The sequence below is a fragment of the Macaca nemestrina genome, chromosome 12, assembly GCF_043159975.1.
Source record: "Macaca nemestrina isolate mMacNem1 chromosome 12, mMacNem.hap1, whole genome shotgun sequence".
NCBI classification, from domain to species: domain Eukaryota; kingdom Metazoa; phylum Chordata; class Mammalia; order Primates; family Cercopithecidae; genus Macaca; species Macaca nemestrina.
This window is the reverse complement of record NC_092136.1, coordinates 56,706,265-56,947,086: the sequence shown is the minus strand read 5'-3', so window position 1 is coordinate 56,947,086 and position 240,822 is coordinate 56,706,265. Positions and strand designations below refer to the sequence as shown.

Here is a 240,822-nt window from a genome sequence, read left to right as displayed (position 1 = left end):
GGTCTTGAAATCCTGACCTCAGGTGGCCTCAGCCTCCCAAAGTGCTGGGATTACAGGTGTGAGCCACCACGCCCAGCCAGGAATGGATTTTTTAAATGTGGTGTATCTATACAGTGGGATATTATTCCACCATAAAAAGGAATAACATTCTGATACATGCAGTGTGAGTGAGCCTTGAAAACGTTATGCTAAGTGAAAGAAGCCAGACACAGAAAGTCACATATTGTATGATTTTCCATCAATCCATAGAGACAGCAGATAAGTGGTTGCCAGGGCTCGGGGGGAGAAAGAAATGGGAAGTAACTGCTTAGTGGGTATGGGATCTCCCTGAGAGTGGTGAAAATGTTTTGGAACTAGAAGTGATGATTGCACAATATTGTGACTATAATTAATGTCACTGAATTATACACTTTAAAATGGTTAGGTTTTATGTTGTATAAATTTCACCTCAAACATTTTTTTAAAAGGTAGACTTGGCTGGGCATGGTGGCTCACGCCTGTAATCCCAGCACTTTGGGAGGCCGAGGGGGGGCAGATCACGAGGTCAGGAGATCGAGACCATCCTGGCTAACATGGTGAAACCCCATCCCTACTAAAAATACAAAAAATTAGCCAGGCGTGGTGGCGGGCGCCTGTAGTCCCAGCTACTCAGGAGGCTGAGGCAGGAAAATGGCATGAACCCGGGAGGTGGAGCTTGCAGTGAGCCAAGATAGTGCCACTGTACTCCAGCCTGGGCGACAGAGCGAGACTCCGTCTCAAAAAAAAAAAAAAAAAAAGTAGACTCACTAGTGCTCACTGTTATACTTCCCAGTCCACAGAAGTCTACCGTCCCAGTCACTGTGCAGTTAGGCTGGGCCGTGTGACTGTCCAACCCTCGTCTAGCCAAGAGGCTGTGAGCAGAAGTAACACACGTCACTTCCAGGCCACAGCATTGAAGAAGGGGTGAGAGATGTCCATGCCTCTCTTCTCTGCCACATAAACCCAAAGCCATGTAAGACTGTAGCGGACTGGTTCCCTGAATAAACCAGTATCTCCCTACTGATCCGTGCTGGCCGTGCTGGATATGTACAAAATATCCTCATTGTCTTAAGCCACTGAAATGTGAGAAGCTGTTATTGCAGCATAAGCTTAGCTCCTCCTGACTGATACAGGATCAGATCTAGGAAGGCCATGAAGGCAATATGAAGGAATTTGAATTTGATTCTGAAGGATGTGGGGAGACAATATTTTTGAGAACAGTGATATGATGTGCATTTGAGGAAAATAACTCTAGAAACAAAAATAGCTCTTAACCTTTGCTGCATGTCAAAAATCACCCAAAGAGAACTGTAGTCATCTTCCAATTCCTTTATAAATTCTTTAAATAATAAAATATTTGTCCTCTGGAGGAAAAAAATCACCTGGGAAGCTTTTCAAAACACAATGCTCTGGTCCAAGACATCTCCAGGTATCCTGAATCAGAGTCTTTATGCTAGGCACATATGATTGAAAAAAAATTATGGGAAATTCTAGACTAGAGGTTAGAGGCAAGGAGGAGATGTCAAGTTCAGAGATGACCAAATTCACATACTTAGTGAATTCAAATAAACATTCTAATAAAATAATGGAACAATAAATGCTTAGGGAGTTTCGATTGAAATAGTTAAGTTATGAAAAGTTTAGTCACATTAACATTTGTACAACCAGAGTTATTACTTTGAACATTTAGGTACCAATAGAATGGTGGCGGTAGTTTTCAGGCATCTACTCTATTACTAACTAAGCAGCAGCCTACCCCAACATTTCCATTATGCTGGGGACCATGGTTGACATATCACAGACAAAGGACAGAGCCATCTTCAGTCTCCTGGAAGGCCAAACTGTTACATCTCCTTTCCTTCTTTGCTTCCTTTTTCCTTTTCTTTTAGGATAATTGGCATTCTGTGCTGTTCTTAATTCCTTCCTCCTAGGTACTCATCAGTCAACTTTCAACTAATCAAGACTTGAAGAGCCAAAATATTTAAGAGCTCAAAAAGCCTAGGTTACAGATGCATTGGAAACTGTCACTTTGAACTCTGTGTGTGTGTGTGTGTGTCTGTGTGTGTGTGTGTGTAGTTTTTACTACCAAATGTGATTTATTATATGATTGCTAAGAGTCTCAGCTTTCCAGAACAGAGTTTTCAATATTGTGAAGAAATAAATCGTTTTCTGACAATAATTCAGTTTGTGTTGCAAAATGCATCTTCAGAGCATCTCAAGAGAAAGTGATCTCCAATAAATAGCACTAAAGCTGACTGACAGAAAAACTATCTTCATTTCTAAAATGGACAAGCCTTGAAGCAGGAGGATAGCTTGAGGCTAGGAGTTCGAGGTCACAGTGGCTATGATCACGCGTGTTATCTCCTGGAGGTAGCAATAATAAAAAATAAAATAAATAAATAATAATAAATAAAATTAACAGGCTTCACTACAAACCTCCTCCCAATACTGAATACTGCTCAACAATCCTTTTATTCCTAGTGATTTCGATCCTCTTCTTGTTCCCCACAGCAACTGTCCCAAGTCTCTCTGTTCCCGAAACTTCCAACTACTCACTCTCAGGAGGTAACCTTGCCTTCACCACTGAGAAAGGAGAAGTGTAAATTCCCTCAACTTTCCCCTACCATGTCCAAATGTATCTTCATTCCCCCATCTCCTGTCTCAGAAGCATGCTCACTCTATTTCTTTTGAAGAATAACCCTTACCTATGTTGAATCTCCTGTTTCCTTCATCTCATGTCTTCCTCTTTCCTGTTCTTCCCTTTCATTTTTGTGAGTACCCCCTCCAGTGGTTTTCTGTGAAAGGCTGCAGAGGAGGTAATTTTTTTTTACCAGCTGGGAAATATAATGTATTTTTTTTTTTTTTTTGTCTTTGGAGGCTTGTAGGATCTTTTCCTGAAAATTCATAGTGATGTGCCTTAGTATGGGTACTTTTTCAAACATTGTTCTAAGGCACTTGGTAGTCCTTTTTAATCTGGAGGCTCATGTTCTATAGTTCCGGGAAATGTTCCTGTACTGTTCCTTTAATAATTTCATCCCATACAATTTCTCAAATTTCTCTTTCTACAACTCCTATGACTTCTATGTTGGACCTCTTTGATTGATCTCCTAATTGTCCATCTTACAGTCTTTTTGTTCTACTTTATGGGAAATTTTGTAAATTTTTTCTTCTAATTCTTCTATCAATTTTTAAAATTTCAACTATGATATTTTTACTTTCCAAAATGTCTTGTTATTTTTGTTTGTTTGTTTTTGAGATAGTCTCACTCTGTTACCCAGGCTGGAGTGCAGTGGCATGATCTCGGCCCACTGCAACCTCTGCCTCCCGGGTTCAAGCGATTCTTGTGCCTCAGCCTCCTGAGTAGCTGGGATTAACAGGTGCCCGCCACCAAACTTGGCTAATTTTTGTATTTCTAGTAGAGACAGGATTTCACCACATTGGCCAGGCTGGTCTCAAACTTCTGACCTCAAGTGATCCACCCACCTCGGCCTCCCAAAGTGCTGGGATTACAGAAATGAGCCAACATGCCCAGCCAGTCTTGTTCTTGTTGTTCCTTTTCTCTAGAGTATCTTAAGCTTCTTACTTAACTTCTCTATTCTCTTAATATCTCTATAAACTCCTGTCTCTATGACCACTCTTTTTCATTGTCTTTCATTTACTATCTCCTTCTCTGTATACTCTTTAATTGGAATTTTTTTTCTTGGCTCTCTTCTACACAGCCCATCCTGGGCATCTTATCTATTTGCATGGTTTCAATTAAATTTAGCTGATATTGCCAAACTATTATCTCTAGCTCTGACTTCTCTCTTTTAATTTCTAGACCTGAACTTCCAATTACCTTGTGGATATCTGCACCTGGATGTTCCACAGACACCTCAAACTTTACATTACATTGCTAGCTTCCGGCATCCTATGCTCCAATCTCATAAACAACTTGTCATTTCCCAGAAAATATTATAAAAGGTAACATCTCTGATGGGCCCAACTCAAATGTCACCTTTTTAACAAAGCCTTCTCCAACTTCCTCCTACTCCTTGGCAGAATAGATTACTCTCTCCCTTGGCACCCAAGGCTCAGTTCATAGCCCATAACAGTTGTTCATAAGTATTGCTCACCATGAGCCAATCTGCTGACTGCCAGATTGTGAGCCTCTTGAAAGCATCGGTTATTTATCTATCAGTATAAGCTCCATCTTTAACCTCTAGCAAATAGCTGTTAATAAATAGCTGTTGAATTACAATAATTTCAGGTGAACATACAGTATAAATATTTGACTATGTAATCATTAATCATAGAATGTAACCAGAAACCCACTAGAAAAATACTACGTAAGTTTCAAAATGCATCTATGGTTATTTTTAATTTTAAAATATTATCATTTTTTGGTTGGGCACTGTGGTTCATGCCTGTGGTCCCAGCACTTTGGGAGGCCAAGGTGAGTAGACTGCTTGAGCCCAGGAGTTGGAGATCAGCCTATGCAACACAGCAGGGTCCTGTCTCTAGAAAAAATACAAAAATTAGCCATGCATAGTGCTGCATGCCTGTGGTTCCAGCTACTTGGGAGGCTGAGGTGGGAGGATCTCTTGAGCCTAGAAGGTTGAGACTGTAGTGAGCTGTGATTGCACCACTGCACTCCAGCCTGGACGACAGAGTGAGAGTCTGTCTCAATCAATCAAACAATTTTTAAAGATTATTTTTTAAAATAAACATTCCCAATCTTATCTAAAGGCGCATTCTTTATAGTCACTTGCACAGAGTTACTTGCTCAGAGTTCAAAAAGCTAATTCCGTTTTAAATCATCTGCTCACCCAGGTGGGCACCTGAACAGCTCTTAGAATACAGAACACATTTTGTTGTTGTTTTCATTTGGGATAACTACAGATAAAACCAAAGAAAAGGCAAAAAGAGATCTCTTTGGAATATATGACCCATATAAACATTAATAGTGGTTAGCCAACAAGCATTTTGATCATTTTTTTTTTTTCCAGAAATGTCAAGTGATTAAAGAGTGAAGAAAACAAAGACACTCTAACTAGAACACTGCTACTAAGGGCATTATGAAACTGAATGAAGAATGTTCATTCCTATGCAGGGATTAAGTGTCATTAGGGGTTTTTTGTTTACTTTAGTTTGATTTGATTTTCTTTTTCAAACTAAGCCCTAATGCCAAGTCTTACTTTTTTTTTTCTTTTTCCTGTTGAACTGATGCTATGTTAAGATATAAGCACAAACATCTCATAAGTGTTTTAAATCCATCCAATTGTTTAAGAAGACATACGTGCTGGGCCTATGAAACCAAAACATTAGAGCTAGGAATTTTGATGAAGATAATAATTGCTTACAGACCAGCTTGTTTTAACTTGCTGAACAAAGAATACAATTTTATACCACATTTTCATCAGAGGCTTTTTCTCTACATAATCACTACTATAATGAGCACTTTAAAAAGGGAGATTATTTACAGGTTAAGGAGTAAGGAACTTATCAATTAGATTCCATCATCTTCAAAATTTCACTTACTCAAACTTTAGATTAATAGAAAAACTTTTTTGGCTGACTTAAGTGATGTTTTGAATCTTTACAAACCATTTGTTTAGTGTGCACAGCATAAAATCTAGGAATGAAGATACCCCATTCTTTCTAGTACTGCCCTCAATGGTTCTATAGCCTTGGCTAGGTCAGTAATTTCTTTGTATCTTAGTTGACTTCTTGGATTTTTCCTGTATAGAGATACAGTTCCATCTCTCTCACATCTTAAAAATGCATTCAGGCTCTATGCCTGTGTCAGAAGTTGCTCTCTCACTCCTTTCATTTGGTTACTTGGATCACTTGCAGACCCTCTAATTCATGATTCAACCAACATTTATTAAGGACTTTCTCCATGACAGGCAATTCAGTGAAGGTGAGGATGAGATCAGTCCCTAAAAGGATACTAATACTAGTTTACTAACAGAAAAAAAAATCCCAGCCATCCAGTAATTCTGTTGTTTCACCCTAACTCTTTGGACTTCCTTTTTTTTTTTTTTTTTTTTTTTTTTTTTGAGACAGGGTCTGTCCTCCAAGCTGGAGTTCAGTGGTGCAAGCATAGCTCACTGCAGCCTCAAACTCCTGGGCTCAAGCAATCTTCCCACCTCCGCCTCCCAAGTAGCTGAGATTGTAGGCACGAGTCACCACATCTGATTTAGATTTCCTATTCTTTATTTCCTCTAGAATATTCAGCTAGAAATTCTAAGAATTAAGTTGTGGTAGGTTTACAGGATTGGGTTAAGGCAGTCATTCAGTGATGGGTGGTTACAGGGCCAGGCAGTCTAGGAGTCAACATGGTTTCAAAACAGAGGTAAGTCATGGAATGGAGCAAAGTCACCAATTTCACAAGATGAAGATAACTCTTCATGCATGGTACCAATGATGACCCTTGGTTTGCTGAATCCTTTGGCCTTATAACTCTACCCTTTAAGGCAGAACTCTCTAGACCTCACTCTGCAAGCTATGTTGACTTCTGATTCTCTTAAACAGGGAGCCATTCATCTCAGCCCGTAAGTCTTCAGTATCAGTGTGTTAAAGCCAGAGTCATGTCTTCCAACTAAGTCTGAAATCTTGTAAACAGAGGAAAGGGAGGTGGGAAGTAAGAGATCTATGTTGTTCAGAAGGACTAAGGGGCCATTTTTTAACGGCAGAACTTAAATTTGAGACTCCCAACTTCGGATATTTGCTCATTCTTCCCCATCTACCAATTCCATTGGTACCTGTGTGACAACTTCCTCCTCTGCTTTGTCTCTGACCTGTCGCTTGCCCTGATCCTTGCCATTCAGAGGCCATTTGGCTCTGATCCATGACCTTGTTCTAATCTTGGGTCACGGATATGCTACCAATCTAAAATGTTTATCTGGTTCCTGACCCCTAGCCTAGGCCTGATCACAAACTAAATTATTCTCTTGCCACCTGTCCCATGACATGCATGTCAGTCTCATCACAGTTTCTTGTCCTGCTTCCCCACCCACGGCTGCCTATAGTTCTAGTGCTGGCCAAAGTTATAGAATGTTTTTAAATTCATTCTGGAAGGACAAAGTAATTAAGAGATAATTAGTTTATGTGACAGCAATATGCAGAAAGGACATAAATTTGCTCACAATTAACTGTAGTATGTGCATCAAGTTATTATATCTTTCCACACCTCAAGCTTTCAATCTCTAAATTAATACATTTGCTACCACATTCTCTCAAAGATATATTTATGCATACTTAATTAACATGTACTCTGGGAGTGCAATAAAGCTATAATACATTCCTGCTTCCTAACTATATAATGAGTATTTAAAACATTTAGAAACAAATTGGCTCCCAATAAGGAATAAAAATGTTGAGTAACTTATTTTTCAAATATAATATCTATGCCACTTAACTGAATATTTCTGAAATGTTATATAAAAAGAAAAATATTATAATTGAATCAAGAAAAGCATACTATTCTGAAAAAATTCAGTGGTGGATTCTTTTTCATGGTAAAGAAGGATTTTGGAAATGTTGACAACTATCCCATAATTAATAAGTTTTATATGTTCAGCTATAATTACATTGAGTTTTCAGAAAGAGAGACTAATATGAATAATATTATAGGAAAGGAATATTCTTTTTTTTTCCTAATTTTTTTTGGTGGGGAGAACAGAGTCTCAGCTCTATCACCCAGGCTGGAGTGCAGTGGTACAATCATGGTTCATCGCAGCCTTGACCTCCCAGGTTCAAGTGATCCTCCTGCCTCAGCCTCCCATGTAGCTGAGACTACAGATCCACACCAGGCTAATTTTTAAAATTTTTTTGTAGAGACAAGGTCTCACCATGTTGTCTGGGCTGGTCTCAAACTCCTAGGGTTAAGCAATCCTCCCACCTCAGCCTCCCAAAGTGCTGGGATTACAGGCATGAGTCACCATGCCCGGCCTAGGAATATTCTTTTGAGTACATTTTATTAGGTTAACTTGCTTTAAGGCTTTGCCTTTTCTACTAGTGAAGCACTAAAACATATCCATTTTCCTTTTAATTTAAAGACACAAAGATTTTCATTGCTCTTACATGAAAAGCATTCTAAAGTGTTAGAATAAAGTTTACTTCTAAAATGTGAAAAAGTTAAAGGAGATTCCTCACCTCAATTCTTAGGAGATACTGTATCTGGAAAGGGTAAACAGAAGCAAACAGTTTCCTGAAATTGTGCCAAGGCTACATGTCAACTGCCCGGCAGGAAATGCTTTGGAGGACCTAGATAAACAGACTATCATCTTTCTCTGGCTTTTTATAAAGCAAATGTACTGAGTTAAACTAGCATCATAGACACAATAAGCAGAAAAGGGAACCAAGAAATTTTGAATAATAGTCCTGTAGGATTTATGACAATTAAATAAGTGGTCTGTCTGTCACTTTTAATATACATGAACCTCACTGCTCAACAAACATGTACTGAATACATGTCTGTTGGATTTTTGCAGTAAATTAAATCTTATCATTCCATTAATTTTCATCATGATTTTGGTGAAGATTTATCTTTTTTTTTTGGTGGGGGTGGAGACAGAGTTTCACTCCTATTGCCCAGGCTGGAGTGCAATGGCGCGATCTTGGCTCACCACAACCTCCGCCTACTGGGTTCAAGCGATTCTCCTGCCTCAGCCTCCCAAGTAGCTGGGATTACAGGTATGTGCCACCGCACCCAGCTAATTTTGTATTTTTAGTAGAGATGGGGTTTCTCCATGTTGGTCAGGCTGGTTTTGAACTCCCAACCTCAGGTGATCTTCCTACCTTGGCCTCCCAAAGTGCTGGGATTACAGGTGTGAGCCACCGCTCCCGGCCTGTGAAGATTTATCTTACAAGAAATTTTCATTTAGCAGCAGCTGTTAATATTTTAGCATTATAGAATGATAAAGCTTTCTTACATTTATATAGCGAATAAGTTTTCAAAATATTTTGCATTATCTTCATTTTTTCTAACATCTCATTTCATAAGTGCTAGCAATAATGCTTAGGCAGGTTAAACAATTTGGTTGTAGTCAAAGATTAAGTTAGTCAGAGAACCAGGTTAAAATCAATTTGCCTGAAACATTTGCTAGTATTTTCCCTCTGTCCCCACTACATAACAGAAAATAGATTTGAAAATCCCACTACTATTTTACTAAAATAATCCTCCTACCTCACCTTATTTTACTTTACTTAACTGCAAAAAGGATGATAATCTATGTGTTAACTGAGAAGATCTACTGTCAACCAAATAAATCTGCCTTGCATAAAGTCTACTCAGCCCTTCTGTACCTTTTTTCTCTCCACCAGCCACATGATCTATTCAGCACCAATCCTAACCACCCATCTTCTCTTTCTGCTTTCTCATACTAGAAGCATCCTCTGCCCCACATACCTTATGCCCAGTCTTGCCTGGTCACAAAGGGGAGCAAAACTTCCCTAATTAAAGGAATAAAGTAATATAAAAGGTGACATACCTCTCTACTTGCTATATTCTTTACTCAAGGCACCTCAGGGCCGGGCGCGGTGGCTCAAGCCTGTAATCCTAGCACTTTGGGAGGCCGAGACGGGCGGATCACAAGGTCAGCAGATCGAGACCATCCTGGTTAACACGGCGAAACCCCATCTCTACTAAAAAATACAAAAAACTAGCCGGGCGAGGTGGCAGGCGCCTGTAGTCCCAGCTACTCGGGAGGCTGAGCCAGGAGAATGGCGTAAACCCGGGAGGCGGAGCTTGCAGTGAGCTGAGATCTGGCCACTGCACTCCAGCCTGGGCGACAGAGCTAGACTCCGACTCAAAAAAAAAAAAAAAAAAAAAAAAAAAACACTTTATTATAAAATACGCTTTGTGTTAGATGATTTTGCCCAACTTTAGGCTAATGTGAGTGTTCTGAACATGTTTAAAGTAGGCTGTGCTAAGATACAATGTTTGCAGATAGGTGTATTAAATGCATTTTTAACTTATAATATTTTCAACTTAAAATGAGTTTATCAGGATGTAACTCCTTCCTAAGTCAAGGAGCATCTGTACAAAACTGTTAAAACAGTCATTTCAGGATTTTGAAAACTGAGACTGGGCTCGGTGGCTCATGCCTGTAATCCCAGCACTTTGGGAGGCCGAGGCAGGTGGATCACCTAAGGTCAGCAGTTCAAGACCAGCCTGGCCAACATGGCAAAGCCCATCTCTACAAAAAAATTAAAAAAATATAAAAAACTAGCCAGGTGTGGTGGTGCATGCCTGTAGTCCCAGCTACTCCGGAGGCTGAGGCAGAAGAATCACTTGAACCTGGGAGGCAGAGGTTACAGTGAGCAGAGATTGCGCCACTTCACTCCAGCCTGGGCAACAGAGCACGACTCCATCTCAGAAAAATAAACTAACTAACTAACTAGAGGCACATGACAAATTAAAAAGCATTTATAAAGGAAAAAAAAAAACAAACTATTGAACCTTGGTAAGAAAAATATGAATCTATGGTATTTTGAGTTTTTCCAATCCCTACACTCCCTACCCCCAGCTCCAACATAGTAGTTCTATCAGGACAGTAAAATCCATGAAAATCAGCAGCTCTGCAATGTAATTTGGTACGTAGGGCATTGTCAGAAACAAGTGATCTTGGTGGTAAATGATGGGGAAAGTCAGTATCATTGCTGGTTGAAATTGTAGTTTTGGTTGGGACAAGTAACAGACCAGTCAGAAATTTGACAGGTAGATGTAGGGAAAAAGACAGCCATAGTGGAACCTGACACCCTGTCTGGAAGGCTGTGTACAAGTGCATGGTTATGCATATGCCCAGGACAGACCACAGTGGGCTACAGATGTTAATGGCTGAACGTGAAGCCTTGCATACATAGAAAGAAAATTGGGGCAGACTTGACTGAATTCTATTTCTTTGTTCTTGTTTTTTTAGAGATAGAGCCTCACTACAGGCATGCACCACCATGCCCAGCTAATTTTTTAAAAACTTATTGTGAAGACAGGGCCTTGCTGTGTTACCTGGGCTGGCCTCAAGCTGTTGGTCTCATGCAGTTTTCCTGTCACAGCCTCCTAAAGCACTGGGATTATAGGCATAAGCCATAGCCACATGGCCTTGACTGAACTTTAAGTGTGTTCCCTAAACCATACACAGATTAATTAGCAAACAGTAGAGCCTTACTAGGCTTAAGATTAAGGTTAAGTACAATCTCTTCCCAGTTATTAGCTGACCACTAGCTATGATGACCCAGGGGCAATTCCTAGGAATCAGACTTAAAAATAAAACCAAATTGGGCACAGTAGCACACATCTGTAGCCCCAGTTACTAAGAGGCTGAGGAGGGACAACTGCTTGAGCGCAGGAATTCGAGTTCAGCCTGCACAACATAGTGAGACCCCATCTCATAAAAAATAAAATAAAATAAAGTAAAATAAAATAAAGCAAGAATTAGAAACAAAAAAATTAAGGAGAGATGTCAGTAGCTACACACTACAGGGAAGAAAGACTACAGAATCAGTCCAGTCAACTCACTAAACAAATAAACCAACAAACAGCAGCAATCTCAACAATCCTTAGGTAGGGGTGGAAATCAGAATCTGGAGTTGCCATTATACATTACTTAAAATAGCGATCAGCAAACTACAGCCCATGGCCTAATTATGGCCTACTGCTTGTTTTTTAAATAAAGGTTTATTGGAAGACATCTACTTTCATTCACTTATATATTATCTATGGCTACTTTCACATTACAACAGAGACCACATGGACTACAAAGCTTAAAATATTTTCTATCCAGTCATTTATAGAAATACATTGTTGACCTCTGATCTAAAATGTTCAGTTTTCAACAAAAAATTGCAAGACATACAAACAAACAAAAAGTGGGGCCCATATACAGAAAAAGGTGCAGTTAATGGAAACTTTTTATGTAGGGGCCCAAATGTTAGACTTAGCAGACAGACTTCAAGGCAGCTGTTGTAAATATATTCAAAGAACTAGAGAAAACCAAATTTTAAAAATTAAAGGAAAGTATGGCAACAGTGACAATATAGAATACCAATAAAAAGAAATTAAAAAACAAAACAAACAGAAATTATGGAGTGAAAAAAATAATTGAAAATTCACTAGAGGAGCTCAAGAGCACATTTGAGATTACAAAAAAAGAATCAGTAAACTGGAAGATAGATAGGTCAATAGAGATTACACAATTTGAAGAAAAGAAAAGAAAAAGAATGAAGAAAAATGAACAAGCCTCAGAGATTTGAGAGATACCACCAAACATACTAACATATGTATAAGAAGAGTCCCAGAAAAAGAAGAAAAAGAGAAGGGGACAGAAAAACTATTAAAAAAAAAATGGCTGAAAACTATAAATTTGAGGAAAAACAAATCTACACATCCAAGAAGATCAAAAGAACTCCAAGTACCATAAACAGAAAGAGGTCCATACCCAGAAACACCAAGGTTAAACTGTTGAAAGATTTTCAAAGAGAAAATCTCATAAGCAGCAGAGAAAAATGGATCATAATTTACAAAGAAACCACAATCAAATTAACAGATGACTTTTTATCAGAAACAATACAGACTAAGAAAGCAGGGATCAAAGTATTTAAAGGAAAAAAATGTGCCAACTAAAAATTTTACATCCAGCAAAAATAGCCTTTAAAGGCTTTAAATGTGAAGGTGAATTCGACAGTTGATAAAGACTGAAAAAATTTGTTGTTGCCAGCTTGCCTTATAAGAAATATTGAAGGAAGTTGTTCAGGCTGATGGGAAGTGATTTCAGAGTTACTCAAATCTACAGAGAGGAATGTAGAACATCAGAAATAGTAAATATGTGGGTTAATATAAAGGACTCTATATTTTTTCCTCGTAACTTCTCATTTATTAATATAAAGGACTCTCATTTTTTTCTCATAACTTCTTTAAAAGCCATAAGAGCATATAAAGCAATAATTATAACACCATGTTGTTGAATCTGTAACATATATGAATGTAATATAACAGCACGAGAAGGGGCATATGGAGTTATATTGGAGAGAAGTAGCTATATTTTACCTAAATTAAGTTTATATCAATCAGTAGATTGTGGCCAGGCATAGTGGCTCACACCTGTAATCTCAGCACTTTAGGAGGCCGAGGTGGGTGGATCGTTTGAGCCCAGGAGTTAGAAGCCAGCCTGGGCAACATGTTGAGACACGATCTCTACAAAAAACACAAGAATTGGCTGGGCGTGGTGGCTCACGCCTGTAATCCCAACACTTTGGGAGGCCGAGGCGGGTGGATCACGAGGTCAGGAGTTCGAGACCATCCTGGTTAACATGGTGAAACCCTGTCTCTACTAAAAATACAAAAAAAAAATTAGCCGGGCCTAGTGGCTGGTGCCTGTAGTCTCAGCTACTCAGGAGGCTGAGGCAGGAGAATGACGTGAACCCAGGAGGCGGAGCTTGCAGTGAGCCAAGATCATGCCACCCCACTCCAGCCTGAGCGACAGAGTGAGACTCCGCCTCAAAAAAACAAACAAACAAACAAACAAAACCACCACAAAAATTAGCCAGACGTGTTGGTGTGTGCCCATAGTCCCAGCTACTCAGGAGGTAGAGTTAGGGGATCACTTGAGCCCAGGAGGTGGAGGCAACAGTGAGCCACACTTGCACCACTGCAGTCCAGCCTGGGTCGCAGAGCAAGACTCTATCTCAAAAAAAAAAAGAAAAGAAAAGAAAACAAGAAGAAGAGGAAGAGGAAGAAAGAAGTAGATTGTGACAAATAAAGATGCATATTCTAATTCCTAGAACAATCACTAAAAAAAATTTTTTAAAGGCTGGGCGTGGCGGCCCATGCCTGTAATCCCAGCACTTTGGGAGGCCAAGGCGGGTGGATCACCTGAGGTCAGGAGTTCAAGACCAGCCTGGCCAATATGGTGAAACCCTGTCTCTACTAAAAATACAAAAAAATTAGCCTGGCGTGGTGGTGGGCACCTGTAATCCCAGCTAATTGAGCAGCTGAGGCAGGAGAATCACTTGAATCTGGGAGGCAGAGGTTGCAGTGAGCCGAGATCATGCCATTGCACTCCAGCCTAGGCAACAAGAGTGAAACCTTGGTCTAGAACTCCTGACCTCAACTGATCCACCTACCTCAGCCTCCCAAAGTGCTGGGATTACAGGCGTGAGCCATCATGCCCGGCCCCTAGTTTCTTAAGGTAGAAACTTAGGTTATTGATTTGACCTATATTCTTTTCTAATATAGACATCTAAAGTTTGGCACTTCCCTCTAATCACAGTTTCAGCTGCCTCTCATACATTTTGATATATCATATCTTTGTTTCCATTCAGTTCAAAACATTTCCTAGTTTCCCTTGTGATTTAGTCTATAACCCATGGATTATTTACATATGTGTTGTTTAATTTGCAAATATTTGCAGATTCCCCAAATTTTCTATTGTTGATTTCTAATTTAATTCTATTGTGGTTAGAGAACATAACTGGTATGATTTCAGTCCTTTTAAATTCATTGAGACTTGTTTTATAATCTAGTAATGATCTGTTCTGGAGAATGTTCTGGGAGTATTTGACAAGAATGTGTATTGTGCTGTTGTTGGATGGAGTTTCCTATAGGTGTCAAGGTGGCTGACAGTATCGTTTAGCCTTCTATGTCTTTGCTGATTTTCTGTTTGTTCTATCAGTTATTAAGACTGAGGTATTGGGCCGGGCGTGGTGGCTCATTCCTGTAATCCCAGAACTTTGGGAGGTTGAGGCGGGCAAATCATGAGGTCAGGAGTTTAAGACCAACCTGACCAACACAGTGAAACCCTGTCTCTATTAAAAATACAAAAATTAGCCGGGCGTGGTGGCACGCACCTGTAATCCCAGCTACTCAGGAGGCTGAGGCAGGAGAATAGCTTGAACCCAGGAGGCAGAGGTTGCAGTGAGCTGAGATCACGCCATTGCACTCCAGCGTAGGTGACAGAGTGAGACTCCGTCTCCAATAAAAAAAAAAAAAAAAAAAAAAAAAAGTGAGGTATTGAAGTCTCCAACTACCACTGTTGAATTGTCTATTTCTTGCTTGAATTTTGTCAGTTTTTGCTTTGGTATTTTGAAGCTGTGTTGTTAGGGTCATATACATTTGCAAGTGCTATATCTTCCAGATGTAATAATTTGTCATTTTTATGATTCTGATATGTCCCACTTTGTCTAGTGATATTTCTTGTCTTTAAGTCTATTTTGTCTGATGTTAATACATTTACCTCAGTAATCTTTTTTTGGCAAGGGGAGACGCTTAAAGCAACACAGGTTTATAATTTTAAGGTTCTGGAGGTCAGATGTCTGAAATGGTTTTCACTGGACTACAATCAAGGTATTTGCAGGATTCTGTTTCTTTACTCCAGCAATAATATGTGTACAGTTTATATGGTATATATTTTTCCAATCTTTGACTTTCAACTTATTTATGTGTTTGACTATAAGTTGTGTTTCTTGTAGACAGACAGTTGGATCTTGCTTTCTAATCCAGTCTGACAATCTCTGCTTATAGAATGGGCTGTTGAGACCATTCACATTTAACACTATTATCGATATGGTTGAATTTACATTTGATTGCAGTGACGTGATCTCGGCTCACTGCAACCTCCACCTCCCAGGTTCAAGCAATTCTCCTGCCTCAGCCCCCCGAGTAGCTGGGACTACAGGCATGCGCCACCACACCCAGCTAATTTTTGTATTTTTAGTAGAGACGAGGTTTCACCATGTTGGCCAGGATGGTCTTGATCTCTTAACCTCATAATCCGCCCACCTCGGCTTCCCAAAGTGCTGGGATTACAGGCATAAGCCACCACGCCTGGCCATCTGTATTTTTAAAGGTTTTATTTATCTATTTATTTTTTGAGACAGAGTTTCACTCCAGCATAGGCCAATATGGTGAAACCCCGTCTCTACTAAATATAGAGAGGCTACTTATATTGTAGTCTTATATTGTAGGTGGTGGCATGCACCTGTAATCCCAGTTACTCGGGTGGATTAGGCAGGAGAATCAATCACTTGAACCTGGGAGGCGGAGATTGCAGTGAGCTGAGATCACACCACCGCACTCCAGCCTGGGTGAAAGAGTGAGACTCTGTCTCAAAAGAAAAAAAAAAGGATATTAAAAGTTGGCAAAACTTTCCCTAGACTGACCAAGATGTTTAAAAAAAAAAAAAAGCAAGATAGAGAAGGCACAGATTACCATAATCAGATCTTAAAGAAATAAAAAATATTGTGAGGGAATATTATCAATAGCTTTTGTCAACAAATTAGACAACTTAAGTGAATGGGCAAATTCTTAGACACCAAGTATTGAAACTGACTCAATATGGAATAGAAGATCACTTGAGTCCAGGAGTTCAAGACCAGCCTGGGCAACATGGCAAAACCCCATCTCTACTAAAAAAGTATCAAAAAAATTAGGTGGGCCTGGTGGTGATGCATGCCTGTAGTCCTAGCTACTCGAGAGGCTAAGGTGGGAGAATCACCTAAGGCCAGGGAATTGAAGCTGCAGTGAGCTGTGATTATGCCACGGCACTCCAGCCTAGGCAACAGGAGTGAGACCTTGTCTCAAAAAAAAAAAAAAAAAAAAAAAAAAAAAGAATAGAAAATATAAGTAGACCTAAAACAAGGAAAAAAGTTGAATTAGTAATTAATTAAAAATCTTCCCACAAAGTAAAGCCCAGGCCCAGATGGTTTCAATCAAATGCTTAAGAATAATACCAATTCTACACACTCTTCCAAGAAATAGAACATTCCTAAATCATTCTATGAGGCCAATATTATCCTAATACCAAAAGAGACAAAGACTACAAACAAGAAAACTAAAGATCAATATCCCTCATGAATATACACAGAAAAATCCTCAGTAAAATACTAGCAAACCAAATTCAACAATGAAAGATTGGCTTAATATCCAAAAATCAATTCATTCAACACGTATTAATAGAATAAAAAATGAAAACCACATGATCACATCAATGGATGTACAAAAAGCATCTGACAAACTTCAACAATCATTTATGATAACTTTCACTAAACTCGGAATAGAAGGAAACTTCTTCTCAACCTGAAGAAGCTAATTAAAATTAATTTTTTTAAGATAGATGAGAACTTCCTTAACCTAATAAAGAGTATCTACAAAAAAACAAATATCATACTTAATGATAAAAGGCTGAATGTTCTGACTCTAAAATTGGGAACAAGGCAAATATGTTCCCCTTGCCACTTCCATTCAACATTGTACTAGAGGTTCCAGCCAGTGCAATTAGGCAAGAAAAAGAAATCCTGACTGAAAAGAAAAAAGTTAGCCTTTCTTTATTCACAGAAGATCTGATCCAGTATGTAGAAAATCCTAAAGAATCCACAAAAAAATTATTAGAACAAGTAAATGAGTTTAACAAGATTACAGGATACAATATGAAAAAGTCAACTATATTTCTATACACTAGCAATAATTTCATCTGAAAATGAAATTGAGAAAACAATTTCATTCCCAACAGCATAAAAATACTTAATAAATTTGTTAAAAGAAATGCAGTATGGGCTGGGCGTGGTGGCTCATGCTTGTAATCCCAGCACTTTGGGAGGCTGAGGCGGGGAGATCACAAGGTCAGGAGATCGAGACCATCCTGGCTAACACAGTGAAACCCTGTCTCTACTAAAAATATAAACAATTAGCTGGGCGTGGTGGCGGGCACCTGTAGTCCCAGCTACTCAGGAGGCTGAGGCAGGAGAATGGCTTGAACCCGGGAGGGGGAGCTTGCAGTGAGCTGAGATGGCCCCACTGCACTCCAGCCTGGGCGACAGAGCAAGACTCCATCTCAAAAAAAAAAAAAAAAAAAAGTGCAATATGTACACTAATCACTACACAACATTAGTAAAAAAAAAAAAAAAAAAGAAAACTGAAATACATGGACAGACATTCCATGTTCATAAATTCAAAAACCCAATATTGTTAAGATTGCAATTCTTTCTCAATTGATCTATGAATTCAATATAATCTCTAGCAAAACATCAACAGTTGTTACACAGAAGTTGACAAACTGAATTTAAATTTTATGGAAATATGACTGTACTAGAATATAAAAACAATTTTGAAAATGAAGAACATAGTTGATATACTTCCCAATTTCCAAACTTACTACAAAACTACAATAATCAATACAGTATGATATGGCATAAGGACGAATATATAGATCAATAGAACATAATTTAAAGTCTAAAAGCTAACTCTTACATTTATGGTGAATTGGTTTTTGACAAAGGTGCCATGGGAATTTAATGAGAAAAGGATAGTCTTTTATACAAATCGTACTGAGAAAATTGAACATCTGCATGAAAAGAAATGAAGCTAGACCCACCTCATAACGCACACAAAAATTAATGCAAAATGGCATACAGTTAAATGTAAAAACTAAAATATACAACTATTAGGAGGAAACATAGAAAAAAATCTTCAAAAAAATATTTCATGACCTTAGGTTAGGCAAAGATTTCTTAGATGTAACACCAAAAGCACAATTTATAAAGGAAAAAAATGTTAGAGTTCATCAAAATTTTAAACGTTTGTGCTTCAAGTTACACCATTAAGAAAATGAAATACATGACACAGACTGGGAGAAAATACTTATGAATCATACATCTGGTCTGGGTGCGGTGGCTCACGTCTGTATTCCTAAGAGAAATGAAAACATGTGTCCACACAAAGTCTTACTACGCATTATCAGTGATAATAGCCCCAAACCAGAAATACTTCAAATGACCACCAACCGGTAAATGGATAAACAAAATGTAGTATGTTCATATAATGGAATAGTATTCAGTCATAAAAAAAGAATGAAATACTGATACATGCTACGACGTGTGAGCCTCAAAAACATTATGCTGATTAAAAGAAGCCAGGCAAAAAAAAAAAAAGAAGGTCACATATTATCAGATTCCATCGATATGAATTGTCCAGAAAAGGCAAATTCATAGAGACAGTAAGCAGAAGAGTGGTCACCTAGGTCCAGAGGCAGGAGCTGAGAACTGACTGCAAATGGTGTACACTAGAGATTTTTCTCAGGTAATGACAATGTTCCAAAACTGCATTTTGGTGATGTTGACAACTCTGTAAATTTACAAAAAATATTGAAGTATACACTTAAAACAGGTAAATTTTATCATATGTACATTATACCTCAATAAAGAAATCTTTTGAAAAAAAAAGCTACATGAATTTCAACTGTTTATTTTCCAAATACTATTCATTTAAGAAATATCTTCCAAATACTATTCCTTTAATCTCTGACTTTTAAAAATGACAACATTTTAATCATTCCTGTTCTGCAACCAATTTTTCAACTCCCAGTAAGTTTTAAACAGATTGTGAAAGTTAATTCTCAGAAGTTCGATTCATTTTCTTTAATCTACATCATCGACAATTTTGATAATGAATTCCTTCATTCCCCAATAACCCAATGAGTTCATGTAATCAGGCAAAATGAATGATCTAATGACTCAGACTGTAATACTATTTTACAAAGCTGCGATGATTCCAAAGCTCTTCAGTCTGCTGGAGAAATAACAATACCATTTGTCAAATAAAATGATTTATACAGTTTCTGGTATGTACAGTATAAATCACTGTCTAACTCTGGCACAGTACCCACTTTTGCATCCTGGGTTTTTAGCCCTTTTTGGCCCCCTTCACATAAAGAAAAGCGATTTACATTGCTCTTCACTGGACTTGTTTTTTTCTCCCCAAAAAGTCCCAAATACAGTACCAGTCTCTTTCCCCATTTCACAATTAAAGACCTCTTCCAACGCATCTACTCCAAAACATAGAACCCTGACAACTAACTTTCATCTGTTCTCCATAGTGAATTGACCCTTGTGAAGATAGAGGTCATTAAAAAACTCATACCAATAGTTTATTTTTATGTCAATACTGACAGTCTATTTCTCTGTTGACCAGGCACATTCCTAATTAGTTGCCCTCTCTCCATTTACAATTCCATTTTCAATTCTCACCAGTGGCTTTCATTTGGTGTGGGCTGTATTTGATCCACAAGGGGCCTGATAGTAGGTCATGTTCTATCATTATTCCCAGTCAATCTTAGAAAAGATAAAAAAGAGTCTCTCAAGTCTCTCAATCTGTGGTTTACAGAATGAATCTTTAAAATTATAAATATACACATATAAAAATATGTTTACAAGTAGAAAAATAAAAACAAATGCAAAGATTTAATTTAGAGTCTTCTGGCTTCAGTCTCATTCCAAGCGTCTTCTTTCCCATACATTTCTAAATGTTAAATTCTGAGAAAATGTAGTTATAAATGAATATTCATTACATTCATTAAAGTGCATGTACACAGGTGGTTTTTAAATAGAAAAGCCAACCCTTTTTTTTTTTTTCTTAAGATAGGGTCTTACTCTGTTGCCCTGGCTGGAGGGCAGTGGCATGATAATAGCTCACTTCAGCCTCAATACCCTGGGCTCAAGCAATCCTCCCATCTCAACCTCCTGAGTAGCTGGGACTACAGGTGTGAGCCACCATGCCAGACTAATTTTTTAATTTTTAAAAAATTAGAGACAGGGTTCTCACTATGTTGCCCAGGCTGGTATCAAACTCCTGGACTCAAGTAATCCTTCCACCTCAACCTCCTGAACTTCTGGGATTACAGGTGTGAGCCACCACAAAGCCACCTCTTTATCTGGGCTAACAGAAGTCTATTTAACTTAAAAATTAAATCAGAGTAATTTCAACAAATGTCTATTGAACACCCCCCTCCCTACTTAACAGGCCCTGGAATGTTTAGGGACAAATAAGGAACAGTTTCTGCCTTCAAGGAGTTGAAAGGCTGTTGGGAGAGAATATACCATAACTACACATAATATAAATTAGATTGGAAAAGTACATACACAAAAAATTTTTTAAGGCTATGGCAACAGAGGTGGCAACTGGGAACCACTGGGAAAGGTTTCAAAGAGTGACCTGACAAAAAGAAAGTAGTGCCTCAACTGGAATGCCTAAAATAGAATGGGGAAGAGAGACAAATGAGATGAGGTGTGGCTATGATACTGGGTAAGTGAGAGCATATTTTGGGAGACCAGGCTGAAGCTTAAGATAATAATACTAGCTAATATTTACTGAGCACCTACTATGTACCAGGTACTATTAATGCACTTTATATATATTAACTTGCTTGATACTCACAATAACCCTATGAGGAATGTGCTAAAACCTTGAAATCCATAAAAAATAAAGAGGACCAAATTCTGTCCCACTCTAGCCACACTTATTGTAAACGCAGTTAACAGGTGTCTCATCTACCTCTTCTCTCACTAATTCCTAGGTCATCCTTCAAGGCCTAGCTTGAAAACTACATTCTCTGCAAAACCTTTCTTGATCCTCCCAGCTGAACAGTCTCCTAAGCTTGATAGCATTTTATCTGTGTCAATCTTATGGCATGTCCGAATATTTTGTTCTTGGCATTATAGATTTTATGTGCATTCTTCCCTCTTTTTTATTCTCCGTTAGTCTGATCCACATTCTGTTCCCCACAACTCCTAGGGCAGTGCCTGGCACATACTAATGCTAGCTAAGTCTATGGAGCACTTTGTCTTTGCAGGGCACTGTGCTAAGCATTTTACAGGAATTATCTCACAAAATCCTTATGGCAACCCAATTCACACACTCAAGAGCTGTTTTCAGTCCTTACTGTGACAGACAAAATAGTAAATACTAGACCGGGCGCGGTGGCTCAAGCCTGTAATCCCAGCACTTTGGGAGGCCGAGGCGGGTGGATCATGAGGTCAGGAGATCAGACTATCCTGGCTAACACGGTGAAACCCCATCTCTACTAAAAAAATACAAAAAAAATTAGCCTGGCGTGGTGGCGGGTGCCTGTAGTCCCAGCTACTCGGGAGGCTGAGTCAGGAGAATGGCGTGACGCCAGGAGGCGGAGCTTGCAGTGAGCTGAGATCGCGCTACTGCACTCCAGCCTGGGCGACAAGGGAGACTCTGTCTCAAAAAAAAAAAAAAAAAAGAGAAGAAGGAAAAAGAAGGAGGAGGTGGAGGAGGTGGAGGAGGAAGGAGGAGGAAGGAGGAGGAGGAGGGAGGAGGGGGGAGGAGGGGGGAGGAGGAGGAAGGAAGGAGGCAGGAGGAGGGAGGAGGAAGGAGGAGGAGGGAGGAGGAGGGAGGAGGAAGGAGGAGGAGAGAGGAGGAGGGAGGAGGAGGAGGGAGGAGGAGTAGGGAGGGGAGAGGAGGGGGAGGAACGGGGAGGGGGAGGAGGAGGGAGGAGGGGGAGGAGGGGGAGGGGGAGGAGGAAGGAGGAGAGAGGAGGGGGAGGGAGGGGGAGGAGGAAGAAGAGGAGGAAGAGGAAGAGGAAGAAGAAGAAATGGAAAAAAAAAAAAAAAAAAGACGGCAGAGCCAGAATTCAAACTAGCTCTCCGGAGTGGATATACAGGACCCCATGCACGTATAACCACTACGTGCTAAAGGAGGCACTTGATGAACCTTTATTGAAGGAAATGTTTTGGAATACCACTAAAATGAAAAATCATGTCAAGGATAACGAAGGGTTTCACTCACTGTCATTCCTTTTTATGAGGGGAAAGCAGAAAATTTGCAAAAATTAAATAGTACAGACGGAGGTCGTATTGGTCTCCTACTACTCACCTGGTACCTCATAATTGCTCATCAAGCCATCTGTTGAGACTAGGTGACGATGGAGGGTTTCTTTCTTTGCTTTTTCATAAACCACAGAGGAGACTTAAAGGAGGATTTCTTTGTGTCCCTTAAAGTGACCCCCACTGAGCGTGTCCTTCAAAGGGGACCTTCCTAAGCATCAGCGCTTTGCTGTGCGCTGGGTGGTGCGGCTGAGTCACTAATTAGCAGTGAGAGCCTGTGTTGTATCTCCTATCAAATAACCAGCGGAGTGGAGTGACAGGTCCTCACTTAAACATGGTTTAAGTAAGCATTCACAGTTCCTTACTTAAACATGATGCAGCCTTCCTGAAAGATGGAGTCAGACCCCAAGAGAACAGGTCTTCAAAAATGTGTGAATCCGTACTTAACCCTGGAGGGGCGAGAAAGCTGCAGTAAGGGATTATAAGAGACCCTACAACTCCTCAGGCGCCCTCTGCCCTGGGGGCCAGGAACATCTGCAGACAACCCCGCCTCCGTCTCGCCTCCATCCCGAGCCGTTCCCTTCTCCAAAGGCCACCTTGGCAGCCACACAGTTTGGCCTAATCACCTACTCAAACAAAAGTAGCGACACCCCAAAATGTAGACCAAGCAGAAAGAGGCGCTGGAGGCACTTGCCTTGTTCCCCATGATGTTTTTGAGACGGAGTCTCGCTCTGTCGCCCAGGCTGGAGTGCAGTGGCGCGATCTCGTCTCACTGCAACCTCCGCTTCCCGGGTTCAAGCGATCCTCCCACCTCGATCCTCCCGAGTAGCTGGGACTACAGATGCGCGCCACCACTCCTCCTACTGTGTGTGTGTGTGGACACAGGTTCTCGCTATGTTGCCTACCTAGCTGGTACCCCATAACCACTCCTGGTTAAAGTGAGTGTGTGTGTGTGTGTGTGTGTGTGTGTGTGTGGACACGGGTTCTCGCGATGTTGCCTACCTAGCTGGTACCCCATAACCACTCCTGGTTTGTGTGTGTGTGTGTGTGTGTGTGTGTGGACACGGGTTCTCGCGATGTTGCCTACCTAGCTGGTGTGTGTGTGGGGGGGGGGGAACACGGGTTCTCGCGATGTTGCCTACCTAGCTGGTACCCCATAATTTTTTAGCCCAACAGGAGACCACCTGCCTTTATACCCCAGGTCCATCAAGTTAAGCAGCGCAGTAGCCCTCTAAGGGCCAGCTCCACACCCAGGGATTCCTCCGACAGCGCGGACAGATGTCCTGGGAGGCTGGCTCAACTCGGTCCCCAGCCCCCGGCCCCCGGCTCCCAGCTACCGGCGCCTCGCCTCCAGCGCTCAACAGTTAACAAGGCAACCCGCGCGCAGACGCCACGGCCGCGGCGCAGAAGGCGTGTTTGGCAGCCCCGCCGCCCCGCCGCCCCGCCGCCCCGCCGCCCCGCCGCCCCGCCGCCCCGCCGCCCCGCCGCCCCGCCGCCCCGCCGCCCCGCCGCCCCGCCGCCCCGCCGCCCCGCCGCCCCGCCGCCCCGCCGCCCCGCCGCCCCGCCGCCCCGCCTCTCGCGCCCTCCGCCCCGCCTCTCGCGCCCTCCGCCAATGGCCCTACTGCGCCGGCGCCGCCAGGAGCGCCAGGCCTCATCCCGCTTCCTAGGATAGCGCTGCGCGCATGCGCCTTGACGAGTGAGCCGGGTGAGGGGGTTCCCTAAGTAGCGGAAGGGGCAGATGGAAATGGAAGGGGTGGGCGCGCTTAGGCCTCGTCCTGGCTAGGCTCCCGCTGGAGTTTGCGTTGGGGGCGGACCAGGAGCGGTGGTCTCCAGGGAGGTCGAGGCTGGGGCTCCCACCCGAATTTGGAGCAGGGTTGCGGCGGCCCAGCTGAACCGCCGGCGTTTGTACGTTATGTGCCCACTTAGGGAGCCATGGACAACTGTTTGGCGGCCGCAGCGCTGAATGGGGTGGACCGACGTTCCCTGCAGCGTTCAGCAAGGCTGGCTCTAGAAGTGCTGGAGCGGGCCAAGAGGAGGGCGGTGGACTGGCATGCCCTGGAGCGTCCCAAAGGCTGCATGGGGGTCCTTGCCCGGGAGGCGCCCCACCTAGAGAGACAGCCGGCAGCCGGCCCGCAGCGCGTTTTCCCGGGAGAGGTGAGGGTCGCCGTGCTGGGGACCGCCCCAGTCATTCGCACCGCTGTAGCCCGCTGGGAGCCTGGGGCGCGCAGCGCAGAAGCACCTGAGGAAACCTCCCCTTAGCGGAAGCTGGAAAGGATCAGGACAATGAATGGAAAAGTCCTTTCAAAACTATTTATATTTGACAGGTTCTTGTTGGGTAGCTGTAGAATAACGGTAGTGTTCAGCCCTGGTTGGTTACTTTAAAAAAAAAAAAAAAAAAAAAAGGCCGGGCGCGGTGGCTCACGCCTGTAATCCCAGAACTTTGGGAGGCCGAGGCGGCGGATCACCTGAGGTCGGGAGTTCGAGACCGCCTGACCAACATGGAGAAACTTTCCGTCTCTACTAAAAATACAAAATTAGCCGGGCATGGTGGCGCATTCCTGTAATCCCAGGTACTAGAGAGGCTGAGGCAGGAGAATCGCTTGAATCCGAGAGGCGGAGGTTGCGGTGAGCCGAGATCGTGCCATTGCACTCCAGCCTGGGCAACAAGAGCGAAACCTCCGTCTCAAAAAAAAAAACAAAAAACTTACAGCTGTCATCTGATAATAGAGGAAAGCCTGGAAAGCCTGCAAACCTATCTCTTAGGTCCTGGATAAATTGCATGTCCATCTTTTAGGGTTGGAATTCTTTCTCAGTAACATCGTTCTTTCTGACATAAACTTGCAGAGCCTTTCGAAAAGTAAAAAGGAGGCTATTTCCAAAATGGCTTTATTGTCCAGTAGGGAATCCTAGATCTAACCTGTGACGTGCCATTTATTCAAATAGAGAGAAGAGAGGCCCCCAACCCTTAATGCTTCCTTCAGAACAATGGCTGAATTCATGGACTATACTTCAAGTCAGTGTGGGGTAAGTTGGTGTGAACCAAAGCTATGTCCCATCACCTGCTGATGGACCACAATGGGGATCCTTCTGGAATTTAGGGAGAATCTGGAGACTACCTGTTTCTCCTGCCCATCCTTCATGGTCAGATTGTAAACAGTCAAGGACTTAAACCAGGGGGTAAATCCAAGTTAGAATTCACTCAACCAATGTTTATTGAATGCCTAACTCTGTAGTTGACAATATAGCTATGAAAAGTCAGAAAAGGTCTTCTGCCCTCAGTGATCTTTCAGTCTGGTGGGGGGAAAAATAGCTTATTTGCTGAATTCCGTAGCAAGTAAGTTAAATATTAGGGTTTATTTATTTTTATTTTATTATTTATTTATTTTTTTTTTTTTTTGAGACAGAGTCTTGCTCTGTCACCCAGGCTGTAGTGCAGTGGCGCAGTCTCGGCTCGCTTCAAGCTCCACCTCCTGGGTTCATGCCATTCTCCTGCCTTACCCTTCCTAGTAGCTGGGACTAGAGGCGCCTGCCACCACGCCCAGCAAATTTTTTTTTTTTTTTTTTTTTTGTAATTTTCATTAGAGACAGGGTTTCACTGTGTTAGCCAGGATGGTCTCGATCTCCTGACTTCATGATCCGCCCACCTCTGCCTCCCAAAGTGCTGTGATTACAGACGTAAGCCACCGCACCTGGCCTTTTTTTTTTTTTTTTTTTTTATTGAGACAGTCTCACTCCATCACCCAGGCTGGAGTGCAGTGGCTCAATCTTGGCTTACTGCAACCCCTGCCTCCTGGCCTCCTGGTTCAAGCAAGTTTCCTGCCTCAGCTTCCCCAGTAGCTGGGACTACAGGCGTGTGCCACCATGCCTGGCTAATTTTTGTATTTTTGGTAGAGACAAGGCTTCACCATGTTGGCCAGGCTGCTCTCGAACCCCTGTCCTCAAGTGATCTGCACACCTTGGCCTCCCAAAGTGTTGGGATTACAGGCATGAGCCACCATAACCAGCCAAGTCATCTTTCCATACTCGGGGAAGGTTGAAGGCAGGCCAGAAAACATTCAAGGAAATTACCTGCATGGAAGGCGCTGTCTTCTAGGAATTACAGCAGACTCTGGCCTCATGCAGCATTAACACTTCGTGAGTCCTACATGGTTGTAAGGAGGCTGATCCCCAAGGGAGATGGAAGAGAATACCTTGTTTCTGCCCTGCTTTTCAGTTTCATATGTTAAGATCTCAAAACACTCTAATCTTTCTACATCTTTTGTAAAAATCCCTGACTCCAAGAATAGGACTCCAACCAGTGAGGAATAGTTCAGGGAATATTTTTATCTTATTTGTATTGTTCAGTGGTTTTAGAAAAATCAATAGCTTCAGCTCTACTGTAAAGTGATTAAACCCTTGGTTCATGGTTCAGTAAAAGCAATAATATTTGTCTTTCATTTAAGGTTTAGCAAATTGCTGTTCTTCATTTTGGTTTTCTGTTCATGCTTCAGTTCAAGTCTCTGTTATGAAATGGAGCCTCAGAACCCCTTGGCTTTCTAGAGATAGAATTAAGAATTATGTACTGGGGCCGGGCGCGGTGGCTCACGCCTGTAATCCCAGCACTTTGGGAGGCCGAGGCGGGCGGATCACAAGGTCAGGAGATCGAGACCACAGTGAAACCCCGTCTCTACTAAAAATACAAAAAATTAGCCGCGCGCGGTGGCGGGCGCCTGTAGTCCCAGCTACTCAGGAGGCTGAGGCAGGAGAATGGCGTAAACCCAGGAGGCGGAGCTTGCAGTGAGCCGAGATCGCGCCACTGCACTCCAGCCTGGGCGACAGAGCGAGACTCCGTCTCAAAAAAAAAAAAAAAGAATTATGTACTGGGTTTGCCTCTACAGTCTGAAGCAGCTACTAAAACACATCTTTAGGTCTGTGTCCTCAAGTGCTTTCCCCGGCTTCTCATTCTTCTCGTCACATGTGTTTTAGACAGTGTCCCTACCCTGTGTTCAAAACAAGCAGAGCTGTGATGTCCTCATCATTAGTCATTATCAAGGGCAAGTCTAATGCTAACTTTGAGGGGGAGGAAGGAAGCAGACAAGAGAAATGTAACTGTTTTCCGATCTTTTGGAAGATTCTTCTTAAATTAGAGACTTCTCCCTCCACTCCCCTGCGCACGGGAAGCACAGAGAAAAGGGCTGCAGAGCTCTTGGGTTTATGTTTCATTTCCTGCTGTGTTTCTAAATTTCAAGAAAATGTACCCGTCTCTTCCCATGTCCTTGTCTGACACTTAGACAATAAACATGGAACTGTTCATCCACATTTTTTAGGGGAGGAAATGAAAGGATATGTGCATTGGACATGGGGGCAAAGATGTGAAATTTGTTTAACCTGGCAGAGAGCATGGTCCTGCCCACCTTAGCCAGCGTTCTTGCCCTACAGAGGCAGCAGGTGGCAGCACGAGGATGCCAAATGCATTTCTTTCTCTGCAGCCACTTTGGGTGGGCTAACGTTTGTTGCATGACTTCAGAGGCCTGTCAAGAGGGCAGGTAATTCACCTTTGCTCTCTTGCCTCCCTCCTCAACTGTACTTTGCCCAAATATCAGGGTATTTTGAAAATTTGACAAGACAATTTGGTTAGCTAACATCTTTGACATTACTTCTCTAGAAGTATTATTCATCTGTGCCAGAGGAAGGAGGGGCAACCCATGTCTATCGTTATCACAGAGGCAAGTCGAAGCTGTACATGTGCTCGGACATAGGGAATGGTCAGGTAAGTGTACTCAACTATCCGGCACCATGCCTTCAGTCTACCAAGATATGACACCCTATATTCAAGAGCCCTTGCGAGACTTTGTGTTACTGGATGCCAGTGTGACTTGGCATTACAGGGCTTAACAGAAATGTATAAATTCATAACCTTAGAGAACTTACAGCAATGAACATGAAATAGGAGGTTGTCAAAAATATAAGATTGATGCCACTGTAGGATCTTTAGGTGAACCTGCAGTCCTGGGCCATGGGATTCTCGGCCAGGTTTAAAGAAAAGAGCTTCCAAGCCTGGAACATGTTGCATGCAATGATCGCCCCTGCGACTATCCCCTGCACTCTATTCTGGGCAACATAGACCCTTTCTGTATTTTTTTTTAAAAAGAGCTCCAAATATCCTCTTCTACATCTAGGGATAGGATTTTTTTTTTTTTTTTTTTTTTTTTTTTGAGACAGGGTCTTACTCTGTCACCCAGGCTAGAGTGCAGTGGAGCAATCGTGGCTTACTGCAGCGTTGACTTCCTGGGCTCAGGTGATCCTCCCACCTCAGCCTCCCAAGTAGCTGGGACTACAGGTGCATGCCACCACACCCAGCTAATTTTTAATGTTTTTAATAGAGATGGAGTTTTGCCATGTTGCCCAGGCTGGGGGAAAAGATTTTTAATAATTACATTTTTTACTGTAAGGTCATAACTGTCATGTCTTTGGTAATTTTTTATTTTATTTTATTTTATTTTTTTTGAGAGGGAGTCTCACTGTCACCCAACGTGGAGTGCAGTGGTACAATCGTGGCTCACTGCAACCTCTGCCTCCCAGGTTCAGACAATTCTCCTGCCTCAGCCTCCCAAGTAGCTGGGACTACGGGCACCTGCCACCACGCCCAGCTAATTTTTGTGTTTTTCTTTTTTTTGTTGTTGTTGAGACGGAGTCTCGCTCTGTTGCCCAGGCTGGAGTGCAGTGGCATAATCTCGGTTCACTGCAAGCTCCGCCTCCTGGGTTCATGCCATTCTCCTGCCTCAGCCTCCCGAGTAGCTGGGGCTACAGGCGCCAGCCACCACGCCTGGCTAATTTTTTGTATTTTTAGTGGAGACAGGCTTCCACCGTGTTAGCCAGGATGGTCTTGATCTCCTGACCTTGTGATCTGCCCACCTCGGCCTCCCAAAGGTGCTGGGATTACAGGCATGAGCCACCACGTCCGGCCCATTTTTGTATTTTTAATAGAGACAGAGTTTCACTGTGTTGGCCAGGCTGGTCTCGAACTCCTGATCTCAGGTGATCTGCCTGCCTCAGCCTCCCAAAGTGCTAGGATTACAGGCGTCAGCCACCGTGCCTGGCCCATGTCTTTCATAATTTTTAAAAAGAAAGTACAAGGGAAGTGTGGTGACGGGGGTCTCGTTTAACAAAGTACTTTTTTGTAAAGGTAGTAACAATTACAGGCCTCTCACTACAAACTTACCTTTTACCACATATCATTCTGGGGAAGCCAAAGATTCTGTTTATTGAACTGATTCAAAGGAGGAGGTGGTGGTGGTGGTAGTTTCTGAGGAGACTAGGTTTTTGCTTTTGTTTTAAACTACCTGCTTGTACTCAAAGATAGCAAACTGAAGTCCAGAGTCGATTCCGGAGTCTAAGTTGGATTCTTGACTTCTTTGGTCTGTCAGCCATTTTGGGGTGTTAGAGGGAGGAAGTTTAGGACAAGGATGGGAGAGTGGACACAGGGACATGAGCAAGGGCTGAGTGTACACTTGAAGCACCTCCCACACGCCTCCCCTGGCCTGGGAGGTGAGTAGTGGTGCCAGAGCTTGAGTCCTGAGCCCCCTTTTCTGGCCTAGCCTGAACTCTCACCTAAGTGCACCTGACCCTAAAGGGTGCACTTAGGTACATGTGGGGAAGAGTCATTCCCAACTCTCCTTTTAAAATGCAAGTTCCCTCTAAGGGAAATTGGCTTTATCAGTCAGCCTGTTGCCTTCTAGGACCACCCCTACTCCTAGAAGAAGCACAGAAGAGAATGTATTGAGAGCCTAAGTGTCACTTTTGCATTTTAAATTTTCCCTGCAATCCAAGAGTCCCATGTTACAGACTGGAAAACCAAGGCTCAAGAGAAGTTAATCTCTTAGTAAATAGCAGAGAGAGGACTTAAACTCAGGTGTGTCTGATTCCAAAGCCCATGTAAGGATGAAAATTATAATAAACATCTGACTAAAAATACCTTACAGAATTCACTTAAAAATGCCTTAATGACTTAGATGACAACTTAGAAAAAGCTGACAGAACAATTACTAACTCCTCATAAGGTAGAAGAAAACTTCTCTTTACAATCCAAAAGTGAAAGTTTGGGCACAAATCAGTGTTCTACTTGTCTCTTCAGAGAAAAGACAGAAAAAAGACATCCCTTGGTCCTGGAGGCATCTATCAAATATCCGAGTGTGCTCCAGAGGCATCCCAGCCTGTGAGTACGGAACTGCTTACGCACTGGGTTTCACCACCGTTACAACTCCATGAACCAGTTGACATGGTTCTTAGAGGGCTATTTGAATTGGGTCTATAGTATTTTTAAGTTGAGATGTTCTTACACTTAAGAAGGGAGTGCACAAAATTAGGTTCAGTGTAAAACTGGGTTTTCTTGGTATTCTTCCTTCACTCAAAGCTTCAGGGATACTCTTTGTGCCTGAACTCATAGTTGTGGTTGGAAAGAATGTGAAGTATTCACATCTCAGTTCCTACCTACAGCTCAGCTGAGCTGGCACTGGGTCCTGCTGGAATTCCACCATCTGTTCAAGCAGCAGGAGGGGCACGATCCTCCTGCTAACAAAGTGAAAACCATTGCTGAAATTCCGAAACATACACATTTGGTGAGATCAGGTTCCACAACATTTGAAGGCATTTGTTCTCATTTTCCAAAAATGTTTCTTTGTAAAAACATATAATGAGTTTTTCATTTTTAAGTAAAGTACTCATTAGTTCATGAAGCCAGGGGATCCTTTTTGGAACTTGGAAGGGCTAGAATTCTGAGGAAAGGAACTTCATCCAGCATGGTGCCGCAATACATTTCTTACTTTTTGTTTGTATACAGTTTGCTACTAGTCAGGATTTGGAGTATACTAGAGTTATTAACAATTCAGAATATTCTGCTTCTAGTACAAATATAAGTTGTTAAGGCTTAGACGCCTCTCAACACTTGCAGACTTTTGGTAATACTGATGTTCCACAGTGTTGGAGTTCTACAGCCACATGCCAACCTTACCTCTATGTCTCCTTGTGTGCAAATGAAGCATCCTTGGCTTTCTGCAATTCTGATACAACCATATTTTCTAAAAGTGACTTCTATTTACGTGGTTGACAACCAATAAATAGTTAATGACATTGTTATACACATTTACATCAGTTAAAGGATTATAGACTTCCAATTTTGCAGAAACTGGACAGGCATGCAAGAATACAACATTAAACAGCTTTGGAAAAACTTGGCTTCAAATCCATCTGCAAGGTAGGAGGAATAGAGGAAATTTCATAAAAATGTAAACATGATCATTTATTCCTCTGAGTGCAATTTGCTGGCCAGTAGTTTGGCTTTTCCTGTGTGTGGTAGTGGAATCTACAGCTTTTGCCTGTGGCCCCTTCTCAGCATTAAGCAAACATGTAATGGCATCCCAGCTGTCAATCTGGCCCTTAATTACAGGCTCTTTTCTGGTTTGTGACTTTGTCCTTTTGTCATTTGAACTGAGACCCATCCTCTGTCTGCACACCTGATGTAACCTGCCTCCCAGCCATGAGTGAAGTCTACCCTTGGAAGACTGATTGTACTCAGTTCGGCTCTAAATAAAAATCTTTCCATTAACTCTGGCTTCCAGTGTTTTGTACTCTGGGAGAACCAGTCCTCCGAGGGAAAGTTTTGTCAGCCAGCTGAATTGCTGCTTCAGTGACAAAATGGAATCCACTCAAATTGTTTTGAGCTTTAGGACAAAAGAAATGCCTATCATCTTCCTAATAGTGAACTTAGCAAAGCACAGTTTAAAAGAATGGCTCTCGCCGGGCGCGGTGGCTCACGCCTGTAATCCCAGCACTTTGGGAGGCCGAGGCGGGCGGATCACAAGGTCAGGAGATCGAGACCACGGTGAAACCCCGTCTCTACTAAAAATACAAAAAATTAGCTGGGCGCGGTGGCGGGCGCCTGTAGTCCCAGCTACTCAGGAGGCTGAGGCAGGAGAATGGCGTAAACCCAGGAGGCGGAGCTTGCAGTGAGCCGAGATCACACCACTGCACTCCAGCCTGGGCGACAGAGCGAGACTCCGTCTCAAAAAACAAAAACAAAAACAAAAAACAACAACAACAAAAAAATAAAAGAATGGCTCTCATCACTCCCGATTACCTTGCCATTACTGCTCATCTGTGCTAAGTGCCACTGTCTACTTCTGATCCCCAAAACAGTGGCCTCTAGCCTTTCCCTCTGCCTAACTCCAAGTAGAGTGTTCTTTTTATAATCCTTCATGTTCCTGTAACACTTTAGCATTTACAGAGCATTTTCACATGCTTATTTGTGAGGTATTATCACAGTTCTAGAAATAAGGAAAGGCTGAGACCAACCAAAATGACAGTGTTGTACGTGAGCAGGCTGAGCCTTGAAAGCAGGACCTGTCTCCCACATTAGCACTTCATTCCATCACACCTCTGCATGCACAGGTAGCCTGCTGGGGGGCCATGGTGGCAGTGGGGTATAAAATCTCTAAACTGCTAATATCCTTTTTTTCCTTCTAGGCTGAGAACATTTCTAAGGACCTCTACATAGAAGTATATCCAGGGACCTATTCTGTCACTGTGGGCTCAAATGACTTAACCAAGAAGACTCATGTGGTAGCAGTTGATTCTGGACAAAGTGTGGACCTGATCTTCCCTATGTGATGTTGACCATCACTGCCTTCACATCACCTTTTTTTAAGTAGTAAGAATAAAGCCACTGTATGATTCTCTTGATAGCTATACATTAATCCTGTTTTTAATGCTGACTGGGTCAGCCTTCCCAGGAACTGGAGTCTGTCTTTTTCAGTGCCTTTTTTAACTGGAGGTGTAGGAGTCCTTCATGCTTGTTTGCCTGAAAGTTATATGATTCGCTCTCTGAACGGGTTTTACTGCTTGCTTTCCAAGTAGAGGTTAATTATGATAATAAAGAGACTGGAAATGAAGAGAATTCATTTTTATTGAGAGGTAAAACAAAAATGTCACTCATGTACAACGGTAGGCTCTATGGAAAGGTGGCAGAGTGGCTGTGGACACATTTGCCCAAAGCAGGCTGACCCTCTCTTCCGTGGAAGAGGCACCTTAAAGCAGTCTCACCAGGGCCCTGGCAGGGACCCCCAGGGCAGGACCCCACACTCCTATACCCCTCACAACAGGTGCCTTCCTGCTGCTTATCTGCAGGGAGGTCTTCGTGGGGTGGAGATACTGCTGGTTATTTGACTGTTACCTGTGGCCTGTCCTGTGCCTCCTTCCGTTGAAGGCCTTGTCAGCCACTCTGTATAACTCTCCTCAAGTTATACATGTTTATTCTTTACCTATAAAAGGGGAAAAAATCCATAGATTGTTATGCTGACTGTAATTTTATTCAAAAGTCACTGATTTTAAAAAGTCATTGATGTGCTGAGTGTGGTGGCTCATACCTGTAATCCCAACGTTTTGGGAAGTTAAGGCAGGAGAATCACTTGAGCCCAGTAATCAAGACCAGCCTGGGCAACACAGTGAGACCCTCTCTCTACAAAAAGTAAAAAGTTTAGTCAGGTGTGGTGGCATGTGCCTAGTTACTCAGGTCCTAGCTACTCAGGAGACTCAGATGGGAGGCTCACTTCAGCCCAGGAGTTCAAGGCTGTAGTGAGCCATGATTATGCCACTGCGTTCCAGCCTGAGTGACAGAGTGAGATCTTGTCTAAAAAAAAAAAAAAAAAAAAAATCATTGCTGTGTCCCAAACGTCTTGAAGCTGCCACAGCAGTACTGTGACATCTCCCAGTTTCATTGCCTGGTTCTCTCGTTTTGAACACAAACCTTTCCACCTTTCCTTGGGAAAGGTGTCAGTATTTTATATGATGGAAATGAAGTTTTAAGTAGAGCTATATTACCATTGTTAGTGAGGAACAGACTCCATATTCAGAGGGCCTAATAAAGCAGACCCCAACCCAATACCATAGAACAGAGGGTCATTTAAATGGGGATCCTTGCACCCCCAAGAAGCCTGTGATTAAATTCATAGGTTCCATAAGCATTCTGAAATTACATGCAAAATTGAGGGTATGTACATTTTTCTGGGACAAGGGGTCATAGGTTTTACTGTTCTCAAAGCGGATGTGACCCAAAAAGTCTAAGACCCATGTGAGAAGTCCTTAGGAAGCCCCTTTCCAGCCATTCTGCTTTACCTAGATCCTCAGGGCTCTCAGTCTAAGGGGAATTCTTGTTCCATGGACCTATTGCAAGGCTCTGACTCTGCTTTCTGTGTTCAACTTCCCCTGGCGGGGTCTGCGGTGGCTTCGTGTTGGTTGCCTTCAAGACCAGCTCCGTGGTAGTCCCCACTACTACAGTTTGTGCTCTCTGCTGTTTGTGATCCTTTTCTTCTTTCCAGATGTTGGAATATCTTGTTCCTAAACCCAAAAGTCAATTACTTAGGTTGAATATGCCATCATTTTGATGGGATAAGTAGAACTAAAACAAGGATCACTGAAGTATCTGTAAGCTCACAGCATTGTTTTCTTTTCATTTATTATGTATTTGAGACAGGGTCTTGCTATATCACCCAGGCTGGAATGCAGTGGCATGATCATAGCTCACAGCAGCCTCGACCACCCGGGCTCAAGCCATCCTCCCACCTGCCACCCCCTCTTCACTACAGCCCCAAGTAGCTCGGACCACAAGCGCACACCACCATGCTCAGCTAATTTTTTAGTTTTTTTTATAGGAACAGGGTCTCGCTATGTTGCCCAGCTGGTCTTGAACTCCTGGGCTCAAGCGATCCTCCAGCCTCAGCCTCCCAAAGTGTTGCGATTACAGGTGTAAGCCACTACACTTGGCCTATTTTACCATCATGCAATGTGTCCATGTAATGTTTTCTATTTTTAGAGAAAAAAATTTTTATCATTTCTGGCCCTTATGCTTTTGGGAAACATTACCTGATACCCAAGATTTGGAGTAGTGAAGAAGTTATTGGATGTGTTTTCTAAACTGCCATTAGGGCAAGTGAAGGTAACTGACTGCCACCAGTTAAAGGAGCTTCGACACCTTCACTGATCACTGATAACATGGACCATAAAGAAGAGACTACAAGCTGATGGAAAAACAAGTTTTAAGAAATTGAACTGGGTGCATTAGTGCACACCTGTAGTCTCAACTATTTGGGAGGCTGAGGCAGGAGGATTGCTTGAGCCCAGGAGTTTGAGGCTGTAGTGAGCTATGATCATGCCACTGCACTCCAGCCTGGGTGACATAGTGAGACCTTGTCTCTAAAAATAAAAAAATATATATATTAGGGCAAAACAAAAATAATGGGAGATGTGACTTCCTGAGGAACAGACCAATCTAAAAGGGAAGGAACGCTTTTTATGTTTCTTTTACAACTACAGATTGAATCCTGTTTCAGTTATAAGCAAAGGAGGCAGAAAGCACCTCCCTGCCAGCAGCTGACAATCTGGCCTCCCTAGGACTGTTAGAATCTAACTGTAACCTCTCACTGCCTGTAACTGAAAGTAAGGGAAAGTGTGGAGGACAGAGAAACCTATGCAAGAGCTTTTGTGAGAGGCAAAGCTCAAAATTGAGTGTCGAGCATCAGCACTCGACAGAACGGATATCGAGTCCTGAGAGCAGGAACTGATTAAACATCAAGCATGTTTAGGAGAAGCAAAACAGCATATTTCCTTTAAAAGATACAAAACCTGGAGGGGAGAAAAGCAAAGCGCTGGTGTTTGCCTTGTTTCAGGCCTGACCCACATGTGGTTTTCTGTGCTTCTCTTAACTAGTGAGCTGTGACAGGCAGTCCCACGTGTGTGGTGAAGGCTGGAGATGGCCATGTCTCCGCACCCCCTCTCGGGCATGCTCTCTGTATATTTGGGAACATGCTGACAATGCTCACGGGTCAGCCCCAGGAACTCTCCCTAGAGTATAACACAAGATCCAGTATTTAACGGGAAAGCTGGGCCAACTACCTGAAGATACTATAGTTCTCTTCTTTATAGTCGATTATTAGAATTTATTTCAGGGGAGAAAATAACTTTGGAGTGGATCTGTTTAAATGTGGTGATGGAGAGAGCCTGTAGGTGTAGGCTTCGGGCAGTAGCAGTAAGAGCTGTGTAAACTTAGGGCCAGGGGAAATTTGTTTGGACTTAATCAGGTTTGGAACCCTTCTAGAGATTGCTATGGAGCAAGCCACAGCAATAGGAACACAGATGTAGTACCTAGGGCATCTCTGGCCCCCATGGCCCCTCTGGTTGTCCCTCTCCCCTATGCTGGGCTTGGTATTGTCTCATTTGCTCCCCACAGACCCTTTTCTGTTGGGTAGGTACAGCTTTTCTTTCTCCAGGCTCTGCTGGAGCAAGAGGCATTGGGAGCTATGGAAAATTTAGCATGAAAACGCTAGAGTTTGGTACCATTTTCTTTATGCCCTCTCTACAAGTGATAATATAAAGAAAATGGTACCAAACTCTAGTGTTTGCATGCTAAATTCTCCATAGCTGCATTTCTTTCAAATGGAGAAAGAAACTGGCATATCTTTCTTTCTTTTTTTTTTTTTTTTGGAGACAGAGTCTCACTGTGTCACCCAGGCTGGAATGTAGTGGCTCACTGGAACCTCTGCCTCCAGGGTTCAACTGATTCTGGTACCTCAGCCTCCCAACTAGCTGGGATTACAGATGTGCATCACAGCGCCTGGCTAATTTTTGTATTTTTAGTAGAGACGGGGTTTCACTTTGTTGGTCAGGCTAGTCTCAAACCCCTGACTGCAAGTGATCCGCCCCCGCTTTGGCCTCCCAAAGTGCTGGGTGAGCCACTGCACCCGGCGAAATCACCATTTCTGAGTGGCTGCTGCCAAGGCTTGCCATTGCAAGATTGGAGTAACCCATTTCACAGAAGCCTGGGACCCACCTCCCCATTTTATATTTTCAATATAAAGTTTCCTCCTGGAGAGTGGAGGACGAGCACAGCTGGGTCTGAGATATAGGGGAAAAATCCTCATATAAAATCCAAGTGCAGTAGACATACCCCTCCCCTCCCAAAGCCCAAGGGTTCAGAGGAGTCACCAGGAAAGCTTCTCTTTACAATTTCTCAACTTTCTGGAACCGAACACTAATAAAGTCGTTACCCCTGGGGCAAGATTGAAATCTTCATTGGTGCCAGCTTGATGGTTCATGCCTGTAATCCCAGCACTTTGGGAGGGCGAGGCAGGCAGATCACTTGGGCCAGGGGTTCGAGACCTGCCTGGCCAACATGGCAAAACCCCATCTCCACTAAAAATACAAAAGTTAGCCAGGCATGGTGGCATGCACCTATAATCCCAGCTACTGGGGAGGCTGAGGCATGAGAATCACTCAAACCTGGGAGGCAGAGGTTGCAGTGAGCCAAAATCATGCCACTGCACTCCTGCCTGGGCAACAAAGTGAGACTGTCTCAAAAAAACAAACAAACAAAAAACAAACAACAACAACAAAAAACTCTCATGGGCTAAGCAGTCCTTCTGGCTCAGTGACTGTGCTAGAAATAGGGCTATGGTTTCAACCAGGGAACCCTAGTGGGTCCCAGTGTGGGCAGTGCCTAGAGATCTAAGCCCTTAGCAATGGTGTTCCTTCACCTCACAGCCTCCCTGCCCCAGATATGTTCAGTGACCCCAGGACCCCCAGAATCTTGTCAAGGGCCACCTCCTTCACACAGTTCTGACAGGCTTCTGCTCCTTCCGGGCTCCATTGGGAATTTAGATAGAATGGGCTCCCGGAACCTAGCAGGGCCCGCCACACAGTTCTCAGCTGGAGGTGATGCAGTGTGGGGCTGGCTGCAGACTGCCAGCAGCAACAGGACATGGCTTTCCTGTTGGCCATGAGGGATAAGAAGCACATCACAGTGCCCAGGTCCTCCCCGCTGACTTACTGAGGGGCCCAGCAGGAGAGTGGGGCCTCATGACCAATGCTTAAGACCAGTTTCTATGCTTCAGTGCATCAACTCTCATCAACACCAGGAGGCATTTGTACTATTCATCTAGAGAAAAACCAAGGCCTCCAAGAAAAAAGGAGGGGGCTAAAAACAGACAATGGCAGTGCCCTGTCAGTAGAGACTAGTGAAGAAAGAAAAAGGCAGGTATTAAATAGGGATGCAACCTTAGCACAAAGATCAGTTCATCCTTCTGCTCCTGTGGGCCTCATAGCTGAAATGGAAACCTGCTATTTCCCTTTTCCCACAGCCTCCTCTTCAGCATGACCAGACTCCCCTTCAGCATGACCAGACTCCCAAGGATTACTGTAGTCCCAACAGAGTGGACACATGCATCAGCTTCATAAGGGACATGTGGGAGGGAAGGGAGCCGGTGCCCCAGCCCCTGCCTTAGAAGGCAAGCCCACTCCCCTGGCATACCTGGCTTCCCAGGGCGTGGCTCAGGCCCGTTTCTCCTCCAGTACCTCCACTCAGGCTGGCAGAGGCCACTCTGCCTCAAAGGAGTCTCAAGAAGGATGGGATCTGTGTTGACTGCACTGTTTACCATCAGTCTCTGGGGAGGGCCCATCTCCAGATCATTCTCCACATCGTCTTGTTCACGGGAGGAGGAGGAGGAGGAGGAAACAGCCAGGGGAGCGTGCGTTGCTACTTTTTCCCCTTTAGGACCTTCCAGGGGCAAAAGCTGTGCTGGGGGCTCCAACTCTGGAAGTTCTCTGGCTGTGACTTCTGAGGTCCTGGTTAGAGGCCACCAAGTGGTGCCACATGGGGGGCAGCCACAGAGGCAGCCCTGGCACAGCAGCTGGCAGCAGGCATGAGGGTGGCAGAGAGGGCACAGGAATGGAGTGCCCGGAGGAAGCTCGTTAGTGATGCGCCCAGTGATTGGCCCCAGCAGAGAGCAGCATGGGGCCAGTGAAGGGGCCTGGGGTGCTCCCTGGTGAAAGACTTGTGCAGCCTCTCCACAGCCTTCTTCCAGATGGCCAGGGACACCGACTGGACCCCACCTAGGGGCACTTTAGCGGCTCTGCCATTCCAGAAATGAACAGTGATTTCTTCTTCCTTTGATGCTACATAACAAAAAATGGCAAAATTTTGTTATAATTATCAATTACCTTTTTTTTTTTTGAGACAGGGTCTGGCTCAGGCTGGAGTGCAGTGGCACAGTGAGAGCTCACTGCAGCCTCAACCTCCCAGGCTCAAGCCCTCCTCCTGCCTCAGCCTCCCAAGTAGCTTCCACTTCCTAATCGTGGGATAAGGCCTCTCCTATCCACACAGGCAAAGGCAGAGCTTCAGCCCGGCCCCTGTGCTCTGGCTGCCTGGCTCCTCACATGCACCTCTCCGTGGAGAGCCTGCCAGGAACATCCTTCACCTGCATCATACCTACCTCCACTTCCCGAGGACTTGCCTGAGCCTCCCTGCCTCCTGGACTACAGTGGCCTGCAGGGGCTCACTTTTCTTGTCAAAACCAAAATGCATTCTCAGTAGAAGCCTCATTCTGTCATTCTCTGAATTACAGTGGTGCTGACTGACCCGGCAGAAGATGACTGTCCGGTCCCTGGAGGACCTGGTGAGAGCTGGGTCGTGAGTAGCTAAACCATGGTTTAGCTAACCAACATAGACATAGAGTTTTAGGCCACTTACCCTGATTACAATTTTTTTTTTTTAATAATCTGAAAGATACAGTGTGCATCTTGAGGCATCTGTTGCTGCCTCAAGATTAAGCAGCAGGCAAGGGGGTAAAAATTATCTTCTTAATGCCTTAGAAACCCCTAAGCTGTAGACGCACCCTTGGCTCTCTCATCTGGCCTGATTATAGCCTGGCTCCTTCTGGGGACTGATGAGTCAGAGCAGCTTCTCTTACCTCTCCGGGGATCTCTCATCTCCAAGCCCAAAAGAACAGTGCCAGGACCATACTGCTGTTGTCCTGGCTGCCAAAGTGCCAGCACCTTGTCCCCTGGTCTCAGTGAGTATCCTACCGATGGTGAGAGAGGAATGACATCCTCTTCTAAGACCACTCTCTGCTGCCGGGCTGGCAGCTTCGGGCCTGCGACAAGAGGAGCCTCAAATTCCACAAGCAGGACCCCCTGTCTCTCCAGCTGTGGGAAAGAAAACACTCAGAATAAGAACTGGCATTATAAAGTACAAGAGGGAGCACCCAGGTTCCCTACGATGCCCCCAAACCAGGCCCAGGGACTGCCTTCCAAACAGTGACAGGCACCTAAAGAAGGGACGAGGCAGATGCTCTTTCAAGCCAGTCATAGCTGAGATAGGCAGGCTGTGTGGCACGGTTGGGCTTCCCTGAATCTCTTTCTTCCTCGGGCAACACTTCTTGCCTCTCCCTTTCCATTCCCTTCCTTTGCCTGGTTTTCTTTCCTCCTACCAAATTTTTGACCTGCAATTGCCAGGAATAACCTGGGTCCTCCCTGGACCTTTTCTCAATGCGATCCCCTCCTTCCAGCACCCCCAAGAAGCGTCGCTCCTGTGTCCAAGACCAACCAGGGATGGATGGTTGTTCACCTGTGAGGCTCATGTAGGCGAGGAGAGATTGTGGCCACAGAGCTGCCCTCAGCACCGCCCTTACAGTCGACGAGGAAAGGGTTAGCTAAGCAAGTGAATAGCAAAAGTGAGAGAACAGTGATGCAGCTACTTAAAAGTACAGGCTGTTTCAAGTACTCTGTGATTTAGAAGAGAAATAAACTGGTTATAAATTATTTTTACCAAATCACTGGACAGAAACTATATTCGAGCAAAGTTTTGCTAGAATTTCATTTTAATTCACATATTACTTGAAAATTGACCTTTTTTTTCCCCCCCAGATGGAGTTTCGCTCATCACCCAGGCTAGAGTGCAATGGCATGATCTTGGCTTACTGCAACCTCCGCCTCCTAGGTTCAAGCAATTCTCTTGCCTCAGGTTCCCAAGCAGCTGGGACTACAGGAGCCCACCACCTTGCTCGGCTAATTTTTGTATATTTAGTAGAGACGAGTTTCACCACATTGGCTAGGCTGGTCTCGAACTTCTGACCTCAGGTAATCCACCCTTCTTGGCTTCCCAAAGTGCTGGGATTATAGGCATGAGCCACCACACCAGGCCAAAAACTGACTTTTGATTGGAAATTCTGAAATTCATATTTTTAAAGAATTTACATTAGTCTTCCCTTCATGAATCTACATTCACAAAGTAAGTCTGACTCTGAAAAAAAGAAAATTAAAAAAAAAAAAAAAAAGAAGTGAGTAGCCACTGAAGTACAGGCCAGGCCAGCATGGCAGGAGTATGCTTCTCTGTGTACCAGCACACACCCATGCATGTGAGCAAACACATCTCGTGCCTCTTTCCCTTAGGCTGGTGTTCATTCAACACACGGAATTTTCCTCAACAAAGTACTTTTAAAGTACATTTTCTTCTCTGTTATGCATTGAATTGTGTCCCATGCCCCACCTCCACCCTCCTCCCACAGGCTGGAGTGCAGTGGTGCCATCAGTTTGGAGCTCAAGTGATCCTCCTGCCTCAGCCTCCCAAGTGGCTGGGACTACAGCCATGTGCCACCATGCCTTGTTAATTTTTAAATTTTTTGTAGAGACAGGGTCTCGCTATATTGCCCAGGCTGGTCTTGAACTCCTGGCCTCAAGCAGTTGTCCCACCACCACCTCTCAAAGCGCTGGGATTACAGGCGTGAGCCACCATGTCTTGCCCCCTGCCAAATTCATATGTTGAAGTCCTAGACCCCAGAATGTGACCTTATTTGGGAATAGGGTCATTGCAAATGTAATTAAGATGAGGACTGAATATGGCAGGTCCCTAATCCCGTGTAATTGATGTCCTTATAAAGGGGGAAATGTGGGCAGACACACACTCAGGGAGAAAGCCCCGTAAAGGTAAAGGCAGAGATCAAGGTGATGCCTCTATAAGCTGAGGAACACCAAAGCCTGCCAGCAAGCCATGAGAAGCCAGAAGCGGGGCATGGGAATCATTCTTCCTCACAGCTCTCAGTAGGAACCAACCTTGCCAAGCCCTGGACTTCCAGCCTCCAGAAATGGGAGATGACACATTTCTGTGGTTTAAGCCACTCTGTTTGTGGCACTTTGTTAGGTAGCCCTAGCAAACTAACGCACTCAGTGGTATTACATGTTCACTTCTACAACATGGCCATGAGAGAGCTGTGCTTATCCAAAAAACCAGCCTGCTAGAGGCACACATCCAAGGCATGTCAGGTACGACAGGGCCACCCAGAGGAGCATGCCAGGGAGATACTGAGGGTCAGGGACTTGCCTCAGGAGCAGCCTTTATTTGAGCCCAGTAGTAAAAGCCATCTGCTTCCCTTCTTGCCAGGACCCATGTGTTGGCAGCATCTCCAGCTCTTCCCAGCCAGCCAGGCCCTTGCCATGCTGGGTCGGCAATGTGGAGACACGGGCAAGAAGAGGTGTGCCTGGAAAAAAGCAAATGGAATTAGTGGATAGAGAGTAACAAGCCCTAAACACATCAAGAAACATGTTTCTCAGGTACATCTGAGGTGCACCACAGCACACAAGGCATGTGGAACAGAAATCCACATGGAAAGTGGCAATCTATGACTTCCAGAAGGATAAGATAAACCTCCGGGAGGGGCAGTAGGAGAGGACAGTGAAGGGAACCATCCTTGGTGGATTGGGAGTTGGTTCAAGGCAACCAAAAGGTAATTTGCCTTGATACATTCAAGTTAATTAATGCTTGTTCCTACACTAGACAACAGACTGGAAAAGTGTGGCTCTCGCCTGTAATCCTAGCACTTTGGGAGGCTGACACGGATGGATCACTTGAGCTCAGGAATTCAAGACCAGCCTGGGCAACATGGTGAAACCCCATCTCTACCAAAAATACAAAAAAATTAGCTGGGTGTGGTAGTATGAGCCTGTGGTCCCAGCTACTCAGGAGGCTGAGGTAGGAGGATTGCTTGAACCTGGGAGGTAGAGATTGCAGTGGGCTGAAATGACACTACTGCACTCCAGCCTGGGTGACAAGGTGAGACCCCCTATTGAAAAAAGAAAAGAGCGCCAGGGGCCAGGCGCAGTGGCTCACGCCTGTAATCGCAGCACTTTGGGAGTCCGAGGTGGGTGGATCATGGGGTCAAGAGATCAAGACCATCTGGACAATATGGTGAAACCCCATCTCTACTAAAAATACAAAAATTAGCTGGGCGTGGTGGCAGACGCCTGTAATCTCAGCTACTCAGGAGGCTGAGGCGGGAGAATCACTTGAACCCGGGAGGCGGAGGATGTGGTGAGCCAAGATTGCGCCACTGTACTCCAGCCTAGTGACAGAGCAACACAGTGAGACTCCGTCTCAAAAAAAAAAAAAAAAATAGTGCCAGGAAGGTAAATCTTAAGGTGGCGTGTGGGATTCCAGGATGAGGCGTGGAAGCTTGGGTAGTAATACCAAGGGTGTGAAATTGTAATGCCATTGATGCTGTGGGGTCAGGGAGATGAGGAAGGTTTGGGCAGGGACAACCCAGAGGAGCTAAGGGGTTGTGGGACAGAAAAAGGAGATGCTAGTTCCGGATAATGTTGTGGTCAGGGCCAGTTGGTCTAGGGGAGTTGTTGAGTCAGGGTTTAGGTTTTTGAAGAAGCCATTTTACTTTGTGGGCAAGGCTGAATGCAAAGGGGGCCTGCCTGCCTCCTGCTGTCATCAACATGCTGTCACAGCACCTAGGGTGTTCGTGCTGAGGAGCTCCTGCAGGCCCATGCTGAGCTACCCTCAGTCCCCCTCAGCCTCCCTCCTGTGCTTGTTGGCATCTCAAGTCCAATGCTTAACTCTAGCTTTGAACAGGATGGTCCACCGGGTGAATCACGAAAGGGAGCCATTAAGGATCATTCAAGCTGGCATGTCCCTAACATGGGCACAATGGATCAGGCAGCAGGAATGCGAGTCCCTGGAGCTGACACGCTCCATGTGTGCATATAGGCTGTGGTGCCTTTGGCCTCTTGTATCCATGCTTTAGAAAGCGGACTGAGGATCCTATTTAGGAAAATCCTGGACAAAGGAGGAGTACTGAGGGAACCTGAAGAGGGACTTGGAGACCCCCCCTTAGCTGATTTCTCCTATGGTGCCAGAGCAAGTCTCATTTTTTTTTTTTTTTTTTTTTTTTTGGTTTTGTGTTTGAGATGGAGTCTCGCTCTGTTCCCTAGGCTCGAGTGCAATGGCGCTGTCTCGGCTCACTGCAACCTCTGCCTGCGGAGTTCAAGCAATTCTCCTGCCTCAGCCTCCCAAGTAGCTGGGAATACAGGCATGCACCACCACGCCCAGCTAATTTTTTTTTTCTTTGAGACAGAGTCTCACTCTGTTGCCCAGGCTGGAGTACAATGGTACGATCTCAGCTCACTGCAACCTTTCCACCTTCTGGGTTCAAGCAATTCTCTGCCTCAGCCTCCTGAGTAGCTGGGATTACAGGCACCTGCCACCATGCCTGGCTAATTTTTATATATTTAGTTGAGACGGGGTTTCACCATCTTGGCCAGGCTGATCTCGAACTCCTGACCTTGGGTGATCCACTCGCCTTGGCCTCCCAAAGTGCTTGGATTACAGGCGTAAGCCACCATGCCCAGCCAATTTTTTTTTGTATTTTTAGTAGACAGGGTTTTGCCATGTTGGTCAGACTGGTCTCGAACTCCTGACCTCAAGTGATCCACTTGCCTCGGCCTTCCAAAGTGCTAGGATTACAGGCGTGAGCCACCACACCCAGCCAAGTCTCATTGTTGATGGTAAAATGAGCTATAAACTTGGTAACTGGCTATCCCTAACTGCCTTCTCTCCCTCATGCCAACTGTGGCATCTGCAACTCTGCTAAAGCCGGATCAACCCTGAAGGGCTCTGGGAGCACAGTGTAGGCTGGAATGACAGACCGCACACAGATACACCAATCATAAGCCAAACAATGAAGACCCCTTTCCGCCTTCTCAGGAAGCAAGTCTCTCCACCAAGGTCTACCACCAACAGCCAAGAACAAAGGAAAAAAGAAAGGGGCGCCCGCTTCCTCCAGAGGGGCAGAGACAGGTACCTTGCGAGGGGCTTGTGCCCGGTGAGCCAGGGTGCTTGGAGGGCAAAGGGGTAGGTGAAGGAAAGGTCCCACAGTGGAGCAGCACCGTCCCAGCCAGGGGCCTTCAGGCTTGTGGCCACGCTGCAGTATTTGAGCAAAGGCATCCTGGGCCCCGTGGAGGAGTCCATGGCCTTCAGAGGATCCACCTGAGAATAGGCACCACCGCTCCCTGACCTGCAGCTTAAAGCCAGCGGTGGCCGCCTGGGCGAAGCAGGGCTCAGCTCTGCAGTTAGCTGACTCTGGGGACAGTTGAGTCCATGCACGGCCCCACCTGCTCCCACAAACTCTCACAGTTTCCTCCTTGAGTCACCTGCTTTGGGAACCTCCACTCAGGAAACAGGGAAGGGATTGGAAGAGCAAGAGCTGTGAGTTTAGAGCAGCCCAGCTTTAAATCCTCCCTCACAACCTGCTGGCTGTGTGCTCACTTAACCTCTGCCCTCCAGTTACACTCAGGATAGAATTCATGGAAGGCACCTGGCGTATTCAGCAGCTCAATTTACATTAGTATTTTTCCTCCTTCCTCCTCCCCGGCCACCTACAAGGCTAGTTCTGGCCCCAGGTGAGCTGAGCTCTCAGGGCCGTCTATCCTCTTTCTAGCTCCGTTCAGAGGAGACAGCTGCCACCAGGGCCCAAGATCAAGCCGCACCGCCGCAGCCCACCAGAGCCCTGTGAGGATCCTCCCCTGCCTAAGTCCACAGGTCTGACCCCAAAAGGACTTACCCACAGCCCCAAACTCCCAGCCTCCACCTCAGCCTCAGGCCCCTTCTGACAGTTGGGGCTCAGGGCCTCAGCACAACCGACTCCTGGTTGCCATGCCAATCGCTGTGGGTGCAGCCTGGGGACGCTGTCGTCTGTGGCCAGTGAGTGCACTGAGCATGCAGAGAGGCCAACAGGAGGCCTTTGGAGGCAGGGGTGGGGCAGGAAGTGATGGGGGAGGGGGTGTTCTCCAGGTTTCCCTCTGGAGAGAAGAGGAGGAGGAGGGAGGGAGAAAGGCCAGCGTAGCCTCAGTTCTCCAAAACTCAGGCTGTCCCACTGCTAGAAGAGTCAGTGGTGGTGGGAAGCCCTCAAGGATCCCAGGGGACTCCTGTGAGGGAGGAGCCTCCTCCACCGAAACTGAAGGCCTCCTCCCTGTACACACTAGAGGCAGGGGTGGGAGAGCCACTGGCGGCTTGGGGACTCTAGGGTAGAATTTGTCCCTAGTCTAAACCAAAATAACCAAAGGTGTGGGCCTGTTTGTCTATAACAGGCAGGACTCCTTTGAGGAGCAGAGGTGTTGTGACCATTTGGAGGGAGAGGCGTGGACACTGGCAACAAAGGAACAGAAGTCCAGATTCCGCTCATGGGAGGGGCTCGTATTTGGAGACCTCTGACAGTCACTGCGCACTGGTTATGTTCCTGGTATGCAGGCAAGTTTGGAGGTTTCCCCCCACATCCATACCCCGCTTCTACCAGGTTCTGTTACAGTTGGCAGATCCATGGGAATAGGGAGGCCAGGGTACCACCTCCAGGAGTAGAGTGGTGTCAGTCACCCCTTCCATCCCCGTCTGGCCCCAGAAGTTGGTTAGGCAGGGGCATGTTCCTGAACCTCTCCAATCAGCAGGAATCTGGAGACTTCGGTTGGGAATCCTGGGATATAGGCTTTCTCTTTCTTCCTATGCCTGAAGGAGAAAGCTGATAGTTCTGAGAGCTTCTGACAGCCTTTTGGGAAGACTGAAGCTATTCCCAGAGAAAGAGAGGATCGACCTCAGGAAATAGAGGGTTGGTTGGTTGGTTGGTTGGTTTTGAAACAGGGTTGCCCAGGCTGGCCTCAAACTCCTGGACTCAATGGATCCTTTTTCCTCAGTCTTCCGAGGAGATCGGACTACAGACGTGCACCCCCACATCCAGCTGAAAATACGTTCTTGGTGACAGTATTGAGTCCTACCTGCAGGCAGTGCTGCTACTCTAGGCCTCAGCTGTGTGAGCCAATAATTCCCCTAATTGATTATGCCACTTTGAATTGGGCTGTTTCTTACTTGCAACCAAAAGCCTCTTAGCTAATGACTGCCCTCCCAGAGTATCACTTCATAGTCAGGAGAATGACTGCTGCCCGGGACCATATACCGAGGCCGAGTTATTTGGCACACAAAGTTAAAGTCTGAGAAAGACCCATGGCCGAGTGCGGTGGCTCACACCTCTAATCCCAGCACTTTGGGAGGCCAAGGCAGGTGGATCACGAGGTCAGGAGATCGAGACCAATCCTGGCTAACACGGTGAAAACCCATCTCTACTACAAATACAAAAAATTAGCTGGGCGTGGTGGCTCTTGCCTGTAATCCCACCTACTTGGGAGGCTGAGGCAGGAAAATTGCTTGAACCAGGGAGTCAGAGGTTGCAGTGAGCTGAGGTCGCACCATTGCACTCCAGCCTGGGTGACAGAGAGAGACTCCGTCTCAACAAATGAAAAATAAGTTAAAAAATACCCATGAAGTCTCTGGCAATGAAAGAAGGATTCTTGAATGAGACAGAGGGATATCAATGAAGGAGGGGAAAAGGAGAATATTCCAGTTTAGGTAGGAAGCAAGAGAGAAGATAGAAGGATACATTCGCAAGAGTGATTTTCTGTTTGGGGAAAATGGGTTCAACATGTGCAAAATCACCCTGAACTTGCTTAGAAGTCACATGAAAGCAGACTCACATCAGGGTTTGGGTGTGAGAGTAATTTTGGTTATAGATTACAGAGGCATCATCGCTAACCCCACCAGATGTTATCTTACATGTAGGAAAAGGCCAAAACTTGGGTCATTTATCTTTTAAGGAATGTAGCGACTCAGGCAGGAGATGGGGTGGAAGAGGGAGAGGGGCGTGTACTCTGTCCTGTCCTTCAAAGCTTCTTTTCAAAGAGCGAAAGAGCTGCCCGTGGTAAGAGTCAGGGGCATTGTGAAATGTTGCTGGCAAGCAGAAGTGAGAAAACACGACTTCTTATGTTTGCTGCTTTGTTTTGCAGTAGGGAACTTTGAAAACTAAGCTGATAAATTTAAACAAGATGGCGTTCAGAAGGCAGTCATCAGGCAGCTTAAGCGACGAAGTGACATGAAATACTTTCAGAGAGAGTGAGGGTGGAGCCTGTTGAGGACACAGCCCAGGAGGCCAGACAGGAGACTGCTACCAATGACCCAGACACAGGTGATGGGATTGGAATAAGAAAACAATAACAACAGATATTCACCAACACCTTCCTGATTTGAGGCTTTTTGCTGGGTGCTAGGAATAGAAGATGAATAAGGCTGGATGAATTATCTTCAAGGAGCTTGCAGTCTATTGAAGAAGACAGATAGGTGTGTAAAGTGTTTAAAGATAGCAGGATAGCAACCATAAGACAAATATTTATATGAAATAAAGGAACAAGTAACAGCTGGGATAGGAAATTGGGGAGGACTTCACAGAGGCATAGCAGTGGAGAGGAATGTGATAGACAGTGTGTGATGGGTCATTGACTGGGCCTGGGGACAGATGGGACTTTGTAGTTAAAGGAGAAGGAAGAGCTGAAGCTGGCCATGGAAGCAGAAATAGACACATTTTGAAGGCAGACCCCCCAAGATATGGGGCAGGGACTGTCCTTCCCAGGTATGAAGGAAAGGTCTGGCAGCTCCAAGTTTTCTAGCTTAGGGAACCTAGAGAATGGTGATGCTATGGACAAAATAAGATAATGATAATAATAATCAGTAATGGTGGCCAGGCACAGTGGCTCATACCCGTAATCCCAACACTTTAGGAGGCAGGGGTGGGAGGATTGCTTGAGGCTAGGAGTTCGAGACCAGCCTGGACAACATAGCAAGACCCCATCTCTAAAAAAAAATGTGTTTGACTGGGAGTGCTGTCTCATGCCTATAATCCCAGCACTTTGGGAGGCCGAGGTGGAGTTCAAGACCAGCCTGGCCAACGTAATGAAACCCCATCTCTACTAAAAATAAAAAAACAAAATAGCCGGATATGGTGGTGGGTGCCTGTAATCTCAGCTACTCGGGAGGCTGAGGCAGAGAATTGCTTGAACCCAGGAGGCAGAGGTTGCAGTGAGCCAAGATTGTACCACTACACTCCAGCCTGGGCGACAGAGCGAAACTCCATCTCAAAAAAAAAAAAAATGGTTTTAATGATTATGAATACTTTTTACATGTCAGGCTCTGTTAATCATCATCATAAACACATGGGAATTGCTGTTGTTATTATTCTCATTTTGTGGAGAAGAACTGAGACATAGAGAAGAGGTAGCAGAGTTATACTGCAAATACAGGTCTGCCTTCTTTTTTTTTTTTTTTTTTTTTTTGAGATGGAGTCTCGCTCTGTCACCCAGGCTGGAGTGCAGTGGCACAATCTCGGCTCACTGCAAACTCTGCCTCCTGGGTTCACGCCATTCTCCTGCCTCAGCCTCCTGAGTAGCTGGGACTACAGGCACCTGCCACCACGCCCGGCTAATTTTTTGTATTTTTAGTAGAGACAGGGTTTGACCGCATTAGCCAGGGTGGCCTCAATCTCCTGACCTTGTGATCCGCCCGCCACGGCCTCCCAAAGTGCCAGGATTACAGGCGTGAGCCACCGCACCCAGCTACAGGTCTGCCTTCTTGGACCCTATACTGAGCTGCCTGAAGAAGTCTGCATGCAGGAAAATGATGCATCTGAAATAATTTCAAATAACAACAAGGTTTTGTAAACTACTTTTGCTTTAGCCCCAAGACACTTTCCCATGGTGGTGACTTCTTGTGAATCCCCAGTAAATAAAAATCTCCAAATGCTGACAAATGAAGAGAGGTTCATTGTGATTGCTCAGCATGACGCTTCGACGGAGTGAGACAGGCCTCTAGTAGTTAGTAGTCACACTTCACAGGCTTCTGTGAGAGCTTCTCACAGCTGAGCCTCTGGCCAAGCGTGTGAGAAGGGCAAGATGAGACATGCAGAGACTCTGGGGCCCCCTGCTCCCCTAGAGCTCATGAAAGAAATAAGCAGAGCAGCTCCTCAACCTACATGAGATCATATTTAGTACAATTGAAACCCAGGTGAGTAATACTCAGCATAGGTTAGCATTTGAGCTATTTCCTGCCCACATGGAAATTACACTTAGGAAAAACTGTTGAATGATGCTGTAAGATACCTCATTTTGTGATATTATTCATTTCTATTTGGAAACAACAACTCAAACAATTCTGAACATAGTGTCAGCATGGTGGCTGGTGGTTGCTATCATGGAGGAACCTTTTCCAGCGTTATTCTTGGTCTCAGCTTTATCAGGGTACAGAAGAGACTGCAGGTAGTTAATGTACTTAATTGCAGCTCTGAGGGTTTCCACTTTGCTGAGTCGCTTCTCCAAATACTCCTCTGGCAGGTGATGACGGAGCTGGGCATAGCCTTCATTGACACATTTCACGCGCTGTCGTTCCCGCTCATTCCTTTTCCGGATGAAGGCCGGCCCGTAGGAGTACTCACACCTTCCGTAATTTGGGTAGGGCATCGGGAAAGAGAAGGGGCAGGGTTCACCATAATTTCCCAGGATGAGGGAGTCACTGGGAAAAGGCAGCAGTGGCAGCTCCTCAGAGTAAGGGGTTGGCACCGGGGCCTCCGGGTGCAGGTGGAAAGTGACCATGGGCTCCAGATAGAAGGACCTGGTCAGTGGCAAGCGGGCAGAATCGGGGAAGATAGGAAGTTTGTCAGGCAGACAGGAGTTGCCTCTGTTGTCCATCATTTCCTCTTTAATCTGCAAACATAACAAAATTTATCAATGTGGTCAGATAGAAAGAGAGCAGATATGATCTACTTTCTTGGAGATCAATGTTTTGTTGTGTTGTGTTGTGTTGTGTTGTATTGTATTGTATTGTATTGTATTGTATTGTATTGTATCGTATTGTATTGTATTTTTCGAGATGGAGTCTTGCTCTGTTGCCCAGCCTGGAGTGCAGTGGCGCGATCACGGCTCACTGCAACTTCCGCCTCCTGGGTTCAAGCAATTCTCCTGCCTCAGCCTCCTGAGTAACTGGGATTACAGGCATCCGCCACCATGCCCAGTTAATTTTTGTATTTTTAGTAGAGACGGGGTTTCACCATGTTGGCCAGGATGGTCTTGATCTCTTGACCTTGTGATCCACCCGTCTCTGCCTCCCAAAATGCTGGGATTACAGGCGTGAGCCACCACGCCCAGCCAGAGAGCAATGTTTTAAAGACTTTTCTGCTTTGATGACCAGTTTCTGAGCTCATGTGGACAATGAGATGGTGTTATAATATTCTGTGTAGTAAGAGGATGATTGATGGTACACAGAAACAGTACTAAATAACATTGAATCGCCTTATGAGAAAGTTATTCTCCTTCAATTCTCTTTCAGTCCTTGTGGTTATAAAGATACAACCTTAGTCTGCTGAGAATGTGTCTTCCACACCACACCACTAGAATTCTTTTTTTTTTTTTTTTTTTTTGAGACAGAGTCTGGCTCTGTCGCCCAGGCTGGAGTGCAGTGGTGCGATGATGGCTCACTAGAGAGCCATCATCTAGGTGCAAGCAATCCTCCTGCCTCAGCCACCTGAGTAGCTGGGAGCATAGGTGGGCATCACCACAGCTGGCTAAGTTTTGAATGTTTTTGTAGAGACAGGGTCTTGCCATGTTGCCCAGGCTGGTCTCAAACTCCTGAGCTCAAGCAACCCACCTGCCTTGGCCTCCCCAAGTGCTGGGATTATACACAGGAAGCTACCACACCTGGCCTAGAATGCTTTCTAATCCTTCTAAGATCAAAGCCTTCAACAAGCAATAACATCTCGTTAGAATTCAGTGTCTTTACTAACTTCTGTTTATTGTGAGTTCTGGTGATTTATGGTAGTGATATAAAGTTCCTTTTTTTGTTTTTTTGAGACAGAGTCTTGCATTGTTGCCTGGGCTAGAGTGCAGTGGCATGATCTTGGCTCACTGCAACCTCTGCCCCGGGTTCAAGTGATTCTCCTGCCTCAGCCTCCCAAGTAGCTGGTATTGCAGGTGACTGCCACCACGCCCAGCTAATTTTTTTGTATTTTTAGTAGAGATGGGGGTTTCATTATGTTGGCCATGCTGGTCTCAAACTCCTGACCTCATGATCCACCCACCTCAGCCTCCCAAAGTGCTGGGATTATGGGTGTGAGATACCATGCCCGACCATAAAGTTCGTCTTAAAATTAAATCTACTTGAGTAAGAAAACGTGATTTGATTTAAAGATAAAGAGAGAGTAAATAATAGTACAGGTGGAACAAAGATGTAATAGTGATTGTGAAGACGTGCAAATAAAAAAAAGTGTAGGAAACGCTAAAACACCACAATATTCAAATATATGCAAGGGAAATTATGAACTAGTTAATGATCATGCAACCTCAGAGGCATAGCTTTCTTAAAGAATACTTGATGTGCTAGAGGCAAAACTGAAAATACAAATAAAAAAGGAATAATTTGCTCTTAAATGTTCATTATGGTACTCCTTTAGGTGAGAAACTTCCCCTACACATTTAAAACATAGTCAATGTACACATTTTTACGTATGTAGAACTGTAAATATATTGAGTAAAATGCAGCTATGTTTAGGTTTTTAAAATTTTTATTTATTTTATATTTTAATTTTTAGAGGCAGTGTCTTATTCTGTCACCCAGACTGGAGTGCAGCGATGTGATCATGGCTTACTGCAGCCTCAAACTGCTGGGTTCAAGTGGTCCTCCTGCCTTCTGAGTAGCTAGGACAGCAGATGTGCACCACCATGTCTGGCCTTTTTTTTTTTTTTTTTTTTTTTTTGTAGAGATGGGGTCTTGCCTTGATGCCCAGGCTGATCTTAAACCTCCTCCTAGCTTCAAGTAATCCTCCTACGTCAGCCTCCCACAGCACTGGGGTTACAGGCATGAGCCACTTCACCCAGCCTATAATTAAGTTTTGTTGGTTTTGTGTGTGTGTGTGTGTGTGTGTGTGTGTGTGTTTGCAGAACTCAAGGACGAAGCAGTATAACCCAAGAGGTTCCATACCAATGCATTTCTTCTTTGTGAATAGGTCTATATCCTTCTCCTCTTTTAAACTACCATTACTTTTTGCCTTTGACCATAATCATGTAGCAACAGTAGATTTTACGGAGGCACTGCAGTATAACCCGTTAACTGGGAGGCAGGGTAGTTCTGTAGGAAAAGAGCTTTTTCTCTAAGAGGTAACACCCTCAGGTTTCAATATGGCCTTACTCCTTCTTAGCTATGTGTCCTTAGGCAAGTGTCTTAACCTCTCTGAGCTTTCGCTTTCCCCATGTCCAAATAAGCTACTAATTATTCTGCAGGGTGGTTGTGAGGATAAAGTGAAAAAAAATACAGTTGACCCTCCGTATTGGGGTCTGTGTATTCAACCAACTATGGGTGGAAAATATTCAGGGGGAAAAAAGGGATGGCAGCATGGGTACTAAATAAGTACTGACATTTGTTCTTGTCATTAGCCTCTAAATAATACAGTGTAACAACTATTTGTATAGAATGTACATTGTGTTAGGTATTATAAGTAATCCAGAGATGATTGATTTAAAGTGTTTGAGAGAGTGTGTGTAGGTTCCATGCAAGTGCTACATTATTTTCTACAAGGGAATTGGACCTCTGTGGATTTTGGTATCTGAGGGGAGTCCTGAACCCAACCCCCCAGGTACAGAGGGGTGACTGTGCCTATAATGCACCCAGCATTTACCTCTTTCCTTTCTTTAGAGATGAATGAATCTTTATGTAGTGTTCCTATCTAAATTGTACCTTATAGAAAACCTGGTTTATGTTTTCCTTAACACGGTAGAGTCACAACACTGATCTATCCTAAACACATGTGTTGAGAGATGAGGAACATACCTAAAATAGAGAAGGAAAAGCAGCTTGGTCTAATTGTGGGCCTCCATCAAAGAAGGAAATATGGTGTTAATTTCTCAGCAGGTTGATTTTTCGGTACCTTTAGGAGTGAGGGGTTATTATCTGTGCTTGGCATACTGCATGCACACACACACACACACCAGTCCTAATGTTTAGGGCAATATTAGATAATATTGGCACTTATTTCTCTACCTGAATACAGCAAAAACTCAGCAGGCTGCACTGTGTAGTGGGAGGAGCAGCCTCTAAGACCAGAATTCAAGTATGAAGGTCAGGGGACTAAGGAAACAGTAAGGGCAGCAGGGGTAGGGGTGCTGGGAGGGAGGAGTGGCCAAGGTTAAAGGGTTATAGTAAGTTGTGGTGAAAGAGACTGGAAAAGAAGTCAATGCCAGGAAAAGCTCTTCCTAAAAGGGACGGGGTTAGGGGATGAGATAAGTGGAATAGGTCCAATTAAAAATCAAAACAGAGGAACAGGAAATGAAAGATTCCAAATTACTGACCAAATGACCTAAGATAACTAACAAAACAAAAATCTCTGGAAAACTGAAAACTAGCCAGGATTCTGTCAAAAAGAAAAAGTTGCTGAGAGAAACAAGTTAGGAAATTCCCAAGCCAGGAATTCTAGAGGGTAAGAGAGAAAGAATGGGTATGGCAGAAGCTGCAAAATGGTGGCAAATGGGTGTGGAGCCTGTATTTCTGCATTTCTGACAACAGCAGAGCCATATTGTTGCCTGTAGTTAAGAACTGGAGTTAACAGGCTACCAAAAAGTAAAGCAGATGTCATCAAACCTAACTATACAAAAATCATTCTGTTGGTGATGGTTTTACCCTAAAAGACCATTTAAACAATATCTTAAATCTTGACCCAGATGAAATCTGAGTAATTTGTATATGCCACAAGTAATTAAAACTTTCTAGGTTTTAACAATACTTTGCATAATTCTTGAAAAAAGAGCATGGTGTCTCTGGAGGCACATTGATGAGAAGTTTTTTCTGTTGAGCATTTCCAATAAGTTCACCAATCGGTGTACTAGCATTTAAATATGATCACCTTTTATTCAAAGAAGGTAATTTAAGACAACAAAGTTAAGAAAATGAAATAAAATGCAACAAGGAGAATCAAGATAGAAAGCCTACTGGGGTCTGGATGTGTTTGTAGGAATTGAGTATAAGTTTTTAAAAGAAAGCAACACAGATTGGTAGCGCCAGGGCTCCATGGTTCCAGATATAGGCACAGCTAACAAACACACCTGTGATGGGAAAATCTCAGATTCTGCCTTAGAGGGTTTCTGGGAAATAAATGATGAGGTCTTAATGATAAAATCATAAGAGATTCTGGATACTCTGCTGAGCATAAAAGCTTCAAATTTCAGAGATATAAAAGATATGTAGCATGTAAAAAATAAAAAGCTACAACTGCCAATATAATTGAATTATGGAATGTTAGAGCTAGAAGGAAACTTAAAACTTCCTCATAGGTTATGATATGTTGCTAAGGTTACAAAGCCAATAGCAAAGCAGGGGCCAGAACCTAGTGTCCTGACTTCCAAATCAAAACTCCTTCTGCTCTTCTAGAGGATTTAATTGCCAGCAAAACCTGGATCTTCCATTATATGGAGAATATTGGTAGTTTAAGATAATGGAATAATCTGATAGCTGACAAAATTCAGTATTTATCAACTGTGCCTAGGCATGTTTTTATCCTTCCCCATGGGCCACTCTGGAGAAGAGTCTCTTACCTGAGTTTTGTCGTCAGGATGCTGTATTTTGGGCTGAGTTAGACTTAACCTGATTTATAGGTGATCATTTAATAACAATATACAAAACAGCTTACAGTTAAATAGAACTGCTCAGTTCTGGTTTGGCTGTTTTTCCTACCCAGCATGTAGATATGACAACAGATAACCATGCTAAATAGAAAGGTGTGCTTACAAAACTGGATACTTGTAACAAATTCTTTTGCTTAAAGAATGTCCCCCATTCTTCTGGGTTATGTGATATTATATCAAAATTATTTATGGAGCAATAGACTCATAATGTGCAAATATTGGTCAATATTCTTTTAGATAGAGATTAAGGCTAGAACTAAGAAGGTCAATATGAACTTATTTTCTTTACTTTTTATTTTTTTAAAGCCTGTCAAATTTAGCAGTGGGGACTTTAGTGACTTGAATGTGGATGTTAAATTCTGATAGCCCAGTATCATAGGAACTAGCCAATACCTTTTTCTTAAATAGCCGTTTTATTTTTTCTTCTTAAGTATACTTTTATCTTTTTAAAAATGTAAATATTAGAAGCATTCCTTCTTTCCTTATTTATTTAGAGACAAGGTCTCACTCTCTAGCCCAGGCTGGAATGCAGTGGCATTACCACAGCTCATTGCAGCCTCCATCTCCCGAGCAGCTGGGACTACAGGTGTGAGCCAACCCGCCTGGCTAATTTTTGTAGAGATGAGGTCTTACTTTGTTGCCTCAATGGTCTTGAACTCCTGGGCTCAAGAAATCCCACCCAAAGTGCTGGGCTTATAGACCGCTGTGCTGTGCCGACTTTAATTTTTTTTTTTTTTTTTTTTGAAACAGAGTTTTGCTCTTTTGCCCAGGCTGGAGTGCAATGGTGCGATCTTGGCTTACTGCAGCCTCTGCCTCCAGGATCAAGTGATTCTCCCACCTCAGCCACCCAAGTAGCTGGAATTACAGGTGTGTACCACCACACCCAGCTAATTTTGTATTTTTAATAGAGATGGGGTTTCACCATGTTGGCCAGGCTGGTCTCAAACTCCTGACCTCAGGCGATCCGCCCACCTTGGCCTCCCAAAATGCTGAGATTACAGGTATGAGCCACCGCGCCCAGTCCCAACTTTAATTTTTAAAGCAGTTGTAGGTTCACAGAAAAATTGAACACAAAGTAGAGCTAATTCTCATATACTCCCTGCCCCTATATGTGCATGGCCTCCTCTGCTATGAACATTCCACACCATTATGGTACTGTGTTAGAACTGATGAACCTGCATTGACACATTATCACCCAAAGTCCATAGTCTACATTACGGCTCACCCTTGGTGTGTTATACATTTACATTCTGTGGGTTTTGACAAGTATATAATGACATGTATTCATCATTGTGATGTCACAGAATAGTTTCACTGCCTAAACATCCCGTGCTCTGCCTATTCATCCCTCCTTCTTCTCTAACCTCTTGCAACCACTGATATTTCTGTCTCCATGGTTTTGCCTTTTCTACAATGTCAGGTAGTTGGAATTATGCGTATAGCATTTTCTTTTTTTCTTTTTTTTTTTTTTTTTTTTGAGACAGAGTCTTGCTCTGTCGCCCAGGCTGGAGTGCAGTGGCACAATCTCAGCTCACAGCAAGCTCCGCCGCCCGGGTTCACACCATTCTCCTGCCTCAGCCTCCTGAGTAGCTGGGACTACAGGCGCCCGCCACCACGCCTGGCTAATTTTTTTTTTTTTAATTTTTAGTAGAGACAGGGTTTCACTGTGTTAGCCAGGATGGTCTCGATCTCCTGACCTCGCGATCCGCCCACCTCGGCCTCCCAAAGTGCTGGGATTCCAGGCGTGAGCCACCGTGCCCGGCCACATACAGCATATTCAGATTGGCTTCTTTCACTTAGTAGTGTGTATTTAAGGTTCTTCCATGTCTTCTCATGGCTTGAAAGCTCATTTCTTTTTAGCGCTGAATATTCCATTGTCTGGATGTATCACAATTTGTTTATCCGTTCACCTACTAAAGGAAATCTTGGTTGCCTCCAAATTTTGGCACTTATGAATAAAGCTGCTATAAACATCTGCATGCAGGGTTTTGTGTGAACGTAAGATTTCAACTTATTGGGTAATTATTGTGGAGCACAATTGCTGGATCATATAGTAAGGGTATGTTTAGTTTTGTAAGGTTGCTGTAACATTTTGCATTCCCACCAGCAATAAAAGAAAGTTCCTGTTGCTCTACATCCTTGAGAGCATTTGGTGTTATCAGTGTTCTAGATTTTGGTCATTCTAATAAGTGTGTGTTGGTATCCCATTGTTGTTTCAATTTGCATTTCCCTGATGACATATGATGTGGAACATCTTTTCATACCTTTTGAAAATACTTTTCATTATTTGCCATCTGTATCTCTTCTTTCATGAGGTGTCCAGGACTTTTGCCCATTTTTAAATCAAATTTTTTGTCCCTTATTGTTGAGTTTTAAGTGTTCTTTGTATATTTTAGATAGCCGTCCTTTATCAGATATGTCATCACCACCATCTAGATCTTCTCCTATGTTATCTTCTAAAAGTTTTGTAGTTTTGCATTTTACATGTAGGCCTATGATCTATTTTGAGTTAATTTTTGTGAAGGGTATAAGGTATGTATCTAGATTTATTTCTTTGCATGTGGATGTCCAGTTGTTCTAGCACCATTTGTTGAAAAGACTATCTTTTCTCCATTGTATTGCTTTTGCTCCTTTGTCAAAGATCAGTTGACTGTATTTATATGGGCCTATTTCTGGGTTCTCTGTCCTGTTCCACTGATCTTTTTTGCCAGTAGCATACTGTCATGATTACTGTAGTTCTATAGTAAGTCTCAAAGGTAGTGTTAGTTTTCTGAGTTTGTTATTCTCCTTTAATATTGTGTTGGCTATTCTGTGTCTTTTGCCTTTTTATAACCTTTGGAATAAGTTTAATATACACAAAATAACTTTCTGGGATATTGATTGCGATTGCATTGAATCTATAGATCAAGTTGGAAAGAACCACCATCTAAACAATATTGAGCCTTCCTATTAATGAACATGAAATATCTCTTCACTTATTTAGTTCTTTCGTTTGTTTAATCAGTTTTGCAATTGTCCTCACATAGATCTTATATATATTTTACTAGGTTTATACCTAAGTATTTCATTTTGGGGGTGCTACTATGAATGGTATTGTTTTTAATTTCAAATTCCACTGTTTGTGGCTGGTATGTAGGAAAATGATTGACATTTTTTAAGAGACAGGGTCTTGCTATGTTGCCCAGGCTGGAGTGCAGTAGCTATTCATGCAGCGATCATAGCTCACTGCAGCCTCAAAACTCCTGGCTTCAAGCAATCCTCCTGCTTCAGCCTCCTGAGTAGCTGGGACTACAGATACTTGCCACTGCACCTGGTTTGATTGACTTTTGTATACTAACCTTGTATCCTGTAAGCCTTTATAATCACTTATTAGTTCTATTATTGCTGTTGTCAATTCTTCCGGGTTTTCTACGTAGATAATCATTGCATCAGTAAACAAAGATAGTTCTATTTCTTCCTTCCCAATATGTATACCTTTTGTTTCCTTTTCTTGTCTCATTGCATTGGCTAGGGCTTCCCGTGCAATGTTGAAAAGGAATAGTAAGAGAAGACATCCTTGCCTTATTCCTGATCTTAGTGGGAAAGCTTCTAATTTCTCATTATTAAGTATATGATGTTAGCTGTGGTTTTTTTGTAAGCTCATTGCTTTCTTTATCTAATTGAAGTTCTCCTCTATTCCTAGTTTCCTGAGAATTTTTATCATGAATGGGGTTATTTTGTCAAATGCTTTTTCTGCTATTGATATTATCATGTGATTTTTCTTTAGCTGTGATGTTATTTTCAAATGTTGAACCAGCTTCGCATACCTGGGATAAATCCCACTTGGTCATGGTTGAACTTAAATCTTTTAGTACTAACAATAAAATTGATAATTTTAGTTATTTTTGTAGATAATTTTGTAGGTGCTTAAAAACTAAATTTTACTAAACCCCAAAACCCCATTAATGGCTCCTAAAACCTCACTTTTATGAATTTAATGTAATTCTGATTTTTTTTGCCAGTAATTTCTCAGAACAAGTACGCCTTCAGGAATTTGAAATCTCCCAATTTATCAATATATTAGTATACTTTTCAGAGATCCACCCCCAAATTCATATATTCTGTCTATACATGCACACACAGATAATTTACACCAATATTTTATAGTTAGATCGGTATAAAACAGTAGTCTCAGAACAGAGTACAAAATGTCTTTATGGCCGGGCGCGGTGGCTCAAGCCTGTAATCCCAGCACTTTGGGAGGCCGAGACGGGAGGATCACGAGGTCAGGAGATCGAGATCATCCTGGCTAACACAGTGAAACCCCGTCTCTAAAAAATACAAAAAAAAAAAGCTAGCCGGGCGAGGTGGTGGGCGCCTGTAGTCCCAGCTACTCGGGAGGCTGAGGCAGGAGAATGGCGTAAACCCGGGAGGCGGAGCTTGCAGTGAGCTGAGATCCGGCCACTGCACTCCAGCCCGGGCGACAGAGAGAGACTCCGTCTCAAAAAAAACAACAAAAAAACAAAATGTCTTTATATCTTCAATCTCATTATACAGCAAAAGAGGGAGGAGGCAATAACTAGGAGACATAGATATACTGATGGATGTTTCAAAAATTATTTTTATTGTTACATTCCAAAGAGGATATAGGAAGAAAAAAGCCAATAATGGTTATACCTTTCAGAAGAGGCACCCACAACCCCAGCCCTAGTTCAAAGCTGCACACATTGGAGTTCAAACAACTGCCTCTCAACACGACCGGAAATGCTGACAAATGTGTATATATTATAAATCCAGGGAGGCTCGGGTTTAAAAAAAAATTTATTTATTGCAAGTGTCCAAGTCCTTAGGATTTGTCCTTAAAGGTACTAGAAGATGATGAGTAAGACCACACACACCAAGACTATGTCTAGTCTTTACAGTAAACTAGCAAATGGCCAGTTTGTTCTAGGATGCATTGCATCAGACATCACAGTACATGAAGAAAATCTGCTTTTTGTGAAAAGCCACCAGGCATTTCAGATCCAGTTTACCATGAAGTGCAGATACCCAGGTAATACAGTCAGTGCAAAAGTCAAATGGGTAAGTCAGCTCTTTGATGAGGCTGGCTACACTGCAAAATATAAATGAAACTCAAAAATAGAAGGTAAGGTCTATTTACAAAAGTTCGTTTAGTAAAGTGACTTGAAAAAAGTTTTAACCACTTCCCAGGCATCCCTCCCCTCTCCCACCAAAACAAACAAACAAACAAACAAACAAAAACAACAACAAAAACCCTGAAAATTATCTTGAAAATCAAGTTAAAACTATGTGGTGAAAAAGAGAGTGCTTGTTCCAGGTAAAGGACTTCAAGATAATTTACAGGCAGATTTATTTTTATTAGTAAAAGTCACAAATAGGAAAAGATTTATTGGCTGACTTTGAGCTGTGTGCTTTTAAAAATGTCTCTATTATTACATTAACAAGAAAAAGAAAATCAAGCATGTTTTTGCTTCCAGTTTTGAATCTTCCAGCAACAGTTGGTGAAATCAACAGGGTATTAAAACGAAACCCAGCAAAACCCAGTCAATTATTTCCAGTTGTCTGCCTGTTTCTTTCTAGTCACCTTGAATTCAATTCCCAATTAGCTGAGGACAACATGTCGGTCAAAGACAGACTTTCGCTGCTCTTGGACTTGAAGCTTCCAGCGCTGCTGGGCATATTCTACCTTGTTCAGCACGTTGGCTCGACTGCGGGAGCGGGCTAGCACATCGTGTGCATTTGCAAAAGGCTGGTGATCCTAAAAGTCCAGGAATGGAGAACATTAGAGATGGCACAGTCAGTGTAAAACACAGACAGAAAACAGTCACCAGCTCACCACAGAGATAGGGGTAGGTGGACTTTTCAAACAACAGAGCATCTATTTGGCTAAGCACTCAACTACCAGATAGAGCATGAACTCAAGTACAGACCTAGGTGGTTCAAGAAACATAAGCGATGAGGGAGTATTTGTGAAACATTCCCATGGATCGCCACTTCCAAAGATATTTCCCTTAAAGAAGTGGAGACCAAGCAAAAGACAGTGGTCATCTATGTTAAAGAGAAGGCTTCCTAGGGAAAAGAAAATCTATTTTCATGTTAACATCTCTCCATGTTATAGATATGGAAAGTAGGGTCTTTCCTTGCTTTATTTGATACTATATAGCTAATCTGTGGCAGAGGAAAGATCTGTCTTTGAATTTCGTGTCTCCATTAGAATGGTTTCTTGCCAGCTTGGGGCCACATTCACTCTGGGAGGGTGAGCGACAGATTCTTATCTTGGGTTGTTTTTAATCTCTCCCTGTACCCTCAACACACACGTTAAATGGACTAGCTTCCAAAAGCTGCATTTCCCCACTTCCCCAATCTGTAATGAAAAGACACACAGCTCAAGTGCTACAATCACCCTCTCTATTCAACAAAGATTGAATCTTCCATTGTTAAGCACCCAGTGGCTTCCATGTAAGTTGCCACCTTAGGAAAGAGGCGATTGAAGGGTTGCCCAGGTATCTGTGTAGAAAACCAACCTATCCTGGTCAAAGTAAACCAGTACAGCTGGATGTTTATAGTCATTACACAGGAAACCATCATGCTAATCTATGAATGAGATATAAATACAGCTGTCTAAATGACAAAAAGCATTCAATAGCAATTTATTGCTTTTATTTGCCTTTTCCTTGATCTTTTTTTCTTGAACCCCATGTTAGCAAAGTTTCTAAATGTTCTAACAGAAGATCCAAGTCACAAGTTGTACCTCTTATACTAAACTTTGCCTCTAGGAGAGAAACATTATTTTGCTGGTGCATGTTTGAAAAAGCTCTATTATATATCCAGGGCAGGAGTCAGCATGTATATGGAAAGCTATATACATAACCACATAACTATATATACAACTATAATTATAGGAGTTAGAACACCTGGTCTTGTTTTTATAGCAAGGCATTTATACAATGTCTACATTTGAGAGACATCAAAGAGATTTTATAAAGAATCTTTCCTTCTCTTCTTTGCCAAAATTCCTTAAACTTTTCACTTTATTTAGGTAATGGCCTGTACAAACCCTAAAACTCAATTTACTTAAAGAGTGGATTTTTTTTTTTTAAGAGATGGGGTCTCACTATATTGCCCAGACTGGTCATGAACTTAATTTTTTTTTTTTTTTTAATGGGGTCTAGCCTTGTTGCCCAGGCTGGAATGCAGTGGCTATTCACAGGTGTGATCACAGCTCACTGCAGCCTTGAACTCCTGGCCTTCAGTGATCCTCCTGCCTCAGCCTCCCAAGTAGCTGGGACCTATACCTATTTTTAAACTTTTAACCTTACAAATGAAAATAATAAAGGCAATTCCATGAGGCTTAAAATGTTTTTAAAAATGTAAGAAAAAAAAAAAAAGAAGGCAGTCTAAAGTTATAGAATTGTTTGATTTCCCCTTAGGGAAATAAACTGACCCAAGGTCATTTAACAAATTAGCACAAAGACTAAAACTTAGCCTGCCTAACCCTGACTTGGCGTTATATTGTCTCAAAACAGATTTTGCTCAGGTAGATTAAAATGACACTCTAAGAATATGGTGATTCAGTGAATTTGTATATAAAATATCATCCCGTGAGTCAAGGACCAGAGGAAGAAAATATTATCACCACTGGTTTGTTTTGACATAAGCACTACTGGGAAGAAGGATGTACTTGATCAGCAGAGGACCTCTCAGTTTCCTAGTGCTGTTACCTATTCTTCAAGGTAGGGGAGAAAAATCTTCTTAAGGAACAAGTTCAAAAGACTAAACAAACTAGCTAATCCTTTGGGTCTGCTTTCTACCTATCAGAACGAGACTGAACTAGCTGCTCATGGTCATGGATGTGGGGGGAATGCAAATAGAGATCTACCCTTTTTATGTTTGTTCTTTTTCACACCTGATAAAATTACAATACATACAAAACATGTTTTAGTGTAATGCTTTGGTAATAACAATGATGTGTCATGGATATGTGATACAGTAAATATTGTGACTACTTGCTGTGAGCTTAACTATTTGTACTCACTTTTATTTGCTTTATAATGCTCTACACTGAACAAAAACTGAAGAAATGAAAACTGATAATTTAACAAAAACATTTTTAAAGTATATAAATAGTGCAGAACTCACACCTTGGATAAGCAACAGTTTTAAACATTAAAATTCACTTATTTTTGTAGAGTTGTTACCATTAATTCACAGCTCTGGTCAGAAAACCTCCCTCTGCCTAGAATCAGTTTAAAAGACATCCAAGAATCAGCCAGGCCTCTCAGAGACAATGTTCTCAAATAGTCAATACACAAGCAGAATCAATCACTGGTGGACAAAACAATTACTGAGCATGTGACCCCCACCAATTAAATGCCTGCCCTACATGTTTTCATCTCTACATCCATTTCTCTTATGTTTTGTGTTATTATCTATTTCTGAAATCAGGAACAGATATTTTATGCTGTAAAGGAAGGATGTAGTTTAAGACTTTCAACGTCTATGCCTATAGATCCACAAGCCGTTCCAGGGTAAAAGGACTTTTGACTGGTTGGCAAGGGCTCACTCTGGGTTTGGCTTTTGACTTGAACCTTAAAACTATTCTGAATTTTACCCATTTTAAGGAACATAGTCCAATATAATAATCCACAAGAAAAAGGAATTTCTAAAAAAAAATTATATATAATAATGAAAGAATGGAAAATTCAGAAACAATCTCATACAGGATAATGATAAAACAAAAATATCCGGCCACATGCGGCAGCTCATGCCTGTAATCCCAGTACTTTGGGAGGCCGAGGTGGGCTGATCACTTGAGGTCAGGAGTTCAAGAGCAGCCTGGCCAAAATGGTGAAACCCCATCTCTACTAAAAATACAAAAAAAAATTAGCCAGGCGTGGTGGTGCATGCCTGTAGTCCCAGCTACTTGGGAGGCTGAGGCAGGAGAATCGCTTGAACTTGGGAGGCAGAGGTTGTAGTGAGCCAAAGTCATACCACTGCACTCCAGCATGGGCGATAGAGTGAGACTCCATCTCAAAAAAAAAAAAAAATTCTCTAGGCTATACTGAACAAGTTTGTGGACTATGTCAATTTCTGGACATTTCTGAATAAACGAATATTAAAACAAAAAGGAGACCATAAAGCAATTTATACAGATTATGCCAACTATATATATTTATACATACACACACACATATATACTATATTATAAACATATATAATGTACACACACGTGTGTGTGTGTGTGTGTGATTTTAAAGACAGGAAGAGAATCTGGAGTGATGGCAGTCATGGTTTTATTTTTCTCTAAAGAGCTCAAATTTTTTTTTCTTTTTTTTTTTAGATAGGTTTCTTGCTGTGTTGCTCAGGTGTGATCACAGTTCTGCAGCCTCAAACTCCTGGGGTCAAGTGACACTTCTGTTTCAGCCTCCTGAATGGCTGGGACCACAGGCATGCACCACCACACCCGGCTAATGTTTTTATTTTTTGTAGAGACGGGGTCTCACCATGTTGCCCAGAGTGGTCTTGAACTCCTGGGCTCAAGTGATCCTCCCACCTTGGCCTCCCAAAGTGCCGGGATCACAGGTGTATGCCCCCACGCCTGGCCCACAGATTTTTTTTTTAAGCAGTAGAAAAAAAGGAAATATAAAACATCAGCAGGTTATCAAGTTGTACTTCATTAAGGAAAGAACATCATGATCTTCACACTTCCCTTGACGAAAACTCCTCTGCCTTCTGAAATATTTGGTGATATTGACAGGAAAGGAGTTTTAGGCAGGAGGGCTTGAAGAGAAAACCATCTCTGATACTTTTCTCAATGTAAACAGGGAATGGCAATAAAATTGTGCCTTTGGTACTGGAAGCAAAGCCCTGTATAGCACGCTCACCAAAGATCATCAGTTTAAATCACATTTATGGCTTCATCAAGTAATTTCTTCATAACGAGATATATACTGAAATCAGAGCTGTTTTTAGCTTCTCTAGTTGAGGATCTGCTTCAGCACATGAACATCTATATGTGACTATTTTTCACTTGCACTTCACATCAAACAATGACAGGGACTAGCCATGAGCACTAGGGCAGGCTGGGAACTTACCCCAATATCATCATCACTCTGTATCAACTGTGAGTGTCCAAAAAGGCGCCTCTTCAGTATGGGCTCAACCAGAGTAAGATATACCATGTACAGAAGTAGAAGGCCCAAAATGGAGAGATAAATTATAATGGTAACCTAAAGGAAATTGAAAATTAAGTTACATCTTTGTTCAAGCCCATAAATCAGAACTTTGTATGATAATAGTAAAACTGACCGACATATCTGCTAAGCCTATAGGATTTCTATACAAACCAGATAGCAATATAAGAAATAAACTCAACTCTTCATCAAAGTATTATTTAAGAAAAAAGAGAAAAGATCTTTGGGATCTTTTTGCAAGTCTTCAAGACTCCAACTTCACCTACTGCTAATCACTTGTCCCCACTGTGAGCACAGCAGTTTGTCTTTTCTCCCAGCTGAACATCATGTCCTAGATTCAGCTACTCTTCAGCTCAATTTAGATATACAAAAGGATTTTCCAGGCCGGTGATGTTTCCTTGTGACCTTAATTCATGTACTGAGAAAAAGCACAGTGTGACACACCCACTAGAAGGACTACAATAAAATAGACAATACCAAGTGTTGGCAAGGATATGGAGAAACAGCCCTCATATGCTGTGGTGGGAATGTAAAACGGTACAACCACTTTGGGAAACAATCTGGGAGTCTCTTAAAAAGTTAAACATAATTTTACCATTCTAAGGAATTAACCCAAGAGAATGAAAAACATTTATATTCATACAAAGACATGTGCAGATATTCATGACAGTATTATAATAGTAAAAACCCAGACATAATCCAAATGTCCATCAACTGATAAATGCAAATTCATATAGTGAAATACTATTCAGCAATAAAAAGAAACGAAGTACATGCTACAACTTGCATAAACATCAAAAACATTGTGCTAAATGAAAGAAGCCAGTCACAGAAGACCATACATGGTATGATTCCATACACATGAAATATCCATGTATGTAGAGACAGAAAGTAGAGTAGTGATGGACTGGGGCTGGAAGTGGGGATTAACTGTAAATGGGCATGAGGGATCTTTTTGGGGTAGTGGGAATGTTCTGAAACTGGATTTTATTTATTTATTTTTTTGAGACAGAGTCTCACTGGAGTGCAGTGGTGCGATCTCAGCTCACTGCAACCTCTGCCCCCAGGATCAAGTGATTCTCATGCCTTAGCCTCTCAAGTAGCTGGGACTACAGGTGTGCGCCACCACACCCAGCTGATTTTTATATTTTTAGTAGAGATGGGGTTCACCATGTTGGCCAGACTGGTCTCGAACTCCTGACCTCAAGTGATCCCCCTGCCTCGGGCTTCCAAAGTGCTGCGATTATAGGTGTGAGCCACCATGCCTGGCCTGATTTTAAAATGTTTTAAATCTACTAATATTTATAGAATTGTATACTTATAGTGAGTGACTGTTAGGGTACATAAGTTGCATATTTTTTACAAATCTGTTAAACAACAGTACAGTGAGGATTTCTCTAAAGTTCAGCACCTGCTGGAGCAAGAGCTCTTCCACAGGGTCAATCACTGCAGAAATCTCTGTGACTATTATAACTAACCACCCCAGATTCCCCACAGGGCCTTTTTGGGGGAAAAGGAATGGGAAGTGCCATGTAAAAAAAATTTGGGCCAGGTGTGGTGGCTCACACCTGTAATCACAGCACTTTGGGAGGCCAAGGTGGGTGGACCACAAGGTCAGGAGTTCGAGACCAGCCTGACCAACAAGGTGAAATCCTGTCGCTACTAAAAATACAAAAATTAGCCGGGCGTGGTGGTGCATGCCTGTAATCCCAGCTACTCAGGAGGCTGAGGCAGGAGAATTGGTTGGACCCAGGAGGCGGAGGTTGCAGTGAGCCGAGATCATGCCACTGCACTCAAGCCTGGGCAACAGAGTTAGACTCCATCTCAAAAAAAAAAAAAATGTGGAAGAAAAACCATTAGCCACTATAATAAAGTAACTGAAATCATTAGAGATACAAACAGCGATGAGAGTTATCTATATCCCATTTACTACAGCAACAATCCACAACCTTTTTGGCACCAGGGACCAGTTTCATGGAAGACAATTTTTCCATGGACCGGGGTGGTGGGGGATAGTCTGGGGGTGATTCTAGCACATTACATTTACTGTGCACTTTATTTCTATTATTATTACATTATAATATATAATGAAATAATTATACAGTTCACCATAATATAGAATCAGTGGGAGCCCTGAGCTTGTTTTCCTGCAACTAGACGGTCCCATCTGGGGGTGATGGGAGACAGTGACAGATCATCAGGCATTAGATTCTCATTCTTATAAAGAGCACGCAGTCTAGATCCCTCACATGTGCTGTTCACAATAGAGTTCATGCTCCTATGAGAATCTAATGCTGCTGATCTGACAGGAGGTGGAACTCAGGCGGTAATGTGAGTGATGGGGAGTGGCTGTAAATAAGATGAAGCTTCGCTCACTTGCCCACTGCTCGCCTCCTGCTGAGTGGCCCAGTTCCTAACAGACCGCAGACTGGGCTGTGGCCTGGGGGCTGGGGACCCCTGTCCTACAGGAAATGAAGAGGGGAAATCTTAAAATCCAGAAGTAATAGTTCTAGAATAATTACTATATTTAATTTTTTCAAAGGGCTGGAAATGCAAGGAGAGGAGGGTTTATAAACGCTGCTCTCTCGGCCTCTGGCACACATGGCCTACACAGAAGCTGGGATCTCTTTCTGGAATATGCTAATTACACATAGGGCATTTTTGTGCCATTTCACATATCTAACATACCCTAACTAATCCACAAACCATCTCAGTGAGGCAGGCAGAACAGGCCCATTATTCCTTTTGGGGTGGGGGTCCAAATTTTCCTGTCTTGTCTAGAAACCATGCAGAAACAGAAAAGAGGTAGATAGACAGACAGACAGGTATATATAGAGATATATATTTTACCTTGATTGTGACAGAGCTTCTTTCTTCATATTTGCATTCACAGCGTAGACAGTATGCTTCTACATCAGGCCCCCGCACAGGCATAGGCTCCACAACATGAAGGCAATCACTGAGAAAACAAAGATAAAATGCTGCTTAAGCCCAGCTAGCTCTTCTGCTCACTCTGACCAAAACTTTCCTGAAATCCAGAATAATCACTAAACTTACCCAATGAAAGAGCATAAAAAACAAATAATAAGATAAAGTAAAATAATTTCTGCTCTCAATATTAGCATTTTGGTAAGTTCTAATCATTTAAGAAGCCACAAAGACACATATATAGTAGTGTCTATTTTCAAAGTTGCTACTGTTAACAGTTACAAAAATGCACCCAAAAAATCCCAAATGGGATGAAAAACTACTTAACAAATCAAGTCATCTTTAGACTTGTTTAGTTACTAAGCAAAACTACTTTAAATGGTTTAAAGTGATATGGGGCACTGTTCAAATAATAAGATTATCTCTTTTGTGAATTAACATCATTCTTTTTTGTTGTTTTTTAAGAGACAAGGTCTTGCTCTGTCATTTGGGCTGTAGTGGAATGGCGCCATCATAGCTCACTGCAGCCTCAGACTCCTGGGCTCAAGTGATCATCCTGCCTCAACCTCCAGAGCAGCTATAATTACAGGAGCATGCCACCACGCCTGGCTAATTTTTAAATTTGTTGTAGAGATCAGGTCTTGGTTTGTTGCCCTAACTTGTCTTGAATACCTGGCCTCAAGTGATCCTCCTATCTTGGCCTCCTAAAGTGCTGGGATTACAGGTGTGAGCCACCGTTCCCAGTCAACATCATTCTTAACTGCCAGTGTGGTATATGAATGACTAATCACGTTTAACAGAGTGGTAAATTCTGAAACTCTCAAAATTGAACCCTCAAAGCCACACACAGGAGGCAACAATCACTTTTCTTAATGAGCAAATCTGAAAAAGCAAGGAGAAATAGAGTTAGAATAACAAAAATATTTGAAAACAAAAACTGGTTATTCCAAAGAACTAAATAAAAACTAGCAAAAGGATGAATGTTTTTGTTGAATGTTACTTATTTCCCCGACACCATTTTCAAGGCTAATTATTTATGGTTTATGTAAACACAGTGCTATCAGATTTTTCCTAGAAATCTGTCAATTCTAAGCAATAACTAAATTATTATTCTCCTCAACTATTAAAAGTCTATGACTCTGATCACCTTCAGCAAAATAGGGAGAGCTTTCCTGTCCTCCTGCCAGCTGTTGGACAATTTTCTTTCCTTTTGGCATCTCTTCGTTAGGCATTCCTGGCTGCCTCAAGCACTCTACTACACCATCCTCTTACCTTACCCATTCTCTTGGGGACGCCCAGTACTCTAGGGTGATTCCTTCTCTTTCCCTACCAAAATGTACTTTTTGGAAACAAAGTTACAGCTTGGTGGGAGGAATAAGTTCTAGTGTTCTGTATCACTGTAGGATGACTATAGTTAACAATAATATATATTATAGTTTCAAATAGCTAGAAGGAGGATGTTGAATATTTTCAACACAAAGAAATGATAAATGTCTGAGATGCTAAATATTCTGATCAAATCACTGTATCTTATATGAACTGAAACATCACTATGTAGCCCAGAAATATGTACAGTTATTGTGTCAATTAAAAATTAACTTCAGCCAGGTGCAGTGGCTCATGCCTGTAATCCCAGCACTTTGGGAGGCTAAGGCGGGAAGATCACCTGAGGTCAGGAGTTCGAGACCAGCCTGACCAACATGGAGAATCCCTGTCTCTACTAAAAATACAAAAAAATTAGCCAGGCATGGTGGTGCATGCCTGTAATCCCAGCTACTCAGGAGGCTGAGACTTGAGAATCGCTTGAACCTGGGAGGTGGAGGTTACGGTCAGCCAAGATCGTGCCATTGCACTCCAGCCTGGGCAATAAGAGTGAAACTCCATCTCAAAAAAAAAAAAAAAAAAGTCGGGTGTGGTGGCTCATGCCTATAATCTCAGCAGTACTTTGGGAGGCCGAGGTGGGTGGATCATGAGGTCAGGAGTTCAAGACCTGCCTGACCAACAGGGTGAAACCCCATCTCTACTAAGAATAAAAAAAATTAGCCAGGTGTGGTGGTGCATGCCAATAATCCCAGCTACTCAGGATGCTGAGGCAGGAGGATCGCTTGAACCCGGGAGGCAGAGGTTGCAGTGAGTGGAGATCGCGCCATTGTACTCTAGTATGGGCGACAGAGTGAGACTCTATCTCAAAAAAAAACAAAAAAGAAATTAATTTCTAGAAATTCATCTTTTCATGTTGTGTTCCCTCTGAACTGTGGCATTAGAAAAATAACCAAAAATGGTATATGATAGAAGTTGTTAGGTTGTTTTTGTTTTGTTTTGTTTTTTGTTTTTTTGAGACAGAGTTTCACTCTTGTTGCCCAGGCTGGAGTGCAATGGTACAATCTAGGCTCATTGCAACCTCCGCCTCCCAGGTTCAAGTGATTCTCCTGCCTCAGCCTCCCAAGTAGCTGGGATTACAGGCATGTGTACCACACCCGACTAATTTTGTATTTTTAGTAGAGATGGGGTTTCTCCATGTTAGTCAGGCTGGTCTCAAACTCCCAACCTCAGGTGATCCGCCTGCCTCAGCTTCCCAAAGTGCTGGCATTACAGGCATAAGCTACCGTGCCCAGCCCAAGTTATTCTTAACAGGTAATTAGGTAGTAATGAAAAATTAAATGAAAAATTAAATTTTCACTGATAGTATTTCAAATACGGGTAAGGCCCCACAACTTTCACCATGAAAGTGTGTGATATCTATTCCAAATATACAGAAGACCAGGCATGTACCCAATTGGATGCAGGCACAAAATGGGCAGAGGGAACTATATCCCATAAGAGGGGTTATCTATCTGAGGATCAGAGAGCTCATCTAGCATCACACTTAGAGAAGGTCACAGAGTAAAATCATATTTGAAAAAGGATCAGGCCACGCATGGTGGCTCATCCCTATAATCCCAGAGTTTTAGGAGGCCATGATGTGAGGATCACTTGAGGCCAACTTGAGACCAGCCTGGGCAACACAGTGAGACCCAGTCTCGACAAAAATAAAAATTAGCCAGGTTGATGGTATACACCTGTAGTCCCAGCTACACAGGAAGCTGAGGCTGGAGGGTAACTGGAGCCTAAGAGATCAAGGCTGCAATAAGCTATGATCGTGCCACTGCACTCTAGCAATAAAAAAAAAGAGAAAGGATCAGAATCCAGGACTCCTGCTTCCTATGTCATTCTTTATCTCTGAACCTCGGGAAAATGAAACTTATCTCCTATTTAGTTTCCTACTTCAGCTTCAGAAGCGTTGGCAACAATACCTAAGAATGACTTGAGAATTTTAAGTGCTAAGTATTGAGTATTTCTTCTGAAGGACACATACATTTTAATAACAAAAAGATATTGAGTGCTGTGCAAAAGTTGTGCCCAGCTGGAGAGGAAGCAGGAAGGTTGATTTTGGCTGACCAGTCGTTACAAACAGAGCTAGACCTAGTCAGAGCTTAATCACTTAAGAAACTAGGCAACACCTCCCCCTAGTGCCAAAAGGAACACATCATTAGCTTTAAATCACCCCAAACACACACCAGAGCACTCGAACTACTCTTAAGTTTTACGTCAGCCAGCATAAGTCAATGAAGACTTAAAGATAAAAATTGGACAAAATGAAAGGCCTAGAAAACAAAAGGTAAACTATATCGAGGCCCTCACAGATACCGGAGGCCTCATAAAGCCATAAATCTGGTGAATCATAATTTGCCTGTCCTTGTAAAGTCAGTTAAAAATTTTCAGTGCCAGTTGGGAACCTATCCCCAGAAACATGCTAAGCTGCAGGAAAGAAACAAGGGAGAGAGGGAAGAAAAACCCCAAGAAAGCCTTATTCTCAATTGTTTATTTTCTTTGTTTGTTTCTTTTTTTTTTTTTTTGAGACACAGTCATGCTCTGTCACCCAGGTTAGAGGACAGTGGCACAATCTCAGCTAACTGCAACCTCTGCCTCTGCGGCTCCAGCGATTCTCTGCCTCAGCCTTCCGAGTAGCTGGAATTACAGGTGTGTGCCACCATGCCCAGCTAATTTTTATATTTTTAGTAGAGTCGGGGTTTCGCCATGTTGGCCAGGCTGTTCTCAAACTCCTGGCCTCAAGTGATCCACCTGCCTTGGCCTCCCGAAGTGCTGGGATTACAGGTGTGAGCCACCATGTCCTGCCTCAACTGTTTCCAAAGATATTTTTACTAATAACCAGGGATGAATGACATATGGTCCTGAGTCTGAAATAACAAGAAGTTAGTGAAAAAATTAGTGCCAAACACTTGAATAGTGATTTCATTTGCTACGCAAAAGACAGGCATCGCATTTCTTAACTGATAATAAACTGTAAGCACTGAATAAATTCAGAAAATTATAGAAGCAACATAAAGATTTATTTGAACATTCTTTTTTTTGGAGCCGGAGTCTCGCTCTGTCACCAAGGCTGGAGTGCAGTGGCGCAATCTCAGCTCACTGCAACCTCCACCTCCTGGGTTCAAGCAATTCTCCTGCCTCAGCCTCCCGAGTGGCTGGGATTACAGGTGCCCGCCACCACGCCCGGCTAATTTTTTTTGTATTTTTTGTAGAGACAGGGTTTCACCCTGTTGGCCAGGCTGGTCTTGAACTCCTAACCTCAGGTGATCTGCCTGCCTCAGCCTCCCAAAGTGCTGGGATTACAGGCGTGCGCCACCGTGCCTGGCCTGAACATTCTTGTATCATATAAAGTAACTTCCTGATATAAAACCTGTAAGTATATGGCCAAATCGCTTGGTTAAGATGACACCACTTACAGTGGAACATAGAGGTTCACAAGAAGTTCTCAAGAACACACTTAACAAATATGAGACTGAGCCTAAATGCATATCAGGGAAGAACAGACAGTGGCATCAGAGGAACGAACCATACTCAAAGGCTGCCTTTTCTTTTTTAAAGTCAGGTTGGAATACTGTTAACTGAATGAATTTAATCTTGCTTTCTAACTCTTTGATGGCTATTTAGCTATGAAATCAGGTACATGTGAAAGCTCCTACCATTTGGAACTATTTTTCTTAAATTCCTATCCCATCCATCTTCTACCGTGGTTACAAACCATAAAACATCACAATTCCATGGGAAGGAACACATTCATCCTGCTGTAACACAACTGCATCCCAACTGTTTCGCGGCACACATAGAAAAAGCTATTTATCAGGTCTGCTGGGATAAGCAGAGAAGGCTGCTGGTGGCTAGTCAGTCAAGATCCCCCAGTCATCACAGGCCTGCCTGACTGCCCAAGGGCTGAACAGGTCAGTATCTTGGCACACCTGTAACTTCTTCATTTACACCAAATGGGAAACTCTGACTACATAGCTCATTTCCACTTCTTCTTGAGCCTTTTGATACTTTTAAACATAGCTTCTCATACTTGGCAATACATCATCAAAACCTACAAGTTGTAAAAATTATAACCCAGATAAAGGAGGCTTGCTAACCTTCCACTGAAAAGCAAGAGGGAGAAAGGTCCCTCACCAAAACTTAAGGGAGTACAGGAAGAGAACTATGGGTAGTTTAGGTGCCACAAACCCATTCATATGCCCCCATGAAACTCTGCCTACCTGGGTCTTAGTGTTTTGGCTTGTATACCTTTAGGCCTGCATCATGCACTTAGTGCCTTACTCTTACTTTTTCAAATGGAAATAGAATTTCATATTTTTGCTTCAAATGAAACACTTAAAAAGAATACTATGCATTTGATGAGCATTCTGGGATAACACTGACAATCACAGAAAGAAATGTGACATGTAATTCAGTAATCCAGATACTTACCAATCTTTCTGAGATATGTTCTTATTATAAATATGCCCAGAATTTTCTTTATAGGGAGGGCAGATACATTTACATCTGACATCCTCGAAATTCTGTAACCAAAATGGAAACAGTATAGTGTGTTGACAGTTCATCATCAATATTTTTAAAACTGTACCATATACATTTTGCAAGCATCCTCCACCAAGTATTCTAAAATCATTCATTTAAAACTTTAACTTTGACAGATACAAGTTTCTTAAAGCCACAGTCCTTTATGGTAATACTAATGAATCATTATATATTACATGTGGTTATTTGAAATAATACCTAAAACATGATCTAAGACTTATTAACCATATTTATGGGTCACATGACAATCAAATTATGCTAATGTTATTACCATCTACCTGCCACTAGAAAGACACAGATAGTTGTGCCTATAAATAAGAATGTTCATTACTAAAGGATGGGAAAGAAACTAAAACTTATTCACAAAAAAGGTCACAATTCTTCTGCCTATCATCCTTTCACCCTTTGGTAGAGGGCACTGACATGGATAAAAGGGGTTGGGCCAGAGTCCCATAGAAGGGATGAAATGTTAGAGGCACCTAGGTACAACTAGAAAGGAAGTACACACAGGAAGCAGCCTGACTCTGAGATCAGTTTAGTATACTCTTCCCAGGAAACTTTGCTTCTAATTCCTGGTTGACAGGGAGAACAACTACCAACAAAACAAGTTTCAAGAGGTGGAGGAACAGGTGACTAAGTATCTGGATACAGAAAAGAGATACTTCCTCAGCAAAGGGGAATCTATTTGAGAAGAAAGTGGCTCCTCAGTCCCCAGAGGACCTTGCCCACTCCTCCTACATATAGTGATATGTCTGGCAAAGTTATTGACAATTCACAAACGTATTCAGCAACCACTTAGTGAGCATTTGCTCTGTGTTAGATCTTGTGCTCAATGAGGTGGATTCAGATAAGCATAAGACATGGTTTCTGTCCATGATCAGGACACACCCTAGTAAAGGAGACTGAAAAATAAATACATGATCACAATACATAAAGTTATGAGGCAAGATATGCAGAGGGTGCCAGCAATGTTTTGAAAGTCAGGAGACGTGCTGCTGTCCCTGCTTCTGGTAGGAGGTAGAGATGGTTTCAAAAAGAATCTCTCAATCTAAAACATTTGCCTGGCTGTAACCTTTCCCCACTCCTACATTTAAAGATATTATAAATTAAAGCTCCTATTTTTAAAAATGCAATGTCATTCTGTTTTCCCATCATACTAATGTGAATCCCTTCTGTTTCCCCCCAATGATGAGCTAGCTCATCAAAGAGGAAGCACAGGTATGCATGGAGCTAGGGCAGGCCTGGAGAGCTGGGGCACCAGAGAACGGCATGAGGGAACTAGAAGGTCAAGAAATCGAACCAGGGAGGCCACAACCTCACCTCTGTTGCAGTTTGGTTCTTCCATTACCCACTAAATTATCAGGAAGAGAGAAAGCAAGAAAGGGACCAAGGGACTCGTGGAGGGAGTTAGGTGAGAATATGAAGCAGGTGAGAGATGCTCCGTAGGTCCTATGGGGAGGGAAGTAGGCCAGGAGGGGCAAGTTCCCACCACAGTAAGGGAAGTGTTCAGGGTGAGCTGAACTGAGCCGGCCCTTGACAGGGAAGCCTTCGGTCAGATGCGGGCTTCCTATCATTCTGGGTTGGGGCATGCGAGGCCTGTGAGGCTGGCCCGGAGGGCGCAGGTGGACTGTCAAGGGCTTAGGGTGGAAAGTTAAAGGCTCTCGGAGGTGAAAAGGTTGTCAAGTGTAAGGTGCGTGCAGACGGGGCTGGGAAGGGAAATGTCAGGGCGGTGGGGGCTGCTGTCCGGGCTGTGGGCACTGTCGGGGCTGGGGACGGCCGTGGGGCGCTGACTACCTGGCTGTCGGGGTTGAGGGCGGGAGTGCTGCCGGGCAGTCGGGAGGGGCGCGGCTGGTGGCAACGGGGGTTTGCCGGAGCTGTGAGGCTAGGGGTATGGCTGTCAGGAATGGGCCGAGCAGCAAGTTGGCAGACCCAGTTTCCGCAAGGCCGGTGGCAGGGGAGGAGCTTCCGTCAGGAGCGAGGCTGGGCGGGACTCACCTTGGCGGCGTCTGACAGCTGCGCCAGCAGCAGCACGGACAGCGCCAGGCACGACAGGCTGAGCAAAGAGCCAAGCCGAAGAAGGCCTCCCCACAGGGTCGCCATCGCTGGGGGCCCAGCGGTCCCACAGCCCGGAGCCCCCGCGACCGGCTCCCGGTTCGGGCTCGGGCTCAGGCTCAGGCTCGGGACCCGGCTGGGGATCCTCCGCCCGCACTTCCGTCTGGACGCGAAGGCGTCACCGCGCGCGCCGGGTCAAATGCAAAAAGCAGGCGCCCCGGAAACGGTTCCCAGTGCGAAGGGCAGGGAGGCTGGGATATCGTGGTGCCCGCCCTGGCCTCCCCCAGGCCTCCACCACGATATCTGGGGTGGCAACCTGGGCCCAGTAGGGCTTTGCAGCTCTTGGATATCTTCCCCGGGCGCAGAAGCTGCCGGGCTTATGGAGTCGCCATTGCGCTGGAAAGTCCTCCCGCCCACGGAGACCCCAGCAAACTCCAAGTGTCACACAGGGCACTTCGGCGGCCCGTGCGGGCCGGAGCTGTTCGCGCAAAGGCAGGGCGGGTGCTGAGCGTGGAAACGGGGCTGGAACTGGCCAAGCCATGCTTTTCCGGGGTGCTCTCTCCCAGTCAAAAGGTTGGGGGTGGTCTCTGCACTTCCGGTACTAACCTGCCGCCCACACGCTTCCTGGCCACAGCACCCCGTCGGCTTTCTAAGTCTGTGAGCAGCCTTCGTGGGCGTGGCCTCCCTGTGGAGCTCCCGGTGTGCCTCCCGTTGGTCCAGCCTGCAGCTAGGAAGTGGGTCACAGCGGCGGGGCTGGGCTGGGCCGGGGCAGGCTCCGGGAGATGTGGAATTGGCGACACAACTGCCCCAGCAGTATCCTCCGCCTAGGACTCCAAGAGGTGGCGAATTGGGGCGCCACGCCCCGGTAAGGCAGTGCTTGTTCACGGCTGCCGACTGGCCTCCCCAAGGCTGTCATTCTCAGCGAGTACTTTAGGAGTACCTTAGATCGGCACATTCTCCCATTGAAACATTTTTGTTAGTGGAGACAAGGGAGATAGTGGCAAGGATGCAGGGATCATCACAGCCACTAGAGATTTGTTGAATGACCTTGGGCAAATCACTTCCCTTCTCTGGGCTTGTAGTTCTTGGCTCAATATGAGGGAATAGATTTAAAATTATGCCCCCTGTAATACCCCTGTTTTTACCTCTAAGAACAGATTTTTAAAGATGGTCTTTTCCTAATTTGTGGAAATGTTTTAACAGAATGCTCTCAATATTTTTCGCCCATGTGATTCTTAGATTCATGTGAATCTAACACAAGAAGGTGTCTGATATTGTTCCCAACAGGAACCAGAGCGGCAGGGCTAGATATCCTCTCACGAGACTGCCCTGTGAAGGTGCTGTCACTTTTGATGAATTATCAAGACTTTGTAGTGGGTGTTCTACTGGCCAAAGGATAAACTGGAGACTCCCTGGGTCGAATGTGTTGGTGAGGCACTGAATCTGATTGCTGAAAGGTGATTCAGCTGCACATTAGGCATCAGTTTAGGGTTGTCTAGGCTTGGCATCTAAAGGGAGTGCCTGCTGTACCTGAAACCTCATAGGTCTTCCCTTCCGAATTGTTTTCAAGGCCTTGGGGGTACAGAGGCTTAGAGAAAATACATAGTTGTGCCTCAGACTGATGGGCCTCATCTGTTTAATGGAGAAACACCAACCACACTCAGTCTGGGCAGCATTTTAGAGCTCCGTGGTATAACCACTATCTAGCTACATGTGGCAATTGAGCATTTGAAATGTGGCTAGACTGAATTGAAATGTGCTGTATAAAATACACACTTAATTTCAAAGACAGTATTTTTAAAATGTAAAATATTTCAAAAATTTAAAACTATGGTTTAAATATTTTAGATATATTGGGTTAAATAAAATATATTAGTAAAATATTTCACTTGTTTTTTGACCTCTTAAATGTGGCTACTAGAAAATGTTATAATGCTGTTAGGAAGTGCTGTTCTAGAATACAGAATGTGGCTGCCCTGACTGGAGTGTGACTATGAGATAGTTGCCTGACTGGAGACAATGAAGGCTCAGGCCAAGGTAAGGAGAGGGCTGACAGGGAAGAACTGGCACAACTAGAGCCGAATGTTTGGGGGAGGTATATGTCTGCCAAAAAATGAATATAATTTCAGGTGACTCAGTCGAAGTGGAGGGGTCAGTTTCTCTTGTTCTGCCCTGCTCATATCTAGATAACTCTTACTTTTCCTTTAGGTCAGGGGTCTTCTAAGCCAGAAAATCTTCCCTGACTTAAGTGTACTCCCTTCTATGTTTGCACAAATCTCTTTAACTTTACCTCATTATAGTAAAATTATGTTTTCACATTTTGCCTTTATACTCAAACCTCCACCAAAATATTGTGAGCTCTCTGAGGGTAAGGACTTTGTCTTATTATCGTTATACCTGGAGACAGATTAAAACAATACAGTGTTTGTGGGGACCAGGGTAAAGGGGAATGGGAGAGGCTCCTCTGGTTAGTCTAAAATAAAAGTATCAGGCACCTACTTGAGTCCTTATTTGATTTATTTCTGACCATGAGAGGGGTTGCTGAGATGTCCAAAGATGTGCAAATGGCAGGATCTGGCGCACCATAGTAGGCAGGGGAGTGAAGAGTTCTGACCTCGGGTCTTCCTAGACCTTCAGGTCACACGGGAGTTGTTCTGTTTATAGACAGCACTGTTCTTAGTACCCTTCTTCCTCTATTTTCCTTGCTTCCTTATAACTAGGTTTCTCTACACCCTTCCTCAAAAAGAGTGACGTAGGTCCAGGTGTACCCTCCCACCTGGCCTGGGTCCTCTCACTTCTTTGTAAGGCCTGAAAAATTCCCTGGTGGGGGATGGTTAGAAAAGGAAGAGGAACCTTTTTTGTAAGTGTGGAAGTCAGAAGGGGAGGGAGCAAAGTGACAATTTATGTATCTGGACAAATATATCTTGGACCAGGTTTTGCATCCCCCCATGCCCTTTCCCCTCCAGTGATCAAATAGCTCTCTGGATGCCCCTTAATTCTTTCATCCTATCCATTCTGATCTACCCAGCACTTGCCCAGGCAACACCAGTCCAGGAGAACAAATGGAGTTATGCACAGCATTGGTGATTTCCTTGTATTGTGCCTCCAGTGGTTATGGCTGCAGACACACACATCCTTCCAGTTATTTCTGAACATACTCTGGAAATGTCTTATGAGCTCTCTTCTTCATTGTGTGCACCTGCTAGGATGCTCCCTCCTACTCAGCCCTGTTTAGTGGGATTTTTGAGCCTACTGTAAAGCCTACTGCTGCCTGTAAAGCCACCTAAGTGCATCACTTGCTGGTGTTCACCATGGTAACAACAATGTATGGGGACAGAATATGTTTCTAGAGCTGCTGGTGCCACTACTTCTGACAAGTTACTGGGGTCCCTGAAATAAAACACCACAATGCAGGTGAGTACCAAAGTGGGGAGAATTTTTAGTTCCTTTTAGAGGTGCTAAATCAGTATTGCCGATTTCCCAGTATCTTAGAATACTTAATGAAAACAGGTCAGGTGCGGTGGCTCACGCCTGTAATCCCAGCACTTTGGGAGGCCGAGGCAGGTGGATCACTTGAGGTCCGGAGTTCAAGAACAGTCTGGCCAACATGGTGAAACCCCATCTCTACTAAAAATACAAAAATTAGCAGGGCGTGGTGGCGGGAACCCGTAATCCCAGCTATTCAGGAGGCTGAGGCACGAGAATCACTTGAACCCAGGAGGCGGAGGTTGTAGTGAGTCAAGATCACGCCACTGCACTCCAGCCTGGGCGTGTGGTGGCTCATGCCTGTAATCCCAGCACTTTGGGAGGCCAAGACAGGCAGATCACTTGAGGTCAGGAGTTTGAGACTAGCCTGGCCAACATGGTGAAACCCCGTCTCTACTAAAAATACAAAAAGTTAGCCAGGCGTGGTGGTGGGCGCCTGTAATCCCAGCTACTCAGGAGGCTGAGGCATAAGAATTCTTGAACCCAGGAGGCGGAGGTTGCAGTGAGCTGAGATTGCACCATTGTACTCCAGCCTGGGCAACAATAGTGAAACTCTAGTCTCAAAAAAAAAAAAAAAAGAAAATGAAAACAGTCCCTCCTAAGATTTTCAAATAAATGAAATACCACATTACTCATATTGTTTTATTTTTATTATTACATTAAAAAATCAAATAGTATCACTAGGTTTATAATGAAAAACAGCAAACCCTGTCCCAACCCTCTACACTCTCAGTTTCTACTCCCTAGATATAATCTCTCTTCTTCCAGCTACCTCTTCTGGTATTTATCTCCGTATTTCTAAATAGCATGCTTATACTACTAGTTCTTAATTTTTCAGTTTGGGCCATTATTTTACTTTTTGTTATAGGAAATACGGTATGTATTTATACTCTGAAGACTGCTAATACACACATGTACTTCTCCATCTTCCATCCTTCTGTTTATCTATATCACCCTATATGGGTAGAGTACTATTCATTATGCTATTACGAAGGTACATAATTGATCCAATTAGCATAATATATTTCCTTTCTTTTGACTGAAGTTAACTATTGCCTTTCTCCATACAGCCTTGTTAAGTACCTAGCATTCAAGTGTCTATAATCAATTTATTCCAAACTGTCCTCTCAAAACATTGAAACACATCAAGTAGTCTATCAGTTTATTTTTTAAATTGGAGACAACTCTCTAGGAGCCCATCATCCTCCTTCACTCCAGACTAGTTTTTCTCTAAGCCTATTGCTCAGCTTTTGTACTGAAATAATTTTATCCTTTCTTCTGTTTTCCACTTCTTTTTGTTTTTCTGAAAGATTTCCACCTTCCAGCTTTTCTGCTGAATTTTAAAAGTTATGTTTTAAATTTACCAGAGCAGTTTCTTGTCAACCTCTCTTAATTAAAAACATTTTTTATTTTTGTAATTTAAAGTTTTATTGTAAATTGACAAGTACAAATTAGATATATTTATGGGGTACAAAGTGATGTTATATGTATACAGTGTGGAAAGATTAAATCAAGCTAATTAACATATCCATCACCTCAAATACTTCTTTGTGGTGAGAATACTTGACATTTACCTTCAGCAATTTTGAAATATACAATACACTATTAGTAACCATGCTATACTATTTATCTCAAAACATGTATTCCTTTTATCTAACTGAAACTTTGTACTCTGACCAACATCTCCTTGTTTCCCCTACCACCTGCTCCTACCACCCCTTCCCCCTACTCTCTGGTAACCATCATTCTACTCTGATTCTATGAGTTTTAGATTCTACATTGGGAATCATGTGACTTTGTCTTTCTGTGCCAGGCTTATTCCATTTAGCATAATGTCCTCCAGGGAAGCACTTTCTTGTCCACCCCCTTCCCCTTTTTAAATAGCAGTCTGTTCCATTTGGTGGATGCGGTATCTTATTACTCTAAGAATATTTCTAATGTTTTCTTTTGTTTCTTGAATTGTCTGTGTTGAATTTTTAAGACTTTGTTTCTGTTTTGTGTTGGAAGCTTTTCTTAAATATCTGGAGATCCTTGGCCATCCATTTGTATGTAAGAGTGGGGCACTAGAAAGTCGATAGAAAGTTCTGTGTACACTGGCCAGTAAGGTGGCTCACACCTGTAACCCCAGCACTTTGGGAGGCCGAGACAGGCAGATCACTTGAGGCCAGTTAAAGACCAGCCTTGCCAACATGGTGAAACCCCATCTGTACTAAAAATACAAAAATTAGCCGGGCATGGTGGCACGTACCTGTAATCCCAGCTACTTGGGAGGCTGAGGCATGAGAATTGCTTGAACCCAGGAGGTTGAGGTTGCAGTGAGCTGAGATGATGCCACTGCGCTCCAGCCTGGGCAACAGACCAAGACTCTATCTCAAAAAAAAAGAGGAAATTCTGTGTACATACTCAGGACTTGTAATTAGTAGGACATACTGCAGTATTTTTCAAACTTCTGGTCGCAAACCCATTAGTAGTTTGTGAAATCAATATAATCAGTTTTATTTCCTCCAAATGACAGAACAGAATAGAAAACACCACCTCAGAATACATCATACATAGAAAGGGAATTATTTTATGAAACTTTGGTTTCTTACACACACATATCATATATACATATTATGTACTGGTTTGGTCCCATAAAATGGGAGGTTTTTTTTTTTTTATTTTATCTTTTATTGTGGGTGTTTCTTCAAAGAAATTTGAAAAAGTACAACTTAGGATAATCAAGGAGATCTGCAACTGTCAGGACAGGTAGGTCTTTTCTCTTAGAGAGGTTAAGTTCTGGCTGGGCGCAGTGGCTCATGCCTGTAATCCCAGCACTTTGGGAGGCTGAGATGGGCAGATCACGAGGTCAGGAGATTGAGACCTGGCTAACACGGTGAAACCCTGTCTCTACTAAGAATACAAAAAATTAGCCGGGCATGGTGGCACACGCCTGTAATCCCAGCTACTCGGGAGGCTGAGGCAGGAGAATCATTTGAACTCGGGAGGCGGAGGAGGTTGCAGTGAGCCGAGATCGCACCACTGCACTCCAGCCTGGGCGACAGAGCAAGACTCCATCTCAAAAACAAAAAACAAACAAAAAAACCAGAAAGGAGGTAAGTTCTGGAGTAAAATTCTCTAAACTTTTGTCTGCCTGCTAGTCTGATAGACAGTGCTCATTCTTTCAGATATTTGTTGAGGACTTACAAACACTGTTCCAGGTTCTGGATATACATCAGACAAAACTGTCTCCTGGGACTAGATTCTAGTGAGGGAGATAAACAGTAAGTTATATAGTATTTAGGTCTTGTGTTAGGTAACACAGCAACGGAGGGGAAAGCTGAACATACATATATATAGATGCTGGTAAGAGGGTGGATGTGGTAGATGAATGAAATGGAAAACAAGGTCATCATCTGACAGTGAAAATGGGGAAGGAAGGGTTGGAAGAAAAGAGAAGGTGTGAAATAATTTAGGACACAGCACAGCAAACTATAGACTGTGGCCAAATCCTATTTTGGTACAGTCCACAAGCTAAGAATACTTTTTTACTTTTAAACGGGAAAAAAATTTAAGATGCTATTACATCATAGCATGTAAAAAATAAATGCAACACAAATTTCATTTATTTACATATTACCTCTGGCTACTTTCATGCTACAGTGGCAAAGTTGAATAATTGCAAAAGAGACTATGACCTGCTATGCCAAAAATATTTATCTGGCCCTTTACAGAAAAAGTTGGCTGACTCCTGATCTAGGAAGATGGGAAGGTATATAGAGTAGGGAGATATGATTATCAGGCAGCATTAAGGCCTGAAGGTTATGGACATGAATTTAAAGTAAGACTAATCAGCATAGTTGCTTCACAGAAGTAGGTACAAAGGCAAAGAGCTGGCTTTAAAGTTGTGATTTTGCAAAGTCAGTGTGACAAAAAGGGGTAAACTAAGTTAAAAGTACATGCAAGTTACATGATTATAATGATTGATCCTGGGATTTAAGTTGATTATGACAGGAAGAGAAGGAACTTGGAGATTAGGGACAATGAAAAGGTGGTAGGGAGTGTTGGAGTTAAGTTACTAGATGTCTGGAAGACAGACAGTGGTGGTCAGATAATGAGATAGATCATGGAGGGGTTACAGTTTTTGGTAATAATGAGATAGATCTAAGTTATGACTGAGAGTGAATGGATGAGAATAGTAGAGAACAAGGTCAGTGGAAAACTATTCAAAGAACCTATAGTCAGGGTGTTGAAACAATTATCCCTGTATGTGATTAAAAATCGCCAAGAGTTAAATCAGGAGTAGTGCTGCGGGAAATGAAATGAGCAATGAACTAAACTTACTAAGAAATGAGAGGGGATGACCCAGGTTTTGTAGATTTTGTACATGATAGCAATGAAGAGATATTATTTGATTGTATGCAACTCAAAGCTGAGAGTTTTAAGGGAAGATAGGAGACATGTCTGGAAGCAGTAATGAGGAACAAGAACATTATCTACCCCATCTCCAGGACCAGTAATAGGAGGACTGTGGGAGAAAAAAATCACCTTGAGAGGGCTGCAGTGAAAGCAGTATCCTAAGATAACAGCCAAGTTTCAGACTGCTGGGATCCAAGCCAGGGAAAGGTTTCTGACTCTTCAGAATGCTGAGCTTTAGGCTGGGCACAGTGGCTCACACCTGTAATCCCAGCACTCTGGGAGGCCAAGGTGGGCAGATCATTTGAGCCCAGGAGTTCAAGACCAGCCCAGGCCACATGGTGAAATCCCATCTCTACACAAAATACAAAAATTACCCAGGTTTGGTGGTGCATGCCTGTAGTCCCAGCTACTCAAGAGGCTGAGGTGGAGAATCACTTAAGCCCAGGAGGTTGAGGCAGCAGCGAGCCATGATCACGCCACTGTACTCCAGCCTGGGCAACAGAGTGAAACACTGTCTCAAAAAAACAAACAATGCTGAGCTTTAAATCCCTAAATTCAGTAGGATGTCTCCCCTCAGCTCCCAGTTGTTCTTGGTGGCTCCAACTAGTTCATCTTCCCCAGGAGATAACAAATGAACAAATGAATGAGTTTATAAGGGGCGAGGATCTCAGGACTAACTTACTTCATAATCTTTCAAGTAATCATCTTGTTTTTAGCCCTCCACCTACTCCCTCTTGCTTTCCAGATAACTGATGCCTCCAATTCCTAAGCCTTTTCTGGGGTTCTATGGCACAAACATGCTTGCTTATTGCTAGTAACACTCCTCCAGCCCCCGCCCCAGACTTCTGCTTTCCCTGGTCTACTCAGTTTGTTCCTTGTTTTTTGCTTTCCAGATTCAAAGATTTTGTTGACATTGCCTGGATGCTGCCATCTTTTCTCTCATATTCTTTGTCCTTACATCATTTAACATTCCTTTACTGTAATTTTAGTGGCATTTCAGGAGGAAGCCATGTTTCCAGTCCACCTTTCTTTTTTGTTGTTTTTGAGACAGTCTTACTCTGTCACCCAGGCTGGAGTGCAGTAGCATGACCTCAGCTCACTGCAACCTCTGCCTCCCAGGTTCAAGCGATCCTCCCACCTCAGCCTCCTGAGTAACTGGGACCACAGGCATGCGCCACAACAACCGGCTAATTTTTGTATTTGTAAGTAGAGATGAGGTTTCTCCATGTTGGTCAGGCTGGTCTTAAATTCCTGGCCTCAAGTGATCCACCCTCCTCGGCCTCCCAAAGTGCTGGGATTACAGGCATGAGCCACTGCACCGGGCCAATCCACTGTTTAAAAAGTTGTCAACAAGAGTTTTGTTAAGGGGTCAGACATGTCTGACTGGTTGACTTTTCCCAGAATGCTGCTTAGTCCCTGAAAATTCCCAATAGGTCCACCCACCAGGCTTCTGGTATCCCAGTGGTGGAAACAACCTAGGCTGATTCTGAGTTTTCCACTGCATTTCTTCTTCTAATTGTCACTCTTTTCCATTCCTGTCCTTTCTCTCATCCCTTACCTGCTGATAATGAATCTTATCGTTTCTAAAATTCCACTCTCCTGGGGGCATCCACAGCTGGATCGTCTTCTTCACTGCCATTCCTCAGGCCTTAGAACAGGTCCCCTTCATACACCCTTGTGCTCCAACTGGTATTTATGAAACCTGTTCACTTCAATATACTTTCAGGCCAGGCTCACACCTATAATCCCAGCACCTTGGGAAGTTGAGGCCAGTGGATCACTTGAGGTCAGGACTTTGAGACCATCCTGGCCAACATGGTGAAACCCTGTCTCTACTAAAAATACAAATATATATATATATAAGCAGCTAGGCATGGTGGCATGTGCCTGTAGTCCCAGCTGCTCAGGAGGCTGAGGCATGAGAATCACTTGAACCCAGGAGGCGAAGGTCACAGTGAGCTGAGATCATGCCACTGCATTCCAGCTTGGGCAACAGAGCAAGACACCATCTCCAAAATATATCTGATCTATATATAGATCTATATATAGGTATATATAGATCTCTTATGAGAAACTCTTATGAGCTCAGTTTCTGCAGGACTGGGTAATTGCCTCCTCATTATGGTCAGCTCCAGCATCATTCAGATTCTCTGTCCTTACCCATTTCCAGAACAAGCAGGATGAAAATCACTTATCAGCATAGCACCCACCCTCAAGCACAAGGTTATCCGATGTTTTCAAGGAGTCCAGCATTTCATAACAGAACCCCCTGATTAGTTTGCTAACTGATGAAAGCAGAGTTAAATTCCTGTTATGCAGGCTTAGAGTACAGGAGATTCTATGTCCCCATTTCCTCTGTCCCCCAATCTATCCCTTGGCAAACACAAGTACCTCTACTAGAATAACCATACTCCCTCTTCCCAACCCACTTCTCTTGTTTAAGGTAACTGGCAGTGTTTGTGTATGTCAACAGCATCGGAGTATCTGGGTTCCCTGGAGAGTTAGATTTTCTGTATTAATTACAAATTGGGGGGTTACTCTGGCTCCAGTAAAAGCAATACCAGGATTGAAGTCCCCTCTCGGATTATTATGGTGGTTGGGATTTGCTGGAAGAAGCATAGGTCCAGAAAAGAATGTAAAAAAAAGGTGCTAGAAGGAAAGAATAAGGGCTATAGCATGAGGCTGCCAGAACCTTTGGACAAGTCACTATCTAAAAGCAAGTAAAGACCCAGCTTTTTGTCCATTCTAGTCAGGCACCTGGTGGCGTCTTTCAGAACATACTGGCCCGGCGGTGGCTCATGCCTGTAATCTCAGCACTTTGGGAGGCTGAGGCAGGAGGATCACTTGAGGTAAGGAGTTTGAGACCAGCCTGGCCAACGTGGTGAAACCCCATCTCTACTAAAAATACAAAAATTAGCCAGGTATGGTGGCGGGCACATGTAGTCCCAGCTATTTGGGAGGCCGAGGCAGAATAATCGCTTCAACCCAGGAGTTGGTGGTTGCAGTGAGCTGAGGTCGCACCACTGCACTCCAGTCTGGGTAGCAAAGCGAGAACCCATCTCAAAAAAAGAAAAAGAAAAAGAAAAAAAAAAAAAAAAGAGCATACCACAACCCTTTAATAAAACGGTCTCTGAGAAAAACAGCTATTACAATGTCCATGTACTTGACACCATGTGAGAAACAGCCTCCAGTAAGTCATTGGCCAGACAGGTAAGTATGAAATAGGATAACACTGTATTATATATAGCTCAGGATGCACTGAAAATAGAAGTTTGAAGCAACAGCTGACAGAAGAGTCTAAGCGATAACACACAGACTAGTTTGTCTCTGCTTCTTGAGAACAGCAGCCTGCAACCTTCAAACAAGCTCATAATGCATGAGTCAACAAGAAGCTATATTTGATTCACAATGCCACTTTAATAAAGATGCCCTAGAATCAAAGAACTTGGCATGAGAAATTATGCCCAGGCTGGGGTGCAGTGGTGTGATCATAGCTCACTGCAGCCTCTGAACTCCTGGGCTCAAGGGATCCCCCTGCCTTAGCCTCTGGAGTTGCTGGGACTACAGGTGCGCACCACTGTGCCCAGCTAGTTTTTAATTTTTTTGTAGAGGTAGGGTCTCATTATGTTTCCCAGGCTGGTCTCGAACTCCTGGCTTCAAGTGATCCTCCCACCTTGGAATCCCAAAGTGCTGGGATGTGCTCAGTATTAAATGTCATGAAGATACTGTTAAAATAATAATTGTGCTCAATAGTTGTGTCTTTATACTATTCTGAGTCTTAGGTTTCTTTTCTGTAAAACTAAACAATACTACCTTCTTTGCAGGGGATAGCATAGTCCCTGGTTTATAGTAAATGCTTTCCTCCAATTGAGTCAAGATATACTTCTCTGCTACCTCCATCTATTAGAAATGCTTGCCTTCTGTTACCAGAAAAACAAACACTTTCCACATGACAACTCTGAAGACAATAATCATACTACCATTGCGCTTTTCTGGATGTGTCACAAATTATATACATGTCCCTGCCTTACAAATGACATCTCCTATACACAGAGTCCTTAATATTGCTACATTCAATGTATAATCAACTAAAACATCAGTATCATCTTAATGTGAATTTCTGTTAATCCAAGTTCTCCCCCACTATGCAAGTGCAGTAAATATTTTAAAATGAAGGGGTGTGTGTGTGTGTGTGTGTGTGTGTGTGTGTGTGTGTATGTATATATATATATATATATATATATATATATATATATATATATATATATATATATATATTTGTTGTTGTTGTTGTTTTTGTTTGAGACAGAGTCTTGCTCTGTTGCCCAGGCTGGAGTGCAGTGGCACGATCTCAGCTCACTGCAAGCTCCGCCTCCCGGGTTCATGCCATTCTCCTGCCTCAGCCTCCTGAGTAGCTGGGACTACAGGCACCCGCCACCAAGCCCAGCTAATTTTTTGTATTTTTTTAGTAGAAATGGGGTTTAATCGTGTTAGCCAGGATGGTCTTGATCTCCTGACCTCGTGATCCGCCTGCCTCAGCCTCCCAAAGTGCTGGGATTACAGGCGTGAGCCACCGTGCCTGGCCAACAATATATATATATATATTTTTTTTTTTGAGACGGAGTGTCGCTCTATCACGCAGGCGGGAGTGCAGTGGCGCGATCTCGGCTCACTGCAAACTCCACCTCCTGGGTTCACACCATTCTACTGCCTTAGCCTCCCGAGTAGCTGGGACTACAGGCGCCTGCCACAACGCCTGGCTAATTTTTTTTTTTTTTTTTTTTTTGTATTTTTAGTAGAGACGGGGTTTTACCGTGTTAGCCAGGATAGTCTTGATCTCCTGACCCCGTGATCTGCCCGCCTCGGCCTCCCAAAGTTCTGGAATTACAGGCGTGAGCCACCGCGCCCGGCATATATTCTTAACTCTGTGTAAATTTTAATTTGTTGGTTTCATTCTTTTGAGATGATTATGAATATTGATTCTGTCACTCATTGCTTAAGGACCAGGCAGGTGAACCACTTGACATTTTTTATCATCAGAATAAATTGACAAAACAATATCTTTTGAGGTGGAATGGCAGTATCTTCTGAGTAGTAATTAAACCATAATTCTAGATGGTGATAACCGTCGTCATAATGAAAGCATGTTGCTTGTTGACTATTTAACCATGCTGTTTAAGTCATATTAAAAACATCAATACTTAAAAGTTTCCATTATCTTGAAAATACATTTATTTGAGATGCCATTTGGATAATGACTTTAACTATATATTAAGGTTCATTCAACCCTTTCCCTTTCCCTTTCCCTTCCCAAACCTCTCCTATTTGTTTGAACTAAAAATATTTCTTTTGTTTGTTTGTTTGAGACAGGGTCTTGCCCTGTCACCCAGGTTGGAGTACAGTGGCTCAATCATGGCTCACTGCAGCCTAGACCTCCTGGGTTCAAGTGATCTTCCTGCCTCAGTCTCTTGAGTAGCTGGGACTATAGGTGCACACCACCACTTCCGGCTAATTAAAAAAAAAAAAATTGTATAAAGACACATGCACACGTATGTTTATTGCAGCACTATTCACAATAGCAAAGACTTGGAATCAACCCAAATGTCCATCAGTGACAGACTGGATGAAGAAAATGTGGCACATATACACTATGGAATACTATGCAGCCATAAAAAAGGATGAGTTTGTGTCCTTTGTAGGAACATGGATGCAGCTGGAAACCATCATTCTCAGCAAACTATCACAAGAATAGAAGACCAAACACCGCATGTTCTCACTCATAGGTGGGAATTGAACAATGAGATCACTTGGACAAGCGAAGGGGAATATCACACACCGGGGCCTATTGTGGGGAGGGGACAGGGGGAGGGATAGCTTTAGGAGATATACCTAATGTAAATGACGAGTTAATGGGTACAGCACACCAACATGGCACATGTATACATATGTAACAAGCCTGCACGTTGTGCACATGTACCCTAGAACTTAAAGTATAATTTAAAAAAAATTTTTTTTTTATTTGTAGAGAAGGGGTCTTGCTATGTGGTCCAGGCTGGTCTTGAACTCCTGGGCTCAAGTAATCCTCCAGCCTCAGCCTTCCAGAGTGCTGGGATTACAGGTGTGAGCCACGGTGTCCAGCTATATTTCCTTTTCTAGAAGTGTTCTCTCAGACTGTTGACTGGCCCACCATAAAAGATTGTTCCCGTATATGAAGCTCTGAGTGACTACCATATGCCAACCACTCTATATGAATTTTCTCATTTGACACTGTGAGATAAGCACTTTTATTACTTCTGTTTTATAGATTACAAAACCAAGCTCAGTGAGGTTCACTAATTTGCTCGACATACAGCCAATAAGAGACACCTGAAGGGCCAGTAGCAATGGAGGAACAGAAGACCCTAAGAGAAAAATGCTGATGCAATTAGACTGTACCTGGTCTCCCCCACCTTCCAGACTGGGGCCCTGACACAAAGACTTTGTCAGACAAGCACAGAGAGGGGAAGATTTCACTTTATTGTTACATCAGTCTCACAAATAAACCCAACACAGCCAGAAACACTGAAACGATAAAGTGCCAATGCAGAGAGGCCTGGCAACAGTAGGAGGGAGGAATCCAGTTCTCCTCCTCCACGTCCCCAGCCTGGAAATATATTTCTATTACACAAGAGTGAGGGCAGCTGACATACCAGGCAACCCATTGTATAGACACTTTGAGCTAAGAAATAGAAAATTGTACCAGGTAGGGCCTGTGCAGGGCAAGGAAATAGAAAAAAGTCAGAAAACGTTATTTTCCCAAATGAGTCAGGCATGGAAATATCAAATGATAAAAACAACATTTTTCAAACTCCCTGTATTTGAGATAGACATCTAATAACGAATGAGACAGGTTTGGTACTTCATGCTACTGCCTATTTTCAGAACTATGACATGGGTAGACACCCTTTCTCCCACACCCTCAATCTAAGGTACCCGAATTTTTTAGGACTCCTGGGAAAAACTGACCTCACCTTCTTACCTTCCCAGCCCCAAAAAATTAGACCCAGTGCTTCCTCATGCACATCAAGGAGATGTGGGCTAGGAGAGTAATCAACTTGGAGGCATTTAAAGAAAGTTAATGAAGCTCGAGACTTCCCATAATTGTCTCAAGACATTTTTCGGAGCCTCTATCAAGCCTGGGATTTAAAACATAATTATTTGGTTAGAAAATTCAAATGTTTTGACTGCATTAAATGAGATTATATCTGAAGCTGAGTTCACCCCAACTATTTCAATTCCAAAACTAGAAAATTATTGACTAATCTTCAGAGGCCAGAAGAATCACTAAAAGTTATCTAATCATCCCCGATACCATATCATCGTAAACTCAAAGGGCCAGAAGCAGTCATGTCTTTCCAGAACCTGAGAGTTCCTGGCCTCACGCAGTCCATGGGGAATTGGAATCCAAATAAGAATAAACCAGAACGGGCCGGGTGTGGTGGCTTACGCCTGTGATCCCAGCACTTTGGGAGGCCAAGGTGGGCAGATCACGGGGTCAGGAGATCAAGACCATCCTGGCCAACATGGTGAAACCCCAACTCTGCTAAAACACACACACACACACACACACACACAAAAAGCCGATGTGGTGGCATGCGCCTGCAGTCCCAGCTACTCCAGAGGCTGAGGCAGGGGAATAGCTTGAACCCGAGAGGTGGAGATTGCAGTGAGCCAAGGTCGCACCACTGCATCTCAGCCTGGTGACAGAGTGAGACTCCGTCTCAAAAAAAAAAAAAAAAAAAAAAAAGAATAAACCAGAAGGAACCTTCAACATGCCTCACTGTGGCCAAGACTTAAGGCTCAGAGTAGAACTTTCAAGTAGGGAAGTAAAGGGTGAACTTTACTTCAACTTTGTACTAGGGTAAGAGGCAGGCCAAAGTACTGCCGTGAAAGGTAGGGAAGGAGCATGGAGAGGCTTCAGTGGAAAAGTACATGTCCCCACTAGGTAAGAGAATGGGGTGTTGCCAGAGGGAGTGCTGAAGGCTGGTAACCCTGGGATCACCCCTGCTGAGCTTTAGATGTAGCCTCCCAACCGTGGCTGTGCTTAGCTTTCTATCTAGCTTCCTTAGGTAGAGGCTGATAGGAGGGGGGCCTAGGGAATGACCCCATGACAACTGACTGCAGTATGGCTGCCTAGTTGTTCAAATGATGGTCACCAAGTTCCTAGTCTTTAGGGAGCTTCTGTGAGGCCCAAATCATTCAGAGTTCCAAAGGGTTGTTTGGTAGGGGCAGTTGCTGAACACTAGACAAGGTAGTTGGTAGTACTTGGCAAAGTTCAAAGTGGGATCCTTTAAACAAAAACACTGAGAACTACTGCTATGATGCAGGGTAGACTTGGGAATATCTTAAAGGGATATCCACAGCTACCTATTTTTCTGACTTGTCCAAGCACTTCTATAACCAAACTGAAGGGGAGATTCCATTACAGACACCTGCGTGCCTAATGTGACACCCCAATCAAAAAGCTTCAAGAAACCTTGTATTCTCCCCAACCTTTGAGAGGGGTCAGGAAATACTGGGCAGTTATAAAAAGTTGTCTTTAACATTGTTGGCACCTGCTCTGCCTCTTTCCTTGTACCAGGACAGAATTGAACGTCTCAATTCCTTGCCTGAAAATGTCATTCCCTACCTCCCAGAAAGGTTTATCTAGGTAGGCCTCTCCACCAGTTGATTATTCATTCAACTCCCTTCTGTTCTGGCCTTGCTCTTCCCCACCCTCCCCACCCCCCCACTTTCTCTACTCCTGGTTTCCAGCTACTTAAGTCCTTGGCAGACACATAACAGGATAGGCAGAAATGCTGATTGGATCTTGGGAGTAATCAACGTCTGACAGTGACACCCTGATTTACTTAAGCCTTCAATTCCATCTCAGAGAGGGATTAATATTCCTCTGTCTGTGGTTCCTCCTTTCCTCCAAGAGGTTCACAATGAGAAACCATTTCATTCATCTTTGTATGCTCAGTTTTTAGGCACCAAGATGAGGGCCCAAATGTGACAGTTTGGGGCAAGGAAATTTTAGTGGGCTTGGCACACAGGAGGGAGAGCTACGCAAATCATCCTAGCATCCATCTCCAGAGCATATTCCTCCCCTGCTCTGCCCTTTTCTTTCTTTCTTTCTTTTTTTAAAACACATTCTCACCTCTTTGCCCTCCTGTTAAAGGCTTGAATACAAATGAGGCAGCATGGGAGTCCTGGCTTGGAAATCAGGTCTGCGTTCTCAGTCCCTTCAGTCACTGACCTAATATATGAACTTAGACAATTCACTTGCCTCTCTGGACCTTTAAATGAAAGAGTTAAACTGTAATAGATGATGTCTCTGGGCTCTTTCACGTAATCCATACTTGAAAAATCAATTAATCAATTTGAAGAAACTCTAATTCCAAGACATAGGTATCCTGGCACCTGTTTGAAACAGCTGAAAGGAGGTAAAGGTCAGGTTCCTGTTTATTATACATTTTAGCTATAGGAAAAGAAGCAAATATATCTATGGAGACACAGAACCTGGCAGCCCCTATACTTGACTAATAAAAGCAAATTCCTGGAAGCAGCAGAGAAATAGGCCACAAGTGAGACTGGCAGTGTCAAAAAAGGTCTATAAATTAAGTGATCAAAGGAGTAAAAAACAATGGCTATAACCAGACAAGATCTCTAAGCATAGACTATACTCTAGAGAGGTCTGAATGGGAAGGAGCCCCTAGAGCTTCTATTAAATGGAAGGACTTGGTCCACAGCAAGTTGCTACGGCATTTGGTTCAAACCCAGTTTTCTCAATCTGTCAACCCGGTGTGTATGCACATGTGCAGACATGCTGCAGGCTGTAGTTATGCTTCTGAAGTGCTGAAATGAGAAATAAATATCAGAAGAAATAATGCCATATTCAGAAAAAGTTAAGCTGAAGGCAAGTAAAATTTTGCTTTCAAAGCCACTCATTTCCCTACCACTCTGTGTGACATGACCATTGCTCATTCTGATGTGTGCACTACAGAGTTTTATGGGATGGTGAACTCTGGGTGTGGGGAAGGGTAGATTTGTAGTATAACTGAAGCCAAAGACAGGATACAACCCCACGTCCTGTCTAAGAACCACCACTGCCCTGCTCGCAGCTCATGACAAATGGATATGACTTGATCTGACCCACTTGGGCACTCACTTGTCTTCATTCAAAGAGACTGTCTCCACAAAAGGGATTTCTTCCTTGTCTGTCTTCCCCATGATCAGCCGGTGCTTATCCAAGTTTATGATGCACTGAAAACAGGAGAATCACTGGTAACTTGTCAGTGATACCACTATGAGTTCCTGTGTAAGAGGATACCTGCCTCAGAGAGGAAGTATCAAGGGGTAAGAGGAGTCAATCTTACCTTCAGAGATCGGAGAGTCTGTAGACCAAGGGACAAGTTTTTCTCATTGTCATCTAATAAAACAAAAAGATGATTAAGATTTAGCCATTTCCACGCTTGCTTAGAAGTCGGCCTAATCACTATTAGGTTCCACCCATCCATCCAATAACATCCAATAAGCATATATTGAGCATGTGTTATTTTCATTTTTTTGTTATTTTTACTTTTTTATTTTTTGAGATGGAGTTTTGCTCTTGTTGCCCAGGCTGGAGTGCAGTGGCACAATCTCAGTTCACTGCAACCTCTGCCTCCCAGGTTCAAGCAATTCTCTTGCCTCAGCAGGAGATTTGGGATTACCAGCGCCCACCACCACACTCGGCTAATTTTTGTATTTTTAGTAGAGACAGGGTTTCACCATGTTGGCCAGGCTTCTCTCGAACTCCCGACCCCAGGTGATCCACCCACCTTGGCCTCCCAAAGTGCTAGAATTATAGGTATGAGCCACCGCACGTGGTCAAGCATGTGTTGTATTAAGTAATTTTCCTAGATCATTAAAGTTACAAGGCAATAGAGCCAAGATGCAAACTCAGGTCTTTTTTACTCTAAAGGACAAAGGTCTTTAGACAAAGACCAATAACTTGGAGTAGTCAAGAATAAAATGTATGAGAAGTGTGGAAAGTGGTGGGAAATTATCAAAGGATTTATGGCAAAGGAGTAAGTTGCTCTCTGTTTCTAGTTCATGGAAAGCTCTCAGGGGACATTTTCACCTGTACATAAAAATGTGTTTTCTTGCTCCTTTTTTTTTTTTGACATGGAGTTGCACTCTTGTTGCCCAGGCTGGAGTGCAGTGGCGCGATCTCTGCTCCACCTCTCGGGTCCAAGCAATTCCCCGACCTCAGCCTCCCAAGTAGCTGGGATTAAAGGCATGCGCCACCAGTCCCAGCTAATTTTGTATTTTTAGTAGAGATGGGGTTTCTCCATGTTGGTCAGGCTGTTCTTGAACTCCTAACCTCAGGTGATCTGTCCACCTTGGCCTCCCAAAGTGCTGGGATTACAGGCATGAGCCACTGCGCTCGGCCTCTTGCTCCTTGAATTTTTTTTATCTGACCTCCACATTTGTTTAACTGATTGATTCTCAACATGTCTTGAATGTAGCTCAGGGCCCATCTAGTACTTTGGAGACCAAAAATTGGGACAAGATCTATAGTACAGAAAAATGGGAACCATTTTGAAAAAGTCAATATTTACAGGCATGAGATCTCATGAGGTTTTGTTGGGGGTAGGGAGAGGGTTTATGTTAGGGTCCATAGGTCCCGCCCTCAATTCTGCTTACCAACCACAGCTGCTGGGCAGTCCAGGCGGAGAGAGCCCAGTGTGATCACTAGGTGTTCAATCTGGCCCACTACTTTGAGATGCCGGGGTAGAGAAAGCTTTTCTCCTTCATGCTTGTGGGATTTGACAAGCTCCTTGAGTCTGCACCAAAAAGGAAGATACCAAAATCCCCTTGACAGAGATTCCTGATAGAATCCTGCAATGCCTACCTTCTGACCTACAACTGGAATTCTCCAGGGATCTCCTGGGATTAATTTACCAAAAAGTGCTAGCCATCCTACATTTGTTGTTTCAGCACTTTGTCCTAAACATGCCAGGGGGATATAAAAACACTAAAGACTCATCTCCCATTCTCAAAAACCTTACATCACTTATGTGTATTGGTGAAGACAGGGGAACTGACATATTCAGAGAATCCTATTCTGTATCCTACTGTCCCCACCATTGTGTGAGGCAATTGAGTTAACATTTCCTTTTACCGATCTGTGAGTAACAGATACCAGAGAAGTCAGGTTAATCCTAATTTTAGAAGGTGCTTTGTTCAATGTCTAATTTTCTCATTGTCCTTTCCATTTCGTTCTGTCTTCATCAGTCTGTCTTAGACTATAATGTTAGTGGAGGCAAGTACTTATTTGGTAAGTGCACTGATATTCGTATCAGCAAGGAATATCACGGAGAAAATCCTTGTTAATTTAACTTGTCTGTGCAGGGGAGGAAGGAAAGAAACAGTACCAAGGTTTCACATGTTACATAAGCTGATTGTAATAGCTAGCACCAGAGCTATTATGGGTTGGTGGATAAATAATTATGGACTTTCTGTGCCAATACTTCTGCTTTCCTCTATTTCCTCTCTTTTGATGTTATAGCCCATCCAAAAGAAAAATAATTGCAGTTTTACAGATGGTTATTAATTCCTCTGGAATCATGGCAGTCTGCTGCCTAATTATGCACCAGGACATATTAGTCTTTCTGGAACCATCATGTTGCACTATACTTCATCTTTTCACCACATAAAAAGCTCAGGGCTGGGTGCGGTGGCTCATACCTGTAATCCTAGCATTTTGGGAGGCTGAAGCGGGCAGATTGCTTGAGCCCAGGAGTTGAAGACCATCCTGGGCAACATGGCAAAACCCCTTCTCTACAAAGAATACAAAAAATTAGCCAGGCATGGTGGTGCACACCTGTAGTCCCAGTTACTCAGAAGGCTGAGGCAGGAAGATCACTTGAGCCCAGGAGGCGGAGGTTGCAGTGAGCCGAGATTGCACCACTGCACTCCAGCCTGGGCAACAGAGTGAGGCTCCACCACACAAAACAAACAAAATAAACTACTGGCTAATCATCTTTATGATGGCCCAGGCCCAGGCCCAGGCCCAGGTGTAGTAGCAGCTGCAGTCCTCTTCTCAGTTCTGATGGATGTTTCTTGGGGACAGGCAGTGCATCCTCCAGAAAGACTCTGAGTAAGCTAAGGCCCACCACATCCCTACTTTTATTCATCTGGATGGAGTATACCAACAGGACAGCTCCTTTTAATTTGCTGTCTAGTAGATCAGGGCAGGACACACAATGAGCCAGAGGTCTCAGGCTCTCTCATTCAAGTTCAGAGGTCTTTGCTCAAAACTTAATAGGGGGAGTTAACAGAAAGCCAAAAGTTTCCATGCTCACTGATTTCTCCACTTGCCTGATAACCCACCACTCCTCCCCTCTACTAAGGACTCTGGTTCCAGCTGAGATCTGAACTCTGCATACTTCTCTTTGAGCTGCCATAGAGATGCTCACCATCTCTAACCATAAAATAGAGTCAAGTGAAGAGTACACTCACATCTAAGTTCCACTCAGTACAAGTGGCTACTTACCCCAATCTGTCCACACAGGCCGAAGAGATGAGATTATATAGGCAGCCTGTGTCAACCAAGGCTTTCACATCCTTTCCAGCACACTGTGGGGAGGAAATGTACTGTTCAACAAGAGCCAGAGAAGCAGAAGGGAAAGGAGATGCAGACAGCAAGCAGCAGATGTCATATGAAAGGCAGGGGTGGAGAGCATCCTCCCAATTATGGGTTATAGTGTCCCATCTTTACCCACTGCTAAGTCTGCCTTTGACTGGCTCTTGTTCCTGCTGAATCCAGAGCTGACAGAAGATCCCCCAAAAAACTCTAGATGTTTTCTGCTACATAACAAATAGCTCTTAAACTTTTTTTTAAAATCACATACCCATTTGTAAATCTGATGAAAGCTTTGTTCCTTCTTCCCATGAAGACACACGTGCATACAAAATGTCACATACACTTCCAGTGTTGCATGGAATGGCCCTTTTAAAACTTACTTATGAATTCCATGAGACCCATACTCTATAAAGTCAGGGGGAGAGGGTCCCACATCCTACTTTCCAGAAAACCCTGGAAAATCTGTCCTCAGAACATTACCTGGCAAGAAACCAAAATCATGTCATCCTCCTCAGACTTCTTTAGCCCCTCAGACTTAGCCTGATTGAGTTTGTTCGTCTTAGAGGCCCAAGGGACACGGCCGCTTCGGAGCTTAGACAGGTTGGTTTCCATGAGGCGCCTCTGCAGAATACTATGGGGTTGCTTGAGGGATAGAAAGCAGAGACTTCTTAGTGACAGGCCACATCCCTCTTTCCCATTGTCCCCCAGGTACCATAAAAATAATGAAGGAGCCTCCCATAACTGAGCTCTACCTTTGTTTCTCATTTATACTTCCTTCAAGTGAGGACTTCACTGGTATTGTCAGAGCAGGTACCATAAACCAATTTGCAGTAGGCCACCCTGAATGAATGAAAATGCAAGATATGACACTGGGAAATGTGGAGAGGGCCGATAAATATTCTAGGGCTTAAGAGAACTGAGGGCCCTTGTTATTTGGACTAACCTAGGCCTGCTACCTTTCTTCCCCTTACAAGAGCATTTCAAGGGAAAAGTGGTCTCAGTCTAGAATAAGTGATCTCTGTATCTTCCCAGGTGACAGCAAATCACTGCCCTATAGAAACGGCAGCTCATTTTCATAGGCTGAAGAAACTTAGCTAACACCGGTATTCAGAAGCTCTGCCTACTTCTGTGTCAAGTCTCACTCTCTTATCTTTCAGATGCAGCCTGTAGATACCTTAGTGGCTGGCTCTCCTGTGGGCTGAGTCACCCATGGGTGGATAGGGTGAAAAGACAGGAATTCACACTTGCTGAGCAAGCCTCTCAGCAGACACACTTTGAAACCTGACAGAACACATAAGAATCATCGTTGCTGGCATCCTCTGGACCTCAAAACACTGGTTTCTCCTGCCCTATCTTATCATCCATTTCCCTTCCCTTCAATGGCCCAAAAGTGGGGGTCTGAAGGGGGAAGACACTGACCAAGAAGCAGGAGACTTAATTAGACCTTATATGCATGCCAGGATGCCTAATGTTAAGAAGCAGAATGAGAAGTGTGAGTTTAAGTCTGTACTTTGATAGAGCTTAGGAGAGTTCCTAGGGCAGATATAATCATGCTCCACCGTTCCTATTCAAAGTGGCCTCCAGAAAATTTAAGATATCTCTTGAAAAAAAATCCTTTGACTGGAGAAATCTGTATACACAAATATCTTATGCCCAGCTACAATAGCATTTAAAATTCCTCAAAGGAGAGTGTTTCACCCCAAGTTTCTATCTAACATATACCAGATGACACTCTGATTCTATGGGGAAGGAAGTCACTCTTAGAAGCCCAGAGCCTAGAACCTTTCAAGGGGAGGGGCTGGCACTGGAGGTCTTCAGTATCTGCCACCTTTCAGATTCCTAAGGAAGAATGGAGTCACAGCCATGACTCATTGTAACCCCAGTGAGATGAAGAAATGGATTCCCAAAATACACTGATTCTTGGCAAAGCACATTCTAAATTGGTATCTTTGGGAAAAGTGGAGGGAGAGGCACTTGTAAAGAAAATGAGAGCTTCTTAGCTTGACAAGGAGCTGGAGGAAGTACTAACTCTGTCAGATTTTCTGATGCAACACTGGGATAATGCTTTGCTTCTCAAAAGAAACAAAAATGCTTCATTCGAATCTCTCTCACCAGTAAGACTGGATTCCTAGCTCAAGCCATACTAAAGCAGGGTGTTTGTTTCTGTTACATCTGTGCTTACATCTAGGACCTACTCAGATAAAACTGGACTTGTAGAAGTGAGGACTGGAAGGAGTTTCAAAGACCATCTAAACAAAGCCCTCTTACCTAAAGTTTGGGGATGTCTTCCTACATTGGTCTTGCTAAAAACTTTATCTGGTTCTTAATCTTGCAAAGGAGCCTAATCATTAGTGGAGAGATGAGACAAACGAGGGAAGTTCTGAAATCATTCTGCTTGAATTCATCCCTTTTCTGTATTTTCCTCTTTCTACTGGATTCTTCTTCCACAAGTTATAAAACATACTAAAAGTTCCTAGATATTGGGGAGAAAACTCCTCCACAAAACATCAGATCCTGCTGCCTTGACTCTACAACCTCCTTTAATCACCCTCCTTATCTGGAATGGTCTTTTTTTAAAAAGCCTAAACCATGACATCTATTTCCTGATATCTCATATTTCCTTCACTGAGAACACTTCTTATCCCATACCAGTAACGACCTCTGATTTCCAAATACAGTAGACATTTTCAGCCTTAATTTTACTAGATTTTTCTAGTGAATTTGGCCCTGCTGACTGTTCCTTTACTTGTTCTTTAGTAACCAAAAAAAGGTTCAAACACATGCTCAATGTAAAATATTTAAGTATCACTGAAATATATAAAATAAAAAGCAAAGGCCAGGCACGGTGACTCACGCCTGTAATCCCAACACTTTGGAAGGCTGAGGCAGGTGGATCTCTTGAGGTCAGGAGTTCGAGACCAGCCTGACCAACATTGCAAAACCCCATCTCTACTAAAAGAAAAAATACAAAAATTGGCCAGGCGTGGTGGCATGCACCTTTAATCCCAGCGACTAGAGACGGGGAGGCAGGAGATCGCTTGAACCCAGGAGGCCGAGGTTGCAGTGAGCCTAGATCACACCACTGCACTCCAGCCTGGGCAACAGAGCAAGACTCTATCTCAAAATAATAAATAAATGAACAAATACATAAATAAATAAAATTAAAAGCAAAAACCTCCCCAATCTCTCAAACCCTTCTCAGTCCCACTCCCGACAAATAATGATCATTAAATTTAGAAGTATATCTTTCAAAAAATATTAATACATTTATAAACATATAAAAAAAATACTATAAAACTGTTCTGAAATTTTCTATTTTCATTTAATATATAAGAGGCAATTTCTGGCTGGTCACGGTGGCTCACACCTGTAATCCCAGCACTTTGGGAGGCTGAGGCAGGTGGATCACGAGGTCAGGAGATGGAGACCATCCTGGCCAACACAGTGAAACCCGTCTCTACTAAAAATACAAAAAATTAGCCAGGCGTGGTGGCAGTCGCCTGTAGTCCCAGCTACTCACGAGGCTGAGGCAGGAGAATGGCATGAACCTGGGCGGGGGAGCTTGCACTGAGCTGAGATCGTGCCACTGCACTCCAGCCTGGGCGACAGAGCAAGACTCCGTCTCAAAAAAAAAGGCATTTTCTATGTCACTATACATAATTCTTTTCATTCTCTTTGATAACTAAAAAGTATTAATAATATAGTTCAGGAATAGAAAATTTACAGCCAACAAACCCGTATGAACCTCAGAGATGTTTTTCTCTGGTCATTTTACTATGCCTACATATCTTAAGTAACAATATAGCTGCATATTTACCTCTGCTTCCAGTCAAAATTTCACTAAAATGACAGTAAAAGAGTAAGTCCTAAACTCACAAAACAAAAAGAACAATAAAGAAGAAAAAAAAGATGTTGACAAAATTCTGGAATCTCAATAGCAGGCAGAAAAGCAGCAATAATGACCTGGACTAGAGAAAGCTAAGTGCTTTATACCATTTCACTTCACAGACAGCTGAAGCGGCAGAGGCTGCCAGTTGCTCTTTAAAATCCTTGTTCTCCTCTTCTTCACAGGAAGATACCTAGATTCTTTCCTGGCCCTCCTTGCGGTTAGGCATAGCCATATGACTGAGTTCTACAGAATAGAATGTGAGTGGAAGTGACATGCATCATTTCTATGCCTGGCCCATAAAAATCTCCTGTGCATACTTCTCCATATTCTTTTCCTCTTCCCACTGGCTGGAGTGGAGATGACCACTATGGTAACCTTCTCAGAGGCCACATGTTGAAGACAGAAGAGCTACTGTCTCTAAAGGACTAAATGGAAGAGGCTGTCTTGCTGACTTTTCCACTAATACTGTTACTTAAGAAAAAATAGTCTGGGTGCGGTGGCTCACACCTGTAATCCCAGCACTTTGGGAGGCCGAGGCGGGTGGATCACAAGGTCAGGAGATGGAGACCATCCTGGCTAACTCAGTGAAACCCCGTCTATACTAAAAATACAAAAAATTAGCCAGGCGTGGTGGCGGGCGCCTGTAGTCCCAGCTGCTCAGGAGGCTGAGGCAGGAGAATGGCGTGAACCCGGGAGGCGGAGCTTGCAGTGAGCCAAGATAGTGCCACTGCACTCCAGCCTGGGCAACAGAGCAAGACTCCGTCTCAAAAAAAAATAAGAAAAAAGAAAAAAGAAACTATTTTGTTTGAGCTATTATATATTTGCATCTAGCTGTAAAAGCAGTTGTCTTACTGAAACTAAAAGGCTGAGGGGTTAGAGGTATCAGAACCTCTACAATTGAAGGATACAATTAGGGTTGGAAATAGACTAAAGTCTTCATAAGACTCTCACTTGACCCAGAGAACTGGGGAGAATGCCAAAAGTTTACTCTTCTTGTAAGAGTAAATAAAAAGACTGATTAGTTGATAGCTTGGCTAGGCTTTCAGGTTTCGAGAACAGCTGAAGGGGAGTGGGGAGTATCATACTAAGCCAGAACTGAAGGACATGAGTTTAAAGATTGAAAGGCCCCACATGGAGCCTACCATAATGAATGAAAAAAGATCCACATCAAGATTTCACATCACTGTGAAACTTTGGAATAGCATGGATGACAAAGATCCCACATGATTCCAAAGAGAAAAAGATGATAAAAATACAAAGGATTGGGAATCAGAATAGTATAGGACTACTCAACAGTAACAATCAAAGCTAAAAGACAATAGAATAATGCCTTCAAAAATCTGAGGCCGGGTGCAGCAGCTCATGTCTGTAATCCCAGCACTTTGGGAGGCTAAGGTGGGCAGATCGCGAGGTCAGGAGTTCGAGACCAGCCTGGCTAACATGGTGAAATCCCATCTCTACTAAAAATGCAAAAATTAGCCAGGCATGGTGGTAGGTGCCTGTAATTCCAGCTACTCAGGAGGCTGAGGCAGGGGAATAACTTGAACTCATTGTGGAGGTTGCAATGAGCTGAGATCGTGCCACTGCACTCCAGCCTGGGCAACAAAGTGACACTCTGCCTCAAAAAAAAAAAAAAAAAAAAAAGTAAGACTAGACAGATAGTGATGAAAACAGTTAATTAAGAAATACCATTTACTTGGAATTTACTTGGAGATACGGAGATCCCTAACACAAGCAACAGCTTTAAATTTTTTTAAGTTTTAAATTATTTACATTAAAAATTTTTAAATAAAAATATACCCCATGTAGCAGAAAGAGTTCAGCCACAAGAAAAGCCAACTTACAGCAGTTTAAATGGAGATTTATTTTTCTCACGTAACAAGAAGTCTAGAGATAGAAGCTGCTGATACTAACTCAGCAGCTTAACAACTTCAGGGCTATTGGCTCTGTAATTCTCTTGGACATTCCTTCATGGTCACAGATGAATACCCCAGCTCCAGGCATTATATCCACATTCAAGAAATGAGAAAGGAGGAAGGACTACTCTAACATAATCAATTGCTTTTATCAGAAAAGGAAAAGCTTTCCCAGAAGTTCCTTTGGCAGTTTTTTGCCCATATCTTCTTGGTCAGAACTCATATGGCCACTCCTAACTTTAACAGACATTGGGAGATAATTTAGCTTTTATGATCTCTATAGAGGAGTCAGGCATATAGAAAAGGGCTAAGAATGGGTGATGATTTAGCCAACTAACAGTGTCTGCCAGATGCAAAAACTAAGGCATGTGCACACACACCATGTAACTTAGGCAGGTATAATGCCAGGTTATCTTATAACCAGCTTAGCATCTATTTTCTTATGTCTGCCCTAGTTTCTACATTTTAAAACAGCAAATCCTTGACAGACAAGTTTGTTGTATAAACATACCTTAACTATTTACTAATGGGCATTTAGATTATTTCCATGTGTTTGCCATTAGAAACAATGCTGCAATAAACTCAACATTTTATTTACCCTGAAACACTCCTCCACTGGCCTCTAAAACCACCTGTTTATTCTGTTCCTGTCTCTTTCACTGGTTCCTTTGCCTGTGTTCATTTCTTAAATATTAGTGTTCCTCATTGCTCTATCTTTGGTCCTTTGTCACTCCACATATATTGCCAGGGCAATTTTATCTGTTTTCATTGCATAAATTACTATCTTTATGATGATGACTCTATCTCATGTCCAGATGTCATCTCAATTCTAGACCCATAGATTCAACTACCTTTTTGAACTTCTCTACTTAGACATTCCACAGGCACTTCAAACGTAACTTATCCCACTGATATTTTCTATAAAACTTGCATATTCTCCCTTATTCCCTATCTCAGTGAGTGAAATTCTGCCTCCTCTTATTTTCTTCTTCATTTACTGTTACTGCTAAGCCCAAGCAATCTCCTAACATTACTTTCATGGTCCTCTTCCCCTACAGTGGTTCTCTTGCTAGTTGTATTAAAGAAAAATCCGCGATTTAGCATTCAAGACCTTCCACTACCACTCATCCTCCTTCCCAATCTCATCTTTTAAATTATTACTCCATGAAAGCTTTCTGCTTTCAGCAAATTACCAGTTGTCACATGTTACCTTGGGTGAATCACTAATCTCTATGAGCATTACTTTTCTCTAAACCTTACTCTCTTGATCAGTAATAAAAGACATTTGAGCTCCAAAGTCTTGTTCAGTTTTAACATGTTGGGTTAATTCCTTTCCAACAACCTTGGTAAGTGGCACCACCATACATCCATTCTTGATTTTTTCATTTCCTGACCTCCCATCAAAAGTGCTATGGTACTCTGAAACATACCTGGAATTGATCTGCTTCTCCCCATCTTTACTACCTCCAATCTAATCCAAACCACTGTAATTTCTTATCTCTACTGCAACAGCCTCTTAACTTCCATTCTGCCTCTTCTTTTACCCTTCTCCAGTCCATTCTTTGCATGGAAACCAGAGTAAGCTTTTTAAAACATAAGTCAGATAACACAGTACTTTACTCAAAACCCTTCAATGGTATCCCATTGTTCTTCAGAAAAAATCCAAACTTTTTACCCTTCTCTATACAGCTCTGTACCAACTGGTCCTTGCCTCTCCTTCCATATACAAACCACTCTCCCTTTATTCATTCAGATTCAACACCATCCACACTCACTTCCTTGCTCAAAATTCCTCTCCCATTCCAATCTCTTTGCACCGGCTGTCCCCTCTGCCTGAAATGTTCTTCCCCTAACATTTCTAATGGTTAGGTCCCTCTTATCTTCCAGGTCTCTGTTCAAATGTCATTTCCTCACAGATACCTTCCCTGACCATACAACTTAAAGTAGGTAGGTCACCTCTTTAGTTACTAACAAATCTCACTATTTCTTTCATAGTAATTATAAATACATAATTATTTTGTGTATTTACTTGTTTATATTTCACCCCTGCCCTACTAGCATGTTAACTGCACAAGGGCAGGGACCGTGACGGTCGATTTCAGCTATATCCTCAGCTCTTGATATGGTACTGAAAGAAATCTCTACCCCTTCTTTCTTCAAAAAGCCTTTCTTTTTTTCTGAGATGGAGTCTCACTCTGTCTCCCAGGCTGAAGTACAGTGGCACAATCTTGGCTCATTGAAATCTCCGCTTCCCGGGTTCAAGCAATTCTCTCACCTCAGCCTCCTGAGTAGCTGGGACTACAGGCGTGCACCACCACACCCAGCTAATTTTTACCTTTTTAGTACAGATGAGGGTTCACCATGTTGGCCAGGCTGGTCTCGAACTCCTGACCTCAGGTGATCCACTTGCTGTGGCCTCCCAAAGTGCTGGGATTACAGGTGTGGGCCATCAGACGCAGCCAAAAAGCCTTTCTTGATTAATATCATTGAATTCTTTCTTTCAGAATCCCTTCAATATTTGTATGTTAAAGAGTTTGTACTACTTGTATCCCCAGTCTATGCCTGTTTTATAAATGTGGTTAAGTGGTTCTCATTTGTTTAATGACATATTGGCTCTCCAAGGGATGTCCTGTTTTTCAACATACATAGTACTGACCAGGTACACTGGCTCATGCCTGCAATCCCAGCACTTTGGGAGGCTGAGGCAGGACTGCTTGAGGCCAGGAGTTTGAGACCAACCTAGTAACACAGTGAAACTGTGTCTCTACAAAAAAAAAAAAAATTAAATAAAAATTTAATGTGGTGATATGGATGGCTAATCTATAGGGCACACCACACAGACCTGCTCCAATAGACAGATTCTGTTCAGGTATTTTATGGTAAGTTTGCTTTACTGTGTTCAACCGTCTTTCCCCCAGCCTCATTCCTAATTCTAGTCAGTTTTGAAAAAGCATTGAGGTCTGATCAGAAGCAATCATATGTAGGAAAGAAAAACTCTATTGCCAGACAAGTAAGAATATGGTCTAATGCATACAGGTAAGTATGATATCATTTAGGAAAGACAGCACATTATCACATAACATGACTATTTTTAAAAATTAAAAAGTCCTTAGCACAATGAGAAAAACTTTAATGAACCTGGTAGCTAAAACAAGATAAATTACAACAGGCAAATTTACAAGAATGGAGATGTTTTTCTCCAGCTTCATCGAGTTAAAAAAAAAAAAAAATCAGGGCTGGGTGTGGTAGCTCATGTTTGTGATCCCAGCACTTTGGGAGGCTAAAGTGGGCAGATCACTTGAGACCAGGAGTTCAAGACCAGCCTGTGCAATACGGCAAAATCCCATCTCTACAAAAAATACAAAAGTTAGACTAGTGTTGTGGTGTGCACCTGTAATCCTAGCTACTCAAGAGTTTGAGATGGGAGGATCTCTTTAGCCTGTGAGGTCGAGGCTACAGTAAGATGTGACTGCAGCTGCATTCCAGCTGGGCAATAAAGTGAGAACCCGTCTCTTAAAAAAAAAATCAAATATAATATTACTCACTCATATCTCTGGTTTTAGTTCTTAATCTAATACAGAATGAACAATATAAGATAAAAGGATAAATGCAAAAGGGCCAGACAAAAATATAATTTCCACAGAAGACTTTGTATCAGCCAACTCCATATACACAGAAATAGGCAAAGGCACTTTCCTGGGGCCAAGACAACATGACCCCCTTTGATTTCCTATGGTTGCCTTCTGCCAGTCCTAAAAGGGCTGGCAGGCTGATCAAGCAGTGAACATTACAGAAACAGCATAGTAAGAGGTAGATAATTCAGAAATCCCAGCAGTATAATTTAAATGTTGGTTACTAGTATGAGGGAAAACAACCTACAACCTTCACAAACCCAAAAGTCAATTACAACTAATTTTTCCTCTCTCTTATCTCCCTCTGATGCTATCCTCTCCCTTTTCTTGGACCCCTTCTGTCGAGATTATACTATAAACTACTTCAAGTAAGAACTATTCAATTAATTTTCGCATCCTCCAAATTTCCCTTGCAGTGAGAGAAAATTGAGTCAACACTAGTCTATCCCAGATGTATTTATAAAGTAAAACAATAATAATGTACTTCTAAGGTCACTTCTAAGATTGTACTGAGGCTGCAACAACAGTTCCAAGAGTTTAAGCATGCTGCCTCACCCCAGTGCTTGCGGCTCTCCTAGCCCTACCTCGGTCTGCCTCGGTTTCTGTAATCTGGCTGTTCTGTGCAATCACTTGTACACTGTAGGTGTGAAAACAGTGAGAGAGGGAAATCAACTCCATGACGGTGGGGCACAGAAAGCATGAACCATGATTCAGAGCCTCACAGTCAACTGCCATGTGTATGTGTCATACTCAAGGCAATATCCTGCTTCTTGAGGCTCCTTCCTCTTTGCAGCTTGCTGCCTGTGCTCTATGCTATCAGCCCTTCGTGACTCAATTGAGACAGACTGGAGTCAGAAAAGTGGATGGAATTCCTACACAGCATGAAGTAGTATAAGAAATCCTAGGCAGAAGGAAGCTAAGGTAACTCTCAGGGCTAGGAAACTCCTTGACAACCAAGGACAACCAAATCCAGCATTTAAAAATTCCATATTTTAATTCTTCTCTTAATATAATACTTCCTTCTTTATTGATTGACGAGCATTCTAGGAACTAGGATAGGATTATTTGGCCTGAAGGAAAGAATATTTCTCGAACCTGATTTGTTAAATGAATCAAGATTGCTTTAAAGTAAAAGAAGGGAAAAGAGAGTTACCTCTTTTGCAGGAGCACATTTCAATCACTCATCACTCTGGGTTAGCATAAATAAGGGAAACTATCCTGCAGCTTGTGCAAAAAGCAAAGCAAAACAAAAAAACACAACTTTCAAAAAACAGAGCAAGATAACTGAAGTAGACAAACCCTGCAAAGAAGCAACTAATGGCAGGGAGGAGAAAAATTATACTGGTACCTGTGTGTCATTAGAGCTGTTAAATTAAAAAAAAAAAAAAAAAAAAAAAGGAAATGGATGCAGAAGCTCTGCCCTCCTGGGGCCAGAAATGGCAATTTCAATGAATTAGAGCTAACAACCACATCCAGAATTAAACATTTCAAAAGCTTAAAATAAAAAATACTAGAAAAATTATGCAGAGCACCTATTTCATTTGTTAAAAGACATTTAATTAGCGTTTCATACATTACCACCCAAATGAACAAAGCGATTGTGAAATTCAAGAAAACAATCAAACTACAAGAAAACTCCAGATAAAACTACAAAGTTAAACATAAACTTGACCCAGGACCACTACAGAGGCTGAGGGATGACAGATACAGTTCTTTATATTGGTCACCCTTTCATTCTATAGAAAGAGGACAGTACCATTTTTTACCCCAGGGCTCCTGTCCTGGGGTGCTTCTACTTAATGCCAAGAAAAACCGTGCTAGAAAAAAAGACTGCAACCACCCCAGCCCCAAATGCACACATTAGCTGGTCGGTAAGATGGGAGCAGCCTGGCTTCCTCCCTCTACTCACTCCTTGGGGGCGGGGCTGGAAGAGGAGAATGATGAAGAGATGTTGGGGGTTCAGGAAACCTTCACATTCGACCCCTTTTCTCTCTCCCCACTCAGGATGGAAGGTCAAAGGTACATAGGACCAAAACTAGAGAAGTGGATTTTGCATAGGGGGACAATGGATTCAACAAAAATCTTCTGGATCTGGCAACTGTCAAAAAAAAATCCCTTTCCACTTCTTTCCCCCTCACACGAAGTCATTAGGAATCACCTCTGTCTGGGTCATAGAACCAGCCACACAGCGTAGGAGGCACAAGCCCCACGAACAAAATTCGGTATTAAGAATAAGGGGAGAGAAAGAAGACCCGAGGGCAAGAGGGCAGGGCAGGACCTCTTCCTTCCTCTGGAGAGGAGACATCCAGGGAGGAGATACAGCCGAGGGGAGCGCGAGCTGAAAAGCTAGGACGGAATCCCCACCAAAACCGCAGCAGGGGTGCTGGAAGGGGAGGAATCCGCGACGCAGCGACCGCGAGCCAAGGGCAGCGGCGGGCCGGGCCGTGACTCAGTGAAAGCCGCAACGGCCGGGCCTCGGAAGACCGCGGGCGCGAAGCCGCCGGGGCCAGGGCAAGAACGGCGGCGGGGGCTCACCGTGTCCTTGGACGAGCCCAGCTTCTTGAGGCCGTCCAGGGGCAGCAGGTCGGCGGAGTCCTTGTGGATGAACTGCACCGCCTGCTTCATCCGGCGCTGCTGTCGCAGCGACGCCGCCTCCCGCATGTCGGTCTCCTTGCGGCCGCCCTCAGTGAGAAGCCCTGAGTAAAACATCCTTGAGGCGCCGGCGGCCCGGTCGCCCGCGGCTCCCCAGCAGCCTCAGCCTCGAGCTCTAGCTCCTCCAGCGCCGCAAGGGCCCCGCGCCGCGCCTTTTATAGCCGAGTGTGACGCCGCGTGGAGCAGCCAGTGCGCGCGCGGGGGGCGGGGCCGGCACAGAGTCCACGCCCCGCGAGGCTCCCTGGCGTCCCGCGTGCCCTGCTCACCCGGTGGCAAAGCGGGAGAGGAGGCGGCGGCGCTGGTGGGAGTGACCCGGCGGGCCGAGAATCCACAGCGGCCTCTTCACCCAACCGCCCCCTCCTGCGTGGGAGCCCCGCATCCCTTGGACGGGTATGGGCTCTGGGGCCCGATGCCCTGGCAGCCCCGGCCATCTCCGCCGCTGGCCGCGGGTCCCAGCTCACCTGTCCACGCCGTGGCCGACCCGGGGATAACCGACAGCCAGGCCATGCCTCGAGTCCCGCCTCCTGCGCCGCTGCTCGGCTTCTCGGAAACGCACCTCCACGCCGCCAGCCGGGGCTCCAGCGCCCACCGCCCGGGCCCGGAGGACTGGCGGCTCCCTCCGAAGTTGGGAGCGGTCGGGATTTTTCCAACTTCAGGTCGGTCCCCACCCACCGGGCCACGTGACTGGGGAGGGGGCAGCCGGTGCAGGCGTGTGGAGGAGCCTTTCGGGACCTCCTCCCCCAGGCACCCTCTGCCTGCAGCCGGGCACCCGGCCTGCGTTTCCGAGCCGGGGGAGCAGGTGCGGTCGGAAGCCCGCGGGCGGGCATAGAACGGGGGAGTGGCGAGGGTCCCCCACCTCCGCGGGAGCGCACGCGGCTGCGAGCCCTACATCTGCTCTCCGACCAGAGAAGCACCTGTTTTTCTCAACAAGTACTAGGACTTACCATCTAAAGAATCATTCACCGTCCCTCCAGCGTCCTTAGTAGGAGCGATTGGAACCCGTTTTTCTTCTTGAATACGTATTTTTAAGCCATTCTAATCAGGTTTCAGGCATCCTGGATTCTGGTCTCGACGTTGTGATTTGGCACAAACCACGTTTCCATTCTGGAAACCACAACAACCCCCTCCACCCCATCACACAGGAGCAGACCTGGATGAGAAATATGTGCACTCAGCAAAGAACCAATGATAAAAGTAACAGTATCGACGCTTACTGGGCCTTTACTATGTGCCAGGTACTGGAATAGACACTTAAAATGTAGTATCTCATTGGATCCTGGCAACAGCTTGTAAGATAGTATTCTCATCACCCCCATTTTACAGGCAAATACCTGATACCTTCTGTCTGGCCTCCTGAATGCTCCCTAGTTCCATTCCAATCCGTTGTTCACTGTGCTGCCAGAGTAATCTTCTCAAACCATAAGTGTGATCATCTCACTTCCCTGCTAAGAGCACCTCAAAAGGCTTCCTATTGCTCTAAGAGAAACCCACATTCTTGCATGGTCTGCCTAGACCCTGCATATCCACTCTGTGCTTCAGCCTCATAGCCCTTCTTCCAGTTCCTTCCAGTCACCTGTTGCCAAATGGCCTGCCTTTGACTGTCCTGCTCCCTCTGTGTGTAGTGTCCCTTCCTACCTTCTTCAGGAAACTCCTATGCTTCTTCCAGACCTCAGCTCCATTACCATTTCTTTAGGAAAGCCTTCTCTGACCTTCCAGAGAGGGTGAAGTCTCTCTAATTATATACTATGTATCTCTTGGGCATTTCACTTTCTGTGGGGGTAGGGGTAGGGGGGTACTGGTTGTTTAATTTGTCTCCCCCACTGATTGGAACCTCCAGGAAGGTGACTGAATCCGTTTTTTGCTTAGCATTGATGCCCTAATAGGCAGAGGATTCTCAATAAATACTAGTGAAAGGATGGCAGAAAGTTAAGGTTATACCAAAGAAATCAAGTGGTAAAGCTGGCATCTACTCCCAGAACCTGTGCTGGACTACCTAGATCTGGAGAGACTGGGTTTGACCTCATGAAGTTGCTGCTTTTCCTCTGTTCTGCCTTAACACTTGCCCCAGTTTCAGACACTGTGGGAAAACAAATCCAGAAGGCTGCTCACTTGGCTTCAAGGAAGCCCCAGGGCTGGATTCTTCCCTGTGTGCCCACCCTTTACACGCCCCTACACACGGAGGACAGGGTTTCTAGGAGACAGGTGGGATTGCTGCTCACCTTCCAGTCCCCTGGCACACTTCCAGCAGTGAACAACAGTGGCTGCCCTGGCCCCTTCTGTCCCATCACCTGGATCCCTGCCTGATAACTCCTCCAGGTGTGGGTCACCCAGGGAACAGTGAAAGACAGCTTTGCCTTGTCTATCTAGGATAGGTGCCTCTGAGCTTGGCAAAGCATCAGGACAGGTCCAACAGTGAGGGCCCCTAGGGCTTGGGCTGGGACAGTGACTTTCCTCAGGGAGGAAGCCAGGCAGGTACACACTCTCGGGGGGCGTTGGAGTCCCCACTCTTCAGGCTGCTCAGCTCAGTCCTGCAGTCTTTTTTGCTGAGGATGTCCTGACAGAAGAAAGGGGCTCTTTTCACAGCTAGATCCCCCTGGGAACACTAGGAAGCTGAATCTCTCTCGTTGAACTGGAATTTACCCATATCAGGTGTTGCTGAAAAATAAATGGGGCCTGGCTGGAACTGGGAATCTTTTTGTGAATTCAGAGCTCTTTGGTGTAGTGGCATTTGTGTTCTGCAGTTGGGTCTGTGGCTGTAATACCTGTTGGTCCCCTCACCCGTCTGAGACCTTCCTTGGACAGACTGATACCGTCACTGTCCTCAAGACTGCCTGCTTAATTTAAGGAGAGTTATCTCTGGGTGGTTTATCCTGTTTGCCCAAATGACTTTGAGTAAATCACTTCCTACCTCTGAGCCTCAGTTTCCATATCTGTAAAATGGATGTAGTGAGATTGCATATACAGTTGTGCTCAACTCTCTAGGGCTGTACCAACAGAAAAGATTATTATTAATCCTCCGTATAGCCAACCAACCTCCCCTGCCTCGGTTACCCATCTTGGAGGAAGTAACATACAATATGGTTGTTAAAAACACAGGTTTTGGAGTCTAATACACTAGATTTGAATCCCTGCTCTGCTGCTTACTAGCTATGTGACCAGTTAGTTACTGCACCATTGTGAGCTTTCAGTTCTTCATCTAGAAAATTGTGCCAATATGTCTACTTCTCAGGGCTGCTGTGAGAAATAAAATGATAGATAGTATAATACACTGGTCATGTAGCATAGGCTCAGCAGAAGGTAGCAACCATCATTACCTGGAACAACGTCAGGAAAAATTGTAGGTTGCAGAACTCTCAGATTGGGGCTGGCCTATCCCTTCTCCAGGCTTCCCTACAGAGCTTCAGACATGAAGCCAGACTCGAGCATCATACCCTATCTCTAGAGTGAAGGCCTCCTGAGGCAGGGGCTGGCCAGCTCTCTTCCTCTCTTCAGTGTCTCCAGAGTCTGGATTTTCCATGTGCAATGGCTCTATCCTAAACTTCTCTGCATCTTCCCTTGGCTGTTATAGAAGATCTGTACTTGAAAATCATACTAGAAAATCCAGTACTGTTTCAGTTAGAATGCTATTCATGTTATTCTTCTTATAAGTGACAGATAGCCAGTTGAAAATTTCTTATGTGAAAATGTAAATTTGTGGTCCCCTTAATTTAAAAGTGCAGGACTTCAGGCATGGCTGGATCCAAAGACTCAAATGGCATTATCACTGTGTTTCAGCTCTGCTTTCCTCTGAGCTGATGCCCCTATAGGCAGGCCCTTCTTGTCTGATGGCTATTTGCGGCTCTAGGCTTACAACCTATTCTCCCAGCAACCCTCTTTTGGGTCTTCAGCTAACAGAGAGGCCTTTAAGAATGAGAAACAGGATGAGTGCTGAGGCTGGGAGGCCTGAAAAGTAGAGGAGAAGAACAGAGGATAAAGGGGAAACTGCCAAGAAATTTTCCTCCCCATTTCCTCCCTACCCATGCATATTGCCCTTGGCCATACCCTGAAGTTAGAATGGCCACTCCTAGGACCCTCTTCATGCACTACCCCATTCTTTCCTCCTCAGATGTCCTCACCACTACCCCAACCCCCTTTGGCAGGAAGATTCTTCAAACAGTTATCCAGATGTGTGCCAGGATCCCTGGCCACATGGTACCCCTGACTTGGCACCCAGCCCTGAAGGCTGTGTCTGCTTTGGCAGGTTAAAGCAAGAGATATTTCTGTCCTTTTCCTTCAGAGTGATTGCCAACATCACCATGGCCTCAAGAAACAGGGCTGATGGCAGCCCTGCTGGTGTTTTCCAAAGTTGCCTGGGTCTTTTTGATCCATTACAGTCAGCAATGATTTGGTTTCATTTCCCGAGATGAGAACAGGCTTTGACCTCAACTCAGACAGCAAAAGAGGAGAAACAATGGAAAGAAAGAAAAACTCAGTATCTGAAGGAAGTGTGTCTGGTGGAAGTGGGGAAGTGGGGAGTCTAGGCTTGGCTTTGAATCTGGCTCCACCCTTTGCTTTCTGTGGGACCTTGGCCAAGTTACTGAAGCTCTCTGAGTCTCAGTTTACCCATCTTGCAGGGTTCTGTCTCATTTGAGTGAAATAATATATAAAGGCACAAAGTGGGCTCTCAATAAATATGTCCTGTTCCTCCTCTTTCCTTGCCCTCTCCAACATAGGTAGGGAACCCAGAAAAAGAGGGGCCCTTCTGAGCCTAGTGGGAAACTCTTCAGTATGGAAACGAGAACTCTGAAGATGGCAAGTCTCTCAGAATACAGCAAAGCATAGGCCTAACCCACCTGCTCCATATATCTTTATGTCAGCCCCAGCCAGAGGGGACAAGGCCTGTAGAGTGGCTCACACTGATGAGTAACCTGTCTACCTCAGGAGCACTGAGGGCTCTACCTCCTTCCCCCCGGTTAACTAAGCATGTTGCTCGGATGTGATTGTGTGCCTGCTGGGCAAGCCACAGGGGCTGGGGGCCAGTGGCAGCAGAGTGGTGAAGTGCTCTGTGGAACATGTGTAGACTCCCAGGTGTACAAACACGTGTACACGCTCATGCTCATAGTGTTCCCTCTGACCAGTTTTCACACTGCTCTACACTGCCCAAAGAGAAAAGTCATTCAGGATTATTTACAAACTTTTAATTTGTAAAAAAAATTTGAAACTTACAAAAAGTTGCAAACATAAAAATAGTAGAAAGAACACCTGTATATCCTTTTCACAGATTACCTGTTACTAACATTTTACTCCATTTGTTTTCCAGGTACTTATTGGCCATTTGTTTATCTTCGTTGGAAACGTGTATTCAAATCCTTTGCCCATTTTTAACTGAGTTATTTGTCTTCTTATTATTGAATTGTGAGAGTTCTTTTTTTTTTTAATACTTTAAGTTCTGGGGTACATGTACAGAACATGCAGGTTTGTTACATAGGTATACATGTGCCATGGTGGTTTGCTGCACCCATCAACCCATCGTCTACATTAAGTATTTCTCCTCAGCCCCCGACTCTGCAATGGGCCCCTGTGTGTGATGCCCCCATTCCAGTGTCCATGTGTTCTCACTGTTCAACTCCCACTTATGAGTGAGAACAGGCAGTGTTTGGTTTTCTGTTCCTGTGTTAGTTTGCTGAGAATGATGGATTCCAGCTTCATTCATGTCCCTGCAAAGGACATGAACTCATCCTTTTTTATGGCTGCATAGTATTCCATGGTGTGTATGTGCCCCATTTTCTTTATCCAGTCTATCACTGATGAGCATTTGGGTTGGTTCCAAGTCTTTGCTATTGTGAACAGTGCCGCAATAAACATACGTGTGTATGTGTCTTTATAGTAGAATGATTTATAATCATTTGGGTATATACCCAGTAATGGAATTGCTGGATCAAATGGTATTTCAAGTTCTCATTCCTTGAGAAATTGCCACACTGTCTTCCACAATGGTTGAGCTAATTTATATTCCCACCAACAGTGTAAAAGCATTCCTATTTCTCCACATCCTCTCCAGCATCTGTTGTTTCCTGACTTTTTAATGATCGCCATTCTAACTGGCATGAGATGGTATCTCATGGTGGTTTTGATTTGCATTTCTCTAATGACCAGTGATGACGAGCTTTTTTCATATGTTTGTTGGCTGCATAAATGTCTTCTTTTGAGAAGTGTCTGTTCATATTCTTCGCCCACTTTATGATGGGGTTGTTTTTTTCTTGTAAATTTGTTTAAGTTCTTTGTAGATTCTGGATATTAACCCTTTGTCAGATGGATAGATTGCAAAAATTTTCTCCCATTCTGTAGGTTGCCTGTTCACTCTCATGATAGTTTCTTTTGCTGTGCAGAAGCTATTTAGTTTAATTAGATTCCAATTGTCAATTTGGGCTTTTGTTGCCATTGCTTGTGGTGTTTTAATCATGAAGTCTTTGCCCATGCCTGTGTCTTGAATGGTATTGCCTAGGTTTTCTTCTAGAGTTTTTATGGTTTTAGGTTTTATGTTTAAGTCTTTAATCCATCTTAATTTTTGTATAAGGTGTAAGGAAGGGATCCAGTTTCAGACTTCTGCATATGGCTAGCCAGTTTTCCCAACACCACTTATGAAATAGGGAATCCTTCCCCCATTGCTTGTTTTTGTCAGGTTTGTCAAAGATCAACTGGTTGTAGATGTGTGGTGTTATTTCTGAGGGCTCTGTTCTGTTCCATTGGTCTATATATCTGTTTTGGTACTGGTACCATGCTGTTTTTGTTACTGTAGCCTTGTAGTATAGTTTGAGGTCATATAGCGTGATGCCTCCAGCTTCGTTCTTGTTGCATATGATTGTCTTGGCTATGTGGGTCTTTTTTGGTTCTGTATGAAATTTAAAGTAGTTTTTTCCAATTCTGTGAAGAAAGTCAATGGTAGCTTGATAGAGACAGCATTGAATCTACAAATTACTTTGGGAGGTATGGCCATTTTCATGATATCAATTCTTCCTTTTCAAGGACCTCTTCAAGGAGAACTACAAACCACTGCTCAAGGAAACAAGAGAGGACACAAACAAATGGAGAGTTCTTTATATATTCTAGCTACAAGTCTCTTGTCAGATATGATTTGCAAAGTTTTTCTGCCATTTTATGAGTTGCCTTTTCACTTTCTTGATGACTTCCTTTGACTCATAAAAATGTTAAATTTCATTTGCTTCCCTGCAAAACACACACACACACACACACACACACACACACACCCCAACTTTTTTCTGAACCATTTTAGGATAGATTACATATATATAGTGACCCTTTACCACTAATACTTCATTGTATATTTCCTAAAAATAGGAATTTTTCTCTGATGTAACCACAATACAGATAGAAACCTGATAAATTTACATCGATATAATACTTTTATCTAAGCTACTATTCATGTTCCAATTTTTGTCAGTTGACCATTTATAACACATTCCTCCAGTACAGGATTCAGGCTAGGAGCAGGTGTTGTATTTGGTTGTCATGTCTCTTTAGCCTCCTTTAATCTGGAACATTTCCACAGCTTTCTTTGTCCTCCACGACACTGACATTTTTGACATTCAAAATGTCAAAATTCAAAAATGTCAGTGTCATTAAAAAGGGTTAACTGGTTAACACAAAAACCCCCTGGTTAACACAAAAACCAGTTAACCCTTTTTAGTCACTCGTTTCTGTGTGTGATATAATTCACATACCATAAAATTCACCCAATTCATACAATTTTACTTAATATGTACAATTCAATAATTTTAAATATATTCGGAGAGTTGTGCAACCATCACCACAATGACTTCTAGAACATTTCATCATCCCAAGAGAAACTTGGTACCCATTAATCATTCCCCATTGCCTACCAATTTCTCCAGCCCTAGACAACTAACTTGTAATCCACTTTCTGTCTCTATGAATTTGCCTATTCTGGATATTTCGTGTAATGGAATCATACAATGCATGGTCTTTTGTGACTGGCTTCTTTCACGTAGCACACTGTTTTCAAAGTTCATCCATACTGTAGCATGTATCAGTATTTAACTATGGCCAAATAATAGTCCATTGTACAGCTATACCACATTTTATCTAGCTGTACATTAGTTGATAGATATGTAAGCTGTTTCCACTTTTAAGCTATTATGACTAATGTTGCTATGAAATCTCATGCAGAAATCTTTTTGTGCCTTTTATTCATCTCCTGTAGTAGAATTGCTGGGTCACATGGTAGCCCGTGTGACCTTTGAGGAATTAACAGACTGCTCTCCAAAGCAGCTGCACCATTCTACATCTCCACCAGCAGTGTATGAGTGTTCCAATTTATTCACATCCTCATCAACAATTTTTACCATCTGTATTTTTTATTATAGCCATCCTAGTGAGGTTGAGATGATATCTCATTGTGATTCTGATTTGTGTTTCCCTGATGACTAATGATGTTAAGCATCTTTTCAGGTGCTTATTGGTCATTTGTTTGTTTTCTTTGGAAACATGTCTATTAAAATCCTCTGTCCATTTTTACTTGAGTGATTTGTCTCATTATTATTGACTCGTAAGAACTCTTTATATATTGTAGCCATTAGTCTCTTGTCAGATATATGATTTGCAAACATTTTCTACCATTCCATGGGCTACCTTTTCACTTCTTAATAGTGTCCTTTGAAACACACAAGTTTTAAAATTTCACTGATGTGCAAGTTGTTTTTCAACTTCCCTCCCTTTTTAAAACAGAGCATTCTTCATTTTGTGTTTGTCTGCATTTTCCTTGTATTGAGATGGAGGTGATGCATTTTGGCCTAAGTACAGTATAGGTGATGGTATGTTCTTCTCAGAATATCACATCTGCAGGCACATGATATCCATCTGTCCTTTATTGGACATGCTAATTTCGATCATCTGGTCAAGGTATTGCCTGATTTCTCTGCTGTATAATTACTGGCTTTTTTCCTATCCCATTCATGATGTTTAAAAAGATGAAATTCACTCTTTTCAGTCTGTCTACACTCCATCAGCACATTGCACTTTGAGTTCTGTACTCTCCCTGGCACATGCTGCACAGTGGCCAGACCCACCTTGGCTGGGCCTGTGTCCTCATGTCTCAGAAAGGGGCTTTGTTCCACTGACCACAGGTTTCATGCAAATTATTCACACCCTGCTACAGTGAGTGTCTTCATTGACTTTGCTTGCCTAGAGACCTGAGTACTGCCTTCTTGGACTCAGAAGTTGGATGTTGCCATGCTGGAAACATCAAATAGAAATAGGCAGTTCTGGAAAACATGTAATTCTGGGCTCAGCAGGGGGATGTACTGTGATCCTCACATACCAGGGGCTGAGGATTGAGACTCAGAAAAAGATGAAGGATTGAGAGGCCGCGCCGTGTATGTGTACTTGTGTCTGTGCTGTCCCTGACCTAAGAGAAGCTCAGGAGATGGGAAGAGCTCATTTTACCTTTCCAGCTCAGGAGGACAGGGGTATTTGGAAGGCCTTGTGTGAGAACCCAAATCAGGCGTCATAGCCTTTCATTCCTACTTCAAGCTTTAACTCTTCTGTTGCTAGGACACACCCCACTAGAAAAACTGTGACTAAAGAACATTCTGTCTCAGTGAAATGGGGAGAACCAGCAGAGAATGAACCCCTTTAAAGAACGTATCTTGGGTTTAACTTCTAAAGTCTCAAGAAGTGAAAGGTAATGATGAAGATGAGGATGACAGTTAACATTTATTGGGCCCTTACTACGTGCCAGGCAACGTTTCAAGAGTTTTCCAGGTATTAACTCATGTAATTCTCAAAACAACTGTATCTGGTAGGTACTATCATCATCTTTATTTACCACATGAAGAAACTGAGGCACAGAGAAGTTAAATAACTTCCACAAGGTCACATAGCTAATAAGTGGCAGAACTGGGATACAAATCCAGGTACCGTAAAGGACATAATGGGAGTCTTGGAGAATATGAGCATTATGAATCATAAATCTTAGAGAAGGCACCTATCAGTGTGATAAATGTAGAGAATGTGCTTTCAGAGAAGTATATTAGGAATACTGGGCCGGGGGAGTATGGGTGAGTGATGCTGCTCAAGTCATCCCAGTTCCTCATGGGGAGCCTTAGTGATGGTTTATCAAGCCTCTTTGTTGTTGTTGTTGTTGTTGTTGTTGTTTTTGAGACAGCATCTCACTCTGTCACCCAGGCTGGAGTGCAGTGGCACAATCTTGGCTCACTGCAACCTCTACTTCACAGGTCAAGCAATTCTCCTGCCTCAGCCTCCCGAGTAGCTGGGATTACTGGCATGTGCCACCACCGTCTGGCTAATTTTTGTACTTCTAGTAGAGACAGGGTTTTCACCGTGCTGGCCAGGCTGGTCTTGAACTCCTGACCTCAAATGATCCACCCGCCTTGACCTCCCAAAGTGCTGGGAGTACAGGCATGAGCCACCGTGCCTGGCCCTATCAAGCCTCTTATACTTGGCACCTGCATTACTCAAAACTCCAGTTTAGGTACCTGATGTGGCTACTAAAAGCTGCCTTCTGCAAGCCAAGTCACCTGGAAGTAACATTGGGGTTCCAATGTGCTATAATGTCCACAGTTTTATAGCATGATCAGGCATCTCACACACACACAGCTGCATTGACAGTGTATGCTGATGACCAATTTGTGGTCACACACGATGGGTTACCCACAAGGCTGCAGAGGGCTGCACTTAGTAGGCTTGGCCAGGGTTCACCACAAGCTCACACTCCGTACCTCCATGCTCTTCTGCTGTGCATGCTACTTCAGACATTACTGGGCTCTGTCTTCTTTGGGGCATTGGATCCAGTTCCTGCTTAGCAGCTATTACTTTTTTTCAACTGCAACACATGTAATAAGGCAAAGCCAGCACCAAAGCTCAAATTTGAGGTAGGCTTGTATTTCTACTTTTTGCATTTTGTAGGGAAAAGACAGAAAACTTCAAACTGTGGCCCAAAATTATCCTTCAGTCCTAGGATACCATGTAGGATCAGAGAACAATCCAAGGCAGTGGTAAAACATGCAAGATAATAATCGAGGAGTAGATTTTTTCCTCATCATTCCTTCAACTCCTTTTCCCTTCTGACTCAGGACTATATATCCAGCCTACCCAGGTGCCTAGACCGTAACAGTGAATACATGAATATGCTGTGTGTGTATATGAGATTCAGAGCGTTGTTTATAGTTTGAAATGACCTAGATCAATGAGTTTGGACTTGGTCACTAGTTTTTCTCTGCCAAGCAGAGAAAAAAGGAAAATATCTAAACAAACTCTGAGGGCTGTGTCAAACAACATGCAATCAATCAATTGTCAAACCACAGCCCTAGTCCCCAGGGCCCCTTGGGTAAGATCTTGTCTTGAATTATGGGCATGTAAGGTCTGAGGCAGTGGGATGGGAGACAGAAACACAGATTGACTCCATATTGCAACCACTAGGTGGCACCTGTTTGAGGAACTGCCCAAATGGCTTGTTCACAACTTGGAGCATTGATCAGCTTGGCTTGACATGAAATGCCAAGGTCTAGATGGGCGGATAAAGAAGCTTGCCAGGGCCAGTGCTGCCAGGCTTGGTTTGAGGAGCCAGTGCTCTAGGAGGGGCCTGGATTCATGACTCTAATGAAGAGCTCATCCTATCTAAGACAGCAGCTCCCTCCCACCACCTCCTCATTCTTTGTCCTTTAGCCCTTCCTTGTTTATAACACTCATCAGTACTTGACTTTACAGTATATGTTCATTTGTTTATTGTCTGTCTCCCCAGACTGGAACCCAAATTCCAAAAGAGCAGGGAGCTTCTTTTGTTCCCTGCAGTATCCCTGGCTCCTACAATGTCTGGCTTTTAATAGGCTCTCCATAAATATATGTTGCATAAATGAATGAATGACCAAATACATAATAAGAAATCATTAGTAACTAAGGTCTGTAGTTGCACCCCCTTTACGAGATACTCTGAAAACCAAGCACTACTGAGTTACTGTCATTGTCTGCGGTAAGTGGGTTTAATTTGTATCCCTTTTATTCAACTAAGGCAAACTGCCTATATTAGAGTGGTTTCATTTTCTAAATCTATTTTGATGCTACTGTGTTCTCTGGAAAGCGCTTCCTGCTGAGTAGTGAGATCTTCATGGCTGTATCACTGACATGGATCACAGGAGCAGCCTTGCTGTGTTAATAGGTCCCTGAGGATTGTTCCCTGCGGGCTGATCGAGACTGCCTGAAGGGAGAAGGAGGCAGGGTACTACAAATATTAGGACACCTCTGAGCTGGGCTCACAAGCCCCTGGAGTGGAAGATGGTCACAGAAATGAAGCCTCACCAAGGCCTCTAAGTTTCTGTGCATGGGCCCCTACTGGCCTCTCCCGGGACCTTAAATCATAGGCAGCTGATGGCTTGCCTAGCTAGAGGGCCATATGTAACAAGGTTCCCTCAACTTGATGAGGAACTGCTTTACTCCAGCCTCAGCTAGTCCATTTGCCTCCCAAATGCTGGCTAGAAGTAGTGTAGACTTGGGTAAGGCTCTCAAGATGTATCCTCTTGTGTGAAAAGAAGCAGAGATGCTGACAGTAACAGGCATCTCTTCAGGGCTGAGAAGATTACAGCTGGGCCTGGAATGACCCCTGGGTTTTCCAGCACATAGACCCACCAACTGTGGTGGTCGGCTGCAGGCAACAGCTCCGGTGCATCTTCCTACAAAGATTTGCCAGAGGGTAAGCAAATCCTTGCACTGTGCTGTGCAGCCACTGCCTTTCCCAAGTTGCCACATGACATTTTAATATCACCTGCAAACCTAAATCCAGTGAGTACCTACAGATGACACACTTAACAGCTCAGGGCATGATTCAGAGGAAGCAATTTTCCGAAGTGAAGATAATTGTCTGTTAGTGTGAAAAGGCAAACACTTTTTTTTATTAGCATTGGAAATTCAAGGGAGATGTGGTTAAATCCATAGATGCAGCACTTCAGTAAATGGCTAAAGAACAATATCTATAGCTGGAAGGAAGGACTGTACAGATCCACGCCCATTCAGAGTTCACCCATAGAACTAGCTCTCTTGGAGTAAAGATGGAAGCTCAGCTCTCACCTCTTCCTGTTTACTTAATAAGCAGCTCCTCAAAGTCCCGGTTCCTGTGTCCACACAGGAAATCCCAGAATTAAGAGCTTCCTGGTCTTCTTTTATTTACATGTTTCCCAGGTGACCTTAACCTGGGTAAAGTCTCATGCCTTTACTCTGTGACATTAAAACTTATATTCCAGCCCTGACCTCTCCTGGGGCTTTGTATAACCACTTGCCTATTTGAACCCTCCAGTTGGACATATGATAGGCACCTAGAACCTAGAATGGCCAAAATGGAACTCTTAACCATCTCCCCTTTTCACTGTTATATTACTGCATAAGAAGTCACCTCAAAGCCTATCATTTAAAATAATAATCACTAATTTTGCACACAAATCTCTAATGTTTTCTATGGTTCAGTGAGGACTGTTCCATGAAGCGTCAGCTGGAGCAGCTGGAGAATCCCTTTCCAAGATGGCTTACTCATGCAGCTGGCAAGGTTTGCTGGCTGTCGCCTGGGAGTTCAGCCTGGCCAGTGGGTGGAAGGACTGTGGTTCCTCTCCACAGGCTGCTATGGCTTGCTTCCTCATGACATGGTGACTGAGTTCCAAGTGTGAATGTCCTAAGGAGAGGAATTGGAAGCTGCTAGTGTCGTAAGCCCAGGGCCTGGAAACTCGTAAAGCATTACTTCTGCCATGTTAATATTGGTCAAGCAGTCACAGAGCCCAGAGTCAAGGGGAGGCGACATAGACCCTAACTGTCCAAGGAAGGAGCCTCAGAGAATTTGCAAACATGTTTTAAAACTGCTGCATATCCCAAACCTGCTCCTCCTAGTCTTCTCCATCTACCAGTTTCTTAGGCAACTAGGAGTCATCTTTGACTGCCTTCTTTCCCTCAGCCCTTCCATACAATCCCCATCAGCAAATTCTGTTGACTGTCCCCCAAAACATATCCAGATTCCTTCTACTTCTCTCCTCTCCACTACAACACCCTAATCCAGACAATACCTTCATCTGCCAACTGGATGGCTGCTTGGTCTGTTGCAGTAGTCTGTGAAAAACTCTCTCTGCCTTCGTGCTTGCTTCCTAGTCACACAGTAGCCAGAGCTACCCTTTTAAAACATAAATCAGATTATCTCACTCCTCTGCCTAAATCCATTCAAAAGTTTGCAACATATTTAGAAATAACTCAAACCCCTCATTCTAGATTCCAAAGCCCGATGTAATCTGGCCATGTCTGGTTCTCTGGCCTCATCTGTACGACCTGCTTTCTCATTAGACTACGATATACACAAATGCTTGCTCCTACCTGACAGCCTTTGCACTTGGTTTTCCTCTCTCTGGAAAGCTCTTCCCCCTAATTTTCCCAAGGCTGGTTTCTTCTTGCCATTTAGTTTTCAGTTGAAACGTAATTTCCACATAGAGGCCATCTATAATCCCCAATCCTAAAGTAGCCACACAGTCATCTGTTACAGTAACCTATTTTAATTTTCAACATAGCTGTGACCACTAGCTGCTACTTTTCATGTTGATGTATCTGTTCTTTGTCTGTCTCTTCCCTCTAAAATGTAATCTCCATGAGGGCAGGGACCTTGTCTGTCTTATCACTGCATCCCCAGGGCCTAGAAGAGTGCCTGGCAGCAGTTTGATAAATATTGATGTAGCCGGTAGAAATAGTATCTCCAGACAGCCAGCCCCCAACAGGATCACAGCATCTCTTAAGGTAGTTGAGGGTATAGAGAGGAAGCTCCTCTCTATACCTCCTGGGTGTCAGTGGCTTGTGCGTGTACCAGGAACCCAGCTCTGGTGCATGGGGCGGCCCCATGGAGGACCATAGTGACTGGGTTTATGTAGCCTCCTTCCAACCCCCAGAGTATTCCCATCCCTAGCCTTCTTGTGAAATCAGCAAGACAGGATCACACAGTCATGAGCACAAAGTTGCTAACATGCTTGGACAGAATGGTGCAGCTCAGCTCACCTCACCTTCACATCAGTGCAGTCAATAACTCGGGTTATGTGACATTCGAATTTTCATCTTATGGTCAGACTCAGAAATATAGGCCAAGCTCCAGTATAACAAAGTCCAAGTGCTTGTTTTAATGCAATTTTTTTAATGATGATGTTCAAACTTTTGAAGAGAAATCTGAAAGATTCAGAACCTAAATCTGAATATTTAGGGCCCATCCAAATAAAGAAGTTTGATTAGGACTTTTAAAGAATCAATGTTATTAACAGGTTAAAAAAGCAACACTGAGATGAAAAGCAAGTTTAACCATAATGAAGTTGTCTTTGTTTTCTTCAAAAATGCTTGTTAAACTTTTTTTTTTTTTAGCACTTTGGTATAGAGAATTGGCTGTGCATAGAACTGTTATTGAAATAACACTATAGTTGTAGGTAGTCCATCCATTAGGGAAATGGTGGCTTGTTTGATTGGATTCTTTTTTATTCACGGTAATGAGATTTTTGCTTGGGGATTTAAATGTTTAAAGATTCAATAACACTGAAAATTCAAGTTCAAGAAATGACGGTGAGGCCCCGCTGGGCTGACCCAAAGTGACATGATCGTGTGGCATTTAGAGGGTGTTTCTAGCAGTGCTGTTACTGTTAGAGAATGAGACCACCCTTCAAGGGGCTGCTCATGTCCATGGAGCAGAGTCCATCTCTCACATTTGAGAGTGGGGAAGGAAGGTGTACATGACAGGCTGGCCTCACCACACCCACCTGGACCTCAGATCCCTTGTGATGGGAAGCCCACTTGGGGAGTAGAACCCTTGGCAATACTGACTCAGGGTTGGTGAAATCTCCTTTTCATGACAATTGATGATTATTATCCACTGAGGAAATTACATTTCACCTGAACTCCCCAATCCCTCAGGCATTGGCCAGCAGAGTGTCCGAGGGCACAGCCGAAGGTGCGAGAGTCGGCACTGTGCGTTTGCTGCAGGGTGGAAGCTGGCAACGAGGAGGACTGGCAATAAATGTATATTATTATGTCTCCAGAAGTGCTTAGTTTTTATCTATTTATTTCTAATTCTTTCTGCTTTAAGTTTTGTTGTTTTTTTTTTTTCATGATCACTGCTTAGAACTCAAGCTCCTGGGATCAAACTTGTATCACACAGGTTGGAGAAGGCTGTGGAGAAACCGAGTCCTCCCAGGTCTCAAGGTGGGTGGAGGGAGCCTGCAGGGGTCTCCTTCCCTCCCCTCTTGCCTGTTCTGCCTGATCAGAGCCTGCACACGAGTGCAGAGGGCTCCCTTAGAGAGCGCTGGGCTAGAGGAAGCTGAAGTTTCAGAATAAGCATCCTATTCTGTGGCCTCCTTTCCACTACAAACTCCTTGAGGAGGAGTGAGACCCCAGAAGGACAGGTGAGTCTCACCTAGGCTGACCAAAGTCCAGCTCAGCCAGCCCTTGATGTATCCAAGATATCCGCCCACAGCAGTGAGAAGCTGATGCCACTCAAAGCCATTCTCAGTCTACATCCACGATGCTGGGAAAGAAAAACCAAGTTCAATTTACCAAAATATCTGTATTATCTATAAAAATTGAACTCTAATGAGTCACTGATACTGGAGGCAGCAATATCCGACTGTGCTGACATGCAGAAGGAAGATAGCTCTGTCCCATCAACCCTATAGCAGAACATTTGTACTGAGTGGCATGGGGCGGAGTCATTTGTAAGGCCTCAAAAACCTGGACACTTTGGAACGTAGCAATCGGATGAAAGATCTTGGAAACATCTCTCGGGACTCCTGGGCTGTGTACTTGAAATAGTTCTGGGGATGGGCCAGGACATCAAACAGAGCCTTGATAAGTTTCTTATCCTAAAAAGAACAGAATTTTTGTTACTGGGCCAAAATATTTAAATATGCTGACATTTTGCCCATGGAACTGTGATGACCTAGTATTAGGCCGTAGCTTGCTTAGCTGAAAAACACTTGAAAAATTGTTTCCTCTGATTTTTATCTTCTTTCCAGTTTTTTTTTCCTAATTAGTTATATGAAGTATGAATTACTTTTATAAATAAAACTTTAATATGGAAAAAACCTGTTTTCTTTTTCCCAACCAGATGAATGCAACACTGAGATTTGGGAGAATTTGTAGGATTAGTGATACCACAAGTGTTTATTGCTAATTATTTGTAAGTATTTAAACTTTGGTGAATTTTAGGCTTGAAGTATACATAAGGAGCCAAGGATCTTCAACTATTTGTAATTAATAGAAAAACATCATTTGCTGCTGGTTTGGATTTATAAGCAGATTTCTCCCTGCCCCTCCACAAGTTTCCAAATTAAAAAATACAACTTCACTTGACAACACTAAAGACAACAACCTGATTTTTTAAAAAATTAAGTCTGGTGAAGGTATAAAACTGACCTTGGCCCAGGACAGGCTCCGTGTCTGAAAGGTGGCAACACGCAGCAGGAGGAGAAGCCTTCTCCAACAGTACTTGGGAAGCTCTGTGGATAACTGCCATGTCCGCCTGAGCCATGCACTCACCTTAAGTATTTCCTGATGGTTCTCAGACGCATAGAGCCTACCATCTCGAACTATGTCTTCAATGAGTTCCTGGTAGTCCTCTGTTGGAATAAAGAACATGTTTTGCATTCTTATGATTTGTTACTTCCAAACTCGCTCTTTCACTTTTTGATAAGGTTCTGAGAAATGCCCCTTCTGTGGCTGCTATCACTTGCCATTCTGCTACTGAGAAGACAGTCAGAAGGGAACTTCCATAGACTCCACCACCTCTCTTCACATACCAGCACCTGCACCCATCTTCCTCATCCCCTCTTCCCTCAGATGAGCCTCTGTGCATCCAGTCCAGGCTCATCCCTCCACTTAGCATGCCAGGTCCATCTTCTCTCCCCAAATCAACAGTATTGTTCTAGTAATTCTGCTCTTTTTTTTCCTACGTTATACATTTTTCTCTCTATTGATCTCCCCCACCCACCAGCATACAAAAATGCTGTATGTCTCTGACTTTAAAAATCCCTCCCTTGACCTCATTTCTGCCTCCAGCTTCCATCTCACTTATCTGCTCCCTTTTGCAGCAAAAATCCTTAAAAAAAATTGTCAGCACCCACTGTCTCTGATTCTTTCCCTTTCTTTCTCTCTTAAACCCAGTCCAATCAGCTTTGGCCCCCATTACTCCTCCAAAACTGCTTGGTGAGACCAGCAATGACCTCCATATTGCTAAATCCCAATGGCCAGTTCTTGGTCTTCATCCTCCTTGATGCATCAGTAGCTTTTGACCTGGCTGGTCACTCTTCCTCCTTGATCCAGTTCTTCACTGAGCTTCCAGGACACCATGCTCTTTGGTTTTCCTCCTACCTTATCCGTTACTTCTCTGAGGCTTCTTTGCTTTTCTTCTCTCTGACCTTTTACCAAAGGAGGGTCCCAGGGCTTAGTCCTTGGTCTTCTCTTCTCTGTCTACACTCACTTCCTATTGAGCTCATCAGGCTCTCCTTTCCCTCTCCACCTCCCCGCCTCCCACTTTTTTCTTTATCCTTGTATTATGTAAAACAATCAAGCTTCCTATCCACCAAGAAAGACTCTTCTCTCCTTTATTTGAATGGGGCTGGAGAGTGGAGAATTTGGCTGGTTGGGGAGGAAGAGAACTATGTGTGCGCTCTCGTTAATATTTTTTGTCCTGATGTACACATTAAATGCAGTGCACGCTGTACTTCTCCAAATGCCAATCTTCCCCCTTTGAAGTCTAGCTTATTTCCTATAGTCATCATTCAAATCAAGCATATGCAAAGCACAATCTTTTCCAAATTCCAGACACAGAAAAAATGCCTCTTTGTATGCATATCGTGTGTGACAAAGCCAAACACAGTATAAGAACATCATTGAAATTGTGTGAGAGGAACTCTTGAAAAGTTTCTCTCAGTTAAGGGATGGTAAATGGAAAGTAATGGTATAATAGTTACAATTACTAATTTGATATGTTTACAATAGCATTGGTACTCTATTAGTGTGGTGTCTTCTTTTATTTTAGTGAATATAAAACATGAGAATACATTTTCTTTCATCTTGAATTCCTCTGCGGCAGTGTCTCTCCTCTTTTTGATGATGGGACTGCATCATCATTGTTGCTGTGCTGCATTCTGGTGTAATAGGAAACTAGAGAGCTGTTTGCCATTCCACCAAATGCTTCCAGACTGCTATTGTTTAAAAAATATATTTCTTCTGCTTTTAAGAACTGTGTTTCCTTACTTGCTCCAACTCATGAGAAATGCAGCAAAGTTACATTTAAGAATCCAGGCTCTGGAGTCCCAAAGTCCTGGTTCAAACCCTGCTTTGCAACCTTGCCATGCTGGGACCTTAGGTCAGTTCCTTAAATCTCTAAGCCTGAGTGGCCCCATCTATAAAATCAGGAAATAATCATGTCTACTTTATGGAGTGATTGTGAGGAAAGCACCATGTAAAAGGCACTTCAGCATGTACCTGGCAGTCAGCAATGCTCAATGCGTGTTAGCCCCGGCTACAGTTCTCACCGTTCTCCAGCTCTCAGAGGGCTCGTCTATAGCAGCCTCATGTGCACCTTCTAAATGTGATTTCTATTCTTCTGGGTTTGAAAAGAAGATATCAAATTTTTTGGAAATACATGTTCGAATAAAACGTTCTGAGTGAAGGCCTCGGGGGCTTCTCTGTGGGGAAAATAACAGTTTCCAACTATTCTCTACTGTGACACATGCAAGACACACTCTTGTGGGCATACAATGCATTATGTGTAATTTTCCCCAGTTGGAGCTACAACTCTTTTTTTAATTAAAAAAAAAATCAAGACATTTTAATGTGTCACAAAGGCAGAGTTGAGAACAGCCATATTTATTTTGGAGTCTCAGTGTCTTTTTGCTTTCTTCCTGATTCCAGATAGGAGAGGTTGCCAGTTGGTTGCTTTGGGGTAGATGAGGCTCTCTGTCTCTCTCAGCAGAGCCTTGTGGGAGGCATTTGTGTCTACCCCAAGAGTCAGATACTAAAACTCCTTGTCTTGGGTGTTTGACATTATTTCAGGCAACTGTAGGACAAAGATGATGATCCTTGCTTTTGTTACTTTTGGGGAAAGCTATAGAATATTGTCTTCCCAAACAATTTTGGCACTTGCCATCCTAAATTCCTTCAGTGGCTTCCTCTAAGATTAAGTCTGTCCTCCAGAGCTTGGCCCTGAAGGCTCTTCATAGCCAAACCCCATTCCCTTCTAGTCTCCTCTCTCACTGCCAAGCCCTACACACCCTACCCACTGACCAAATAAGACCATTCATCGGTCCACACATACACCAGGTACTTCATCCTTTGACTTATGTCCTTCCCTTTTTCTGAATGTTCTTCTCCCCCATTTATGCTCAAAATGTATATGTTCTTTCAAAACCCACATCTCTCAAGACTTTGCTCTATTCCTTCTAAAAGCTCATGTAAAATTAACTGCTGCTGCTGCTTCCATGCTCACCTAGGGCTTTGTGCTGTTATAGCATCTATAACTATATATATATATATATAGTGTTTCTGTCACTAACCTTTGTGTTTCTGTCACTAACCATGTTGTTTCCAGCACTTAGCCCAATGCCTGACATAGTAGATGCTCATTAAATATTTGTTGTCTAGATGAACAAATAAGCTCATGAAGAAACAGATGATTCCTCTCCCACAGGACTGTGTGGTCCTCCAGGACAAAGGTCCAGTTCATTTTATGCTGTTAGTCCATGTTTGCCAACCAAGTCTCAGAGCTAGGTAGAGCCCCAGGGCTCAGATGGGCCAACTCTTCATCTAACATGAAGAAAATGAAACCAGAAGTCATCTGACTTGCCCAAGATCCCACAGTGAGTCAGTGAAAAAGCCAGGACGAGAACTCAGGTCCTTCCCCACCTCAGGATTCTACCTAATAAAAGCCACAGTCATAAGAAGTTAATATTTACTGAACAATTACTATGTGCCAAGCACTGCCTCAAGTCCTTTAGGAACTCTCATTGAACTCTCAAATAAGTCTAATGATTATCCTCATTCACACATTAAGAACATGAGGCTTAGAGATGCATACACAAAGTCACAGAAGAAATCATAGCCAGGCCGATCAATCTGACTCCAGTGCCCATGTTCTTACTCACCAAGCAATGCTCACTTTTAATATATTTTCTAAAACATCTTTTCCTCCTGTTGTCAGTGTCCCCAAATGCCTGTTAAAATTTGGCACTTGTGAGTCAGCAATGTCTTTTCCCCTCATCCTGCCTGCCTTTCTGAGCATGTGTGCTTGTCAGCAGTTTGCCAGCTGGCTCCGAAGTTGGCTCTGTTGAAAGCAGAGAGGCTCTTTCCATGTGCTGCAGGCTGTGCTTACCATCATACGTCACATATGGGACCTGGAACCCTCTAGCACTGTTCCCTTCATTGGATTTAAACTGAATCCACAGCTTCTTTGACCTGGAGGTGAAGGCAATGGGGCGTTCGTAGGTCTGGCAGGTTTCATATGTTGTCACAGAATTGGATGAAGCTGCCAAGGGAAGTTGGAGAGGGGTGGGGTTTAAGACTCACCACTGATCAGGCATACAGTAGATGCTCATCTTTCTAAACATTCAAACCGTACAATAAGTTATGCTCAAGAGCTCTTCAGGCCCAGCTGAGCTATCATAAGTCAAAGGTCCTGGAAATAGAGTAGATTCAGCTGGTAATTATGGACCCCCAGGGGAGGCTACGCCGGAAAGACCTGGGGCTTGGTAAGCAGCAGCAGCCCAGACTGTACCATTCACTGGAGGAGCTGGGTGAGGGCCTCCCATTCCAGAACTGACCTGTTGTCATCTAATCATCATCACCACCATTTGCTGCCTAAGACCAGGCAGTGTGCTAGGCAATTTATGGGCTTTGTCTCATTTAATCTTCTGAAAACCACAGAAAGTTGGTGCAACTGTTACCTTTTTAATAGAGAGATTACATACTTGCCCAGGGTCATATAGCCAGTATGTGGTAAAACAAGGATTTAAATCTATACTTAACTTCAGACATTTTAACCACTAATAAGGAGAGCAAACGATATAGTGGCTTCATGTGTCATCATCATTCTTTTTGTTTGTTTGTTTCTTTTTTGAGACAAGGTCTGGCTCTGTCAACCAGGCTGGAGTGCAGTGGCATGATCACGGCTCACTGCATCCTCCACCTCCCGGTCTTAAACGATTCACCCACCTCAGACTCCCGAGCAGCTGGGACCACAGGCGTGCACCATCATGCCCAGCTAATTTTTTAAAAAATTTTTTATAGAGACAGGGTCTCACCTAGGCTGGTCACAAACTCCTGGGCTCAAGCGATTCTCCTGCCTCGGCCTCCTCCCTCAGCCTGGGATTACAGGTGTGAGCCACTGTGCCTGGCCTATTACTCTAAGTGTTTCACAACTATGAACTCCTTTAGTCCTTATAATAACCCTATAAGGTAGCAACTGTTATTAGCCCCATTTTTTAACAGATGAGAAGACTGAAGTGCAGAAAGATTCAGAATGTGTGCCCGAGATCATAGAACTAATAAGAGGTGGAACTGGGACAGAGATCCAGGCAGTCTGGCTGCAGAGCCCCTCATTACACTGCCCGTAAGCCGTGTTGATAGCAGTCTTCCTTTATGGACACTGGACCATGAATCAGGATAGGAGGACAGGTCCCCACCTGGCCAGGCTCGGTCAGTCCCCAAGCCATCAGTTGCAACTCAGTATGAGGCCTTGTCTGGGGCCAGTACTGCATGCTCCTCACTGGCTCTCCGGGTCCTTGTGGAAGAGGGTCCAAAACACCCCAGTGAGCACAGAGGGGAAGACTGACCTGCAGGGTCACTACCTCTGGGGTCCAGCAAGACGCTTCAGTGTGTGGCTTTCATTTAAATTTTGTTTCTCACCAACTCTATAAACTCATGTTCACCTCTGCTCTAATATGGAGGTGACGTTCTAGGCCTGCTCCTCACATTGAAAGCCTGGGGAGCAGGTCATTAGGCTTCCCAGCTGGCCTGAGAAAGGGAGGGAGGCAGGGAGTGAGACGCACAGGTTTTCCGCATCACCAGATAGTCTCCACAGTCGTCCTCTATGGGCAGGAAGATCTCAGGAACCACGATCAGGATGCGGCGCTTGGGGGGTGGGTTGATGGTCCACGTACACTCGGTGTTGGCTGGGTAATTGCCTGGGTAGTTTGGGGATTCAATGTATCCAGTGAAATCTCCCAGCTCCCCTCCACATCTTCTGTCTGGAAAAGGAGATGCCCTGAATTATGGCACGACACTGTCGTCTCTGTCCTGACCACCGCTAGCTTGCTGAGCCCTGCAGCATCCCTGTTGCCACCCAGGAATGGGGCATGAAAATGACACCATCTGGGAATGAGTCTGTCCTGTAACCCTCAGGGCCCCCTGTGGGAGCCAAACCATTAAACTCCCCACAAGGAGTCTACCCCTCTGAGTTCCCGAGGCACCGTTTTCTCATTAGCCTGAAAGCGTTCACGGTCAGGGCAGGTATTTGTGAACAAAAGGATAAATTTAGCTTTCAGTATTTTATTTACCAAGTCCAAGTGTCAGAGGAACCCATGAGACAGAACTTCTAGGTCTCTCAAACTAGGGGGAACAGAGCTCATTGCTCTGTGGAGACTATCTGACCCTTTTTCAGAGAACTTTGATGAAGACGGACATACATTTTTCACTTTTCTCTCTGGTTAAGATCACATCTTATTTTTTATTCACCTCTAATTTAAAAAAAATATATTATTATTTTTGAGATGAGGTCTGTCTCTGTTGCCCAGGCTGGAGTACAGTGGTGCGGTCATGGCTCACTGTGCCCCTGACCTCCTGGGCTCAAGCCTCCCAAGAAGCTGGGACCATATTCAAGTACCATCATGCCTGGCTAATTTTTTTTCTTCATTTTTTTGTAGAGACAAGGTCTATGTTGCCCAGTCTGGTCTTGAACACATAGGCTCAAGCTATCCCAGCCTTGTCCTCCCAAAGTGCTAGGACTACAGGCATGAGCCACTGTACCCAACCCATTATTTATTTATTTATTTATTTATTTATTTATTATTATTTTTTTTTGGGACGGAGTCTGGCTCTGTCGCCCGAGCTGGAGTGCAGTGGCCAGATCTCAGCTCACTGCAAGCTCCGCCTCCCGGGTTTACGCCATTCTCCTGCCTCAGCCTCCCGAGTAGCTGGGACTACAGGCTCCGCCACCTCGCCCGGCTAGTTTTTTGTATTTTCAGTAGAGACGGGGTTTCACCGTGTTAGCCAGGATGGTCTCGATCTCCTGACCTCGTGATCCGCCCGTCTCGGCCTCCCAAAGTGCTGGGATTACAGGCTTGAGCCACCGCGCCCGGCCCCCATTTTTTATTTTTAAGGAAGGAAGAAAATTCTAATTAGCTATCAGTAGGTACAGGGCATGCTGGATACTTATGTCTGGCACCAAAGGCAGAGGCTGCACATGCATGCACAGACCCCTCCCTCACTCACAGCACCCAGCTGCATCTTCATTCATCTAATCCCACTCATCCCAGAAATGTCACCCAAAGCTCTGAGAGCTCAGAAATGAGAGAGACACAGTCTTTACTCTCAAGGAGCTCATTATTTAATACTGTCAGGTAAATCTGTGCAAGAGAAGATGTTGAAGGGATTACTTTTTCCATCTCTAGTTACAACTGGGATTTATTATTACTAGAAAAAAAACAAACAGGCTTTTCTTCTTGGAAGAAAAGAGGAGGAAGGGGGAGCCATGGGGCAGAGAATTGCCTTCAGTCCTGAACGGCTGCCCTAGGAACTGTGCCATAAGGCTCCCATGGGGCCAACCAAGGGCCAGGTGGTGGAAGACAAGGGAACATTCATCTTGTTCTAACACTGTGAGCTTTCCAAAGTCCAATCCACCAACAAGCTAGGATATCATGAGGTAGCGAGCTTCCTGTCATAGCAGGTATTCAAGAAGAGACTAGATGGAAGGCTACTTATAAAGATGTTGTTAAAAGGACTTCCTTGCAATAGAAAACCAGGTGACCTTTCAATCATAAAGTTCGAATGATTTACTGCCCCCCTCAGTCCCAAGCTCCTCTGGTTTAGCGGGGGCCTCTTTGCTTCTCTGATTGCTGTCTTAAAGATTAGCTGGGATTTACTTTTGGCCTTTACTGGAGAGTTTTTGTTGTAATTTTGGTTATAAATGATGGCTTAAAAAAAAAAAACCTAGACAGCAAGTCCTTAAATGATTTGCTTCCCCCTTCCTATAAAACACTAACCGGTCTCCTCAGCATCTATCCGAGGCTTTGCCTCCTGGTCTGCCTGAGACTCCCTTCAGCACATTCTAGCCTGAGATCCAAGGGTCTCCTCCCAAAAGGCCTTTTGCTTTCCTCCATCTGTGCTTCCCTCAGCTGCTCTCTCAAACATAAGGCTCTTTCTCCTGCTCTTTCCCCATCGTCTCCATCAAAACCTTCTCACACCCTCCAGAAGCCTTTCATTATCTCTCGAGACAGAGTCAATTGCTCCTTCCTCTGCAGTCTCACTGCCTGAGCTCCCTGCAGGGTCAGCAATGCTGATTTATTCTGCTTGATATCAACCAAGTCCTGGCAGAATGCTGGGCACGTAACAGGTCCTCAGGCAATGCATGCTGAGCAAGGGTGGGCTGAAATTATGTCCCAGGAAGGAAATTAAGGCAAGTACAGCTTGTAAGTGTGCCTGAGGAAGTAGCCAGGATCAATAAAGATGAGTAGCTCTGCACAGTCAGGCCCTGCTCTCTCTCCACGCTGGTCTGCATGGCTGTGAGCTGGACTCATAACATCTATGTGGTTCTGAGTGAACCTGGGACCTCTGCCCCATGCCCCCTGCTCTGAGTTGGACCCAGACACGTATCTTCTTAGCCAGAACTGTGAAAAGCCTTAGAGAGAGAGACCTACTTTTACACTGGGTTATGTTTGTGGAGCCATCAAAGTCAGTCGTAGTATTTCCTGGGCAAGAAACACAATTATCTTTTCCAAATTCAGGCTGGTATGTTCCCGCTGGGCAACGAATACATCGGTGAGTGGTGGTGTTGTAGAAATGTCCAGGTGAACATTGAACTGTGGGGCAAGGGAGGGTGAAAAGAATGAAAAAAGGAAAGATTATTTTAATCAAATGCAGCACAAAGATTTTAAAGTTTGTGAAAGAAATGTTTATGTGCAAATGAAGTAGGGCTTTCCTACCAATCTGGGGCTAATCAACACTTAATCCCTAAATAGGCAGTTTGGATGGGGCTCATGAAACAGAGAAATCCAGAGGGACAAGATATGTGTGTATCTCCAAAGAGTTTCTGGAGAGTCAGGCATCAATGATCAATGTTCACAACTCCAGTCTTCATGCAGAGCATATCTGTGAGTATGAGGGCAGGCGGTTGCAGAACTGAGTTGGGTTTAGAGTTGGGCTCCCTGGGAAAAGGCAGCTGGAGTGGGGTTCTGGAGAAGGGATATTGGGGGGATGCTCTAGGTCAGGGCACTGAAATGGAGGAGGGCTAGAGGAAGGAACCAGGGGAACCTTTGTACCAACTGGCTCATCGGTGCCTGATCATCCCTTGTCAGCCTGTCCAAAGGGGCTAAGGTGGCTGGAGGACAGCTTGTCCAGTGAGTTCCTGTGCCCCCTGCACATCCTGCAGGGGCAAGTGGAGCTGGGACCCCCAGCCACTGGGGCACTGCATCAGGCTGGGCTTGATTGGAGCCTCACCAGACTCCCATGATACTTAGAAGGGAAATCCAGTCCTAGAAAAAGGCAAGCTGCCAAGTGCTCACCTCTGGTTTCACAGTCCTGAAAGGAAGTAGCTCCCTGATGTTTGGTGGGAAGGCCTCCTCCACAGGGGAAGCAGGAAGTTCGGCCAGCTTCAGGCTGGAACGTGCCTAGGGCACAGAGCTGGCAAGGTGCAAAGCCATCTGCAGAATATTCACCAGGTTGACACAGACCTGGAAGGACCAATAGCCTTACATTAGCAAGGCCCCCAGGCAGACCCTTGCCCCCAACTCTCCAGATGAGATCAACTTCAGTCCAACCTGTCACCCTGTGCTGACCGCAGTTCCCACCTCAGTCAGAGAGCACACAGTCAACGCTGCGGTGCTTCTGACCCTTAGTCAATGGCACATGAGTGCCTGCTGTTTATACACAGGGCTACACAGCACAGTGCAAAGATGGAAACCAGTAAGTCAAATGTCAACTGCTTCCAAAGTATAGGAAGGCCTGGGGAGTTCTCAGGCTTAGGTCTACACACTGCCTAGGCATCCCCTGCAAGGCAGGAGAGGGAGTTCTCTGCCCTGGAACCAATTTGGTAATTAGATCTAGAAGTACCCCTTTACCTAGCTGATTACATCCTAGTGATATAAAGAGTGATCCGGACTGGGCTTGATGGCTCATGCCTGTAATCTCAACACTTCGGGAGGCTGAGGCAGGAGAATCACTTGAGCCTAGGAGCTCAAGACAAGCCTAGGCAACATGGCGAAATCCCCTCTCTACAAAACATTTAAAAATTAGCCAGACACAGAGGCACATGTCTGTAGTCCCATCTACTCTGGGACTGAGTCAAGAGGATCACTTGAGCCCAGGAGTTCCAGGCTGCAGTGAGCCATATTTGCACCACGGCACTCCAGCCTGGGTGATCCAGCACAACCTTGTCTCAAAAAAAAAAAAAAAAAAAGTGACCCAAAGAGTCTCCCCTCTTTTAACAATAATATTTACTAAGTTAGATCTTACACATGTTACACCTGGGACAAGAAACACAACCATAAACAAACAAAAGGATTTCTAAAAGCACATGTTCCTCAGGAATTAGTCATTGGCAAGATGCTATCAAAGTCTACTATCTCTTATATTCTTAATCATCTCCCTCCATTAATCATAGTGGTCTTATTTTCCCCCATAAATTATGATAGCATTTCAAGAGCACACACCCTTGGGAGGAGCCTGGAGCGTGTCAGACCTGGGTTCTGATTCCACATTCTCCACTTGGCTGTGTGACCTTAAAAGAGTCACTTTAGCCTCGTGGAGTTGTAATGATTATATGAATTATGAATAAATCATATAATATACTTAGCATAATGCCTGGCATAGGTGAATATTCAATACATGCTAGCTATAATAACCATTATTACTAATATTCTTATTGCTGTCAATTTTTTTTTTTTTTTGAGACAGGATCTCTATTGCCTAAGCTGGAGTGCAGTGGCACAATCACAGCTTACTGCAGCTTGACCTCCTGGGCTTAATAACTATCCCTGCGCCTCAGCCACCTAAGTAGCTGGGATTACCATGTGCCACCACGCCCAGCTAATTTTTTTTTTTTTAATTTTTTCTACAAACGAGGTCTCACTATGTTGCCCAGGCTGGTCTTTAGGGTTAGGGTTAGCCACCTGAGCTCAAGTGATCCTGAACCCAAAGTACTAGGGTTACAGGTATGAGCCACCATGCCTAGCCTAAATTTTTCTTAATAAGGTCACATAGGCTGGGTGCAGTGGCTCACACCTGTAATCCCAACACTTTGGGAGGCCGAGGCGGGTGGATCACCTGAGGTCAGGAGTTTGAGACCAGCCTGGCCCACATGGCAAAACCCCGTCTCTGCTGAAAATACAAAAATTAGCAGGGCATGGTGGCATGCACCTGTAATCCCAGCTTCTTGGGAGACTGAGGCATGAGAATCACTTGAACCCAGGAGGTGGAGGTTGCGTTGAGCCAAGATCACACCACAGCACTCCAGCCTTGGTGACAGAGACTCTATCTCCAGAAAATATAATAATAATAATGTCACATAAAAGGGTAAGTACATGCTGAAATGTCCCCCCTTATCAACCTTGCAGTTAGTTTTGGAGTTTTATAACAGGCCAAAGATATTATAGGAGTCACACAGTCAATATGAGGATTTGATTTTTAAGCCAGAAACAGCCTTGCAGTTGAGTCTGGAGTTACTTAGGTGGGAAATAAAGCTGAGGCTGGGAGTCACTCCAAGGACAGCTGTGGGAGCAGCACAGGGGGTCTTCACTCTGTCATGGCCATCAGATACAAATCACCATTCAGATCACACTTGCCACTGGAGCCCACAGAGTGTCAATACAGCCAGCCCTTCTCCCATTTAATAAAAGGAAGACATTTAATAATAAAACAAATAGGAAAGCCCACAGAGCTTGAGATTGACTTCAAAGTTAACATTTTGTAAGAGATAATTAAAAGCTCTTCACAGAGGAGGTCCCAGTTTTAACAAAATAAATGGATATATTTGTTTTAAATAAAAAAGCTATGAATTTGAGACCAAAGCTAGAGAAAACCCCAGACCTCCTCTCTTCATTTTAACACTTTCAAAACAGTACCTATAGACAGGGAAATCACTCAGGTTTCAGGTGTATATATTTCCAGTGAATAAAGCATGCAGTTGCAACACTTACACTCTTCTGCTAGTGTATTCTACCCCATCTTCATTTATTTGCTCGAATGAGTATCTGCCCAGCATGTATCAGGCACTGACCTAGGCACTGTTGAGCCAAAGATGAGCCAACATGGTCCCTACTTGTAGGAAGCCCCAGGTGAGTGTGCATTGTCTGGAGTCCTTGAGATGCCTTCTGTCTAAACAATGACATCAGAGATGGCAGGAGTAGGAAGGAACAGACAACATCCTTACCTCCACATTCAGACACATTCCAAGATTCTGGGGTCTTCAGGGTCCCAGAATTTCCTGGTCTTGGGCATGGTTCACAAGTAATTTGTCCTTCCTCATTTTGGAAGGTTCCGTTTGGACATAAAATGCAGCGTTCTTGTGCTCCATCATAATAGGTCCCAGCCCTGCAACTGACTAGCCAAAAGGGAAACAATCTGGTCAGTGTGAACACAAAGGCCAAGGAAGGATGATGTGAGTTCTAGAGATGAAGGCAAATAGATGGCACTGACCACACCACCCACCGCATGCAAACTCCCTGAATACACAGTGTGCCCAGCCTCAGTTCTCTCTGCACACCTCTGCACAGCATGATATTTATTGCCCTGTAAGAGGGGTTTACAGGTCTGTCTCTCCCCAGACCATGAGCTCCTTGAGAACAGGGATCACAGGGGTTCTAATTATTTTTGTAGCATAAGCACTTGATGGTTGAAGAGAGATTTAAAAAAATCCTGGATCTCCCTACTTCACAGGGCTGTTGGAACAATTATAGAGATGAAAATCATTCACTGAACATAGGTCTAGTCCTGGAAGAACAGAGTGTTATTAATTCTGCTTGGTGGCATCCTGAAAGGTGTCCTAGAGGAGGTCACATTTGTATCAGGCCTTGAAGGATGAATAGGATCTTCACAGGTGGGAAAGGGGGCAGGTTCTAAAAGTTCATGCATTAAATCAGGAGGAGAGGAAAGAAAAGGTTGGGAACAGACTTCAAAAGTTCTTGAGTGCCAGGGATTTGGATTTTATTCTCACAGGTAAAGGAATCATTGAAAGGACAGGAGCCAGGTATGGTGGTTTGTGCCTGTGGTCCTAGCTACTGGGGAGGCTAAGATGGAATCTCCTGAGCCTAAGAATTTGAGTCCAGCCTTGGCAACATAGTGAGAATGAGACCCCTTCTCTAAAAAAGAAAAAAGAAAAGAAAGGAGAGGAAGATGACCAGAAGCTGTGTTTTGAAAAGCTCATTCTCTGGTGGCCAGCTGGGATGGGTAGTGATCTCAAGACTCTTACAAAATAGCACACTTCAGGTTCATAATAAATAATACAATGGGCTGTGAGCAGTGGCTCACACCTATGATCCCAGCACTTTAGAAGGCTGAGGTGGGTGGATCACCTGAGGTCAGGAGTTCCAGACCAGCTTGGCCAACATGGAGAAATCCCGTCTCTACTAAAAACAAAACAAAACAAAAGCAGAAAAATTAGCTGGGTGTGGTGGTGCACACCTGTAATCCCAGCTACTTGGGAAGCAAGGCAGGAGAATTGCTTGAACTCTGCAATTGCAGAGGTTGCAGTGGGCCGAGATGGTGCCACTGCACTCCAGCCTGGGTGACAGAGTGAGACTCTGTCTCAAAGAAAAAAAAATAAATACAACAAAGCGTAAACGCTGGTAAATAAGGAAATTCATAAACGTTGCTTCTGATTCTATTTCTAGTACTGTTAAACGTAGATTTGTACCTTATTTTAGGCTATGAATATGAAGCAAACTTACCAAATTTGGCTCCCTACTATTCAAACATCATCAACAGAGTCATCAAAGTAGCATTTCTAATGACTAACATTTGTTGAGTACTTATATCAGACACCATGCCAAAAGCTCTACATATAGTATCTCATTTATTCCTCAACATAGCCCTAAGGATTTAGGTGCTATTATTGGCACCATTTTACAGAAACAGAGACTTAGGGAGGTTAATAATTTGGCCAAAGTCCCACAGCTAATTTGTGAAATACTCCTATGGTACTGTAAGATCAAGAGCTTCGAGTTTAAAAGGGAAAAAAGTTATTTAACAAAAGGGCAGATGTAAGTGCAGTTGAAGACTTTATCAAGGATTTTCTATGGGGCTAGGAGAGTTTGACTGGAACAAACATTCTCTATATGTAAGCTGCCAAGAAATAGAAAAAAAATACATGATAAAGTTAACTATTATAGCTCTCCAGTGTCTATAACAAGGGAAATCGGTTTTCATCCTATTCTACAAATGTAATTTGTATATATACTCTTAGGGTTAAACATAGCAAAGGTCTCTGTTGTAAGAAATAAAAGTGTCTTTTCATTATTCATTCCATAATCTTAAAAAAATCAGGCTTTTGGATCATGGTAAGCTAAAATATGCCACATTTTAAATATTATTTCTACAATTCAATGTAACCAATCAATAAAGTCTATCCTAATATCTAAATCTTAAACTCATATTTCTTGGATTTTCTTTTACAATATTCATGTATCATTTAAATACAATTTTATATATATATATTTTTTTTTTGAGACAGAGTTTTGCTCTTGTTGCCCAAGCTGGAGTTCAATGGCGTGATCTTGGCTCATTGCAACCTCCGCCTCCCGGGTTCCAGCGATTCTCCTACCTCAGCTTCCTGAGAAGCTGGGATTACAGGTGCACACCACCATGCCTGGCTAGTTTTTTGTATTTTTCATAGAAACAGGGTTTCACCATGCCAGCCTGGCTGGTCTCGAACTCCTGACTTCAGGTGATCCACCTGCCTCAACCTCTCAAAGTGTTGGGATTATAGGTATTAGCCACCACGGCTGACCACAATTTTATATTTTTAAAAAATTAAAAGTGAACCAAATTCTTGTTTTATTGGCAAACAATATTATAATGAGATTGATGGCAAACAGAGTATAATTCCAGACTTCTTCTCTAAATGCAGCCCTACTGGATAATGGTTTCCATATCACTCTGGTTCCAGCCCAGCTCTCATGTAAAGCTGGGCTGAATTCTGTACTAGGAATTCACGTTTTACCCTGTGTCCCACTTGACTCTTTCAGTGTCTGTAGTGGGCCAGTGAATCAGAGAATAACTCCTTCATGGCTCTAAGGAGCCTGCCTGTCATGAAGACTGGCAGAAAGCAGGTAAAACCAAGGCTGTCCAGAGCCCCTCTGCTCAGCCATTTCTATTTGAAGAAGAGCTGTTTTTATAATACTCATCCATGGAAGGGAAAGTGCCCATATGGTGACAATGATTCCAACAGCCCCGTTAATCATAACTTAGAGTCACATCACCATGGTCTGTTCCATCATGGTTCCTCTGGCAGAAAACAGATGCCCTCGGCAGGTGGACACCACCAGGCCTGGTTCTCACTGAGCTGGGGACCAGGACAGGCTCCTGCTGTTCTGCTGTCCCTTGCTCCTGAGAACTCTTTCAACCTCCACAGCCTTTGCAAGATAACCTTTAGAGAGACCTCACAATATCCCACCTCTGTGCCATTTCTTAACTGCTCGAAGGGCTGAGAAACCCTTCAGGCTGCCCTGTGGAAAAGAGGGCACCAATTCTTTTTCCTCACAATGAAAGGCCTGCTTCACATAAACAAACTCATATTGTCAGTCACCATTTCCATTTTCCTTCCAGAGAGAAAGGCCTGCAGAAATAATTCATGCCAAGCACCTCCCAAATATATTTGATTCTTTCACAAGGTAAAAATGAGCTAAACACTAAAAGGTGACTCTGAAATATCATGAAGGGATGCCTGAAAACAGCTCTTTGCAAATGTGCTGAGAATCTGGCCTGTGGAGACCTCAATCACATGTTCCAGTGGCTTGTCTCTTCTCCTTCAGCAGCCAGCTTGTTTTGCTGCCCAGGACAAAGGAGTCAATTGCCCCCAGAACACTTCACTATCACAGCAAAGCTTTTGTCTGCCTTCAGTGACCATTAAAATCTCATTCTCAAATCCCACACAGCTGTTTTCTCTCCTTCTTTAAAAAAGATATGAGAAAGCTTTTCTGATGCAAAAGGGACAGACCAGCAGGATGAGGATTAATGGCGACAAAGAGGCCTCAAGCCTTGGCCTCTTTTCAGCACTGTGGCCTTTGAGTATTTCAGGCTATGGACAAACACTATGGTCTCTCTGTGGCTCAGATGATGAACCTAATAAAAGGGGTCACCCTCTAGCATTGGACTGTTTTCTTAAGAATCACGCCTTGACTTCTGAAGAAGAGTCACAAGCAGCCTACACGGATTCCCAGGGTGCCCCAGGGCTGCTGCTTTGTCCCAGTTCAGAAGCGCTGGTGCCCCAGGCAGCGCTGGCCTCAGGATCCTGGTTTGAGCTTTCTTTAAATGACTGCCCCCAAGATAACAGGGGACAGTGCCTTCTTGGGCTGAGAGATTGATTTTTCATTGTCCAGGTTTTTGACCTGTGCTCAGGTTTGCTCTTTAAAAACATTCCTATAGTTAGGGCACAGAAATGAGCCCAGCTTGACGCCTTCTTCCTTATTGGGTTCCCAAATGCACACTGTTCTTTCCATGCCTAGTTAACTGGAGTTGAGATTTCACTTCTTTTAGAGTGCCTCTTTTGCCCTCAATTTAAATATTTCTCCAAAGATTTGCCCTTTGCCCTCTTTTCTCTTAATGTTATCTGCTATCCTTGGGATTTCATCTGTTGTCCCTGTGAAGATTCATTTACTCATTCATTCAATAAGTACTTATTGAGCACTCATTATGTGCTGAGTACCGTTCTAGGAGCTGGAGACACAGCAGAGAAGACAGATATGACCCTGTTCTAATGGGGTTCTCAGGGAAGTAAATAAATGAGCAATAAATCTCAATGAGCAAACAAATATGTAATCAAATGCAAGTAGTGGTATGATGAAGAAAAGGAAAACAGGGTAAGAGGACAAAGAAGGGGTAGGGATGGAGTTTGTGTGTATGCTATTTTAGAAGTGTGGCCAAGAAAGGCCTTTCTGAACAGAGACCAGAATAAAATGTGGGAAATAGGCTGGGCGCTGTGGCTTACACCTGTAATCCCAGCACATTGGGAGGCTGAAGCAGGAGGACTGCTTGAACCCAGAGTTCAAGACCAGCTTGGGAAATATAGTGAGACCTTGTCTCTCCAAAATCACCTTAAAAAGTTAGCTGAGTGTGGTAGTGCATGCCAGTGGGAGGATAGCTTAAGCCCAGGAGGCGGAGGTTGCAGTGAGCCAAAATCACACCACTGCACTCCAGCATGGGTGACAGAGCAAGACCCTGTCTAAAAAACAAAGACCAAAACAAAACAAAACAAAACAAAACAAAAAACAGGAAATAGCCTTGCAATGAGATTGCCTAATAGCAAGAAGGGCAGTGTAGTAGGAACACAGCATAAGAGGGTAGGGCAATAAGAGATTAACTTTAAAAAGCAAGCAAGGGCCAGATCACACGGGTGCTTAAAAGCCATGGTAAGGAAATTAGAACTTACTCAAAGTATGTTGGAGGTTTGAAATGGAGGAGTGACACAGTCTGATTTATGTTTTTCTTTTCTTTTCTTTTTTCTTTCTTTTTTTTCCTGGAGACAGGGTTGTGCTCTGTCACCCAGGCTGGAGTGCAGTGGAATGATCATGGCTCACTGCAGCCTTGACCCTCCTGGGCTCAAGTGATCTCCCACCTCAGCCTCCTGAGTAGCTGGAACTACAGGCTTGCACCACCATGCCCAGCTAATTTTTTAACTTTTTGTAGAGATGGGGTCTCCTGGGCTCAAGCGGTCCTCCGTCTCGGCATCCCAAAGTGAGCCACTGTACCCAGCCTAATTTATGTTTTTAAAAGATGTCCTGGCTGCTGTGTGGAGAACAGACGAAGGCCAGGCAAGGCTGAGGAGAACAGTTCAGAGCCTGGTACAACAGACTGGGCAAGAGATGATGGTGGCTTGAAACAGAGCAGTAACAATAACGGAGAAGGAGAAAACTGGTCGGATAAAGGAAATTACCTGAAGGCAGAGCTGACAGGATTTGCACACGGACTGGATGAGGAACATGACATAAAGGGAGAGATAAAGATGACTCAGGCTTTCGACTTGAGCAACTGGGTGAGGAGAGGTGCCCCTTACTGAGATGCTGGTTTGGGAGGGAGGATGCTGGTTTGATTTGATTTGATGCTTGGGAGGATAAGAAGCTTTGAGATGCCAGTTGGCCATCCAAGTGCAGATACTAAGATGGCACGGATTCTACTGGTGGTCTCTGAGGCGGAATACTACACCTCAGGGGTTGACAAGATGATCCACCAGTGGGAGCACGTTTCTACACCCATGCCTACGAATTTTCACCTAAAATAAGAAACAAACAAAGCTCCCCTGGTTTAGAATATGGTGTAAGAGCAGCCTCTCAGCCAGTCTCCATTTCTGTGAGGCAAAAGACACATGTGAAGAGCCAGGGTCGCCAAGAAAAGAGAAGCACTGGTACCCACAACTCAGGCGCAAGGCACTGACTGACTCTCGCCTCTCAATACATAGAGAACAGTGACAGCTTAGCTATGCCTGGGTAATGAGATGTCCTGACTATATTATCGTGTTTTAACTAAACTAACCATCACAAAATAGAAAGCAGCTTTGATGGATTCCTGGAAAGAACACTCGACTGAAGGGCGTAAACATGACGCGCGCCCATGCGCACCACAGGAGTGTCCGCGCTCCGCGGGCGCATCTTCTGCTCCTAGCACAGCAACCATCCGCGTACGCACCACAGGAGAAGGCCCGCGGCATCTTCTCCTAGCACAGCAGCCACCCATGTCCGCACCACAGGAGAGGACCCGCGGGCGCATCTTCTGCTCCTAGCACAGCAGCCACCTGTGTCCACAGTGGAGCGGAGGTTTCCCATCCAAGACCCCCAGTGGGTGCCTGGAACCTCGGAGAGTACCACACCCTATATACACTAGGGGTTTTCCTGTGCGTGCTTATTCATGATAAAGTTTCATTTATAAATTAGGCACAGCAAGAGATTAACAATAATAATAAAACAATTATCACAACATACTATAATAAAAAGTTATGTGAATGTGGTCTCTCAAAATATCTTATAGTACTGTACCATTCTTGTGATCTGTCAGTCTGATAACTGAGATGACTACTATGTGACTAACACGCGGGATACAGGGAGGATTCATATCCCAGGCAGGATGGGGAGGGTACACACTGTGGGTATGCGGGATAAAGGGAGGATTCATATCCCAGGCAGGATGGGGAGGGTACACACCGTGGGTACGCGGGATAAAGGGAGGATTCATATCCCAGGCAGGATGGGGAGGGTACACACTATGGGTACGAAGGATAAAGGGAAGATTCATATCCCAGGCAGGATGGAGCAGGACAACACGAGATTTCATCATGCCACTCTGAAGAGTGGGCAATTTAAAACTTACAAATTGTTTATTTCTGGAATTTTCCATTTGATACTCTTGGACCATAGTTGACCCAGGTAACTGAAACCACAGAAAGCAAAACTGCCTATAAGGGGGCATTAGTGTATTAGCTCTTTGTCAAACTACATCATGAGACATAAACAGTTACAATTTAATCCAATCTGTCAAGAGTTCACCTAAAGCACTAGCAATGGTCAAAAAGACTATATGACAAATGGATTTGCAACCACCACTGTCAATAATGAACCTTGCCCAATTGTAAAGATTCTACCTTAAGATGCTAGCCAGTTAGTTTTAAATGTGTTTATTTAATCTTTATCTTGTTCTGTCTTCTGTGATGAACACAGTGTACTAGCCAATAGTGTAAGTATATAGTTTATAAACAAGTAAACATCCATATATGTTTTACTTGGAGAGAGAGAGTGTGTGTGTGCGTTCTTAAATGTTCAACATCTCTGGGACAAAGGAGCTGGAGAGGGCAGTTTCAGAGTTGCCAGCATGTGGTGGCATTTAAAGCTATGGCACTGGGTAAGGTCACCAAGGAGAGTATGAAGACAGAGGAGGGGACAAAGGATTCAGCCTTAGGATAATCAGAAAGTAGGGGAGGAACTGGAACCAGCATTGAAAATGAAAAGGGAGCAGCCAGTGAGGTATGGAGAAGCAGAAGTGTGTTGTGTCTGAAACCCACAGGAAGAAACTGTTTCCAGGAGAGGGAGTGATGAGCGGAGAGAATGCCTCAATGAGGAGTGAGCAAAGGCAACTGGATTCGGCATCACAGAGGTGGTTAGGAATCTTGGAAAAAGTTTCTGTGGAGAGGTTAGGCATGAAAATCAGACTGAAGAGAAATGGGAGGTAAGGAGGCAAAGACAGTATGACTACGGCTCCTTCAAAGAGTTTCGTTCTACACAGAATGGGGGACACAGAAATGAGGCAGTAGCTATAGAGATGCATGAAGTCAATGGAGGGTTTGTTTGGTTTTTAAGACATGAGATGGGTTTGTGTGATGTTGGAAATGATCTAGCAGAGGAGAAGAATTCTGAGATGGGAGGGGTCGATGGGGACAACAGCAGGGGCAATATTTTTTAGAAGTTGAGAGAGGACAGGCTCCAGCTTGAGTGGAAGATACAGGCGTGGCCTTAGAGGCATGGGCTGTCCATCCATTTTAACAGGAGACAGGTCTGAGCCTGTGTGGGCAGACTCAGGATTAGGCAAGTTAGGCTGGGCATGAAGAGAAGAAGTTGTTTCGCTGGACTCCCAGACACCCATGGACACCTCTGCCTAGAAATCTTGTTGCCCAAGGAGCACTTCTCTCCCTGGCCTCTGGCTTTACTCCTCTTATAGAAGCATCTCTATTCTCCCAGTCAACAAGGCTCCAAATCACAGCTCTCCCTGGCTTCTCTCCTCACTGCCCTGTCACTCAGCGGCAGCATCCTACAGCTGTGTCCCTTCTCTCTATCCCCTTGGCACAAATGTCCCTTAGATCCTCACCATCTCTTATTTGGATTGCTGCAGTAACCTTCCAAGATTCCCTCTGACTTTCTGTCCCTCCCTGCCTCCACTCTTTCCATTCTACCATCAGATGCACCTTTCTATAATCTCTTTCTGATTGCTTCACTCCCTGGCTCAAAAACCTCCTTGCCTTGCCTTCCTGCACTCCTTTCAGTCTCTCTGACTCAGTACTCAGGCTTTAGCCTCCTTTTATGTATCTTTTTTCATCCTTTCTCATGCTCTCTCAAGAACCTATTTTTTCCTGCTTCTCCGATAAATCTCTTTTGATTATTTCTTCCCCAGTGATCACATTCATTTCATCATTCAACCAACCTCCTGCCTTTTTCTTAGTGCCTCCTGCATATGAAACAGGGCAGGGTGAGATGAGGGATGTATGGGAAGCAAGTGCCAGGATCACAGGCCACATCAGAATCCTCTGAGCTCAGCCCACCTCTTTCCTCTTCTCAGTCCCCAATCCATGTCATCCCCAAATGCTGCTCGTTTTTCCTTGTAAATATTTCTCTAACCCATTGCTGTTTCTCTATCTAGGACCTGCATGTTCTCAATATCTCATAGGCAACATATTCAAAAGCCCCCAGATTGGTCTTTCTGCCTCTAATTCTGCTCCCTTCAGTATAGTCAGAGAGATCTTTCTAGAATACACATATGACCTGGACACTTCCTGAGTAAATGGCAACATGTCACCTAGAGATAAAGTTGAGGCTCCTTAGCAACATATCCAAGGTCTCCATGAGTTGGCCATGCCCTCCCATTAGCCCAGTTGTCCACCACATTCTACCTGGTACTCCAGGTTTAGTGACACTGACATGTCAATAATCGCCTGTGCGTACCTTGCTCTTCCTCATTTCCCAAGGCTGTTGCTTGGGCTGAATACTCCTCCCCACTTAGCCATCATCTATGCATCCTTCAAAACTCTACGTAGGCTTTCTCTCTTTGGGGAAGGCATCTCTGACCCTTCCCTGGAGGGTTAAGTGTGACCCAATGGATGGTATCTTACTTACCTAGGCCTCCTCAGCACTCCCCACAGAGTTGGTACATGGAGGGCTATGCATATGAGTACAGCATGAGTAAGATGATCCCAGGGCACAGGCTGAACCCAGGAGAGGTGAGGACATTCAAATTGAGAAGAATATAGACTCGTGGCCAGGTGCAGTAGCTCACACCTGTAATCCCAGTACTTTTGGAGGCTGAGGCAGGTGGATCACTTGAGGTCAGGAGTTTGAGATCAGCCTGGACAACATGGTGAAACCTGTTTCTACTAAAAATACAAAAATTAGCCAGGCGTGGTGGCAGGCACCTGTAATCCCAGCTACTCAGGAGGCTGAGGCAGGAGAATCGCTTGAACCTGGGAGGCAGAGGTTGCAGTGAGCTGAGATCATGCCACTGAATCCAGCCTGGGTGATAAGAGCAAGACTGTCTCCAGAAAAAAGGAAAAAAGAATAGACTCAAATCAGATCTGGATTTCAATCCTGCCTCTGCCACACTTACTTGCTGGGTGACGTTGTGGAAAATGCTTGTCATCCTGTGTCTCAAGTTTCTTTATGTGTAAAAAGGGATGAGTTAATACAGACTTGGGATGAGGATTAAATGAGATAATATAGGTAAAGTACTTAGCACAGGGCTGAACACAGTGTCAGTGTTCAATGCATGTCAACATTTTACTCAATCATGTTTTTAAAACTTTTTTAATTAAAAGAATTTCCTATTCAGTCTGTGTGTTAAATATTGGTCAAATACTGGTCTATAGTGCTAATACAGATTTTATATTTTCCTCAGTTTAAACAAGAAAGGAAATCTCTGCCTGATCATTTCCAAATCATTTCTCAATTTCGAAAGAATTCAGAATAGAATATCTGAGCCAGGCACAGAGGCTTACGCCTGTGATCCCAGCTACTCGAAGGCTGAGGTGGGAGGATCACTTGAACGCAGGAGTTCAAGACCAGCCTAAGCAACATAGCAAGACCCCGTCTCTAAAAAATAGAATAATAATAATCTTAAAGAAGAAGGAAATGCTCAGCTCCTTCCTGCCTTAGGCCCTTTGGATTTGCTGATCCTCCCCCATTACGGAGCTCCCCCACACCCCCCAGGCCCTACCATCAGCACGTTGCACGCCAGCTGCTCCTCCTCACTTAGGCCTTGGTGCTTGACCACTTTGCTCCTAGTCACTTGCTCCGAGAGCCTTTCCTGGCCACCCTATGGAGAGTAATCCTCCCTCTAATCCTCTCTGTTTTATTCTCTTCATAGCACTTAAGCTTTTGAAATTATCGCTTTACTTTTTAATTTCTGTTTTCCTCTGTTACAGTGTGAACTTCATGAGAATAGGCCCTTTGATTATTATGTTCTTAATTGCTTCATCCCAAGCACACAGAGTGGACAGAATGGTACTCGATTAATACTAGTTGAATTAATGTTTCTCAGTTGCTACAGAGGAACAGCAGTAAGCTGTTACAAACCGAATTAAATGTTCCTAGTCTCTCAAGAACCCAGGCACTAAAATACTTCCCAGTTTGCCAGTTGTCTGGATTGTTTCTTCTAAAAATCTCAGCAAGTTTTAAAAACAACCAAATACAGTATATATACATACATACATACATATATACACACACACACATGCATACACACATGTATATTATCCGGTGTATTTCTTAAATAATGTATCTTTTAGCTGGTATTATGAAAGTACAATAGCTAGACGTCCATGTGATATAGTTAATTTTCTTTAGACATTAAGAACTTTATGAAGTACTGTAGAGCTTAAGAAATTTGTTCCTTGGAGACTATAATCATTTCTTTTTTGCCATCTTGCTAAAATTGATCACAGATGGTACAAAGGTCACTTGGAGAGCAGGCTGTCCCCAAAGTCCCCAAATGCCAAATTAATGAGACTTTACTATATAAAATAACAATAAGAAAGAAAATATACAATTGGTCAGAAGTGATTATTTTCTCTGGTGTAAGTTAGGACTTTAAAATTTATTTTTTAATGATATTCAAAGGATAAACAGTTTAATGCAAAAATAGGCAAAGAATATAGATGTTCTCAGAAGAAGGAATCCAAAAGACCATAGGCATAAGACAGCATGCTTAGTCTTACTAATAAAGAAAACCAAGTTAAAATGACTTTTTTTTTTTTTTTTTGCTTATCAGATTTGCAAAAACAAAAAGGATCAATGATAAATAATCCATGTTAGCAAAGATGTAGGGCTATAAACACTCCAATGTTGGAAGCAACATGCATTGGTATGATCTTTTGGGAAAGTAATTTGGCAGTATCTATTAAAATTTTAAGTATACAAGTTCTTCGAGTCGGCCATTGTACTTTTACAAGTCTATCCTTCGGAAATATTGGCCATGTGTAAAAGAATGATATTCACTGAGCGCTATTCGCAATAGAAAAATTAGCAATAACTTCTATGTTCACCAATAGGGGTAGGGCTAATCAGTACTGGTGTCTTCAAACAAATACAGCCTGGGAAGCTGTAAAAGAAATGAGGTTGCTCTTCTATCATGTTAGAGAGATGTTCTTGATCTACACTAAGTTAAAAACAACACATAGCACTATTCAAATTGTATTGATATTTGTTTTTTATTTTGTTAAGATAGGCTCTTGGTTTGCCACCTAGGCTGCAGCGCAGTGACACAATCACAGCTCACTGCAGCCTCAAATTCCTGGGCTCAGATGATCCTCCCGCCATAGACTCTTGAGTAGCTGGGACTACAGGTGCTACCAACCAACATAGTGAGACAGAGACAGAGTCTCACTATGTTGCCCAAACTAGTATTGAACTCCTGGCCTAAAGTGATCCTCCACTTTGGCCTCCCAAAGTGCTGGGATTACAGATGTGAGCCACTGCATCCAGCCTATTTAAATTTTATATATATATATATATATATATATATATAATGTTTATTCATACGTAAACATATAGTCAATTTTCAACACAGTAGCCAAAGTTATCTTTTGAAAACACATCAGTTACTCCTCTGCTCAAAGCCCTCCACTGGCTTCCTTTCTCATCAGATTCGGGATCAGGGTCCTCCCTGGTTTTGAGTTCCCTCTGCTACTGCTCTGCCCTTGCTGTCCCTCCCTGACTCTCTCGGCTCTCATCCTTCTGGCCTTCCTTCCAGTACCTTGGGGTTTTCCTATTTGTTGTTTCCTTTGCCTGAAACTCTCTTCCCCCAGATATCTCCATAGCTTGCTTCTTACTGTCCTTTGGGTCTGCCCAAATGACACTTTGCAGTGAGGCCTTCCCTGACCACAGTCTGCACTTTGGGGGAGTAGGCTCCTCATCCCTCACCCGTCACCTTGGCCTGGCACTTTCCATTCCACTTCCCTGCAGGCCTGCTTTCCATGTCCCTATCGCCCTCTGCTACATGATAGTAGTATCTTTCCTTGTTTATTGGTTGGTTGTCTACCTTCTTCCTCTAAAATTGTAAACTCTGTGTGGGCTGAGATGTTTGCTTGTTTCTTTATTGCTGGATTCCTGGTATCTAGAATGGCACCTGGCACACAGTTGGTGCTCAATAAATATTTATTGAATGAATATATAAAATGTCCTTTTTATATGTGCATAAAAACAGTTATGGAAAAATAACACAGCAAACTATAACAGGGATTACTGCTGGGGAGTTGGATTAGGGAGCTGTGGAGAAAACTTTTATCTTTACTGTATACATTTCTGTGCCATTTGAAACATGCACTACTTTTGTAATTGAAAACTAAATTTAAAATATTTAAAAAGATAAACATAACATATTTAAAAAAAATAAACATCTCTCCTGGAAGGAGAGATGGAAGTGACTCCATTTTTTTGGAGCTCTTTTCTGCAGATACTGAAAATCATTTCTAAAAAGAACTATCCTAGGCTTATCTCCACTGTCTGTACCATCCAGAGTTCAGAAAACATCAGCAAGCCTTGTCTTTATCAAGTCCTAACACCATCAAATAGACCAGGACTAGAAGATACACACACACACACACACACACACCACCTTGCCCATGCCACATGCTGCCTGCTGTATAAAAAGCCTTTCTAATTAACACATCTGACACTTCTTTATACCCACTTCCTCCCTCAGCAAGAAGGAATGTCACTGGTAAGCTGTTTTCTCTACATGGTAAAATCTTCAACATTGCTGTCAGACCTGGACCTGATTTGATGCCATGAGGGCTACAAAATTCATCCAGTGTTTGAGGGAGCTCCTGAGACAAGACACATTGGCTACCCTAGAAACAAATAAAACCTAATTTAGCATGACAAGCATCTCAGGGACACATTCACACACCACAACAGCTACACAAACCCTCTACTGAGTGTCTTTCTTTTTTTTTTTTTTTGAGACGGAATCTTGCTCTGTCGCCCAGGCTGGAGTGCAGTGGCACGATCTCGGCTCACTGCAACCTCCAACTCCCTGGTTCAAGGGATTCTCCTGCCTCAGCCTCCCGAGTAGCTGGGCGTGTAGGCACGCGCCACCATGCCCCACTAATTTTTTGCATTTTTTAGTAGAGGTGGGGTTTCACCATGTTGGCCAGGATGGTCTCGATCTCCTGACCTCATGATCTGCCCACCTTGGTGTCCCAAAGTGCTGGGATTACAGGTGTGAGCCACTGTGCCTGGCCCTGAGTATCTTTCGTAGGCTGTTGTGGTCATGAAGCCCCTGTTAAGTAACTCCTGCTCCTTATCCTTGGGCCTTTACTCCCCAGGAACATACCCATGGTAGTATTAGTGATACCCTCACTGGGAGCCAGTCCATGCAGCCCTTGACATAGGTTTTCTTGACTTCTTAACTGGCCACAAAGACTCCTTGGCCAGTCTGCGAGGCCTCACCCCAACAGGATAGCAGACGGGGGAGGGGTGCAGTGGAACCCTGAGAGGCCAGGAGGGCCCTGACAGTCTCTGCAACTCATCCTGGAAAGTAGGGCAGCCATAGCCAACTCTCACCACTATTTTAGTATGGAAACTGGAACTCTTAGAATTTTAAATGAGAACAGATCAACCAGCTGGGCTGTTTTTACTTTTTCCCCTCTTTGTTTCTTTTTAAGAGAATCAGCTGGAATGAAAGTCAAGACTATCTGGAAACCAGCCCCTTGCAGACAGTTCCACTTGATTTTGCACTTGATTTTCACTAAGTTTTGGCAAAGCAACAAATTTGAGCTGTGGGGCTAAGGCTGACAATTCTCTGGACCAAGTGCCCCTGGATTCAGCTTGGTTTATTTAGAAACACACATTCTTACTCCTTAGTTAAGCTTTATTGCTTAGGCCTCATGATTCTACTGACACTTTGGAAAAGGACATCAGTTTATCCTGGAGAAATCTAGTTACTGAAATTCACCCAGCTTGGGACCAGAGCATATAGGCTTTGGAATCAGAACATCAGTGTGATCTTAAGCAAGAAAACTTAGCCCTCTAAGCTTCAGCTGTTAAATGCAGTTAGTAATACCTACCTGGGAAGGTTACTGTTAGGATTAATTGAGATAATGCAGACATGAGACTTACTGTTATGCTTATGACAGATAAGAACTCAATACATCATTATCATTTTTACTGTAAAGTGAGACCCAATTTTTCCCATCTAAGCCTTTTCAGATAAAATCTCCCATAATTGCCCAGAAGAGTCCCTTGTGACAAATCTCTAAACTGACCATCCTAGAACCTCGTGTCCTGGACCCTCTTGCTAGCTTTATCAGAGAGACAGAACTGATGCTGCTCAAGTGCCAGGTCTCAAATTTAATTCTGAAATACCACCACCAACACAACCCATACAATGGAACTGACACTATTAGGAGCCCTGGGCTGAAGCTCCGGGGTCTCATAAGGCAGCCAAGCAGCCCCCTAGCTTTGCCTGTGCACAGAACTACGGAGAGGAGCTTATTCATTGTCATAGTTGGCCAAGCCAGAGGAAGACCGTAAGAGTAGCTGTGATGACAGAGTGTGGAGAAGGCTCAAGGGTGCCTTACCCCTGCAGTTCTGCCCCAGCCAGGGAAGACTGCCGCCCCTCAGACCTGTAAAGGGCAACACCCCTCTTCTCATCAACCTTGCCACTTCTTTCCTGTTCCTCAAGTCAACAAACATTTTAGTGCCCACCACAAGCCAGATGCTATGCCAGGCACTGAGGACAGAGAGGTGAATGAGATCAGTCTCACTCCAGGGAGCTCTGGGCCTAGCAGGGACGACAGACACAAACGCGACAGTTACTAGGAAACAGAGGGCTGCCCGGAGTGTTCTCTAAAGAGAGCCCTGAGAAAGGAGGATGGGCCAGACTTGCTTTCGGTTACCCTGAGTGTTTATGGAGCCCAAGGCTGTTCTGTTAGCAAGAATGTCCCAGGCCACTCACCACACTGGTTTTCTCCATGACCCTGGCCCACTCCACAGGACTCTGCCTGGCGTTCAGATGTTCTGGGAGGCTTTTTAGCCACGTCGAGGTTCATGCCTGAGAGCTGGAGGTGAAACTGCTCCCTGTGGACAGCCTTTCTGAGCGTGCGGATGGCTTTCCGGAGCCGCTTCTCGGTTCGCTTTACAATGCAGCTCAGGTCACAAGAAGCTACAGAAACAAGAGGGACAGCAGTGCGGGAGAGGTCAGGCTGCAGCGTGTGACAACGGCCAGATCAACTGCAGGCCCTACCAACACCCCGAGCTCCCTGTGGACCGAATGGGGAGAAACCTGGAGGGGGCACCTAGCAGGCTGGGCAGCATTTGATTCAAACAGAAATTTGTGGATCAAAATGGTAGCTTTGGGTTTTTATGAAGCAGAGAAAATCATCAGGTTCTAAACCAATTCAGTTTAGTTTCAGGGTGAAAAAAACAGGAGATACTTCAGTGTTTGCATTATTTTCCCCCAAGAATGATAAAAAGTGAAAGGCAAAGAAATAAGGAGCAAGCCGTGAGAAGCCTGGCAATGTAGACTGTTTTCAAACCAACCTGTCACCTCCTTTTGGTTAGTTTCAAGCTCAAACTGAACAGTGATAAACATTTCCTTAGAGGCGCTTGGTCGGCCAGGGGCTCCTGGGACTTGCTTGCCAGAGCTGCATGTAAGGTTTACGTAGCGGAAGCTCTCTTTTACTGAGCTGTGCTTCTCTGTATGAAGAAACAAAATTATCGGAAGCCAAATCCTGGCAAAGCACTCAGCTGAACATTTGCTAGAGCTCAGTAAACATTTCATTAAAACAATTCTCAAGGGACTAAGTGATTATCTCCAGATGCCAAGACACTGCAAGCCCTCAACTTGGAGCGCAATGACATTTTAATTTTGAAGACCTAGTATTGCCTCCTATATAACTTTACAATTTAGCTCTTGAAAATTCTTTTCATGAATAAATGCTAGATGTTTCCGACTGGCCACATATGTGGGAGACAAGAACCAGGGGTCATCTTGCATTCTTTACTGACGGTTTGCTAACGTGTGCTTACATTCTCACAGTTGGTTTGCATAAAGCTGGATGTGCCAAGCAGGGGCTGAGGCTGCAAATAAGGAATGAGCACAAGAGTGGAAAGGAAACCAACTACTGCTTTCAGGCAATCTGACCTTGGAAGTCATTCTAACCTGAAGGGAAAGCTGGAACGCCCGTCAGCAGTAATGTCTCATTTTTAAATAACCAGGAGCAATAAATAGCACAAAGCATTAACAGAACCAAACAATATCATGAAGGCATCTAGGATGAGAGTGGAAGTGTTGCATGAGACAGGGCTTTGCACATCCTTCTTCCTGACTTGACTGTCTCCCCTCTCACCATGGTTTCCAGTGACTCTGTTAACCCTCACCAAAGAGCAGGTCCACATATCAACCACTCCATGAATTTGTCTCTATTTCAGAATCTTCATTGAAATGAAGTATTACCTGTATCAGATTCTTCTTTAACATTACAAGGACATTCAAGCCATAGGTCAACAGGGGCCACAGGAAGGAGGCAAATTTATTTCTTCTCTATATTTTTCCCCTAAAGATTTATCTTACCTTTTCAAAAGGGTAACTTCAAATCTCAAACTGAACAGATTCTCATTTTAAATCTTTTTCCCTTTTGATGTTCCATATGTATTTTTTTAACTTTCCATTTTGAAATAAGTAGATTTATAGAAAAGTTGCTAAGATAGTATAGAGTTCTCACATAACCTTCACTCAGTCTCCCCTTACGTTAACATCATACATTTATCAAAACTAAGACATTAACACTAGTACAATCTCATTAAGTAAACTACAGGCCAAGTCTATTTTTATCATTTTATTTATTTTATTTCATTTTACTGAGATAGGGTCTCGCTCTGTCGCCCAGGCTAGAGTACAGTGGTGTCAACACAGCTCACTGCAGCCTCCAATTCCTGGGCTCAAGTGATCCGCCCGCCTTGGCCTCCTGAGTAGCTGGGACTACAGGCATGAACCACTAGGCCCGGCTAATCTTTTTGTAGTTTTCATAGAGATGGGGTTTTGCCATGTTGCCCAGGCTGGTCCCAAACTCCTGAGCTCAAGCAATCTGCCTGCCTTGGCCTCCCAAAGTGCTGAGATTACAGGTGTGAGGCACCATGACTGGTTCAAATCTATGTTTAAACAATGCTCCCTCCCTCCACTCCTGAGATTTAAAAGTATAAATGCTCACTATGGTTAATTTGGAAAATGCAGAAAAAAAGTTAAAATTACCCATCATCCTCCCACCCAGATGTAACCACTACTAAATGATATCATGAGTTTTGTGTTTCTTCTAGCACACTTTTTCTTACACAGTTTGGATTGTATTAGATATACAGAATGTTTCTCTCCTGCTTTACATCTCAGCATTATAACAAGACCATTTTCCTGTGTCGTTAAACATTCTTTGAAAACATAGAATTAATAGCTGCATAATATTCCATCAAATGGAGGTACAAAGTTACTTTAAATTACTTACTTAAAATAGGCAGGCAAAAGTGACTAGAGTGAGCTTTAGGTTTATTTGTCTGTGTGATTTGAGAGTAGATTGGGAAAAGAAGCCTCCCTAATACATGAATCCTGATCCTTTTTATTTTTAATCTCTAAAAGTATTCTATAAAATAATACTGGAAATGTGTGCTGGGAAAGAAAAAGGAATGTTAGATTCTGCTCTTTTCAACAAGGCCAGTTCTACTTGGATGGTATTTGCTTTGCTGAAGCCAATGGGGTCACTGCTTCCAAAAACTAGACCCAGCAGGAAAGCTGGATATTAGATCTTTGTTCATCAAAGTTATCCTTTCTGAGCCAAACTTTTTTTCATTTCTTTGGCTTATATTTCAAGCAAAATCTGAGATCTAGAAAATTTAACCCAATATGATCACAAATTGCTAATTCACCTGAAGCCCTTATTGACTTCTATGAACTCGTGGGTTTCCCCAGAGCCTCACCAACTATACCAAGCAAAGGAAGCCCCGAAGTATGACCCCAGAACTACACAAGCGTGCTAGGTTATGCTCTTCTTCCTCTTGGGATGAGTCCCTGCAGGTTCTGGATGGCTCAATCCCATCTGCAGTGTGCTTGGATCAGCTGGACAGCCCCTGGCCCCCATAGACCTCCAGTTTGGTTGGCTGCAGGCCCCTTCCCACATGCAGGCAAGTTCCCTACACCAACCATCTGATTCATACCTGGTAGTGCTGGTCGCAGACCCTCGGGAAACAGCTCAGCCTTTTTCAAACTACACTTGCCTTCATTTAGCTTAAAGGTTACACTTGTCCTGACGGTGTCGACATCTTCAGAAAGAAACAAGTGAGAGATGTTACCTTCAGAGGCAAAGGAATGGAGACACCAGATGGGAAGCAGCAAGCTGTCCATTGGCGGCTCCCACCACACACAGCACACCCTGAGCCCCTCTCCGACCCTGAGGCCAAGAGTGGCTTGGATCATGGAGTGCCCATTGCCCTGGACTGGGGCCACCAGGAGCCTCCTAAAAATTATAGTTACCCCCTCATATGAGAGACAAATCCAGTGTTCAAATATAACAGAGGCCATCCTGGCCAACATGGTGAAACCCCATCTCTACTAAAAATATAAAAATTAGCTGGGCGTGGTGGCACATGCCTGTAATCCCAGCTACTTGGGAAGCTGAGGCAGGAGAATTGCTTGAACCCGGGAGGCGGAGGTTGCAGTGAGCTGAGATTGCACCACTGTAGTCCAACCTAGGCAACAGAGTGAATGAGACTCCATTTCAAAAAAAAAAAAAAAAATTATCTATCTATCTATCTATCTATCTATCTATCTATCTATCTATCTATCTCCCTCCCTCTAAAACTGAGGGTCAAAAATAGCCTCCATCGTGAAATAAAACATGAAGTCATTTTTGTGCCTTCCTGAGAAAGAAGGCCAGAATCCCCTAGTTCAAATCTGGATAAGCCCGTTTGGCAAAATGGTGAAGGGCAGATTTTCCTAAACAAGCCTGTCGTGGGAGGACAGGGCTGAGGGAGCTGTCGTTCCAAACACAGATGGCAATCACTAAACCTGGCTAGGCTGTGAGGTCTGAGAGGGAGTGAGGGTCCCACTTTGAGGGCCTGATGTGCAAAATTCTGTTCTCCTCCCAGGGTCGGTCAGTCTTAACCACACGGTAGCTTCTGGAGTCAATGCCCTAGTTCTTTTAAGTTGTGGTGAGAACTTGAGCAAGTTACTTAATCTCCCTAAGCTTCAGTGTCCTCATCTGTAAAATAGACATAATTATAGTATCTATATTACCAGGCTGTTGTAAGAATAAAATGAGATAATGCGTTTAAAAAAAGGAAAATGTTTAGCTCCCTGCTTGGTACATAGTAATAACTGAATAGCTATTAGCTATTTGCTTGTCCACCCTTGGGGTGGCCCAAATCACCAAGGAACTATTGCTGAGCGATTTGGTGAAACAGACCATGATGTCTGCCCTGGCTGAGTCCAAACGTGCATTGAAAGGGGCAGTGAAGGACAGTGCTTGAGACTCTGCACCAAACTGCCTGGGTTCAAATCCCAGCTTCCCTATTTCTTATCTAAACCACTTTGAGTAAGTTATTTCACCTCTCTGAGCCTCAGTTTCTTCATCTGGTTAATGAGAATAATAATAAAATTTCCCCAGAGGGTTGTAGTATGGCTTAAGTCAGTTAATACGTGTACTGTGGTGGCTGGCATATTTGAACTGCTCAGTCAACGCATGAGAGCTGTATTGTCTTGCTTTGAGTCTCCAGCTTTGCTCATATATGTAATATGGACATCAGGATGTAATATGAACCTCATTCAGGTGTTCTGATGACATAAGGACAAAGGCGTCTATATCCGGGAGGACACAGGCTCCTAAAAACCTTGGATTTCACTCTTCATCTTTTGACAAACAGGAAAGGGTTTGGGCCCCTTTCTCGGCACAGAATTCCTGCTGCCCCTGCTTTGCCTATTTCTATCCATGCCATAAGCCCCAGGCACATTCCCTTAGCCTTTGAGGTGCTCTGGAGTACAGCCCGCTGGTCCTGGAGTTCTGTGGGCCTCTGCCCAGGACGATGACCCACCAGGGCTGACCACAGCCTCCTAACGTACAGTGGCCACGCAGTAAGTATCTGTTACATGGGAGAGTCACATTCCGGGCACCAGGACTGCAGGCAACAACAATCTGGAACATGCTCACAGCATCAAGGAAATCAAGATTAAAAAAACAAAGCCAGCGTCCAAGAACAGCACCCCATGAATGAAGCCCCTTGAACATGGTGAGCCCCCAGAGAGAACATGCAGATTTGGTAATATTTGGTAATTACCCCCAAAAGCAGAGTCATTTGATTTTTGTTGTTTGCTCCTGAGAGGAGAGGAAGAGCCACAGGTGACAGAGTAGGCCCCTTGCAGTCCTGACAGACAGAATGTGAATTGTCAAATGCATAAGCAAGGTCACAGGCTATCCTGGTAGCAGCTAAACTCTCCCCCCACCCCACTCCACATGGGCCACTAGAAAAACGCCCAGCATATGGGGTCTTGAAGCATGGACCTCTCAAAGCATTGTGGCTGGGGCATCGGGTGGAGGACCTGGAAGCCCTCTGAGGGAATCTAACACCTGGAGGCCAGAAAGGCCTGGCCCTGGCGGGAGGACCTGCCCCGGGAAATGGGCCCCACTCACCTGAAGAGAGGTGAATGCCAGAATGACATCTGAGGAAGCACCCGTCTCCTCCACCACTCTTACCACAGTGCAGGGACACACGGGGTGACACACTTGTGGGCAGGAGCCCCTTCACTTCTAGACAGGACAAAACAGACACTTACAGAAAGAGAAGGACATTTCTAAGTGTGACAAGGATGGTTGAGTCCCATGCACCAAAGTCCCCAAGAAAAGAAGGGAGAGCTGATGCCCGGCATAGAACATAGATGCTGGGGCCTGATTCCCACCGAGGGAAAGGAGCCCCTGATATGCCATCTCTTCATGCAGAAAAGCAACCAGGAAAACAGAAGTGAGTTCCAACTTACACAGAAGCACAGAAGGAAACACTAAAGATCCTGCAAAGTATCTCCTGTTTTTGAACTATTTAAAGAACGGCTGCTGCAGCTGGTGGGAAAGTCAGTGGAGGGAGGTTTGGGTGGGACGTGGGAGCGCGCAGAGCTGCACTGCCTCTGGGTCAGTGGCCAGCCCGTTGTCTGAGTCTGTGCCTCGGTTCCCCTTACCCACACAGTCTTTTTTATTCCAGTGGAGCTTGTACCCAGGGTGGCACTGGCATTCGTAGCTGCCCACTGTGTTCACACAGACCTGCTGACAGCCTCCGTTGTTGACGCTGCACTCATTGGTGTCTGCGGAACAAAATACTCTCTTGTCACAGCAACCTGTCACTGAACGGGCTGATATGGTCCCTCCCTTGAGGAAGGAGCAGCAGGAGAGTCACAAGGTTGAAACTCACTAACCAAAGGAAGATGCTGAATGCCTTTAGCATGAGCACTTGGCACCAGCTGACTACACACCCCACTCCCCACTCAGCGAATTTCCTGGCATGAGGCTCAATAAGGCCTTCTCAAGCTCTATTTTTTTTTTTTTTTTTTTTTTTTGAGGTGGAGTTTTGCTCTTGTCACTCAGGCTGGAGTGCAGTGGTATAATCTCAGCTCACTGCAACCTCCGCCTCCCAGGTTCAAGCAATTCTCCTGCCTCAGCCTCCCAAGTAGTTGGGATTACGGGCATGTGCCCCCACGCTTGGCTAATTTTTGCATTTTTAGTAGAGATAGGGTTTCACCATCTTGGCCAGGCTGGTCTTGAACTCTTGGTCTCAGGTGATCCACCTGCCTTGGCCTCCCAAAGTGCTGGGATTACAGGTGTGAGCCACCACACCCAGCCTCAAGCTGCATTCTTTTCCAATCCATTCCTCCCTTAGCAACACCTAGTGTCCAAATTCAGATACTGCACAGACTTCTACTTTAAAACTCTACCATCCTCCTGAGCTGCCTAGCAAGGGAGGCAGATAGAACTGGGACTCCCTGTTTAACCATTTACACAGTTGAGGCACAGAGAAAGAGAAATGACTGCACTAATTCTCATCAACCTGAGACTGAGTCCAGGTCAAAAGGTGGCTCCACCTAAACCCAGACGTACATCCATACTCAGGGTACATTTCCTCGAGGTTTCCTGATGGACTGGGAAGAGTATGTTTTTGGCCATGCCAAGGATGTGTTGAAAGGGAGAAGGGAGATAATTGTCACTAGCAAATCACTAGTGTATGTATATATAGATATAGATATAGATATAGATATAATTTTTTTTTCAGACGGAGTTTCGCTCTTATTGCCCAGGCTGGAGTGCAAGGGCACAATCTCAGCTCACTGCAACCTCCATCTCCCGGGTTCAGGTGATTTTCCTGCCTCAGCTCCCAAGCAGCTGGGATTACAGGCATGCGCCACCAGGCCCGGCTAATCTTGTATTTTTAGTAGAGACAGGGTTTCTCCATGTTGGTTAGGCTGGTCTCGAACTCTCGACCTCAGGTGATCCGCCCGCCTTCCCTCCCAAAGTGCTGGGTTTACAGTTGTGAGCCACCACGCCCAGTGTATCCATTCTTCTAAAGCACAAGACACAAGGACTGGGCAGGAAGTATTTAAGCCAGTGGTTCCCAAATCCTATAGATCCTCAGGAAGATGACCTTGGAAGCCCTAGTCATTCTGAATTGGAATCTGAACCTGTATTCTCAAAGATTGCTGGGTGAATCTGATGACTGGGGGAGTGGAATGGGAGTCAGGTGGTACCAAATCCAGTTTATGGCATAGCCTGCTTGACCATGAGGTTATCAGACATGAGAACATGTTGCAAAATGGGCACAGAGTGGAGAGAGAAACTTCATAGTTCTGCTTCCAGCTTAAAGACCTAGTTGTAGGACTCAAACCAAGGCTTTGCAGCCAGTTCCTATGCACGGCAGGGCCGTGGAATTGGTGGGTGCCCACAGTCTGAGGACTGTGACTTTACTATCTGCTGAGATGTTCCAACAGATAGAGTATCAGCTCCTGAGATACCCTTCCACTCTCTGAATACAACTGCAAGTCCAACAAGTCAATAGAGAATTCACAGCTGGAAGAGCTCACTACTTCTCTCTGCTCCATTTCACACTCAGGGTGTTAAAGGGATACATGTGGGGAGATTTCCTTTAGCGGATCCTTCTCTCAAGTTGATGGACTCACCACTATTGCTCAGGGACTGGAATGTACCTTTCATACCCCGATGTAGGAAAGCAAACCTCAGGGGTAGGCCCTGCTCCCCTCCAGGCCCAGCCTCATTCCCCTCCCAACTCAACAGGAGCAGTCTGCTCACCTCCACAGTGGGTGAAGCCATACAGGGTGTACCCTTGGTTGCAAGCACAAGCAAATGTGCCAGGGTGGTTGATGCAGCTGTGGTCACAGGTCCTATCCAAAGAGCACTCATCCATATCTGTAACGGTCAAAGGGAGAGGGGAGCTGAAACCCATGCTGAGGGATGAGTGAAGAATAGGTTTATGATAAACACCAATTGCTGACCAACACCAAAAACAGTACACACGGGGTAAAAAAACATTAGCTATCCATTCTCCTCACTCACTTGTGTTAAAGAAAGTGTGGAGCAGCCCACAAGAAGTATACTCACTGCCGCAGCCCTCATTTCCACATTCTGTTGCAAACTGCACTTGCCTCAAAGCTCAGTTGGTCTCTTTCACCCATGTGTACTTGTAAGGCTAATTTAAAATGTTTAAATGAAGCCAAATGAGATAACATACCTAAAAAGGGTTTTGTAAGCTACAGGTGCTAGCTATGCATTTCTATTGTCATATAACTATTGGTAAAACAGCAATAGTAATTTATTAACCATGGCAAACTGAAAGGAGAAAACACTTGGTTTGGAGGTAAATCTAGTTCCCATCCCTTTCTTACCTTCTCGGAATTAGTCTTCTGGCCCCCAAGAGGCCAGTTAATCCTGGGTTTTAATGCCCTCTGCACTGAAAGAATGCATTAATACTAATATCCTCACTAATTTTCTCTTTGCAGACCCTGAAATGTGGTAGCTCAGCTGTATATTGGATCCTCTTGGCCGATGCCTGGGTTTTGCTCCTCCCGTATGTTCTAGTCCCATGCGTCTGCTATCCTCCTGGTTCAGTGTGGAAGCCTCCTTGGCTGCAGCGGGGGTCATGCACAGCAGCCTCAGGAGGCTGCATTTGTCCATCTCATCATCTCTTTTCCCTGGGTCTGGCCCTCAACCTCTTTCCTGTAGGCTGGAATTTGAGTGCTTCACTCCCTGAACTCTTTGGAGGATTTTAACAGAGTTACGACTTATGTCTCCAAATGGATAAGCCAGGACCAGTGCAGCACTTAGTCGAAGCCAATTAGACCACTGCTAGACCACTTTTTTCAACACCGAGTGTGCCATGAGAAACTATGTTAATAAAAAACAAACATTTGGAAGGAACAGGAAGAATGAAAAAGCAAAATAAAAAAGGGCAAATTCTTGCAAAACCTCTTCATCCCTAGCTTTTCCCAGAAATCCTGGCATTTCTTCAGTAAATTTGTTCTGTGCAAATATTTGTTCTACCAAGCCCGATCAGTGAAAAATAAGAAAAACCCAGTTTCTCCCCTAGGAATTGATGCCATTTTATGAAATCTGTTATTAATGTCAGCCAGTTGTCGAGAAAGTGGACTCGTTCAGTAGCTGACTTTGGCTGCTCAGTATGGGCTTCTGCTTTACCAAAAACAATGAGATCACTTTTCTAATTCCTTTTTAATGTGTTTACACAGCTTCAACAGTATCACCTGGTCTATACCCTAGGAAACATTACGTGGAACAGCAAATTTGCTTTCCAAGTCAAACTGAAGAAAACCACACAATAATTATCTAGAATTAACTTACTGAATTTGAAGGGGAATATACTTGAACTGCCTGACAAATTATGTATTAAGAACAAACCAAGAGAAAAACAAAACAAACATCACACCATAATATTTTTTTAAAAAGGTAATGCTAGTCTTTGTTATCTAAGATTAAATCTGATATTCTGATTTTTATTTAATTCTGAGATTTTTTTTTTTTTTTTTTTTTTTTTTTTTTTGAGATGGAGTCTCTCTCTGTTGCCCAGGCTGGAGTGCACTGGCGTGATCTCAACTCACTGCAACCTGTGCTTCCTGCATTCAAGCGATTCTCTCGTGCCTCGGCCTCCTGAGTAGCTGGGATTACAGGCGCCCGCCACCACGCCCTCCACCACGTCCCCACCTAATTTTTGTATTTTTAGTAGAGACGGGGTTTTGCCATGTTGGCCAGACTGGTCTCAAACTCCTGGCCTCAAGTGATTGACCTGCCTCGGCCTCTCAAAGTGCTGAGATTACAGTGTGAGCCACCTCACCCAGCCTAATTCTGAGATTTCTAACAAAATAAATTAGTCCTTATTCCCATAAATGGAGCAAGAATACATTACAGCACATCTTTCCTGAGAACTTCTTCCTGCATATCAAAGGAAAGGTGCTCATCTAAAAATAGAAAACAGTTTTCCCCCACCCAAAACAGCTACTAATGCTAACAACAACTGCTACCTAGAGAAGTCTCCTTGCTGCAGCCCTTATAGGGGAAGGATGTCTTTGAGAAGGGGTCTGAAATCCTCTCTAAGGATCAACAAGCATCTCCTCCCCACAAGCCCTCCCTCTCCCTCTCTGCCTTCCCTCTCTTCAAAGATCAAAGGCTGGTCATTTAAAACAAGTGCTAGGCCAGGTGCGGTGGCTCACGCCTGTAATCCCAGCACTTTGGGAGGCCGAGGAGGGCAGATCACCTGAGGTCAGGAACTTGAGACCAGCCTGGCCAACACAGGGATACCCTGACTCTACTAAAAATTCAGAAATTGGCCAGGCGCAGTGGCTCACACCTGTAATCCCAGCACTTTGGGAGGCCAAGGCAAGCAGATCACAAGGTCAGGAGTTCGAGACCAGCCTGACCAACATGGTGAAACTCCATCTCTACTAAATATACAAAAATTAGCCAGGCGTGATGGTGTGCACCTGTAGTCCCGGATACTCGGGAGATTGAGGCAGGCAAATCTCTTGAACCTGGGAGGTGGAGGTTGCAATGAGGCAAGATAGCCCCACTGTACTCCAGCCTGGGTGACACAGTGAGACTCTGTCTCAAAAAAAAAAAAAAAAAAAATCAGAAATTAGCTGGTGGCAGGTGCCTATAATCCCAGCTACTCAGGAGGCTGAGGCAGGAGAATTGCTTGAACCCAAGAAGGGAGGTGGAGGTTGCAGTGAACCAAGATGGTGCCACTGCACTCCAGCCTGGGCAACAGAGTGAGACTCTGTATCAAAATAAATAAGTAATTTTTAAAAAATAAAGCAAGTGCTGTAAGAAAGAGACCAACTGGTACATAATCTTGATCATAGGTTAACTCCAAGTTTTTGGTAGGGAGGTATGTTAACTAAATCTACAGACTTTCGCCACCAACTTTTGTGATCAATTCAATAACATTAAAGGAAATTTTAGAAAGGGAAAATTATTCATAATCTCAACACCCCACTGGAACCCTGTTTGCATTCTGTTTTCCATTCCATTTCCAGCAGTGAGCTCTGCTGTCATCACATCAGATGGATTCTTTAAGGTGTTCTCTAACCATTAACAACTTAATTTCCAATACACCTGTGAGCTACATCAGTGTTTCTATTCTACCTAATAGATGAACTGAGTGAAGCCTAGGATGGAGATTGGACTAGTGGCCCTGTCAAGAAGCCTGATAAGCCAGTCTTTGCCAGGAGGGCATTACGTGCTCTCTACTCCAACCTGTGGGCCATTGTGCAGCACGGCTATGTTTTCAGCACATACCTTGGCAAGACTTCTCATTTGTTAATAATTTAAATCCTTTCTTGCAGCTGCAGTCAAAACTGCCCACGGTGTTTTTGCAGAAATGATCACAACCTCCATTGCGGGTCTGGCACTCATCAATATCTGCAACAGGCAAGCATTGGGCATATCAGAGAGCAACACTTGCCTCACTTCTCACAGCTCCCTGAAGGGCCATTGTGTGTGTTCATTAGTCTCTGAAATTAAGAAAAATACTCACAAAAGCATTTAAGAATGTTTGCTGATGTTTTTAACCTTACACATGTTTTCTTGTCTGGCTTAACCAGTTCTGAAAGACAAGTGTTTCATCGTCTTGAGAACGCTGACTTATGGTGCCCTTGACTGGCATTAAGGAAACAAACTCTGAGAAAGAATGATGATGTCCTGTTATATTCTCATCTTTGTATTGCTCTCTCAAGGTAAGATGGGTCCCTTTAGTACACTATGTATTCAACTTTAATGATTAAAGCTATAAAGGACTAGAGCATTTGTTTTGGCAAATTACACAATGATCAAATAGCCTCAATGTTTTAAAATGATTCCTGATACTCAATCTTATATTTTCCCAGTTTCGTCTGGTAATTAGTTATATACTTTTTGTCATGCTAAAGGACTAATCCTTTGTACTCTTGCCCACAAAATACGAGCAAGTCATTGGGGTCGCTCTTCATCAGTAAAAGTTAATGGTACAGTTATCCATTAAGTCCTCTGGATAATCATCTTGACTGTTATTTACATAATAATCTTTAGGCTATTATGTATGATATGTTGATATTATCTCCTGCAAATGAATGCTTCCTTTAACTGCCTTTTTTCTAATAAGGCCACTGTCTGAAATGAATTATTTGATGCTTGTAGAGGCTGACCTCCTCAACAATTAGTGTAATTAAGTGTTGGTTCTAATTAAGTTTACTCAATTATAACCTTCCACTAGCCCAGGGGGAAAAAGCTTCCATTGATATGAATCATAAGCAAATCTGGAGTCACGTGGGGTATGGAGGGTATGTTGCCTTTATCCCCATACGTTAGCAGCATGGGTCTTCCCTCCGTAACAGGGCACCCAGCCTCCCTGGGGAGGTGAAGCCTACCTTTACACGTCTTCCCATCCAACTGGAGAGTGAATCCAACAGGACAACTGCAGTGGACACCTGTCGAAGTATCCTTACAGGTGCGGTCACAGCCTCCATTGTTGACAGCACACGTTTCTGGCAAGGAGGTAAGAAAAGACAATTAGCTTCCTTAAGAATTGCTAATACAGCTGACGAAGGTCACAGAAGCCAAGAAGCATTGTGGGGTACTCATGGTTACACCCCAAGTCTCTGCTACCTGTAGATGGGCTAGAGGGAGAGCAGGTGCAGCTCCTCCCACCCACCTAAATGAGTTCTAGTTCCTGAGGAAGATTGTCAGGGTGACCAGAGGGATACAGATGTCTCCCAATCTGCACAGTCACTCCCCCTACTGGCAGATTTAAAGCCGCTGAAAGTTCTTGCTCATCTGCAGCCAGCAACCTAAGTAGGACCACGTCTGGCAGGCTAGAGGTGAGTGCAGAACAGGGCAAAGGGGATGGTCCTTCCTTAATCTTGAACCTTATCCTTTCAATATGAGTAGTGGGCAAAGCAAGAGTGGGTAAGCATCGTCACCCCAACCACTGCCTTGTTGTAGACTACTGGCTTCATCCTGGCAACCACCAATTTACTCAAATTTGAAGTTTCACTTTCCCTGAAAGGAGAAAACCCTGTCATAACCACATGAAAAATAAGCCACAGTTTGTTAAATCGCAACTGTGGAGATGAGGAATAATAAGCAAACAGTCTTCTAGTTCTGTATCTCATACAGTTAGTCCAAGTAATAGACAAGTGCTATTCAACATTCATTGAACTGTTAGCATCTAGGCCTCCAGAAACGTGATTTTTCTTCCATAGCTACTTCATTTTAAAAACTGGGGGTGGGGGGGTGGGGGGGTGGCTTACCCCTGTAATCCCAACACTTTGGGAAGCCGAGGCAGGAGGATCGCCTGAGCCCAGGGTTCAAGACCAGCCTGGGCAACATGGTGAGACCCCCCCATCTCTACAAAAATTTTTAAAAATTAGCGAGGCCTGGTGATGCACACCTGTGGTCCCAGCTACTCGGGAGGCTGAAGCAGGAAGATCACTTGAGTCCAGGAGGTCAAGGTTGCAGTGAACCATGTTTGTGCCATTGCACTCCAGGCTCAGTAACACAGAGAGACCCTGTTTCAAGAAAAGAAAAAAAAAAAAAAAAAAAAAAAAAAAAAAAAAAGGAACCCTGAAGGGGACAAGCTTAATCCTAATTAAATATGCAGATAGTACATGTATGTTTATCTCTGTTCCTTTCAAAATCTCATGAATATGAGAATAAATTGATTTTTTAAAGTATAAATCCTTAAAGACAAAGAAAATGGAAGAAAAGACAATAGACGAGAGATGTCAAACATTCTGGAAGTGGCATGTTAGCAGGAGAACAATATCTGGCGTAGAAGAAAGCTAGATCCTAGCGGTCTACAGAGGGGGTGCCAACAGCTGGTAAACTCATGTGAGCCCCGGAATCCCAGAAGAACCCAGGAATTGGGATTATCAAGTTATTCTAGAGGCAGAAATGCGGACAGAGTTAAAAACAGGAAGATTATGGAGAGTCTACATATGAAAAAGATAAACCCCAGAGCTCCTCCTTAATTCCACATAGCCATGTGACTACCCTTCTCCTATTCTGGCTATAGCAGAGAAGTCTGGACCAGAGAGGCACCAGGCTCAAGGGTACCAGGAACAACAGAGGAGGAGAGGGAGGCACAGTCAGGTGAAAGTCTATACCCTGAAAAAGAGATCTCAAACCCTCATCCCTCTTCCCCCAGCTCCTTCAGCTCCCTACTGGCAGATTTAAAGTCATTGAAAATTCCAAAAGCTATGTTAAAATAACAGCCACTGAAAGTTCCAAAAAGCTACGTTGAAACAACACTGCAACCCAGGATGACAGCAGCTAAGCCTACAGACAGGTGATTGAAGGACTCCTCGCCAGCGAAATTGACCTACCCAAGCAAAAAGACCTAACGATATTAGCATTCGAGGATCTCCAGATGAAATGGCTAAGTCACTGCCTCATCACCCAAACATGGAGCCCACAAGTCAATAGAAAATCCAACTAGCTTTTTAGTATTTTACTATTAAACATGAAAAATCAGTCAAGAATCACTAGACATTTCTGGAAAGCCTCTAATATGGAATAAATACACCAGACCAAACCAACAGGGAAAAAGAATCCTGGAGGAAACAAAGATAATCTAGAGAACAGAAGAGGAGTTAAAATCTTATAATTAATTTCCTCAGGGAGATAAGAAAAGCATCCATGAAATAAGAGCAGGTTCCTAAAACAAAAGGCCAAAGTAAAATTCTTGAACAATTAAAATATGAAAATGAAAACTTTATCCTCTGGAAAGATTAGAAGAAAAAAATGAAAAGTCTTCTAGAAAGTAGAACAAAAACACAAAGGAGAGAAAAGAAAAAGAACAAAAATACAAGAGAGAGAAAAGAAAAAAAAAAATTAGAGGGTCAATCCAGGAGTTACAACAGTCAGCTAATAGGAGTTCCAGAGGGAAAGAACAGAGAAAATGGAGGGAAGAAATTTATCAAAGACGGGCGCGGTGGCTCATGCCTGTAATCTCAGCACTTTGGGAGTCCGTGGCAGGTGGATAACTTGAGGCCAGGAGTTCGAGACCAGCCTGGCCAACATGGCAAAATCCCTTCTGTACTAAAAATACCAAAAAAAAAAAAAAAAATTAACCAGGCATGGTGGCATGTGCCTGTAGTCTCAGCTACTCAGAAGGCTGAGGCAGGAAAGTCACTTGAACCTGGGAGGTGGAAGTTGCAGTGAGCCAAGAGCGCACCACTGGACTCCAGCCTGGGCAACAGAACAAGACTCTGTCTCAAAAAAAAGAAATAAAAAGAAATTTATCAAAGAAAAAGATGTAAGATAATTTCTTAGAACTAAGGGATTTGAATGTTCATATTGAAAAGTACTAGGCCGGGCATGGTGACTCATGCCTGTAATCCCAGCACTTTGGGAGGCCGAGGTGGGCGGATCACGAGGTCAGGAGATGGAGACCATCCTGGCTCACATGGTGAAACCCCATCCCTACTAAAAATACAAAAAAATTAGCCGGGCGTGGTGGCGGGCGCCTATAGTCCCAGCTACTCGGGAGGCTGAGGCAGGAGAATGGCGTGAACCCAGGAGGTGGAGCTTGCAGTGAGCCAAAATCACACCACTGGACTCCAGCCTAGGCAACAGACCAAGACTCTGTCTCAAAAAACAAAAAAAGAAAAAAGAAAAGTACTAACAACAGGTGGGTAAAATCCCACAATAAAGAACATTATTGTAAAACTTCAGATCACTGGGGAGGAGAAGATCCTAGAAGCTTTCAGAGAGATGCTTTCACAAGTTTCTCCCAAAGGATCAAGAATAAAAATGACTTTAGACTTCTCAAAACAACCCTGAATTCTTGAAAACAATGGAGCACTAACTTCAAAACAGTGATGGAAAATTCTTTACAACTCTGAATTCTACACTGAGCCAAATTCTCAATAAAGGGTGCAGGTAGAATATAAAGGTATTTTCAGGCATGCAAATTTTTAAATACCTCTATCTCATTCGCCAGATAAACTAACGAGAGGCAAGACATAGGATTCACCTAACAGGAGAGCGGCAAAGGGAATTGTAGGCTAATAGTAAACGCCCAGATGAGAGACATCTATAACAGACACATCAAGAAATAACTGTAGGGCCAGGCATGAAGGCTCACACCTGTAATCAAAACACTTTGGGAGGCCAAGGTAGGCAGATGGCTACAGCCCAGGAGTTTGAGACCAGCCTGGGCAACATGGTGAAACCCTGTCTCTACAAAAAATACAAATATTAGCCAGGTGCAGTGGCGCATGCCTGTAGTCCAGTTACTCAGGAAGCTGAGGTGAGGGAATCACTTGATCCTGGGAGGCGGAGGTTGCAGTGAGATGTGATCACACCACAGCACCCCAGCCTGGGGGCAACAGAGTGAGACCCTGTCTCAAAAAAAAAAAAAGAAAAAGAAAAAGAAAAGAAAAAAAAGAAGAAAATAATAACTGTATGCCCTTCATTTTTCAGAAATATGGGGGAGGAGGAGTCAGAAAAAGAAACAGCTCGAAGAATTGAATGTTGTTGCCTCTGGCAAATGGGATGAGGAAATGGGAAGTTATGAGACAAGGAAATGATGCGCTTCATTACAAGCCCAGAAGTAATTAAGTTTCTATGTTATTCACATATACTATTTTCACTTAAGACAATGAAAAATTATAATTTCTAAAGAGCTCAGAAAGGTTACCTGCTTGGTAACCAAAGGCTGTATGATATGTTGCCTGACTGTTAAATTCAGAAACTGTCAAAAGATGGGTTTTGTTTAGGTTGAGCCAAACTTTCTCCAGAAGGAGTAACACGCCAAAGGATCTGTCTGACTCCCACCCCCACGGCCACCTCTATTTCTGCTCATCTCCAGCTTAACTGCTGGACCTTCAGGCAGGACTTCCCTTGTCCCACAGCCACGTGCTGCCCCTCTCCATTCATCTCTTCTACCATTATCATCAGCTGAGTCAGAAATAGAAGAGTCAGTGGACACAAAAGAAGGCTAGCCACCATTCTGAGCTAAAGGCTGCTTCAGAGGTAGACAGCTGACTTCACTGACCACCCACTCAGTCCCAGGCACTGGACTCTGGGCACCTTTCCATATTATTATTTTAATTGAGCATCCCAACTGATATGGTCAGGCTTTATGTCCCTATTCAAATCTCATCCTGAATTATAATCCCCATAATCCCCTCGTGTCAATGGAGAGACCAGGTGGAGGTGATTGGATCATGGGGGCGGTTCCCCCACACTGTGCTCATGATGGAGTGAGACCATGAGATCTCATGGTATTACAAGTGTTTGGTAGTTCCTCCTGCATTTATTCTCCTTCCTGCCACCTTGCAAAGAAGGTACCTTGCTTCCCCTTTGCCTTCCACCAGGATTGTAAGTTTCCTGAGGCCTCCCCAGTCATGTGGAACTGTGAGTCAATTAAGCCTCTTTTCTTTATCAATTACCCAGTCTCAGGCAGTTCTTTATAGCAGTATGAAAATGTGCGACACACTGGCCCTAAGAGGTAGAAAGACCAAGAGACACAGCCTCAGGGCAGTTTGCCAAGCCTTACAGCTAGGTGGGGGCTGCATTGAGATGTTAACCTGATTATTCTGATGGCGAGACCAGGGGTCTTGCTTGGTTGGTGATTAAGCAACAACACTAGTGAAGAACAGACACACATCCTGGTTCACAGGAGCTGCTCACCCCAGTCCAGCTGGTCTGAGGGCATGTGGCTCCCAAGTTCAGGTCTGATGCAATAAGTTGGGGAGGGAAAGGGACAATGGCAGTGGCCAAGGAAGAGGAGTGAAGGCGCCTACCCATGAGCAGCCGCCGCTTCACCCGTTTATCCCCATCCACCACTGATGTGGCATTGCTCTCTGTCACCTCCAGGACAGTGTCCTCTCGCTCTACAAGAGAAGCAAAAGAGCACAGTTCTCAGACTGAATGAGTTAGATTGCTCATTCCCTGTACAACCGTGTTTGCTGAAATCCCAGACACAAGAGCAATGTAAGATATGTGACTCTGTTCACGCAATAAAAATGTGTTGTAATGAGGCTCTGTGGGAGACACAGCATGTCAAAGGGCCGCAGATCCTTAGCAAACATTAAACATGGAAAAGATTTTGTAGGTATATTGCACTGACCAAAGAGACACTAGGGAATGCAAGCTTCAGATTCACTCCAGTCTCCTGAGTCGAGGACAAAAAGAGCCTTGGGCCTGGAAACCTCTAAAATGGAGGTAGCGAAGGATACACCATGAAGGGCAAGGCAGGCATCCCACCAGAAATATGCAGCCCTGGCTCCTGCTGGCCAGAAGTGCTGCATCATCACAAACAGCTCTAACTTCATGCTGCCCTGGCCTCTTGGGATGTGTTGTGCCAGTCTCTGGAATACCAGCGTTAGGAGCAGCCTAGTCCAGGAGAGGAGGAAGGGCTTTCCAAGGTCACACACGGAGAGAGGGGCCTTCCTCACAGACCTAGACCACTCCCACTGCAGCATGCGAAGTGGGGGCAAATGCACCGGAAACAGCCTGCATCTGTGCTAAACACCATTAAGGGGCAGGGGTAGGGACGGGCAGGCTGGGGCAGACCCTCACTCAGTGTTGGGGTTACCACTCACCAAGGCAGCTCCTCCCATCTGTGTGCATCTTGTACTGTGGATGGCAGCTGCACTCTGGGCCGTCAGCTGTATCTTCACAGGAGTGCTGGCACCCACCGTTCCCATGGTTACAGGTCACTGACAGTAAAATGAATCAATACATAAAGCACTGAGATTTCCACAAACACAGGGCTGTGTTTGCTCCAGAGAAACTGATTTTCATTCTGCAAGTATTTGAGCACCTAGTGCATGCCAGGCATGGTGCACAGAAGACATAACTCCGAGGCAGACCCTGTGGTATCTGTGTAGGCAGATAGTTACAACACAAATCATAGAAATGCTGAAACATGGGTTTAAACAAAGTCATACAGGAAGAGGGAGATGGGAGAATTGGGGGAGAGATTTTTATTAATAAGGGAAATCATAGCAAGAGATTCTAGACTACTGCTTTGTTCTATTTAGAGAACTTTACCTATTAATACAGCTGTAGTGGGGCTTTGGGAAATGCTATAGCACTTTATGCTGGAATAAAACAGACAATATTTAATTTGTACATATATGTCAGAATTTCTCTCATCAGATTCAATCTAGATTAGTTAGAAGGAAGGATAATCACAGGATGATTCTGCACACAATTAATGTGACATTAACTGGTAATTATCAAGACTATATATGAATGCATTGATGATAGGCCAAAAAAAAAAAAAAGCCAACTACAAAACTATCTATTCATCAAACTGTAAACCGCGGTTACCTCTGGCAAGGGAAACGGGAGGGGGAAAACTGAATGTTTTCTTTATATGCTTTGGAGTGTTTGCATTTTACATAGATCCTTTGTAATTTTTCTAATTCAAAAGAACTAATTACATATGTGTGGTATCCTGTGATTATAGCTATGTAAAAATTGTATATGCATATGAACCACAACTAAATAGGAATATGAAAAAATTGAAACAGCTGGTTATGTGGTGAGATTCTAGATCTTATTTTTTCTTTGTTAATTCCTCAAATGTTAAATAATATATGTTAATGTTAAAAATGTTATAATGTTAAAATGTTAATAATGTTAATGTTAAAATTAAAAAATGTTAATAATATAACAATATTATTTGAGCAGTGATATCTTACTGACATTTAAAATCTTTAAAAACAAGCTTACAGGCGCCCCCCGCCCCCAGCAACTGTCCCCTGAAAGACTGAAATGTTGAGGGTCTCGCCCCATAGGTGAGTCTTGGAGGGCCTGGGTCCTCCTTTCGAAGATCTGGAGGTGGGAAAATGGTCTCCACCCTGCTAGCTCACTGGATGCCCTCAGGGACAGCCTGACTTTGAGGGGCCCTAAGAGCCTGTCAGAACCTGTTGCTTGAGTGTGATGGTGGCACCAGCCTTGGCTTGGACAGTTTTGAGGCAGCACTCTGCTTTGTGAGGGAGACAATGGAGAGAAGTCCCTCACCAGTGAAACTGTCCCCTCATCTCTTACTCACCATAAACCACCATCCCCACCAAATGGCAGGGGTCTTCTGTCCATGGCTTTGGGAAGGTTCCTAAAGGGAACCCCTCAGTGCTTCCCTCAGCATAAATTGTGGTTTAGGAACACCATGAATTGCCAGTGGTTTCCTGTTCCCAGGTGGAGTTTTGTTACCACAATCGTGGTGCAGGGGTGCAGCCCGATGGTGTAGACCACTCATTCACCCATTCATTAAACACAAGTGTACTGAGCACATTCCGTAGCAGGCACCAGGGGAGGACTGAGAGGAAAAATGAGACAAGGTCCCTGACTTGGAGGGGCTCATAGCTGGGGAGACAGACACATCAACACGCAAGTCAACCCAGAGCTATACAGCTGAGGGAAGTGCTGTGGGAGCCAAAGTACAAAATGGCTGCCCTGTCTGAAGCACCCAGGAGGCTTCTGATAGCAGAGGATGGTAGCAAGGGATTAAGAGCACAGCTTTAGAGCTAACAGACCAGGGTTTGAACACTCATTTGCCACTAACTCCCTGTGTGACCTTGTTGCTTCACCTTCTGCACAACTTTGCCAACTGAAATGAGTGTAATAATACTGAACTCACAGGGTGGTGCTTGTAAGAATTAAATGGGATATGGCACATCTTGAGACAAGCCTTTGCATACAATAAATTCCCCACCAAAAGGTAGCTATTATGCTTATCCTTATTAGAAGTTAAACAGAATATTGAAGGTTGAGTGAGAGTCCACCATGCCAGGAAGGAAGAAGGGCTTGGGAAAGGCCTGGAGGCATCAAAGAATTTGGGCTCTTCTCCAAAGGTAAGGGGAGTAGTGTCTGCAGAAAGGAGGCAGATGAGGTTTATAAGGGAAGCAGGGCCCAGTGGCAAAGAGCTGTGATTGCCAGATGAGGAAATTTGGTTTTATTCTGTGGGAACAGGGAGAACTGCCCCCCAACATTCACGCTCCTTACTCCTGAATTTCATTTTCTCCTGATGAGTTCCTTTTAAAATGTCATTTCCCTTAGGGAAGGGAGACCACCCTTCTGCAGTGAACAAGTACTTGGTAGAGGTCGGTATCCCGTGCTAACTGTCTTCCCCGCTGCTGCAGCCGTGTCATGAGGTGGTGCTTCTGAACTGGGCCACAGAAGGCAGCCTGTGGAATACGATGGTTCCCATGGCAGGTGTGCACCCGCCTATACTTACAAATGCAGTCTCTCTGGTTCTTGGCCAGCTCAAAACCAGGCCTGCACTCACAGGCGACACTGCCCCTTGGGGCCTCCTTGCAGATGTGACTACAGCCGTGATCCTTATTCATGCAGCTCAGGCCCTCTGAAAAACAGCAGTGTGTAACAGGTGACTAGGCTGTGGTCAGAATCCTGAGACCTGGGAGAGCGGCAAAGGGCTAAGGGGTGGCCCACAGACCTGTCTGCCTAGGTCTCCATCAGCCCCACATTTGAAAAGTATATGTCATTAAAGTCAACCTGGGCCAATTAATAGACATGAAAAATTTCTTCTGTCACCCAAGAGATATGATGTCTCAACTCTCCTAACGAGATGGGAGCCTTCCCAATACACTGGAGCTCTTTATTGGGTGCAGGATCAGAGCCTGCTGACCCCAGGAACTGGTACTCATGCTCTTATCTCTGCCATGTCTTTACCCAAGAGCTGATCAAGAATGTAAAGAGAAAAGGAGAATCCTCCTAAGAAATGTGCAGATAGAATGATCAAGATTTTCAATTTTTCACATACTCTTGAAGATAATTTTCAAAACATTTCAACACCCCTCTCTACCCCCACCAATCCTGCCCTTCAGAGGTGAGTGTGACTGCGGCATTTTGGCATCCTCATATGGGTCACATGCCCAGGGATCTGTCTTCTGTGACCACCCTCAGCCACTCCCTTGGTCCTTCCCTCAGGACGTAAGCCTCTGACAGACAGCATCACACAGCAACAGCAACAAGAACAGAGCAAGGGAGAGAGAAGACAGAGAGAGAAGGAGGGAGTGTGCTCATGTGTGTGGTAGCTGCTGTACAATTCTTTTGAGGTATACAGTAAATTTCGATTAGGCTCAACCTTGTAGTACGATGGTGGGCAGGGAACACCTGCTTCTGTTCCCGCAGGGCCCGGCGTACATCTACATGAGGGGCACTAGCAAGGTAACTGCCCGTGTGGTTTACCAGCATTCTGCCTCATCTCAAAACCAATTCTTTGAGATCCTGCTGCCTGCCAGCATCCTGAAGGAATTCTTTTCATACCCTACAGTATTTTCAAGACATCTGCTCAGTTTATACTGCATTATTAATTACCTATTCCTATGTTGCTTCTTTGCATTTGTGCAATGTAACTCTAAAACATCTCTGAGAGTAGGGACTTGGTTGTCATTGGCTCTCTACTGACGAGACACTCTAATGCTAGAAAGGCACTGGTTTCAACACGAGTACAAAAAGGTTGCTTTCACTTCTCTAGAATCCAACACTCTTCTATATTATGCCCCTAAAACCTTAGCCAACAGGTTCTAATGAAGTCAAAGTTCTCTCTCCAGCTCCCATGCCAGAGCTGTCAAACTGTGCTTAACTGGAACAATTGTTTTAATACAAACAGATGCCATTCCCATTCCAAAAGGCAGTGCAAGAGTTAATATATCCCATACTTTCAAGAGTCTCTCTTAAAATCCTCTTGCTCTTTTGCCTGACAGTTATGAGCTGTCTGCACTCCAGCACTGAGTCTGCTGGTTGCTGGGATTCATTCATCCATGCCAAGGGTGGCTGTCAATTAACACAGAAAGAGACTTGCACTGGATTGGTGGAAAACTTTCTCTTGCTCTGACTGGTAATTTCCGAAGATGTGATTTGCTCCCCAGAACTGAGATGGCGTGGGAGGTGACAGCTGCCTCTAGAAGCAGTGTCCTGTCTTTCTGAGAAGGCCCAGAAAGCGTTGTGTTTGTCCTTGGGTCAGCAAAGCATGGGAAATAACCAGTGCTCAGGTGTAAATATAACAGTGCCCAAGAAATGGGGGCAGGAACACCTGGAAAGTACACCCCCAAACAGGCCAGCTGCTGCTGCTTTTCCACTCTGTTTACAAGACCGTTAAGACCTTTACAAAGTGACCTTTACTGCCTCAGAGTAATTCACCTACACAAGAAATATTTCATAAGAACGCCTGTGTGCCAGATGCCATTGTGATACACAGAGAAGCTGCCACCTGATGTTCCACCACATCAAGCTACACCTGAAGTTACCAAGAGGTAATAGAGACTTAAATGGCTCTGGAATTGCTGATGGCTTTTCAAGAGGTGACCTCAAAGCCTTTCATAGCACCCTGACTTAAAGCAAGACCACTGCTGGGGAGAGCACATTAATTTGTTCCAAACTAGGCAGCCCAGCAAATGGCCCTAGCTCTTTCCAAAACTGGCCTGGTTGTCACGTCCAGGACGGTTTGTTCACCATAAGGGAAACAGCTCAGAAACATTGGAAATCCCCCATTCTGGTGCACCCCAAGATCAGGGCCCCACTGAAGATTATTTCTGGAAACCCAATAAAAATATGCCGTGTGAACTGGGAGGAAAGCGTGACCTAAAACGGGTAACAGGCTCTGCCGAAAGCACAGCCTCCACTTTGCCACCCTGACACCTTCCCCATCGCCCTGAAAAGGCATCAGTACACCATCTAAATATTCTCAGAACACACAAAACAAAAGAGGAGTTCTCATTCTGAGAGCCTGAGCAGCCATGAATAGGAACAAAGGCAGGCCGGGGGTGATGTGTTTCTCTCCAGCCTACCCTCATTATATGGGTGAAAACACACAGTCTCTTTATCACAGCTTTGGAGTCTCTAAGGATAAAAAAAAAAAAAATCAATATCTTGAGCTTTCCCTCAGAGTCAATGATTACGATGCCCTATATTAAAGAACATTTTGTAAATAATTATTAAAAACAACAGCAATAGAAAATACTAGCTTCCTGTGTTGCCTTCTTTCAATCACTTTTAAGGTATCCGCTGTGGGTTTTTAAGCCTATAGTTTCATAGTTTAATGTGCACATCAAAGAGAAAATCCTAGAAGAAAACTTTTTACAGGCTGTTCTATTTGAAGAATCAAAATGCTAGGATGCAAAGGTTCTCCGTTACCAATTGCTATAATCCGTTGGCTGACACTCCCATGAATTTGCCAAGCAGTCAGGTTGAAACACAACAGAAAATCATAGAGAACACTTCCAGACCACAACTCAAATTCTTGGATTTTGGTTTTAGTTCCAGGCAAAAATGTTCACTTTAAATACTCTTCAGGGGATCCAAGAATGTCTGAATTGTAGAAAATTTAGAAAACACAGTTTGCAGAAAGGAACTGCATTTGTATTTGCTTATGTTATGAGGAGCCTGTATCTCTAATAGTCCAGGGGTTTGCAGGACTGAGCTAGGGCCCTGGAAGTGCAAGGATAAGGGGTGATCTTAATCGCTACCAGCTGCTTTGTAACTGGGTGGGACCCAGACTGCGAGGGCGCAAGCAATGGCTTTAACCTGCAGGTCCCACATCCCTCCCCAGCCACCTGCAGAAGAAGCCAAAGTGACTTGCCAGGAAGCAGCTGGGAGCAATCAAAAGGAGAGATGCCCTGAGATTTGGATCACTCTGTGCCACTGGCCTCCTAATTCATTCCCACCTCGAATTTGGCCTGCATCGGACAAGAATGCAGGGCACACCAATGACCCCAGAGAACCTGGCAGGAAAATGAAACCCAACTGCTACTTTATCAAGGGCCACACCTGGTACAAGATAAGAAATCTGCCTGATCAAAGCCAGTGCGTGTGACTTCCCTGCTCCAAACACTGAGAATGAGCAGACTCCGGGTGATGATAACCATCAAATCCATTGGCCCCTGGGGATTCCTCTGACGATTTTTCTTAGTACCCAAACAGGTATTCCAGTTAGGTATAAGGTGTGAGCCACCATCCTTGGAAAATGAGACAAAAATCATCTTCCATAAAGAAACCCTTGAAAAGTTACCAAGACCAGGATTAAAACAATCTACAAATTTGTGATTAAGCAGTAGAAGAACTTAAAATGACCTCATTCTTAAGTAATGGGAAAGAATAAGCAGCACATGGCCAAAGGGGTTAATAGGCTAGTATTTAGGGCTCTTCCCCTAAAAATAGGCAGATGCAACTCCAAGAGAAACACAGCCACCAAAATGTGACTCTTCAACTTAAGAAAGAGCAGGGAAGAGTTAAAATGATGACATTCAGTTAAAAATAACTGATTGGCCACATGTACTTAATGCATCTTCCTCTCAAGAATCAACTAAGTAACAGAAGAATGAAAAAAGGTATAAACTCAAAGCAAAGAGAATGAAAAGAAGGACATGAGAAGAGAAGAGTTTCTGGCAAATTTACAGAGGAATGGTAAATGGTGACATAGGTGAAGGAAACCACAGCACGGAGAGTCCAGGGAAGGAGCCCTTCTGCCCCTCGGAGCTCAAAAATGCAAACCATGGAAGGGCCAGATCTAGCTTGGGGCTGGAAGCAGGGCACTTCATTGAAAGTGTGAATGGGAAGGATCCAGCCTCCCCTCTACCCACCCAGAGCAGGGAGCAGGATCATACCGGTGCTGCGGTTTTCAGCACCTTTTTGAAAAACTTGGCAGATCATCCTCTATATTGCTCCTGAGACATCTAGTCATGTTTGCAATGTATTCTATGTAAAGATTAGAATCAGAGAATGTGAGAGTTTGAAAGGACCTCAGTGCTCACCCAGTCCAGTGCACCTATTTTGCCAGGTGAGGAAGTTGAAGTTCGAATAACTTGCCCACGGTTAGCCGGCAGTGGCATCTAGACTCAGGCCTCCAGACTTTCTATACCCTGTGCTTCCCCCCTAGAGTCCGTGTGTGTGCGTGTGCGCCAAGGGAGGGGGTCTCAGATGTGACTCCGTCCCCATCCACAGTGGGGCAGAGGTACCTTCTGAACGGTGAATGCAGGTGTGTTGATTGTCACTCAGGAAAAACCCCTCCTTGCAGCAGCACTCATAGCTCCCCATGACGTTGACACAGGTGTGCTGGCAGCCGCCATTGTTCTCCAGGCATTCATCCACATCTGGAGGGAGAGAGGGATTAGCCTCTGCTTTGGTGACTGTTTCAAATGCCCCACCTCACCCAGCAGCTCAGGGGCCCTGCTAAGCAAAGATGAGGTCCCTCTTCATGTCCCTGCACCACAGAAGCTTTCTGAATCAAAGCCAGTGAGGTCCACAGACAATTACCCAGTCCTTATGGGTCTGGGGCTCACTTGGCCAGGACCACCACATGGACACAAGATCAATTAGCTCAGTAAATATTTGTTGAACACCTTCTCCTTCCAAAGCATGGTGCTAGAGGAGACAGCAAAATATAGATAAGGAAGATAAAACTCCTTCCCTCAGCCAGGTGTGGTGGCTCACGCCTATAATCCCAGCACTTTGGGAGGCTGAAGCAGGTGGATCACCTGAGGTCAGGAATTCAAGACCAGCCTGGCCAACATGGTGAGACCCCGTCTCTGTTAAAAACACAAAAATTAGCTGGGCATGGTAGCACATGCCTGTAATCCCAGCTATTTGGGAGGCTGAGGCAGGAGAATCACTTGAACCCGGCAGGTGGAGGTTGCAGTGAACCGAGATCATGCCATTGCACTCCAGCATGGGCCTCAGAGTGAAACTCCATCTAAAAAAAAAAAAAAAAAAAAAAAATCCTTCTCTCTAGGAGCATGCACTTCAGCAAGAGACAAGTATACAAATGATTCTGATATAAGGTAAAAGCTGGTGCAAAGGAAAGAAATCACATCTGGTCGTGGGGTATCAGGATGAATCAAGGATAAGCTAATAAAAGATGGGCCCTTAGAACTGTCCAATTATAAATCAGGAGAGAAGCGATTATAGGTGGAAGACAGCGTGAGCAGTAGCACAAAGGCTGGGAGGCATGGAGAACATTCAGATACCAGTAGGTCAGCCCATTTGGCTAGAGCATAGGGCACATGGAGGGAGGTTACAGGAGATACAGCTGGGAGGACAGACTGTGGTCACACTGCGGGATCCTGAACACCAGGCAAAGAAGTGCCTACTTAATTTGGGAAGCAGCTGGCAACCACTAGAGTAGGGGAGAGAGTCTGGCCTTTCACTTTGAGAAATACAAGGCGGCGGCTGAGAGCAGGACAGAGGGAGGGGAAGAATGGGCAGTGTGGGAGTCCAGCTTCACACATGCATCTGCAACAGCCACAGCTAGCACAGGGAGGAGGCAGAGGAGATGGCAGGAGTCCCAAGAGCCTCTAGAGAAGGAGCCAGCAGAGAGGTCGGGAGGGAGGAAGACTTCTGCCACACTGTCAGGGTGGCCTTAGGGGGCCTTCCTCCCACTCTGCCTGTGATACCCTGTGCACAGCTATATTGATACACTTACTGACTTGCAGCCTCAAAATCCTTTACTCATCTACCTCTACTAGACTGCAAACTCCTTGAGGACAGAGATTTTTATTTCAATTAGCACAGCCCTGGAAGACAGCAGGTGCTCATTAACTATTCAATGCATGAACAAACAAGCAGGAGAGGATAGCATCACCCGAGTCAAAGAAGAGAAACTTCCAGAAAAGTTTCAGACAATAAAGGCTCAAAGGCTGATATAAAAGCAATTTATTTTCTCCAGTCTAATTTCTCATGTGCCAATCACTAGCTCCTGTGTGTATCCATAATAATAATAATAATAATAATAACACCTCACATTTAAATATCTGTTATCTGGTTTCAAGCTTCAGATCTTATAGTCATCTGTCCTCCCACACTACTGAGCAGATGTCTGACTAAACTGATGGGACTCAAGCCATCGCTTGAAGCCTAACAAACTTGCCCTTGTCTATGCCAAAGGGTGAAGGAAGCACATTCCAGAGGATGAGCTGTGCTGGAATACACCTGGCTTAGGTGTTCCACAGCAAGACTCAAGGTGAGTAGGAGAGGTCAGTCTCCCTGAACACCAACTCCTGGATTGGCTGCGAGTAAAGGTGTGCTCCCCTCTGAGCTGCCACACCCCCATCCCACGTTTAACCCCCAATTTCTTTTCTCCAAAGCAATCAGAAGTGTGTCATTTAGCTGGCCGATGCTCTCTGGTTGGATAAATACAAAAGTGTGTGTCCATGTACGCAGATATCTATCACTAAGCTGGTGAGCTTCTCCAGACCATAAAACAGTGGTTCCCAACCCTGGCTATGTGTCAGAACCCTGATGCCTGGATGCCACCTCCAGAGATACTGACAGAGCCAGTCTTGGATGAAGTCTAGGTGATGGTGGTTTTTAAGCTTCTCAGGTGATTCCAGTGTGCGGCCAGGGTTGAGAACCACTGCTACAAAGCCAAATAGCTATGATGAGATCCCAGATACTCCAAAAATATAAACTGAATGCAGATGGGGTGAGCTGTATAGAAGAGCTGCCTTTCGTTTTTCAGACTTGCAGGCATTCAGGATCTTGAAGTGCTCTGTGTTTAGTGCCAAAGCTAAGTGGTGTTTGTACCTTGTGTCTTCTAGCTAATATATTTGTGGCTAATGTGTGGTTAGGAGGCTGAGGAGATTGAAGGGGTCATCCCAGAGAACTCAGGAGACATTAGGGCTCTGAGCTTCTTTCTTGCCACTTTCAGCCCTTTCAAGTCTGAATGGTGGGGAAGTGTCTATGTGTGCTGGTCCTACTCTTCTAAATGTACTTCACTTTCTTGTTCCTTCCTTTTAAAGAGTCCTTACCCCCTTCAGAAATACTCAGTAGATGCTCAAGGTCTCTCCACAAGGCAGATCCTTGCTACTGAGTCCACAAAGAGATCCCACAGAGGGGAAATGGAGATACTCTGTGTTAATAATATCGGTGTTATTGGCAAAGGCAAGAAAAAACTCTGCCTTCAGGGTTTCCAAGCAGGCCGATACTCAGAGCCGCCCACCAGCCCTGGCCCAGATTCCTAGCCCCTGGATGTTTCTTGCTCTTAGGAACCTCATCCTTCTCCCCGACCCCGGGCTGTGGATTACGGCACCACAGTAATGACGAAGTCTGCCATCAGATATGCATCCTCCAAATACCCTTGTTGACAAATCAAAGGGAAATTTCCCCCCAAAAATGGGGGAAAAAAAAAAAAGCAACCCATGTGGTATGCCTCCCAACAAATCACACACTGAAAGTGATTTCATTTGTCTGAGTTTTTAATTAATATTGATTCCTGCTCTTATGATTGTCTTTCAAATATGCCTTTTTGTGGTACTCACTGCCTAGAAGGTTACTGGTTCCCTCGCCTGCAATCAAGTCTTACTGACAGCTGCAGGCTTGGAAAGTCACGTGATGTGTCACCCAAAGCCTGATCTCTCACACAGGGCACAGACAGGAAATAACAGAGTCCATCAGGATGGAGCTCCAGGTGACACTGACATGGGATAAAGGTCATATGAGGGTTAAGTCCCAAATGGAAATAACCTCTCCTCCACTCCAGAGCCCCAACATGCAACACACAAGTTCTGCCTGGACTTTTTCTAGTTCCTTTTATGCATATCTCAAAGCATTTAATCAAAGGGCCATTCCTACCACACTATAAGGGGGTGTCCAAATCGCTGTCCCCACAGAGCCAGGGCCTGGCTCCACTGCTCCTTAGTTGGCCAAGTAGACCTCAGCAGGTTATCCATACGAAGGGTCGTGAGTGTCAAAGGACGCTGATGCCATATTTTCCCGTGATGTTCTCCTGTACAACTAATACCAGCCTTAAAAAGCAAACCACAAATACCTACCTGCCAGGAGTGCTGCAGCCTCTAAGACTATCCAACACTCAACCCCATGCAGTTGCTAGTTGCTTCTAAGTTCTGTTTTATTCCTGGCATAAGGAATGAATGTAAACAACACTCTTTGTAGTCTCTAACTCAGGGACTAAAACTCCAACAGATGTTTCTGTTTTGTGGAATACTAGGAAGATGTTCATGGAAGATTTCTGTTTTAGTTTCTCTCTTTTTCAAGAAAAAAAGGGGGTCTAGCTGGCTGTAACCCCAGCACACATTTGGAGTCTTCAGGACAAGGAGTTTTTCCAAATTCTAAAATAGAAACACTTACAACATTGAAAAAAAATGGTTATAAGTCAGGACTCTCAACACAAGACCAAAGATCTTAAAAGGTGACAAGTCAATGCTAGAAAGTCAATAAATAGTAATGACAATGTCACCCATCTCTTTGGACTAACAGAAGATTTATGTTATGAATGATCACATAAAACTAAAACATTTTACCTCATTTTCTATCACGGAGTCTGACTTCCAAGGAAGCAGAAAACACAAGGCTCTGAGCCCGTTTTTGTCTTCATGAGGAGGTCTTCACCAAGGGAAAGCAAGGGGTGGGAGAGCGAAGGAGAATTGCCATTTCCAAATGCCTTCCTTACCAAGACAATTATGACCATCATGAGCCAACATGAAGCCATCAAAACAAGTGCAACGATAATTGCCTGGAATATTCAAACAGTCATGGACACAGCCTCCATTGAGCTCATTTCCACATTCATCGATGTCTGAGGAATAAAACAGAAGTAAACCAGACAGGTGCTATTTATTTGATGTGAAAACATATGCACTTACCTTTTAACCAGCCATTCCACTTCCAGAAATCTACCTGAAAATACATCTCTAACAATAGGAAAACAAATATGCACAAGGTTATTCACTGCAGTGTTATTTCTAATGACAAAATACTGGAAACAAACTAAGTTTCCACACATAGAAGAATAGTTTAATAAATTATGGTACCTCTACTCCATGGACTACCATGCAGCTATTAAAAAAAAAAAAGAGAGAGAATGAGGAAGATCTCTAGGAACTGATTTGGAGTAATTTCTAGGATATACTATTAAATGAAAAAAATAAAAATTAAAAGAGTATCTGTAATATGTTATCTTCATGTAAGAAATAAGAAGGTATAAAACACACACAATTTCAGGATACTTTTTGCAGAACTTGACAAGCTTACCGTAAAATTTATATGGAAATACAGAAGACTTAGAAGAGCAAAAACAATTTTGAAAAAGGCAAACAAATTTGGGGGACTTTAACTTACTATAAACCTACAGTTATCAAGACAGCATGGTACAGGCATAAAGACAGATGTATAGATCAATGGAACAGAACTGAGAGTCCACAAATAAATCCTACTACTTATGGCCACTTGATTCTAAACAAAAGTACTAAGGTAATCCATTGGGATAAATGCTTGCCTTTTCAACAAATGGCACTGGGCTAATTGGATATCCATATTCAAAAAGATGATTTTAGACCCTTATCTTATCCCATACACAAAAATCAACTCAAAATGGATCAGGGATCCAAATGTAAGCATTAACAATATAAAGCTTTTCAGAAAAAATATGTGAGAAAACTCTTTAAGATATTGGGATGGCTGGGCATGATGTTTGGGTGCACTTTGGGAGCCTAAGCCAGGAGGATCAGTTGAGCCCAGGAGTTGCTGGCCTGGGCAACATAGTGAGACCCCCATCGCTACAAAAAATAAACAAAATTAGCTGGGTGTGGTGGTGCATGCCTGTAGTCCCAGCTGCTTGGGAGGCTGAGGCAGGAGGACTGCCTGAGCCCAGGACATTGAGACTGCAGTGAGCCAAGATCGCACCACTGTCCTCCAGCCTGGGTGACAGAGCAAGACCCTATCTCAAAAAAAAAAAAAAAGGAGAAAAAGAGAAAAATCTTTAGGACATTGGATGAGGTTAAAATTTCTTTGATATAATACCAAACACACAATCACAATTTTTTAAATTAATAAACTGGAGTTTATCAAAATTAAGAACTTTTGCTTTTCAAAAGGTATCGTTAAGAAAATGAAGACAAGCCACAGATTGGTAGAAAATATTTGCAAATCACATACCTTATGAAGAACTGAAAAAGAACACTTACAACTCAATAAGAAGATAAACAGCCTAATTTTAAAATGGGCAAAATATTCAAATAGACATCTCAGCTATGATGATATGCAAATGGCCAATAAGCACATGAAAAAATGCTCAACATCATTAGTTATTAGGGAAATGCAAATTAAAACCACAATGAGATACCATTTCACACTCACTAGAATGGTAATAATTAAAAAGACAGACAATAACAAATGTTGACAAGGATGTGGAGAAATGGGAACACATACATTGTTGACAGGATGTTGATGGGTATGTAAAATGGCATAGCCACTTTGGACAACAGTTTGGCAGTATCTTTTCTTTTCTTTCTGTAAATGTACAGTTGGATATAATTAAAACAATCATAATGTTGTGAAATCATCACCACCATTCATCTCCCTAACTCTTTTTATCTGAATTGAAACTCTATGCCCATTTAACAATAACTCCTCATTTCCTCTTCCCTCTCTCTCCTCAGGCCCCAACAACCACCATTCTACTTTCTGACTCTATGATTTTGACTACTCTAAGTATCTCATATATGTAGAATCAAACAGTATTTGTCTTTTTGTGACTGGCTTGTTTCACTTAGCATAATGTTCTCAAGATTCCACCATGTTGTAGCATGTGACAGGATTTCCTTTTTTAAGGCCAATATTCCATTACATCACGTCTGTAATCTCAGCCACTTGGGAGGCTGACATGAGAGGATCACTTGAGCCCAGGAGTTTGAGACTAGCCTGAGCAACATAGCAAGATCCCATCTCAAAACATAAAAACCAAAGCCATTATTTTGTACATAACACATTTTGCTTATCTGCTCATCTGTCAATGGACACTTGGGTTGCTTCCACCTCTTGGTCACTGTAAATAATGCTACGAGCATGGGCATACAAACATCTCCTCAAGACCCTGCTTTCCACTCTTGGGTATATACCCAGAAGGGGAATTGCTGGGTCCTATGGTAATTTTATTTTTAATTTTTTTAGGAACTTCCACACTGTTTTCCACAGTGGCTACACCATTTTACATTCCCACCAATAGTGCACAAAGCTTCCAATTTTTCCACATCCTCACCAACATTTATTATTTTCTATTTTTTTGATAGTAACCATCCTAATGGATATGAATAGTATCTCCCATTTGTAGTTTTGATTTGCATTTCCCTAATCATTAGAGATGTTGAACATCTTTTCATGGGCTTGTTGTCTATTTGCATATCATCTTAGCTGAAATGTCTGTTCAAATATTTTGCCCATTTCTTAATTGGGTATTTGATTTTTAGTGTTGAACATTAAGAATTCTCTACATATTCTGGATATTAATCCCTTATAAGATATATGATTTGCAAATATTTTCACCTATTCTGTGAGTTGCCTTTATATTCTGTTGATATTGTCTTTTGATGTACAAAACTTTAAAATTTTCATGAAGTCTGATTTGTCTACTTTATCTTTTGTTGTATGCGGCTTTGGTGTGATATCCAAGAAATTATCTCTTTGGCAGTTTCTTAAAAAGTTAAACACAAATACCCAGCAATCCCACTCTTAGGTATATACCCAGAAGAAATGAAAATATATGTCTATACAAAGGCTTTCATGCAAGTATTCACAGCAGTATTATTTATAATAGCCCCAGAGTAGAAAAAACCAAAATGCCTATTAACTGATAAATGGGCCAAAAAAAAAAAAAGGTATATTCATTCAATAGAATACCATTCAATGATAAAAATGAATGAAATGCTGATATAAGCTACCACATGGACAAACCTCAAAAGCATTTTGCTAAGTGAAAGAATCCAACACAAAAGATAGCATATTGTATGATTCCACTTACATGAAATGTCCAGAAAAGGCAAATATACAGATACGGAGAGTAGATTACTGGTTGCTTGAGGTTGGGACTGGGAATGAGGATTCGCTGTACAAGAACATGAGGAGTACTACTGAGATGAGGAAAATATTTGTATTATGGTGATGGTTGCACAATTCAGCTGATTTACTAAAAATCACTGACTTGTACAATTAAAATTGGTGAATATTATAGTATGTTAATTACACCTCAGTAAAGTTGTTAAAAAGAAAGCATACATTTATCTGCTTACAGTGCAAAATAAATATAGAAAGGAAAAACCAGAAACTACAGAGGTTGGTGACCCACAGGGCACGGGGAAAGGGTGGAAAGAATGAGGAGGGGAACAGGAATAAGAAGGGAGCGACACTTCTCTGAGTATACCTTTTGGTATATTTTTGACTCTTGGAACCATGGTGATGTTTTACATATATGCATGCATACATACATACGTACATATAATCTATGTGTATGTATGTATACGTTACTTGTATGTATTAATTGTATGTTTATTAATACATACAATACATACAAGTAACGTATACATACACATAGATTATATGTATACAATTAATACACACAAGTAACATATACATACATACACATAGATTAATACGTATACAATTAATTGTATACATACAATTAATAGATGTTTAAGGAATAAGGGAAATGCATGGAAGGAGGGGATGGAAGTGAATAAAAATGGAATACAAAAAGAAACAAATGAACCTAATGTATTATAAACTAATAGCATAACCATACTGAAGGGGACAGGGAAGAAAAGTATTGCCCTAAATAACACTGTGAAAAACAACACCTTGCTTGGATGCTTTAAGGCTAAAAACAAAAATAGCTGCATGCTATAGATTCTAGTAAATATTGTACTCTAGTTAGCAAATCTGCTTTACTCACAGGGTTATGGACTCGTAATTCTGTGAATACTTTACCTGTGTATTAGGACTGAACAAAAAGGTAAACACATTACAGATAATGAGCGCCAGATTTCTCACTGTTGGAGAAAGTTACAAATAAGCGAAGACAGAATAGAATGAATCTTGTGGTATTGGTTTGGAATCCAAAGTATCAGTGTAACTAATTGTTTTTAATATGTATACAGATGAATAAATAAAAGGAATAAATATAGATATATGTATATGTGTGGGTGAGTATGCATACATGTATTTCCCAGCTAGGAATGATGACACCCCAGTAGCAATGACAACACCAAGCATCCAGATCTTGGCTTCTATAGACCACTTCCCAGTAAAAGGAATCAGAGTTTCTTGGAGAAGTGGTTGATTCCAGGCCTAGGCAGGAGAAGCTGTAAGATGAGCATATTGTTGTACCAGAAAGTTAGGAAGTCCTCAAAAAAGGGATGTCAAAATGACACAGTTGACAATGTGGGGGGGAGCTTCCAATGGCTAAAGCAAACAATTTGAGCCAAAAATAAATATAGATGGAATAAAGTAAATATGCATGAGTACATAGTGGTATAAATTAATAAATAAGTGGGGAAGAGGGAGAGATCTTCCTTACAGAATAATTTCAATTAATAGATGTTTAAGGAATTCAAGAAATGCAAAATTACCAGGAGACACACATTGCAGGCAAAATCCACAGTTGGATGCTAACATCAGTAGATGAAGACTTGAGGAGAAACAGGATATTGGCCTCAAAGTATCTCCCCTAAGAAATGTATCTATTGCAAAGGGCAAAAAACAAAAAAAAAAAAAAAAAAAAAAAGTAATTTTGCAGCAGAGAAACCCAGTAAATACCATCTTGCTCAGGCAATCAAGATTAACATCATCAGGAATGGGGCATGTTGATGTCATGTGCCCATGATGTGCTACGCTGAAAAGGACACAACAGCACCTCTGCAGCAGCCAGGGCAAAAATTCATCACCTCAGTTTTATCATGAAAAAATACAAGACATTCTCTAATATCAATTATTGTTTTTTGAGACAGTGTCTCATTTTGTCGCCCAGGCTGGAGTGCAGTGGTTCCATCATAGCTCACTGCAAACTCCTGGGTTCAAGTGATCCACCTGCCTCAGCCTCCTGAGTAGCAGGGACTACAGGCACACACCACTACACCAGCAATTTTTTTTTTTTTAGAGACAGGCATCTCACTATGTTGCCCAGGCTTGTCTCACACTCCTAGCCTCATGTAAGCCTCCCCACTTGGCATCTCAAAGTGTTTGGATTACAAGCATGAGCCACTGCACCTGGTCTCATGTCAATTCTTATAATGACATAGCACAAATGAAGTGAGCAGTATTCATCAAAAATGTCAATGTCAGGAAAGACTGAGGAACTGTCACGGACTGGAGGAGAAAAGAGACACAACTGCTAAATCTAATGTGGGACTTTACTTGGATTCTGAAACAGAAAAAGAATGGTAGGGGAAAATGGTGAAATTTGAATAAAGTTTGTAGTTTACTTAATAGCATTATGCAAGTGGTGATTTCCTGGTTTTGATAATTGTACTATAGTTATGTAAGTTGCCAACATTAGGGTAAGATGAATGAAGGGCCTATATATACACATATGAACTCTGCACTATTTTTGCAACTTTTCTGAAATCTAAAATTATTTCCAAATAAAAAGTCTTTAAAAAATAAAAATACAGGCTGGGTGCGCTGGTTCATGCCTGTAATCCCAGAACTTTGGGAGGCCAAGGCAGGCGGATCATGAAGTCAGGAGATAGAGACCATCGTGGCTAAACACAGTGAAACCCGTCTTTACTAAAAATACAAAAAATTAGCCGGGCGTGGTGGCGGGCGCCTGTAGTCCCAGCTACTCAGGAGGCTAAGGCAGGAGAATCGCTTGAACCTGGGAGGCGGAGGTTGCAGTGAGCCAAGATCACGCCACTGTACTCCAGCCTGGGTGACAAAGAGAGACTCTGTCTCAAAAATTAAAAAATTAAAAAAGAAAAGAAAAATACAGTATCTTGTACAAAGGCCAACTTTAGATTCATCCCTGTTAAACTTGATTCAATCTCTTTCTTCTTTTTTTTCTTTTTTTAAGGCAGAGTGTCTTGCTCTGTTGCCCAGGTAGAGTGCAGTGGAGCAATCACAGCTCACCGCAACCTCCACTTCCTGGGCTCAAGTGATCCTCCCACCTCAGCCTCTGGAGTAGCTGGTACTACAGGCACGCACCACTACACTCAGCTAATTATTTTGACTTTTAGTAGAGAGAAGGTCTCACTATGTTGCCCAGGCTGGTCTTAAACTCTTGAGTTCAAGGTATCCTCCTGCCTCAGCTGCCCAAAGTGCTAGGATTACAAGCATGAGCCAATTCAATTCCTCAAACTGAGAAGTAAGAACCATATAATAAATAAGCAAATAAGCAAAGATCATTTAGAATAAAAGATCATCTAAAGCAACGTCTGAATCACATTATTTTTAAACCCACTTATTCAGGGCTCACACATTTCTCCAACATTTTGGCAGAAGAAAACTTTATGGAGGATAAAATTCTAGCTACTCTGAGTAAACCTGGTTCTCATCCCTAAACTTAAATATGAGTAGTGAAGCTGGCAATAATCACAACCCAAATAATACCATAGGTTGGTCCCAAGAGGCTTACAAATTAATAGGCCAAGAAATGGATAAAGGAGTTACATCTTTGTATATCTACATCTTTGAATCCTTACAATTCTCATTTCCTCTCCTTTTCCTTCTTGGGAGAAAATTTCCATTTCTGTACTCCTATACCAAGAAATCCAAACTAAGAGGGACACCCTGGCCAGGCGCGGTGGCTCACGCCTGTAATCCCACCTGGGAGACCGAGGTAGGTGGATTATCTGAGGTCAGGAGTTTGAGATCAGCCTGGCCAACATGGTGAAACCCCATCTCTAATAAATACAAGAATTAGCCGGGCATGGTGGTGCATGCCTGTAATTCCAGCTACTAGGGAGGTTGAGGCAGGGAATTGCTTGAACCCGGGAGGTGGAGGTTGTAGTGTGGTGAGCCAAGATTGCACCACTGCACTCCAGCCTGGGTGACAGAGCAAGACTCCATCTCAAAAAAAAAAAAAAAAAAAAAAAGAGGGACATCCTTACTTACTAGTATTGTAAATACCACAAATATTCAAAAGATCAAATTCTTCTAGGGTTTGGGTTCAAAATGACATACAAAGGATGTATGCTCACTGTTAACAATGACTATCTGTGGATAAATGGATGGGAGGCTCTTTAATTTTTTATTTTACACATTTTATATTATTTGACTTTTTATAACAATCACATATTTAAAAATAAATAAACATATATATATGGCACAATGCCAATCGTTAGTTATTTTAAACTAAATAATAGACTTTTAACAATCAACTATAAACTGTTAGCAATTCAATTTCATTTGAAATATATCCAACTCAAAAGCCAAGAGTAAGGAAACTCTTGCCAATTGTCATTTAACATCATTTACTAAAAGTGTACTTTATCTAAATAAAGTTAGTGGCATGGTTTTGTGCCACCTGAGAGCACACAGCAACTGGAGGACGTGAGTTATCCACATAGTGAAGAAGTGAATATTTTTTTCCAAAGCAGGGTACCAACATGGGTGAATTACAGTACAGCAAATAGAATATTTAATACCAAGAGTGTGTGGTATGGAGGAATCAGCAGATAAATGTTTTGGGGAGAGACAGCCTTTTGGCCTCCCATGAAATGGGGCGGGGGATGGGGAAGAAACAGAAAGAGAGAGAGAGAGAGAGAGCGCTACTTCATGGATGGATCCCCAATCCCACTTGCTATGCACCTGACCAGGAGCACACCTTCTCTGATGGGAACAGCGGGAGCCTCACTCCTCATGTGCAAAGGGGAGCTCCCTGAATGATTTCCTAAGGGATGTCACCAGATCCAAACTTGCCTGTCATAATCCCACCTGTTATTCATATTTGCTATCTATATTTTCTTTTGGTCTTCCCTTCCTTTGTAACAAAGTTCATTTTAAAAATCCCATCTCTTGTCTCAGCTATGCTAAGACAAGGAGATGAGTGGGTAGGGAGGATCGGATCATTGCTACAACACTGCAAAAGCATCTGACAGACACTTACCTATTTGGTCATCTGTATATTCTATATCTAGATATTTCATTTGCGGGTTTGTCTATTTGTTGGAAAAGACTTTGTGTCAAGGTGCTAGTGACTGAGCCCATCTTACACAATCACTTATTCAAAAATAAGAATGTTTATTGAGTGTCTACCACATACCAGGTACCGCTGGGCATTACACACTGTTCCAATATTTAGAATCTTTATTACTCAGAGGCCACAGTATGAAACAGATTGGTTTGAAACATCAGGGTCTGAACACTAGGCCATTAAATGGCACTAGAATAGACACTCATTAAAAGTTTTCCTCCTCTTGTGGCTCATGCCTGTAATCCCAGCACTTTGGGAGGCCGAGGCCAGTGGGTTACCTGAGGTCAGGAGTTTGAGACCAGCCTGGCCAACATGGTGAAACCCCATCTCTCCTAAAAATACAAAAATTAGCTGGACGTGGTGGCAGGCACCTGTAATCCCAGCTACTTGGGAGGCTGAGGCAGGAGAATTGCTTGGTCTCGCACTCCTGGCTGGGGATAAGGAGGCTTCAGTGAGCCGAGATCGCACCATTGCACTCCAGCCTGGGCGACAAGAGCAAAGCTCTGTCTCAAAAAAGTTTTCCTCCTCATCTAAAGAAGTTAATGTTTTTCAAAGTGGAAAGAGACTAGAAGGGAACTTTCTTACTCATTATGTAGCTTTAGATCCTGCAAGTATTCAAAAGATCAATTCCTGTGGGAGTTAAGCCCAAGTTCTAAAGAGTTTAAAACCTCTCGAAGAGGAAGGGGCCACCAACATACTTGTCAAGGTTGAGTCCAGGAGCAAGGAGGGATATTCAGAGATAAGTTCAGTGCTCCTCATCTAACTTCTTCCTGCACGGGATGACTATAGACAGTGGGATTTCTCACCCATCCAAAGAGGGACAGCAGCAGGCTGAGTAAATATGAGAAACGTGGGGCTGGAGACAGAGCTGGGAGTGAAGACCTGACTTTCTTTCACTTGCAGGCGAATAGTGTGATCATGGACACAAGTCCTCTGGCCCTCAATGTCCCCATCTGTAAAATGAGTAATAGGATTGGCCCAGAGCTACGTGAACAGCCCAGTCAGCTCCAATGTGTCATGATTTCCATCTCCAGGGACAGCCTCGAGTGTCTACTCTCTGGCCAGCTCTGAACTTCACAGTTCATGATTCTAGTCCAGAATATAAAATGGCAGAGTCCAAACTACAGGTTCTCAGACCTGCAGCTCTATGGGCTAAAATGTCCCTCTGTACACATCTCTCCAGAGTGAACCTGTAACTCCAAACAAGGAAGGCCCTTGGTGTACTCTGAAGCTTGGCCTGTCGCAATGCCAAACATTGTGGCCAAAGCCATAGACAGGATGGAGCCTCCTGAGCTGGAAGGGAAGGGCAAGACTCTAGCACTCAGACTTCAGAGCAAAGTTACAAACTGCCCCAGGGAGGTGCAGGATCAGCCCTACTCTGGCAGGTATGGCTCTCCTGATCAGCATAGCTGTTTACTTTCTGCCCCAAAACCGAGTGGGACCCAAAGATACTAACACATCTCTTTTCTTTTCCAGAAGCTAGACAAAAGGACATTTCAGAGCCAGATAAAACTGTGTGAGCAACTCTGGGGAAGACCTAATGTTTCCAGTCCAAGATCTGAAAAGCATTTCAGAGAGCAGGTGATGTGATTCAGGGGCTGGGGGAAAGGGAGAGGAGGGGCAGCACTTTTACCAATGTTAAGTGGCCACTGCAAGAGCTAAGGAGGTAGGAGCTTCCCTGCAGTCCCCCCACATGGTCCCCAAGGCACTTACCCTCACACTCCCTGCCTTCCCCTTGGTAGCCAGGCTTGCAGGAGCACTTGTAGGAGGTGGGTGTGTTCTGACACAGGGCGTTGGCATGGCAGTCATCTAGCCCTTGGGCACACTCATCCACATCTGCAAAAGAGCACAGCTGACACCTGGTACAGGCTCCCAGGCCATGTGTGATCTGGCCTCGGTCCTGTCTGGCATCATCCCCACCAGCCCACCCCACTTCACTCCTCACAAGCTACAACTGCTTGGGATCCCTGGGATAAACCACACTGTTTCTGGGCCGCTGTTTCCAGGAACAGCCTGTACCCTCTATGTGAAATTACCCCCACCATCACCTACTGGCCTTCAGGACTTAACTCAAATCCACCTCCTCCAGGAAGCCTGCCATGACCCCCAGTGTAGGTGCCCTCACCAGTGCTAGTATATGTATGGCTTTGCATGGTACACATCAGGCAGGGTTAATGTTTTCCTTCCTCTCCACTAGACAATGTCTTGACAACAGACTGCATCTGTGCCCCTTATGCCAAGCCAGTGCAGTACCTGGCACGTGAGTAGGCAACAGTACATACATGTCTGCTAAAGGAGGAAAGGACCAAACGGACAGAAAAACTCTGAAAGCCAAGCAGGTGTCTGTCAGCTTTCTCAGGGCTTAGAGCAAGCTTGTCCAACACAGCCTGTGGGCTACATGCAGCCCAGGACAGCTTTGAACGCCGCCCAACGCAAATTCGTAAACTTTCTTAAAACATTATGAGTTTTTGTTTGTTTGTTTTGCTCATCAGCTATCGTTTGTGTTAGTATATTTTATGTGTGGCCCAAGAGAATTCTTCTTCTTCCATTGTGGCCCAGGGAAGCCAAAAGATTGCACCCCGCTGGTTTGGAGTATCTGGGGGAAGCCTGCCCCGGGATTGGAGCAGATTTCATCCCAGGCTCTCAGATTCTGCGAATGGAGCAGATTTCATCCCAGGCTCTCAGATTCTGCGAATGGAGCAGATTTCATCCCAGGCTCTCAGATTCTGCGAAGCGGGGATGGTGTCCCCACGGCCGGCCCCCCGCACTCCCACCCCTGCCCATCGTCTCAACCTGGAAACCCGCCTTGGCGGAAGTGTTTCCTGGGTTGACACTACTCCAGGATGTTAATTAAAAACAAAAGCATTTTGAAAGTATTGCAAGTCCAGTTAGCACAGCACGTCAAGAGTCCTCTCTGGAAACCAGAGTTCTCTGCTGAAAACCTAGGCTTGTTGCTGCTTCAGGGTAATTCCCAGATGAGAACAGGCGCTGTTCCGCTGATAGAAAAGTCTCTGGAGCCCACCCCGAAGCCAGCAGCAGAACTTCCTGGCCCCCAAAGAAAGAAAGGGCAAAGCTGCCACGGCCTCGCGGATGTGCCCGGCCCGGCCCTCAGTTTCCCCGCCTACACTGAGGCGCGGGACCCCGAGGCCCGGGTCAGCACCCTCCTGCCTACTCGCCGGTGACGGTCTGACTAGCAGGCGCTCTGGAGGCGTCCGGACCGGGCGGGAACTGTCAGCAGCTCCGGATCCGAGGCCGGGCCGCAGGACTCAGGGCCCCAGCGGTCGTGGCGCCTTGGCCAGGCCGGCGGGTGAGGTCCCCGGGGGAGCGGAGGCCCCCGCGGAGCTGCAGCCGCCAGCCTCGGGCCCCGCACGCCCGGCTCTGGCCCCGCCGGGGACCTAGACACCCTACCCGGCCCTGCCCACTGTGCCAGGTGCGCCCCCCGCGGCCGGACACTCACCCTCCGGCGGCCCAGCGGCACGGCGCCCGCCCGGCGGGACGGCCCCCGCCAGCAGCAGTGGTGGCAGCAGCAGCAGCAACACCGCCCGGGCCACCCCGGGACGGTTACAGCCCGCGACCCCCATGGATGGCTCAGCGGCTGCGGGCAGAGGCGGCGGAGTGCGGGCGGTGGTGGCGGCGGCGGCGGCGCGGGGAGGTGTGTGCGGGCGCCCAGCCCGCTGCCGCCGCCACCCCCGGCCCGGCCCCGCCCGCCCCCCGAGCCCCGGCCTCATTTTCACACGGTCCTTCCAGGGCCGGGGCGGGAGGCGCAGGCGGGGGCAGTGCCGCCCCGCCCGGCCTCCTCCCGACCCCTCCCCGGCCCCGGGCGGAGGGGGCGCGGCCCCAGTGGCCCGAGCGCTGCTGTCAGCCAGGCAGGGTCGGCAGCACCGTGCCCCGCGCCCCGCGCAGCCCAGGCCCCCAGACCGCTGCCCCCCGCAGCCCCGCTCCGCTCCAGCGCTCGGAGCCCTCAGTGCCCCGCCTGTTCCAGTGTCCTACAGCTCGACCCAGGCCTTCTTGTGAGGACAAACAACCTTTCTAGATTGAAATATTCGGGCGGAGGGCGCCCAGAAAGTGTTCAGTACAGTCCCCAAACCCCAAAGCTATCTTGGGGCTTTCCATGTGGGAGGTGGGAGTGGAAGGGAGTGGGGGTGACTTCCAATTCGGGAAAACAGTTCTTTGAATGGAGAAGGTGACCCTGGCTTCTCTGCCCACCCCAGCACACCCTCTGCACCCTTCTCCACACTGCCCAAACCCCAGGCCCTCTCGGATCCTCCATTCCACAGCCCCGAGGGCACTGGTCCACTTGTCCTACTGTGGGTCACGCTGGGCCTAGAATCCCTGCAAGCTACTTATGTATCTCTCAGGGCAGCCTAAGGGGAAGGGGGCTAGAGATCAAAGGTGAGCCACCAGGGACAACAGACAGCTCCGACTTTGTCCAGAGTACAGGTGGCATTTATGATCACCTGAACTCATAAACATCAGGTCTGGCCAGTTGCAAATACAGGCAGTGCCTGACACCTGGCCCTCCATGCAAGACAGTCCTTGCAAGGGAACAGGTACACACAGGGTCTTCTCATATCACCCACGCCACGGAAGGCTGGAGCCCAGTACACTCAATATCACTCCAGGAACAAATATAGTAACAATTTCGAGAGGCAACTAAACATCACACTCAGGGATAGTAATGTTCTTCACTGAGCTTCTTCGTATTTATTCAATTTTCTCCTGTGAATATATACATACACATATGTATATATGCACGTGCGCGCGCACACACACACCATTCCTTTGGAGATCAGAAAAAAAATAGATGTCACCAAAAAATCCCCACCTAGCTCATACACAAAAACACTTGTGTCTTCTTGGGGCCTATCCACAGCCCAGGGCTCCCAGCCTCTGCACCCTCAGCACCCATCGTTTGCCACCCCGGCCCCTGAACACGCCCACGGGGCCCAGGCTAAGCCCGCCTCTTTGGGCTGTGGCTAGTGCAGCTGCTTGATGGAGCTATCTGAGAAAACAACTTTTCTGTAGTTGTTTTTCTTTTGACCTTTTCAGTGAAGACAGGCAGGTTGCATCCCTCTTTCTGTCTGCACCTCCCTCCCACTCCCTTTTGTTTGGTGCTGAGAGAGACACTCAGCTATTTCTGGTCATAAGGGTGGTTTTTACACATTTGTAAATCTGCAGTTAGTGAAACGTTCTCTCTGCCTTTGTCTTTGTGTCCTTAATGGTAGCCATAAATTACTGCCTTCTTTTCTCTCCGCTGCATCAGGCTTCATTGCTTTTGAAATGATCAAAGTTATTTCTTTTAAAATCCAACTAGAAACTGCCCATTGTGTGGCACAGACCTCTTTAGCTCCAGTCAAAGCATATAAATACATAAAGCTGTCCATTAAACTCTGGGGGGAGCCTCCTACAGTGCCCTTGTGCCTGGTGAAGAAATCACACATGTGCTGTTCTTCCCCTTTACCTTTCCCTAACTTGATCTTTCAGTAAGGACACAAATTAATACTGATAAGACTCAGCGCCTTTTTGCCTAAGAGGGTCAGCTTTTGTCATGTTTTCCAGAAAAGTCCACCACTGGCACAGATCTCAAAAAATGTTCTGTATCCTATTTTGTTTGCCCTGACATCCTTACAAACATGCTTTCAGCTGTTGGCTCCGAGACTCCTGGGCAACCTTTCTGACACTTGAGATTAAAGTCAATATGGCTTACAACTGGGAATTTCCATAGGGGGAAGGCTCCAGGGGAAAACTGTGTCCAAATGTCAGTGTTTTTGGTGTCAGGAGGGACTTGGTTGGCTCTACTCTGGCTGTAGGCTGCCCTCTATTGGCCAGCTGAGGTCCCCACAAACTTCTCAGAAAGGCCTCAGACACCGTTCCTGGACTGAGGCTAAAGCTCCCTCTTCCTCTCCCTGTCTCCTTTCCACAGGCTGAGAGACCATGAACCAGGTCTCAAGGGTGCGGAGAGGCAGCCCAGCCAGCCCAGTCTCACTGGTGTGGGCCTCTGAGGAGGCGGAAGAAAGCCTGGTAGTGGCCGGCTGTGTGTACCCCTGAACTACACATAAGTAGGTGCCACTCTGCACTCACGGGACACCATTCAGTGCCCCCCAGCAGCCTCTGAAATGTGGACTGCTTCTCCCTGGTGGAAACTCTCCCTACCCTTGGTTGTCATTGTGGCAGGCAAACTTCTGGTTTTCCTCCTACCTCTCAGGAAATGCCTTCTCCACCATCTAGGAATCCTCTTTCTACATCCTCTCCCTGGATGGTTTGCTCATTCCCTTGATTCCATAACATCAATCTCCAGCCTGGATTTATCCCCTTGGTTCAATCCCATGTATCCAGTTGCCTACTAGATACCACCTTGATCTCCCCTAGATCCCTCCAATTCATCATGTTCAAAAGGAAGCTCACGACCTAGAAGCAGCTTCTCTGCTCCTTCTCGAATCTCTGCCTGGTTCAGGCCACCTGCCTCCACTCCTGCCTCCACCATGTCTATCAGAGTGACCCAGAAGTCCTACAAGGTGTCCACCTCTGGCCCCTAGGCCTTAAGCAGCCACTCCTACATGAGCGGGCCCAGTGCCCGTATCAGCTCCTGGAGCTTCTCCTGAGTAGGCAGCAGCAGCAGCTTCCAGGGTGGCCTGGGCACCTCCACGGGTCTGGGTGGACGCTTTGGTGGGGCCAGTGGTATGGGGGTCATCACAGCCATCATGGTTAGCCAGAACCTGCTGAGTCCCCTTGGAGGTGAACCCCAACATCCAGGCTGTGCACACCCAGGAGAAGGAGCAGATCAAGACCCTCTACAACAAGTTTGCCTCCTTCATCGAGAAGGTGCGGTCCCTGGAGCAGCAGAACAAGATGCTGGAGGCCAAGTGGAACCTCCTGCAGCAGCAGAAGACAGCTCAGAGCAACATGGACAGTATGTTCGAGAGCCACATCAACAACTTTCGGTGGCAGCTGGACACTCTGGGCCAGGAGAAGCTGAAGCTTGGCAACATGCAGGAGCTGGTGGAGGACTTCAAGAACAAGTATGAGGATGAGATCAATAAGAGTACTGAGATGGAGAATGAATTTGTCCTCATCGAGAAGGATGTGGCTGAAGCTAACATGAACAAGGTAGAGCTGGAGTCTCACCTGGAAGGGCTGATTGATGAGATCGACTTCCTCAGGCAGCTGTATGAAGAGGAGATCCGGGAGCTGCAGTCCCAGATCTCGGACACTTCTGTGGTGCTGTCCATGGACAACAGCCACTCCCTGGACATGGACAGCATCATCCCTGAGGTCAAGGCACAGTACAAGGAGATCACCAACCACAGCTGGGCTGAGGCTGAGGGCATGCACCAGATCAAGTATGAGGAGCTGCAGATGCTGGCTGGGAAGCACGGGAATGACCTGCATTATGCAAAGATGGAGCTCCCTGAGATTAACAGGAACATCAGCCAGCTCCAGGCTGAGACTGAGGGCCTCAAAGGCCAGAGGGCTTCCCTGGAGGCCACCATCACAGATGCTGAGCAGTGTGGGGAGCTGGCTGTTAAGGATGCCAACACAAAGCTGTTGAGCTAGAGGCGCCCTGTAGTGGGCCAAGCGGGACATGGTACGGCAGCTGTGCCATGGAGCACCAGGAGCTGAAGAACATCAAGCTGGCCCTGGACATCAAGATCGCCACCTACAGGAAGCTTCTGGAGGGCAAGGAGAGCTGGCTGGGGTCTGGGATGCAGAACATGAGTATCCATCTGAAGACCACCAGTGGCTTCTCAGATGGGCTGAGCTCGGCCTATGGGCACCTCACAAGCCCTGGCCTCAGCTACAGCCTGGACTTCAGCTTTGGCTTTGGTGGAGGCTCCAGCTCCTTCAGCCGTGCCAGCTCCTCCAGGGCCGTGGTTGTGAAGAAGGTGGAAACACGACATGGGAAGCTGGTGTCCGAGTCCTCAGATGTCCTGCCCAAGTGAATGGCCACGGCAGCCCCTACCAGCCTGCCCCTGCTGCAGCTGCCCCAGGGCCTGTGGGGGAAGCCACTGTGCATTGGAGCACAGGAACAGGAGACCCACCTGAGGGTCAGCCCTAGCCCTCAGCCCACCTGCTGAGGGAGTTTACTGCCTGAGGCACCCCCCCTGCTCATGCTTCCAGCTACAAAACAATTCAATTGTTGCTTTTTTTCCCCCAAAATAAAACCTCAGCTAGCTCTGCCAACTGTCCAAAACAAACAAACAAAAAAATGGAGCTCATCTTCCTCAAACCTGCTCCTTCTCAAGCGCTGTCTCCTTTAGACAAGAGCACCACCATCCTGTGAACGCCAAGTCAGAGGTTTGGTGGTCATCTGGGACTCCATGATATCCCTCCCCAGCACATCTGAACAATTACGAAAATTCTGCCTTCTTACTATCTCTTAAAACCATTCTCTTCCTCCGTGCCCATTGCCTGGGCTCAGGGGTTCACCATCCCTCATCACCCCTGGGGGCTGTGTATCTATCTTTTTCCTCCTTCCTAACAGATACTCACCCCTCCTGCAGACAGCCCGTGTGCCTAGGAAGGAAGCTTCCCCATCTCTAACTTCAGGCTCTGGAGTTGACTTAAGACAACTGATATCATTCATTCCATTCCCCCTGCAACAGTCATTGGTTCAGGGATGAGCACGTGACGGCTTTCCAATGGGAACAAATCTCAGGCCCTTTGCCATTCTCCTGCCTCAGCCTCCCGAGTAGCTGGGACTACAGGCGCCCGCCACCTCGCCCGGGTAGTTTTTTGTATTTTTTAGTAGAGACGGGGTTTCACCGGGTTAGCCAGGATGGTCTCGATCTCCTGACCTTGTGATCCGCCCGTCTCAGCCTCCCAAAGTGCTGGGATTACAGGCTTGAGACACCATGCCCGGCCAAAATTTACCATTTTAACAATTTTTAAGTACACGGCTTATTAGCATTAAATACATTCACATTGCTTTGTAACCATCGCGGCCATCCATCTCCAGAACTTTTTTTTTTTTTTTTTTTTTTTTTGAGACTGAGTCTTGCTCAGTCACCCAGGCTGGAGTGCAGTGGCGAGATCTCAGCACTGCAAGGTCAGCCTCCTGGGTTCAAGCCCTTCTCCTGCCTTAGCCTCCTGAGTAGCTGTGATTACAGGCGCCCACCACCATGCCCAGCTAAATTTTTTTTTTTTTTTTTTTTTTTCAGTAGAGACAGGGTTTTGCCATGTTGCCCAGGCTAGTTTCAAACTCCTGACCTCAGATGATCCGCTCACCTTGGCCTCCTGAAGTGTTGGGATTACAGGTGTGAGCCACCACGCCCAGCCATCCCCAGAACTTTCTTCATCCTGCAAAACTGAAACTCTACCTATTAAACAATAAATCCCCATCCCACTCCACCTGACAACCACCATTCTACTTTCTGTTCCTATAAATTTGACTACTTTAAGAATTTCATATGAGCAGAATAATATAGTATTCATGACTGGCTTATTTAACTTGGCATAACGGCTTCAGGGTTCTTCTGAGTTGAGCATGTGTCAGAATATCCTTCCTTTTTAAGGCTGAATAATATTTGATTGCATGTATATATCACATTTTGTTCATCCATTCATCTGTCCACAGACACTTGGGTTGCTTCTCCCTTTTGCCTATTGTAAATAATGCTGCTATGAATATGGGTGTACAAATATCTGTCCATGTCCCTGCTTTCAATTTTTTTTCAGTGTATACCCAGGAATGCAATTGCTGGATCAGATGGTAATTCTTTTTAATTTTGGGGGGAACTACCATAACGTTTTCCTTACCAACTACACCATTTCATATTCCCACCAGCAGGGCATAAGGATTCCAATTTCTCCGCGTCCTTACCAACACTTGTAATTTGCCAATTTTCCAATAATAGCCATCCTAACAGACATGAAGTGGTATTTCGTTGTGGGTTTTTTGAATTGAGTTTTCTATTATTTTAGCCAAAAAAGTACTCCTATTTAGTTCTATATAAGCCTCCATTAGGCAATCCTCTCCATAAGGTGGGAGAAAGGTAATTGTGTAGGGTTGAATCCTCTCAGGGGCTGAAATAATAAATTATTATTTTAGTCACAAAAGTTGATACAATCTTGGCATACATGCCAGGATCCTCTATTTCTTCAATGCTTCTAAAACTGCACCTACGTTCTCTTTTGCTTACAGAAGTTTTAAAATCCTTGCAATAAATATTTACTTAAAATGATAATAGTTAACACTTGAATGAATACTAAATATCAGATACTATTCTAAATACTTCACATGTATTTATTTAATCTTCCTAAAAACTCTGTGAAATAGAAGCCTGTATTTTACAGATATGGATAGTGAAGGGAAGAGAGGTTAGGTAATTTGTTAGTAAGTGGCAGACCAAGACTCAATGCCAAGAAGCCTGGCTTCCGATCCCCCTGCCTAACCAGTGCACTCTACAGCCCATCATGTGCCAGGCATTGTGCTAGGCCCTATGGAAGATCCAAAAGATCCAAAGATTAGAGGCAAACGCTGCCCTCTCAGAGCTTACAGTCCACCAAAAAAGGTGAGACATAATGGGTGTTCATCTTCCACACCTCTTCCAAAATATGAATACGACAATGTCTGTTTAAAACTTCTTAAAGCCCCTTCACCTACATTACCTGTACCGTAGACCAACCTAAGGGGCAGGAGCAGCTGCATAATTTGCAGGACCCAGTGCAAAATTAAAATGCAAGGTGCCTTAACAAAAACGCAGGGGGAAGATGCTATTAAGAACACTAAAATTAGTTCTTTCCTTTAAAAACAGTACTTGTAAAACATAATAGGGGTAACATGAGTAAAAACATAAATTTACAAACTGCAAAAAGGTAGTATTTTGGTGTCATAATGTTATGTAATACAACAAATAAGAATGTTCCATTAGGCCAAGAGGGGTGGTTCACGCCTGTAATCCCAGCACTTTGGGAGGCCAAGGCAGGAGGATAGTTGAGCCTAGGATTTTGAGATCAGCCTGGGAAATACAGTGAGATCTTTTCTCTCCAAAAGATTTATAAAATTAACTGGGTGTAGTGGTACCCACCTGTAGTCCCAGCTACTTGGAAGGCTGAGGCAGGAGGATCGCTTGAGCCAGGGAAATCGTGGTAACAGTGAGCTATGATTGCACTACTGCATTCTAGCCTGGGGGACAGAGCAAGAGCTTGTCTCTGGGGAAAAAAAAAAAAAAAAAAAAAAGCTCCATTTTTGTGGTATCTTGATTCATCATAAGATTTTTCTGGCTCATTTTTCCACAAAATAATTTCCACAAATCATTTTCTGCAAAAATAAAAAAGGTTGTCAAAATGTATATTTTTAGGATCTTTATTTTTAGTCAGTATAATTGAAGGGATATCAATTGTTCTTGGCAAATTAAAGGTGATAATTTTTTATGATTTTTAATTTTCGGAAGGATCTTTCTAGGGATGTAATTTCTAGTGGATCTGTTATTGGATCTACCTGTTACTGGATCTGTTTTAGTATATCTAGAACTGATAATTCTTGTGGAATTATTTTTCTAAAAAGATTTAACTCTTCATACAAATCATTTTTGTGTAAATCTGAATTTAATTTTAATGTACACTTATACAATATCATTTTAATGTTTTCTTTGACATTTCTTGTAACATGTGGAGGTTAAATAAGAAGCTGAAAGTGGCTTCATGATTTGTATATAATTCAGAAGGCCTGTTTATGTATATATTTCTATATCTTCAATTACAAGGAAAAATTTATTTTAAAATTGTCTTCCTTGTTAATGATTGCTTAATCTGAAACTTCCTATGAAAACAAGGCTCTTTTCAATCTAATGCAATGATTTTTATATTCGGTTTCTGTCTCTAAGCCTGCAGATATTTGCTTTGTGATGTTGCAGCAGTTTTAAAAATCAGAGGCTGGGCGTGGTAGCTCACACCTGTAATCCCAACACTTTGGGAAGCCAAGGCAAGATAATCACTTGAGCCCCAGAGTTTGAGACTAACTTGGGTAACATAGCAAGACCTCTGTCTCTACAGAATAAAAACATTATTTTTGGGGTATGGTAGTGCATGCCTGTAGTCTCAGCTACTTGGGAGACCAAGGTGGCAGGATAGCTTGAGCCACTGCACTTCAGCCTTGGTGACAGAGGGAGACCTTGTCTCTAAAAAAAAAATAAAATAAATAAAAACCAGAGATTCTAAACTCTTCAAAGAATTCTGATACATGCTGCTATGCTTTATTGCAATATCCTTGTGTTTGCTTTTATTTTGTAATAATTTACTGACTAAGTTTACTGTGTGAGTACTAGCAATTCCTGTTCCAGTGCTCAGGTCAGAGAGTTAGTATTTGTGTAGCTATCAAAGGAACACAGTCTGGGAGTGAACAGGCAAGCAGCTTCCCATGTACTGTCTCCATGTAGAGACCCATTTTCTTCTGTAGCCACTGTGGCTGCTGCCACTGTCTTAGCTGATGTGACGGGCCCTGGGCCCCGCTTAGCTGGTTTGGAGCCCTACAGTGCTGTGGACTTCTCCTGAAACATACACACGTGCAGCCAGCAGTCAGGCTTGTGCCTATGTGTGCTAGTGCTGTCACCCGGTGTGTCTCCACTACTCATGTGCATGTACCATTGTCCCACCAGACTTTAGTTACAAAACACAAGTTGAAAGATGAAATTTAGAAATTTCAAGATGGTAGCAGCAAGGAATAACACCAAACATGGGGCCCTTCTGAGAACAGGGCCCTATCTGTCTGGCTGTACAGGCTGCACACTCTTAAAGCCAGCCACACTCATGGATATGGCATTCAAGAACCCACCCCCTCCTCCTTTTTTTTTTTTTTTTTTGAGATGGAGTTTCCCTTTTGTTGCCCAAGCTGGAGTGCAATGGCGCGATCTTGTGGCTCACTGCAACCTCCGCCTCCCAGGTTCAAGCAATTCTCCTGCCTCAGCCTCCCGAGTAGCTGGGACTATACCATGCTTCGCTAATTTTTGTATTTTTAGTAGAGATGGGGTTTCACCATGTTGGGCAGGCTGGTCTCGAACTCCTGACCTCAAATGATCTGCCCGTCTTGGCCTCCCAAAGTGCCAGGATTACAGGCGTGAGCCATCGCGCCAGGCCATCAAGAGCCTTTATAATCTGCCTCTTGTCTTTCATCCAAGACTTATGAAGCCCCATCTCTCACATAAGTGCACCCCATTTCCAGCCCTCCCAAACTGCTCCACAATGCCAAGCCTTTGTCCAGCCCCTCTACCTCGAACATTCTTCCTGGCCACAGCTCATCCTTTGAGACTTGCTGTAGTATCACCTTCCCAGAGTCTTTCCTAGCAAACCCCCTCCTGGCCCGGGGCAGGCACTTCTCTTCTGTGTCCCCACAGTCTGCTGCACAAATCCTAAACATAGCATCCAACATATAGTCATAGCCGTCAATGTCCATGGCTGCCTTCCCAGCTTATGGACTTCGAGCCCCATAGGGGCATGTGGTGTCTGTGATTCACCTCTGCATTTTCCAGGCTCAGCTAGGTCTGGAACACAGCAGACACTCAGAAAAGGTTTGTTTAAAGAGTAGATACAGGTTCTCAAGAATAAAGTATTAGAATCTGAGCTCATTTTATTATTCTCGTAACTGGGAAGTCATAGATGCTACCTAAAGAAACAGACAGCAGGCCAGGCATGGTGGCTTATGCTTGTAATCCCAGCACTTTGGGAGGCAGAGGCAGGCGGATCATGAGGTCAGAAGATCAGGACCATCCTGGCTAACATGGTGAAACCCCATCTCTACTAAAAATACAAAAAAAAAATTAGCTGGACGTGGTGGCACACACCTGTAGTCCCAGCTACTCGGGAGGCTGAGGCAGGAGAATTGCTTGAACCCAGGAGGCAGAGGTTGCAGTGAGCCAAGATTGTGCCACTGCACTCTAGCCTAGGTGACAGAGCAAGACACCATCTCAAAAAAAAAAAAAAAAGAAAAAAAAGAAATGGAGAGTAAAGGACATCATAGAAGGTTATAATTATAAAGGCATCTACAAGAAGAAAAATCCAAGATTCCTAAATAGCAGAAGAGCCATGTACACAAAACTGACCTCAAGACAAAGAAATGATGGAGGCCAATTTATATGGAAGAGATAGAGAAGATTGTCAAAGAGTTAGTCTACCCCTGAAAAAAGCAGCAGGCCCAGGCAATTTCACAAGGGAAATTTGAACAAACTTTTAAAAAGTAAATATTCCAATGTTTTTTAATTGTTCCAAAGCACTGAAAAAAACTTTCGAATTCTTTATATGAAGCAAGTATACCACTGATACCAAAACTTAATACTGTACACAAAAAAGCAAACTATAGATCAATATCACTTATGACCATCAGTTAAAAACCCTCAGTAAAGAATTATCAATCAGATTTCAACATCATAACCAAGTGGGATATATTTCAGGGTGCAAGGATGGTTTAATATTATGAAACCTACTTACATAATTAATCACAATAAATTTGAATATTATAGATTTGAGAGGGAAATCATATGATCACCTCCATAGACACTAAAGGCATTTGAAACAATATTCTTGATCAAAACATTCAATGAGATAGGGAAAGATATCTTCTTAGCATGAAAAAAAAATTATCTCGACCCAATACCAACATCAGACTTAATGGGGAAACACTAGAAGCATCTCCATTAAATTCTGAAACAACAAAACAAAGACGGTCACATCAACACTATTTAATACTTTACTAGGTGTGTTAGGTGAATCAACTAGATTAAAATAAACTAGTGGTATAAAAATTAGAAGAGAGGAACTATTGCAGGAAATATAATTGTATGTCTTGAAACCCCAAGGAAATATGCTAAAAATCTACTACAACAAAAAGAAAATACAACAAAATTAGTCGGGAACAAAATTAATTTACAAACATCAAGTTTTATCAATATAAGTAACGTGATGGAAGAAAAGACCTTATTTCTATTAAAAACAAACAAACAAAAAAAATTCAATACCTGGCAATAAACTTAGCAAGAAATAGTCAAGGCCCGTGTGAGGAAAGTTTATAACATGCTACTAAATATAACCCCCCTCAAAAAATTTAAACAAATGGAAATATAACACGCTCTTGGATAGAAATCCTCAACATCATAAAGCTGTAAATTCTCCATCACTTAATTTAAAAATTTTAATGTAATCCAACAAACATACAAATAGGCTTTTTTGGCTAAAAAAGTTGAGTCTAAAAGTTCATATAGAAAAAGAAAGAAGCAAGAGTAGCAATAAAAAATATAAAGAAGAGCAAGGAGCAAGGGGGAGGTGGGTCAGCACTCCTAGATATAAAAGGATGTTATGAAGCCTCAGTCATCACAACAATGTAGTGCTGGCCTGTAAGTTGGAGACAGATAGAGGCTAACGGAGTAGAACATCACATTCACAAATAGTATCAAAATCATATAAGGATACAGTATCATAAAGTTGACATCTCAAGTCATTGGAGAAATTACTGACCACTAAATAAGTAGTACTGGGACAAATAAGCAGCCACCTAGACAAAAATAAAGTTGAATCCACTCTTCAAGGCTCTCTAGGTTAACTTCAAATGTGTAAAAAATTTAACTTTTTTTTAAAAACCTCACAAATACTAAAAGAAAAATGGAAAAATACTTTCATCTTGTAGTAAGGAAAGCTTTCTATCACCCAAAATCCAGAAGTCATATAAGATCAAGAAGTTCAACTACACCAAAATGAAAAACTACTCTGCATGTTTAAAAAATACTGTAAGTAAAGTTGAAGAATAAATATTAAACCAGGGAAAATGTTTTCATATCAAATCACAAAGAAGTCATCTCCCTAATATATAACAGGAGTCACCAGCAGTCAATAAGACTTCTAAGTAACCCAATAGAACATAGGCAAAGAACATGGGTAGACAAGAAATATAAATAAATTTTAAACACATGAAAATATTCTTAACCTTATGCATAATGAATAAAATACAAAATAAAACACTAAGATAGAAATGCTTACTTACTTAGTACATTGACAAAAATCCAAAGTTTGATAACACTCTCACAGTGAGACTGGGAAAACAGGCATTTCAAAAATTGGTGGTGAGGGTGTATATTGACATAAGTTCTATGAAGATAAATCTCAAATTATCTATTTAAATTTTAAAAGTATTTATCTTTTTGGCCAGGCACGGTGGCTCACGCCTGTAATCCCAGCACTTTGGGAGGCTGAGGTGGGTGGATCACATGAGCTCAGGAGTTCGAGACCAGCCTGACCAATATGGTGAAACCCCATCTCTACTAAAAATACAAAAATTAACCGGGTGTGGTGGCGCATGCCTGTAATCCCAGCTACTCGGGAGGCTGAGACAGAAGAATTACTTGAACCTGGGAGATGGAGGATGCAGTGAGTCGAGATTGTGCCACTGTACTCCAGCCGGGGCAACAGAGTGAGACTCTGTCTCAAAAGAAAAAAAAGTATTTGTCTTTTCACCCAAGAATTTTACTTTTGGCAATTTATTCTACAGATAGACTCTTATGTGCAAAATGACATATGTACAATGCTATTCACCACAGCATTGTTTGTAGTAGCAAAATATTAGAAACAATTCAAATGGCCATCAAGGTGACTAGGGAACTAGAAATATAAATTACATGACATTCATAAAATAGGACATTAAGTAGCTATAAAAATGAATGAAGGTGCTCTATATGTTCCAATATGGAAAGATCTCCAAGATACAGTTTTAAATTGAAAAAAAGTACAGAACAGTGCATATATTTTGCTACTTTTTGTGTAAAGAAGGAAGAAAAACAAGAATATATACTTGTATTCACTTGTATATACATAAAGAATATCTAGAAAGATACATAAGTAAAAGAAGATGGTTACCAAAGGCACGGATGGGAATGGATAGATGGGAGTCAAGGATGGGAGGGGGACTTTCTCCTTATACTTATAGTTGTTGACACTGTAACTATATTATCATGAGAGGAGGAGAAGCAGGAGGAGGAGAAGGAGAAGTGGAGTAGAGGTGATTTTTATTGTCATAACTACCAAAGTACTTAAAATTGAATGAAGTCCAGATCACAGTCACTTTTGAGAATCTCAATGTTCATCACGTGGGATTTTTCAATGTGAGATTTGCTCATAGTTCATTTTCAGCCACAGAGTATAACACTGACTTTCAACTGCTGCCTTAGAATTGTTGACATGATTATGGTGAATTATCCTCCTGACAAATTTGGGCTAAATAGGCAACAGATAACATCTTTTAAATTTTTGTGGCAACATTGGTAACTATTGCCTACAGCCTGTGAGAAAAGAATAGGCAATCAAAACACACACACACACAAAGACACACACACAATCTCTCTCTCACACACACACACTTTGGCCAGTGTGATTCTATATGGTTAAAATCATCATATAAGATTATTGATATTGGCTGGGCATGGTGTCTCACGCCTGTAATCCCAGGACTTTGGGAGACTGAGGCGGGTGGATCATGAGGTCAGGAGTTCGAGACCAGCCTGACCAACGTGGTGAACCCTGTCTCTACTAAAAATACAAAAATTAGCCAGGCATGGTGGCGGGTGCATGTAATCCCAGCTACTTTCAAGGCTGAGGCAGGAGCATGGCTTGAACCTGGGAGGTGAAGGTTGCAGTGAGCTGAGATTGCGCCACTGCACTCCAGCCTGGGCGACAGAGCAAGACTCTGTCTCAAAAAAAAAAAAAAAAAAAAATCCTTTTAAATTAGCTCACAGAGCCTATTAATGAGATAACGAGTTAAAATGCGACCTGTGAGTCCTTATAATTATCTACAATTCAGTTATTGCAGGTAATTGTCTACCCTTTCATTTATTAATAGGTCAACACAAAGTCAGCTTGTTAATTAGTTATTTCTGAAATACTGTTCATACCAGTGATCAAGGGAAAAGAAAAGGAAGAGAAAATACACTTTGATATGGTTTGGCTGTGTCCCCCCTCAATCTCATCTTGAATTGTAATCCCCATAATCCCCTCATGGGAGGGACCCAGTGGGAGGTAATTGAATCATGGGGGCAGTTTCCCGCATGCTGTTCTTGAGATAGTGAGTGAGTTCTCACAAAATCTGATGGTTTTATAAGCATTTCCCTGCTGGTATTCATTCTCTTTCCTGCTGCCCTGTGAAGAGCTACCTTTCACCATGATTGTAAGTTTCCTGAGGTCTCCCTAGCCATGTGGAACTGTGAGTCAATAAACCTCTTTTCTTTATAAGTTACCCAGTCTCGGGTATTTTTTTCATAGCAGCATGAGAATGGACTAATACAGAGTTCATATATCTTGTATCAAAAACTAGGCATCATATGTGACAAAAGCAGCAGGGACTTTATATAAATATATTTGTAGAAAAAATAGCACCTGTTTTTATCTTGCTACCATGACTCCAAAGGGGTGAAGCCAAAGTTTCTACAATTAACATGCATTGCTTTTATAATTAATAAAAGAGGCCAGGTGTGGTGGCTTGTGCCTATAATCTCAAAGATTTTGGAAGCCAAGGCAGGAGGATTGCTTTAGCCCAGGGGTTTGAGACTAGCCTGGGCAACATAATGAGACCCTGTCTCAACTAACTAACTAACTAACTAACTAACTAAATAAATAAATAAATAAATAAATAAATAAATAAAGCTAGGCACAGTGGTATGTGCCTGTAGTCCTAGCTACTCAGGAGGCTGAGGCAGGAGGATTGCTTGAGCCCAGGAGTTCAAGACAACAGTGAGCTATGATCATATCACTGCACTCCAGACTGGGTGACAGAGCAATACAGGGAAAAAAAAAAAAAGAAAGAAAAGAAAAGAGATTTTAAAATGTAAACAAGTGTAAGCTGAGCATGCAGACAGGCCTGATGTTAACTCTGATTCTGTCATTTATTATCTATGGAATCTTGGGCAGGTTGCTTTAACCTCTCTGAGTCTCAGTTTTCCCACATGTAAACTAAGGATAATCATACTGGCTTTCTAGGGCTGTAGTGAGCTGTGGATGAATGATGTTTGTGAAGCACTGAGTGCAGGCTGTGGCACAGAGTAGACACACAGTAAAAAGGATTCCCACCCCCCACCCACCCAGTGGAGGCAAGACCCATGGAAGTCAAGCCCAACGTGGACCACAGTTCCTGAGTTTCTCCATTCAGGCTATTCTGTGGCCATGTCAAAGAACAGGTACTTGTCCCTGCTTGTTGGAAGAAACCTGGTTATTAATCCATACCCATTCCATGATTGTAATTAGGACACCTGGAATTTTTGGAGATAAACTAGCTCTGTCCAGATCCCAGAAGGATGTTTTCCTTATTATGCTAGTGAAAAGGTTTCAGTGCAGGAAATGGAAATGGCTGTAGATATTGTAAGCAGAAAGGTCTACAATAGAGAGAACTAAGAGCTTACGAAATGATTGGAAGAGCTGGAGGGGTGAGCTCTAGACTCACCTTCAGGAAGGATTTTTAGGAGACAACAGAACTGACTGAGCTGGGAAGCCACTACCTCTCAGCAACCACGGGACAAACTTCAAGAACTCACTGAGTAGTTCAGAAACCTGAGCTTGAACTCTGTCACTTGTTATCTATGTAACCTTGAACACATTGCTTGAATTCTCAAGAATCAAGACAAGGAAGCTGGCATCATAGCCATTGCTTCTCTGTACCTACAATCTGGTTAATAGATGCATCACCACAATCTTTTTTAATCAAAAACAAACAAAGCTAAAACCAATTGGGAAACAGCCTCTGCCTCACCTATACTTTTCAAATCTCACACAAATACATTTCACTAGTAGAAAGTCATGTCCAGAACCCTAGCTGCAAGGGAGCTTAGAAATGCCATTTTTTAGCTTGTCAGGTTCTCAGTGCAGAAAGGCATATGAGAAACAAAGTTATCACAGAAAGTCATTCTCTTGGAAATTGGGGCAACCTCAGCCAACACCTGTTTGTCTGCATAGGCTCCAAGAGTAGTCATGAGTTTATGCTCATTATGCTCATTGGAAGATGTAGTAGTCATTTGGCTGCCTTGTAAGTATACATCACTCCTTCTCTCTTTCTTACAATGCCCTGCTTTTAATTTATTAATTTCATTTAGGTATCTACTTCTTCTCTAAGCAACATGTGTCTTCAGAAAACTGACCCCAATTCCAGTTCCAGGGGTGGAACCTAATTAAATGAGCACATTTCATCTTTCTGGTCACAGACATTGGTCTAAGGGCAGGCATGTTAACAAAACCAGAAGAATCATGATGAGAAGCAAGAATTCAAGAATCTTACTTGAATTGTTGACACAAAAGCCCTCTCATGTCTGCTTGATGTAATCAAGAAAACAAGTAGTCCTTGCTTCTGTCTTGCTACCATGGATGAAGCCAACCTGAGGACAAAGCTCATACACATAAGAGGGAAGAGCCTGGAATCTCAGAGAAATAGAACTGGGCCCTGGTCAAACCTTACCTGAATTCTATATTAGAGTTATATAGAGAGAAATTGATTAATGGGTTTAGCAGCAGCTAAAGTGAATTGGAAAACAGATTGGAAGACAATATCCACAACGAATAACCAGATTCATGGAGAGGCAAAGGGATTGAAAATACAGATATGAACATAAAAGACATACAGAATACAGCGCTAAGGTCTAACATATGTGTAAACGGAATTCTGGAAGGACAGGGAGAGAAAATATGAAAAAGTAGTATCTAAAGAGATAGTGGATGAAAAATTTCTAAAACTGACAAAAGACAAAACCCCAGATTCAGGACACACTGTGAAACCCAAGTGCAATAAATACCACATTCAGGCAAATCTTGGTAAATTATTTTTTTTAAATGACAAAGAAACAATCTCAAAAACAGTAACGAATAGAGAGATTACCTTGACTGGAACAACAACAGTGAGGCTGCCCAGTAACTTCTCAGTGGAAACTGGAGAAGCCAGAGACAATGGAATATCTTCCATTGTCTAGATATTGAAAATAAGTACTAACCCAGAATTTCATACTCAGCTAACATGTCCTTCTAAAAGCATGAGATGATTTAACTCCAGCAGACCGCTGTTAGTGGAAAATACTAAAGGTTGTTCTTCAAGCAGAAGAACACAGGCATTCTAGACACAGGCATTAATGAAGAACATCAGAAAAGGGGGAAGGCTAGGTAACTATTGTATTTTTTAAATAATAACAATAATGTAACAACATCTAATGGGTTTAAATATATACATTTAATATTCAATATATTTTTATTACATGTATTTATTGTTGTATATAATATATACATAAATATATGTATATATAGAGAATTAAAATATATAACAACAGTAACATATAAGTCCAGACAAGAAATGAAGTTATTCTAAAGGTCCTTACATTGTCTGGAAAGAGAAAGAGTAATAATTTAGATTAGACATTGATAAGCCAGTGTATATTATAATTTCATGGGTCACTACTGAAAGAAGAGTAAAGGAATAGAATTACCAAGCTAACAGGAGGGGAAAATAAAATAATTGAAGAATTCAAAGAATTGAAATTGTACGGATTGTATAAATGTGTTTTAGGACACAACCTAAGCTAAAACTAATAAGAAAAAGAACAGCAAATTAAACCCAAGGAAACAACCCAAGTAATTAATCACACTGGCTTATTAAAAGAGAAAAAAAGTACATAATTATCTCAATAGGGGCACAAAAGTCTTCTGATAAAAGTCAACATCTGGCTGGGTGTGGTAGCTCAGGCCTATAATCCCAGCACTTTGGGAGGCCGAGGCGGGCAGATCACGAGGTCAGGAGATGGAGACCAGCCTGACCAACATGGTGAAACCCCATCTCTACTAAAAATACAAATTAGCTGGGCATGGTGGCAGCCACCTGTAGTCCCAGCTACTCGGGAGGCTGAGGCAGGAGAATGGTGTGAACCCGGGAAGCAGAGCTTGCAGTGAGCTGAGATTACACCAGCCTGGGTAACAGAGCAAGACTCCTTTGCAAAAAAAAAAAAAAATAGTCAACATCCATTTATGATAATAATGCTTAGCAATCTAAGAGTAGAAGGGAATTCTCTTAATCTGATAAAGAATATCTACCCCAAACCTAGAGCAAACTCACATTTAATGGTGAAAACTTAAAAGCTTCTCCTCTGCAACAGGGAACACAGTAGAATGCCTACTATCATCACTTCAACATTGTACTAGGAATCCTGGTTAAGTCAGTAAGACAAGAAAAAGAAATTAAGTCTAAGAGTTGAAAAGGGATAAAAATGAATTATTCACAAACAATATCAATGTGGATTTAGAAACTTTTTAAAAGTACATGCATACCTCGGACATATTATGGGTTCAATTCCAGACCACTACAATAAAGCAAATATTACAATAAAGTGAGTCACACAAATTTTTTGTTTCCCATTGCATTGCATATACAAGTTATGTTTGGGCAGGAATGGTGGCTCCCACCTGTAATCCAGGCACTTTGGGAGGCCGAGGTAGGTGGATTGCTTGAGCTCAGGAGTTCAAGTGTAGTTTGGGCAACATGGCAAAACCGTCTCTACAAAAAATACAAAAATTAGCTGGGCATGGTGGCACATGCCTGTGGTCCCAGCTATTTAGGAGGGTGACTGAAGTGGAAGGATTACTGGAGCCCAATAGGTCAAGGCTGCAGTGAGCTGAGATCATGCCACTGCATGCCAGCCTGGGTGACAGAATGAGACCCTGTCTCAAAAAAAAAAAAAAAAAAGTTACATTTACACTACACTATAGTGTATTGTGCAATAGCATCATGTCTAAAAATGTATATTCTTTAATTTAAAATACTTTATTGCTGAAAATGCTAACAATCATCTGAGTCTTCAGCAAGTTGTAATCCTTTTGCTGGTGAGGGTCTTGCCTCAATATTGATGGCTGCTGACTGCTCAGGGTGGTGGTTGGTTGCTGAAGGCTAGGGTAACTGTGACAATTTCTGAAAATAAGACAGCAATGAAGTTTGCCACATAATTGACTCTTTCTTTCACAAAAGATTTCTCTATAGCATGCAATGCTGTTTGATGGGATTTTTACCCACAGTAAAACTTCTTTCAATATTGGAGCCAATCCTCTCAAACACTGCCACTGCTTAATCAGCTAAATTTACATAATTTTCTAAATCTTTTGTTGTCATTTCAAGTGTTCACAGCATCTTCACCAGGAGTAGATTCCATTTCAAGAAACCACGTTCTTTGTTCATCCATAAGAAGCAACTTCAAGTTCAATCATAAGATTATAGCAATTCAGTCACATTTGAAGCTCACTTTTAATCCTAGTTCTTTTGCTGTTTCTGCCACATCAGTAATTACTCCCTCCACTGAAGTCTTGAACCTGTCAGAGTCATGCATGAGAGCTGGAATCAACTTCTCCCAAACTCCCATTAATGTTGATATTTTGACCTCCTTCCATTAATCATAAATGTTCTTAATAGCATCTAGAATGGTGAATCCTTTACAGAATATAGTCATTGTGCCCAGATCCATCAGAGGAATCACTATGTATGGCAGCTATAGCCTTATGAAATGTATTTCTTAAATAAGACATGGAAGTCACACCTACTCCTTGATCCATGGGTTGCAGAATGAATGCTGTGTTAGCAAGCACGAAAACAACATGAATCTCCCAATACATCTCCACCAGAGAGCGCTTGAGTGACTAGGTGCATTGTCAATCAACAGTAATACTTTGAAAGGATTCTTTTTTTTTTTTGAGCAGTAGGTCTCAACAGTGGGCTTAAAATATTCAGAAAATCATGCTATAAACAGATGTGCTGTCATCCCAGCTTTGTTGTTCCATTTATAGAGCACAGGCTGAGTAAATGAGCACTGGCTTCAACTTAACATCACCAGCTGCATTCGTGCCTAACAAGAGAGTCGGCCTGTCCTTCAATGCATTGAAGCCAGGCACTGACTTCCCCTCTCTAGCCATGAAAGTCCTAGATGGCATCTCCTTCCAAGAGAAGGCTGTTTCATCTACATTGAAAGTCTGCTATTTAGAGTAACCACCTTCATCAATGATCTTAGCTAGATCTGGATCAGTTGCTGCAGCTTCTCCATCAGCACTTGCTGCTTCCCCTTGCCCTTTTATACTATGAAGATGGCTTCTTTCCTTAAACCTCATGAACCAATCTCTCGTAGCTTCTGACATTTCTTCTGCAGCTTCCTCAGCTCTCTCAGGCTTCACAGAGCTGAAGAGAGTTAGGGCCTTGCTCTGGATTAGTCTTTGGTTTAAGGGGATGTTGTGGCTGGTCTGATCTTTTATCCAGACCACTAAAACTTTCTCCACATCAGCAATAAGGCTATTTCACTTTCTTATCATTCAAATGTTCACTAAAGTAGCACTTTTAATTTCCTTCAAGAACTTTTCCTTTGCTTTCCCAACTTGGCTAACTGTTTGGGGCAAGAGGCCTAGCTTCAGCCTATCTCAGCTTTTGACATGCCTTCCTCACTACGCTTAATCATTTCTAGCTTTGAATTTAAAGTGAGAGACTTGCAACTCTTCCTTTCACTTGAACACATAGAGGCTATTGTAGGATTATAATTTCAATATTGTTTTGTCTCAGGGAATAGGGAGGCCTGAGGAGAGGGGGAGAGATGGGAAAAGGGCCAGTCAATGGAGTAGTGAGAATATACACAACATTTATTAAATTTGCGAGCTTACGTGGGCACGGTTTGTGGTACCCCAAAACAATGACAATAGTAACATCAAAGATAACTGATTACAGATCACCCTAACAGAAACAATAATTAAAAAGTGTGAAATACTACAAGAATTACCAAAATGTGACACAGAGACATGAAGTGAACACACGCTGTTGGAAAAATGGCAGCAACAGACTTGCTCAATGCAAGACTGCCACAAACCTTCACTTTGCAAAAAAAAAAAAAAAAAAATGTAATATCTGCAAAGGGCAGTAAGGCAAAGTACAGTAAAACAAGTTAAGATTGTCCAGATAAAGTCATTACAATTAATATGGCTAACTGTATTGTTGTTCACAAATATTCTACGTGCCTCCCTGCCTTGTTGAACTTAAACATACCTTACATGATTTACTTTGGCTAAGTGGTATGTGTATCTTCTGGGAAGAAGCTTTAGGAGCCAGCTCATGGTTAACCATGTTCTCTGTTTTCTCTACCCCTGAGAATCTTGAAGCATGTGCTGAGAAAAATCCTGTATCAGTCTGGGTCCATGAGTGACTTCAAAGGGCAGGGCTTCCATGCAGATCTGTAGTGGATTTATAGTGTAAGTGAAAGGCAAATACTGTTTAAAGAAGTGAAAGTTTTTGTTTTTTACTGTAGCATAACCTAGCTTACCCTGATGGATACACTTGAGGTTTCTGGATGCGAGAAGCATCAAATGTATTTCTATAAAGTAACAGCAACAAATACGAAGTTAAAAAAATTTTCTTTTTTGAGGGACAGGATCTTGCTTTGTTACCCAGGCTAGAGTGCAGTGGCATGATCACCACCTACTGCAGTCTCAAACTCCTGGGCTCAAGTGACCCTCCTTCCTCAGCCTCCCGAGCAGCTGGGATTACAGGGGCATGCCACCACACTCAGCTAATTAAAAAAAAAAAAATTTGTAGAGACAGGCTCTCGCTATGTTAACTAGGCTGGTCTCGAACTCCTGGGCTCAAGTGATCCTTCCACCTTGGCCTCCAAAGTGCTGGAACTACAGGCATGTGCCACTGCACCCAGCTGAAAGTAAAAATTTAAAGGTACTGTTTGTAATAGCATAAAAAATAGTGAGTACCTTTGGGACAAATATAATAAAATATGTGAAAGACCTCTACCCAGGAAACAAGACATTAGAGAATTAAAGAAGATCTAAATTATTACCATAACATACGCCCAGATTCAAAGACTCAATATTATGAAGATGCCAACATTTCCCACATTGATCTAGAGATTAAATGCAATCTTAATAAAAAATATTAGCAGTTTTGTTCATGGAAATTGACAAGCTGATTCTACAATATATGGAAATGCAAAGAATAAAAAATAGTCAAGACATTCTTAAAAAGAAGAACAAGATGGAAACACTATGAAGTATCAAGACTTATTATAAAGCTACAGCAGTTAACTTTGATATTGGCACATAGGTAAACAAATAGACCAACCCCCTTTCTGTGGGTCCAGAAAGAGACCTACATATGTAGACCCTTCTTTTTTTTTTTTTTTTTTTTTTGAGACAAAGTCTCACTCTGTCGCCAAGGCTGGAGTACAGGAGTACAGTAGCATGATCTCGGCTCACTGCAAACTCCATCTCCCGGGTTCAAGCGACTTTCCTGCCTCAGTCTTCTGAGTAGCTGGGATTACAGGCACGCACACCACACCCAGCTGGTTTTTGTATTTTTAGTAGAAATAGGGTTTCACCATGTTGGCCAGGCTGGTCTTGAACTCCTGACCCCAGGTAATCTGCCTGCCTCAGCCTCCCAAAATGCTGGGATTACAGGCATGAGTCACTGCCTCCAGCCTGGACCCTTCATTTTTGAAAAAGGTAGTGCTTCAGAGTAGTGGAGAAAGGACAATTCTTTCAATAAACAGTATTGGGTCCTTTTTTCTTTAAGTTTTTCTTCTCTTTACCTACTGTCTATTTCTTCCAATGTTTTAGCCATTGGATATCCATATAAAAAAAAAAAAACTTAAAAATGAAACAACAAAACACCATTAAAAAAAATCAATCCAGGTGGATTATGGCTTAAAATGTGAAGGGTAGAACAATTAATCCCCTAAAGATAATATAGGAAAATATCTTTATGATATTTTCTATGGTAAGGAAAGATTTCTTAAATAGGATTCAAAAAATACTAAGCATAGAAGAAAAGATTGGATTATGTCAAAATTTAAAACTTCTGTTCATCAAAATTCACCATTAACAGAGTACAGGCAAACCACAGAGTGAAAGATACCATGATATGTATTACCAACTAGTAGTAACATTCAGAAAATATAAAAAACTATTATAAGCCTGGAAGAAAAGATCTGAAAAACTAATAGAAAAATTGGCAAGAAACTTGGACGGGCACTTCATCAGAAAGGATATCCAAGTAGCCAATACACATATGAAAAAACATTCGACATCATTAGTCATCATGGAAATGCAAATTAAAACCACAACAAGATACCACTGGATTCCCACCACAATGGCTAAAAATAAGAAGATTGATGATAAGTGTTGTCCAGGATGCAGCACAAGAAGAACACTCCTATCATGCTGGTGGGAGTGAAAATTGATACAATCACTCTGGAAAAGAGTTTGACACATGCTACCTGCCAGCAGTTCCTCTCCTATGTATATATGCCCAGCAGAAATGTATGCACACTTGCACAAAAAACTCTCAAAGAATGTTCTTAGCACCATTATTCATAATAACCAAAGACTGGTAATAACCCAAATATCCATCAACAGCAGAAAAAAATAACTTCATAATACATGGTATATTCACATTATTCAGCAATTAAAATTAATGAACTTCAGCTGTGTGTGGTGGCATACACCTGTAATCCCGGCAATTTGGGAGGCTTGAGGCAGGAGGATTGCCTGAGCTCAGGAATTTGAGACTAGCCTGGGCAACATGGTGAAACCCCATCTCTACAAATACAAAAGTTAGCCAAGCATAGTGGTGCGTGCCTATAGTCCCAGCTACTTGGGAAACCGAGGCGGGAGGATTACTTGAGAGGCTGTGGTGAGTCAAGATCATGCCACTGCACTCCAGCCTGGACAACAGAGTGAGACCCTGTCTCAAAAATTTTACAAAATAAAATTAATGAATGTCAGCTACATTTTAATAAATGGATGAATTTTACAAAGTTAATGTTGAGCAAAATAATACACACCATGTGATTCCATTTGTAATACGTTCAAGAATAGGCCATTAGCTCTCAAAGTGTTGTCCCGGGCCAGCAGCATCAGCATCACCTGGTAACTTGTTAGAAATGAACATTCTCAGGCCGGGTGCGGTGGCTCACGCCTGTAATCCCAGCACTTTGGGAGGCCGAGGCGGGCGGATCACGAGGTCAGGAGTCCGAGACCAGCCTGGCCAACAGTGAAACTCCATCTCTACTAAAAATACAAAAAATTAGCCAGGCATGGTGGCGGGCGCCTGTAATCCTAGCTACTTGGGAAGCTGAGGCAGGAGAATCACTTGAACTTGGGAGGCAGAGGCTGCAGTGAGCCAAGATCACACCACTGCACACCAGCCCGGGCAACAGTGCGAGAGTCCCTCTCAAAAAAAAACAAAAGAAAGAAATGAACATTCTCGGGTTCTACCCCAGACCTACTGAAACAGAAACTTTGAGAGTGTGTCCCAGAAATATGTTTTAACAAATCTTCCAGGTCATTCTGTTATACATTTAAGTTTGAAAATCACTGGAAGTTGGGACAGAGATGGTTTGGGGTTTAGGAAAATGGGGAAGTGGAGCTCGGGGGCATGAGAGGGTTGTAGGGTCCCAGTGCTGTTCTGTTCCTTGGCCTGGTTGGGAAGTATTTTCAGCCTTTGATAATTCACCTACCTACATGTACACTTGGGATTTGTGCACTTCATTGTTTATGTCTTATGTTTCATTTTTAAAATCTAAAATGCTTATTAGAAGGTGCTAGATAATAAAACTGAGGAAATCTTCCAAAAACAAAGCAAAAACAAAAAACACAGATGGAAAAAATGAGTGAATGAAGAGATGCAGAACATATAATATCTCAATAGTAGATGTTCCAGAAAGAGAAACAGAGAAAAAAAGGGGAAGGAAAACATCCAAGGGATAATTTAAGAAAAATTCTTAGAACTAAAGCCCATGAATTTCCAAACAAATTGAAAGGGCCCATCAAGTGCCTGTTTCTCTATGTTGGTCAGGCTGGTCTCAAACTCCTGACCTCAGGTGATTCACGTGCCTCAGCCTCCCAAAGTGCTGGGATTATAGGCATGGGCCACCGCACCTGACCCAGGATTGCTATTTTTTTGGAGCGAATTTTATAGAACTGACTCTTTATGAGCACGTCCAACTTTCATAACAACACAGCTAAAAGCAAAACATGATGCTTTGACTGTGTGATCAGGTGGGTCGATTAAAGTATCTTCACCTCCCCAGAAATGATGCCAAAGATAAGCATTTACTAAAAATGAAGGGATGTTCACAATATGTTAAATGGAAAAAGCAGACTACAAAATGATGTGCACATTAAAAGTGTATGTGTGTGTAGAAGAAAGTGTGAAGGATACACACCAAAATGTTTGGAGTTACTCTCTCTTCTTGATGGGTGGAGAGGGGGTATTTTCTTCCATTTGTTTGTTTGTAGCCCATATTTCTGCCATCTCAGTATCCTCAAATCTTCCAGATTAACAGGATCATGCTTTCTCTTAAGATTGAGGCCGGGCACGGTGGCTCAAGCCTGTAATCCCAGCACTTTGGGAGGCCGAGACGGGCGGATCACGAGGTCAGGAGTTCGAGACCATCCTGGCTAACACGGTGAAACCCCGTCTCTACTAAAAAATACAAAAAACTAGCCGGGCGAGGTGGCGGGCGCCTGTAGTCCCGGCTACTCGGGAGGCTGAGGCAGGAGAATGGCGTAAAAACCCGGGAGGCAGAGCTTGCAGTGAGCTGAGATCCGGCCACTGCACTCCAGCCTGGGCGACACAGCGAGACTCCGTCTCAAAAAAAAAAAAAAAAAAAAAAAAAAAAGATTGAAATAAAAATGGCTGAAATCTTCATCCTATGTCTTGTGCAAAGTCCATGGCCCTCCCCCAACGTCACTGCAAATTTCCTGGTGCTTAGCTGTCATGTTCACTCCAGTTTCCTCTTCCTGCTGCTCTCGATTTCCCTGGCATCCTACTTTCTGCAGCTGTCCCCTTCTCTCTGCCCCTAGTTAACCCAAATATGGAACACTGCCCCTTTTCTTTGATTTCCCCCAAGGAGTATCTTACATGAGGCACTGCTGAGGGGCTACAGCCCTACATAGTACTGTACACAACTTAAAATCTACAGGAACATCTCTGTTCCAATGTGTCCTGGCTGACCCTGCTTCTGGGAGATTTTCACTGGACGCTCTTCTCAGACCCTGCCTCTCACCAAGAGAGAGGGATGGCCTCACTTCTGCCCCCTCCAGGCTCCACTCTGTGCCTTCGGGATACTCACCTGCCACCAAGAGGACACTACCAAATCCTCAGGTTCTTTGTTTTCATATGCAGAGTGTGAGGCCTCCCTCATGAAATCCGCTTCTTCCAGCAATAAGATCTTGTCTTTTATGTTGGAAATTTCATCAAGAAACCTTTTGAGAGTTATCTCCTCCAAGTGGAACAAGCAGTAGGAGTCAGTTCTGGTTGTCTTCTCACTCTGTGCATAATGATTGTGCATTTTCTAGCATGACTGTGCATTGCTTTTGTAATTCAACTATTTTCAGCAAGAGAAGTACCAATAGTATTCAGGAGTGGTTGCTGAAGCAGCAGCCACCTGTGAGCAGGTGTAAACATCAAGTCCCAAGGGTCCAGCAACTACCTAAACCTTCTGCTTTGTGCCAGGCTGAGGGAATGTTCACTAAGGCAGTGTGGCAGGTGGAGGCCAGAGCAGGCCCAGAGTTCCCTGGAGCTGCTGAGCCCAGTGTGGGCAACAGGACTCCAAAGAGACTTGTAGCCAGTACAAACTATGCCCCAGCTAAGCATGATGCCTTCCGCTTTCTTCCATATTGATATCACCTGCCCCAGGCCTGGCACAGGTGCAGCGCCTTCCCCAGAAGCCTTCCCTGACAGCCTCCTTCTTCACCAGCTCTACTACTTATCAGCTGTATGGCAAGTTAGTTCACCTCCCCCATGCCTCGGTTTCCCCACCTATAAAATGAGGATAAGAATGTCTGTAAGAATCAAATAAGTAATACTTGTAAAGTACTTGTAACGGTGCTTGGCTTAGAGTTAGTACTGTATAATGTTAGTCATCATCACCATCACCATTATGATTTCCACTGTGCCCATGGAATCTGCCCTTGACCAAGACATCCACTTGGTCTTGTGTGGGAGGCTGCCTAGGGGAAGGAGGGCCTGATATTATTTATTTTTGTTCACATCCCTGCCAGCAAAGGTGCCAGCACCAAATTTGTGCTCAGTACCTACCTGGCTGATTAAACTTTGGAAAGAAGCAGCAGATCAGTTGAGAAACCACATGCAAGCATATCTGTCCTGAAACCCTAGTTAGTTCTGTGACGTCCCTTCTTAGAAATTCTGAGTTTTCTTTCCCTAGACATGGTCACTATTTCCACCTAGATTCTTTCATAACCCACTCATCAGAGAAATGTAAGAACTGAACAAGTGAAAGTAAGACCTCTACAAGGAAAACTAGAAAACACTGATGAAAGAAATCAAAGAGGATACAAACAAATGGAAAGCTATCTTATGCTCATGGATTGGAAGAATTAATATTGCTAAAATGACCATACTGCACAAAGCAATCTACAGATTCAATGCAATCCCTATCAAAATATCAATGTCATTTTTCAAAGAAATAGAAAAAAAAATCCTAAAATTCATATGGATCCAAAAAAAAAGCCAGAATAGCCAAAACAATCCTAAGCAAAAAGAATGAAGTTGGCAAGCCAGGAATGGTGGCTCACGCCTGTAGCCCTGGCACTTTGGAAGGCCAAGGTGGGCGGATTCCTTGAGCTCAGGAGTTCGAGACCAACCTGGGCAACATGGCAAAACCCCGTCTCTACCAAAAATACAAAAATTAGCCGGGCATGATGGTGCATACCTGTAGTCCCAGCTACTTAGGAGGCTGAAGCAGGAGGATCACTCGAGACTGGGAGGCAGAGCAGAGGTTGCAGTGAGTTATGATCATGCCACCACACTCCAGCATGGGCAGCAAAGCCAGACCCTGTCTCAAAAAAAAGAAAAAGAATAAAGTTGGAAGCATCATACTACTTGACTTCAAAATATATTACAAGGCTATAAGTAACTGAAACAGCATAGTATTGGTATAAACATAGACATGGACCAATGGAACAGTATAGAGAGCCCAGAAATAAAGCTACATATTTATAACCAACTGATTCTCAACAAAGGAACCAAGAGCATACACTGGGGAAAGGACACCCTCTTTAATAAGTGGTGCTGGAAAAATTGGATGTTTATATGCAAAAGAATGAAACTGGGCCCCTATTTCTCATCATATACAAAAATCCATCTCGAGTTCAAGATGGATTAAATACTTAAAAGACCTGAAGCTATAAATGACTAGAACAAAACAGGGAAAACACTTCAGAACATTGGTCTAGGCAAAGATTTTATGACTCAGAGCTCAAAAGCATAGAGAACTAAAACAAAAATAGACAAATGAGACTATATTAAACTAAAAAGCTTCTACAAAGCAAACAATCAACAGAGTGAAGAGGCAGCCGGCTGAACAGGAGAATGTATTTGCAAATTATTTATCTGACAAGGGAACAATATCCAGAATACACGAGGAACTCAAACAACTCAATGGAAGAATAATCACATTAAAAATGGGCAATGGACACAAGCACAATTCTCAAGAAAAGAAAAAAAAAAAGAAAAAAACAAAAACAAATCAAGAAAAGACAAACAAATGGCCAAGTCTGTTAAAAAATACTCAACATCATGTAGCAAACCTGCACGTTCTACACATGTACCCCAGAACTTAAAGTATAATTTAAAAAAATACTCAACATCACTAGTCATCAGGGAAATACAAATAAAACCACAACAAGGTATCCTCTTAACACCAGTTAAAATGGTTATTATTAAAAAGACAAAATATACAAATGCAAGTGAGAATGTGGAGAAAAGGGAACTCATACACTCTTGGTGGGGAATGTAAATTAGTACAACCCTTATGGAAAACAGTATGAAGACTTCTCAAAAAACTAAAAATAGAACTACCATGTGATCCAGCAATCCCACTACTGGTTATCTCTGCAAAGCAGACCCTCACTAGATACCAAATCTGCTGGTGCCTTGATCTTGGACTTCCTAGCCTCCAGAACTGTGAAAATAAATGTTTGTAGTTTATGGTATTTTGTTGTAGCAGTCCAAGGTGACTAAGATAACTATTTCTAAACACTTAAATCCCCTTTTGTAGGACAAAGATTTGCCAGCACAAGGAGTGTATTAGGTAATCAGTCAGGAAGTGAAGACCCAATCAGAGATACAAAAGGGCTTTGAGCAATGGCAGAATTATTAGACAAAGTGTGTGCTCCCAAGCCGACTATCTTGAGAGGAATATTGCTTTGTATAGGAAGGTAGCATTTGCTACAAAACCAACCTAGTTGTTTCCAGTCAGTCCTCTGCAGAAAAACTACACAACCATGAAGACTGAGGAGCAGCAGTTGTGCAGTGGGTGGTTTAACTTTGTCTAAAAAAAAAACAAAATTGAACACAAAGTCTGAGCTACCTAGTAAGTAGGGATTTGAATGAGGTGAAATGTTAAGTTCCAAATGTGTCCTGTGTCAAAGCAGCCCTGGAATCGCATATTTATCTTTATCCCCAGGGCTCAGAGTTTGTGTTGGAAATAGAAGAAAACATCCAGATACATGTTTTACACCTAAAGGCTGTAACTGAGAGAATATAGTGTGGCACCAGTGGGCTCATAGCTCAGAGGCACGCAGGTCCTTCCCAAGAGAGTCAGTGGTTTCTTGCTCTTCTAGTCGCCCTGCCTGGTCTTGAGTACAGACTCCTGATCACAGCCCTGGTGATTCCCTCCGTCTGGTCACCCTGAGTCAAAGCTGGAGGAGGTTGATAAATGGCAGTTCTCAGGCCACAGCTCCTGATGCCTGGAAAGAAACACATCATGTGAGTACAGATGACAGAGATGACTGCCCCATGCCAAGCAGTGGCCACGTGGCTCTCTGTACCAGTTAGGGTCTAAGCAGGGTAGCAGAAGCCCAGTGAGTGATTCAGAAAAGGGGATTTTTCTAGCCAGGCGTGGTGGTGGGCACCTGTAATCCCAGCTACTTGGTTGGCTGAGGCAGGAGAATTGCTTGAACCCAGGAGGAGGAGGTTGCAGTGAGCTGAGATCATGCCACTGCACTCCAGCCTGAGGGACAGAGCAAGGTTCTGTCTCAAAAAAAAAAAAAAAAAATTCTGTAGTTTTGTACAAGATGAGACTTAGCCTTGGGTACTTCTTGCTGAAACTTTAATGCTTTGTAAATAAAATAGGAAGTTTATTAGAAAAGGGGTTTGTCATAAGGATCATGGGAGCTGGTGAAGAAATCTAGGGGAGACTGTTGCCTCTGTACATAGTGGTAGCCCTGGAGTCTCTGCTGATCAGCGGGGCTGGAGGTTGGGAAGAAAGCTGCATAGAAGTAGGGAAAAGGGAGGATAAACTGGAACCTGTGAGGACAAACTGGAACCTGTAATGACAAACCAGAGCCTGTGCCTGTTTCTGCCTGACCAGAAATAGTCACATGGCCCTGCCCAACTACAAGAGCACTGCCAATATTGTGGAGAAATATACGCATATTCAGTAAGCATAAATGCCTCTCCATCAAATATTAGTTATATGATAATATAACTGAGGAGGAAATGGAATTCATGCTTGAATGATTCTCTTTGCCTAATCTAAAGTCATAAAGATGTATGCCTATATTTTCTTCTAAGAGTTTTATAGCTTTAGCTCTTACATTTAGATCTTCAGTACATTTTGAGTTAATTTTTGTATGTAATGTGAAGTAGGGTCCAACTTCATTCTTTCGCATGCAGATATCCAGTTGTCCTGGCATCATTTGTTGAAAAGACTATTATTTCTCCCATTGAATTGTCTTGGCACCCTTGCCAAAAGTTAATTGACCATAAATGTGAGGATTTATTTATGGGCTCAATTCTATTCCATTGATCTATATGTCTATCCTTATGCCAATACTGCACCATCTTGATTACTGTAGTAAGCTTTGAAATAGGTAAGTACAAGTCTTCCAACTTTGTTCTTTTTCAAGCTTGCTGTGGCTATTCTGGGTCCCTTGAATTTCCATATGAATTTTATGATCAGCTTGTTAATTTCTGCAAATAAATCAGATGGGATTTTGATAGGGATTACACTGAATCTATTGATCAGTCTGAAGAGTATTACCATCTTACCAATGATCCATGAACATGGGATGTCTTTCTATTTATTTAGGTCTTCTTTCATTTCCTTCAACGACGTTTTGTAGTTTTCAGAGCATACATTCTGCACTTTTTTTGTTAAATATTCCTAAGTATTCTATTCATTTTGATGCTATTATAAATGGAGTTTTCTTAATTTTCAGTTTATTGCTACTGCAGTAAGTTTTATTTTTGTATGTTGATACAAAAATACAACTTATTTTTGTGTATTGATCTTGTATCCTGAAATCTTCTAAGCTTTTTTTTTTTTTTTTTGAGATGAGGTCTCACTATGTTGCCCAGGCTAGTTGCAAACTCCTGGGTTCATATAATCCTCCCACCTCGGCCCCCCAACTAGCCAGGATTATAAGCATGTGCCACTGCACCCAGCTCTTCTGAGCTTTTTTATTAATTCTAATAGTTTTTTTAGTAGATTCCTTAGGATTTTCTATATACAAGATCATGTCATCTGCAAATATAGTTTCACTTCTTCCTTTCCAATCTGGATGACTCTTATTTAATTTTCTTGGCTAATTATTACTGACTTTTTTTTGAGAATCATTTATTTGCTAGGTCTTTTTGTCTTCAGCACACCCAACAACATGGTGCTTACTTTTTTTTACAAGAAAACTGAGGAACAGAAGTCACACTACCTGGATGTATGGGTCCTGCAACATTCAGGACCTAGCTGTCTCAGTGTCCCAGATTAATGTCCTCTTTGAAGTTCGACAGCATTATTCTAAATAAAGAACTCCCCAAGAGAATCAACTACAATTGTAAATTCAGTAAATTGAAATTTGTTGCAAACAAAACGAAGCACCAATTTTCATTCAACCTTCAGATTGATTTTTGCTACAAAGTTGTACAAATCTACAGGGTCTCAATTATGCTAGAGATTGAGCTTAGTAAATTACACAACCAAGTGAGCCTCAGTGGTAGGCTGAGGTCACACATTTCCAGCTCTCACCAGAGGTACCTCCAAACCCTAAAACTGCATAAAGAGGCACAAGTCCAAGGCCAGAAAGAATAGCTTTTACAAAGATTTGCACACATTCTTGGCTAAATGTTTATATATCAGAAGGCCTGTCCCTAATGTGTTGTTTTTTGTTCTCAGTTTTAACATTAGTGAGAGCAGCAACATTTTGGGGAAGTGAAGCTTAAGCATTCAAAGAGCTGCCAGACCTGTGACAGCCTGTAGGGGTAGGGAAGCTAATACTTGTCCCTAAGGCCAGAGCTTACCAAGGACAAGAAGATCAGGAACCAAGATGGCAAGAAATGTACAGTTTGGTCCAGTGATGCCCTTGGTCCAGCTCTGGAGCAGCCTAGAGCTCTGGCTGAGAAACTCAAGCAATTGAAACTAGGCTCAAGGCAATTAATCCTGCACTTCTAAGGTTGCTATAACTATCCCGCCTGTTTAGCTCGAGTTAAAGGTCAGACTCTATAATAAACCTCCTTTTGGAAGTTGAGATCACCACGACCCCAGCCTGAGGGCCAAGGCAGAAGTGTTCAGGTAGAACCTGGAACCAATAGCAGGCTTTACTTTCAGGGTCAGATAAGGCAGGAAGGAACCTTGAGTTCCAGGACTTCTTTTAAGTGTGCCAGCCAGCCCCAGCTCCCTCAGAATTAGTATGAGAAAAGGAAGTTGAAAATAGGAAATATAAACACAGGTGACTGTAAGCCTGTGAGCATGGATATACACACCAACCCCCAAATCTTAGTTTGACAAACATCACAAGTCTGTGTTGTGAACTGAAGTGTAGACCATGTACCCCTAAGGCCTATACAACATCCTTAATACCTCTTCTTCCTTACCCCAGAAGCAATCCATCACCAGATCCTCCCAGTCTTTCATCTGAAGCAATCTAGAATCCATTCCCTTCCCTCCAGCTCCACCACCACTCCTATGTCAAGTTGTGCTCATCTCACCTGTGACTACTCACTAGGATGCTCACATCCATCCGTTCCTCAAAATGCAAATCTGAATATATCACCCACCTCCAGAAAACCCTTCCATGACTTCTCAGGTCTCTAATGGTAAAGATAAAACTCCCCAGGTGGTCTCCATGGCCCAGCACAGTCGGTCTCCGGCCACAGAGCAGGTCCCTGAGTCTTCACAGGGTTTATCATCTGCCTTCTGGAGCACACTAGCCACCTCTTGCTTATTCTGCCCAGTCGCTATGATGCAGTTGATTTAATGCATCTGTGTGCTGTTCTGTGGGACGTCCAGATTGTCTATCTCTCTCTGCACAATGACTGAAGGAAAGAGAGTTAATATACCTCTGGGGGAAAACTGCAGATGAATATCTTTGTCTGTTTCACATGAATGCCAACTGTTCTGATCCTCTTGTTCCATCAGAATAGAAAAGAAAACATTTGAAGTTTTTAGGTATGCCAGGATATCCCCTTCAAAGTAAAATGCAAATTTTATGATGCCCCTTTCATCCTTCCTACCACAAAGAAAGAAGCACAGCATGTGGCAGGGCTCTTTGGATTCTGGAGGCCACACATTCCACACCTAGAAATTCTTCTCTGGTGGTACAGAAAGTTGCCAGCTTTACACGGAGCCTGGAGCAGAAAAGGGCTCTACAGGAGGTCCAGGCAGCTAGTCAAATAGCTTATCTTTTGGATCATATGATCCAGCAGACTCTACGGTGTTGGAAGTGTCAGTGATAGGTAAGATGCAATACAGACTTCTTTGAAAGCCCCAGTGAAATAATCACAAAGCAGGCCCCTGGGTTTCTGGAGCGTGACATCTGCAACTGAGAATTATATATCTTTTGAGGAACAGTTCCTGGCATGTGACTAGGCTCCAATTTAGATGCAATGCTTGACCATCAAGTGACAATATGTCTAGAACTGCCCATGATGGACTGGGTTCTGTTAAGTCAGCCAAGTCCTAGTTAGGTAGGGCCTCCAGTACTTCATTGCAAGGTGGAAATGGTAACCAAGCTTGGTTTACTGACGGGTCAGCTCAGCATGTGGGTGGAAGCCAAAAATGGACAGTGGTTGCATGACAGCCCCAGTCAGGGGTTTTCTTGAAAGATAGAAGCAAGGGAAAATCTCCCCAATAAGCAGAACTGCAAGTGCTGCAGCTACTTGTGGAAGGAGAACTCTACACAGGGGACATGTTCCTGGGCAGCAACCAAGGATCTAGCTGCCTAGCTAGAGGCTGGAAGAAAAAGTCTGGAAGATTAGGGACAAGGAAGCATGTGGGTGGGCATTTAGAAATAGGCACAAAATGTGAAGATTTTGTATCACACATTAACACCCACCAGAAAGCATCCACCACAAAAGAGAACTAACAACTGAGTAGATTAAATGACTCAGCCACTTCATCACTGGCCATCCTGGAACTGACACAACAGTCTCATGAATGGAATTGGTCACAGTGGCAGAGATGAAGGATACTATGTATGGGCCCAACAGCACAGACTCCTATATACCAAAAATGATCTAGCTATTGCTGCCTCTGAGTGTCCAATCTGCCAGCAACAGAGATCCATGCTGAGTCCCAGATATAATACTATTCCTCAAGGAGACCAGCCAGCCACCTGGTGGCAAGTCGATTGCATGAGGCCCCTTCCATCCTGGAAAGACCAGCAGTTTATCCTCACAGGGATAGAGACCTATCCTGGGAATCAGCTTGCCTTTTCTGCCCACAGAAACCTTAGCTGGCACCAGTATCCTCAGAAGTTTACAGAGTAACTGATCCACAGGTATGGAATTCCATCCAGGATAGCACCCAACCAGGGACCCACTTCACAATGGAGATGAGCAAGTGAGCCTATGACAATAGGATCTACTGGTTATATACTGCACCATCCAGAAGCTGCCAACCTTAAAGAGCACCAGAATGGCTTACTGAAGGCACAGCTAGGGCACTTGCCTGGAGGTAATAATCTGCACGGACTGGATGCCATCCTTCAGGACTCAGCACATGCATTAAATCAGAGAGCTATAATCACAGCTAAATTACAGCTCCCTGCTATGTCCCCTACAGGAAGAATGCATGGGTCCAGGAACCTAGGGGCAGAAGCAAGAGTGGCCACACTTACCATCACTTCCAAAGACCTACTGGGGAATGTTGTGCTTCCTGTCCCTAAACTCTAGGTTCTGTAGGGTTGGAAACACTAATCCCCAAAGGGGGCATATTCTTGCCAGGGACACAACTACACCTGTTAAGTCCCACCAAACTACAGAACTCTGGCTGCCACCAGGGTAGTTTGGACTCCTTGTATCTAAGAACGAGGAGACAAGAAAAGAGTCACCATTGTGGCAGAGATTGACTGAGCTTGAATAGCAGGAGGTGGTAGCACTGTTTTTATACATTGGGTAGGGGGTAAAATAATGTGAAGCCCAAATGATCCATTTGGGTATCTCTTGGTACTCCCTTGTCCAGCTGTAACTGTAAGTGAACATGTGCAGCAACCCTGGTCAAGAAGACTACGGCGACCAAGGGCTTGGACCTCTCAGGAATGAAGGTTGGGGTTATACTACTCAGCAAGCCAAGCCCCACTGAAATGATAGCTGAAGATGACGGGAACTTAGGACAGCGCAGAAGGGAGAAGGTAAGTACCAATCGTGGCCCCAAGACTAACTTCATCAATGGGGATTGTAACTTGTTCCCCAAGGCTCCCTCTTCTAGGCTTCCCCTCAGGAAACCATGGAGAGAAACATGGGTACATTGCAGAAAAGAGGATCTGCGCAGTGTAAGGGGCAGACTGTGAGGCTGTGGAGCTGCATCACTCAAATCTCCTTCAAGAAAACCTGACAAAGTACCCAGAGAAGTCATAATTAATGGCAGCCTCCAGCTGCTTCCCCTGTGAATGCAGAAACCACACTTCCTCTAGGCTCTGCTCCTAGACAACAACTGAGCACAACAGGATTACTGGTGTGCCCACTCCTGCCCAAAGGGGACTCCTCGTGAGCAGCTTTTTGCTCAGGGACTTCCCATCAACTTGACTGAGATTCTTCTCAGAGCTGGTCTATGGGTCTGAGACTTCCTTCCCACTCCTTCCTCCCTCTGTCCTCTCCCAGGGTTCAGCCTGGCCTCTGGATCTAAAGCCTCTCCCTGCCTATTCTTGCTCCCTAGCTCTTTAGCCCTCACAGGTGTTTCCTCTGTCTTGGAATCTGCTTCTCAAAAAAAACCCAAGTTGATAGAAATAATATATGATCTCTCAAAGATAGAGTACAACTACTAAAACATAGGGGCTAGCCGGGGGCAGTGGCTCCCGCCTGTAATCTCAGCACTTTGGGAGGCCAAGGCGGGTGGATCACAAGGTCAGGAGATGAAGACCATCCTGGCTAACATGGTGAAACCCTGTCTCTACTAAAAATACAAAAAATTAGCCAGGAGTAGTGGCATGTGCCTGTAGTCCCAGCTTCTCAAGAGGCTGAGGCAGGAGAGTTGTTTGAACCCGGGAGGTGGAGGTTGCAGCAAGCCACAAATAAATAAATACATAAAAATAAAACATAGGGGCTTGGCCAGGTGCAGTGGCTCATGCCTGTAGTCCTAGTACTTTGGGAGGCTGAGGCGGGCAGATTGCTTGAGCCCAAGAGTTCAAGACCAGCCTGGGCAACATGGCAAAACCCTGTCTCTACAAAAAATACAAAAATTAGCTGTGCATGGTGGTGTGCACCTGTAGTCTCAGCTACTCAGGCTGAGGTGGGAGGACTGCTTGAGCCTGGGAAGTTGAGGCTGCAGTGAGCCAAGATCATGCCACTGCACTCCAGCCTGGGTGATAGAGTGAGACCCTGTCTCAAAAAAAAAGGGTGCAAGGGGAGGGCAGGCTTAAGGGGTAAGGATGGGAATAACATACCAAAAAAAGTTTAACTGTTTTCCATGATCATAATTGTAGTAGAAGCATTAGTATTGTCATTTTGAGATGGCTGTGTTTATAATGTGGGATAAAGAAAATGGTTAATTAGGGGATCTTCTAATTCTACCAATTTCTCTACCCTTCAGACCTAGGGTTCTCATTATGGAAAAAAGAGATACAGATGTAATATATAAAAAGTTAAGCCAGGCATGGTGGCTCATGCCTGTAATCCCAACACTTCGGGAAGCCAGGCAAGAGGATTGCTTGAACCCAGGAGTTCAAGACCAGCTTGGGTAATGTAGCAAGACCCTGTCTCTACAAAAAATTTAAAAATTAGTTGGGTGTGGTGGTGCACACCTGTAGTCCCAGCTACTCAGGAGGCTGAGGCAGGATCACTTGAGCCTGGGAAGTCAAGGCTGCAGTGAGCCATGATCATGCCACTGTGCTTCAGCCTGGCTAACAGAGTGAGATCCTGTTTCCAAAAAAAAAAAAAAAAAAAAAGTAAAAGTATGTTATAGTTTGGTTTGATCCCTCCAAATCTCATAGTGAAACGTAATCCCTGTTGTTGGAAGTGGGGCCTAATAGGAGGTGTTTGGGTCATGGGCAGACACGCGGCGACACCCCTCATGAGTGACCTGGTGTCATTCTTGTACTCATGGTAATGAATGAATTCTTGCTGTATGAGTTCTTGTGAGAGCTGGAAGGAGCCTAGCATCTCCTTCCGCTTTTTTTTTTTTTTTTGAGATGGAATTTTGCTCTAGTCGCCCAGGCTGGAGTACAATGGCGCAATCTCAGTTCACTGAAGCCTCTGCCTCCTGGGTTCAAGTGATTCTCCTGCCTCAACCTCCCAAGTAGCTGGAATTAGAGGCGCCCGCCACCATGCCAGGCTAATTTTTGTATTTTTAGTAGAGACGGGGTTTCACCATGTTGGCCAGACTGGTCTCGAAGTTCTGACCTCAAGTGATCCACCTACCTCGTCCTCCCAAAGTGCTGAGAATACAGGTGTGAGCCACGGCGCCCAGCCTCCTTCGTCTCTTTCATCCCTCTCTTGCTATGTAATTCTGCACACCCGTCCTCTTCTACCATGTGTGAAAGCAGCTTGAGGCCCTCACTAGATGCAGATACCAGTATCATGCTTCCTGTAAAGCCTGCAGAACCATTAGTCAACTAAGCCTCTTTTCTTTATGAATTACCCAGCCTCAGGTATTCCTTTGTAGTAGCATTAAACGGACTAAGGCACCCTACAATCCTGAATTGGAAAGTAAATAACACTGTAAAATCATGGGGCACCATGGATGCATGTGTGTATACACACTCATGTATATATACACATTTACATATGCATTTAACATATATAATTCCAAGATCTTCACTATCTTCAAATATACATATTTACTATATATCTTTATTTCTAGATGTCTATATTAAATGTATAAACATGTTATATTTAAATTTAATCAAAGCTCTGTCTACTGAATAGGCCTAGAACCAATGATCTACCAGTAACAATGAGAATTTCTAGTGTCCAATTATGGTCTTGCAATACCATTTCCCACTTAAGGAAACCAGGGCTTTTTGGAGAAATGGCTGATTCCAAGTCTAGGACAGAAAATGGATAAAGTGACCCTAGAACATCTTGCAATACCAGAAATAAAAGCAGATGTCAAAGACAACTAGAGTTGTGTCAAAACAACTCAGGAGCCAACTTAAAGAAGCTCCCAAAGGCCAAAGGTAGGACAATAAAGATAATAACTGCAATGAGATGAAGCCTATCAAATACATTTAAACCAATGAGTTCATAATACTGTTTAAAAAATAGTCATCTTCTGAAGATAACAAAGAACCAGTTCATTATCTTAAAAGTTAGGTAAATAAAAGGAAAGAATTAAGCACTCATCTGCCTTTCCCACACAAACTCTACTGGGAAATCAAACAGTAGATGAGAGACAATGTCTCCTTATAAAATTATTCCATCTAATAAATGAAGACAAAATGATAGATTAGAATATCCCCATGCTGCAATCCCCAGTGAATTACTTGCTGGATGTAGGTATTGAGCATCAGTGGCTGCTAAAACAACAAAAATGAAAAACAGACGTTACGTGCCTCTTGCTAAATGAGCACACCACCACCTAGAGTCTTATCAAAGGGATCAACCTGAGGCAAGTTGTCTAGATCTAGTTGCTGATCTGCAGGAAATGCTGAGGATAAAGGAGTATATTGAACTGCACCACAGGCATGAAATTAGCAAAAACCCAGGCTGTGGAAAACTACAGATCAAATAGCTTAAAATCTTCAACAAATTGTAAAAAAGGAAAGGGATGGAGGGGACCCTTTAGATTAAAAGAGACTTAAAAGATGTATCGAGTTTTTTAAAAGGACAGTAAGACTATAGCATGTAGGGATACACATTTGGGCGACAAAACAATAAAGAAACTCAATGAAATTGTTACTTATAAAAGTCAAGAAGATGGAAAAAGGGAGGTGCTGGGACTGTGATGGGGAAGGGGGAACATGGAGGACCCTGGCATGTTCCATGGGGGCTGGCAAAGTTCTATTCTTGACCTGAGTAGTGATTACAAGGGTGCTTGCTTTATAGTAATTCACAGAGTTCCTTTGCTTGCTTGTTTATTTACCAGTCCCTGAAATCTGAGCGTCTGGGAAGCACTGAAGTAGAGCAGGTGCAGAAGCTGAGGCAGGCAGGGCTGCTTGCTGAGTGAACCAGACACACCTATTTACCCAGGGCCACTGGAGAGGCCTGGCTGGGCCCTACACAGAAGAATGCAGTTGACTCAAGTGTCCTTGAAATCTTGAGCTACTGAGAAGGTCTGTTCTCTTATATCACACGTCATTCCAAAATGGATTTGCCGAAGATTACAAAACAAAACACAGTAGAAAGTGAGTAGTATCAGCTGTTAGAACAAGGAAATAGTTGGTCCCAGGCACCTGGCTTAAGGTAAGCTCAGGCCTAGGCCCACAATATACATACATACAGCTGAGTTCCATGCTGCCCTTCTTGCCCAGCCAAGAATCCTGCTTCCTGCTCCAGAGGTACTGCCTACCTTCCCTCCCCTTTTCTTGGCCATCTCCAAAAGAACTAAGGCTCTGTCCGTGGGCTTCAGGCAGACGGGTGCAGTGCAGCCTCTCACCCCCTCTGCAGGCAGGACGCTGCGCTGCAACTCTCTAGGCCCTTTCCTCATCTCTTCAGCAGCATTTACCACCTGCCCGGCCCAGGGGGTGGAGACAGGTAAGAGATCCCCCTCTTCCCTCTGGGAGCTCACGGTGCAGGGGCTGAGCCTGATGTGAAAGCAGGCAATGACAATCCAGAGAGGAGATGCCAGCATCTAAGAAAATGAAGGAGCACAAGGATGGAATGATTAACTGCCTAGGGAGATTGGGGAACACTTCACACAGGTGTCTGCTAAAGTAAATCCCAAACAACAAACAAAGTGGGTGAAGGGGAGGCATTCCAGGCAAAGGGAAAGTGCATGCAAACCAGGGAAGCATAAAAGAGGGCACTGATTGGTTTGAGGTCCCTGACTTGATCACACTACACTTCTTCTGGAGCTTCCTGAGAAAGCAGCCTGAAGAATAAAAATGAAGGAAGCCGGACCTCTCATAAAGGTCTTCCACCTGCCATCCCCAGGAAAGCAAACCTTTCTTTCAAGAGCTTCCCCTGACCCCCAGCTTCCCACACCCGGTCTCCCTTACCCTCTCAAGAAAGGGCCCATCCTGTCTCAGTCAAGTGACAACCTCTGCACCCCTGGCCAGGTCTTTTCCCTCCTGTGCCT

At 43.6% G+C, this 240,822-nt stretch overlaps 6 protein-coding genes, 4 long non-coding RNA genes and 1 pseudogene across 28 annotated transcripts; 5 read left to right on the top strand and 6 right to left on the bottom strand.

Annotated features, from left to right (window-relative positions):
* Positions 1 to 791: 791 nt before the first annotated feature.
* Positions 792 to 24,057, bottom strand: LOC105488739 (uncharacterized). 3 transcript variants are annotated; one of them, XR_011610853.1, is made up of 7 exons: positions 23,763 to 24,057; positions 23,315 to 23,707; positions 22,670 to 23,069; positions 20,020 to 20,103; positions 19,010 to 19,117; positions 2,724 to 2,823; positions 792 to 2,382 (listed from the first exon to the last, which is right to left on the bottom strand). It is a non-coding gene; the product is annotated as an uncharacterized lncRNA (long non-coding RNA). The 3 variants fall into 3 exon arrangements; XR_011610854.1 differs by lacking the exon at positions 20,020 to 20,103; XR_011610852.1 differs by lacking the exons at positions 19,010 to 19,117; positions 20,020 to 20,103.
* Positions 24,058 to 24,210: 153 nt separating this feature from the next.
* LOC105488746 (A-kinase interacting protein 1) lies at positions 24,211 to 33,523 on the top strand. 6 transcript variants are annotated; one of them, XM_011753133.2, is made up of 6 exons: positions 24,211 to 24,325; positions 24,547 to 24,774; positions 25,564 to 25,644; positions 28,265 to 28,369; positions 30,734 to 30,814; positions 33,121 to 33,523. In XM_011753133.2, exons 2-6 carry the CDS (start codon positions 24,553 to 24,555, stop codon positions 33,262 to 33,264), a joined length of 633 nt encoding a protein of 210 aa, XP_011751435.2. In that variant the 5' UTR covers positions 24,211 to 24,325; positions 24,547 to 24,552; the 3' UTR covers positions 33,265 to 33,523. The 6 variants fall into 6 exon arrangements, 4 of the variants coding, with proteins under 4 accessions (XP_011751435.2, XP_070931224.1, XP_011751434.2 ...); XM_071075123.1 differs by having other exon boundaries at positions 24,231 to 24,316; XR_003019615.2 differs by lacking the exon at positions 24,211 to 24,325 and having other exon boundaries at positions 24,332 to 24,774; positions 30,734 to 31,852; positions 33,121 to 33,245.
* Positions 33,524 to 33,541: 18 nt separating this feature from the next.
* C12H11orf16 (chromosome 12 C11orf16 homolog) lies at positions 33,542 to 45,800 on the bottom strand. The gene is given in 7 exon segments (XM_011753131.3): positions 33,542 to 33,914; positions 34,768 to 34,989; positions 38,954 to 39,439; positions 39,442 to 39,597; positions 40,392 to 40,626; positions 42,800 to 42,956; positions 45,561 to 45,800. Coding segments are annotated over 6 exon segments (1,401 nt in total). The 5' UTR covers positions 45,728 to 45,800; the 3' UTR covers positions 33,542 to 33,914; positions 34,768 to 34,789.
* A 135-nt stretch (positions 45,801 to 45,935) lies between these two features.
* LOC105488743 (uncharacterized) lies at positions 45,936 to 50,403 on the top strand. 5 transcript variants are annotated; one of them, XR_011610843.1, is made up of 4 exons: positions 46,325 to 46,459; positions 46,846 to 47,005; positions 48,586 to 48,764; positions 50,071 to 50,403. It is a non-coding gene; the product is annotated as an uncharacterized lncRNA (long non-coding RNA). The 5 variants fall into 5 exon arrangements; XR_011610844.1 differs by lacking the exon at positions 50,071 to 50,403 and adding an exon at positions 48,847 to 49,574; XR_011610846.1 differs by lacking the exons at positions 46,325 to 46,459; positions 50,071 to 50,403 and adding an exon at positions 45,936 to 46,297 and having other exon boundaries at positions 48,586 to 49,574.
* Positions 50,404 to 50,731: 328 nt separating this feature from the next.
* LOC105488747 (achaete-scute family bHLH transcription factor 3) lies at positions 50,732 to 51,327 on the bottom strand. Its single transcript, XM_011753137.3, has one exon. It carries the CDS (start codon positions 51,313 to 51,315, stop codon positions 50,770 to 50,772), a length of 546 nt encoding a protein of 181 aa, XP_011751439.2. The 5' UTR covers positions 51,316 to 51,327; the 3' UTR covers positions 50,732 to 50,769.
* A 9,544-nt stretch (positions 51,328 to 60,871) lies between these two features.
* Positions 60,872 to 78,038, bottom strand: LOC105488751 (TMEM9 domain family member B). Of its 2 annotated transcripts, none has more exons than XM_011753146.2 (5): positions 77,982 to 78,038; positions 75,213 to 75,304; positions 69,333 to 69,441; positions 66,384 to 66,518; positions 60,872 to 62,047 (listed from the first exon to the last, which is right to left on the bottom strand). In XM_011753146.2, the coding sequence occupies exons 3-5, from the start codon at positions 69,414 to 69,416 to the stop codon at positions 61,892 to 61,894; spliced, it is 375 nt and encodes a 124-aa protein (XP_011751448.1). In that variant the 5' UTR covers positions 69,417 to 69,441; positions 75,213 to 75,304; positions 77,982 to 78,038; the 3' UTR covers positions 60,872 to 61,891. The 2 variants fall into 2 exon arrangements, with proteins under 2 accessions (XP_011751448.1, XP_011751446.1); XM_011753144.2 differs by lacking the exon at positions 77,982 to 78,038 and adding an exon at positions 77,319 to 77,541.
* LOC139357512 (uncharacterized) lies at positions 77,659 to 144,198 on the top strand. The gene is made up of 3 exons (XR_011610841.1): positions 77,659 to 79,412; positions 137,261 to 137,392; positions 144,060 to 144,198. It is a non-coding gene; the product is annotated as an uncharacterized lncRNA (long non-coding RNA).
* LOC105488750 (nuclear receptor interacting protein 3) lies at positions 91,755 to 111,160 on the bottom strand. 2 transcript variants are annotated; one of them, XM_011753143.3, is made up of 7 exons: positions 110,883 to 111,160; positions 99,391 to 99,552; positions 98,821 to 98,903; positions 96,969 to 97,108; positions 95,657 to 95,709; positions 95,449 to 95,543; positions 91,755 to 95,135 (listed from the first exon to the last, which is right to left on the bottom strand). In XM_011753143.3, exons 1-7 carry the CDS (start codon positions 111,054 to 111,056, stop codon positions 95,120 to 95,122), a joined length of 723 nt encoding a protein of 240 aa, XP_011751445.2. In that variant the 5' UTR covers positions 111,057 to 111,160; the 3' UTR covers positions 91,755 to 95,119. The 2 variants fall into 2 exon arrangements, with proteins under 2 accessions (XP_011751445.2, XP_070931223.1); XM_071075122.1 differs by having other exon boundaries at positions 91,755 to 94,713; positions 110,883 to 111,111.
* Positions 111,215 to 112,212, top strand: LOC139357511 (uncharacterized). Its single transcript, XR_011610840.1, has 2 exons — positions 111,215 to 111,655; positions 112,142 to 112,212. It is a non-coding gene; the product is annotated as an uncharacterized lncRNA (long non-coding RNA).
* Positions 127,579 to 199,825, bottom strand: LOC105488748 (signal peptide, CUB domain and EGF like domain containing 2). 6 transcript variants are annotated; one of them, XM_024795018.2, is made up of 24 exons: positions 199,626 to 199,778; positions 197,882 to 198,004; positions 192,609 to 192,719; positions 187,661 to 187,786; positions 183,213 to 183,347; positions 178,472 to 178,597; positions 175,830 to 175,946; positions 175,029 to 175,118; positions 169,647 to 169,763; positions 168,541 to 168,663; positions 165,028 to 165,144; positions 162,912 to 163,034; positions 162,373 to 162,489; positions 162,020 to 162,106; positions 159,905 to 160,009; positions 157,241 to 157,396; positions 156,657 to 156,863; positions 140,668 to 140,838; positions 137,804 to 137,971; positions 136,940 to 137,101; positions 134,075 to 134,272; positions 132,400 to 132,552; positions 128,565 to 128,644; positions 127,579 to 127,888 (listed from the first exon to the last, which is right to left on the bottom strand). In XM_024795018.2, the coding sequence occupies exons 1-24, from the start codon at positions 199,747 to 199,749 to the stop codon at positions 127,736 to 127,738; spliced, it is 3,189 nt and encodes a 1,062-aa protein (XP_024650786.1). In that variant the 5' UTR covers positions 199,750 to 199,778; the 3' UTR covers positions 127,579 to 127,735. The 6 variants fall into 6 exon arrangements, with proteins under 6 accessions (XP_024650786.1, XP_011751440.1, XP_024650787.1 ...); XM_011753138.3 differs by lacking the exon at positions 192,609 to 192,719 and having other exon boundaries at positions 199,626 to 199,825; XM_024795019.2 differs by lacking the exon at positions 175,029 to 175,118.
* Positions 199,826 to 202,576: 2,751 nt separating this feature from the next.
* Positions 202,577 to 204,108, top strand: LOC105488752 (keratin, type II cytoskeletal 8 pseudogene; annotated as a pseudogene).
* Positions 204,109 to 240,822: the final 36,714 nt, after the last annotated feature.

What these genes read in the sequence shown, in the direction of transcription:
- LOC105488748 (XM_024795018.2), bottom strand. Translation starts at nt 199,749, where the DNA reads ATGGGGGTCGCGGGCTGTAACCGTCCCGGGGTGGCCCGGGCGGTGTTG. An exon ending in TGGCATTCACCTCTCTTCAG is followed by an intron (nt 162,107 to 162,372) that starts GTGAGTGGGGCC and finishes TCTGTCTGTCAG; the next exon opens with GACTGCAAGGGGCCTACTCT. An exon ending in TCTGGTGATGCGGAAAACCT is followed by an intron (nt 132,553 to 134,074) that starts GTGCGTCTCACT and finishes TTCCCTTGGCAG; the next exon opens with CTTCATCCAATTCTGTGACA.
- LOC105488751 (XM_011753144.2), bottom strand. Translation starts at nt 77,423, where the DNA reads ATGGCGACCCTGTGGGGAGGCCTTCTTCGGCTTGGCTCTTTGCTCAGC. An exon ending in GAAGCTCTGTCACAATCAAG is followed by an intron (nt 66,519 to 69,332) that starts GTAAAATATATA and finishes AATTTCCTTTAG; the next exon opens with GTTACCATTATAATTTATCT. An exon ending in AGAGTGATGATGATATTGGG is followed by an intron (nt 62,048 to 66,383) that starts GTAAGTTCCCAG and finishes CTGGACTTTTAG; the next exon opens with GATCACCAGCCTTTTGCAAA.
- LOC105488750 (XM_071075122.1), bottom strand. Translation starts at nt 111,056, where the DNA reads ATGTTTTACTCAGGGCTTCTCACTGAGGGCGGCCGCAAGGAGACCGAC. An exon ending in AGACTCTCCGATCTCTGAAG is followed by an intron (nt 95,544 to 95,656) that starts GTAAGATTGACT and finishes TCCTGTTTTCAG; the next exon opens with TGCATCATAAACTTGGATAA. An exon ending in GTCTCTTTGAATGAAGACAA is followed by an intron (nt 94,714 to 95,448) that starts GTGAGTGCCCAA and finishes ACCTCCTTTCAG; the next exon opens with CTGTTTCAAACAGGTGCCAG.
- LOC105488746 (XM_011753133.2), top strand. Translation starts at nt 24,553, where the DNA reads ATGGACAACTGTTTGGCGGCCGCAGCGCTGAATGGGGTGGACCGACGT. An exon ending in ATACTTCAAGTCAGTGTGGG is followed by an intron (nt 25,645 to 28,264) that starts GTAAGTTGGTGT and finishes TTACTTCTCTAG; the next exon opens with AAGTATTATTCATCTGTGCC. An exon ending in CGGACATAGGGAATGGTCAG is followed by an intron (nt 28,370 to 30,733) that starts GTAAGTGTACTC and finishes TTGTCTCTTCAG; the next exon opens with AGAAAAGACAGAAAAAAGAC.
- LOC105488747 (XM_011753137.3), bottom strand. Translation starts at nt 51,315, where the DNA reads ATGATGGACAACAGAGGCAACTCCTGTCTGCCTGACAAACTTCCTATC.